Source organism: Pituophis catenifer, unplaced genomic scaffold, assembly GCF_029215685.1.
Source record: "Pituophis catenifer annectens isolate HBS135680 unplaced genomic scaffold, rPitCat1.0.hap2 SCAF_12, whole genome shotgun sequence".
NCBI classification, from domain to species: domain Eukaryota; kingdom Metazoa; phylum Chordata; class Lepidosauria; order Squamata; family Colubridae; genus Pituophis; species Pituophis catenifer.
In genome coordinates this window covers 24,399,750-24,672,249 of record NW_027256892.1, presented here as the reverse complement: position 1 = coordinate 24,672,249, position 272,500 = coordinate 24,399,750, and the positions used below count along the sequence as shown (strand labels likewise).

Sequence of the window (272,500 nt, the reverse complement as noted above, 5' to 3'; positions counted from 1 at the left end):
ATGTCCAACATCTTCTTAAGAACTTCCAGTGTTGGAGCATTTACAACTTGTGGAGGCAAGTTGTTCCACTGGTTAAATGTTCTCACTGTCAGGAAATTTCTCCTTAGTTCTAGGTTGCTTCTCTCCTTGATTAGATTCCACCCATTGCTTCTTGTCCTGCATTTATAACATCTTAGTTCCAATCTTTTTTTTTTTTTAATTTGATTTATATGCCGCCCTTCTCCGGAGACTCAGGGCGGCTTACAATGCGCTAAGCAATAGCCTTCATCCTTTTTGTATATTTATACAAAGTCAGCTTATTTCCCCCACAAACTGGGTCCTCAATTTACCTCCTTAGAAAGGATGGAAGGCTGAGTCAACCTTGAGCCTGGCAAGATTCGAACCTGCAGTAATTGCAGGCAGCTGGTCTTAATAACAGGGTACTTTAGACCACTGTATTACCAAGGCCCATAGGGATGATCTTATTCCCATAGGGATGATGTTCCACAGGGATGGAGCCACCACAGAGAAGGCCAGTGGTGAAATCCAATTTTTTTTTACTACCGGTTCTGTGGGCGTGGCTTGGTGGGCGTGGCATGGCTTGGTGGGCGTGGCTTCGTGGACGTGACAGGGGAAGGATACTGCAAAATCCCCATTCCCACCCCACTTGGGGCCAGGCAGAGGTGGCATTTGCCGGTTCTCCAAACTACTCAAAATTTCTGCTACCGGTTCTCCAGAACCTGTCAGAACCTGCTGGATTTCACCCCTGGAGAAGGCCCATCCGATGGACTTCCTTAAGAGAAGAGATCTATAACATTTTATTTTCAATTTTATTTCTGCAGGAATGATATTCGACAGGGAGAAGAAGGCCCTTCTTCTTAGTCCCACTAGCTGGCTGAAAGATACGATCAGTGAATGAAAAAGTCCATCGCCTTTGCTCACCGAGACCACTCGAGTACCTTTATCTCCCTATCTCTTTTCCAGGATACAAGACCTTGCTAAAATGCCTCTCTGGGAAATTTTGCCGTCGGGAACTGATTGGTATTATGGGACCTTCTGGAGCTGGGAAATCCACCTTGATGAACCTCTTGGCCGGATACCGGTGAGAAAAACGCTTCCTTTGTGTGGAAGCAGCTTGATTTTTCATGGGAAGATTTGGTCCTGTATCCTGACAAATGCCCAGATAACCTCCTTCAACATCTTCGGGTTGATTTAGGAAAATCCTTGGGTGCCTCAAGGGACACGGTGGCTCAGTGGCTAAGACGCTGAGCTTGTCGATCGAAAGGTCGGCAGTTCAGAGGTTCAAATCCCTAGTGCCGCGTAATGGGGTGAGCGCCCGTTACTTGTCCCAGCTTCTGCCAACCTAGCAGTTCAAAAGCACATAAAAAATGCAAGTAGAAAATAGGGACCACCTTTGGTGGGAAGGGAAGAGCGTTCTGTGAGCCTTTGGCGTTGAGTCATGCCGGCCACATGACCACGGAGACGTCTTCGGACAGCGCTGGCTCTTCGGCTTTGAAACAGAGATGAGCACCACCCCCTTGAGTCTTTACCTTTACCTTTACGTTGGGTGCCTCATTGCCCAGAATAACAGTGAAATAAACTGGAGAACTTCCCGACTCCAATTCTGAGTTTAAACCTTCCAGAAGTTAGTGGAGGAGGCGGAGACCCCTTATCTCCCTGCTCAGCATCCTCTCTCTGCTGGCCCCCACAAGCCTAAAAATAAATTCTAGCCAATGAAGAAGTGAGCAAAAAGTTTAGGCTCTCCTAAGAAAAAAAATCAGTGTTCAATCCCAGAATTCTCAGAAACGTCTGTGCCGGTTGTGGAAATCTGGGAGTTGAAGTCCATATAGCTGGAAATTGCCACTGTTAGGAAATCCAGCTTTAAATCCAAGGCAGTTAAGTTTCTAAGGCAGAGGTATCCAACCTTGGCAACGTGAAGACTTGTGGATGTCGACTTCCAGGATTGGCTGGCTGGGGAATTCCGGGAGTTGGGAGCCCACAAGCCTTAATGGTGCCAAGGTTGCACCCCATCAGGTCTAAGGAGCATCAGCTCTCCAACCTGCAGCTTTCTGTATTTCTTACTTTCAGGGAAACGGGCATGAAAGGCCAAATTCTTGTGAACGGACATCCAAGGGAGCTGCGTACTTTCCGTAAGATGTCGTGCTACATTATGCAGGACGACATGCTGATGCCTCATCTCACCGTGAGGGAAGCCATGATGGTGAGTGGAGGAAAGCTTGCAATCCTGGATCCTTGGTAGTACAGGGGTTTAAGGCACCCTGTTATTAAGCTGGTTATTAAGACCAGCTGCCTGCAATTACTGCAGGGTTCGAATCTCGCCAAGGCTCAAGGTCGACTCAGCCTTCCATCCTTTCTAAGGTAGGTAAATTGAGGACCCAGTTGTGGGGGCAATAAGCTGACTTTGTATAAATATACAAAAGGATGAAGGCTATTGCTTAGTGCATTGTAAGCCGCCCTGAGTCTTCGGAGAAGGGCGGCATATAAATCAAATTAAAAAAAAAAATTAAATCGTTGTTGTTGTTAGTTGTGAAGTTGTGTCCGACCCATCGCGACCCCATGGACAACATTTCTCCAAGCCTTCCTGTTCTCTGCCATCCTCTGGAGTCCATTGAAGCTCACGCTGACTGCTTCAGTGACTCCATCCAGCCACCTCCTTCTCTGCCGTCCCCTTCTTCTTTTGCCCTCAATCCTTCCCAGCATTAGGCTCTTCTCCAGTGAGTCCTTTCTTCCTTCTCATTAGGTGGCCAAAATATTTATTAAATATTTAATATTTATAGGAGCCTGGATAGCTCAGCAGACTAATGCATTGTAATTTAACTCCAGCTGTCTGCAATTAGTAAGTTCGAATCTCGCCAGGCTCAAGGTTGACTCAGCCTTCCATCCTTTCTAAGGTAGGTAAATTGAGGACCCAGTTTCTGGGGGCAATAAGCTGACTTTGTATAAAATATACAAAAGGATGAAGGCTATTGCTTAACGCATTGTAAGCCGCCCTGAGTCTCCGGAGAAGGGCGGCATATAAATCAAATTTAAAAAATAAAATAAAATAAATAAATAAATAGAGACCTTCAACTGATGGGAGAAATGGGATATCGTTAGGGGGCACCTCACCTCCGGAAAAAAAGGATGCTGAACCCAGGACTTTCCAAACCAGTTGCCCCAATAAGTCTAGAACAGGGGTCGGCAACCTTAAACCCTCAAAGAGCCACAAAGGTCCTAACAGGAAGCCCGGTTCCCCCATCATAGAGTCTCCTCCTAGAGTGGCATCCCTTTTCCTCTACCTGTCCTAACTGAAAGCCCTGTCAATTGTAGAGCTGACCAGAAAACCCGTCCTTTGCCATAGAGTCTCTTCCTGGTCCGCCATGCTTTTCCTCCCCATAACCGGAAGTTCCTCTCAAAATTGTGGCGGCGACAGGGAGCCGCAGCAGAGGGGTGAAAGAGCCACATGCGGCTCCAGAGCCGCAGGTTGCTGACCCCTGGCCTAGAAGCAAAGGAAAGAATGAGATCCTTTCTTTTTCTCCACTCAGGTTTCAGCCAACCTGAAGCTGAAGGAGAAGCAAGAAGTGAAGAAGAAGCTGGTAAGTTGGCATTCTCGGCTGTCTGTGAAAGCTCGAGAAGTGGAGGTGGGACATTCAGCCACGCAATGAAACTCTTTCTGGGTGGTTTGGATTCCTAGCAAGTGGACGGATGGATGTTCTCCCATCTCTTCAGCTTACTCATCTGAGAAGGGCTGTGTTGTGACCTAGGCCCAGGTAGTTATTACCAGACACAATCAGTCCTAAACAAACATATTTTATTAGAACAGCTGAGAATTACTTCATTCTCAGCTTAGTCCCAATTAATTCCAAAACAAGTCCTTCAGAAAAAGTCCTTTGGCCTTATCACAAACCTTTGTCTTCTTTGGCACTCTGCCAAAGGCTTTTCTTGGCAAAGCCCCAGGAAGTTCAGAAACAAGAGACACCGACAAGAAACAAATGTAGCAACGTTGCTTTCCTACAAAGAGCCCAAGAGCCTTTGCTGCTCTTTTAAGCCTTATGGGAGGGGCCAATCATCTCCTGGCCTTACTCCTGAGTCGTCCCTTTTGCTTTAGCTGCTCTTGCCTTCTGGCAGCTCTTCGCATGCGTGCACTAGGAACAGGCTCCTCCTGTACCTCTGCCTCTCTGCTATCTGCCTCTGGAGATTCCGGAGTCTGTGCATCGCTCCCAGATGGCCCTGGCCCCATCTCTGCCTCCGACGCAGAGCCCTCATCCGGGCCTTTCTTTGACTCCAGGACTGGCCCATTGTCCTCCCCAGCCTCCTCACTGTCCGACTCCGCTGCTAGCTCCGCAGGCTGCTGGTGGACCACAACAAGCTGTTTGCAGCTGACGCCTTGCTAAGTCAAGTCTAAGCTAAGACCATCGTTGACAAGCTTGGCTGTTCCCAAACTGGTAAACGTAGCATCTGGTCAGGAGGTCTTGGCAGAGTCTGGGGTCCCCCATGGCTTCCTGTCTAAGAGAGGGAATAAGGAAAGGCAAGAGGCTGAAATTGGAGTCACTCAGTAGATGTCCCAGTGGACTGAAGTTTGACCTGAATTGATCTACCTCTGTTGAGATGCCCTTCATGACACTATGTTTCTCAAATTTAGCATATTCAGGATGAGTGGACATCAGCTCTGAGAAGTCCACCAATCCAGTGGACCAGTGACTTTAAGATGGGTGGACTTCAGCTCCAGAAATCCACAAATCCATTGAACTGATGTCCTTAAGATGGATGGATTTCCTCATGCTGGCTGAGGAATTCTGGGAGTTGAAGTCCACAGTTCTTAAAGTTACTGAGAAGCATTGGCCTAAAGGATGGGTCATGGCCCATTTCTCATGGGAATTCTTTTCTTGCAATCAGGTGAACGAGATCTTGACTGCCTTGGGACTCCTGGAGTGTGCCCACACCCGAACCTCCATGCTCTCTGGAGGACAATGCAAGCGACTTGCCATCGCCCTTGAGTTGGTCAACAATCCTCCAGTCATGTTTTTTGACGAGCCCACGAGGTAAGCGACAGACCCCCACCTCTGGTCCCTGCCTACATCTAGAGGACTGTGACCCCATCCTCTCGTTCCTAAGCCTTGTTTGATCTTGCAGAACATTGGTGAGAATCCTCCAAGAAGTTGGTGGGATGTTGAGGCAGGATCAGACCAACGAGTAGAGAAGAACTTGTAGAAGAAATCAAGAATGCTTTGGGTTCAGTGCCAGAATCGAAAGCTTTTTTTATTATTATTATTAAAATCCCATTTTCCCAAGACAGAGGAAAAAGAAGAATGACTGTTATAGAAATGCACAATGGAAACACAAAGTGCAATTGTGCCACAGGTCTAGAATTCCACCCCCCACCCCAACTCTGTCCTTGTGCCCATTGCCCACAGCTGCTTTGTCCCCTCTTTCTCTGCCTCTCCAGCGGACTGGATAGCACGTCCTGCTACCAAGTGGTCTCCCTCCTGAAATCCTTGGCCCAAGGGGGCCGCACCATCATCTGCACCATCCACCAGCCCAGCGCTAAGCTCTTTGAAAAGTTTGACAAGGTGAGGCCTTCCGCGAGACTCCCAGGAGCCAACTTTCTCAATCGAGCAGTGAGGGAATGTCACGATGGTGCCCGGATGGCGGGAGGATGCCTGTAGGGCTCAGAATCTGTGGGACAGGAGTTCACCATTTTAGAACTCTTTGATTTGAGGATCCCGGGTGACACATCTCTTATTGCACTCAGTACTTGCACTTTCTCCTCCCTTCTTCTTTCTGTCCAGCTCTACATCCTCAGCCAAGGTCAGTGTATCTTCAAGGGAGCTGTGTCCAACCTCATCCCGTATCTAAAAGGGCTTGGCTTGCATTGCCCCACCTACCATAACCCAGCTGATTTCAGTAAGTCACGTTGGCCACAGATGGCTTTTGCACCTACCAGAGTTAAGCGAGGCATGGCATGGGTCCTTTCTTAGGATCCCGTAGTACAGGGGTGAAATCCAGCAGGTTCTGACAGGTTCTGGAGAACCGGCTGCGGAAATTTTGAGCAGTTCAGAGAACCGGTAGCGGAAATTTTGAGTAGTTTGGAGAACCGGCAAATGCCACCACTGGCTGGGCCCCAGAGTGGGGTGGGAATGGGGATTTTGCAGTATCCTTCCCCTGGAGTGGGGTGGGAATGGGGATTTTGCAGTTTTCCTTCCCCTGCCATGCCCACCAAGCCACACTCACCAAGCCACACCATGCCCACAGAACTGGTAGTAAAAAATTTTGGATTTCACCATTGCCATAGTAGTAGATCAGGCCCTTGCTCCATCTGATCCAGACAGGGATAGATCTCTCTAGGGTTTCAGGCAGATGTTCACCCAGCTTATCTGGACATGCTGAGTACTTTATTTGAGGATCTCCTGAACATCTGGCCATTTAGTGATGGCTTGATCTGAAGTCGTCAACCAAATGAGAATTGAGGGGGGTAGATCTAAGAATCAGGAATTTCTTGATGGGTTCCCTATTAGGACCACCTGAGTGATCCTTGATAGACAACATGATACAATATGGGATTAGGAAGCCCTTTTGATCCAACCCATCAGAGTTCCTCTTGCATGATGAGGAACGTATTCTGATTATCTGGGTCAACTTTGATTCTCAAACTTCTAATCAACGATTGGGTCAACAGGGGCATTCTGGGAATTTGTCCACTTCTGGAAAGTCACCAGAGAAGGCTAACGTTGGCATCCCTTTCTTAGGACCTTCCATTCGATGATGTCTTGCAATGGGGAATTAAACCTCCCTATGGGGAATATAGGCCCAATACCGAAGCAACTGCTCAGAAACTCAGGGTTCAAAATTGGCCATCCCCATCTTACGTTGGTTCTGATGATCCCCGAGCCTCTGCAGTTGTGCTGTTCGCTAGGATCCTGAACTGGAACGCTAAACCTTATCGCTGATTCATGAAAATGATTCTTAGCATGGGAAGGGTGAGGAGAGACGAGCGTCTCTTGGCAGAGGCATGACTCCTAGCTGCCTCCCTCTGTCTTCCCCATTGCAGTCATTGAGGTGGCCTCGGGGGAGTATGGCGATCTCAACCCACTCCTCTTCCAAGCCGTCCAGAATGGGCTGTGCACCATGGAGGAGGAGAAGAGCAGTCCAGAGAAGATGGATTCTTTGGTGCCAGAACCCTGCGTGGCAGTGAGTGGTCTACGGGGGTCGGTGGGTGGGTGGGTGGGTGGGGGGAGGTTCTTTGACAGCTGGAGCCCCCAAGACGTCAGGACCATGTTAGGTTAGGCAAGGGCAGTTTTGCTGGTTCCAAGGTGATTTTGCTTCCATTCGGCCTCTCATTTTTTTACCAGTTGAAATGCACCGTCTTGTGCATTGTTTGGAAAAGGTGGCATAAACCAGGGGTCCATGGACCAGCACCCGTCTGTGGCATGCCAGAAACCAGGCCATGCCAACGAAGCAAAGCCCCATCCACGGGATGCAGGCAGCATGTGAAAACATGCCCTTTCCAGTTCATGGAAAAACCATGGGACCCAAAGCCGCCTTTGGAGATCGCTAGAATTGTTGGAGATTTTATTAACCTCCAATTTCTCTCTTTCTCTCTCTCTTTCTCTCACTCTTTTTCTCTTTCCCTCTCTCTCTCTCTCTCTCTCTCTTCTCCTTTGCTCAGCCCCAGGATTTGGATCATATCGAGAGTCACACATTTGCTACTAGTACCCTGACTCAATTTTGCATCCTTTTCCAGAGGAGTTATATTTCCATCCTAAGAGACACGGTAAGGGTCAGGGAAGAAGAAACTAAATATAGGAGGGAGGGAGGGAGGAAGATTAGAGGGAGGGAAGGAAGGAAGGACAAGCAGAGGAAGGGAGGAAAGAAAGAGTAGAAGGAAGGCAGTCAGAGAAGGAAGGAGGGGAGGGAGAGAGGGAGGAAGGAAGGAAGGAAGGAAGGAGTAGAAGGAATGCAGAGAAGGAAGGAGGGAAGGAAGGGAGGAAAGACGGAAGGAAGGAAGGAAGGCAGAGAAAGAAGGAGGGAAGGGAGGGAGGAAGGAAGGAAGGAAGAAGTAGAAGGAAGGCAGAGAAGGAAGGAGGGAAGGGAGGGAGGGAGGAAAGAAGGAAGGAAGGCAGTCAGAGAAGGAGGGAAGGGAGGGAGGAAAGAAGGAAGGAAGGAGTAGAAGGAAGGAGAGAAGGAAGGGAGGAAGGAAGGAAGGCAGTCAGAAGGAAGGAGGAAAGGAAGGAAAGAAAGAAGGGAGGAAGGAAGGAAGGAAGGAAGGAAGAAAGGAAGAAAGAAAGAAAGAAAGAAAGAAAGAAAGAAAGAAAGAAAGAAAGAAAGAAAGGGAGGCATGCTTTTAAAAGCCTCTGATGATCCCAACTGAGCCGCATGATCATCAGAGGCTTTCGTTTTTACTTTTAAAAGCATTTTTTTGGCCGAAGAGGTTGTAGAAAAAATGCTTTTATTGGGGGAGCAGGGATTTTTGCTACCGGTTCTCCGAACCACCATCGCTACCGGATCGGGCGATCTGGTCCGAACCGGGAGCATTTCACCCCTGAATCAGGGTGTATAATGTATAATACTACAGAGCCTGTAGTACAGTGGACTAAAGCACTGTTATTAACAGATTAACATCCGCTGCTTGCAATTACTGCAAGTTCAAATCTCGCCAGGCTCAAGGTTGACTCAGCCTTCCATCCTTTCTAAGGTAGGTAAATTGAGGACCCAGTTTGTGGGGGCAATAAGCTGACTTTGTATAAAATATACAAAAGGATGAAGGCTATTGCTTAACGCATTGTAAGCCACCCTGAGTCTCCGGAGAAGGGCGGCATATAAATTAAAGCAAAAAAAAAAAAAAAAAAAGGATTGGATACAGCCAGTACACTGTCATTGCAAAACTGGAAACGTGATGTATTATAAAGAAAAATGTACAATAAAAATATTTTTTAAAAAAAAAAAAAAAGAGATGAAAGTATCTTTTGCAGGAAAATTCTTCCCCGGCTTTTCTTATGGGTCTTCTTGTCCTGCGCAGCTCCTCACTCATCTGAGGTTCATGTCCCACATCTTCACGGGGGTGTTGATCGGCCTGCTCTACCTACACATCGGCAACGATGCCACCAAAGTCTTCAACAACACCGGCTTCCTCTTCTTCTCCATGCTGTTCCTCATGTTTGCTGCTCTGATGCCCACCATTCTGACGTGTGAGTTGTTCAGGGGCGGGGTGTCTCTGTTCTGTCCCCCTTCCCCACACAGGCAAACGTAATACCAAGCACGCCTGCCAATATTTTATTAGGTAAACAGGTTAGAATTCCTGGCAGACCAAGGTTTTGGCAGCAAACTGCCGAATGCCTGCCAAGACCGTTTTCACTCCCATAAAGCAGAAGAGGATTTATCTTCAGTCTCTTCCAGGAGCAACAAATTATCCACGAGATAAGAGTTTAGTCAATGTTCAGCCCAAAATATATCCAAGCCGAATTTCAGAGATCACGATGTGACTTTCAGGGTTTAACTTTGTCCGTCACAAACCCTGAAGAGCAATCCCACCCACTTTTATTCCTGGTGGGGTGTGGTTCCGTGACTCAGCTCAATTTCTGGCCCGCCCACGCCTCTTCCGTTGCTGCGCACGCTTCTCCCTCCGACGCTGCCTGGGATCAAGCCAGGATTCATCATCCTCGCTCCCTATCAATTGGTGCTCCGATATGCCTTCCTCCTGGCACATCCCAGGCTGTTCCTCCTGGCCTTCGGATGGAACCTGAGGCATTGCCAGGGAGGAGGGTCCTGGAGAGGGAGGCCTTGTCAGTTCCTCCCCATCACCTTCTGAGTCCTCTTCCTCCGTTAGGACAGGCTCGGGAGTCGGGGTCACAACATTATCAGAATATTCAGCTCTGGGGCTTAGATTGTTTGAGATGAGTACTCCTAGGTCCTTGACAGATATGCTGTTCTTTTCAACTCACCCCCCTCTCTCTCCCTCTCCTTCCCACCCTCCTTCTCTCTCTCTCTCTGTCTCTTTCTTCCTCTCTTTGCAGTCCCTTTGGAGATGTCTGTCTTCCTGCGAGAACATCTCAACTACTGGTACAGTCTAAAGGCCTACTTTCTGGCCAAAACTGTAGCAGATATTCCTTTTCAGGTGAGCACTTCATCCTCCTGACCTCCTACTTCTGCCATCGGGAGGGGTCCACTGCTTTTTACAGCGTGATAGAAAGCCGAGGTTCAACAGGTGCAGCTGAACATAGAGGCAGTCCTTGACTTATAATCACAATTGGGACCGGCGGCACTTCCATCGCTAAGCGATGCGTTTGTTAAATCAGCCCTGATTTTATGACCTTTCCTTGCCATAGTCATTAAGCAAATCTGGCTTTCTCCCACCCCCACCCTCTCTGCTTATCAGAAGCCCCCTGGGAAGGTCACCAATGGCCATCACAAGACCCCGGGGTGATACAACTTCATCAATACATGCCAAGTATCTGAATTTTGATCATGTGACTGGAGGACACTGGGATGGTCATGAGAAGGCTGGCCAAAAGTCCTTTCTTTCAGTGCTGTTATAACTTTGGCTATTAAACAAATGGTCATACGTCGAGGACTACCGTATTTTGGGGGGGGTGTAAGATGCATCTACCTGCCTCTGCCTCAAAAACAAACCTGCCTCTGCCTCCCAGCAATTTGCCTCCTTGCCGCAAACAGCCCGTTTCAGCTTCAGCACAGCCTGATTACCACAAGCAGCTGATGGTTGGTTGGATCGGCCTCCTGAACATCAGCTGTTTCAGGTTGCAGGGATTGCCATAAGCCTATTGCTGCCTCCGTGGGCTCCATTTTCCTCCGGTTCCAGATGGCGGGGACTGGAATGGGCAGAAAATGGGGCGCGCAGCAGCTAAAAACGGGGTGTGCGGAGGCCGAAAATGGGCCATGCGGAGGTGGCATTAGGCAATGGCAATCCCTGCAGCCTGAAACAGCTGATGGTCGGGAGGCTGATCCAACCGACAATCAGCTGCTTGTGCTAATCAGGTTGTGCTGATTAGGGTCAGTCTGTTTGCTGTAAGGAGGCAAATTACTGGGAGGCAGACGCCAAAGGGTGGGGCAAGGGGGGGGCTACATTCGGTGTTTAAGACACACCCAAATTTTCACCCTCTTTTAGGTGGGGAAAAAGTGTGCCTTATACTCCGAAAAATACAGTATCTGTGGTGGTAGAGCCAAGGTTTGGTTGCTTCCATTGGTGGAGGACGCTGACCTCCCCTTAACTGAAAGCCATTTCAACCAACTACTTCAACCAGATCCTTGTTCATTGGTCCCCCATTTCTTCTACAGATCATCTGTCCCATCACCTACTGTAGCATTGTCTACTGGATGACTGGGCAGCCCCCCGAAGCCATCCGCTTCCTGCTCTTCTCAGCGTTGGCCACCTGCACCGCCTTGGTGGCCCAATCTGTGGGTCTCTTAATCGGAGCAGCCTCCAGCTCCCCACAAGTGAGTCTATATAGCAACATGGCCCAGAGTGGTACAGGAGCCCCTCCTGATGGAGAGGGGACCTCAAATTGTCACCCCAAGTCTAACATGATCGTCCCTGAAAAGGAATTAAGGATCAAAAAAGAGGGAGCCGAGTTGTAAGATCTAATCAAGGTCCTTCTTTAACAAGTATTTTTTAAAGCGAGCGGCTTCACACATATCACACACAGACATACACACAAACACACTCTTTTGAGTTAGAAGACCATGTCAAGGAGTTGTTGTGGCCCGCCGGTGGCAGAGTCAGACAGTGAGGAGGTTGGGGAGGAACCTGGGCCAGTCCTGGGAGCTGGAGAAAGCTCGGACGAGGGCTCTGGGTCGGAGGCAGAGGGGGAGATAGACAGCAGTGAGGTAGAGGAAAAGCTGGAGCCCGTTCCCAGTGTGTGCATGTGCAGAGCTGCCAGAGGACAAGAACAACTCAGAAAGCAAGGTCGACTTGGAAGTAAAGCCACACCTTGGAGACGATTGACCCCTCCCATAGGAAACAAAAGAGGAGTGACCGGGGAGGGGCCTTTTGCAGGAAACAATTCGGTCGGTCGGTAGTTTCAAGAATGGAAAGTTCTGTTCGCGACTCTAAGAGACTCTGTGCCAAGTTTTGCCTTACTCTGCATTTGGAAACAAGTTATGTGGCAGCTTGCCAAGCGAGATAAGGTCTGTGTTGATAAATATGCCTCTGAAAGACTGTTTGGACAGGCCTTGCTGACTGCGAATGAAAGGAATTCACAGTCGTGTAAATAGAAGAGGTTTTGCCGGGGACCAATTCCTACGTCCTGTTTTTTAAGGGCGCCTAGGTGTCTTCTCACCTCTCAAAAGGCATTTGGGTCATTTCAGTCATGGAGACAGGCCCAAATCTGAAAATTTGTGGGGAGAGGAATAAATACGAACGCGCCAAGAGGTTCCGAATTCGCTATGGTTGGTCTTGGATTACAAAAATCAGCTTCCTTCACTATTTGTTCCTCAACGTTTCTCCGTAATCCTTCCAAGATCGTCTCTGTTTGGGTTGATGAAAAACACCCAGGTCCAAAACCAGGATCTTCCGAAGATGCAAAATTTTAAAAAAATGATGTAAGGGATGTAATCGTACAATTAATTAGACCAGGTGTCAGCAACCTGCGGCTCCGGAGCTGCATGCGGCTCTTTGGGCCCTCTGCTATGGCTCCCTGTGGGGTGATCCCATCACTGGCTGGCCCCGCCCCTCTCTCTCCCCTCCCAGTCACTCCTTGCCTGGCCTGAGAAAGTAAGGGTGATGGCGGGGGATGGAGAAGCGGCCAGGGCAGAGACAGAGAGATACAGAGAGAGGGGTAGAGAGAGGGAGAGAGAGATAGAAAGATACAGAGAGAGAGGGAGAGAGAGAGAGAGACATAGAAAGATACAGAGAGAGAGGGAGAGAGAGAGAGACATAGAGAGATACAGAGAGAGAGGGAGAGAGAGAGACAGAGAGATACAGAGAGAGAGGGAGAGAGAGAGAGAGACATAGATACAGAGAGAGAGGGAGAGAGAGAGACATAGAGAGATACAGAGAGAGAGGGAGAGAGAGAGACATAGAGAGATACAGAGAGAGAGGGAGAGAGAGAGAGAGACATAGATACAGAGAGAGAGGAAGAGAGAGGGAGAGAGAGATAGAAAGATACAGAGAGAGAGGGAGAGAGAGAGAGACATAGAGAGATACAGAGAGAGAGGGAGAGAGAGAGACATAGAAAGATACAGAGAGAGAGGGGGAGAGAGAGAGACATAGAGAGATACAGAGAGAGAGGGAGAGAGAGAGACATAGAGAGATACAGAGAGAGAGGGAGAGAGAGAGAGACATAGAGAGATACAGAGAGAGAGAGAGAGAGAGAGATAGAAAGATACAGAGAGAGAGGGAGAGAGAGAGACATAGAGAGATACAGAGAGAGAGGGAGAGAGAGAGACATAGAGAGATACAGAGAGAGAGGGAGAGAGAGAGAGAGACATAGATACAGAGAGAGAGGGAGAGAGAGAGAGAGACAGAGAGAGAGAGATACAGAGAGAGAGGGAGAGAGAGAGAGACATAGAGAGATACAGAGAGAGGGGGAGAGTGAGAGAGACATAGATACAGAGAGAGAGGGAGAGAGAGAGAGAGACAGAGAGAGAGAGATACAGAGAGAGAGGGAGAGAGAGAGAGACAGAGAGCGATACAGAGAGAGGGGGGAGAGGGAGGGGGAGAGAGATGTCAAAAGGGTTTTGTGGTTCCTGGTGTTTTTTAACAACTGGTTCTCTGTCCTAATGACCGGCTGGGTAGGCGTGGCTAAGGGGTGTCATGTGACTGGTGGAAGTGAGTGAAATCGAGTTGGCCACGCCCACTCAGGTTTTGTGGCTCCCGGTGTTTTCTTTTCTGTGGGAAACGGGTCCAAATGGCTCTTTGAGTATATTTAAGGTTGTGACCCCTGAATTAGACAAATCGCAGTCCTGGAACGCAGAACTAAGGAGATAAAAACAGAGGCATCTACTTAAAACCTGCTTTCCACACCTGGTCTCTTGGGACAAAGAGGACCACAAGGCCTACCTGGCTTGGGATGGTGGGGGACCCCAATCTGTGGGAGGCTGGTTTACATATCCAGATTGGAAATCCTGAGTTTTCAGCCTCCACCTTGGTCCCCTTCCAACCATCTTACATGTCTCTTATCTCCCACCATGTTCCTCCCAGGTGGCTACTTTCGTGGGTCCTGTTTCAGCCATCCCAGTCCTTCTCCTTTCTGGCTTCTTTGTCAGTTTCAAGACCATCCCTACCTACCTTCGGTGGAGTACTTACGTCTCCTATGTGAGGTAAGGGGCTTTGCTAAAGAAAAGCACCTCCATCTCTGGAGCCTCCTGAAATGGGCTCCCTTCAGCTCAGGTTGAGGTCCAGACAGCTTCAGTCATAGACATCCAGCAGAAGCCATGATGATGATGATGACGATGACGACACATCATTGTCTCGTGATCATGCAAATCACATGGCTTTTGTAATCTGGAGGCTACAGTTGTTCTTCAGCCCATCATGGAAAAGAAAACAGAATTTCTCCTGCTGTCAGCAAATGCTGTCTGTCTGTCTGTCTTCTCTCTCTCTCTTTCTCTCTCTTGTATCTAGATATCTACCATATCTACCATATCCGTCTATCTATCTGTCTATCTATCTATCTATCTATCTATCTATCTATCTATCTATCCATCCATCCATCTATCCATTCATCTATCCATCATCTATCTATCTATCTATCTATCTATCTATCTATCTATCTATCCATCATCTATCTATCTATCTATCTATCCAACTATCTATCCATCTTCTATCTATCTATCTATCTATCTATCTATCTATCTATTTATCTATCCAACTATCTACCCATCTTCTATCTATCTATCTATCTATCTATCTATCTATCTATCTATCCATCTTCTATCTATCTATCTATCTATCTATCTATCTATCTATCTATCTATCCATCATCTATCTATCTATCTATCTATCTATCCAACTATCTATCCATCATCTATCTATCTATCTATCTATCTATCTATCTATCTATCTATCCAACTATCTATCCATCTTCTGTCTATCTATCTATCTTTCTATCCAACTATCTATCCAACTATCTATCCATCTTCTATCTATCTATCTATCTATCTATCTATCTATCTATCTATCCATCCATCCATCCATGCATCTATCCATCTTCATCCATCCATCCATCTAGTTGACTACTGCAACACTGCAACGCTCTCTACATGGGGCTCCCCTTGAAGAGCACCCGGAGGCTCCAACTGGTCCAGAATGCGGCTGCGCGGGTAGTCACGGGAGCCGCATGGCGCTCCCATACAACACCTCTCCTGCGTGAGCTGCACTGGCTCCCGGTGGTCTTCCGGGTGCGCTTCAAGGTGTTGGTTATCACCTTTAAATCGCTCCATGGCATAGGACCTAGCTATCTTTGAGACCGCCTGCTGCTACCGACGGCCTCCCATCAACCGGTGCGCTCCCACAGAGAGGGCCTCCTCAGTGTGCTATCAGCCAAACAATGTAGGCTGGTGACCCCTGGGGGGGGGCTTCTCTGTGTGGGCACCCACTCTCTGGAATCAGCTCCCCCCAGAGATAAGGAGAATCCAAGACCTCGTTGCCTTCCGCCGTGCCCTTAAAACCTTCTTTTTCCAGCAAGCCGGGCTGGCCTAACACTTTTTAAAATGTTTTTAATTGTTTGTTATTGTTTTTAATCATGGGGCCAAATTTATATATATATTTTTAATTGTATTTTAATGTTTGTAGTTTATGTTTTTACTTGGCTGTTCACCGCCCTGAGTCCTCAGGGAGAAGGACGGGATACAAATTTAACAATAAATAAATAAATAAATAAATAAATAAATAAATAAATAAATAAATAAATAAATAAATAAATAAATAAATAAATAAATCTATCCATCTTCTATCTATCCATCCATCCATCCATCCATCCATCCATCCATCCATCCATCTATCTATCCATCCATCCATCCATCCATCTATCTATCCATCTTCATCCATCTATCCATCATCTATCTATCTATCTATCTATCTATCTATCTATCTATCTATCTATCTATCTATCTATCTATCTATCTATCATCTCTCCTTCCCCCTACCTCTGTCATACTGAATTATGCTAGATGCCAGTCCATTTGTTGAAGGACCCTTCCATTTATCCTGTAGCTCCATTTCCACTCTCTCCTTTGCTCTGGCTCAGGTATGGCTTTGAAGGCATCATCCTCACCATCTACTCCATGGACCGTGGAAATCTGGACTGCACAGAGATGGATTGCCCCTTCCAGGATCCAGCCAAGATCTTGAAGGAGTTGGATGTGGAAGAAGCCAAACTGTACCTCGACTTTGCCATCTTAGGTGTTTTCTTTTTCATCATCCGCCTTCTGGCTTACCTCACCCTCAAGTACAAGGTGAAGGCGGAAAGATAAGAAGGGACAAGGACCCAGATCCTGATGCTGTGGGACAAACACAGCCAGCCCTCATGCCCCCAATGGAACCTCTGCAGGCTACAGGTCAAAGGGGGAGATGTTGGCGAGCTGGTGACCATCAACAACTTGGCCAAAGACTGATGGAATATCTCAGAACTGTTTTAACCTAAATTCTTCGTGACAAATAAGGCTTCCTTCCTTCCTTCCTTCCTTCCTTCCTTCCTTCCTTCCTTCCTTCCTTCCTTCCTTCCTATTACTTTCCTTCCTCTCCTCCCTCTCCTTCCCATTTTCCTTCCTTCCTTCCTCTCCTCCCTCTCCTTCCCATTTTCCTTTTTCCTTCCTTCCTCCCTCCCTCCCTCCCTCCCTCCCCTTGTATCTCTTCCTCCCTCCCTCCCTCCTTCCTTCCTTCCTCTCCTTTCTATTTCCTTCCTCTCCTTTCCATTTTCCTTTCCTTTCCTTTCCTTTCCTTTCCTTTCCTTTCCTCTCCTCTTCCTCTTCCTCTTCCTCTTCCTCTTCCTTTCCTCCCTCCCTTTGTATCTCTTCCTCCCTCCCTCTCTCATATACATTTCTGGACCGTATCATCCAAGCTCTCTTCCCAAAGCTGAATATCCACCCAAGGAAATTTCTTTGCCCTACAACCAGTGCAGACAAGTGGGGGGGGGGGGAGCCCCAGGCTGGGGTGTGTGTGGCCAGCCGGGGTGGGGGTGGGGGTGGGGTGGGGAGAGATGCTAGAACCGGTTTGGGCAGGGCCCAGGGGAGGCACTGGGCTGGGTGTGGGGGGGGGGGGAAGCTGTGCAGGGAGGGGGCGGGAGGGTTTTTTCCTCTGACAAGCACACTTCGTAGCGCCATTGCTCGATTCGCCTGGTTTTTTTTTTTTTTTTTTTCTGACTTGCTTCGCTTGCAGGAACTGTAGCATGTGGATGCGTATTAAGATTTCGGAAGACTTCATAGGAGGTGTGGCCTGCATAGGGCTGCACCCCCTAACCCTACATGTAGCAATGGGGTGACTTTCATATCTTCCCTCCCTCCCAGGCCCTCTCTCTCGGCCTCCTTTCCCGGATGCCTTTTTCCTGAACCCTTCACACACACACAAAAATAATCTATCCAGCTCCTTTTGCAAGAACGCAAGACGCCGGCTGGCTGGAGGTTGAGCCGGTGGGATGTGCCCACCCGGAGAGGCTTTCGAACTTTGAGTGGCGTTTGGAAAACCTGCTCCTTCTGTGGGGCCAGAACTGATGGTGGTGGGTGGCTGAGAGATTCTGGGGGAAAGAAAGGCGGCTTTAGGTTGCATAAAAACCTCGTTGCGTGTATCGGCTGAAAACGGGAGATGCAGCTCTAGTCCTCGACTTACAACCGTTCATTTAGTGACCGTCCAAAGTTACGGCGGCATCGAAAAAAGTGACTTATGACCGTTTTTCACACTTACGACCGTTGCCGCATCCCCATGGTCTCGAGATCAAAATCTAGACGCTTGGCCGCTGACTCGTAGTTATGACGGTTGCGGCTTCCCCATCGGCCCGTGATCCAAATTCAAACCCCTGGCAACTGACTCACATTTCTGACGGTCCCAGCATCCCAGGGGTCACACCAGGGGTGGGTCCTACTTACCTTTACTACCGGTTTGCAACCGGTAGCGTGTGCAGAAGCTTCCTGATGACGTCGGGGTCGGTGAGCGGAGCCTCCCGCCGGTTTTAACTACCGCTTCTTGCGAACCGGTCTGAACCAGGTTGTTAACTTTTTGAGCAATTTGACAAACTGGTTGTTGGAAGAAATCATTAGGGCAGAGAACCGGTTGTTAAATTACTTGAATCCCACCACTGGGGACAACCCACCACTGAGTCACACAGTCCTCTTTTGCGACCTTCGGACAAGGGAAGTTGATGGGGGGGCAGGAAAGCCAGATTTACTTTTAAACAACCGAGTTACTTATTTGTCAGCGGCAGTGATTCACTTGACAACGCTGGCCAGAAAAGTCGTAGAAGGGGGGCAAAAGTGACTTAACACAGGTCTCGCTTAACCGCAAGGAAATCGCGGGCTCCATCGGGGGTCGTAAGTCGAGGACTACCCGTGGCGAGAGTTCACGCAGAGGGCCGTCAAAAAAGCACACTTCCGTTTTGCTTCTGGTGAATCAAGCCACGGCCCGGTTGATGAAACTATGATACAAAAACCGGTTCGGCCTGATTAACCAGAAGAAATTACAGGAGTTTCATTATAATGAAGTGGAGACTTGCCTGGAATGGCAATTGCTCCAGTTTTAACACATCCAGCCTGCTGGGAAAATATACTTGTCTGTAGCCGTATAGGAAAAATTTGCCATCTGAGACTTTTGGGAGCTCTTCTCAACCTTCTCGGATCTCCAGCGCTGGTCCAAGAAGATCTGAAGGTCCTTCGGTATTTCTTTCTGGGCGTTGCAATTGTTTTTTTTTTGTTGTTGTTGTTTAAAATTCTGAGACAATCAAGTATGTTTGTTCATCAAAACCGCTTCCTTAGCTTTCCTCTCCGTGCTGCTTGTTTTAACAACGGGTGGAAACTCATCAAGGAGAGAAGCAACTTAGAACTAAGGAGAAATTTCCTGACAGTGAGGACAATTAACCAGAGGAACAACTTGCCTCTAGAAATTGTGAATGCTCCAACACTGGAGGTTTTTAAGAAGAGATTTGATAACCATTGGTCTGAAATGGCAGAGGGTTTCCTGCCTAAGCAGGGGGTTGGACTAGAAGACCTCCAAGGTCCCTTCCAACTCTGTCATTCTATTCTATTCTATTCTATTCTATTCTATTCTATTCTATTCTATTCTATTCTATTCTATTCTATTCCATTATTCTATTCTATTCTATTCTATTCTATTCTATTCTATTCTAATTCTATTCTATTCTATTCTATTCTATTCTATTCTATTCTATTCTAATTCTATTCTATTCTATTCTATTCTATTCTATTCTATTCTATTCTATTCTATTCCATTATTCTATTCTATTCTATTCTATTCTATTCTATTCTATTCTATTCTATTATTTCTATTCTATTTTTCATTCCAATATCTATTCTATTCTATTCTATTCTATTCTATTCTATTCTATTCTATTCTATTCTATTCTATTCTATCTCTCCAGCCTCTGAGAATTTTAAGAAGCCCCAGACCTTCTGGAGGGGACAATCTTTTGGAGAAGAAGCAGGTTCTCCCAATCTTCCACACCCAGAAGAATGAAGGCACGGAGATGTTTTCCTGCAATCCCACGGAGGCTTGGTGGCAGTAGTCAGGCTGCTGGACATTGGCGTTGATAATGGTTTAAGGAAAGCGATGGACTTTCCCGGACCAGCTCAATTGTGGGAAAGGTTCCTCTTGATCAGGAAAGATTCCCCAAACTGCTTCTTCTCCCCAGCAGATCTTTCTCCTGATCTTTTTTGCACTTTGGGCCCTGGAGATCAATTGGCTCTTGACAGATTATAGCTCTATAACTCAGAACAAACAAAATGGCAGATGGTAGGAATGATTGGGATTTTGCTGCCTGATCGCCAGATTCCTGTCCCTGGTCCTGTTTGGTTTTCAAAAGCGAAGCTCTTGAGGGAACGAATGGAGCTTCCATAAGCAAGAGCAGTCTGCTGCCAAATACATGGTGGGGGATCAAGGAGGCGCTTGTGAGTGCCCTGAAGCCATCGGATGCTGGGGATGATGGAGCTTTATAGCTCAAGCCCGTGTGATGAACATGCCTAGCGTTATTTCGCTTGTCCTGCCATTGCTTTTGTCTGAAAATCTTGAGTGACTAATTTATGATTTTTTTTTAAACTTTGGAAGGAGACTTTCTTTCTTTCTTTCTTTCTTTCTTTCTTTCTTTCTTTCTTTCTTTCTTTCTTTCTTTCTTTCTTTCTCTTTCTTTCTTTCTTTCTTTCTCTTTCCTTTCTCTTCTTCCTTCTTTCTCTTTATTTCACACACTCTTTTTTCTCTTTTTCCCTCTAACATCTTTCCCTCCTTCCTTTCTTCCTTCCTTCCTTTTTTTGTCTATTTCTCTTTTCTTCCTATTTCTCTTTCCCTCTCTCTCTCTCTTTCTTTTTTCTTTCTTTGTGTCACAAACATACTTTCTTTTCTATTTCTCTTCCCCCTCTCTTTTTCTTTCTTCCTTCCTCACTCTCTCTTTTCCTTCCTTCCTTTTTTGTCTCAAACACTCTTTCTTTTCTATTTTTCTCTTTCCCTCTCTCTCACACTTTCTTTCTTTCTTTCTTTTTCTTTTTCTTTCTTTCTTTTTCTTTGCCTCACAAACAGACTTTCTTTTCTTTCTATTTCTCTTTCCCTCTCTCTCACTTTTTTCTCTTTTCCTTCCTTCTTTTTTTGTCTCAAACAGTTTCTTTTCTATTTTTCTCTTTCCCTCTCTCTCACACTTTCTTTCTTTCTTTCTTTCTTTCTTTCTTTCTTTCTTTCTTTCTTTCTTTCTTTCTTTTTCTTTGCCTTACAAACAGACTTTCTTTTCTTTCTATTTCTCTTTCCCTCTCTCTCACTTTTTTTTCTTTCTTTCCCTTCCTTCCTTCCCTCCCTCCCTCCCCCTCCCTCTATTTCTGGCCCATCAAGGGAACCCTTCCCAAGGACCCTCCTCCATCACCCAGAAAACCACTCTCTGCTGCAGCAATAAACCCTCTTCCTTTTCTTCCTATGTTGCCTTGGCTTCCACGAGCCTCTCTGCTGAGACCCTTGCACCTCGTTTAGCTCTGGGAACCAGGGTCGTCTTCTCCGCGAATGAATGAACAAATGAAAACTCTAAAAGCCAGATTTCACCACCAGTTGTGGGCATCTTCTCAGGAATGAAAGAGGCCTTTATCCTCCCAAATGGCGAGCAGGAATTGAAAAAATATCCAAGACGGGACCTGGAAGGCAAAGGAGCAAAAAATGCAGCAGGAAAGAAAAGTCCCATCAGTCCTGAAAGGGAGGGAGGGAAAACCCTCCCAACATCTGTGGCCTTCAGATGTTTTTTTTCTGAGGGATTCATACCCACCTGAAATTTGATGCCCAGGATGATTTCCCAGCAGCCTCAACAACTTGGTTATTTCATGCAGACATTTCATTGCCAGCCATTTGTTTAATGACTGTTCAAAGTTAACGACGGTGCTGAAAAGGTCACTTGCAACCAGTCCTTGCACTTATGACCGTTGCGACATCCCCACGTCACACGGTCAAAATTTGGGCAACCATCGAGTTGCAGTGTCCCAGGGTCTCATGTTCGCCGTTTGCGAACTTCCCAGCCAAGCTGACAAGCGAACTCAACGAGGGAAGCTGGATTCACTAAAACAATCGCACAATTCACTTAAGAACGGCCAGGGTTGTTAACGCTTAACCACCGTGGCAAAAAAAAAATCATAAAATCGGAGGCCGCTCGTTGAACAACCTTATTGCTTAAGCGACAGAAATTCCAGTCCCCGATTGTGGTCCTAACTTGAGGACTACCTTAATTTCAAAATAAAGGCAAGAGGATTTTTTTTCAAAGCTAGTGGCCCAAATACATACTCCAAGCAATCCCAAAGGTGCTTTTTCCAAGAGGGAACCCAACCCAACCCAACCCAAATCAAATCAAATCAAATCAAATCAAATCAAATCAAATCAAATCAAATCAAATCAAATCAAATCAAATCAAACCTTTATTGTCAACGCACAACACATGTACAGCGAAATTGAATGAGCCTCCCGTGGTGCAGCTGGGCCTCCTTTGTTTTTCCTTGAAGACGTTTCGCCTCTCATCCAAGAAGCTTCTTCCGTTCTGACCGTCAGAGCTTCGGTCAGAACGGAAGAAGCTTCTTGGATGAGAAGCGAAACAACTTCCAGGAAAAATCAAGAAAGTCCAATTGCCTCTTGGAAAAAGCACCTTTGGGACAGCCAAAGGTAACCTGGATGACTGAGAATCTCCATAGATTTTTTTTTCCCCCAAGCAATGCTCCCTGAGCACCTCCAGATATGTTGAGGTAGCAATTTGCTATTTTCTCAACTGGGAAGATGAAAAACTGCAATCTCAACACATGTACAAGTTGCAGAAAACCGGTCTGATCTATGGATGAAGATACTGTTCCCTTCGCAGCTCCATTCTCAAGGAGTTTAAAGACTTCTTCGTTGGTGCTATGATTTCAGTTGGCCATTCATTGCTCCTATCCCCAAACTCAGGCAAGAATACAAATTTCTCTCTCTCTCTCTCTCTCCCTTTTCTTTCTCTTTCTTTCTACCTTTCATTTCCACTCTTATTTTCGGAAAGGTGGGTGGGGATATCTTCCCTCAAATCTTAACAGCTCGATGCCTGACGATGGTACACCCTTCACTAGTTGCAAATGTTTAGGAATAAACAATAGCCAATTTCTGCTTTTCCTGGTGTTTCTTTGTTCTTGGTATTTGTGGATATGACGATTCCTTTGGAAACATTGTACGTTTGCAGCTTTGGGGTTTTCAAAGCAAGTTATAATTCTTTTTTCTTTTTTTTTTAATTTGATTTATATGCCGCCCTTCTCCGGAGACTCAGGGCGGCTTACAATGCGTTAAGCAATAGCCTTCATCCTTTTGTATATTTTTTATACAAAGTCAGCTTATTGCTCCCACAAACTGGGTCCTCAATTTACCTACCTTAGAAAGGATGGAAGGCTGAGTCAACCTTCAGCCTGGTAAGATTCGAACCTGCAGTAATTGCAGGCAGCTGGTCTTAATAACAGGGTGCTTTAGACCACTGTACTACCAAGGCTCATTTCTTCCTGGCAGTTCCCTGATCAAAGAGCCTCACCTTAGGCAATTCTCCCGGACGGCCCGCAGGGCCCTGTGAGATCGTGCAGTCGGTCCTGGCGAGGGCTCAAGGTCCCACCCAGCAAGACTGGGCAGCGGACGAGCGACCCTCCCCCTCTTCCTGGGCACCGCTGCCAGCCGCGCTTCGCCTCCGGGGCCGGCCAGCCCCGCGGAGCCAAGGAAGGGAGCCACCCTGCAGGCGCCGGGGATGGCTTCCAGCAGCCCCCGCCCCTCCCTGCCTACCTCCCTCCCTCTCGGCCAGCAGCTTTGGGGAAGCCGAACCCATCGAGGCGAGGGAGGCCGAGCTCAACCACCCAGCGGGAAGTGCCGGGGCAGCGCAGGAAGGAAACCGCAGCGGAGCCGCGAAGAGACAAGCAGCGGGAGAGAGCAGCGCTTTGGCTGCCTCTCCCTCCCCGAGCGGACCCCCAAATTCCCCCCCCCATGGAGAGTCCCCGATGAAGCCGGGGCTGAGACCACCCGCGGGAGACCCTCTTCATCTCAGGTGACTCCAAAAGGGTCTGGGGGAATCTGGGGTCGGGGCTTTTTTGGGGGGAGCGGGCAGCGGAGCGGAGCTGTTTGCAGCCTCGGGGTGCTGATGCTGGGCGCCGTTTTGGGGAAGAGGCGATGTACTTCCAGCTGCAAAACCCAGCGCGAATTGAGGGGGGGGGGGAAGGGGAGAAGCGATGGCTCTCCGCCTTCATTCACAACCGGAGAACAGCGCAGCTGGCACCGCAGCTGTGAGTGCGGCAGGCTGGCTTGGGAGGCTGGGGATGGAAGGAGTGATGCTTAGAGAGGAGGCATGGAAGTCAAACCTTGATTCTTGAGCCCCCATATCCTCCCAGTATTGAGGCCCAAGGACAAGGACCCTCCAAAAAAAGAAACAAACACACACCAAAAATGGCTGAAATAATTTAAGGGGTTTGTTTTTGGGAACCTTGTGTAACTTTCTCACTGCAGTAGGTGGCAGCCTTTCCTTGATTTTTGGCTGAGCGGCTGGGGTTGTGCCAGGGTAAGCCCTGGCAGGAAGTTGCAACAGCTGTGAGACTAGACCGGGAAGTTAAAAGTAAAAATTAAAATTAAATAAATGCAGGAGGGCCAATGTTAACTTTTGTGTTGCGGGAAGGATGGGTCCCTCCCTCTGATGCAATCACTACAAGACAAACTTTTTTTTTTTTCCCAGGGGTGAAATCCATCAGGTTCTGGAGAACCTATAGCGGAAATTTTGAGTAGTTCAGAGAACCCGGCAAATACCTCCTCCGGCTGGCCCCAGAGTGGGGAGAGGGAATGGAGATTTGGCAATATCCTTCCCCTGGAGTGGGGAGGGAATGGAGATTTGGCAGTATCCTTCCACTGGAGTGAGGTGGAAATGGAGATTTTGCAATATCCTTCCCTGGAGTGGGGAGGGAATGGGGATTTTGCAGTATCTTTCCCCTGGAGTGGGGTGGGAATGGAGATTTTGCAATATCCTTCCCCTGGTGTGGGAAGGGAATGGAGATTTGGCAGTATCCTTCTCCTGGAGTGGAGTGGAAATGGACATTTTGTAATATCCTTCCCTGGAGTGGGGAGGGAATGGGGATTTTGCAGTATCCTTCCCCTGGAGTGGGGAGGGAATGGGGATTTTGCAATATCCTTCCCCCAGGAGTAGGGAGGGAATGGGGATTTTGCAGTATCCTTCCCCTGCCGTGCCTACCAAGCCACGCCCACCAAGCCGCACCATGCCCACCAAGCCACGCCCACAGAACCAGTAGTAAAAAAAATTGGATTTCACCACTGCTGTTTCCCCCCTAATTCAGGACTTCAGACTTGTAGCTACAGATATGAGTCAGGAAAGTTTTGAGTCGCACCACCAAAATTGTGGGTAGAAAGACAGTTTTGGCTCTCTCTCTCTCTCTCTTTTTTTCTGGAGACGCCTCAAAGTCTCAACATGGGTTTTTATTGCGGAAGCAACGCAACATTTGGTGCTTGGTTTATTCAGCACGAGGAGAGAATGAAGAAAATTCTTCTTGCCAGCAAAGAGTTTTCTGCATCCAAACATCTGCCAAAGGAGCACAATTGTGGGAATGGCAAAATTCAGGGGGAAATTTTGCATTTCTTTGTACTTCCCTCCCCCCTCCTTCAATTTAGCAGAATTAAGAAATTTTGATGGTTTCTTAGCTTGTCTCCTGTTCATCTGGCTCAGACACAGTGGTGAAATCCAATTTTGATTACTACCGGTTCTGTGGGCGTGGCTTGGTGGGCATGGCAGGGGAAGGATACCGCAAAATCTCCATTCCCACCCCACTCTGGGGCCAGCCAGAGATGGCATTTGCTGGTTCTCCGAACTGCTCAAAATTTCCGCTACCGGTTCTCCAAAACCTGCTGGATTTCACCCCTGCTTGGCCACCAACTCAGAGTTAAAACTCTGTTTTAACAGATTAACAAAGTTGGAAGGGACCTTGTAGGTCATCTAGTCCAACCCCCCGCTGAAGCAGGAGACCCTACACCATTTCTGACAGATGACAGTCTGGTCTCTTCTTGAAAGCTTCCAGTGATGAAGCTCCCACAACTTCTGAAGGCAACTTCTGTTCCATGGATTGATTGCTCTTGCGGTCAGAAAATTCCTCCTTATTTCTAGTTTGAATATCTCCTTGATCAGTTTCCATCCATTATTCCTTGTCTGGCCTTCGGGTGCTTTGGAGAATAGCTTGACCCCCTCCTCTCTGTGGGAGCCCCTCAAATATTGGAAGACTGCTATCATGTCTCCCCTGGTCCTTCTCTTCACTAGACCAGCCATGCTGAGTTCCTGCAACCGTTCTTTATATATTTTCGCCTCCAGTCCCCTAAAATCATCTCTGCACTCTTTCTAGAATCTCAACATCTTTTTTATAGTGTGGTGACCAAAACTGGACACAGTACTCTAGGTGTGGTCTTACTAAGGCTTTATAGAGTGGTATTAGCTCTAACCAAAGTGTCCTTCTGGCTTGCTCAGAAAACCTTTTCCGTCCTGTGGCTTTAAGAGGAGGAGAAAACCTGATTATTTTTGTCTGTTGGGATTTAGTGAAGGGCCAGGAGGAGGAGAGCTGGCAGAGAACCAGGCCTTACGTCAGCCTGGCATTTGACAAGACAAAACAGAAACGTGTCCGTCCTTCAGACTTTGTCTATCAGAAGCGTTGACGGGAGAAAACTGTAGATCAGAAGGTGTGCATTCGACAGGAAGTTCCTTTAGAAACGGCTTTTTAAAACTGCTTTCCTAAAGCAACTTGTTCTGCAGATCCTCAGATATATTCCAATCCTTCTTTCTCTCCTTCCTGGCTTCCTGCTATTAGTCTTTTCTTGCACTGCAAGGATTTGTGCTGTCTTGGCGAGGACAGTGAGTTTTATGTTTTGCTGTTGTGGTTGCCGGGTGCATGGCGACATCCGATAGCCATCCCAACGTGGCAGATGGCAAAACTCTTTTGAGAAGCACCACGATCCACACAGGTGGCTGAGTTGACTCCAAAAGTAAGCGTCGGAGGCAGGGGTGAAATGTGAAATGTGTTACTACCGGTTCTGTGGGTGTGGCTTGGTGTGTGTGTGTGTGTGGGGGGTAATGTGACTGGGTGGGCATGGCCAACTTTTTTAAAAAAAAAAAAACTTTTCAAAGCATTTTTTCTAATGCTTTGAAAAGCCTCTGCCGATCAGGGAACTCAGCTGGGATCGTCAGAGACTTTTCAAAGCATTTTTTTTAACCACCTCTTCGGCCAAGAGGTTGCAGAAAAAAATGCTTTGAAAAGCCTCTGAGGATCCCAGCTGAGCTGCGCAATCATCAGAGGCTTTTTAAAAAACTTTTCAAAGCATTTTTTGTAATGCTTTGAAAAGCCTCTGCCGATCAGGCAACTCAGCTGGAATCGTCAGAGACTTTTCAAAGCATTTTTTTTTACCATCTCTTCGGCCAAGAGGTTGCAGAAAAAAATGCTTTGAAAAGCCTCTGAGGATCCCAGCTGAGCTGCGCAATCATCAGAGGCTTTTTAAAAAACTTTTCAAAGCATTTTTTGTAATGCTTTGAAAAGCCTCTGCCGATCAGGGAACTCAGCTGGGATCGTCAGAGACTTTTCAAAGCATTTTTTTTAACCACCTCTTCGGCCAAGAGGTTGCAGAAAAAAATGCTTTGAAAAGCCTCTGAGGATCCCAGCTGAGCTGCGCAATCATCAGAGGCTTTTTAAAAAACTTTTCAAAGCATTTTTTGTAATGCTTTGAAAAGCCTCTGCCGATCAGGCAACTCAGCTGGGATCGTCAGAGACTTTTCAAAGCATTTTTTTTTAACCACCTTTTCGGCCAAGAGGTTGCAGAAAAAAATGCTTTGAAAAGCCTCTGACGATCCCAGCTGAGCCACGCGATCATCAGAGGCTTTTTTAAAAAAAAACTTTTCAAAGCATTTTTTCGTCGGAAGAGGTTGTAGAAAAAATGCTTTTAAAAGTTTTTTTTTTAAAAAAAGCCTCTGATAATTGTGCGACTCAGCTGAGCATGGTGGGAGGGGGGCGCAGGTATTTTTGCTACTGGTTCTCCGAACCACCCACCACCATTGCTACTGGATCGGGCGATCCGGTCCGAACCGGGAGCATTTCACCCCTGGTCGGAGGCCTTGATCTTGGATGAACGTGGGGTGGCTCGCTCTCTAAACCTCCTTTTGGGAGGTCAAATAGGCCAGTTTATTTTCCTTTCTAAGTTGAGGTCCTGTCAAACAACAGGTCATTTTCATCCTGTCCAAAAATAAGATACAGAAGGAGCTTTAAAGGAAAGGATCCTTCCTAAAGAGAAAGAACCACTGGAATTTAAGGAGGAAATGCTTTTGGAAAATTGGAAAATTGGATAAATGGATAATTCCCAGGGATGGGAATTATCCACGACAGCTATGCTCTATTTCACGCAAAGCAAAATTTGTCTGGTGCAAGTGAAAATGGCAACAGGAACGGTTTTCCAGCCTGTCTGTTGGATTGGAAAACACCCGTGAAGATTTCCATAGACTGAAATCAGAACAATTCAGCGGTGGGTTCTACTTACCTTTACTACCAGTTTGCAATAGGAGCGCGTGCATGCAATCAGTGGTGGGTTCCTCCCGGTTCGGTCCGGTTCGGCCGAGCCGGTAGCGGTGACGATATGACGTCACCGAACCGGTTCTCCCACCCTGCCCTCCCCCCCATCCCCCCCACGTTATTCTTACCTTTTATTTGGTCCCACCCCCAATCTATTGCTGCCTCCTGAGTCCCAGCTGATGACTAGAGGGAAAAAAACTGTTTAAACTCTTGCCGCGGGGCTTCAAAGGGCCGCCCTACAGCTGATCAGTGTTAAAAGCAAACAAATGAGTCGGGTCGTAAGTGCGAGGACTGGTCGTAAGTGCAAGGACCTTCCAGAAATGACTCTGACCAGCTAGCCACACCCACCTAGTCACATGACCTCCAAGCCACACCCACAAAATAAGCCACGCCCACAGAACCGGTAGTAAAAAAAATTAGAACCCACCCCTGTTGTCAATTATGACGTCCAGGCGGGTGGGCGGAGCCTCTCATTGCTCTTACTACCGGTTCTAAAGAACCGGGCAGAACTGAGAGCACCCATCACTGGAGCAATTGATGTAACAGGTAGAAGGACCCACAAGGGAGAGAATCTACTGGAGTAGCAATCAATTTAACAGGTTAGCAGAGTTGGAATTTGGAAGGGACCTTGGAGGTCATCTAGTCCAACCCCCTGCCCAAGCAGGGGACCTTACACCATCTCTGACAAATGGCAGTACAGTCTCTTCTTGAAAGCCTCCAGGGATGAAGCTCCCACAACTTCTGAAGGCAACTTCTGTTCCATGGGTTGATGGCTCTCCCTGTCAAAAAATTTCAACTTGTGAGTGATGGTGTCTTCCTGGATCCTGTTATGATCTGCCCTTTGATTTTAGGATTGGGCCAGCAACCCGGGGCAAATTCTGTAAATGAGTTTTGGGGTCTAGACTGGCCAAGGATGCACCATGCTGGGCTAGGATGCACCTGGGGTGTCCTTTCCACAAGACCTCTGACCCTTGATGTCTCTTTCAGTTGAAGGACAGGACTTTGGCATCATGCATTTCAAGCACTGGCTTCCCCAGATGGGGGTCCAGTTCAATCGAGTGAAGCCCAGAACCCCCAGAGGAAGAAGCAGGGGAGCTGCATCCCTGGGAAGACACCTGGATCTCATGTTGGGTAAGCAAAGATTGGGCTCTAGGTTGGAATGGCAGGGGAGCTTCAGACTATGTTATTTTTCCTTTATTTTCCGAGCCTGGGGGGGGGTGGGGTATTAACTTTGAAGTTTCTGCTCCCATTGTGCCAATTAAAGTCCAAAGAAGGGAGAAGAAGACTTCAATGGACACTTCAGGAGGATCTGTGTAAGCAATACTTCCAAGGGTTTGAGCTTCTTGTTCCAGAAGGAAATGAATGGATGGATGGATGGATGGATGGATGGATGGATGGATGGATGGATGGATGGATTAATTAATTAACTAACAAACAAACGAATGAATGAATGAATGAGTGGATGATTGGATGATGGATGGATGAATGGATGAATGAATGGATGGATGGATAGATGGATGAATGAATCAATGGATGGATGGATGGATGAATCAATGGATGGATGGATGGATGAATCAATGGATGGATAGATGGATGAATGAATGGATGGATAGATGGATGAATGAATGGATGGATGGATGGATGAATCAATGGATGGATGGATGAATGGATGGATGGATAAATGGATGAATGAATGGATGGATGAATGAATGAATGAAACAAATACTATCCCTAAGCTACAACCATCCTACTTTTTCAAAAAGAGGTGGATTCTTTCTTTTTTGTTCAGTCATAAAGCTTCTGGACCACTGTTTCTCAACCTCAACATCTTAAAAATTTAAGATGTGTGGACTTCAACTCCCAGAATTCCTCAGCCAGCATTCTGGGAGTTGAAGTCTACACATCTTAAATTTGCCGGAGGTTGAGAAACATTTCTGGACGAACTCTTCCCTTCCCTTCCCTTCCATTCCCTTCTCTTCCCTGTAAACCAGGAAGATTTTGTTCCATTCTTTCCAACCTTCAAGGCCTTCCCCCTATCTATTAATCTTAACTTCTGTTCTGCTTGTGACTCAGCAACTGGGATTAAGGGAGGGTTAGGATTAGCCTGAACCCTTTCCCCACACCACGTGGGAGTGATAGCATTCCCTGCAACGATTTCATCAATCACATTGGTGTGTCACGGGCTCCCTACGTGTCCTGGCTTAGTCATGTCTCACTTCAGCGGAGTCCTATCATGGGATGCTAAATCTGCAACATTTAAGTTGGGCTAAAACAGGGATCTGCAACCTTAAATACTCAAAGAGCCATTTGGACCCGTTTCCCACAGAAAAGAAAACACCGGGAGCCACAAAACTTGGGTGGGCGTGGCCAACTTGATGTCACTCACTTCCACCAGTCACATGACCCCCCTAACCATGCCTACCCAGCCAGTCATTAGGGCAGAGAACCAGTTGTTAAAAAACACCGGGAACCACAAAATCTTTTTGACATCTCTCTCTCTCCCCTCTCTCCCTCCCCCTCTCCCTCTCTCTCTGTCTCTCTCTCTGTCTCTCTCTCTCTCCCCCTCTCTCTGTATCTCTCTGTCTCTGCCCTGGCCACTTTTCCATCCCCCACTGTCACCTTTACCTTCTCAGGCCAGGCGAGGAGTGACTGGGGAGGGGGGGTGAGGGGTGGGGCCAGCCAGTGGTGGGATCACCTGACAGGGAGCAGAGGGCCCAAAGAGCCGCATGCAGCTTCAGAGTCGCAGGTTGCTGACCCCTGGGCTAAGAGAAGCTCCACCTCCCTGCTTCGTAAATTGCAAAAGTATAACGTGTAAATTGTCTGAAACAAATGGGTAGCTTCATCCTTGCTTACTTTTTGGTCTTCTTTGATCTGAGGTACAGGGAGAAGCCCACTCTTCAAGAGAATATTTGACCTAGACCAGACTCGGTGCTCTTTGGCATCTCCACTCAGGTAAGAGCACACCTCTGATGTGCTCAGCTCCAGGTGGGCAGGACGTTTCTTCTGGGGAATGGAAGACGTTGGCTCCTGGGCAGAAAACAAAGTGGGTGGGTGAGTGATTCAGCACCGAGGTAGTCACCAGGGATGAAATGGGCAAACCGGTAGTTTAAAAAGCTACTGGTTCCTCCGAAGCGGTATTTCCACTGCTCCGAAGCGGTGCGCGAAATTTTGGCCAGGCTCCTTGAGAGACAACGTTTGCAGGGGGCTGATCTAGCGGCCAGGCTGGCCACAAGACAAACATTAATTCTTGGCCGTATTTGAGATTCTTAGCTGCAATGGACAGCAAAGCTAGGGTTGACCCCGGGCACTTCTCTCTGCTAACAGGCGGCCAAGCAAAGTGCCTGAAGGACCCCATCCCGTCACTAATTCATATTAGTGGTCCGTGGGATTTAAAATTATGATTTTAGTGGTCCCTGAGGTCTGAAATGTTAGTGACCCTTGGTCTAGACTTATACCCCGTGTTGATCCCCAAGGACATCTCTGGCCTCCAGAGCTCCTCAGAAAATTGTAGTCCTTGTGTAATTTTGAATATGGTGAGAGAATGGACTTCCGGTGGACTTCCGGGTGCGCTTCAAGGTGTTGGTGATCACCTTTAAAGCGCTCCATGGCTTAGAGCCGGGGTACTTACGGGACCGTCTTCTGCCACCAATTGCCTCCTACTGGCCAGTTCGCTCACACAGAGAGGGCCTCCTCAGGGTGCCGTCGGCCAGACAATGTCGGCCGGCGACCCGCAGGGGGAGAGCCTTCTCTGTGGTGGCACCCGCCCTCTGGAACAATCTACCCCCATAGATACGAGTGATCCCAGACCTCCGGACTTTTCGTCAGGCCCTTAAAACCTACTTCTTTCAGTTAGCCGGGCTGTCCTGATTTTATGGTGGGTTTTTAAAATTTGAAATTGGTTTTAAATTGAAATGTTTTAAATTATGGGCCAAACTTATTTAATTATTTTAAATCTATTTTAACTTTTGTGTACAAATGTTTTACTTTGGCTGTTCACCGCCCTGAGTCTGAAAGGAGAAGGGCAGTATAGAAATTTGATAAAATAAATATAAATAAATAAATAAATAAATAAATAATCTTGGCCATCAGAGCGACATCATTCTTCTAACAGTTTTGTTTCTCCATAGGAACTTCACCCATTACCCAGGAATGTTACAAGAATCAACATCTCGGCCTGCTTCCCCCAGGCCAAATCAAAGAGTGCCGAAGAACGTAGCCACTTCTGGTAAACCTGTGGACCTTCCTTCCCTGGAGGGTTGGTGGGTGATGAAAGTCCGTCAGATACAACCCAAGATCTCTAGGGATGTTAGAGAAGGAACTTAATCTCCTTCTCGCCTTTCCTTCTCTTGTTCCTCCGCAGAAGCCATCCAAAAACACAAGAAAAGTCTGGCGGATTGGTTTAGACGGCAGCCCAACGAGGAGAGACAGTTTGGACCTTCCTTCGCCCTGGATGCCACCCACGTCGATCCGGTGATCCGGGAGAGCTCCCTGGAGGAAATCTTGAAACCATCTCCAGATCTGACAATCCAGAACCAACTACAATGTTCTTGCTATCATACCATTGGCCTCCAGAACCTTTTTGACGAAGACCTCTGCGGACAAGAAGTGAAGAATGTCGTCCTCTATGGGACGGTGGGCACCGGGAAAAGCACCCTCATCAAGAAGATGGTGATGGACTGGTGTCACGAGCGCCTTCCTCATTTTGAGCTGCTCCTCCCCTTCTCCTGTGAAGACCTTTCCCAGGGCAACAGCCCCGTGTCTTTGCGCCGATTAGTGACCAAGAAATACCTCCACCTGCGGGAGGTGGCCCCACTGCTTGGCTCCAGCAACCTCAAAGTGCTCTTCATCCTCAATGGCCTTGACCGTCTCAACCTGGACTTTCGCCTGGCCCGCACTGACCTTTGCTGTGACCCCAATGAGCCCCTCTTGCCAGCTGCCATTGTCGTCAACCTGCTCAGGAAGTACATGATGCCCGAGGTTTGTGGGAAAGGACGGGCAGAGGTCCACACTATGCCCTCCTCCTTCCTGCTTTCTTTCTCCCTTCTCCTTTCGCCAAGGAGGCAGCTGAGATCAGTAGCCTTAAGGGTTACGAATTACGGGTCGCGTGCAGTGGTGAAATCCATATTTTTTTACTGCCGGTTTTGTGGGCGTGGCTTGGTGGTTGTGATGTAGCTTGGTGGGCGTGGCTTGGTGGGCATGGCAGTAGAAGGATACTGCAAAAACTCCATTCCCTCCCCATTCCTGGGGGGAGGATATTGCAAAATCTCCATTCCCTCCCCACTCTGGGGCCAGCCAGAGGTGGTATTTGCCAGTTCTCCGAACTACTCAAAATTTCTGCTACCGGTTCTCCAGAACCTGTCAGAACCTGCTGGATTTCACCCTTGTTCGCGTGGGATAGAATCAGTCTCTACTAAGTATTGGAAACCAATGATTTTTTATTTGCACAGGGCCAACCCTTAAATATATATTTGATTGGGTGATCTTTGCCTAGCTCTCTCCTTACCTTGTCTGCTTTAAATTAATCGGAAGAGGTGGGATACAAATGGAATGAACGTTAAGCAGTGTGAGGGGTCCTTGGTGCTCTCTGAGCTCGGTTATTTTCTTGCAGAAGTTTCATGACCCACCTAGGTAACATCATCAGTGCTAGAAGGGAGTGGGCTTCAGAGAGCAAACCCCTTTCCCTACTAGCACTGATGATGTTACCTAGTTTGGGTAATGAAATAAATGTCTGCAAGAAAACAACCCAACTCAGAGAGCACCAAGGACCTCTCACTGCAACCCTGAGCTACAAATATTCCCCTTGATTGGTTACTAACCACTGTAGATGATGAACTAAATTGGACCAGTTCTCTGCTGAGTCCCATCAGTAGGATTCATAACTTCATATATCACCCTTCTGTTCCACCATGAATGCCCTTGAGACATCACTGGGCCCGAGACTTGGGAATAACTCCAGTTTGTTTCCATTCCTCCAGGCCAGCATCATTGTCACTACTCGCCCTTCGGCAGCACGCCGGATCCCCAGCAAGTTTGTGGGACGCTATGTTGAAGTCTGTGGCTTCTCAGATCTCAACCTCCAGAAGCTTTACTTCCAGATGCGCCTACGGCAGCCTGAGTGTGCCGGAACCTCTGGTCCCCCCACGGCAGAACAGGCCAATGAGCAGGACAACCTTGTGGAGATGCTCTCCAGGAATCTGGAGAGGCACAACCAGATTATGGCCGCCTGCTTCCTTCCTTCTTATTGCTGGTTGGTGTGTACGACCTTGCACTTCCTTTATTTTACCAAGACTGTGCCTCCAACTCAAACTCTGACAGGGATCTACACCAGCTTCCTACGGCTCAACTTCAGTGGGGAAGTGCTGGACAGCACCGATCCTTCCAACATCTCCATGATGAAGTATGTGGCCAAGACGGTGGGCAAGTTGGCCTACGAAGGGGTGATGTCCCGACAGACTTCCTTTACAGAGAAGGATCTCCGCCGCTGTTTTGAGGTGGAGATGAAGACGGAGAGTGAGCTGAACCTCCTGAACACTTTCCGGAGTGACGTTTTCCGCTTCTTCTTGACCCCCTCTGTTCAGTCAGGGAAGGAACACACTTTCGTCTTCACTATCCCAGCCATGCAAGAGTACCTGGCTGCCCTTTACGTGGTCTTGGGGGAGAAGAAGACCCTGGTGCAACGGGTGGGCAAGGAAGTCTCTGAAATTATAGGGAAAGTCAGCGAAGATGTGGCCCTGTTGCTCAGCGTAGTCTCCAAATTTTTGCCGTTGCGCATCCTACCTCTTCTCTTCAACCTCATCAAGATCTTCCCCCGCTACTTCACCCGGTTCAGTACCAAGGACCGGGATACCATCGCCCGCACTATGGCAGTGGAGATGTTCAAAGAGGAGGACTACTTCAACGACGATGTCCTGGACCAGATCAACTTCAGCATTCTTGGGGTGGAAGGTCCCATGCGCCACCCGGATGAAGCTTCCGACGATGAGGTCTTCGAGCTCTTCCCCATCTTCATGGGTGGGTTGTTGTCCCGGCGTAACCGGGCCATCTTGGATCAACTGGGCTGTCCGATCAAGAACCTGGCTGCTTTCGAGATTGCCAAGGCCATGAAGAAAACCGTCATCCGGAATAGCCGTAAGGGATTGCCGCCATCTGAACTGATGGACTATCTCTTCTTTTTGCATGAGTTCCAGAACGAACGTTTCACAGCCGAGGCTGTCCAATCCTTGAGGACCATCAACCTCTCTTCAGTGAAGATGACCCCTCTCAAATGCGCGGTCCTGGCTTCAGTTGTGGGCACCACGAGCCACGACGTTGAGGAGCTCAATCTTGCCTCTTGCCATCTCGATGTGGGCAGCCTGAGGACACTTTTCCCCATCTTGCTACGATGCAGGAAACTCCAGTGAGTATCTCCTACTTCACGGGTGGGCTCCAAAAATTTTAGCAAGGGGTTCTCTGCCCGGTTGCTGGGTGGGTGTGGCCATGGTGAGCGTGACCTAGTCAGCCTCCTGCACCACGGCGGAACGTGTTATTTTTGCCCTTCCCGGGCTCCGGAGGCTTCCCTCGAGCTTCCGGGAGGGTGAAAATGGCCTCCCCAGGCCCCGGAGGCCCTCTGGAGGCCAGAAACGAGCCAGTTTCTGGTCTTCCTGAACTTCCGGTAGGCCCATTTTTTGCCTTCCCCGAGCCTCCGTGCACGCCCTGCACTTATCTGCATCCAAAACAGGCCGGATGGGAACTTCTGGGTGGGGTGTGGGATTTGGGGGTTCTCCGAACTGCACAGAATCTTAGCTAGAGATTCTCCCGAACCTCTGCGAACTCCCAGCAGCCCACCCCTGTCCTACTCTGATTTAGCACAACCCACACAATTCACATCAAGGTTAAGCTTCAATTATGACACGCAATTAAATCTAAGAGTTCTGCAATAATTATGAGGTTTCGCCCTCATTTTTTGACATAACGGTGTGTGTTTTAACCCACATCTTTTTTTGAATTCGTGGTGTTTTTTTTAAGAAAGCGAACTGAAAAAAAAAATACATTGGTTTCTTAGAAATACCAATGTGCTGTTCTTACGATAGCCTGCTTTTCTGGCAAGTTTGCCCTATTTATTTGAAGGGACCTTAACGCTGAATTTAAAGGATCGAGCAGAAAATAGCGTCATTTCCAGCCAATTGAAGAGAACATAATGTACCACCATTACTCCCAACCCTTTGAAAATAGATTATTTGTGGTAAATGCTTAGTAAATTCGGTAATCTTTTGGTGACTCAGTTCCAGTGCGTATTTTTCAACGGCTAGAAAATTGCAGTCTTGACTTTGACCAGAGGGTGGCAAAATCAGATAGAAAGTTAGAAAGTCGTTTTATGGTTGAAACGGAAGATGAATCTGAGTGCCAGGAAGCTTCCTGGGGCAGCGTTCCACCAGTTTTGGGGTACTGCATCATCCTTGACATCTTGGTCAAAGTGAGCGCAGCCCGTTACGTCGAGAAAACTGAGCATAGGATGCTGGGCTTGCAACTCCAATGTTGTTCTGTCATCTCTTCCAGTTTGCAGCTCAATAATCTGGGCCCAGAGGCGTGCAAGGAGATCCGGAACCTACTTCTGCATGACAAATGTGTAGTCGACACCTTGCGGTGAGTGTGAAGGAGACGGGCTTGTGGGGGAGGATGGCTTCCACTTCGGTGAGGCAGCCAAGGAGAGCTATGTTTCTGATGGCTTGTAGATCAATACCAAACTCTGACTCAAAGCAGAAAGAGAAAGGAATGGATGAGAGATGACAAAGCTGGTATGGAGCAGATCTTTCTAGACCCGTGATGGCGAACCTATGGCACGCGTGCCCAAAGTGGCACACAAAGCCATGTCCCCCAGTACACGCAGCCTTGCCTGTTTGTCTTCCGGGTTCCTGGCACGCATGCGCACACGACGATCGGCTGTCCTTTGCATGCACGGCAGTGCTGAAAATCGGCTGTCCTTTGTGTTAAGGATATTGTTGTTGTGTTACCAACCAGCAGAGTAAATGCACAAGGAAACGTTGCTGAGAGCAATGAATAAGAGTTATGCAAACTGGTTTATCAAAAGCTTACTTTATCGTAAAAAAAGCAGTCTCATAGTCTTTAAACAAATTCCAAGTCTTTGCCAGTTAAATCAGTCCAGTAGTTACAGATATCTTCTTACCAAACGAACATTAGTTGGTTAGAATAACAAACTCACTCTGGTTCACAAACCACGATGGTAGCAGATCCATCAAACGATGATAGCATAGCATAGCAACTCCTCACACAATGGTAGCATATCAACAACTGAATACATTACAGTACCTTTCTTAAATACGTTCACAACCTGTGTAATTACAGCATGACTCAGCATTACAATGAATCAGCAGGAAAACTTTAAAGTCACACAATACATATTCATATTAAAGACACAGAACACATATATTGACTGGACAACTTGTTAGGCTCAAACCATATCCTAACACTTTGCATGCATGGCAGTGCTGCACATGTGCACCAGCCAACTGATTGTTGGGCACGCATGTGCACTAGAATCCGGAAATTCGGCTTTTCCGGATCTCTGACTTTGTTGTGATGTTCTACCTAAACAAACTTCTCCCTTCCCTCTCTCTCTCTGACTTGTTACCCTCCAGAGAAGCTTTGCTTGCAACTCCAGGTAGGACCTGCGGTTGAGGAATTGTGTCCTCTCCACTTTTCTGGAGAAAAAGCAGGTTGGCATGGGTGAATTTGTAACCTGCCTTGGATGGGTACATTTGTTCAGCTATTTTGCTGGATTGACGTTCTTGGAGCATATGCTGGTTGGAGAATCCTATGAGCCTAGTGCGCATCCTGTAGACAACGCATGCAAATATTATTTGCCCAAGTGGCAGATACCATTCTTGATTGGCCAGTACAAAATGTGATCATATATACAGTAGTGGCCAAAATTGTGGAAACCTTTTGGGGAAAGTGTATTTTCTAAAACTAGCTCATACCACTTTTTTTTTTTTTTTTGAGTAGTACCATAAAATCATATATCAATGGAAAGGTAATTTAATCAAGAATGTCATGCAATAGCTTTTAGGAAGGATTTGCTACTAGAATAGCAATTACAATATAAAGAAGAAAAGTGAAACACGTAGAAAAAAAAAGAGATATACAAAAATGATCACCCTAGAAAAAACGAGATGTACAAAAATGATCCTCATGTCAGTTAATACTTAGTTGGGTAACCTTTAGCATGAATGACGGCCTTACAATGTCTTCCCATGGAGTGAACCAAGTCTTTGAGTTCTGCAGCTGTTCTAATGTGAAACCAAGATTGAATGATGGCTTCTATTAACTGGGTTTTATTGCTGGGTCGCTTCTGACTAACCAGTTTCTTGAGTCGGCTCCATAGATTTTCAATTGGGTGAAGGTCTGGGCTATTCCCCGGCCATTCCAGCAGCGGAATAGGATTATCTTGAAACTCCAAAAAAAAAAGTGGTGCTATTAGCCATCAAACCTCAAAAATACACTTTTTCCCAAAAGGTTTCCACAATTTTGGCCCCTACTGTACGCAAAATTCTGTACGGCACCAAGGACTCCACAGTGAGAGAAAGAGAGCAGGGAAGGTTGCAGAAGGAGATGCTTTCTTCTCCTACTTTTGATCTCGTAAACAAACATACCAGGCATAAGTTTCTTGGGATGGCAGGAAAGATGGAATCTGTGGGTCAGATGCCATCTAGAAGGCATCTGACCAAGGGAGGTTGGGCAGTGGGAAAGGTGATGGCTTCTCCTAGGTTGATGTTTACTGTGTCCTCCTCAGTCTTGCAGACAATCCATTGACGGAGCAGGGGGCCATCTACCTCGCGGAAGGCCTGGCTGGCAACAGCTCTTTGAGAAATCTCTCACTACTTCACACCTCCCTGGGGAACCAGGGTGTGGAGGTGATCACCCAGCACCTGGCTCAGAACCAGCACCTACAGGAGCTTGATTTGGCCTACAATTCGTTGACGGACGAAGCTGCGTTGGCCCTGGTTGAGGAAGCCAAGAAGCACGCAGCGCTGGAAACGGTGCAGTGAGTTTCAGCCTTTGGCCGTGCCATTTCTGATTTGAATGTCCGAGGGACATGTGGGGATGTCTGGAGTCCTGTTGTGCCTTTGGGTCACTGAGAATTTTTGTAGAGAGTGTCTAGTCCCACTTTGGCCATGAAAGTTGGTTGGGTGACTTTGGGCCAATCACCAGGGGACAGGGAATTCTAGTCCTGCCTTAGCCATGAAAGCTGGCTACATGACTTTGGGCCAATCAGCAGGAGACGGGGAGTTCTAGTCCCACCTTGGCCGTGAAAGCTGGTTGGGTGACTTTGGGCCAATCAGCAGGAGACAGTGAGTTCTAGTCCTGCCTTAGCCATGAAAGCTGGCTACATGACTTTGGGCCAATCAGCAGGAGACGGGGAGTTCTAGTCCCACCTTGGCCGTGAAAGCTGGTTGGGTGACTTTGGGCCAATCAGGAGGAGACAGTGTGTTCTAATCCCGCCTTAGATGTGAAATCCAGCTGGGTGACTTTGGGCCAATCAGGAGGAGACTGTGAGTTCTAGTCCTGCCTTAGCCATGAAAGCTGGCTATGGGACCTTGGGCCAATCACAGTCTCTCAGATCAACCCACTTCACAGGATTGTTGTGGGTAAAATAGGACAAGAAAGGTGTATTGGATATGTTTGCCGTCTTGAATTATTTGTAAAAAATAATAGAGGCAGGATACAAATTTATAAATAAAAATGTCATGTTATTGTGATGTTCCCCAACCTTTCAGATCTGTTGGGGGTGACTTCCAGGATTCTTAACTTTGGAATTGGCAGCCAAGGGTGCCCATTGGAGCTGGCGGGTCAGTTCACATGGACTTGTCCCAAAGGTGCTTTTTCAGGAGGCATATCAGAGTTTGTTGCAGAAATCGACAAAAGCACACAGATAACTGATTCAACAGGATTCATTAACTTCTCTTTATATACATAATAACACATACAGTACAATACCAACAGCTGATTCTTCCACTGTGGTAGAGAGTTACAGGCAAAAAACACAGGCAGAGGAGAGAACAGCAGAGCTGAGTTTCAGTTTCAATTCAGCAGAGGGTTTAGCTCCCTTTTGCACAGACTCAGAGCTACAGAGCCACGCCCAGGCTCCTCCCAGTTTCAGTTTCCAAACAGTCCTCATTGGCTGACTTGGTTGCTATGCCTATTCATTGGCTGACCTCGTTACCATGTCTCTGCCAGTCATGAATTCTCTGACAAGGCAACTGGATTTTCTTGTTTTTTTTTTCTTTTGAAGACGTTTCGCTTCTCCTCCAAGAAGCTTCTTCAACTCTGACAGGATAGTGGGGAATGGAAGGATTACTATCCTGTCAGAGCTGAAGAAGCTTCTTGGAGGAGAAGCGAAATGTCTTCAAAAGAAAAAAAACAGAAAGTCCAGTTGCCTCCTGAAAAAACACTTTTGGGACAACCATGACCTGGATGACAGAGAATCTCTACAGACTTCACATGGAGTTGTTCTGCTTCCGGCTCTTAAAGCTTTCCTCCCTTTCTCCTTCCTCTTCCTCCTCCCCAGCTTGTACTTCAACGAGATCAGCGAAGAAGGCAAACAAGCCCTGCACGAATTGCGGAAGAACCGGGACGGCCTCCGCGTGCTCATTTACCTGACCATGGGAGCAGACGTGTCCGACTACTGGGCCATCATCCTGAACGTGGTCCAGAAGAACCTGCCCATCTGGGACCGGGAGCGGGTGAAGCAACATCTGGGGTTGCTCCTAGAAGATCTTCAGTGCAGCCGCCGACAGACGGTCAACCCTTGGAAGAAACTCAAGTTCATGAGAGTGGAGAGCGAGGTCAAGAGGATGCTGGGTCACATGCAGAGAGGCGCTCTTTGACCTTCGGTTCTTGGGAGGTGCCTGGAAGCAGAGCATGGGCTTCCTACCACGCCATGGAAACACCGGTTGATTCAGATGCCACAGCAAATCTGCTTAGCCCACCATAGGTAACTGGACAAGGTTGTCTAAGTTATCTTAGGGCTAGTTAGCTTAGAAGAGCCCCACCTCAGGGCTCTCCTGACATTGGTAGGAAACGTAAGTTGGCAGGTATCATGAACCAGTGTCCAACTTTGGCATCTAGAAGACCCGTGGACTTCAACTTCCAAAATTCCCCAGCCAGCCATGTTATGGGGAATTCTGGGAGATGAAGTCCCACAAGTCTTAACGTACCCAAGGTTGGACATCTGTGCTGTAGACCAGTGATGGGTTCCAACCGATGTTACCACGGGTTCTCTTTGCGCATGTGCTCTGCGAAAGCGCGATAAGTTTCTGCCCAGCTGAGGTGCGGCAATCCACTCTGCCGCGCCTATCAGCTGGGCTAAAAAAACAAGGAATAAAGGTAGGAATAAAGCGGGGGTGGGCGGGAGGGCCGATCTCCCAGTCAAAGAGAACCGGTTCGGTGACGTCACATCGTTACCACTACCGGTTCGGCCGAACCGGGCCGAACCGGGAGCAACCCACCACTGCTGTAGACGCACCTGCCAATCAAAGACTGAATCGGATATCCCTCAGGTGGTTTGCCTTAATCACATCTCTTTTGTTTTCTGGTTGAAGTCATCTGTTTGCGTTCTGCTGCCTTCCATGGCAAGTCGGACTACCCTGCCCATCACTTCCACATCACTGGGTGCAGACTGATACATCTGGAGAGCAGTCAGTTGGAGAACAAAGGAGGATTCGTTCAGACTTTTGTGCTTTTGCAGGACGTAATGAGCCTTTTTTAAATAATAATAATAATAATAATATTACAAACCACACAGAAGTTGTGGGCAAGGTTCCTTTGGGGCATCTCTGGTGCAAACTCAGTGATTTTCCCCATCGTTTACTCTGGGGAGGAAAGGATGTAGTTGCAGTTTAATTTAAAAACTAAATTAAACAGGTGGTCCTCAACGTACGACCACAGTTGAGCCCAGCAGTTCTGTTGCTAAGCAAGATGGTCGTTAAGTGAGTTTTACCCTATTTTGCCACCTTTCTTGCCACGTTTGTTGAGTGAATCAATGCAGCTGTTCGGTTAGTCACCTGCTTACTAAATGAATCTGGCTTTCCCCTTGGCTTGGCTTGTCCGAAGGTCACAAAAGGAGGATCAGGTGATCTCCGGGATGCTGCAATGATCATAAATGTGAGTCGTTTGCCGAGCATCTGAATTTGGATCACGTGGCCATGCTGCAGTGGTCACAAGTCTGAAAAACGGTCATAAGTCACGTAACTTTGAATGGTCACTAAATGAACTGTTATAAGTTGAGGACCACCTGCAAAACGGAGCTTACCAGTTAGAGGATATGTAGCTGAATGCCCGTGAGAGGATGTAGGTATTTTTTTAAAATACCAGTACTTTCTTTGATGGGGTTGATGAGAAGAGTTGAGGCTGACCCAGTCATGGGATTCAGCCGGTTCGCACCACTTCGGGAGAACCGGTTGTTAACTTTCTGAGCAATTTGGAAAACTGGTTGTTGGAAGAAATCATTGGGTCAGAGAACCGGTTGTTAAATTATTTGAATCCCACCACTGACCCAACCCCTTTCCCCATGTCTGCAATACAAAGGGAGTTCTTCTTTAAAAGATTTTAACAGATGAACCGAGTTGGAAGGGACCTTGGAGGTCATCTAGTCCAACCCCCCGCCCAAGCAGGAGACCCTACACCATTTCTGATCGATGGCAGTCCAGTCTCTTCTTGAAAGCCTCCAGGGATGAAGCTCCCACAACTTCCGAAGGCAACTTCTGTTCCATGGGTTGATTGTTCTCACAGTCAGAAAATTCCTCCGTATTTTCTAGGTTGAGTCTCTCCTTGGTCAGTTTCCATCCATTATTCCTTGTCTGGCCTTCGGGTGCTTTGGAAAATAGCTTGACCCCCTTCCTCCTCTCTGTGGCAGCTCCTCAAATATTGGAAGATGCTCTCCTGTCTCCCCTGGTCCTTCTCTTCACTAGACCAGCCAGGCCCAGTTCCTGCAACCGTTCATCGTATGTTTTGGCTTCCAGTCCCATCATCATCCTGGTTGCTCTTCTCTGCACTCTTTCCAGAGTCTCAACATCTTTTTTGTAGTGTGGTGACCAAAACTGGATGCAGGACTCTAGGTGTGGTCTTACTAAGGCTTTATAAAGTGGTATTAGCACCTCCCTTGATCTTGAGTGTATCCCTCTGTTAATGCAATTTAGGATTCCATTGGCTTTTTTGGCTGTTGCTGCACACGGCTGGCTCCTATTCAGCTGGTTGTCCACTAAGACTCCAAGATCCCTCTGACAGTCCCTGCTATTAAGAAACCTGGTTTCACCCAGTCTATATGTGTAGTTTTGATTTTTCTTCTTGTCTCTATCCCTCAGTGTTTCACGTAGCGTCCTTCCTCTCTCGTTCCTTCCGTCGGTACGACATTCAAAATACCTCACAACCGATTCTGCACCACACATTTGCTGAAGTTATGGGCAGGAAGACTATGCACCATAGACGGATCTAAAAAGACGGAGGGCCGTGTCATATATCTGAGTACTGAGGACTAGCAGCATGGGGGATTTGGTGGCCTATAACCTTGCTATTTTCTTTGGTTTGGGAGTAGGGGGTGGGACCGGTTTTTCAGCTTTTTCTACTCAGAGTTTTGGGTTTTTTTTCCCCCATGAGTGATCGACTGCCGGATTCTTTTGCAAGAATGCAGAGAAATAATAATACAAGATACGATACGATCTTGTTATTCATCTCAGCCAGATTTTTCTAGACTGGGCTCAAATCCCAGTGGGGATTTGCAGAAAAAAGCAGGGATTAAAAAAAATGGAGTGATTTGGGAATTGTTTGCCTACGTGCCTCAAGGAAACTAAAAGTACTTTGGTTCAGTACCCACAGCCCTCGACTTATGACCCCATTGGGACTGGAACTTCCGTCACTAAGCGATGCAGCGGCTGTGAGTCGCATCCAATTTTATGGCCTTTCCCCCCTTTTTTCCAATTTGTCGTTAAGCAAATCACACTGTTGTTCAGTGAATCCAGCTTCCTCCTCCTCCCCCCCCCCCCGGGAAGGGAGCATTCACGTAACCCCCGTTGCAAAGACTTTCCGGTCGCCAACTGACCGAATTTTGACCATATGAACTCAGGGAAGCAGTGATGGTCGTAAACGCGAGTCAGTTTTTCATTGCCATCCTGACTTTGAACGGTCGCTAAATGAATGGTCGTAAGTCGAGGCCTATCTGTAGATCCAGGACTTGTGCGCCCCGTTTCTACAGCCAAGAAAAAAATAAAATAAATAAACAGATATGCAATTGGAGACCGGCTACCACAGGGTGAGAATTTGAAGGACCGAAGGATTGTTTCACACAGAATGAATTAATTCTTAGTAGAATTAATGAATTAATCAATTAATTAATTAATATTAATTCTCAGTAGAATTAATGAATTAATGAATTAATTCTCAGTAGAATTAACGAATTAATGAATTAATTCTCAGTAGAATTAATTAATTAATTAATTCTGAGAATTAATGAATTCTCAGTAGAATTAACGAATTAATGAATTAATTCTCAGTAGAATTAATGAATTAATTCTCAGTAGAATTAACGAATTAATGAATTAATTCTCAGTAGAATTAATGAATTAATTCTCAGTAGAATTAATGAATTAATGAATGAATTCTGAGAATTAATGAATTCTCAGTAGAATTAACAAATTAACTCTCAGTAGATTAATGAATTAATTAATTCTCAGTAGAATTAATGAATGAATTCTCAGTAGAATTAATGAATGAATTCTCAGTAGAATTAATGAATGAATTCTCAGTAGAATTAATGAATGAATTCTCAGTAGAATTAATGAATTAATTAATTCCCAATAGAATTAAATTAATTCTACGGAGTAGAAGCAGGTTTTGCAAATATGTTTTGAGAAGGCTTAAACCTTTATGCCTCTGAAGCTCTGAAGTTTGCACAGAGCCTGCCAGTCGAGGGGCACTCTATCTTGAAATGCCAGCTACCAGGGACAAACAAAGGGGAGCGAGCCTACTCTGGGTTTGTCGTGAACACTTTTACTTTGCTGCCAATTTCTCGTAAACGCGAGCGCGCGCACACAAGTGCTGGACTCTGGAGAAATAGCAAGGAATATCTTATTTTCTGGTTGTAACAAAAGCCATTAAAATAAACTTCCAGCGAATGTTTTACATTATCATTTCCTGTTTGTTGCATTATTTAAACACACCACTGATTTGTAATATAGCTCCTTGCCGATTGTTCAATCTCTCTCTCTCTCTCTCTCTCTCTCTCTCTCTCTCTCTCTCTCTCTCTCTATATATATATATATATATATATATATATATATATATATATATATATATATATATATATACACGAATAAAAGGATAAACCACGTTCCACTGCAAAAAAAAATAATAGCTTGAACATTTGCCAAAGGACAAAAGAAGTTTGCACTAGCAGGTCCTAAAATAATTTTTTCCCTGCGTCAAAGGCTCAGCTTGAGAATATTATTCATCGGTTTTATTTATCACCCTCATTCATCACTTCTTTGAAAAAAAAAAATGCATTCACACACACCAACCGGGTGACGTCCAGATGACAGATATGCATAGTGCAAAAAAAAAAAAAAAAGCCAACAACCTGAGCCTTTCCAGGGTGTGCAATTCACACTTCCTTCGCTGCTCGCTTGGCATGCCAACCCCTCCTCGGTCCCATCACCTCCGGATCCCAGACCCCCCAGCTGCCGACCCCGGCTGATCTTCCTTTGCAGGAATGAAAAAGCTATTTTCCGCGCTCGGCTTGACTTGGTGGAAGAAGGAAGCGACGTGAAGGAAAGGACTCTTGGGTTGTTTAAATATTAAACGTCTCGAGTTAAGTGGCCACCTCGCCTCTGGACCTTGGACTTCAGACATGAAGCAGACATGAAGCAGAAAAAGGGTAAGTGGTCTGGGACCTGGGCAGCAGAGAGGAGCCCTAACATTTGCAGGGTTGAATTTCTTACTTAGAGGGCGAAGGACCCAGAGGGTTACTAAGCAGTGTCCACGAATAACCACCCTTTCCACCTTTCCAGAGGTTCCTGGGAATGCAAATATTCCACGTTCGTTTTCTGCGGCGGAGCTTGTTCCCGGATGGGCCGCCCTACTGAAAACAGCTCTGGCTGTTTACTGAAGGCATTCATAACCCTCTCTTAATTCTTGGCCAGGCGAAGTCGAACTACCTTTTAAAATGAAAATCCCTTTCTTCTAAGAGGACTTTAAATCCGACGCTGTCAAAATTCAGAAAGAGATTTTTTTTCTGCCAGACTGATTTTCCTCCCGGCAGGACCACCCCACCCCACCCCACCCCCCAACAAAGAAGGTAGAAGTTTAATTTCTGGTCTTTGGGTACCCCAAGCCCAGCTAAAGTGGATCCTAGGTCAGTGATGGCAAAGCTTTTCGGCACCAAACCGTACCGCGTGTACATGTGTGTGCATGCATGTGCCAAAGTGCCAAAAACCCATAGATCAGCTGGCTGGCACACACATGCCTGTTTTTTGGTCGTTTTTCAGGCCCTTTTGGGGCCCTTTTCAGGTCATTTTTCAGGCCAGGTGCCGGAGCGCCAGAAAATGGCCCCAAAGTGCCCCAAAACGGCCTGAAAATGGCCCAAAAATGACCTGTTTTCCAGCACTCCAGCGCCTGCAAAGATCAGCTGGTGTGTCCGCACTGAAAATCAGAAGACCAGCTGGCGACAGCACGCGTGCCTATAGAGAGGGCTCTGCGTGGCACCTCTGGCACGCGTGCCACAGGTTCGCCATCACGGCGCTGGGTTCTCCCCCGCCCTCCCCTCCTCCCCGTGCTGCTCTTATCAATCGCGTAACAAACCGTGGCATAAATTAAACCCTGGAATAAATTTTCCTGCTCTCAGTCCCAACCCTTCTCCACCTAGTTTTGTTTTGCTTCATAGGGTGGAGGAAGAGATGACTATCTGGCCCGGAGTTAATGCTCTTGCTACATCGGTAATCTTTTGAACCGTGAAGCACAACAAGCGTCCTTCAAAAACCCATTTGCTTTTTACAGCTTGAATCTATCCAATTAAGGGACACCTGCAGGAGAATCCTGTTCAGGCATTCAAACCTCTTTGCTTCCCCCCCCCCCCCACCGACCGGGTAATAGGAACAAAGTTGGAAGGGACCTTGGAGGTCATCTAGTCCAACCCCCTGCTCACGCAGGAGATCTATACTAGGGATTTGAACCGCTGAATGTCTGACCTTTTTGATTGACAAGCTCAGCGTCTTAGCCGCTGAGCCACCTAGCCAGGTGACTTCCCTGGACCCAGTTTTGGCTCCTGATGGCTCCTGCTCATTTGGTAGCGCTGAAAAGAAAAGATTTCAGCGTCTTAGCCACTGAGCCACAGAATAGAATAGAATAGAATAGAATAGAATAGAATAGAATAGAATAGAATAGAATAGAATAGAACAATGAAGGGAAGGGAAGGGAAGGGAGCTGGAAGGGACCGTGGAGGTCATCTAGTCCAACCCCCTGATCCCGCAGAAGACCTATACTAGGGATTCGAACCACCGAACGTCCAACCTTTCTGATCGACAAGCTCAGCGTCTTAGCCGCTGAGCCACCTAGCCAGGTGACTTCCCTGGACCCAGTTTCGGCTCCTGATGGCTCCTACTCATTTGGTAGCGCTGAAAGAAAAAGATTCTTCGAAAGAGATTGAAATTCAACATGGGTTTCCCCAGTCCTAAAAATATGCTCTTTAGGATGAATTGGATCTGTTGTTGTTGTTGTTGTTGTTGTTTGAAACTCAAGAATAACGGCAATGGGATGATCCTTGAGAAGGAGATCTCGCTCTTTGGATTCAGTTCTGATCTCTGGGACTTCGTTTTGTGACTTTGCGGAACAAAGTTGGAAACGATATAAGTCTGCTTTCTATAGCCTTGGAGGCCGGTTTCAGAAGTTGCTGATGCTCCATCCCTGGAGGATTTTAAGAAGAGATTGGACAGCCACATGTCTGGAATAGAATAGAAATAGAATAACAGAGTTGGAAGGGACCTTGGAGGTCATCTAGTCCAACCCTCTGCTTAGTCAGGAAACCTTACACCACTTCAGACAAATGGTGGCCCAATCTCTTCTTAAAAACTTCCAATGTTGGAGCATTTACATCTTCTGAAGGCAACTTCTGTTCCATTGATTGATTGATTGTTCTCACGGTCAGGAAATTTCTCCTTATTTCCAGGTTGAATCTCTCCTTGTTCAGTTTCCATCCATTATTATTCCTTGTCTGGTCTTCTGGTGGTTTGGAAAACAGCTTGACCCCCTCCTCTCTGTGGCAGCCCCTCAAATATTGGAAGACTGCTATCCTGTCTCCCCTGGTCCTTCTCTTCACTAGACTAGCCAGGCCCAGTTCCTGCAACCATTCATCGTAGGTTTTTAGCCATTTGGAGGCTTCGGTGGCTTGAGAGGTCATATAGAAGACACGCAGAAGTCAGTTCCTCTTCTTATTTAAGGGTGGAAAGAAAACGACTATGAATTAAGCCTTCTTTTGATTTCACCAATGAATCATAACTGGGCTTATCTCGCTGCATGTGAAGACACAGTCAGCTTCAAAAATTGCAGCCTGGATCACACAGCTCAGCCAGCCGTAACCCAAATCAGGCTGTAGGGCGGTGCATTGTGGGCAGGGGTGAAATCCAGGAGGTTCTGACAGGTTCTGGAGAACCGGTAGCGGAAATTTCGAGTAGTTCGGAGAACCGGCAAATACCACCTCTGGCTGGCCCCGGAATGGGGTGGGAAATGGAGATTTTGCAGTATCCTTCCCCCTGGAGTGGGGGTGGGAATGGAGATTTTGCAGTATCCTTGCCCCTGGAGTGGGGGTGGGAATGGAGATTTTGCAGTATCCTTGCCCCTGGAGTGGGGTGGGAATGGAGATTTTGCAGTATCCTTCCCCTGCAGTGGGGAAGAAATGGAATTTTTGCTGTATCCTTCCCCTGCAGTGGGATGGGAATGGAGATTTTGCAGTATCCTTCCTCCTGGAGTGGGGAGGGAATGGGGATTTTGCAATATCCTTCTCCTGCCATGCCCACCAAGCCATGCCCACCAAGCCATGCCACAACACACCACGCCACGCCACGCCACACCCCATCAAGCCACGCCCACAGAACCAGAAGTAAAAAAATGTGGATTTCACCACTGATTGTGGGTGCATCGAGCCAACAGTTCTGTTGAATTACCACCCCAGAGGGGTAAAACTGCAAAATACTCCCGAATCTTTTTCTCCCAAAGCTAAATGAATATTTCTGACCGGGAACCAAGAAAGGGACATTGGGGGCTTTGAGTGGGGAGGGAGGGTCTCTGTGTTGGTATGAGACAGCCCTCGGCTCATGCTCGGTCCTTGCTTTTACAGGGCTTCAGGAGACCACGGAGTCGACCATGTAAGTGCCAAGCTGGGGGGAAGGGGCACAGGCAAAACTAGCAGACCAACCAACATTTCTTTATCCCCCTCCCCCTCCCACCGCCATGTGCAATTTCACACATTCCATCTGGGCACGCAGGGCAGTTGGCACAAACAAGTTGATGGGATGGGTTGACGGTTGGCTAAAGCTTAAAACCATCCGTTGAAGATGGTGCCGTGGATGACAGCCTCGGTGAAATGCTCTCTGGTAGTTCTGATCTGTGACCTATGACTTGCTGTTTGTATGTACACTGTGAGCATGTGCACCGGGGACAAATTACTTGTGTGTCCAATCACATTTGGCCAATAAAGAATTCCATTCTATTCTGTTGTATTTTTCATTCCATTCCTATTCTTCTGTTTCTGTTTCTGTTTCTGTTTCTGTTTCTGTTTCTGTTTCTGTTTCTATTCTGTTCTGTTCTGTTCCGTTCCATTCCGTTCCGTTCCATTCCGTTCCATTCTATTCTTACAAAGTTTCATTTTAATGTATGCCGATCAATGTACATTTAAAGTGACAATAAAATGATTCTATTCTATTCTATTCTATTCTATTCTATTCTATTCTATTCTATTCTATTCTATTCTATTCTATTCTATTCTATTCTATTCTATTTTTTAAAAAAATTGATTTATATGCTGCCCTTCTCCGGAGATTCAGGGCGGCTTACAATGCGTTAAGCAATAGCCTTCATCCTTTTGTATATTTATACAAAGTCAGCTTATTGCCCCCACAAACTGGGTCCTCAATTTACCTACCTTAGAAAGGATGGAAGGCTGAGTCAACCTTGAGCCTGGGGAGATTTGAACTTACAGTAATTGCAGGCAGCTGGTCTTAATGACAGGCTATTAGTCTGCTGCACCACCAGGCTCTGTTCTATTCTATTCTATTCTATTCTATTCTATTCTATTCTATTCTATTCTATTCTATTCTATTCTATTCTATTCTATTATTTCTTTTCTATTCTTTCCATACCACTATTTTCTATTCTATTCTATTCTATTCTATTCTATTCTATTCTATTCTATTCTATTCTATTCTATTCTATTCTATTCCATTCCATTCCATTCCATTCCATTCCATTCCATTCCATTCCATTCTTCTGATGACAAGCTCCAGAATTAAGGGACCCTAACTAACCACCAAAGAAATAAGAAAGTACTTCCATTGCAGACTGGGGATTTGGTTGACAGCTCTGGTGAAGCTGAGATGTTGGCAGGAACTTTTGGTGGCTCTTCAGCGAAGGCGTCTGCAAACTGTGATGAGAAAATGTTGAGATGGGGGGGCCATGGGGGTGGGATCAAACTCTGCTTGTTTGCCATGTGTGTGGTATGTGGCCACAGGTAGAGCTTTGATGGCATTGCTGTGGCCATCATCTCGACCTTTTAGACCTTCTCCTGTGAACACCCGTTTCTCAACTTCTGAGATGCTCCTTCTTCTTCCTCTCTTGCAGGAAATTTGAATTTAACCCGAAAGAAGGGATCGATAATCCCGCCTTATCTCTGGCAGAAGATTCCGGTAACGAGAGGGCTGTCGGTGGCAGCTTGTGGGTGGGAAAGGAAGGGCTGGTGTTTTCCTGAGGGTGTTTGGCAAGCGAGTTGCCCAAACTTTTCCATCAGCCGATGTTCTTCTGCAAGCTGATGCTTCTTCTTCCTCCTCCGTGGTTCCTTCTCAACCAAAGGTTCAGCTGAGCTGCCTTCCAAGTTCTTTGCAAATGCCACAACCACGTTGTGAGCATTGTCAACGTCCTGACTAGACTGGTTAGTGTGTGATGGGAGGTGGGCTCAAGAGTTCAACTTGCTCCTGAATTCAAGAGAGCCCATCTACCCAAGGAGGGTTCTCATGAGGGCATGCAACAGAAATTTTGTAGCTCAGGGTTGAACTGTGGGGTCCGCGGTGCTCCCTGAGCTTATAGATGTTTCATTACCAAACTAGATAACATTATCAGTGCTAGAAGGGAAGGGGGTTTGCAGAAAGGAGGAGGAGAAGGAAGGACCAGGAGGAGAAGAAGAGGAAGAAGGAAGAAGAGGAGGAAGAGGAAGAGGAGGAGGGGATTCTTCGTGCTCTTTGAGCTTAGTTGTTTTCTTGTAGAAGTTTCCATACCAAACTAGGTAACATTATCAGTTGCTTATAATATGATCGCAAAGGTCATTTATGCATAGTATAGATCTTGGGAGCCTCTTCACTCAACCTATCTTTTTTCTCCATATTCAGTCTTCCCAATACAAAGGTAGCCCTGTCTCCCCAGCCAAACCAGTTTGAAAAGAGATGTCTCTTTTATCCTCCTCAGAACCAGAAGGGGCTTCCCAAATACGTTTCTGTTTACTGAAGAAAGAAGCTGGTGACAACCTGGGCTTCTCATTGTGCCAAGCAGCCGGAGGGACGTGCCCCATTGTACGGAAGGTGACACCGGGAGGGCTGGCCTACCGAAAAGGCCTTCGGGATGGAGACCGAATCCTTGAGGTCAACGGAGTTAATGTTGAAGGCATGGGATATCTTCGGGTAAGGTTTGGATGGATCTCCTGCTTGTCCTGGGTATATTGAGTGACCCAGCCGCTGGGCACACGTTTCCAAAGTTAAACAAGTCTCGCAAATGAACAGCTTCTCAACCTTGACGTGCGGAGTTCAATGCAATGCTGGCCAGGGAATTCTGGGAGTTGAAGTCCACGTGTCTTAAAGTGGCTTAAGGTTGAGAAATATTGCTGTAGTCAACTTCATCCGTCTAGATCCGGGGTCTCCAAACGTTAGGACTTGTGGACTTCAACTCCCAGAATTCCCCATTTGAGGAACTCTGGGAGTTGAAGCCCACGAGTCTTAAAAGTGGCCAAGTTTGGAGACCCCAGATCTAGATGGTGTCCATACCGGATCAGGCTGGCTGGGGAATTTGGGGAGTTGAAATCCACATCCCTTAAAAAGTGGTTGAGTTTGGAAAACCCTAAGACCGGGTCTTATATTAATTTTTGCTCCAAAAGACACATTAGGGCTTATTTTATGGTTAGGTCTTATTTTGGGGGAAATAAGGTACATGGCGAGCATGCTGGGATCAAATATTGAAATAGGTTCTCCAGTTGCTGACATTTGCCATCTCTCTCTCTCTGTCTCTCTCTCTGTCGCTGCCTCTCCCTCTGTCTCTCTCTCTGTTTCTCTGTCTCTGTCTGTCTCTCTCTCTGTCTCTCTCTCTCTGTGTCGCTGCCTCTCCCTCTCCCTCTCTCTCTGTCTCTGTCTTTCTGTCTCTCTCCTTTTCTCTCTCTGTGTCTCTCTGTCTCTGTCTGTCTCTCTCTTTCTTTCTCTCTCTGTCTCTCTATCTTACTGTCTCTCTCTCTGTCTCTGCCTGTCTCTGTCTCTCCCTCTCTCTCTTCTCATTTCCAGGTGATCTGGAAGATCAAGAGTAGCTCAAAACAGGTCCTGCTCACTCTCCTGGAAGGCAACGCCTACGAAGTAGCCAAAGCCCTTAATCGGGATCTAAACCAGCTCTTGTCCAGATATGGCAGGCCACGCCTGTGCTGCGTTCCCAAAGGCTCGAGCGGTTTGGGCTTCAGCGTGTCAGCTCCGGAAGGTAGTGGCAGGAGTCATTTCTGCTTATTTCCGTGTGCGCCGGTGGTTTTGCACTGTTAACTCGAAAGATTCTGCCTTGGGAAAAGTCAGATCTCTTGGGCTGAGCTGGGGTTATTTTTTTGCACGCTGGTTTCTGCTGCCAGAGTCCCCTTGGACAGGCGTATCATGCAAGGGGCATGTCCAGCAAGAGGAAGGGAAAGAGAAAGGAGATGTTGCAGTCCGAAAATAAGCTAACTGGTGATGCAATGGATCATATGAGGCAGGAGGAGATGTCTCCAAAGAGACGTGCCAAGACAAGGCCTGGCCTGGCCTTCCTTTCCCTTGGGATGAAGGGTTCTGCACCCAGGCTCAACTGCCTGGCCACCCTGATATGGGACTCAAACTGATGCCGATGGAAGGATCAGCTGATGTCCAGCCAGTTTTTTTCTTTCCATGAAAGGGGAGAAGGTTTAGGGACAGAAAAAACAATAACCTTGCAGATAGTCACAGCTTCCCTCTCCCAGAATCTTGGATCTCGTAGTTGATCAACATTCCTAATAGTTCTCCATTAGAGAGTCTCGGGACTAAAAAGTCTGTGAAAATCCTCTAAAGTCTTTAAATGCTCTTAAAAACAGGAAGGACTTTTAAACTAATCTTAATACTATAGTTAGGGTTTTCATGCTAAGGCACAACATGCCCAGTTTGCTTATATTAGCTGTCTTGAATGTCTGTCTATCTCTCTATCGTCACTCTCTCTCTCTAATCTACGGTATCTATATCTACCTATTATTTCTCTAACGTTTATCATTTACTATCCATTCATCCATCAGTGGTGGGATTCAAAGATTTTTTACTACTGGTTCTGTGGGCGTGGCTTGGTGGGCATGGCATGGCATGAATTGGTGAGCGTGGATTGGTGGGCGTGGCAGGGGAAGGATACTGCAAAATCCCCATTTCCTCCCGATCAGCTGGGACTTGGGAGGCAGACAATAGATGGGGGTGGGGCCAGTCAGAGGTGGCATTTACTGGTTCTCTGAACTACTCAAAATTTCAGTTACTGGTTCTCCAGAACTGGTCAGAACCTGTTGAAACCCACCTCTACCATCCCTCCCTCCCTCCCTCCCTCCCTCCCTATCTATCTATCTATCTATCTATCTATCTATCTATCTATCTATCTATCTTCTATCTATCTATCATCTATCTATCATCTATCAATCTTCTATCTATCATCTATCATCTGTCTATCTATATATCTATCTATCTATAAATAAGCCTGATGATGGCAGATGAGATTGTCGAAACGTCGCTTCTACCCTTTTAGGGATATATCCACAATTACACGGGAAGAAACCCGAAATATTAACTATACACTCTATCTATCTATCTATCTATCTATCTATCTATCTATCTATCTATCTATCTATCTATCTATCTATCTATCATCTATCTTCTATCATCTATCTATCTATCTATCTATCTATCTATCTATCTATCTATCTTCTATCTATCTATCATCTATCTATCATCTATCAATCTTCTATCTATCATCTATCATCTGTCTATATCTATCTATCTATAGATAAGCCTGATGATGGCAGATGAGATTTTGTCGAAACGTTGCTTCTACCCTTTTAGGGATATATCCACAATTATACGGGAAGAAACACGAAATATTAACTATACACTCTATCTATCTATCTATCTATCTATCTATCTATCTATCTATCTATCTATCTATCTATCCTCTATCTATCTATCTATCTATCTATCTATCTATCTATCTATCTTCTATCTATCTATCATCTATCTATCATCTATCTATCATCTATCAATCTTCTATCTATCATCTATCATTTGTCTATATCTATCTATCTATAGATAAGCCTGATGATGGCAGATGAGATTTTGTCGAAACGTTGCTTCTACCCTTTTAGGGATATATCCACAATTATACGGGAAGAAACACGAAATATTAACTATACACTCTATCTATCTATCTATCTATCTATCTATCTATCTATCTATCTATCATCTATCTTCTATCTATCTATCTATCTATCTATCTATCTATCTATCTATCTATCTATCTATCTTCTATCTATCTATCATCTATCTATCATCTATCTATCATCTATTAATCTTCTATCTATCATCTATCATCTGTCTATATCTATCTATCTATAGATAAGCCTGATGATGGCAGATGAAATTTTGTCGAAACGTTGCTTCTACCCTTTTAGGGATATATCCACAATTATACGGGAAGAAACACGAAATATTAACTATACATTCTATCTATCTATCTATCTATCTATCTATCTATCTATCTATCTATCTATCTATCTATCATCTATCTTCTATCATCTATCTATCTATCTATCAATCAATCATCTATCTATCCATCTATCTACTGTATCTATCATCTATCAATCTATCTATCACTCTATCTATCATCTATCTATAATCTATCTTCTATCATCTATCTATCATCTATCTATCTATCTATCTATCTATCTATCTATCTATCTATCTATCTGTCATCTATCTATCTATCTATCTATCTATCTATCTATCTATCTATCTACTGTATCTATCATATCTATCATCTATCTATCACTCTATCTATCTATCATCTATCTATCTATCTATCTATCTATCTATCTATCTATCTATCATCTATCTTCTCAATTTCTATCTAAGGTTCTGCCCTTATCATCTCAGAGTGACACTTGGTGGTTTACAGCAAAAAGCATAAAACAATATAATATCTGGCTAATATATATTTGTGTGTGTGTGTACATGTACAGTATATATATGGCTACCTTATATTAAACAATATAGTATATTGCATTACAGTCTGTATACCGTATTATATTATATGTTCATATTATATATGGTTACACCATATAATTATTATTTTATTATTTATTTATTTTGTCAACAAGTACAAGAAAACAAGTAACAGTATAGACATAGACATGGACACATGAAAAAAAAAACATAGCCATAAACACATAGAATGAGTACATATAAATGGGGAGAGTAGGACAGGGATGGTAGGCACGCTGATGCGCTTATGCACGCCCCCTTAGGGGCCTCTTAAGAAACACGGAAGGTCCACGGTAGACAGTTTACGGTAAAAGGGGTGGGGGTTAGCGAGACTAACAACAGAATCAGGTAGAGCGTTCCAGACATTTACAAATTGAAGAAGGCAGAAGATTAGAGCTAATTACATTGAGTTTGAATCTATTGATCGCCTTGTGTTATTGCGGTCGAAATGAAAGTACTCATTTACAGGTAGGACGTTTTGGTAAATAATCTTACAAACTAAGCAAAGGTCAGAATGTAGACGGCGTAGGTCAAGGCTATCCAGATCTAAAATTAATAATCTATGGTTAGATTGTATACAATAAACCACATCATCTACGTTTACAATATATTGAACACTGGGGTTGGGGAATCAGCAATAAAGTCCAGTCTTTTGTAGCATACGAAACAGGATTTATTGGTCTCGCTCTGTTGAGCAAATCCACCCAATTGTGGTTTGCTCAAGAAAGACCAGCTTGGGTTCACACAAAGTACAGCATGATGGCGGTCACAGCACGGACAACTGGAAGACTTTGCTTGCATTTCTGCAACTTGTTCTTCTACTCTGCTAAAAGAATCGAGTTCCGGAGAAAGAGGAAGGTGGCGGCTGAGGGCAGGTTTGGGGGTAGAGGGAAGAAGCTACCTAGGAAAGCTTAGGTCCGTGATGGCGAATTTATGGCACACGTGCCACAGGTGGCACACGGAGCCGTATCTGTGGGTACGCGAGTGCTGCCCTAGCTCAGCTCCAGCGTGCATGTGCGCGCCGGCCAGCTAATTTCTGGGCCTTCTGGGCCCACCGGAAGTCGGGAAACGAGCTGTTTCTGGCCTCTGGGGGTGGGGGGTGGGGAAGGCCGTTTTTGCCCTCCCCAGGCTCCTAGAAAGACTCTGGAGCCTGGGGAGGGTGAAAAATGAGCATACCAGGCCCACAATATCATCGCATGCTGAAAGCAAAGGGAGCAGGGGAGGGGGTCATGCACGCATGCAAGGAGGGGTGGGGCACATTGAGTTATGGGTGTGGCCATGCATGAATGTGACCACCCCCCTGTGCTCCCCCCGCTTTTGGTACGTGATGGCAAAAAGGTTGGCCATCACTGGCCTAGGTTGTTTTTGAGGGCGCAAATTCTCTTCCTTCACAAGGCTTCTTCTTGACGTTGTGGTCCTCCTGTACAGGTGTGACCGGCGTATTCCAGCTCTCCGTGCTGCGGGATGGACCAGCTCATAAAGCGGGGGTGCCGCACGGTTCCTGGCTGGTGGAACTCAACGGCGTCAGCGTTAAGAACTGGACGACTGCACAACTCAACCAAAAGGTTCTAGCAACACAATGCGCTTTGAGATTTATGAACTGCTAGTCTCTTACATTCAGTCCCACCCAGTGGTGAAATCCAATTTTTTTTACTACCGGTTTTGTGGGCATTGCTTGGTGAGTGTGGTCTGGCTTGGTGGGCGTGACGGGGGAAGGATACTGCAAAATCCCCACTCCCTCCCCACTCCTGGGGGAAGGATATTGCAAAACCTCCATTCCCTCCCCACTCCTGGGGGAAGGATACTGCAAAATCCCCATTCCCTCCCCACTCCTGGGGGAAGGATACTGTAAAATCCCCATTCCCTCCCCACTCTTGGCGGAAGGATACTGCAAAATCCCATTCCCTCCCCACTCCTGGGGGAAGGATATTGCAAAATCCCGATTCCCACCCCACTCCTGGGGGAAGGATATTGCAAAATTGCAGAATACCTTACGGTGGCATAAGGTATTTTGTTGCGAGCAGAGGAGTGGAGGACTCTTCTTGTGAAATATTTCTGGACACGTTCAATTGTATTAATGTCCGATACGCAGTGCGGGTTCCAGACAGATGAGTTGTATTCGAGAATTGGTCTAGCAAAGGTTTTGTATGCTCTGGTTAGAAAGTACAATATTACCAATATTACTTTCCCTCCCAAAACCTTACCCTGGCCATCCTCTGGGTAGTTTTTACGCAGCCCCTTCTCCCTTCGTGGCCCAATCATTTCCCATCCCTGTCTAGTTCTCTGAATTGTTGCCAACGTTTTGGTCATCGTTGTCGTCTTTTCTCTCTCTTGCTCCGATTCGGATTCAGCTGAAACAGAGCACCAGCCCCATAGGGCTCCTGGTGATGGACAGCCGGTCGGAAGAGGCGTACCGACAGTGCGGCGTTAAAGTTACGGCTGCCCTGGCTGACACCTCCTGGGTTCCGTTCCAAGTGACGAAGCTTCAGATGACGCGAGGAGAAGACGGATACGGGTTCTTGATGAAAGAAGAAAAATCCAGCTCGGGGAAGAGGGGTGAGATTGTTTTTTCACTATAAAGTAAACTTTTGATAAACCAGTTTGCATATCTCTTATTCATTGCTCTCAGCAACGTTTCTTTGTGGTCTACAGTCTGCTGGTTGGTAACACAACAACAATATCCTTAACGGGTGAAATCCAACCGGTTCGGACCGGTTCGGGTAAACTGCTAGGGATTATTGGCATTGGTTCGCCGAACTGGTAGTAATCACCCCTCGTTGGCCCCACGCACGCCCAGCCGAACATCGCTCACTTCTTCCGGCCATTCAATATTCCACAGAATTCAATGTTAAATGCAGCAGAGAGAATGCTAACTTTTCTCCCTCCATTCAGAACGGAGCTGCTGCAGCCTGTGCCTTTAAGGTAGTCCCCAGGAGGGAGGGAACCGGGAAGGAACCATAAAGTGAACAGCCGCTCCATTGTGAATGGAGGGAGAAAAGTTAGCATTCTCTCTGCCACAGAATTCAACGTTATATGCAGCAGAGAGAATGCTAACTTTTCTCCCTCCATTCCCAAAAGAGCTGCTGCAGCCTGTCCCTTTAAGGTAGTCCCCAGGAGGTGGGGTGATGGGGGGGAGCAGCTGGAATGGAGACGTTTTCGTGAAAGGCGGGAAAATGGGGAAGGGGATTTTCCTGCCTGTCACCCATTCCTCAAGCTCAGCACAGACTGAGGGAAGGATGGTAGGCAGGAATATTCCCCTCCCCATTTTCCTGCCATTCGCGACAAGGAGTGGTTGGGAGGGGAGGGGCCGGTGAGGAGCCCCTCGATGTGAGCGATGTCGAGTTGGCCACGCCCACCCAGTCACATGAACTCCCAACAAGCCACGCCCACAGAACCGGTAGGGGAAATTTTTTTAATTTCACCACTTTGAAATTTCAATTTGTTGGAATCATTTCACGCTAGAGGCTGTTCTGTCTCTCCTATCTTTGATCCGGCTGCAGCCCAATTTTTGAGAGACCTGGATGCCGGGCTACCCGCTGAAAAGGCAGGGATGAGAGAAGGCGACTGTCTGTTGGCGGTGAACGGCGAGATTGTCGAAGAGCTTGACCATCAGGAAGTGGTGTCGAGGATCCGTTCCGACAGCCAGCGGGTGACTCTCTTGGTCATCGACTCAGAAGGAAGCAAGTTCTACAACATGGTACCCAAGAGTTCTCTTCTATCGACTCCTGAAAGATGAGAAGATGGGAAGGGATAATAATAATATGCAGAAATCCTTTTGGGATTCTGTATCCAGATACCGTGTTTTTCAGAGTATAAGACACACTTTTTTCTCTCCTAAAAGAGGCTGAAAATTTGGAGGCGTCTTATACTCCGAATGTAACTCGTTGCGGTGCCCAAAATGGCTACCAGAACAGCTGCTGCCTTCTCTTACCCCTTCCGCGCTTTGCCTGCTTTAGTCACTGTAGCTCCCTCCGAGGATCAGCTGTGTTTTTCAGCCCCAACGCAAGCGAAGCAATCTTCCGTGCTTTGCCTGCCTTTCTAATTGCTGCTCCCTCCGACAATCAGCTGTGGAGCACAGCAGTGGTGGGTTGCCCCCCGGTTTAGACCAGTTCGCAAGAACTGGTAGTAAAACCAGTGGGAAGCTCCGCATCTTGAACAGATGATACACAAACGTATGTAATTCAAGGACTGTTTGGGGTGGCACTTCTTCCACATTCAGGATAGGAGAGCAAAGAAATTCCATCATTCTCCATTAAACTACAATTCAATGGGATTCTCCAAGGAGACGTGTCAACTGGTATCAAGAATGATGCACATGGACAGTGTGTTTATGGTGGGATACTTAAGATGGGTTAGATTTGATTTTTGCCCCGTGATACAAAATAGAATTTTAAGTCTAGCTTCTTTATTAGGAATTTACTGATTGATTTCTTGACAATCAATGCCAAATTCTTGATTTGGGTCTACATTTCAGGTTGGAGTATCTCCTTTAGTCTTCTACGATGATGAAGACTTCCCATCAAGCTTTCTGATCAACCGTGGTTCTACTTCTCCAGGCATCTTTCAGGAACAAAGCTGGCCCCCTTTGAGACCGTGTCACTGTCAGTTCTCTAGCAATACAGCGCCACCTGGCCAACCTGACCCTACCCCATGGACCTTCACCGGAGAGGTAAGAAAACCGAGAACAGAATAACAGAATTGGAAGGGACCTTGGAGGTCTTCTAATCTAACCCTTCTTCAAGTAGAAAACCCTATACCATTTCAGATGAAGGGCTGTCCAATCTCTTTTTATAAACCTCCAATGTTGGGGCACCCACAATTTCTGGAGGCAAGTTGTTCCACTGATCAATTGTTCTCACTGCCAGGAAATTCCTCCTAGGTCGGTTCTCTCCTTGATTAGTTTCCATCCGTTGCTTCTTCTCCTGCCTTCTGGTGCTTTGGAGAATAGAGGTTGACCTCTTCTTCTTTGTGGCAGCCCTTCAAATATTGGAAGACTGCTATCATGTCACCCCTGGTCCTTCTTTCCGTTAAACTAGACATGCCCAGTTCTGCAACTGTTCTTCATATGTCTCGGATTTCTGTGAAGTCAATGACTTGACTTTCTCCAGCCACCTCTTGCATTTTGGGGACAGGCCACCAAAGTGGGATTTCTTCAGTGTCACCTATCTTTTTCTGGGATCATCTACGGAAAACATGATCTAGCTTCTCCTTGTTTCACACAGGACCATGATGGGTTCAGCCAGGCATTCTAGGGACAGCGCCTTGGACTCTATGGAAAACAAGTGAGCAGCTTTGCACACCCTTCCGGCATGAACTCAAATCGAACTCATCTCCCCCAGACCAGCTTTCCCGATCCTTTTCTGCCTTCCGGGTCACTCTGTCTCTGCACTCGAATGATTTCTGCAGAACCTGGCAAGCGGGCTAAAGATTCAGAGCGGAGGATGGTCAGAGATGGATTCAGGGTCACCTTGGGGGGGAATTCCTTTTGGAAAGATTCAAAAAAGATCGCTGGAAATAATTGCAATTCAAGGATAGCCCTCATTCATTGCATTTTGTGGAAGAGAAGCTAGTATAGACGTCCTCTCTGGGTGTGTGACAACATCTCTACATGATTCCTACCAGCAGAATGTGGATGAAGACCATTGACCACTTCCTTCAAACTCTTTTTCCCTCCATCAAAATATTCCCTCTATTGCAAGATCTCCATCCTTTAAAACTTTGAAGACTGGTGGATTTCAGCTCCCAGAATTCCTCAGCCAGCCATGCAACTCCCAGAATTCCCTAAGCTGGCTGGGGAATTCTGGGAATTGAAGTCCACAAGTCTTCAAGTTGCCAAGGTTGGAGTCCCCTGCTCTACTGGAACCAATAAAACCGAGCACCGGGACTTCCTTTCATCTTCTTCTGACAATCGACCCATCGATTTTGCACAAAACAGACCGTGAAGGTTGGCAGAGGATGAGCAAGGGGCTTCCAATCTCAGAGCTCTTTCTCCAAGATCTTTTTCTGAGTGGAGATGCAAAGCATCTTCTGTTCTTGGCCTACGCTCTGAAGAGTACAAGATTAGGACCTCAGCTACGTTAAATGGGGATTAATGTGTTCTGAAACAGAAAACTGAAAGAGATAACAGATGGCCTGATCTGGAATTTCCTTCCTTCCTTCCTTCGTTTGAGCTGCCTAAGAAAACGAGTTTGTTAACGAAGGGAAGTACTTTTCACACACCTCAAGACAGGATTGTTTGGATTCACCCATCACGCTAAACCATAGTTTGCTTTAATAGGGGTTTGTCGCAAGGCACGGAGAGCCAACTTCACACACGAGACTAAAACCAGCTCAAATAAAACAACACCGTGCTTTCATGCGTTGGGTGAATTGCTGAGCAATGTGGATGGATAATTCCGTATTTTATTGTGTGGAATCCTTGGTGGTCTCCGAGCTTGGTGGCTTTCTTGCAGACATTTCATGACCCAACTAGGGAACGTCACCAGTGCTAGAAGAGAGATGAGTCTGCTTTCTGTTTATACTCCGGTGGCTTGCCCTGTCAGTGTTGGTGGGAGTGGCCTTGATGGATCCTTGATTAGACCCTTGTTGACTGTTAGCTTGTGTATCTGAGTTGGTAGCTCCCTAACTGGGGTGCCGTTTGTGGCTTGGTTGTTGGTCTAGTGTTGATATGAATCTCTTTTTATCTGGGTGTTGGTTACTGGCAAGGAGGAGTTTTGATCTCTCAGTTCCTTTTGGGTTTTCTGATTGGTATGTAGATGCCTTTATCTCCCTGTGTCTGTTGATGGCTGATTGGTAACGAAACGTCTGCAAGAAAACCACCAAGCTCAGAAGAGCACAGCTCAACCTTGAGCTACAAATATTCCCTTCTAACGGTACATCTCGATGTCCGTGCCAATATGAAACCCCCGGGAGAATAAGGAGACAAACCTTAGCTCTGCTTGACAGCTGCTTCAGATCTCCAATGGGTTAAGTCCAAACTCCTTTAGCGCATTCTTATAGTCAGTGTGGATGAGGGTAGCCTCATTCTCCCAGCCCAGTTTGGTGGCTTGTAGCTTGGAAAGCACCTGATCCAAGCTGTCCTGTTAAAAGGAAGTGAGAACGGGAAGGTCTAGAGAGACGAGAGCAGCGAAACAGGATGTGGTCCCTGGCTGAACATTCAAAGGGAAGAGACAAAGACCCATATTTGCCATTGTCTTACCTGAGAATGTCCCCCCCCCACACTCTGAAAATGTCTTGGGAAGTTTGGGGAGCCAGAAGGGTCATTTGTGGTCCAAGCAGAATCAGAGGTGGTATTCAGCCGGTTCTGGCAAACCGGTAGCGGAAATTTTGAGTAGTTCGGAGAACCGGCAAATGCCACCTCTGGCTGGCCCCGCCCCCATCTATTCACTGCCTCCCAAGTCTCAGCTGATCGAGTCTCAGCCGATTGGCTGGGTCTTCTTTTGTTGCCCTGCACAAGAGAACGGAGCTGGAAAGCAGGTTAGTGGGGTGGGGAGAGAATGGGGATTTTGCAGTATCCTTTCCCTGGAGTGGAGAGAGAATGGGGATTTTGAAGTATCCTTCCCCGGAAGTGGGGAGGGAATGGAGATTTTGCAGTATCCTTCCCCCAAAGTGGGGAGGGAATAGGGATTTTGCAGTATCCTTCCCCCGAAGTGGGGAGGGAATGGGGATTTTGCAGTATCCTTCCCCCAAAGTGGGGAGGGAATGGGGATTTTGCAGTATCCTTTCCCTGGAGTGAAGAGAGAATGGGGATTTTGCAGTATCCTTCCCCCAAAGTGGGGAGGGAATGGGGATTTTGCAGTATCCTTCCCCCAAAGTGGGGAGGGAATGGGGATTTTGCAGTATCCTTTCCCTGGAGTGAAGAGAGAATGGGGATTTTGAAGTATCCTTCCCCCGAAGTCGGGAGGGAATGGGGATTTTGCAGTATCTTTCCCCCTGGAGTGGGGAGGGAATGGAGATTTTGCAGTCTCCTTCCCCTGCCACACCCACCAAGCCACATAAAGTTAGGTTGACTCATCCTTCCATCCTTCCGAGGTTGGTAAAATTATTGGGGGCAAGAGGCTGACTCTGTAAACTGCTTAGAGAGGGCTGTAAAGCACCGTGAAGCAGTATATAAGTCTAAGTGCTATTGCTATCCTTCCCCCAGGAGTGGGGAGGGAATGGGGATTTTGTAGTATCCTTCCCCTGCCATGCCCACCAAGCGGTGGTAGGTTGCTCCCGGTTCGCACGAATCAGTATGGTGGCTTTGGGAGGCTCCACCCACCCACCCAGACGTCATCAAAAACGATCTGCGCATATGCAGAAGCTCCGCGCCCACGCGCTACTGATAGCGAACTGGTAGCGCTGGGTTTCAAAACTGACTACTGCCACCAAGCCACGCCCACAGAACCAGTAGTAAAAATTTTTGAATCCCACCACTGAAGCAGACATGCCAAGTGATGGAAGGAAAGATCTGAGTGGCACTGAATGCTTTTCCAAGCATCAGGGTTTAAAGGGGAAAAAAAACCCCACAGACCAACAAACCAGTTTCTCTGCTTGAACAGGGCGACGAGATGGAAGAACATTGCCCAATAATTTTGACTATCGTCATGCTCAACCTATAACCCACAGAAGCACGCACAGAGCATAGTTTAACATGAGCAATCACAGGAATATTCTCTCTCTCTCTCTCGCTCTCCCTTTCCTGAAACTTTGGTGATGAGCAACACCAAACATTTGGTCTCCTCCCCTTAGGTTCTGGGCTGGGACCAGGATTGATGTCCTTCCCATCCCCGACTCACGTGAAGGATTCTTTCACATTCCTTCTCCATCTCCTCAGCCTTCTGCTGCATCTGAGCCACAGCTTTGTCCTTCTCCTCCAAGATCTTTGCTCGGTCCTCTTCACTCCGCTGCAGGGATTTTTGGCAGGCAGCTGCCGAGGACAAATGAGGTGGGGTGGGGTGGGGTGGGGGGGAAGGACAGAGATCGAGGTGAGAGAAAGCAGAAGAGAGCTGAGAGCCGGCTGGGGGAATTCTGGGAGTTGAAGTCCAGACATGTTAAAAGTTGCTGAAGTTTGAGAGACTTTGCTCCAGTCAACTCCATGTAGATGGTGTCTACTGTGCGATCAAATGTTGGACCAGATTCTCAAGACATGACTGGCTGGGGAATTCTGGGAGTTAAAGTCCAGACATGTTTTTTTTTTTTTAAATTTGATTTATATGCCGCCATTGTAAGCAGGGCGGCTTACAATGCGCTAAGCAATAGCCTTCATCCTTTTGTATATTTATACAAAGTCAGCTTATTGCCCCCACAAACTGGGTCCTCAATTTACCTACCTTAGAAAGGATGGAAGGCTGAGTCAACCTTGAGCCTTGGAGAGATTCGAACCTGCAGTAACTGCAGGCAGCTGTGTTAATGACAGGGTGCACTAAACCACTGTACTATCAAGGCTCCTAAAAAAGTTGCTTTAAGTTGTTAAAAGTTGCTGAAGTTTGAGAGACTTTGCTCCAGTCAACTCCATCCATCTAGATGGTGTCCACACTGAGATCAAGTGTTGGACCAGGTTCTCAAGACATGACTGGCTGGGAAATTCTGGGGGGTTGAAATCCACACAACTTAAAGTTGTCCAAGCTGAGAAACACTGCCCTAGGACCTTCAGGTACTTGGAGGCGAGGGTATCCTAAAATTGGGGGTGTTCAAAATTTTTGCAGATAACGATGATTCGGGGAGTTGAAGTCCGCCAGCCTTAAAGTTGCCAAGGTTGGAGACCCCTGGTTTAAAAGATGCAAGGAAGTGGGTGCAGCTATTTCTTTTATTTCCTCCCAGTCCTTAAACAGCGGCCTTCAATGGCCACAGCGCATCTGAGTAACCTTCTGCAAGGCTAAACTTTTGTGTAAATACCCAGCTGCTCTTGCAGGTTCTGCTTTTCAGCTTCCAAACGCTGAATCTGCCTGTCGCTCTGGAGCTGAAACTGCTGATATTGGCGGATCATCTCTGAAACGAAGAAACGGGAGTGGCGTCAGGCGGAGGAGGAAACCCCTTAGTTACCCCTAGATTCCTAGATGCTATTTTTGGAGCGCCCAAGCGTGATCCTTGAGTGTGCGGTAAGCTAAATGGGCAAGTCCCTTCCGGTCACAAAGGGACAGAGGTTGAGTTGAAGGCAAAATATGGGCTATCCAAAAAGAGCCGAGCATCCTACAGAAGGAAATGTTGATTTTCTCCAGCTGTTTTGGGATGATGGTGTGTATCTTTCTAAAGATAAATGGATTCTCTATGGCACACATCCATCAGCAAAAATCTTCCCTCTAGCTCAGTGGCCCCCAAAACTTTTGGGGGCCCCCGGTTCCAGTTCCGTGGAGAGAGGTTTTGCCGCAGACCAGAGAGGACAGGGGTTGGAGACCCCTGCTCTAGCTAGTAGGAATGGGTGGGTTGCAAAGTACACCCCACCCCCCCTTTGAAATGCACCAAGCTGACGTTTTTTCCTAGAACATGAGATTGATGGACAGGATGGCGGTTGATATCTATTCACAGAAACCAAGGTATAGCAGGGCATAAATCTGATCCCTTAACCAGTGTTGTTCCATCAATACAACTTTAAGATGGGTGGACTTCAACTCCCAGAATTCCTGGCTGGGAAATTCTGGGAGTTGAAGTCCACCCATTTTAAAGCATGCTGGCTTTTTTTAATATAATTTTTTTAAAATTTTCTTTTCATACAAACATTCCATCTTACGTTAAACAGTGTGTCACCTGACTATAAAATTTTTTGTGTCTTAACAATTAAACTTACCACTATATTCATTTCTTACATTCATTCTTATATTAATACTAAATAATAATAATAATACTGATAAAATAACACAAACCTAAACCTTAAAGCATGCTGGCTGGGATATCCTGGGAGTTGAAGTCCACCCCTCTTAAAGCATGCTGGCTGGGGGATTCTGGGAATTGAAGTCCACCCCTCTTAAAGCATGCTGGTTGGGGGATTCTGGAAGTTGAAGTCTACCCCTCTTAAAGCATGCTGGTTGGGGGATTCTGGGAATTGAAGTCCACCCCTCTTAAAGCATGCTGGTTGGGGGATTCTGGGAATTGAAGTCCACCCCTCTTAAAGCATGCTGGTTGGGGGATTCTGGAAGTTGAAGTCTACCCCTCTTAAAGCATGCTGGTTGGGGGATTCTGGGAATTGAAGTCCACCCCTCTTAAAGCATGCTGGTTGGGGGATTCTGGAAGTTGAAGTCTACCCCTCTTAAATCATGTTCCCTGGAGAATTCTGGGAATTAAACTCCACCCATCTTAAAGCATGCTGGCTGAGGAATTCTGGGAGTTGAAGTCTGCAAGTCTTAAAGTTGCCAAGGTTGGAGACCCCTGCCCCAGAGGAATGAAAGAGTTAAGCTGCCAAGGCATTTCCCACCCAACTGCCAGTCACATTTCTGGGAAAGGAAAGAATCAGTTTCTGCAAGCGATGACCACGGGAACAGTCCCTCCTGCCCACCTCCCCAAATCACCTTCATAAATATCCTTTTTGTCTTTCTGGGCTTTCTCCAGGTCTCTCTCCAGTTCTGTCAGCCTCTGCCTGAATCCTTCCCTGTCAATCCTTGCCTGTTTGGCCAGGTCTCTCTGGAGAACTGCAAGGCAAAAGGGGACAGAAGCCATGTCACTATTCAGTCTCATCTCTCATGTCAAAAACGCAGGAATTAGAAAAGGGGAAATTATGAATTTAAATATTTTTTTTAAAAAAATTAACCGCTTTAATAAAATATAGATTTGTACACTTCTAGCCCAGTGCCATATTTCCAACCAGCAAGTCATTCTGTCTGTGTGTCGGTCCCAGAAGACACTGTAAAAAGATGGATAGTTGTTTGAATTGTGTCACATTCGCAGCAAATATTTTGTCCTGGGGGGGGGGAAACCCCTCCGCCCCATTTTTCCATGTGGTCTTTAGTTCTAGCCGGGCCAGTGCTCCGTTTTGCTTAAAATATCTTCAGAACGTCTTCTTCCGAACCTTTAAGCAACTTCTCAAGGACTTCTATCCAATTATGAAGTTGTTTAACTTGAAATTTCCATCGTTTTAATCGTTCTGTTTGAGCCAGGGGTGAAATCCAGCAAGTTCTGACAGGTTCTGGGGAACCGGTAGCGGAAATTTTGAGCAGTTCGGAGAACCGGCAAATACCACCTCTGGCTGGCCCCAGAGTGGGGTGGGAATGGAGATTTTGCAGTATCCTTCCCCCAGGAGTGGGAAGGAAATGGGGATTTTGCAGTATCCTTCCCCCAGGAACGGGGATGGAATGGGGATTTTACAGTATCCTTCCCCTGGAGTTTGATCCTAGGTAGAGGCAGATATTTCTCTCTCTGTGGGCACAATGAAAATATATTTGCTGAACAAAACTCCGCACTGGTGACATGAAGGGCATCCGGCCAGTAAACATTCAGCTCCGTTCAGTTGCCCAGACTCCACCCCGCAAGGGATTATGGAGTCATTAAAAGCAGATGATGATGGTGATGATGATGCGATGACCTGCATAACAACTGGCACAAGCATAAATCCAGGCTCAATTACGGTCGTAAGTCGAGAACTATCTGTATACCAAACAGGCTTTTAAACGGGTGAGGAGTGGGGCTTAGGCTACTGCAGAAAGCAATGCAGCTCTGTGCATCTTATACTCCCCTCCCAAAGCTACCCAGCCTCAATTGCTCTCTCTGTTTTCCACATCCTCGCACAACTGTCCAGCTGTCCTCACCCAAATGCTGCTTCAGTGCGTCAGCCTCCGGCGATGCCTCTTTGTGTCTCTCCTCACCTGGAGGGAAGAAAGAGAACAGATGCTGAAGAAATGGAAGATACTGAGGTCCTTATACTTGGTATTTAGTTAAAGTCAACCTTAGAAGCCTTAGAAAATACCTGTTGTGACCTAGGCTTACTGAGTCATTACAATACACAATTAGTCCCCAAATAAACCTATTTTATTGTAATAGCTGAGAATTACGTTCATTCCCAGCTGAGTCCCAATTAGTTGCAAAACAAGTCCTTCGGAAGATGTCCTTCGGGATTATCACCAACCTTTATCTTCTTTGACACCCTGCCAAAGGCCTTACTTGGCAAAGCCCCACAAAGTTCAGAAACAAACAAGAGATGCCGACTGGAAACAGAGTTAGCAACGTTGTTTTCCTGCAAAAGGCCCCAAGTGCCTTTGTTTCTCTTTTAAACCGTATGGGAGGGGTCAATCATCTCCTGGCCTTACTCCCAAGTCGTCCCTTTTGCTTTAGCTGCTCTTGTCTTCTGGCAATTCTGCGCATGTGTGCATTAGGAACAGGCTCTTCCTGTTCCTCTGCCTCTCTGATGTCCGACTCTGGGAGCTCCAGAATCCGTGCATCATTCCCAGATGGCCCTGGCCCCATCTCTGCCTCCGACGCAGAGCCCTCATCCGGGCCTTCCCCAGACTCCAGGACTGGCCCATGTTCCTCCCCAGCCTCCTCACTGTCCGACTCCGCTGCCAGCTCCGCAGGCTGCTGGCGGACCACAACAATACCTCCAGGAAGGCACTTCATAGAATGATAGCATCAGTTGGACACATGGGAACAAGAGCTGGAAATACCAGTGTTAGGAAGAATCGTAAGATACCCCCACCTCTCTATTTCCATACCCCCAGAGAAAGCAAAGAAAAACCATCTGTCAAAGCTAAAGCTGTGGCGGCGCAGTGGTTAGAGTGCAGTAATGCAGGCTACTTCTGCTGACTGCCGGCTGCCTGCAATTCGGCAGTTCAAATCTCACCAGGCTCAAGGTTGATTCAGCCTTCCATCCTTCCGAGATGGGTAAAATGAGGACCCAGATTGTTAGGGGGCAAGAGGCTGACTCTAAACCGCTTAGAGAGGGCTGTAAAAGCACTGTGAAGTGGTATATAAGTCTAAGGGCTAGTGCTAAGCGCTAGAGCAATCCTTGCCTCCCAGCCAGAATGGCCACAACCAACCAGGGGTGGGCTTCAAAAATTTTAGCAAGGGGTTCTCTGCCCGGTTGATGGGTGGGCGTGGCCATGGTAGGCGTGGCCTAGTCAGCCTCTTGCATCATGGCGGGGGGGCGGGCGTTTATGCCCTCCCCAGGCTCCGGAAGCCCTCTGACATTTCCGGGCTTCCCGAACTTCCGGTAGGCCTGTTTTTTCGCCCTCCCCAAGCCTCCGGGTGCGCCCTGCACTTACCTGCATCCAAAACAGGCCATGTGGTGACTCGCGGGAGGGGCGGGGCCAGCCAGGAGTGGGATTTGGGGGCTCTCCAAACTGCACAGAATCTTAGCTAGAGGGTCTCCTGAACCCCTGTGAATCCCCAGCAGCCCACCCATGCAACCAATCTCACTTAGAAAACTGGCTGAATGGACGGGATTAAGGATTAAGTCAGCAAACGCAAAGCCACACTGAATTTAGAATACAGAATCTAATCTAATCAAATAATCCCACCAAGCACCTCAATTTCAAAGGTCCAAAAGGGTATAAAAACTACTCTGCTACCCTATCCCATGCTGTCAGCTGTCCCAGAACCGATGCCGAAACACTTCGCTTCCACTTCCTAAATAAACGGAGACCTCCTTTCCTGCCGCTTGCCTCAAAATTCATTGGCTCCTGCATCTTTCTCCCGGCTTGGAACCAGACCGGGTTTTCCTTCCAACAACAGGGAACCTCTAACAGACCAAGAGCGATGGGATGCAGGAAAAACTGCTAATATCATCCCATTTCCTCTTGAGTTTTTACACATTATTATTTCAGTGCTCAACATTACGGGGAGGAGGAGACATCGGACATAGAAAAACGTTTGAAGGAGTCGCTTTAATAACTTCTGTAAGCTTATCGTTTCTTCCTTCCAGAGTGAAAAACCACAAATTTAAGTTGAAGGCTAATGCATCCCATTTTTTTTTCCTCCCCCAGCGACACGTGGCGAAAAAAATAATTTTAAGCTAAGCCAGGTGTTTTTGTAGACAGATTGCGTTGGATTTTCAAATGTTAGCAGCCTTGCTCCCAAGCGTCCAAAATTAAGTTAACGGTTTGGTGTTGGATCTTAAACAGATTAACAGAGTTGGAAGGGTCCTTGTAGGTCATCTAGTCCAACCCCAAGCAGGAGACCCCTGCCTATACCGTTTCCGACAAATGGCAGTCCAATCTCTTCTTGAAAGCCTCCGGTGATTAAAGCAGTTCTGATTTAATTTCCTCCTCCTCTCTGCAAAAGTTTGGCTTGTATTCTTGTTATAATACTTTCCACGGAAGGAATGCGAAGGAAAAACTCTGCCTGCAAACTTCAGGTTGTTTGCACGGTTGCGCCGCACTTTACCTAGAGTGGATGACTTTTGCTTCCTTGTTTTTTTCACTTTTCTTTTCTTTGGAAGTGGCATCCTTGGGCAGACTCAGCCTGTGCGATGCTCCCAATTTTCTGCAGAAATTCACGCTCCGCACTCCTCGAGCCTTGAACCAGTCCAAATGTGCGTCTCACACCTGGTAGGAAAAAAAAACCCAAGGGGGTCTTTACGGGTGGTGGCAGGTTTTTTTCCCCCCACCATATAATTGCAAACGTTTGCTGTGGGGACAGCAGAAGCGTCCAATGTACAAAAAAAAAAGGGGCAGAAAAAGCGTCTGGATTTTAGCACGCTCCTCCCTGGGATCCGAGTTGTGTTTTTTTTTCGGTGTTGCGTGGCAACAGCCCTTCTTGGCTGCCATGGTGACCAAGGAAAGCTTAGCAAAAAAACCTCAAAAAAAAAAAAAGAGTTCAACAGCATTGAACTGTTCAGCAAAGAAAGGATTTTGAGATTCGGGCCAAATGTTTTGTTTGAATTCTTCTTCTTCTTCTCCTTCTCCTTCTTCTTCTTCCTCCTCCTTCTTTCTTCTTCTTCTTCTTCTCCTCCTCCTTCTTCTTCTTCCTCCTCCTTCTTTCTTCTTCTTCTCCTCCTCCTCCTTCTTCTTCCTCCTTCTTTCTTCTTCTTCTTCTTTTCCTTCTCCTTCTTCTTCTCCTCCTCCTTCTTCTTCTTCCTCCTCCTCCTCCTCCTCCCTTCTTCTTCTTCTTCTTCTTCTTCTTCTTCTTCTTCTTCTTCTTCTTCTTCTTCTTCTTCTTCTTCTCCCTTCTTCTTTTTTTCAGTGAGGGGGAGGAAAAAAAGGCAACCAATTAAACGGAGACAGCGGTAACAGATTCGGTCTTCTGGGTTGAAGTGCATAGCCTAATTTTTAAATTCACTCCCTCGCCCTCTGCTCATTCTAATTTTCTGCCCGGAGTGTTGAAAATTTACACACAGTTTGGACTGTTGTGTCGGCCCTGCCATCAAAGGTCCTCTCCACAGCAGAGTCCTGCAGATCTGGTAGGACTTGAAAAAACACCAAGTGTAATGTAGTGCAGAATAGACACTACAGGGCTGCATTGCCCAAAGGAGTCCAGGTAATGGAATGGAATAGAATAGAATAATGAATAATGGAATGGGAAGAATAGGGTAGGGTAGGGTAGGGTAGGGTAGAATAGAATAGAATAGAATAGAATAGAATAGAATAGAATAGAATAGAATAGAATAGAATAATGAATAATCGAATGGATAGAATAATAAGTGGAATGGAATGGAAATAAAGATAGGATAGGATAGGATAGGATAGGATAGGATAGGATAGGATAGGATAGAATTAGAGTAGAACAGAACAGAACAGAATAGAATAATGAATAATGGAATAGAATAGAATAATTTATTTATTTATTTATTTATTTATTTATTTATTTATTTATTTATTTATTTATAAAATTTTTATACCGCCCCCTCTCCCGAAGGACTCAGGGCGGTGAACAGCCAAGATTAAAAAACATACAATATAAACATTAAAATACATTTAAAACAAAATTAAATCCCTAATGGCTTTCCCCAATTTAAAACCCCTTACCCATAAAACCAATAAAAATTTTAAGCCAGCCTGGCTTGCCGAAATAGGAACCTTTTCAGAGCCCGGCGGAAAGTCCGGAGGTCTGGGATTAGTTGTATCCCTGGGGGTAGCTCATTCCAGAGGGCGGGTGCCCCAACAGAGAAGGCTCTTCCCCGGGGGGTCGCCAGCTGACATTGCCTGACCGACGGCACCCTGAGGAGGCCCTCTCTGTGGGAGGTTATCGGTGGCAGAAGGTGGTCTCGTAAATAACCGGGCCCTAAGCCATGGAGCGCTTTGAAGATGAGAACCAGTACCTTGAAGCGCACCCGGAAGACCACTGGAAGCCAATGCAGCTCGCGCAGGAGAAGTGTTACATGGGAGCGCCATGTCGCCCCCATAAGTACCCGCGCGGCTGCGTTCTGCTCCAGTTGGAGCCTCCGGGTGCTCCTCAAGGGGAGCCCCATGTAATGAAGAATGGAATAGAATAGAATAATGGAATGGAATGAAATGGAATAGAATGTGGAATAGAATGGAATAGAATCACTTTGTCACTTTAAATGTACACTGATCGGCATACATTAAAATGAAACTTCATTATAGAATAGAATAATGAATAATGGAATGGAAAGAATAGAATAGAATAGAATAATTTTATTGTCACTTTGAATGTACACTGATCGGCATACATTAAAATGAAATTTCGTTGCCTGCAGCTCTCAAAGGGTCTCCACCTCCAATATACACTACATGAACATGACAAAATAAATAAATAAATACAAAATAATGCATATACCCACATATATTATATGAGAAGATATAAACACAGTCTAATTCGGATGTATACATGTCCGTGGCGAGAGAAACCTATCTTGGGAGTTGACCAGACGGATGGCTTAGGCTAGGGAACTGTTCCAGTATCTGGAAGTCCTGCTAGAGATACTTCTAAACCGCCTCTCAGAGGAAAGCGACAGAAACAGAGACCGTGAAATGAGGGTGTGTGGGAGAGGTTGTATAACATGGTGGGTTTTATTTCCACCAGTGTTAGGATCCCCTTCCTCAATGGAAGAGTTGGAGAATTCACCAACGTTCGTCTCGCTTCCTGGTTTTGAATCTTGAAAAGTTATATAAAAGTCACTTTCTCCCGAAGCTACCTAGGACTTCTGGAGAAAAACAAACTCTTTTCCTTGAGCCACTGAGTGGATCTTTCACCCAGATCTTTCTCCATTTTCTTTACCCAGGACACCCTCTAAACCTGATCTTCTCCTCTTGGATCACTTCCTCTTTGTTGTCGGAAAGAAGGCCAATGAAGATATTTCGTCAGTCCAAAACTTCTCCTGACGCCTTCGTTTCTCTTTTTGTTGCCTTACTTCTGTTTTATCAGCCACTTCCATATTTTCCTTGCATTGTTCTGTCCCCTTGTCAGAAGGAAGCGTGACTCTCCAGATTTTTGTAAAATTTGCAAAGAATTTGAGTTTAAGACAGCTTTCTTCAGTCTGGAGCCCAAAAGCCACACTGGCTGGGATTTATGGGAGAGTCTGGAGAAACAGGAGGGTAAGGCCGCAGTCAAAAAAGCCAATGCAATCCTAAACTGCATTCCCAGAGGGAAACAATCAAGATCAAGGGAGGTACTAATACCACTCTATAAAGCCCTAATAAGACCACACCTAGAATACTGCATCCAGTTTTGGTCACCACACTATAAAAAAGAGGTTGAGACTCTAGAAAAAGTGCAGAGAAGAGCAACCAGGATGATTAGAAGACTGGAGGCTAAAACATACGATGAACGGTTGCAGGAACTGGGCCTGGCTAGTCTAGTGAAGAGAAGGACCAGGGGAGACAGGAGAGCAGTCTTCCAATATTTAAGGGGCTGCCACAGAGAGGAGCTCTGGACCGCAGCGAATCCCTTGGACTGCAAGGCGATCCAACCGGTCAGTCCTAGAGGAGATCAACCCTGACTGCTCTTTAGAAGGCCAGATCCTGAAGAGGAAACTCAAATACTTAGGCCACCTAATGAGCAGGAAGGACTCCCTGGAGAAGAGCCTAATGCTGGGAACAATGGAGGGCAAAAGAAGAAGGGGACGGCAGAGAACGAGGTGGCTGGACGGAGTCACTGAAGCAGTCGGCGTGAGTTTAAATGGTCTCCGGGAGATGGTAGAGGACTGGAAGGCCAGGAGAAATGTTGTCCATGGGGTCACAATGGGTCGGACACAACTTCACAACTAACAACAATACAGAGAGGAAGGGGGTCAAGCTGTTTTCCAAAGCCCCCAAAGGCCAGACAAGAAGTAATGGATGGATACCGAACAAGGAGAGATTCAACCTAGAAATAAGGAGGAATTGTCTGACGGCGAGAGCAATCCACCCATGGAACAAAAGTTGCCTTCGGAAGTTGTGGGAGCTTCATCACTGGAGGCTTTCAAGAAGAGACTGAACTGCCATCTGTCAGAAATGGTGTAGGGTCTCCGGCTTGGGTGGGGGGTTGGACTAGATGACCTCCAAGGTCCCTTCCAACTCTCTTTATTCTGTTCTTGATCTGATTTTAGAAAGGAAATCCAAGTCACTCTGCATTTTTTTCTATCCTTGGCTGTGCCTTCCAGTTACCAGCTAGCTGTATTCAGAATTAAAACCCAAGAAGTAATTTGATTTCTGCCATTATAATTTTTTTATAGACTGGCAGGAGGGAAAGTAGCTCTGCATTAAGCCAGCAAATTGCATAACTTGCACTTTTGCTCAATCCTGCAGTCTCTTTATTTACAGAATAGAGCCGGGCTGCCCGACTTCATCATGGCATCGCGAGCCTCCTTTCGCAGTACTGCGCATGCCTCCGCACACACGCCCTCAAGGCGCACGCGCACTCGGCTCTTATGGCGCACCCGAAGACATTTAAAAGACGCACGGCGAGGCGTGGCTATGCTAATCAGACGCCGGGTGGGCGTGGGCAGAGCGAGGAATTGATGCTCTTGTCCTGCCTGGGATGGAAGTGTCGGCTTCTCGGGTGTCCTTCGAAAAAAAAAAAAAAAAAAAGAAATAAACGGCCGGCATAATGGGACTGAGGCCATTTAAAGCCCGGCTTCTTCCCGCTCGCGAGCCAGCGCCGATTTTACGTGAGGAGAAAGAGAAAGGTGGGGCGCCCCGCCCCCTTTCCTTGCACGGACCAATCAGAAAACGGCTTTTCTAAGAGTGGTGGGAGGGGAGGCGTTCTCGAAATCTTGGACCAATCAGAGCAGAATTTTTCCGCCGGAGGTGGGGGAGAGGCGTTCTGGGCGGCCAATGGCAGCGCGCCGCCCCTCGAGGAGGCTCGCGCAGCGCCCGCTTTCCTTCCTCTCCTTCTCAGTCACACACACACACAAACACCACGCCTCTCTGGTCCGCCCAGCCAATCAGGAAGCTCCGCCCGGAGAGGCTCGCGCCGGCGCGCATGCGCCGCAGCCCTTCCTGCCCTTCCTTTCCTCCCCCCCCTCCCCACTTCCCTTTTCTTCGTCAGTCGGGCGCGTCCCCGGCGCTCGTGGAGCCGCTTCCCCTCAGCCCGGCCCGACGCTGCCCGAGCCGGGCCCTCAGGACGGGAAAAGGACCCCGCTTTAAGCCGCCTGAGCTCCCTCAGCCTCCTCGAGGGGCCCGGCAGGGGTGTCGTCGCTGAGGCCGCCTCTTTCCCTTCCCTTCACCCCCCCCCCCACCCCCGTCCCCATGGCTGCCCCTGTGAAGAAGGGCCCCGGGGGCCTCATCGGCCTCATGAAGGACGCCTTCCAGCCCCACCACCACCACCTCGGCCCCCACCAGCCCTGCACCGTGGACAAGAAGATGGTCGAGAAGTGCTGGAAGCTGATGGACAAGGTGAGGGGAGGGGGGAGGAGGGGAGGGGAGGGAGTAGGGGGGAGGGAGCGGGGGGGCAGTCTCCTCCCTTCCCTCCTTCCCCCCCGCACTTGCCCCACTCCCCCAAAGTGCTGGAAGCAGATGGACAAGGGGAAGGGAGGGGGGAGGAGGGGAGGGGAGAGGGAGGAGGGGAGGGAGCGGGGGGGCAGTCTCCTTCTCTCTCCCTCCCTTCCCTCCTTCCCCCCCACACTTGCCCCCCCTCCTCCCAGTGCTGGAAGCAGATGGACAAGGTTAGGGGGAGGGGAGGGAGGGAGCAGGGGGGACAGTCTCCTCCCTTTCCTCCTTCCCCCCCCCCCCCCGCACTTGCCTCACTCCCCCAAAGTGCTGGAAATACATGGACAAGGTTAGGGGAAGGGGAGGGAGGGGGAGGGGGAGGAGGGGAGGGAGGGAGCGGGGGGGGGGGAGTCTCCTTCTCTCCCTCCCTTCCCTTCTTTCCCCCCGCCCTTCGCCCCTCCTCCCCCCAGGCTCAGGCCCTGGCCAGGGGGTGGGGTGCGAAAGGCTTCCAGGGGTGGCCCAAGGTGGGAGGGCACGAGGGCAATGTCCGGGTGGGGTGGGGGCTTCTGAGGAGGGGAGGAAGAGGGGGGGGCAAGTACCCAAAGGATTGCCCCTCCCTTCTCCCTTCCTTCCCCCCTCCAAGGGGTGCGCTGGGGAATTCTTGCAAAGGAAGCTGCGTGGAGTGTGGGGTGGCTGGGGTACAGCCCTGGGTTTTTGGAGAACTTCTCTAAGTTAGATAAGATGGGTAACTTTTATTATGGTTTTTTTTTTACTGCGAGCGCACCTGCCAGCATTAAAAATGAAATTCTGTTACCTGCTCTCATATATATATATCTACCCAAACATGTACATAACACACGTGTACACATGCTATATACATACATATATCTGCACCACACACGTATATGCATATATATGCATATATATGTATGTAACAGTAACCGAGTTGGAAGGGACCTTGAAGGTCATCTAATCCAACCCCCTGCTCATGCATGAGACCTGTATACATATATATATATATATGTGTGTGTGTGTGTGTGTGTGACAAACTATTCTAAAAATACAAGTTCTAGTATATTACTAAAGAAAGAAGCAGTCATTCTGCGAGCTCCGGAACTTAAAATTTTAAGGTAGGGAAGGCATTGCCAAATAATATAATAATAGCAATCAGTTGCAAAAGGCAGCTTTGCTTGGAGCAGCTTACAACCTGCCTCCATATCTATCTATGCTGGGTTCTTGGGAAGGACTTGCGGGTGGATAAAAAAGGCCAAATCCAGCCTGAACATCTGGCTTGACTCTGCGCCTGACTGTCCCTGTCTGTCCGTTGCAAAAGGCAGCTTGACTGGGAACTGCTTCCATCATGCAAGGGTATCTTTTGACGCCGCAAAACATCCACCTGTGACTACACCAGGTCCTAGGTGAATAGAAAGGGCCAAATCCAGTCTGAACATCTGGCTGACTGTGCAGCCGACTGTCCTAATAAGCAAAAGAAAGCAAAAGCAATAGGTGCCTTGGGTATAACCCCAAAACATCTGGAGCACCACTTTAATACCATCGGCATTGATGCAATCCCCATCGGTCAATTGCAAAAGGCAGCTTGACTTGCAACAGCTGACATCCTGCAACGGTACCTCTTAGCGCCATCAAGCAACAGCATCTACCTGTCCCAGGTCCTTGGGAGAGATAAGTAGACCAAAATTCCAAATCCAGCCTAAACATCTGGCTGACTGTGCGACCGAGCACCATCGTAATAAGATCCTTATTGGAAGGGAAATGAGATTCCATCTGTACATGCAAGGGTCAGGTCTGCAGACTGGGCTAGTAAGAAATGGAGTTGTGGGAGACTTTCTGAGACCCCAAGATTCCTGAGCTACAGATATTTTTTTTGTATTAGAAATGGAGATAACGAGGGGTTTTCAGTATAGCATAGGAAAAAAAGTAAGAGAGGATGGATTGCTGGCTGGCTGGGATGTTATAGTGTTAGTGTATGAGCCCAAGCTCAAGTCTTCTTGGGAGTGAGAATGATACAAAACTGTCAGTCTGCATTGGTTATTTTGCAACTGCTGCTAATCGCAAACAAGTTCCTGTCCTGAGGAGCTGATCTTAATTTAGCAGGCAAGGGAAGGAAGTGAGGAAGAGCAAAAGGAACATGAAATCAATGCAGGCAAAAAAAAGCAGTTACATTCTGCTTTATTCTTTGGCTGAATGTGAATATCCCGAGGAGAGAAGGCTGTCTTATCTGGAAAGAAGGAAATAGTTGTAGGTCGGGTTCTGGGAAGTTGAGATATTGGAGAACTGGAAATTTGGCTTCAGATCAAACTTTAGATGCCATGAAAGGTTTGATAAGAATCTGCATTAAAGGCCTTGGATTAATGATGTGGCCTGGAAATTTATTTCTTTATTTCAATTTTATAAGCCACCGTAGTCAAATAGGCTGATTTGATATGCCAAGACTTTTTCACTTGTATTGAAGTTGCAGATCGTTGGGATGAATGTTTCAACTGTGGGTTTTAGAAGGCAGGGACTTTCTTAGGGTGGCACATATTATTGAGGAAAAATGCATGTTTCAATGTTTATGGGTATGCTTGTTTGCACATCTGTTTCTTTATATTGTTATATACGTTTTAAACATTTGAGCTAAGGTATGCTTGGCATGGGAGGAAAAATCAGTTCTTCTGCCTATAGCCAGCTGCCCTGTATGTTTTAGCCAGATAACATGGATGGGATTTTTTTTCTATTTTATGTTAATTGTTTGGTCCTGATATGTGCAACTATTACGCTTATAATAGTCTAATGCCTTCCTCAAACTTAGCAGCTTTAAGACTTGTGGACTTCAACTCCCAGAATTCTCCAGCCAGCTATGTTTGAAGATCTCTGATCTGATGCACATCAGGTCTTGGACTGTAATAGATTTTTGGTTCATTCATAAACTTAATGTGTTGTTTCAGTATTAAAGCTGTGTAGATGATATACTAATATAGCTGATGTGTAACAGTTGAAATGAGAATGTTAAAAAATAAGAAGAGGCCGCTTAAATACTGTATTTGAGGAATTGGGTCTAGTAAAATTAGAAAGTTTTCCAAGGATAGAAGATGTAACCATCACGTTATAAGCTAAAGAATGATTTCTGAATTTTGGCAAGCTTTTAGGCCAGTGTTTTTAAGTATCTTTACAACATTATGCTGGATAGTTTGGTTGCTAAAAAAAATTAGTGGAAGTTGAGGGGCCAACAGCAAAATGGCATGCCAGTTAAAATGTGCTTTTTTGAATCCTATGGAGTGCATTGAAAAAATAAAACAATCGGAGACCTAATTAGCAAATAATTAGCTAGTACAGTAGCTAATAACCTATTTCATATGCATGAACTGGAGCAAGAATGCTGCAGAGAGGTGAAGCATGGTAGGTCAGTCAGTGTGTTGAAGGGAGCTCACCAGTTCATGTGACTTGAAATAATGTTTTTGTTGTTTCCTCTTTTTCCTTTCTTTAGAATATTGAGCAACAACTTAAATGTTTATGCTTTACTCCTTGCCTCCCTGAAGATAAGATAGCAATCTGTTTTCAAACTGGGAAAGTTTTCAAGAAGGCACACTTTTCACAGAATCACACAATTGTCAATGCAAAATATTTCCATTTTAAAATGTAAGGCTGCCAGCTATCGCATCTTTTTGGGCAGCCACGAGTCAAATGATGCCCTGGGTGCCATGATGTCATTAATAAACTTGTAATTCATGTAATGATATTATGATGCCCTGTACTAAGTCCCTACACAATGTGAATACAGCCCAACCAAACCATCATCACTTCCTGTAGCTTTATTTTGATTGACTAAGACTCTCTCTTAATTTTATCTCAATGATCATGATAGAAACCTTGATGTGATCAGATAATACTTGACTATAATTATTGCTATGACGTTAATACTTGGTGAAGAGCCTCTTGTTGAAGTTACTTGTCCTTAGGAGCTATCTGTTAAAGCTAAGGAAGGAGCATAAATATAGTATGGGCCAGCATTTCTCAACCTATGGCGACTTTAAGATCTGTGGACTTCAACTCCCAGAATTCCCCAGCCAGCACAGCTCTGGGAGTTGAAATTCACAGATCTTAAAGTCACCAAGGTCAAGAAATGCTGGTATTTGCTAATGATTTAGCCACCTAAAGTCACTTCTTTGGCAATAGGTGGCCATATAAATATGATAAAATATTTAATATCCATTTTCTAATCAAAGTTCAATCATCTGTATTAAATCTTAAAGATGCTAGTTAACCCAGTGCAAATAATTAAGAGAAAATATGGGTAGTGAATAATGCATTAAATCAGTACAGCACTATAAATCATTCATAGAGATAGAATATAAACTCTTAATACCCAAATTTTGGATGTGGCACAACTCCATATATGAAAGTTGTTCCACAATGGTTTTCAATTGAAATTAAATTTGGGAAATGAATTATTTATTTTAGCAATCGAGACTGGAGTGATATATCAGCAATAAAACATCTTACTTATATAGCTGTTCTACTATTTGAAATAAATTTGGTACTCTTTAAAATCTTACTGCTGCATCTCTATAACTACACACTCTGCTTCCATTGAATTATACGGTTTTGGGTTAGAAATCATGAGTTTAGGATTGCTAAGGTTCTGTGACAAAAATGAACTTTAATACAACTATTAAAGTTATAACTACTGATACTGAATAGCTGTTCTTAAATTGCTTTAAGAGAAAATTGGATTTTATGTTCTACCCTTTGAAAGTAAGTAATTGAACTAAATGATAGCTAATACTAATGAAAGGTAATATGTCCTTACTTTTCTGATTTGTTAACTTTTCACAGGAGATGGTTATTTTTGGTATTTGTTTCCTAGAAGTCATGAGAATTCATGTATGATGAATAGTAATTAGATTTATGGCGTCTGTGGCATATTTCCATTTCCCATTATTTCTGACGCAGGAACATGATTTTTCGTTGCTTTTGATTTCCTAGATAATGCTGTTGTCAGTGAATCATCTTCACTTTGAGCTATTCAGAATATAGAATGGCTTTACAAAAATAAAATGCATTTTTGTTCTATACTTTAGCACATGTTTACATGGTTTTAAAGGTTTTTTAATGAAAACATGATCAAACTTGAGCTGAAGTATTATCCATAGTTGTTTTGATTGCATTGTGCCCTTTCTTTGTTAGCCTATTTAAGAAATTTATATAATGGTATCTTGGAGCACTTTGTTCTTTACATTTTAAACTCTGGATCTTTAAACCATATACAAGTTATTATTCTGGAGGTTTTAACAAATCCAGAGTCACATTGGATTGCAGGGAGTTGTGCAGTGGCTTGGAGTTATTTGAATTTTAGTCACAATGTGCATATTTTTAAAAGAAAAATGCAGACTACATCTGAGGAATGAGGTGAACGATAAATCTTATTGAGAAGTGATAGCTAAAAAATTGGTCATTACAAAAGCTGGCCAAGCCCATACTTCTTTTCTTTTTCTTTTATTAGATTTATATTGGGACTTGGGAGTCTTGTTAAAATCCATTGATATGAAAAATGTAGCTGTTAAATACGCATTGTAATTGATGGTTTCCCAAAATGTAGCAGTCCCAAGGGAGTTTATTTTTCTTGAATGTTGATTTATTGTTTGAGAATCTTCCAGGCAGATTATTCTTTTAGTTGGGGAAGGCAGCTGCGGAATTCTGGGAGTTGAAGTCTACATATCTAAAAGCTATCAAGGTTCAGAAACATTGCTCTACCTAGCTCCTAAGGAAAGATTTGTAGAATTAGAACAGAATAATGCGATATTTTGGATGCACAATACCCTTGCTTGTATTAAACAGACTGGTCAGCTAAAGCTACAGCTGATAAAAATAACTGATTCGCTGTTTCCATAGCCCATTTCCTTTTTGATAGTTTAGGTGCCAAATCCTATCTGTGCTTTAAGATTATTCTCATTAGCCTTCTAGTATTTGCAATTTAGCAGAGGTCTACATACAGTAGCTCCTTCTTCCCCCATCCCAGATTTAGCACATTGTGTCAAATAGCAAAACACGATCTCTTGCAGTAAAATCAAAGGCTGTTGTTTCATCAGGTCTTTTTTAAAAAAACTTATTGAGCATCAGAAAGTTTCAGTGTTACATATCGAAGAACCGTTCACCCTAAGAGGAGCTTTGCAAAATATTCCAGTGGTCACACACCCTCTGCTCAGCTGCAGTTCCTTGGTCTTCCTCCCTCTCCTGTTCCAAGTGTTGCTATAACCTGTTTATTTATTTATTTGTCGCATTTCTATGATGCCCAACTCCCTGGGGACTCTGGGCGGCTTACAATAAAAAATAATGCAAACAATATACCATAAAAGTTGTTTTAAAAAAACATTAAAAACCCATACACTCCATTCATGGCCGGATCTCGCAAGATTGCAGCAGCGAGATCAACGGCCCCAGGCCTGCCGGAAAAGCCAGGTCTTCACCGCTTTCTGGAAGGCCAATAGGGTGGGGACGGTCCGGACCTCAGGAGGTAACTGGTTCCAGAGAGCCAGGGCAGCCACAGAGAAGGCCCTCCCCTGCGCGCCTGCCAGCCGACATTGTTTAGCTGACAGGATCCGGAGGAGACCAACTCTGTGGGAATCTTACCGGTCTTTGGGAGCTATGCGGTAGAAGGCGGTCTCGAAGAGCTGTTGAGCTTTGTAGAGTTACAATAATGCCATGTGTAGGTTAGCAGATCCTTGGACAAAGGTATCAGTGCCCCGTTCCTTCTCCTCCTCCGATGATTCTGGGTCATGAACCCTTACAGAGAGCTGAGTAAAAACATGGTGACTGTCACCCACCAAAGTGCTCCATTGATAATTGGGTTAGAAATCTAACTTTGCTAAGACCCCACTCGTGAAGCGGACAGAGGAAGTCCAGAAGCTAGTACATTTCTCTCTTAAGTGAAACCTTTTTCTTGGTGTCACTATTTTGGTGCTTTGTGCACACAGTCTCGAAAAAGCTGATGATGGAATAGGAGTAACTTCGACAACTTTTAAATAGCATCTTAATTAATGTCTTTGTGGGAGAAGTTTCTGTGGCAGAAGGGTAGGCTACACCACAGACGTCTCGCCTCGAGTTTTGAGATTAGTATGCGGTGTGGCCTGAACAAGAACTTTTTGCAGGTTTAAAATTTGTGAATCGGAGTTCGTAACTTGTAGGTTCAGCCTCTCACTCGTCACGTTTTTGAGACTTCATTAAAGCATGCTGTTATTGTGAGAATGCATTCTTAAATTTCAAAACAGTGCTGACCCTCCGGAAGGCATTTTTACATTTGATTATGTTTGCTCTTTACACTTCTTAGGTTGTGCGTTTATGTCAGAACCCCAAGCTGGCACTAAAGAACAGTCCTCCCTACATTCTAGACCTCCTTCCCGACACCTACCAGCATCTGCGAACCATCCTGTCCTGCTACGAGGGAAAGATGGAGACTCTGGGAGAGAACGAATACTTCCGGGTGTTTATGGAAAACCTGATGAAGAAGACAAAACAAACCATCAGCCTCTTTAAGGAAGGAAAAGAAAGAATGTATGAAGAGAATTCCCAGCCTAGGTAATGCTGGCTTCTGCTGGAATTTATCCGTAATATTCTAGAGCACGCCTGAATCTGGGGAAGTCCCCTTGCTTCTTTCCAAATTCCTTGTCTTGGTATGCTTTTGTTTCAACTTTTGGTTTTCCCCTGAATTTTATGTTTCTCTGGCAGCTCAGCAGTTTGAGTTGGAGGTGCTGCTCTGCTCGTCTCATTTTCACTGAAATCTCCATGTCCATGCTTTAGTTTAAAACCACTTACATCTTGAAGCCGGGATTTGCAAGATAGATTATGTGCAAAAATGAGTCCGGTTGGTAAACTAGCTAATGCTCTGCAAAATTAGTAAAGAAATGCTGATATGGGGTCTCTCTGAGCTTGGTTGTTTTCCATTGTGGGTGGACACCCAACGAGAAGGCGTGTCTCAGGTAGGACCAACGCCCCTTTTCTTGCAGACGTGTCATTACCCAAACTAGGTAACAGTGCCAATGATGCTACCTAGTTTGGGTAATGACATGTCTGCAAGAAAACCACCAAGCTCGGAGTACACCAGGGACCCCTCAATTCAACCCTGAGCTACAAATATTCTCCTTTATTGAAATGCTGAGGTGCCCATGTAGTGCATAGGACTGTCCAAATAAAGTATCCACTAATACAATTAAATCACGTTAAGCAAGTACAGATGATGAATGTCTATGGAGATTCTCAGTCATCCAGGTCATGGTTGTCCCAAAAGTGCTTTTTCAAAAGGCAAGTGGACTTCGTTTTGCTTGAAGAGATTTCACTTCTCATCCAAGAAGGTCCTTCAGTTCCATTCAGGTCCATCATTCAGTTAGAACTGAAGAAGCTGCTTGGATGAGAAGCAAAATGTCTTCAAGCAAAACAAAGGAATTCCAGTTGCCTTTTGAAAAAGCACCTTTGGGTACAGACAATGGAAGTCAGGTCATAAGAGAATATATCTTTTAACTTTAGGCTAAAACGTGCCCTATTATTTTCTCTAGGCAACTTGGAGATGCATTCAATATCCAGAAGCTTTTCCATCTATTTATTCTAATCTTTTACCAGCCACCTTTTCTCTGTAGGCTCCTCAGAGAGAGCTCTATCAAAGAAATGCAGGGTTTTTTTTTATATATATACTTTGCAGGAGGAACAGGCAATTTCCAGCCTGCTTTGAAGAGTTGGCAGGTGGCCTTTTTCATCTTGCGGTGATTACATTTTTAAATTAGGGATTAAGCTTCCAGATGACAATGGGATTTTTGAGATGGAGGCGCTGCCTCTGAGTGTGGATTGATGCTGGAAGACACGTGGGAAGAGGTGGCAGGCCGAGCTGTGTTCATAAAAACCCATCTCTTAACGTTGATGTAGCATCCCAGCTGCCCTCCCCCCCCCCCGCCCAGTTCCCAACAGAGTGCTGAGACAATGTCAAATAATACTTTATAAATGGAGCATCTTTGCAACGCCGTTTGGGGCAATGCTCTAAATAAATAACCCCGGGGCTTCACGGTTACCGCAGCGCAAGCAATATTTTCCACTTCTGCACGGCCTACCTTCAGAATGAAGAAAGCATCAAGCCTTGTGGTTAGAGCCATAAATAGAGCTGGGTTCTCTCCACTGTTCTTTGAGCTTAGTTTCACTTTAAGCCAGAAGCACTTTCTGCTACTTGACGTGCAGAAGCTGATGTCCAGGGAAGGTTGGGCTAGTTTTATGTGGAGAATTTTGGTGTCTTCAAGACCTTGGAAGCTGTCAAACGACGTTTTCATGTATTTATTATTTTTTTTTTAAAAAAAAAGTCATAGTTAAGTCTTTTTTTTTTTTTTTTTTGTGGTATGTATGTCAGTTGCCATCTCTGGCTAGGATGCCAGGAATTCAATAAAGCCTTAGTTACCTCAAACGGCGTCAGTGAACAGTACAGAGTAAGTAGTTATGGTTAAGGGAGAGGAAGCCCTTTGATCATTGCTGTGAGTCATTTGTTGTGTACATTTGCAACTGGAGTAGGGTTTGTTCCTAAGACCCCCAGCCTTCCCTGTTGCTTACTTGAGCCAAGGATGAGACGCAAGAGACTGGAGAAAATATCTTGTTGGTACATTGCAAATGGTAAACACGGATCAGGGCTTGTTTTTTTAACAGCCAGTCTTATCCTCGGAGAGTTCTGCAATGGATTTGCCTGAATCCTAATCCCCTAGAGGGTCCTACTTGGTTTTGAACATGGGTTGTAAAAATTAATGTCTCAATCCTTGCTCGGAGGTCAAGATTTCAGCTGTTTTGTTTTGTTTTTTAATTTGATTTATATGCCGCCCTTCTCCGGAGACTCAGGGCGGCTTACAATGCGCTAAGCAATAGCCTTCATCCTTTTGTATATTTATACAAAGTCAGCTTATTGCCCCCACAAACTGGGTCCTCATTTCACCTACCTTAGAAAGGATGGAAGGCTGAGTCAACCTTGAGCCTGGCGAGATTCGAACCTGCAGTAATTGCAGGCAGCTGGTCTTAACAAGGCAGCTGTTGATGATAGGATTTCAGTGTAACATGGAGGACGGTACATTCTAAAGAAATGGTTTCTCGGGATTTGTAAATTCTCTCTCTCCCTCCACCCCCTTCGTTTTAAAATGAAAACATCACTTGGCATAGTGGGAGGTGATGAGCATTTAAAGCCAATAGTAGCCAATGTATTGAGCTCCTTGCCTAGTCCTGTGGTGAGACTGGGAAAAGGGGGGGGGGGGTTGGCTGTCTCTGCAAGATTTCATGCTTGTCTTTAGCTGTAGGGCCTAGAGGAACAAATCCATACAGGAAAAAGCTGCAGATATACCCAGTGTGTTTATATCTATAAAATATGGGCAGCTCCATGTAGGAAGGAAGCTGGTCTTATTCAGGCTTTTTTTCTTTTTGAAATATGCACGGCTATCGTGTTTAATGTACTCGAAGCATTAGACATCCCCCCCCCACCATTCAGAAGCAAGTCCGCTACTAATCATTTTGCTTCTTAATGTGCGGCTCTGGATCAGGAAAACACCATAAGGGGTTGTTGAGGCAGCCTGTCCGAAAACACCGCCTGCCCCTTCCTTCAAATTAACCATGCCCTCCAGGACGTAGCTGACTGGTATAACCAACTTCTGCATTTCAATTAGCGCTTCTTAGGGAAAGTTCCGAAGCTGCCCGTTGGGGGGGGTGGGAGAAATCGTTTTGCTTGCCAGATGGTCAGAAAGAAACGTGAAATGTTTGCTGCCTTAAGAATGAAGAAAATGTGGGTCTGTGGTACTCCGGCAAGAAATGGGCAAAACATGTCCCGTTGCCCGTTCTGCCGTCCCAGCTTTTCTTTTAAAATGGCTTGCAAAGGGTCTAAACACGATCACAAATGAAAAGTTGGGTGAGCCTTTACGGATGATCCATCTTTCCCAAACTTCCCGATGAATGGAACTTCAGTTGCCGTGAGCTCAAGATAACCATGGCTACTGGTGGTATAATCTGTATAATCGGTATAACCCAGCTTTGCTGGCTGGGGAATTCTGGGAGTTGAGTCCTCCAGGCTTAAAGTTGCCAAGGTTGGAAACCTCTGGTCTGGAGGAGATCAAGTTTGGAGGTTAGGATATAGAAGTGCTGTCTTAGATATCGAGGTAGAATGTGGGATTACGGTAGAAACAAATTGAGAGTTGGTTTTTAATGTTAAGGGACGTTCCATGGTTAAGTGTTTATTTTTATGCTGATTCATGTGCTCTGAATTTTATGCCAGTGCATTGGGGAATTAGTTCACGAAATCAGAGTGATGTTGGATAGTTCTTTACATAGGCACTTGATGGTGACACAGAACATAGAATAATAAGGGTTACCTGTATCTGTATGAAATTTATACCCTCCGTTTAGTTTCCTGTACTTCTCTAGAAAAGCCACATATTCTATGCTGCTGTTTGGAGCAAAGTAGAACTTCAAATTGTGTGTTGGAAAGCTGACTTGAGAGTAGTTGCGCATTATTTTTTATTTTTTTTTTACAAAGTTGATTATGATCTGAAGCTGCAGGAAGTGTATACATGTCAACATAGGATTTTTAAATAGGACCGCTCAGCATTCCTGAGAGGTGAATTCACAGTAGTTGGAGCTTGCATGCAATATGCTGTTATTGGAAGGGCCAGGCACCAATTTAACCAACTTGGTGGGACCTGTTAGTTGGATCAGAGACGAAAAGCACACAACTCCCAGGTGGCATCATTCTGCTGAGGCCTGAGTGTTTAAAAAATGCACTGTCTCCATATTTGATGCTTCATTGTGAAAGTAGACCTTAACGTCTTACGGTGGAGCAAAGTTCCAAAGTTAAAGCTTCAGTAAATGTTTATGGTAAAATTACAAGCTCCAACTAGTTACTTTCCATCCACTCGTCATACTTAACGGCTACTTCATTCCACTTCTCAAACTGGTCCACAGACCAGGGTTGGGGGCTCCTGGATTAGACGACCTTCTAATTTGTCAAGAAAAGCTCACTAAATGAATTCCCCCAATACTTTTTCCTCGAGAGATCCAATGCCCTCCTAACCTAATTCTCCCACCTAGTTAACTGCCTGTCAAAGGCCGACGCTTAAGATTCATTTATCGGATTCAAGTCGCAGTTGCATCAAGCAAGCACAGGATACTGAGATAGCATCACAAAGCTGGCCGTTGCATGCAGGATTATCGAGTCCTTTCCAGATGTAGCGATCCATAGCTTGAGATGGAAGAATCCATCCAAATGCCTTCCATTGTGGTGTCCATTGCCCTGTTATGTGGGTGGTGCCCTGTTTACTTTCTCGGTATGAGGGCAAACCTGTAGCCTGCCCTCCTGATTGGAGAGACTGGGCTTTCCCTTCTAAACATCTCAGCATCTTTATCAGTCTGTGAATTGAACCCTTCCGCCCCTGAGCCAGCACATCTGGCTTCCCTGGAAAAAAAAAGGGGGGCTGGGGGGGAAACTGGTGTGTGTTTAAAGCTAATAAGGATCAGTAGAAACAACAATAATTTACCTTTCTGTGGGGGCAGCAGACTTGTTTCCTCTCATCCGTCTTTTGAGTTTGGACATTTTGAATAAACAGCGATTGCGGGGACCAGATTTGCTTATGCAAGCTGTCCCCAGGTACATCTTCAGTCTTCCTCACCAAACGTAAACAAGGAAGCATCGTTGTTATTTTTAGGCAGGATATTTATATTTTTTCAGAGCTCTCTTCTCTTCTCTCGTGCTTTTAAGCCCATTCATAACATTTGTATTTATTAAGAGCTCAAAAAACACTCCTCTTGTTTTGTTTTGTTATGCTTCGTTTTGTTTACCCAATCCGCAGTCTTCCAACTTGTAGCCTGTCTTTTGTAACATGCAATCATTTTGTCAAAACACCATTTGTTTACTTACATTAGCAGTCTGATTTCTGCAAGGAATTTTATTCTAATCATAAGGCGGTGCGAATGCATAGATTTTTCAGGGCTAAGGTGGAAATAGTAATAGCGTGTTTAATTTGAATTTAATATGCGTTCTGCTAGAGTTGCTTTTAAATTTGCCGACGATATTCGCTCTTCTCTTAGGGAAGTACAGGTAGTCCTGGAGCTACAGCCACAATTGGGCCCAAAATTGGGGGTGCTACAATGGTCATAAGCAAGGGTCCCCAAACTTTGCAGCTTTAAGACTTGTGGACATAATTCTGGGAGAATTCTGGGAGTTGAAGTCCACAAGCCTTAAAGCTGCCAAGTCTGAAGACCTCTGGTCATAAGTGTTAAAAACAGTCATGAGTCACTTTTTAAAGTGCCGTTATATCTTTGAATGGTTACTAAATGAACTCTTGCAAGTCAAGGTCTTACCTGTATATAATAACATCTGGCAAATTCCTTAGGCTCTCCTCTGGAATATTGTAGAAGATCACGAACCTTACTTGGTGCCCTAAAATATAAATGGCATGCCAATATTCCTTTAGTCTGTCATGTACTGTAGCTGCTACATATTTTTTTAAAAAACGTTACGCCCAGAAGAGAGAAATTCTATGAAGCGTTTACAGACTGTTTCAGTGTAGATTGTTATGCATGTTTTCCCTTCCTTAATTTAGTTTCTGCTTGTCATGAGTGGAATTAGCAGAAAGGGAAAGGTTCCCCTCGCACATATGTGCTATAGTCGTTCCCGACTCTAGGGGGCGGTGCTCATCTCTGTTTCTAAGATGAAGAGCCAGCGCTGTCCGAAGACGTCTCCGTGGTCATGTGGCCGGCATGACTCAATGCCAAAGGCGCACGGAACGCTGTTCCCTTCCCACCAAAGGTGGTCCCTATTTTTCTACTTGCATTTTTTTTTACGTGCTTTCGAACTGCTAGGTTGGCAGAAGCTGGGACAAGTAATGGGAGCTCACCCCATTACGTGGTGCTGGGATTCGAACCGCTGAACTGCCGACCTTTCGATCGACAATCTCAGCGTCTTAGCCACTGAGCCACCGCATCCCTTGGAATTAGCAGTATATGGTAGTAATTGCTGAGAGATTTCCTAGTGCTTTTCTACTTGAAGCTGCCTTGTATTCCAGAGAGTTTAGGCTATCTGGCTCTCCCTTCCCCCAAATAATCTGAGAATCTTGCTTAATCTGGATTTGTAATGATTGTCCTGATGCATCATTTCAGGAAAGGTGAGGCAAGGCAGGCATGTTTTCTCTGCAGAGGCACCAACTTGATTGAGGGCATGCTTTTTTTTTCCCTGCTGAATGTAAAAAGCTCAGTTAAATGGACTAAAAACCTCAGAAGAACTCCTGGGAAGTTCTGGAGGAGCTAGTTGGATGCGTCAAAGGATGGTTTTAAAGATTTACGAAGGGTGCAGAGAAGGATGGAGTGGGTTGACATCCCAGTGACTTTCTGCAAGGCAAGCCGTTATGGTAGAATGTTTTTTTATCCAGCAAACAGGAAGCCGGAAAAGAACAGCCTTCTGCAGGTCAGAGGCAAAAGCAGCAGAAAACTGAACTCAGGAAAATGAGGCCCTGCTAAAGGCTGCAGTGGGGCTGAGAGCTTGGCTGACCTCTTGACTTTTTTTGCAGGGTATCTAGAGCCAGAAAGTAATGAAGAACTGAAGAGGAGAGCCAAGCAGAGAAAAAAGTGGAAAAAAAAACACAGAATTGCTTTGATGTGGCATATTTAATAGGGTGTTAATTTTCCTTTTTAATTCTGGCGTCTGGTTAAGCTAGGTTGTCTTCGGGAGTTGATGCACGAAGTCTCAACTCCACCTCCTTGGATGGGAGACTCACCACTCTGGCCCAGAGCCAAGACTCGTATCTCACCAGCCGCCTTTCGCGTCGTATTTTTAGACCGTCCAGAGTGATTGGCTACCTAGAAGCATTCGCTTCCCTCGCTTCTTTCCGAACTCTTCCCTCATGGGAATCTCACAGGCGTTCTTTGGTTCTCTGGGAGGTCCCCCTTGAGAAAGTAATATTAATTAGAAAGTGAGAATGGTGCCAAAACAGTGGTTGATAAGGAAAAAAATAATCCGGAATAAACACTCTCACGGCTAACTGCCTGAAAATTAAAACAGGAGGAATTCCATCACAGCTACAGTCCACTCAACAGATAAAAGTGCTCTCTTCTGCTGCTGCTCTTGTGTAGATGTCTGCTCCTTCTCGGTTTAAGATCTAGAACTGGGATGGTGAACCTATGGGCACATGTGCCCACAGGTGGCATGCTGAGCCATATCGGTGGGCACATGAGCTCAGTTCTGGCGTGCATGCGTGTGCCGGCCAACTGATTTTCGGGCCTTCTGGGCCCACTGGAAGTCGGGGAAACAGGCCATTTCCAGCCTCTGGGGGGGTGGGAAAGGCTGTTTTCTCCCACCCCAGCTCCTAGAAAGGCTCTAGAGCCTGGGGAGAGTGAAAAACGGGCCTTCCGGTCCTACCAGAAGTCGGCAAATGGGCCATTTCCAGCGTCTGGTGTGGGGGAGTCCGTTTTCACGATCCCCAGGCTCCTAGAAAGGCTCTGGTGCCTGGGGAGGGCGAAAAACGGGCCTACTGGGCCATCGCGTGCCAAAAGCAGGTGGGTCGTGCACGCATTCACGGGGGGGGGGGGGCATAGAATTATGGGTGTAGGCATGTGCGCAGGTGCCCCCCCCAGCTCCCCCTGCTTTTGGCACCCGATGGCAAAAAGGTTAGCCGTTACTGATCTAGAAGGTGCCTCACATATCTTTGGTGCTTTATATAAGTTCTGTAAGTAAAAGGCCACATCGTGTTTAATTTATGCTGTCTGGTGTTTCTTCCAGGGGCTTTTTCCATTTGACATTTGAACATTTTATTTATGTTTTAAGCCCAACTTGGTCATGAATTCCAAACATAATTGATGCTTGTTCCTTCCTTTTTTCCTGGAACAAAAGAAGCCATCATCAGTCAGATTCTCATGAATTAGCCCAGAGATAATATTGCTTTAAGGCCAGCAAATACTGTGAGGACACTAGCAGAAGAGATCACCCTTGGGCAAAGAAAGGGGGGGCTTTAGGAATCTATAGGTTTGAGGGTCCTACCCATACTTTCCACGTGTATGGATAGGATAGATAGGATAGGATAGAATAGGATAGAATAGGATAGAATTCTTTATTGGCCAAGTGTGATTGGACACACAAGGAATTTGTCTTGGTGCATATGCTCTCAGTGTACATAAAAAGACAAGAATTCATAAGGTACAACACTTAATGATAGTCATAGGGTACAAATAAGCAATCAAATCATACTAGGAAACAATATAAACCATAAGGATACAGCAACAGGTTACAGTCATACAGTCATAAGTGGGAGGAGATGGGTGGTGGGAACGATGAGAAGATTAATAGTAGTGCAGACTTAGTAAATAGTTTGACAGTGTTGAGGGAATTATTTGTTTAGCCGAGTGATGGCGTTCAGGAAAAAACTGTCCTTGTGTCTAGTAGTTCTGGTGTGCAGTGCTCTATAGCGTCGTTTTGAGGGTAGGACTTGAAACAATTTATGTCCAGGATGTGAGGCGTCCTTGTTGATTAAAAGCACCCTGAGTATCTGTTCTCACTTCTTAAAGCCGAAGGGCAGTAAGAGTGAAGGAAGAATCTTATCCTCTGAATTTGGCTGTCATCTGGCACTGTTGATTAGACCAGTTACAGAGGAGCCTCCCTCTTGCTGACCGTGGGGGCTGATAATTTTCTAACAGAAGCAGTCCCCTCTGGACCCTAAATTTACCCTTTTCTTGTACACCTGTGTTGAGTAACCTGGGAGTATGTACTCAGAAGGTGACGGCTCTTGCACACTCAGTTATCCAAACCTTAATTTGCTTAATAAAGTGTACTTAAATCACAATTGGAATTCTTCTGAATGAAATGCTGTCTGGACTGATGGTTATTATATAACACTGATTGAAGGACTTGAAACTTCTAGCTGGGTCCTCATTTTTCTGCCTTACTTCAAAAGCATTTTAGCTGTCTTTTTATTGCACCTTCTGGCTAGGCAAATAAAACACCTGAAACGGCAAAGAGGGCTTGTAAAGTTCTGTAAAGCTAAATTTCCAAACTGCTGGGAACTAGAATCCATCGCTAGAAAAACCAACTCAGAATGTGACCTGAAAAATCAACGCTTCCAGTTTCTTCTTTCATTTTTTGGTTGCCGCTTTCCCATTTGATGGCACATTTGTTTGTTCGTTTAATTGATATGTCACTCGTCTCACTATCCTGGGGGGGCCCTCACAGTTACAAAGATGTGTTTTTCTGTCCTTGCAGGCGCAACCTGACCAAATTGTCCCTGATCTTCAGCCACATGCTGGCAGAACTGAAAGGCATATTTCCAAATGGACTCTTCCAAGGAGACACTTTCCGAATCACAAAGGCAGATGCAGCCGAGTTTTGGAGAAAAGCCTTTGAGGAGAAGTAAGTACAATTCCCAAAATAAGCTGCTAGGCTTCTGGCAGTTCTTCAGGCAACTCACAGCTGGAGTGCTTTGTCACTCGTGGTTTTCTGACATATGCGAGATGGAACCCCAAAGCTATTAGAACAGAGGTGTCAAACACAAGGCCCATGGGCCCGCAGGGCCACCCTGGAAAATGTAAGGGTCCCACCCATGTCGCTTTGGCCCGGACTACTCAATGCAAAGAGGAAACATGCCAGCAGTCTGGAGAGTGGTGTCGCTGGCCATGCCCACCCAGTTGGCCACCCCCCCCCCCAAGGTCAACCACAGCCCTGATGTAGCCCTCAATAAAATTGAGTTTGACACTCATGTACTAGACCCATGATGGCGAACCTATGGCACGTGTGTCACAGGTGGCACGCGGAGCCATATTAGTGGGCATGCCAGCTCAGCTCTGGGTCACATGCGCGCGCCGGCCAGCTGATTTTCGGGCCTTCTGGGCCCACCAGAAGTAGGGAAACAGGCTGTTACCTGCCTCTGGAGGGCCTGGGGGGGTGGGTGGGGAAGGCCCGTTTTTCTTTCTTACCTGGCTCCAGATCCTCTCTGTGTATCTGGGAAGGGCGAAAACAGCCTTTCCCACTCCCTTGGAGGCCCTACGGAGGCTGAAAGGGCCCATTTCCCCACTCCCGGTGGGACAGGAAGTGACGTTTTTTCCTGTCCCCAGCCTCCAGAGACTCCTAGAGAGGCTACTATAGATTCCTAGAGAGGCTCCTAGAGACTCCTAGAGAGGTTCTGGAGGCTGGGGACAGCAAAAAATGTCACTTCCTGTCCCACCGGGAGTTGGGAAATGGGCCCTTTCAGCCTCCGTAGGGCCTCCAAGGGAGTGGGAAAGGCTGTTTTCGCCCTTCCCAGATACACAGAGAGGATTTGGAACCAGGTAAGAAAGGAAAACGGGCCTACCAGGTCATCATGTGCCAGGAGCGGGAGGGGGGAGGGGGTTGCACACACATGCACGTGGGCACGTGCGTGCGCGACCCTCCCCCTTCCCCCCCCTCTCCTGGCATGCAATGGCAAAAAGGTTAGCCATCACTGTACTCGACTGTCAAGACTGGGTGAAGCCATTCAGGTGTTTCTTTGAAATTATCTGACCGTAGCCTCCACTCTTATAGGATTAAAATACACCCCCCCCCCACGACAATCTTCAGCCTTGCCCTTTCCTTGACAGAAGGTTTGACTTTGGGGAGAAAAATTGTTCATGGTTGATTTGTTGAGGAATTGATGTTTCACTTGGCCTCAAGAGGCTAGACTGCCATGACTTAAGATGTTTATCTCTGGAGATTAATTTTGATCGCATTCCAGATTCAAGTTTTTCCCATACGAAATACGCACGGCATATCTGCAAATTAAGGCTTATGAAATATGTGCTCTCATAACCTTGCCTGCAAGCAGTTGGTCTTCCTTCATGACTTCCTTCATTTAGTATCTCAGTACAGTTACTTAGATGTCAGAGATCTTGTTGAGATGCAGTTACGTGACATTCCTTTTATACTGCTGTTAACGTCAGTAGCTGCTTTAATCAGTTATTGGACAAATTATGACTGATGTTTGCTTTCAGTAATTGTACATTGTTTCTCTCAAAGCAGTTCAGTTTTGGACTGCATTTGTGTACTTCCATTCTTGTGGTTGTGAATCTATATGCATGGACAAAAGGCCCATTAACGTGGATGGTTTTAAGAGCAATTTATGGGAGACACTATAATGTCCAGTATCAGAAATGATGTGCGCTTTGAATATTTATGGCTAGGAAGCATGAGTGGGACAGTTGTTCAGCGACTTCCTAGAGCATAGCCATTTTAAGATGTATGGACTTCAACTCCCAGAAGACCCCAGCCAGCCGAGCGATAGAATCAATGTTCCAGATCAGTATTTCTCAACCTTGGCTACTTGAAGATGTGTAGACTTCAACTCCCAGAAGACCCCTGGGATTGGAAGCCCACACATCTTAAAATGGCTGAGGTTGGGAAACACTGTCCTATATGAAACTGATTGGCTGTTCTGGGAAAGAATAACCCAGGGTGAACTGAGTCTTTTGTTTGATTTAGCAGATGTTTTAAGTCCTTTTGATGCAAAAGAAATCATCCCAATATATATATATATGTGTATATGTATATATTATCCCACTGTTAGGACCATTGTCCCATGGAAAACCTTCCGCCAAGCCCTACATGAAGTCCACCCCATCAGTTCCGGCCTGGAAGCCATGGCATTGAAATCAACCATTGACCTGACATGCAACGATTACATTTCAGTGTTTGAATTTGATATTTTTACCCGTCTGTTTCAGGTAAGCTTTTTTCTTTTTTCTTGTTAAGCCATGATTTCCCCAAATACAGACGTTGGTTTGCCACTGAAACAGATTTCTCCTCTCCTCCTATCGAAATGGCCGATCTTCCTCTCCCTGACTTGTACAGCCTCCCAAATCTCTCTGGCTTATGCTGAACGTTAGGATTTCTGGGATCAGGAAGGATTGATAACTTGGCATGAGGGATAGCTTTGAAGAGAAGAAAATTGCCACGCCCCATTGGAATGCCATTAAATTCTCTGCTGCTCTTTTAAATGGAACCGTTAAAGTTGAGCGTTGCTGAAGTCAATTCACGGAGGGGATGTGACTGTATGGGAAGTGGAATGGAAGGGCTGTTTCCTTGTTGAAATAACTCCCTATCTTTTCACCCTCCCCCTCCCCTCCCCCAACCCAGCCCTGGTCATCTTTGCTCCGAAACTGGAATAGCCTTGCGGTGACTCATCCTGGCTACATGGCATTCCTGACCTATGATGAAGTCAAGGCCCGGCTCCAGAAGTTCATTCACAAACCTGGAAGGTGAGTGCTTCAAGGCACACTTTCTAACCTCCATTCGTGTTCTGGTTAAGCATTTTATATATCAAAAATAAGTGATACCAGGGACGTCCTAAATTTGAAACACCAAAAATTGACATTTGCAAGGTTAAGCATATTGGGGATTAATTTATTTGTCAGTCAAATTTAGATGGACATTCCTCAGTAGGAATGGTCCTGTAGGATAATCAAGCCAACTTTTAGAGCATCCGAGAAGTTAGGGACATTGTTAATGCACATTGAAAGAAGCATTCAGATAATTATAATTGCCAGGATTGGGGGGGGGGGGGGAGGAGATTTTCTGCTGAGATGTTATTCAAAAAAGGCTTCATATGTAGGAAGTTCAAGTTTGTCTTGTTCAGCTATCAGTGTATCTTCTTGTTGTTTTAGTTATATTTTTCGTCTGAGTTGTACACGACTTGGTCAGTGGGCCATTGGCTATGTCACTGCAGATGGAAACATCCTCCAGACAATTCCCCACAACAAACCTCTTTTTCAAGCACTGATTGATGGCTTCAGGGAAGGCTTGTAAGTGACTTCTTTTCGTGCCGTGTCCTAACTCTGGTTTGTTCTTTTTCCAGTCAAGGTGCCTCTGCAGGCAATCCTTGATTTATGATCACCGTTGAGCTCAGAATTTTGCTTGTGGGCCATTCTGATCATAAGTTGAATCACCATGTGCTGGACTTGACTTTTACAACAGTTGTTAACCGTCAGTCGTTAAGCAAATCAGATACTTGCAAATCATAATCCCACTTAACCACTGATCATTTCCCCCCCCCCCCCCAGTAAAAATGGCAGAAAGTCTCAAAATGCAAATGAGCGACCACGGCGGTGTGCAGCAGTTTTAAGGATGGTCCATAAATAACCTTTTTTGGGTCCATCATAATGTCAAATGCTTGTTAAGCAACCGGTTGTAAATCGAGGATTCCCTATAATTGAAAAACAGACAGGAATTCAGTCTGTTCTATCAAAGCTGAAGAGCCTTCTTTCTCTGAGAACCAGCACGGCTCTTGTGCTTGTCCTAATATAACCTGCCTCATCAGGCATCTGAATTCAAGGTTTTGCACAGTCCTTCGATATGCAACAGATTTGAGTTTCTCTTTCCAGCCCTGTGGGGTTTGATAGATAGGCATCAGTAACAAACCGCAGCAAGATCAAAAAGATGGCAGGTGTGTCAGTGCCTCGTTGTGCAAAAAGAGGCAGTTACAAACTTGCCCAGCAGCGATCTCTGATGCCAATGGGTGTGTGGCCTTATGTGCATGGTGGTGATGTCACAGTGCAGGCGACGTCCTTCCCCAGGCCACCTAGAGCAAATCGGTGCAAGCTCCCTCAAAATGCCAGACCTCTGATTGGCTAAAGCGTTGAGCAACAAGTTTGGCTCTGAGAAGTTTGAAGCCATGAGACCTGTTCCGTTTTCATCAACAACTCAAAATTTATTGTTCCACGTTTGGGGCCTTGTAAGGTCTCTTCATAATTAAGTTTTATCTCCTAATTCAGCCCTCTGCACAGGCCCGGGGTACTTGGAGGATCACCTCCTAGGCGGCCTCCCACCGCCCAGTGCATTCACATAGGACTGCCCTGCTCCGGGTGCCTTCGGCCAGACAATGTCAGCTGATGGCGCCCAGGATGAGGGCGTTCTCTGTGGGCGCACCGACCCTCTGGAATGGGTTACCCACTGAGCTCCGGACGGCCCCCGACCTCCGCTCTTTCCGCGGTGACCTGAAGACATGGCTTTTCCAATAAATTGCCTGATCTGCTGGGAGTCTTAGTTTTAATTTCTTGGGGATTTTAATTGGATTATTTTAGTATTAATTCTATTGTTCCATGTGAGCCTCCCTGAGTCCTTCGGGAGAAGGGCGGCATGTAAATATGAATAAACTAAATTAAACTAAACTAAACTGTCATCTCTCCCATTTGTCTGAGGCTCTGCTCTCTCAAGCTGTATCTTTCTTTTCAAATCCATAATCTTTGGATCTCTCCTCTAGTTACTTGTATCCCGATGGAAGAAACCAGAATCCTGATCTGACCGGCCTGTGTGAGCCCACGCCCCAGGACCACATTAAAGTCACTCAGGTGAACGGGGATCGCTTATTCCTCTCTCCATTCCTTCCATCTAGTCCAGGGGTCTCCCCAACTTGCCAACTTTTAAGGCTTGTGGGTTTCAATTCCCAGAATGCTGGCTGAGGAATTCTGAGAGTTGGAAGTCCACAAGTTGGCCAAGTTTGGAGACGCTTCATCTAGTCTTACAATTAAAAAAAGAAATGCGCAAAGTGCTCAGAGGGATTTGATTTAAATCAAGTCAATTTACATCATGACTTAAATCACTAGTAAAAAGGCTTGATTTAAATCAACTCGATTTAAATCATAATTTTTAAAGAGCAGCTGTCATCTCTGCTACTCCTCTGACCCGCTGTTTACTCACTGACAGTCCCAATATTGCAGAATATACAGCCTTATGCTACATAACTAAGCTCCATTTCATGCTGAATAAACTAAATTATTAATGTACCTTAAGCAGAAAAGTATCTTTAGATAGATTTTCACTCCAAAAGCATTTTATTAAAATAAATTTGATAAAAATAAAAAAATCCAATTTAAATTTTTTAAAAATCCATTTTTTAAATTTTTTTTAAATAAAAAATCATGGATTTTTATCCACTGGGGATGTGTGGAATCCACATTTGGAGAAAAGGGTACTGAACGGGAATACTGAGGGATATGGGTTACAAAGCACTTCCTTTTATCAGATTTCCTGTCTCTCTCAATGCCTGCAGTTTGAAATCCTTGCAGCCATGGTTTACGAATCACACCCTGTTCCATTAACAATACTCCTACCTTTTGAAACAAGTGGCCATCGGTGGATTTTTTAAAAATGCGTTGCAAGCTTTCACCTTTCCGCGGCCCTTGTTGAAGCTGTGCTTTTAAAAGGCTTTTTGCAGGAAGGTGTTTTTAAGATCTGGCTTCTTACCCTCAGGAGCAATACGAACTCTACTGTGAGATGGGCTCCACTTTCCAGCTCTGTAAAATCTGTGCCGAAAATGACAAAGATGTGAAGATAGAACCCTGCGGGCACCTCATGTGCACCTCTTGTCTCACGTCATGGCAGGTACGGGGGTCGAGCCCCACTCCTTGGAACATGGCCCTCTGCAGTCCCTACAGAAAACAGCACTGGGCCCACTTTGCCTGGCTGGGCATGTTGCGTCACTATCTCTGCTGTTGTCAGCTTTGCGAAAGGCACCTAGAATGGGTGTTTTTCTCTAGGCTGGGTCAACTGCTATGCAGTTGTGCTTCAACATGTTTATGCAGTTGTTGTGAATGTGGGGTGGCTTGGGCAGCAGCCTTGAAGGAGGCAAAGGTGTTTTCTGTATGTGTGTGTGTGTGTGTGTGAGTGAGTGAGAGAGAGAGAGAGAGAGAGAGAGAGAGAGAGAGGGAGGGAGAGAGAGGGAGGGGGGAGAGAGAGAGAGAGGTGCAACATTGATTTGATTTGATTTTTCTTCCTCTTTCTTTTGCTGTGCTCATAAGACCTCTAGTCATACATCAGACCAGTTAATTTCCTACTGCAGTAGCAAATTATAACTTTCTTTCTTTCTTTCTTTCTTTCTTTCTTTCTTTCTTTCTTTCTTTCTTTCTTTCTTTCTTTCTTTCTTTCTTTCTTTCTTTCTGTCTTCCTTCCTGCCTTCCTTCCTTCCTTCCTTCCTTCCTTCCTTCCTTCCTTCCTTCCTTCCTTCCTCCCTCCCTCCCTCCCTCCCTCCCTCTCTCTCTTTCTCTTTTCCTCCCTCCCTTTCTCCTGTGTGCCAAGATAATCCAGCTGCCACATTCCATGGGGTGGCCCTGAGTGAATCATCAGGTCCGTATGTTTCCCCCCTTTGCTCTCTGCAGGAATCGGAGGGGCAGGGATGCCCGTTCTGCCGGTGTGAAATTAAAGGCACGGAGCCCATTGTGGTGGACCCTTTTGATCCCCGAGGAGGGGGAGGGCTTCTGAGGCAAGGGGCAGAAGGAGCCCCCTCCCCAAATTACGACGATGACGATGACAGAACGGATGAATCACTGTTCCTGATGAAAGAGCTGGCTGGTGCAAAGGTAAGACGGGGGGCTGTTGGTCTCCTCCATGGAAGTGCGGAACATAAATCGGGATGGGATAGATGATAGATAGATAGATAGATAGATAGATAGATAGATAGATAGATAGATAGATACCCTGTTTTCCCGAAAATAAGACCTCCCCTGATAATAAGCCCAATCGGGCTTTTGAGTGCATGCGCTAAAATAAGCCTCCCCCCCTGAAAATAAGCCCTCCCTGAAAATATTTAAACGCAGAGCTGGAAGTCAGGTAAGACGTCAAGAGGAGCCCCATCTTGCTCCATGCACCCCAAAATAATAAGACCTCCCCGGAAATAAGGCCAAGCGCTTATTTCGGGGTTCAAAAAAATATAAGACAGGTCTTATTTTCGGGAAACATGATAGGTAGATGATACATGAGATAGATAGATAGATAGATAGATAGATAGATAGATAGATAGATAGATAGACAGACAGACAGACAGACAGACAGACATGGATGGATGGATGGATGGATGGATGGATGGATGGATAGATAGAAATGGATGGATGGATAGATGATACATGATACATGATAGAGATAGATGATACATGATATAGATAGATGGATAGATATGGATGGATGGATAGATAGATGTTTTCTAGCATTTGTTTTCAGATGGTTGTCAGCATTCCACTTTAATTCAAAGTCTCTGTTGTCAATAATTGTCTATAATTGGCAGTCAGCTGGGAGCTCTGCAGTAAAATACTGCCGTGAGTAGCCCTATCCATTCTGCCAGAGCTCTGATCCTGATACATTTCCTCCCAGTAGCCATGCAAAACTCAAATTGGCCAAGGGTGCATGTGTGTGCGTGTGAGTTCTTGAGTCTTGCGGTCTTTTACGCCCGCCCTACAACTGAGATTGTCAGTGCTGTCTGGTTGTATTCGAGTGTGCTGGTTAGCCCTGCAACTCTTTGAGTCTCTTCTTGAGCAATGAATTCACGACCAACTTGGAAAACGTTGCCTTCGCTGAAGCTGCCATTGTCTGCCTGTTGACGTACCACATTTGATTTGGATAATAGATGGGCTCATTTTGTTTTCTGCTCTCTTGGGACCGGTTAATGATTTCTGGGATCGCTGTGCCTCAGCAGAGACCAGTTCCTGGCCCGTGCCCAAGTATCAGCAGGCCTGTGCCCTCGGCGGATGGCTGTCCTTAAGGTGGCCATCTATCTAAGCTTTTGCCCGTGGCAAGTCCAGTTCAAGAACAGCGTGCAGATGAATCAGTGACAGAACAGGCCTTGTTATTGCTGAGATATTGGAAATGAACAGGAAGGACGAGGACTTGCTCGTATTTGTTGGGTGGAGATAAACATTGAGTTGAAGAGGAGGTGACTTCAAATGCCAAGGTGGCGGTCGCTTGATTATTAGGCTGGATTTTATAAACGTCTTCTTCACTGGATTTCCTCTCGGCATCTCTTCAGGTAGAACGTCCTCCTTCTCCATTTTCAATGACTCCGCAGGCAGCCCTTCCCCCAGTACCTCCACGCTTGGACCTTCTGCAGCAGCAGCAGCGTGTGTCGAACCCACCTGGAGCTTCAAGCCCAGGAACCACCTCCAAGGTACCGGAACTTGTAGACTGACGAGGTGTCCTTCAAAAGATATGTCTTATCTGAAATGTACCAACAGGAGAGAGTATTTGTAGCAGAGGGTTGAACTGTGGGGTCCTTGGTGCTCTCTTTTCTTTGAAGATGTTTCATTACCCAACTAAGTAACATCTTCAACGGTAGATGATATCAGCTAGCACTTTTACGTTACCTGGCTGGGTAATGAAAACGTCTGCAAGAAAACAATCAAGCTCAGAAAAGCTGCAAGGACCCAACACTGTCTGAAATGGTTGGGCTTGATTAATTTTCTTCCATGACGCTGTGGACTTTCCCACTTTTCCTCTTCTTGATCATTCATCATCCAGCTAACGTATTTCTTGAGTTCAATGACTCAATTGATAGCCTCGATGGACTGATTTTTCAGCCAGGGACCCACTTCTTCCTGTCCGTGGTAACTGAACGTTGTTTTATCCTCACAAACTTTGGGCTGTGTGGCCCAACTCCCTCCAGAGTCACCTTTCCTCTATAACTTGCTTGTTATAATCTAATTATTGTTTTACTGGTGGCTGGAAATTTCTGATGGACTTTTTGCAATAAAAATAAAAACATGAGCATGTGATCCATGGCTTTGATGATTAACCAGGATTATAGAAAGAAGGATGTTATGATTTAACATTAGCGTGTCTCAACCTCGATGACTTTTAAGATGTGTGGACTGCGACTTTTGGAATTCCATGGGTGGCTGAGGGATTCTGGGAATTGTAGTGCAGGCATCTTAAAGTCACCAAGAGAAACCGCTTCAGAGAGAAAGGTTAAAATATATGTCAGATTCGGGTTAATGTCAGGGTTCCAAGGAACACCCCCAACGAAAGAAGACTCCGAGGCTTGAAGTTCCTCAAAGTTCCATTTTATTAGAGATGTCATACTGGCACATCTGGGAAAACCCGAATTTGAAAGCTTCCAGGTTTTCCCCACCCAAAAGAAAGTCCAAGTCCCTTCCCTTTGCACCCACATTTTTTTATTAGTTTGATTTATATGCCGCCCTTCTCCGGAGACTCAGGGCGGCTTACAATGCTTTTAAGCAATAGCCTTTATACTTTTGTATATACCTGCTTAGTTGGGCTTTTGGCCCCCCCCAAGCAGTGTTCTATTTTATACAAAGTCAGCTTATTTCCCCCAACAATCTGGGTCCTCATTTTATGGACCTTGAAAAGTTGGAAGGCTGAGTCAACTTTGAGCCTGGTGAGATTTGAACTCGCAGTAATTGCAGGCAGCTGGCAGCTAAATACTACTTTAACAGTAGTGTAGTCCACTGCACCACCATGTCCATCACATGGTCCAATCAAAGCACAGTCCCAACTGGAGATGCCTCCCAGTCACGCCACTCCAGGTGCAGCCTGAACGTCCTTGACTCCCAGAGAAAAGAATGTTGTTATGACTACATATCACCCATGCTCCATACAATCCCCCCTCCCAGTTTCCCGCAGAAGCAAATGTGGCAGGCCTGAAGGCCCAATGCAGAAGATGGCTTCCAGGCCTGTCAAAGGGATTGTGTGGCTTGTTTCTCTTCCAGGACAAAATTTCTAGGAAATTCTGGAGAGAACTCTTCCCCCCAAAAGTTGGTTAACTCAAGCAAGAGATCCTTCAGGTGTTCCCTTCGGTGTATTCGATCCAACCCTCAATTGTTGCAGAGATTTATCTAAAGCAAAACCCATAAACTTTATCTGGGCTGTGGAGGGAAAGCAAACAAAAAAAAAAAGGCAGTTCCTCTTGTGGGCTCCCCTAATTCTAGCATTTCCCTGCGATTCATAAAATGGTTCGCCAAGAACCTTAGAACCGTCATCTCTTGATTTAGAATTCTTAAGTCTCCTACATGCTAAGATGTTTCCGCCATGCGCTAAAATGATGGTCCCTGACAATTTATGACAACTCCATGCCATCCCCCCTCCCAGTTTCCCACAGCACTAAGCGTGGCAGCCCTGAAGATGGCCTCCAGGGCTGACAGTATAATTGTACTTGGAAAGCTTTCCCTTATTTTATAGGCTGCACCCGGTTCTCTCCACAAAGACAAACCTCTGCCGATCCCACCAACTCACCGAGATCTTCCACCACCTCCTCCTCCAGACAGGCCCCACGCCATTGGGGCAGAGAGTCGGCCCCAGAGACGACCCTTGCCTTGCACTCCGGGAGACGGTCCTTCCAGGGACAAATTTTCTCCCGTGCCCTGTAACCGTCAGGGGGAGCTATGGCCCTCGCGACCCATGTTGAAGGCTCCCTCTGAAGCCTGGGCCAGCAGGGAGCTGAAGAACCGCCATTCCCTCCCCTTCTCGCTGCCTTCTCAGATGGACGCCAGGGTGGAGCCTCACAGACTGGGCAGTACTCTGAGCCTGGACACTCCGGTGGTGAGTGTGTGTGTGTGTGTGTGTGTGTGTGTGTGTGTGTGTGTGTGTGCCAGACTTCCCATGGGGAGGAGGTGGGGGGGTCTTATCTCCGTCCATGAACCATTTCCAGTATGACACACACCCCTATGGGGGCACCAGGGCAATTGGAAGGGCCAGGTCTTCAGACTCTTTTAGAAAGCCGAAGGGCACGTGGGGATCTCGCCTCAAGGGCACGATGGTCTAGTGGACGGGAGCCACAGCAGAAAAGGCTCTTCCCTTGAACCCCCTCCAGTTGGAATTCCTAGGTGTGCCTTTCTTTTCTAACTGCAGAAAAGTTCATAACAGGCTTAATAAATGCCCCTCTTTTGGTCTCCAACCGTGCGCTGGGGGTGGCGTCTGACGTGATGTTTTCTTGCAGAATCAACTCGGGCTTCCTGTTGGCTTAGACGGCGAGCATTCTAAAATCAAACCATCTTCTTCTGCCAATGCCATCTATTCTCTTTCTGTAAGGTAAGTTGTGCCCTCGAGGAAGCTCCGGCCACGGAAAAATTTATAAGAACGTTTCGACATCAGTAAGAGGGTTGAATTGCTCAATCGGTTACTCGGAAGTTAGAAACTCTGTAGAAACTCGTGGGTGGGGGGAGTTTCCGGCTGGCATCGGACTCCTCATTGGTTTCTGATCCTCTCTGTAGCGAAGGCGTCGCTTTCCGTGACGCTGGGAGACACGGAATGGAGTGGGCGATTTTGGGCTAAGCTGCTTAGGTAAATCTAGCTGGAGTTTTAGTTTCGTTTGGGGAGGTTTAATAGCCTGGCTTTGGGTGACTGTACATGGGAGAAACCCCACGAGGGTTGAGCCAGTGATGAAATCCAATTTTTTTTTTACAACCGGTTCTTTGGCCGTGGCTTGGTGGGTGTGGCAGGGGAAGGATATTACAAAATCTCCATTCCCACCCCACTCCTGGGGGAAGGATACTGCAAAATCTCCATTCCCACCCCACTCCTGGGGTAAGGATATTGCAAAATCTCCATTCCCACCCCACTCCAGGGGAAGGATACTGCAAAATCTCCATTCCCACCCCACTCCTGGGGTAAGGATATTGCAAAATCTCCATTCCCTCTGGGACTCTGGAACCAGCCAGAGGTGGTATTTGCCGGTTCTCCGAACTACTCAAAATTTCCGCTACCGGTTCTCCAGAACCTGTCAGAGCCTGCTGGATTTCACCCCTGGTTTGAGCTCAACATCATGAAACTTTAAATAGGATTAAACCGGATCTCAGCAGCTGAGTAACTTAATGTGAGAGGCACCTGTCTCTTAAGACAGCGTGAGGCTTGGTGTGTGTGTGCAGCCGCATTGCTAGAAAGCGTCACTTGTGATGCAAGGCTGGGCACATTGCGAGTCACAAAGCTAAGCTTTTGAAAGGTTCAATGCATGGACCAAAAGTTTTCCCAAGTTTCGCTTTAAAAACTTCATCAGCAGAGAGCAGCGGGCTGCCTTCTATCACAGATTGCAAACCTGTATTGTCTTCTCCCTCCTACCCCCACACCTCCCCAGGTCATTGATTGCCCCAAAGCTACTCTCTGGAGAGGCCTCTGGGAATGACGAAGACTCCGAGTACATGTCCCCTTCCTCCTTGCCCCTGGTGCCACCTGGCTGTGTGGCCCAAAAACCCGATGCCAAGCTGCCTTTGGAAATGAATCCCGGTGCACGGTGAGGGAGTCCTTGCTATTTTGTTTCCCCCCCAGTGCATGTGATTATAATTGCATTTTAGAGGCTCTGATTGGGAAGGAGTAGAGCCGTGGTGGCGCGGTGGTGAGAATGCAGTACTGCAGGCTAATTTCTGCCTACCTGCCAGCAGTTCGATCCTGATGGGCTCAAGGTTGACTCAACCTTCCATATTTCTGAGGTCGGTAAAATGAGGACCCAGATTGTTGGGGGCAATAGGCTGATTCTATAAACCGCTTCTAAAGGGAAAGGTTCCCCTCGCACATATGTGCTAGTCCTTCCCGACTCTAGGGGGTGGTGCTCATCTCCGTTTCAAAGCCGAAGAGCCAGCGCTGTCCAAAGAAGACGTCTCCGTGGTCATGTGGCCGACATGACTCAATGCCAAAGGCACACGGAACGTTGTTCCCTTCCCACCAAAGGTGGTCCCTATTTTTCTACTTGCATTTTTTAAGTGCTTTCGAACTGCTAGGTTGGCAGAAGCTGGGGCAAGAAACGGGAGTTCACCCTGTTATGCAGCACTCGGGATTCAAACCGCTGAACTGCCGACCTTTCGATTGACAAGCTCAGCATCTTAGCCACTGAGCCACCGCATCCCTCTTCTAGACCGCTTCTAAACCGCTTCTAGAGGACTATAAAAAACGCTGTGAAGCAACATATAAATCTTAAGTACTTTTGCTAGTTATGAGCCAAATCAGCCTGCCTTTGAATTCCCTGCAACCTTGTAAGCTGGAATTGTTTGAGCCTTGGCACGGAGTTGAAAACCAGCCTGATCCAAAGGATGCTGTTCTCCTTGGTGCGATGGCCGGAGATGCTTACAGACTCAAAAACGGCGCATTGGGCCAAGGAGCCGCATTGCCTGAAGCGGCCTTTATGTCTGTGCTGAGGCATGGAGCAAGAGTTCTTCCTGCTGCAGGACTTGAATCCAATGCCTTTTCTTTTTTCCTCTTTGCTCAGCGTCGTGGAGGGCGAGCAGGAAATGGAGGGAACGACTTACGAAGCAATGTTCAACATTCAGTCCCAGGCAGCACCGTGTTCCTCTGAAGCTGCCAGCATGTCTGGTAAGTTTCCTGGGAAAAGAAATCGCGTTTAGGCTAGATTTATATTGCACGAAGCCAAAATAATGAAGGAAACACAGCCTCTCCTTGCTAAGAAAAGTACACAAGCATTCCAACCGGTGCCTCCCCTTTCATTATATCTCTATATTTATCTGTTTGTTTCCTCCTGAGCCATTCACACCTCACTTTCCTTCTCCTGCTCCTTGGATGGAGGAAGGGTTGAGCAGTCCCTTCAGCGAGTAGGAGCCCACTTGCACAGGGCATTATGCACACAACGGTTTTCATCCTACGTGTGGCTTTGACTGCTCGCTCTGGCAATTTATAGCAGGGAGCAAAAATTAACAAGGTTCATTCTTCCACCATATCGCTCTTTTGCTCTCTGAGGTCTTTGCTTTCTGTGGAATGAAAAAAACGCCGTTCTTTCAGATTTCTATTTATTGATTTAGCGTAAGGCATCTCATATATTGACTTCTTGTACCATATCCATCATCGGACGTTGGCGATCCTGTTTTTATCAACAGCCGCACGAAAAAGTGCTGCTGAGTTTTGTCCTAACCGGTCCCTTAGATTTTGAAGCCATGATCATCTTCTTCTGCCTGGACCTCGTTTGCCTTCCATCTTTCCCTGGAGGATTAAATGAAGGATGTTGTATTTTTCTGGGTGTCACATCCCATGTCCAAAATATTCTAACTTTCGCTTTTTAATGGCTTTGATGATTTCCCTTGGCTTTTCCCAGGCGGCTTATCACCTCCTCATTTGTGATTTTGTCAACCCAGTTTATACATAACAGCCGCCTGTAAATCCACAAAACGGGCTGTTTTCGGCTTCCAGAGGTCTTCTGCGGGTGGGTGGGGAAGTCTGTTTTTGCCCTCCCCAGACTCCTAGAAAGGCTCTGGAGACTGGGGAGAGAGAGAAACGGGCCTTCCCTACCACCCCCCGAGGTCCTCTGGAGGCAGGATTCCCTACATCTGGTGGGCCCAGAAGGCCCGAAAATCATGCACGTGCCAGAGCTGAGCTTGCATGCCCACCGATATGGCTACACGTGCTATCACGGGTCTAGGCCACCTCGGATCGCGAAACGGCTTTTCTACGTGCTATGCAAAGACAATTTTTAAAATTTCTGTTTGGTTCAGCTTTGTGGTTTAGCCTATCCATGTTCCTCTTGAAAACGCCCCCTCTCCTAACAAACCTGCAGGCCGGAGGCCTAAAGGTGTGCTGAAAAAGGCTTCATCCTTTTCAGATGTAGGTGAGGTGGTAGCTGAAGAAGAGGTCCCCAACGGTCCTGAGGAGTCGGAGAACGAGGAAGACGGTTACGATGTTCCCCGCTCGTCCGCCCAGCCAGCCACCACGCGTCGCACACTCTCCGATATCTCCAATGCAGCCACTTCCTTCAGCCGTGCCTCTCTGGATGGCGAACTTCTAACAGGTGCTCACGCGCGTTCTTGGGCTCGTGCCTCTAGGAAACAGCCCTTTATTGCAGAGGGTGTCAGTACACAGGGCACGAAAGGCTGAGAACAGACGGGGCGGCAGAGCTGACAAAACGTCAAGCAAAAATCCCGGATTTTGATTGGGGACCCCCAGCAGTCAGACCCTTGGAGCTGGGCAGTAATGACTGCTGACTTTTTTCCTCTCTTTTTCCAAGTCCTCCCGTGCTTTTCCTTCCCTGACTTTCAGAAAGGGGAGGAGTTGGCAGGCGCGATCATTTTGAGGTGTTTCGTTTCCTCGCACTTCATCAGGCATAGCTCAGAAGGCCTATTGGAAAGGTTGGGCTCCCGAGTTGCCACGATGTCAGCCCTTCAAGCTTGGCCAGACTAGAGTGCCAGACCTATGAACTGTTCGATCTAATTAATTGTCGATGGGGATTCTCCGTCATCCAGGTCATGGTTAGTGCCCTCTGTGGGGGCACCTACCATCTGGAACGAGCCCCCCCCCCCCCCCCCCCAGAGATACGGAGGATCCCGGATCTGCGCACATTTCATCGTGCTCTCAAAACTTTTTTATTTCAGCAGGTTGGCCTGGCCTAACTCTCCCTTTTAAATTTTTTAAATCGTTTGATTTGTTTTATAAATTGGGTGTTTTAATCTGTGTTTCGGCCAAAATATTTAATAATTTTAAGGGACTTTTAATGTTTGTATTATCTGTATTTTATCTTGGCTGTTCACCGCCCTGAGTCCTCCGGGAGTAGGGCGGTATAGAAATTTGATAGATAGATAGATAGATAGATAGATAGATAGATAGATAGATAGATGATAGATAGATAGATAGATAGATAGATAGATAGATAGATAGATAGATGATAGGTAGATAGATAGATAGATGATAGATAGATAATAGATAGATAGATAATAGATAGATAGATGATAGATAGATAGATGATAGATAGATAATAGATAGATAGATAGATAGATGATAGATAGATTGATAGATAGATTGATAGATGATAGATAGATAGATAGGTAGATAGATGATAGATAGATAGATAGATAGATAGATAGATAGATAGATGATAGATAGATAGATAGATAGGTAGGTAGGTAGGTAGGTAGGTAGATAGATAGATAGATGATAGATAGATAGATAGATAGATAGGTAGATAGATGATAGATAGATAGATAGATAGATAGATAGATAGATAGATAGATGATAGATAGATAGATAGATAGGTAGGTAGGTAGGTAGGTAGATAGATAGATAGATGATAGATAGATAGATAGATAGATAGGTAGATAGATGATAGATAGATAGATAGATAGATAGATAGATAGATAGATGATAGATAGATAGATAGATAGGTAGGTAGGTAGGTAGGTAGATAGATAGATAGATGATAGATAGATAGATAGATAGATAGATAGATAGATAGATGATAGATAGATAGATAGGTAGGTAGGTAGATAGATAGATAGATAGATGATAGATAGATAGATAGATAGGTAGGTAGGTAGGTAGGTAGATAGATAGATAGATAGATAGATAGGTAGGTAGGTAGGTAGGTAGATAGATAGATAGATAGATAGATAGATAGATGATAGATAGATAGATAGATAGGTAGGTAGGTAGGTAGGTAGATAGATAGATAGATGATAGATAGATAGATAGATAGATAGATAGATGATAGATAGATAGATAGATAGGTAGGTAGGTAGATAGATAGATAGATAGATGATAGATAGATAGATAGGTAGGTAGGTAGGTAGGTAGGTAGGTAGATAGATAGATAGATAGATGATAGATAGATAGATAGATAGATAGGTAGGTAGGTAGGTAGGTAGGTAGATAGATAGATAGATAGATAGATAGGTAGGTAGGTAGGTAGGTAGATAGATAGATAGATAGATAGATAGATAGATGATAGATAGATAGATAGATAGGTAGGTAGGTAGGTAGGTAGATAGATAGATAGATAGATAGATAGATAGATAGATAGATAGATAGATGATAGATAAATAAATAGGTTGTCGCCAAAGGTGCTTTTTTTCAAGAGGCAACTGGACTTTCTGGTTTTTCTTTGAAGACGTTTCCCTTCTCATATCCGAGAAGCTTCTTCAGCTCCGAAAAACGGAAGAAGCTTCTTGGATGAGAAGCGAAACGTCTTCAAAAGAAAAACCAGGAAGTCCAGTTGCCTCTTGAAAAAAAGCCCCTTTGGACGATCTAATTAATTAATCAGAATAGAATAGGAAGGGACCTTGGAGGTCTTCTAGTCCAGCCACCTGCTCAAGCAGGAGACCCTGTACCATTCCAGACAAGTGCCTGTCCAGTCTCTTCTTAAAGGCCTCCAGTGATGAAGCACCCACAACTTCTGGTGGCAAGCTGTTCCACTGGTTAATTGTCCTCGCCGTCAGGAAGTTTCTCCTTAATTCCAGGTTGCTTCCCTCCTTGATTAGTTTCCATCCATTGTTTCTCGTCCTGCCTTCCGGTGCTTTGGAAAATCTGAAGGTTAACGGCCAGAAAGGAGCATCACCACCAAGGAACATAGCTGGTAGACCTGCCCCCAGAAGAGCTTCCAAATCCTTTCCTCTTAGCCACGTGCTGCTTCTTTCTCTTGCAGATGCCTCGGACGTCTCCCAGGTTCCCGAGAGGCCCCCGAAACCTTTGCCTCGGAGAATAAACTCTGAACGGAAGCCAGGCAGCTGCCTGCAGGCTAGCGGAGCAGGACTGGTCCCTGTGACCTCCCCGCAGCTCTCCTCCGAGATCGAGAACCTCATGAGCCAAGGTTACGCATATCAGGACATCCAAAAAGCCCTACTCATCGCCCACAACAACATTGACATGGCCAAGAATATTCTCCGGGAATTTGTCTCCGTTTCTTCCCCCACGCACGTGGCCACATAGCACCTTTCTCTTTCTCTCTCTCGGCCCTACCTGGAGCCCCCGTGCATTCGTCCACCTGCCCGGGCAGTCTCTTGCCCGCATCGGCCTGGAGTTGAGTAAAGGCTCCTGGAGGGATTCCCCTGCAAAGCCAGGCCTGCCTCTGCCGAGATTCGGTCGTCAGGGTTTTTGTGCAAGTCCAGGTGTTTTCCGAGTGGCGTGAAAACGGAGCAGATAGGTGTGTGTCTTCAGACAGTCTTCATGTACCTCTTTGGGTCCTCCTCTCTTCGCCCGCCCATCCAACACTTCCCTCCCCCCACCCCCCTTGCACTTTTCTGATTGGAGAGAACAGACCTGCTAAAACTTTGGATATACCGGTCACCCGTTTCGTTTCCTTTGCCGTTAAGAATACGGGGAAGGGTTTGGTCAACTTGTCTCGTGCTGTGAATATCCAACCGGAGGCCAAGATGCTGAAGTTATCTCCCATCCACCCCACCCCATCCCATCCTTGGTGGTATGGGGTACTACACGCGGGGCCTCCTTGCTGCTGTATGTTTTGGCTCAGGCTTTCCGGACCCTCTGCTGTGGGATACAGATTCTTGATGAAGCCAGACGTTTCGACGCCTTCCTTTCCCCCTCCCACCCTCCTCTCTTCCCTTCCTCCCGTCACGTTCAGCGCTCTCCTTCGGAAGCCGGCCTCTTCCCGATGCTCTTCGCCACACACTGGATCCCGCGGCGTGGTAGACGCCGACGGCTCTCAATTGGATTGGGGAAGGTGTTTGGGCGGGAGGCTACCTTTGCAGCCTCCCAACCTTTTCTGCTTCGAAGTTACCCATGCTGGGTTGGGCCGCGGCAGCTGCCTCTTTGAATGTTCCTGATGTAACGGATGGTCCACAGAGCTGCCCACCTTAGCAGGCTCTTCCACATCCCCTCAACTCACCTGTAAAACTCTTAAATTAAAAAGTGAAGCGCAAGCATGGTCCCTTAGACACTTAAAAATGAGTGTATGTAGCACCCCCTGGAACCTCTTTACCTGCTCAGTAGTAAAAATGCAACCATGTTGGGGGTCGGGCATTTGTGGAACAGCATAAAAGACAAAACTCTTCTTTCCCCACCCCCCGGCCTATTATATCAGGAACAAAAGAAAGTGTGATTGTTGGAAAGCCCATTGTCCATAAAACCCTGACTTTGTGACTCCCTGGCTTAAGCTTTTGATGTTACTTTTCCTGGGTACTCAGGGAAGAGATACGACGAAGCTGTTTTGGTTTTCTAGGGAAAAGTCAGCAAGCATCTCTCTCTCTCTCTCTCTCTCTCTCCCCCCCCTTCCCCTCCCCTCTTTTTCCTCTTTCCTCATCTGCTTCCCTAGTTTTCTGTGCCCACCTGCAGGGCGAGAGCATGTTACCCTGGCATGAAAGTGGAGATCTTGAGGCCCCTTGCATGATCAGCTTCCGTGGTTTTTTTAAAAATAGCATTAATTCCTCCTCGCTAATTTAAGGACGCTTTCATCCTAAAGAGGCCGGAGAAGAGAGTTTGTGTGGAATAAATGTTTTCTAACTGGAGAGGTGTAAGGTCTTCTCTGGGTAGCAGAAGGCACTGACCAGATGGCCAAGACCTCATGGGGGAGCTCCAAGCCCCCCCCACTCACCCAACCCCCTTGGACGTTGGGTGAGGCCAGTCCAATCTTCCTGCCTGCAGGTGACTCCAGATAAAATGGTTGATCTTAAGAGGACTCTGCGAAGGAGATGGTGATGGCACCTAGAAGCGGGAATTCTACACCCCCTGCTGCAAGGAGAACTTAAGCCTGACTAGGTGGCTCAGTGGCTAAGACACTGAGCTTGTCGATCGGCACTTCGGCAGTTCGAATCCCTAGTGCAGGTCTCCATGAGCAGGGGGGGGGTTGGATTAGATGACCTCCAAGGTCCCTTCCAACACTTGTTACTATTACTTTATTTTTTTAAAGTTGCAGTGGCTTTGCTTCCTTCTCCCCCCCCCGCCCCCCCTTTAAAAAGCAGTGGAACTCTTTTCCGTTTCTCTCCAGGATGGTGGTTAAATCTGGGTCAGTTCAAGGAGTCAAGTTTTCTCGAGTTCTTTGCAAAACTGAAGCAGCTTTTGGTGTGATTCTGGGGGGGGGGGATTGTTGTCGACACTCCTTGCTCGGAAGTGAGATCTTTGTGTTGGGTCAGCCCACGTCCTCACAAGTAAAGGCATTTTCTTTCCCTTGGGTGCCAGGCCATGGATTAGACGAGAGCAGAGCCAACACCGCCATGCTGCGTAGCCGACCAGATTCCCCTGCGTGCGTTCCTTTCATATTTCTTTTCCCGTCTTAAATTTCACAAGGACATTTTTTTTTTGTTTTGGCAGGGGGGAAGTGTGTGTTTCTTTAGAAACCCCATGAATGTCACAATCCAGCAAGCAGTAGGGCAAAAAAATACTTCTTGGGATCGTGTTCCCTGCTGCTTTTACATTTGACTTTCATCCACCCCACCTCCCTCCCTCCTTCCTTCCTTCCTCCTCCATCTCTTAATTTTTGTGGGGGGGGGGGAATGTTGACTTATTTTACAGAAAGCCAAATGTATAGTGCCTTTTCAATAGGGAAAACGCTGTTCTCTCCAAGGATGAATCTGAAACTAGATTTGAAACTTGACTGCAGAGCCCCGGAGCTCCTCCTTGGGTGTTATCATAGCATGGCAGGAAGGAGCCAACGATTGGCCACCAACTAGCGTGAGCAAGTCACAACTAGCTCTCTTCTCTTAAAGCTTCTTCATTACTAACAACGAAAAGCCGGTGTTTCCTGCCCTAGGCTGTACCTGAAGGCCATGGAGTGCTGCTGGACCACTTTTTAACGTAGCTACGGGGACCCCAACTCTTCCATCACTGGTTTCCGTCGTGAAACGGTCTATCGGCCCGGAAGCAAAATCCAGTTGGCCTCCTTCAGGGTGTGTCTGGAACAGGAGCGTTCAACTTTGGCAACCACAAGACTGTGGACTTCCAGTTCCTAGAATTGAATTCCCTAGCTGGCTGGGGGAATTCTGGGAGTTGAAGACCGCAAGACTTCCAAGTTGCCAAGGTTGGACATCCTTGGCCAGAACCTGCCTCGGGCCAATTTGGGGAGTATTTTGTTGCCTTTGGCCAACTGAAAGGGGCAGAGATGGTGGACTAGCATTGCCTCTTGAGCACTGCGTTGGACGTTTCCATTCATTTCTTGCTTGCGTGTGTGTGTGTGGGTGTGGACAAGGAGTTTCCTGTGGATTAAATGTTCAGTGCCTGTTGGGTTCACAGTGGATCTCTTTCCTTAGAAGTGTCACCTCCCTACGGCCTAAACATGCAGTCGCATTGAGGAAGATTATGTGTAGCTTGCAGCAAATTTTTGGAATTAATCATGGATGACATTGGATGGCGTTCCCATCCAGTGGTCAAGAGTTCCCGTGTTTTAGGACTAAAACTGCAATCCGGGGAGAGGTTACACTAAATTATAAATTATCTTTGTTGGGTAGGAAAGAGTGGTTAATAATAAGTAGCTTTATTTCTCCTGAAGGTTGAGAACCAATGTAATATTGGTGTTTAAAAAAAAAATCAGATTTTCACTGACTATTTTAAAAAGTTATAATATCATTAATATAAAAAAAAAATATATTAGCAGTATTTAATCCTTTCAGACATGTAAAGAGTAAGAACAGAAGGTAAATATTCTTACAGAATAGCCGAGCTTTAAGATTCATTTGGGCTAAAGTCCTCGGTTTTTGTTTTTCGTTTTGCAGATGCATTGTTAATGTTTTAGAGGTTATACTAATGTTATTTATTTTTTATTTTTCATTCTGGTAAGGGGCCGACTGAAGAGCTTGGTGGGGAGGGGTGGGGGCCTTTAGGGAACTTCATGTGTGTCGATAAAAAAAAAAAAGAAACAAAAGGAAAAGTTTTATTTTTAAATAAATTTCTTTGTTGTAGCACACGGCTTGTTTGATGTCAATGTCAATTCTTGTGATAGGGGACCCCTTGTACCAAGTTAAGTCTCGTAGGGGCACCCCGATTTTATGGGGGGGATCTCCCAAAAATGGGTTTTCCAGAAGTTCCACATCAATGAAAATTAGACCCCTGGCTCTAGAGCAGGAGTCTCCAAACTTGTCAACTTGAAGACTTGTGGACTTCCAACTCCCAGAATCCCTCAAGTCAGTCATACTGGTTTGGGGAACTCTGGGAGTTGAAGTCCATAAGTTTTGCTGGCTGGGGAATTCTGGGAGTTGAAGTCCACGCACCTTAAAGTTCCTGTGGTTGAACAACTCTGTCTAGACTTGGCTTGTGAATACAAAAGTCAAGCTTTTGTCCAGTGTGCATTGCTTGATAATGAGAGTGAGGCCCCCTTCCTCACGAACAGACACAGGTGCCCTGAGAAGCCCCTTACTCGCTCCTCTTAGCACAGCTGATTTAAAAACAACCAAAATCGCTCCCCGAGATTTCCCTTTTTCAATCACACAATGTACACAAGAGGCCATTCTTGACGACTTCTTTAGCTTCTTTATTTTTCATTTATATATATATACATATATATATATATAACCCTGCAACTCAAGACACTCTTAAATTTACACACATGTCAACGAAAAATATATGTATATCTCCAACGAGAGCTTTCCATTCTGGCATCGCCTGATGTGCAGGTAAAACGTGCACCAGCCCCTCACATTTTTGGGGGGTTAACCCTTTTTAACCATATGGGTGTATTTTCAAGCAAGGTATTTACTATATGGTAAGGTTGTCCAATCTTGGCAGTTCTTAAGACCCGTGGACCCTCAATTCCCAGAATGCTGGCCAAGGAATTCTGGGAGTTTGAAGTCCACAAGTCTTTAGCTGGACACCCCTGCTATATAGGCGCTTTCCAGCCCAGCCTCAAATTTCTGAAAAGTAAAAATAGGAAACAGCAGCCAGGAGATCCCGGGAGAAGAAAAAAGGAAGGAAAGAAGGAGAAAGAGAAAGGAAAAAAAGAGAGAGAGAGAGAAAGGAAGGAAGGAAGGAAAGAAAGAAAGAAAGAAAGAAGAAAGAAAGAAAGAAAGAAAGAAAGAAAGAAAGAAAGAAAGAAAGAAAGAAAAGCTTGAGTTGATTTCCACATAGGGATCTTGTCCATTCCAAGCAAAGAGAAAGAAAAATAGAAAGGAAGAAAGAAAGAAAAGCTTGAGTTGATTTCCATGTAGGGATCTTGTCCATTCCAAGCAAGGAGAAATTCTGAGACATTCAAGACCATCTGCACACCAGAGCATCTAAACCAGGGGTCCCCAAAATTGGCAGCTGTAAGATTTGTGGACTCCCAGAATTTTCTGCTATGCTGGCTGGAGAATTCTGGGAGTTGAAGTCCACAAGTCTTACAGCTGCCAAGTTTGAAGACCTCTGATCTAAACACATCGTCTTCTGTGTTTGGTCTCCGGCAGTGGCAGCTGCTTAATCGTCTTCCTCCAAGGGTCTCAGCTGGACAGAAACCCAAGAATCCCGTCTCCAATTCCCATTTTTCTCTCGTTGCAGCCGAGGGAGAAGTGGGCACTGCCCAGCTGTCTTAGCAAAAAATACTGCAGGAGCTGCAGACTTGAGCAGGGAGGGATTTCTTTGAGGCTGGGAGGAATAGAGGGGATTAGCTGGAGATCTCTGATAAGAATGTGCCACTGTACAGTTTGTACAAAAAAAAAAATAATATTCCCTTATTCCGGCGTTTTTCAAACTTGGGGACTTTACGACGTGCGGGCTTCAACTTTCAGAGTTCTTAAAAGTTGCCAAGTTTGAAAAGTATTGCCTTGTTCCTATCCTAACTCAAGAACCATGGAAAGAACATTTCACTTATTCACCGAACAAATTCCCCAGCGAGCGTCCTTAAACAAAAACTTTCAAATGTGCTTTTTCGTTTTTCACTTTTGAGACTCGACGTCTTCCGTTCAACTTCAGCCATTCTCCCATCTTTGACATGCTTTTTTTTTTTTTAAACGAACATTTCGATTTACATCCTTAACTGGAAACAAAACCTCCTCTTTTACCCATTTATCCTGTGCTCCAGATTTACAAATTGGACGTTAAAAAAAGAACAGCGTAATAAGTTTTCATTCTCATCCGATGACTGGCTTTTCGGCCAGTACTTTTAAAATTGTGCCAACTTTAAACCTTTTGCTCCCTTCTTTTTCGAAAACCCGGAATGCAAACACATAACAACATAACACGGAGAACGGCACAGGTCTGCCTCTTTAACACAAATGCTGTGAAGTTACAACGCCTCAAACCGCCTTTTCTTTTCCTTGTCGTCTTCTTTGGGGAAAAAAAAATAATAATCACAACTTCCTTGAAAAGACAAGAGAAGGCAAGATTGCAGAATATCCCGTACTGGGTCCTTTCCGTGCGTTGTTGATTTATTTGCGTGTCTGAATGACGGGATGTGGGGTGAATGTTTTAAGTGGGGTGGGGGGGGCGTGGGGGGCAGGAGAAAAAATTCGAAGAAATCGGCCAGCTTTCTCTTCAGTTCCTCAAATCGATGTATTTCTCTCCCTTTTGACAGCCAAGAGAGGAAGATCTTGCGTTAGGATCCAGGAAAAGCATGCCTTTTTATTTTATTTTATTATTTTTTTTTTAAAAAAAGAAAAATCCCGATTCGCCCGTTTCTTAGGTGGCTAGCACAGGGGAGCAGTTGTGTGAACGAAAGCAAGTGAGAAGCTTCAAGGCAGGGCCCAAAACAACAACGACAACAACAACAACAAACAACCACATGCTGGATATTTTGGGGACTCTGGCGAACGACCCCGCTCTTCCTTCACTGGCAAGGAGAGGACAGAAGGTGCCAAAGCCGGCTCTGGGTTCAAAAGAAGCAGTGAAGCTGCAGTCCGAGGGAGATGCTGAAGCGAGGCACGTCTGCGGGATGGGCTTAACCCGTTTCCTGATCTAACGTCAAACCTGCGTTTGCACCCTGTAGGGTAGAGAAACCATACCGCCTGGATTCCCACAGCACAGCCCTAAAAGAAACCCCCTCCCCACACCTCACGGTGGGCAAAAAAAAAAAAAGGCCAGCTTTTCAACCTGTCCTGTGAATACCCAGCCAGGGTGAAATGCCCTGACTGCAGAAAAGTAGGAGCTCTCTACATGGGGCTCCCCTTGAGGAGCACCCGGAGGCTCCAGCTGGTCCAGAACGCGGCCGCATGGGTGGTTATGGGAGCGGCGTGGCTCTCCCATGTGACCCCCCTCCTGCGCGAGCTGCACTGGCTCCTGGTGATCTTCCGGGTGCGCTTCAAGGTTTTGGTTACCACCTTTAGAGCGCTCCATGGCATCGGACCGGGGTATTTACGAGACCGCCTTCTGCCACCAATAGCCTCTCACCGACCAGTATGCTCCCATAGAGAGGGGCTTCTCAGGGTGCCGTCGGCCAAACAGTGTCGACTGGCGGCCCCCAGGGGGAGAGCCTTCTCTGTGGAGGCACCTACCATCTGGAACGAGCTCCCCCCAGAGATACGGAGGATCCCGGACCTGCGCACGTTTCGTCGTGCTCTCAAAACGTTTTTATTTCAGCAGGCTGGCCTGGCCTAACTCTCCTCTTTTGAATTTTTAACTCGTTTGATTTTATAAATTGGGTGTTTTAATCTGTGTTTCGGCCAAAATATTTAACAATTTTAAGGGACTTTTAATGTTTGTATTATCTGTATTTTAGCTTGGCTGTTCACCGCCCTGAGTCCTCCGGGAGTAGGGCGGTATAGAAATTTGATTAATAAATAAATAAATAATAAATAAATTTTGTGATCGCAAAGCAAAAGATCCTGCCTGCAGAGTCGGCGTCTGTTGAGAGATGCCGATGGGACGGTCGGGAAAAACACTGCGCCCCCCACCCCCAATGAGAGATTGAGCGAGAATAAATAATGCTCAAACCTGGGTGACTTTTTAAGACATGTGAGCTTCCAGCTCCCAGAATTCCCTGGCTAAGCATGATAGAATCGGGGAATTCTGGGAGTTGAAATCCACACGCTTTACAAGTTGCCAAAAGGTTGACAAACCCTGGGCTTGACGCTGACGGAGAAAAGTGCTTCACGCTCTATAGGTCGGTGTCGGCGAACCTTTTCGGCGCCAGGTGCCGAAACGGGAGCTCGTGTGCATGCACACACATGCCGGAAACCGAAAAGATAGCTGCCCGGTGCGCATGCACGTGCTGGGAAGATGATCGGGTTTCCGGTGGTCTTCCGGTTTCCCGCACGCATGGACACACGAACACTAGCTGGCTGGTGTGCATGTGTGTACTGGAAACCGGAAGATCATCTTCCCAGCACGTGCACACGCACCAGGCAGCTAACTTTTCGGTTTCCGGCACGTGCGTGCATGCACACATGCGCACTAGGCGGCTGCTCTTCTGGTTTCCAGCGCTCCCATCCGCGTGAAGACTAGCTGGCCGGTGCACCGGAACCCGGAAGAGCCAACGGGCGACGGCTCGCGTACCCGGAGAGATGGCTCTGCATGCCACTTCTGGCACGCGCGCCATAAGTTCGCCATCACTGCTATAAGTGATTTTGAACTTAACCATTCGTTTAGCCTCTCTTCGGAGTTGCAGTCGTGCTGAAGCAGGTGACTTCCAACCAGTTTTTGCGCTCACAACCATCACAGCTGTGATTAAAATTCAGGCGCGGCGATCGGCGTCTATTTACACCAGTCGCAACGTCCTGGGGTCACGTGATGACCATTTGCGACCTTCCCAGCTGGCTCCCGACACGCAAAGCCAAGGGGGGAAGCCCGGTTCGCTTAATGACTCCATGATCCATTTAACCACTGCAATGATTCGCTTAAAAACAGTGGCCAAAACGGTCCCGAAATTGGGACGTTAACTGCCTTGCTTAAGCAATGGACATTTTGGTTCCAATTGTGGTCATACGTTGAGGACTACTTTATGTATTAAATTGACCAGTAGCACCCAAGCCTCGATGCAACTAAAGTGAGCTGCAATGGAAAAAATGAGGTGTTTGGGTCTCGGATAAATGGGGCAAGATTGTACTTTGATGGGTATTGTCATTTTATTGGGTTAGGAATATTTATGGCGGACGGTTTTAATGTTCTTTTAATGCTGTAAACTGCCCAGAATCGCTTTGTAGCGAGACGGGCGGCAAATAAATTTAATAGTAAATAAATTAAGTCGACATCCGAAGGCCACCGATTTGGCCGAGGACGAGAAAAGGGGGTCCCGTCCATTAAGAAGGAACTGTTTGCTGACAACCCATCTGCGCCCCGAAGGGTGCCACCGGTCTGGAGGGAGGATGGATGAAAGTTGGGCCCTCCCAGGATATACAAAAGATGGACACTGCAGGAAAGCAACCCCCCCTCCCACCCTTCCAGCTGCAGGAGCTGCCTACCTGGTCACCTGGCGATCTCTTCTCACCGTTGGCACCCTGGAGAAGACCTGCCTCTTCGGGAAGTTTATCTGATTTTACTTCAACTACAATCTCGTCTTTATGTGCTTCGGGCCTCGTGCTGAAGAGGAGGAGGAAGGGAGGAGTGTGACAGTGTTGAGACAGATCCAAATGGGGCTCTGGGAAAGGGGGGGTTGCAAGGGGAGGGGCGCATGCTGCAGGTCAGAGTGGAATGGGAACTCTTTGTCTCTGCTCCCTGTTTCTTCCGTGAGGGAGCAGAGCTGCTTAACCCAGATGAAAAGATCCACAAGGAGCACTTTTGCTCAATTGGGTTATGTAGAGGCCTGTGGGAACGGCCTTGGGAGACGGAAGGAGGAAGAATTGCAGACTAAACAACCATCATGCGAAAGGTATCTCGGTCCACAGAAGGAGAAACAGGCGGGAAGCATTTCAGAAGGACCCTCTCTAGTTATGGGGGAAAGCACTTTCAGACTTGCAAGATTTTCAAGGTTGACTCCGCCTTCCATCTTTCTAGGGTCGATAAAATGAGGACCCCAGATTGTTGGGGGCAATAGGCTGACTGTGTAAACCGCTTAGAGAAGGGTGTAAAGCATTGTGAAGTGGTATGTAAGGGCTATTGCTATTCCGTTGCAGTAACCTTACAATAAAGGTTGTACACACGATTGGTGCTTCTTGTCTGGACCGCTCTGAAGGGCTATCATCAGTTTTGTAAGTCTGAAAGTATTCCTCTACTTTCCCTTTCCCCCTCCGGTTGATGCTTCCCACGCTTCCCACTTTGGGACGAGAGTTGTGTAGGCTGTGACTTTCCCTCCTGTGCCAAGGCCATCCCCACAGTCCATTAGGGATTAAGGGGAAGATGAAGGTTCCTGATTGCTGCTTTGGGGCTGGGGGTGACAAGGGGAGCAGAAGCCGATCAAGCCACCCACCCACCCGCTTTCCTCTGCATTCAGAAGCCAGCCGTTGCTGGGTGCGATGAGATTGGGAAGCGTGTGGACTCGGACGGAGGGGCAAAGGGGGATTTTCCCAAGAAACGCTCCTGACTCACATTTCTTGTTTGCCGGAGCGCCCGCAAGCCAGCTTGCCCTTCTTGTGCAGGAAGTAAAGGACGGCCCCCAGGACGGCGAACAGCAGCAGGCAGACGATGACTGCTACGATGATCACCCCTTTGCTCTCCTGCGTTATGGTCTCTGGCAAGAAAAAGAGGCGGAGATGGAACGGAACAGACGCTCTTGGCGGGGTTCCGCGCGACACAGAAACTAGGGGCAGCATTCGGGAAAGGAGCCCTGCTGAGGTCTCCTGCGTATCAGATGTCCCAGGGGGCGCTCAAGAACCTCTCCAAAATGGGCAGCCAGATGGGATTCTTGCCATTGACACTGCATGAAAGTTGTGTCAATTGCAACCCTGGCATGGATTGACTTCAGTCGGGTCACGAAGGGCTCAGGCTTTGTGTCTAGAGCACGGGGTCCCACTACCGAGTTAGGCTTAGTGGAACTTCGTTCACAAGTGCAAGTCCCTGCCGCTCGTGCGAGCGGAGCTTCGCATGCGAGTACAAGTCACCCTTCACTCGTGCACGAAGCTCCATTCGCGTGAGTGGAGGGTACGCGCGTGCCGCTCGCACAAATGGAGCTGTGCACATATGTGCGCCTGTCACTCGTGCCCCTTTTGGCCAGGCTGCCACCTGGAAAGGTTGTGGACCGCTGGTGTAGAGTACAGAAAGTCTTCAACTTTTTACTAGTCATTTAACAATCATTCAAAGTTATGTCAGACCCTCCCAGGGGTACTTATGTCCTAGTTCCAACGTTCCGACAGCTGCCCTACCTCGTCCTGTGACCGCATGTTGGTCGCAAGGCAACTAGCCTGCGTCTATAGCTGTTTGCAGCATCCCCCAGTTGTGCAACTGTGTCTTAACGATGGAACCAACACTGGCTTGTCTTTGGCAAAACCGGCCCACGGCAAGCTACTGGTTCACTTAACAACCGTTGCATCTGCTTAGTGACTTTACAACCATGGTGTTTGCCTAGTGACCACCTTAAAAAAGGTCACAAAATCGAGTTAGTCACCTGCATGACCTCTTTTTACAACTGGCGTGACTTTTGACCTTGATCGGCAGGCTCCATTACGGTCGTAGGTCGAGGACTTCCTGCGACGTATTTCAACCTCGACAACTTTTTAAGATATGCGGACTTCAACTCCCAGAATTCCCCGGCCGGCATGCAAAATTCTGCACGAAAGCCTCTTTTGTGAGTTACAAACGGGACATCTGCAGGGAAGGTGCCCCCAAAGCCAAAATGGCAGTTGCAATGAAGTTCCTGCTACATTTTTTTTTTTGATGGTGGCTAACAGAGAAAGGAGACGTGGTGGCTCAGTGGCTAAGACGCTGAGCTTGTCAGTCAGAAGGCTGGCAGTTTGGCAGTTCGAATCCCTAGCGCCGCGTAACAGGGTGAGCTCCCGTGACTTGTCCCAGCTTCTGCCAACCTAGCAGTTCGAAAGCAGGTAAAAAATGCAAGTAGAAAAAATAGGGACCACCTTTGGTGGGAAGGGAACAGCGTTCCGTGGGCCTTTGGCGTTGAGTCACGCCGGCCACATGACCACGGAGACGTCTTCGGACAGCGCTGGCTCTTTGGCTTTGAAACGGAGATGAGCACCGCCCCCTAGAGTCGGGAACGACTAGCATGTATGTGCAGGGAAACTTTTAACTTAACAGAGAAGCACTTACCCGTTTTGTCAGGATGCTCTTTGGTTTTCAGCCCTTGAAAGGAAGAAGAGACACGTTGAGTAAACTTGTTGAGCCATCAACACCTCCAGAGAGCCCCCGTTTGCAAACCCCTTCAACCTTGTTTACTTTTAGTTTCTTTTCTGCTTCGGCAGACGAGCTCAAGCCGGTGTATTTCGTCTGCTGATGTTGCAACCTCATGTATAAACTCAGAGACATGAGTTCATTCGGGAAACTGCCTTTTCGCTAGTTTGATTCGGGAAGGAGAGGTTGCAAACTTTTGGTGGAATAACGCAAAAGGTGGGATTGGAGGGAAAAAAAGAAACAACCAGGAACAAATCTTGGGCTGAACAGTGTATCCTGGTCCTTGCCCTTTCCCGGATCTCGAAATTTTGCGAGTTCATGCGAGACTCTGGCCATTTTTTGAAACTGAATTTTATTTTGGAAAGCCGGAGATGCTTCTGGCAGTCTGTGCATGCTCTAGAACAGGAGTGTCCAACAACTTGACAACTTTTATGTGTCAAGTTTCCGAAAGATGCCCTAATTAATTCATGAGCCATGATCCAAACTTCAAAGGAAATATAGTAATTTATTAGGAGCAACATTCCGCCAATACTCGGATGCAGTTAGGACTGATCCCACGCAGATTTACGTTCCCCTATGACCCTGTCTCTCCCCTCCTCTCTGGCCATGTCATAAATCACATTCTCCAATTAACCACTTTGGCTGGCTGTGAAACCTAACACCCTCCTTCTGATTGCGGTCAGGAAGAATGTATGGAATTCACTTCAGTTCTCCCTCCCTCCTGCTCATGGCAACTTGAAAGCTTTGCAAGTTGACATTATGACTTGTGGATTTCAACCAGTGGTGAAATCTGGCTGGATCTATCCGGCTCGTGCGAACCGGTAGCGCTGGTGGCAGGAGGCTCCGCCCACCCGCCGGGACATCATTACGTCCCATTTTTGACCCTCTGTGCATTTGCAGAAGAGGCGCATTTGCATAGCGTACCCGCACTCCCGTTCCCGAACCAGTAGCGAAGGTAAGGTGGATTTCACTGCTGACTTCAACTCCCAGAACTCCCCAGCCAGAATGTATTATGGCAGGTGGGTCCAATCTTGACAATTTTTAAGACCTGTGGACTTCAACTCCATCTGGGGAATTCTGGGAGTTGAAGTCCACAGGCCTTAAAGTTGCCAAGATTGGACACCCTTGCTCTAGAACCCGAGTTCCCTACAAGTCGATTGGCAAACAGTGTAAATGTTTTTTCTCACAAAGGGGAGAGTCAAAGGGGAGAGGGGGGGAAACCACTTACACAGTGGGAAGTGCTGGTTTTCTGACCCCAACTCGTTTTCACCAGTGCAGTTGAGACCCGATTTAAGGATTTCCTTGGTGACCAGCACGGAGAGAGTGCTATTGTAGTGGTTTTTCCGTCTGGATGTATGTACCTTTAAAAAAAGAAAAAGATGGCACAGTTCCTATTTTGTTGAGAGGAATTCAACAGTGGGTGAGGCGGTTGTTATTATTTTTAAATAGGAAATATTTAAAAATAGGAAAAAGACAAGAAATGATGACCAGCAGTCCCAGGAGGTAATCTGGGAGGACCCAGATTGTTGGGGGCAATAGGCTGACTCTGTAAACTGCTTAGAGAGGGCTGTAAAAAGCACTATGAAGCGGTATATAAATCTAAGTGCTATTGCTATTTACCGTGGCGTTGCTTGTACTCCAGGAGATGTTCATCCGAGGCACTGAGTAGAAGCTGCAAGTCAGATCCACCACCTCCCCTTCCCGCACGCCTAGATTCTGCTCCAGATGCACCTTCTGGGGCTTTGCTGCGAGGGGAGAAAGGGCAGATGTTGGGCACTGCCTGATGGTCTCAGGAGTGCTCAAGGGAGAAGAGGGTGAGGGCTACCAGGTGCCCCACCGTGCCTACCTCGAACAGCAATAAAAATGTGTCGGGAGCGCACCCAACCGGGGAAGTCTGGCATTGTCACCACACAGGTGTAGTTGCCCATTTTCTCATAGGTGATGAAAGTCAAATTCAGGACCGCACCGTCTGCAATGAGCTTCCCTTTCTAGAATGTAAATAAAATAAATCACCCTGTGGTCCCCTTTCCTTAGCATTTTTAGCTCCATCCCTCCTGAGAATTTTCTCTCTCTTTTTCTCTCCTTTTCCAATCCACCACCTCCTCCCGTCCTCCACAAAATGCACCTATCTTGCACCCCCATGATTGCCAACTACGGCCCACCTTTCTCCCGAAGTTGCCTACCCACCCCTCTGGGCAACGCCATCACCAAAAGTACCTTCTGCCACTGGAATTTCAAAGGTCCGGATCCTGTGGTGGAGCAGGTCAAGACCAGGTCTTCTCCTTCTGCTGGTTGCTGGGGTCCAGCTGGGAAGATGGTGGGCACGTCGAGGTCTGGAGGAGAGAAACAGGCTTAACCCCCAGACTAACTTTAATTAGAATTTTTTAAAAAAGACTTTTCAAATCCTCTCATTACAGCCTACAATAACCTTGGAACCCCATGAGTGTATCTCTGGGTGAAGGAAGGGGGCACAATTTGGAATTGAAACTGGAAGTTCCTAGCAAGAAGCTCGTTTTGTCCCCGTGTCCTATGAAATCAGAAACGAGCACCAGGAGAGCTACTCACAGTTGACCGTCAGATCCACCGAAGCGATTAGTTCCTCAAGGGTGTGCAAATCCAGAGCTTTGCACCAGTAGAGACCACTGTCGTTTCTCATGACGCTGGGAAATAACATCTTCCCGTCTGGGGACGAGTACTGCGAGTCCTGTTTGAGGCGAGAGAGGGGTGTTAGGGAACTAGGAAGGAGACCCCACCTCCCACCTCGCAGCATTCTGGTTTTTAACTTCATTAAATTCTGTTTATTGAATACTTAATGCTTTACTGTTTGTAGCTCTCTTTTTATGACATTTTTAAGCCACCCAGAGTCACTTGAGAGGTGGACAGCATATAAATTTAATAAATCTATCTACCTACCTATCTCTCTCATCTCAATATCCATCCATCCATCCATCTATATTCTATCTATATTCTACCTACCTACCTACCTCTTTCATCTATTACCTCTCATCTCTGTCTGTCTGTCTGTCTGTCTGTCTGTCTGTCTGTCTGTCTGTCTGTCTGTCTGTCTGTCTATCTATCTATCTATCTATCTATCTATCTATCTATCTATCTATCTATCTATATCTATCTTCTACCTACCTACCTATCTCTAACATCTATCCTCTCATCTCAATCTGTCTATGTACTATCTATTTATCTATTTATCTATCTATTCATCCATCCATCTACCTACCTACCTTTCTCTATATACCCTGTTTCCCCGAAAATAAGACATCCCTGAAAATATTTAAATGCAGAGCTGGAAATCAAGCAAGATTGCAAGAGGAGCCCCAATCTTGCTCCACACACCCCAAAATAATAAGACCTGCCCGAAAATAAGGCCAAGCACTTATTTCAGGGTTCAAAAAAATATAAGACAGGGTCTTATTTTCAGGGAAACACGGTATCTATCATCTATCTATCTATCTATCTATCTATCTATCTATCTATCTATCTATCTATCTATCTCTCATCTATCACCTCTCTCTCTCTCTCTCTCTCTCTCTCTCTCTCTCTCCCTCTCCCTCTCCCTCTCCCTCCCTCCCTCCTTCCCGCTCTCTCTCATATGGCACATTCACATCACATACAAAATAGGAAACATAAAACCTAAAATATTATAAACGTATGTCTAGATTGCAGATACAATTTTTCTCCCCTTCATTTTTCACAGCCAGAAAATCAGCATGTTTTTGGCATGCTGGATCTATGTTGGATCATTTGTTTTTTGAAAATAAATAAATAAATGAGAGAGAGAGAGAGGGAGAGAGAAAAGGAAATAGTACAGGTAGGTGTCCATGAAAAAGTTTCCAAGATCCAGTTCCACCAGGAGTTGGTAAGCCATTCAACAGGGCGTGTCTGGCATGTATAAGCAGCTTCTTCAAGCTGGGAAGGCTGCATTCATACAATCTTAACCTGGTTTGCTTATGGTTAGTCATTCCATGGTTTAGCAAGATATGTGGGGAAGTCGGAATGGGGACAAGAGGCTCACCTCCGTCTTAAATAAAGTGTATTCAGGAGGTGGATTCCCATCCCCTTCACAGACCAAAGTCGCGTTGTCTCCTTCCTTCAACTCTTGGTTCGGTTGGTCCAGGGTGAAACTCAGGTTCTGGGTGGCATCTACAAAAGAAGCAGAGCAAAACCATTCCTCTTCTGCGATAAGATGCCGTGGATTATGGGGTTTCAAGTCCACCACGTCTTCATCCGCAAGGCCGGAAATGCAGAGTTTAGTTAAAATATTCAGATTTCCCCGACGAGTTTTCATTCCGCACCCCAAATCTGCTCCTATGATTTATTTAAGGTGCCACCACCGAATGGCCCCTGGGAAAGGTTTCAGGTAAAACTTTTAAAAGAATCTTGAATTTTACACGCAGTGGAAACTGTCTTGGGAAAATCATTATCTTGAAAATTGGGGAGAAATAAATCGATATACAAGTATTTCTTTTCATTGTGTTTTGACACACACGTGTGTGTCTGTGTGGTGTATTTGTGTGTATAAATATAATCAATATTAGTTGGTTTTCATACACATATCTGTGTGTCTGCATATGAAAAAAATCAATTTATCTCCAATACAGCAGGTGGCAGCACTGGCTCACATTTATAACTGGTTGCAACGGGGTTGTTTTTGGTGGTTATTATTTATTTATTTATTTATTTTATTTAAATTTGATCATGTGATCACAATTTGTGGGAGGAGGGTTTTTTTTTTTTTTTTTTTGCCGGTTTCTGATACCGTGGGGGAACCTGGATTCACACTCATGGCCACGGGGACTGGATGTATGATCGCATGACTCGACTTACAAGTGGGTAGACTCAACTTAGGACCTGTGATAAATACCATCATCCCATCGGGTCCAGAGACCTGGTGACTCGGCTTACGGCCAACATGACGTGTGACTGACATTCCGGTCCCTATTGTAGTCGTAAGTTGAGGACTACCTACATCAATTCCCAGTGTAATCAACTGCAGTCTCCTTATGAAGCCGACCAGAGGTTGTATTCGGTAGCGGGAAATCACAGGTCTTCTTCCCTCTCACCCCGGCTCTATGCCATCCTATTTAAGTAAGTTTTTAAGGCTGGGCACACATGCGAAAGGCGCGTGCCAGTGGTGAAATGTAAAATTTGTTACTACCAGTTCTGTGGGCGTGGCTTGGTGGGCATGGCCAACTTTTTTTTTTTTTTTTTTACTTTTAAAAGCATTTTTTCTACAAGCTCTTCGGCCGAAGAGCTTGTAGAAAAAATGCTTTTAAAAGCCCCCGACGATCCCAGCTGAGTTGCCTGATCGGCAGAGGCTTTTTTTTTTTTTCATTTAAAAACATTTTTTCTACAACCTCTTCGGATGAAAAAAAAAAAGCTTTTAAAAGCCTCTCTGACAATCAGGCAACTCAGCTGGGATCGTCAGAGGCTTTTAAAAGCATTTTTTCTACAACCTCTTCGGCCGAAGAGGTTGTAGAAAAAATGCTTTTAAAAGCCTCTGACAATCCCAGCTGAGCTGCGCGATCATCGGAGGCTTTTTTTTTTTTAACTTTTAGAAGCATTTTTCAGCTGAAGTGGAAAAAATGCTTTTAAATGTAATTTTAAAAAGCCTCTGATGATTGTGCGGCTCAGCTGGGCATGGTGGGGTGAGGGCAGAGATTTTTGCTACCGGTTCTCCGAACCATCCACCACCATCGCTACCGGATCAGGCGAACCGGTCCAAACCGGGAGCATTTCACCCCTGGTGCGTGCACCAGCAAAGGGCATACACAGGAGGCTGGGAACATGCGTGGACGGGGCACGCGCTCACATTTGCGAACCGGTAGGGAAAGTAAGTGAATATCACTCCTGGACCTGACCCAACCCACGTGTGGAGCCCAGACTTACAAAGAACGTTGATTCTGAAGCTCTCTGACACGGCGGTCTTGTTCTTCCCCATCAGGGTATAATTGACTTGGCAGTGAAACTGAGCTTCGCGATCCTCTTTGGCGACTCGGGCCGAAAGCATGCTGCGGATGGTGATCAGCCCGCTGGATTCCGTGATGACCGTGGCGTGGATCGCCGTTTCTGGTGGAGCGGGAAAGAAACAACAACGGAGAAAGCAATGAGAACAGCCTTGTTCCAAGCTGGAGAAGGAGAGATCGGGTGTGGAGAAAACGATGGTTGTAATCCAAGGATGCTCCTCTGCTTGTTCGATTCCTATTGAACCGATCCCTTTTTTCAAGAGGCAAATGGACTTTCTGGTTTTTCTTTGAAGACCTTTCGCTTCTCATCCAAGAGGCTTCTTCAGCTCTGACTGAAGAAGTCACAGCTGGAGAAGCTTTGTGGATGAGAAGCGAAACGTCTTCAAAGAAAAACCAGAAATTCCAGTTGCCTCTTAAAAAAGCATCTTTGGGACAATCATGACCTGGATGGCCGAGAATCTCCATAGACTTCCATTTCTTCCTTCTTTCCTCCCTCTCCTTCCTTCCTTCCTTCCTTCCTTCCTTCCTTCCTTCCTTCCTTCCTTCCTTCCTTCCCTCCCTCCCTCCCTCCCTCCCTCCTTCTCTTTCTCACTTCCTTCGTTCCTTCCTCACCATCCAGTCAGAGCTGAAGACGCTTCTTGGATGAGAAGCAAAACATCTTCAAAGAAAAACCAGAAATTCCAGTTGCCTCTTAAAAAAACACCTTTGGGAAAACCGTGACCTGGATGAGAATCTCCATAGACTTCCATTTCTTCCTTCTTTCCTCCCTCTCCTTCCTTCCTTCCTTCCTTCCTTCCTTCCTTCCTTCCTTCCTTCCTTCCTTCCTTCCTTCCCTCCCTCCCTCCCTCCCTCCCTCCCTCCTTCTCTTTCTCACTTCCTTCGTTCCTTCCTCACCATCCAGTCAGAGCTGAAGAAGCTTCTTGGATGAGAAGCAAAACATCTTCAAAGAAAAACCAGAAATTCCAGTTGCCTCTTGAAAAAAAGCACCTTTGGGACAACCACGACCTGGATGAGAATCTCCATAGACTTTGAATCGATCCTTTTTGAGATAGTGGATCGAGGACGGCATCATATATTCAGACAAGGAGAAGTTCCTTCTTTTGTGTAACCATGGTTTAGCCCAGGAGTGTCCAACCGTGGTAACTTTTAAGCCTTGTGGGTTTCAATTCCCAGAATCCCCCATTCCCCATGCTGGCTGGGGAATTCTGGGAGTTGAAGTCTACAAGTCTTCAAGCTGTCAAGATTGGACGCCAATCTTGTTTCAGCCAAATCGGTCATATTCGGAAGTCTTGCCTACTATTAAGCCATCATTCCCATTGGACAGAGTCTGAAGGTCCAAACATTGGTGTCTCCTGCTCCAAGTCAAAAGGTTTCCATCTCATCTTCTCCTTGACCCACCAACTGTGGAGCTCTCCTTACTCTTGTTGCTTCAATCCAGTGGTGGAATTCAATTTTTTTTACTACTGGTTCTGTGGGCATGGCTTGGTGGGTATGGTGTGGCTTGGTGGGTTTGGCAGGGGAGGGATACTGCAAAATCCCCATTCCCACCCCACTCCAGGGAAGGATACTGCAAAATCCCCATTCCCACCCCTTTCTGGGCCCAGTCAGAGGTGGTATTTGCCAGTTCTCCGAACTACTCAAAATTTCCTCTACCGGTTCTCCAGAACCTGTCAGAATTCGCTGGATTTCACCCCTGCTTCAACCTCTTTGCTTTTCAGTCAAGATGGGCCCCCACCAAGCCATCATCCTCATATGCCACCCCAAAGAACTAAACATATTCTGTTGGGGAAACAAGGCTCCCCTGGACATCGTTCTCACCCACAGGACAGGAAATAGTAGAACACAGTGAGATTTTTCTTGGATCACAACATGCCGATGTCAGCACTTCAACCTGCATTTACTCTAGTGCTGACATAAGAAGGAGAAGAGTGGGGCAGCTGGCAAGAGGACGCTTGACTTCTCACCTACTTATTTTCCCTGAAGATAATATCCCCTAGGAGATGAGATGGGAGGGGGGATATTCCTGGGAGCTGAAGTAGTAGATATGGGGAGAGTGATTTGGAAGAGGGCCAATGAGACGCAGAGAATTGGGGAACAGAAAGGGAAGGTTTGGGGTCAGGAAGTCAGAGTTGGCTACGCCACAATCGGGGACAGGTTGTCGTGCTTAATAAAATGAAAGATTTCTTCAAAGACTATTTGTTTGGAAATGCAATTTATTTTATTTGAGACGACATTGAAACCTGACAGCCAACCTTAGAAAAGGACCCTTCCTTTTCCTGGATGGTCTTGTGAGCCCTTTTCTGGCTCCGGGTCTGAGGTGACCTTTGGAGAACATCAACAGGAGGACATACCTTCGTCTTTGGGCTGCAGGGCCTCCCTGTTCTTGTACCACACGATGCTTGGAGCTGGGAAGCCGTTGCGGGCAGTACAGGTTGCTATCTGAAGAATAGAAACGTTGACAAGATCAGTTCTTGCAGTTCTCTAGGGGTAGACAGCTCAGATATTAATATGGGTTCCCGGTTCAAATTCCAAGTTGGAGATAGATAACGCCCTTTAGAGAGCTAAAGGGGAAAAGGTTGGGCAAATCCACCCTTGGCAACCATCATCTAAGGCAGGGATGTCCAACAACCTTAAGACTTGTGGACTTCAGTTCCCAGAATTCCTCAGCCAGCTATGCTGGTTGGGGAATTCTGGGAGTTGAAATCCACAGTTCTTGGAAGTTGCCAAGTTGGACACTCCTGATCTAAGGGATTTGATTTCTATGCAGCTTATACAGACTATAAAGGTAAAGGTTCCCCTTGCACATATGTGCTAGTCGCTCCTGACTCTAGAGGGCGGTGCTCATCTCCGTTTCAAAGCCGAAGAGCCAGCGCTGCCCGAAGACGTCTCCGTGGTCATGTGGCCGGCATGACTCAACGCCAAAGGCGCACGGAACGCTGTTACCTTCCCACCAAAGATAGTCCCTCTTTTTCTACTTGCATTTTTTACGTGCTTTCGAACTGCTAGGTTGGCAGAAGCTGGGACAAGTAACGGGAGCTCACCCCATTACGCGGCACTAGGGATTCGAACCGCTGAACTGCCGACCTTGCGATCGACAAGCTCAGCGTCTTAGCCACTAAGCCACAGCGTCCTTTATTATGCAGACTATATCAACCCCTTATTCTGTGCATACCTGCTTTGTTCCAAGGACATCTACTTGTCCCCAAATAAGCATTTCTGCCACAAATTTATCCCAGTCTTATGAATTAAAACTCAAGAGAGATGCCTTCAGAGCAGGGGATGGACAGAGGTCCAAATTTTGGGGTGAAGCACCCTGCAGAGCTCTTAAAACACAGAGCAATCCCTACCTCTTGAAGGGTGGGTTCAGCGGCTCGAAATCCATCTTTCGCCAGCTGAAACTCAGGTAGTTCCGGGGCTTCTGGAAGAGAAGAAGGATGAAGACGGAGGTCAGGTTGTGTGGCCGAAGGAAGAGTCTTTCCATCGCTTGGACCTTCCTTGCAAATCCACCTCCCCACCCTGCCAAACTTGAGGTATGGATTTTGTGGGGCTGGATCCACTCACTTGAGACCTGCAGCTTGGTCCGGTTCTCGCCGACGCCGAGGCTGCCGAGCCCCACTTGGCAGATGTAGAGCTTGGCATCTTGCGGAGTGACCTTCTTGATGACGAGGGAGAAATTCTTGGCGATGTTCAGACGGTCTCTGTACTGGTCTTCTGCCCAGTCCTCTTTGTCTTGGATCAAGGAGATGATTCTCTTCCGTGTCATTTTTTCCCCCTGGAAAGTCCGAGAAAGGGGGTGAGGAAGAGAAAGGGGAGAGGGTCAGGACCAGAGGTAGGCTTCAAAAATTTTAGCAAGGGGTTCTCTGCTCGGTTGCTGGGTGGGCGTGGCCATGGTGGGCGTGGTGTAGTCAGCCTCCTGCACCGTGGCGGGTAGGGGGGGTGTTTTTGCCCTCCCCGGGCTCCGGAGGCTTTTCTTGAGCCTCCGGGAGGGGGAAAACGTCTGTAAAACCAGGACTAAGAATTTTCCTCCAGAGTAATTTTAAATAAATTGTCATCTGGGGGCAGTGTTGAACTTCTGGTTCCAAGAAGCTGCTTTCTGCTTTAAAATCGATCAATTCCCGCTATTTTTATTTTTAAAATGAACAATTTAGAACAGCTAAGAAGTCATCCCATTTTTATTCCCCTGCTTGCCGCTTCCAGAATGATGATTATTAGCAGCAGTATTTTTTTTTTTTTTTTTAAAAAAGAAACTTGTATGTTGCCCGACTCGGAGTGACTCTGGCCAGCTCGCAACCATCGAAGAAATGACAATAAAATCAATAGGAACCGAAGATAAAAGAAGATAAAACTCTGAAACGACCCAAACCTCTTTATGGTGCCAGCACCGTTTTACACTCCGGAAAAGATTGGCAAAAGTTAGGATTGCAAAAGAGAGAAAGGGGGAAAAAAAAAACACGGAGAGCCGTGATCACAAAAAAGATAAACCCACAGGAGAAGGAGGCAGAGGTGAGACAGCACGGCTGCCCCAGAACCCTGTGTTACTCAGAAGCTTCCATACCAGGGGTCTCCAACCTTGGCAACTTTAAGACTTGTGGACTTCAACTCCCAGTTCCTCAGCCAGCCAAACCTTAAAGTTGCCAAGGTTGGAGACCCCTGGCTGAGGAATTCTGGGAGTTGAAGTCCTCAAGCCTTAAAGTTGCCAAGGTTGGAGACCCCGGCTGAGGAATTCTGGGAGTTAAAGTCCTCAAGCCTTAAAGTTGCCAAGGTTGGAGACTCCTATTCCATACAGTTCCACCTTTGGAACGGAAGCCAACATTTCTTCAGCCTCTGCCCCCCACCCCCCAAAAAGCTAATTTTTTTTGTTTGACTTACAGAAAACCAGTTGATGTAAGTGTAGCTGCTGTTCTCTGGGAGCGAGAACTCACAGTCAATGACAGCTGTTTCCCCAATTTCGGCTTCTACCACATCTGGCATGGAAACTTCTACATTTGTTTCTGCATCTCCTGGAGGATAAAAAAAAAAAAAAGGGGGGGGGGAAACAGAATTAAAGGCTACAGTCATATCTATCTAGCTTCCACAGGGCTGCCACCAGCATCTGGTCCAGAGGTGCTATTCAGCAGGTTCTGGAGAACCGGTAGAGGAAGTTTTGAGCAGTTCGGACACCCAGCAAATACAACCTCTGGCTGGCCCCAGAGTGAGGTGGGAATGGAGATTTTGCAGTATCCTTCCCCTGGAGTGGGGAGGGAATGGGGGTTTTGCAGTATCCTTGCTCTGGAGTAGGGAGGGAATGGGGATTTTGCAGTATCCTTGCTCTGGAGTAGGGAGGGAATGGGGATTTTGCAGTATCCTTCCCCTGGAGTGGGGTGGGAATGGGGGTTTTGCAGTATCCTTCCCCTGGAGTGGGATGGGAATGGGGATTTTGCAGTATGCTTCCCCTGGAGTGGGGAGGGAATGAGGGTTTTGCAGTATCCTTCCCCCGGAGTGGGGTGGGAATGGGAATTTTGCAGTATCCTTCCCCTGGAGTGTGGTGGGAATGGAGTTTTTGCAGTATCCTTCCCCTGCCACACCCACCATGCCACACCACGCCCACAGAACCGGTAGTAAAAAAACCTTGAATTTCACCACCGATCTGGCCTCCTGTCCACCCTATTAGGAAAATCAATTTGACAGGCAGATTAGAACTACACAGGCAGTCCTTGACTTATGACGGTCGCTTAGGGACCGTGTGAAGGTTCAAGAGACCTCCTGTGAGGAAAAGCAATTTTTCTTTGGGAGGAATGGAAGCGTGTAAACCAGATATAAATATAGAAGGACTCCAAACTAATTGGCGCGACCTTGACATCTTCCGTTTCTCAGTCCGTTTTATCACAACTGCCATGGCAACACAACTGAAACGCTCCTTTTCAAGACAACAACTCTTTCTTCAGGGTAGTAACCGTAGATGGGCAGGGGAATAACTCGAGGTTTGCTAATTAGGGACTATTCATGCTTATATCATCTGTTATCTTGGCATATGTGCGATTATCCCTTTCTCCTCCTCCTCTCCCGAAATGTATAAATACGGAGAACGCACCCTTTTGTGTTGCAGCAACTCCTCTCACAGTTCTCTAGAACGAAATTCCTCCAGGGAGCACCGAATAAATAGCTACCAATCCGTCAGAACAGAACTGGAAGGGACCTTGGAGATCTTCTAGTCCAACCCCCTGCGCAAGGAGGAGAACCTAGACTAGTGATGGCGTCGCGTGCCAAAATCTAGTCACAGTGGTAATATGTATCTAAAGCACCCTGTCATTAACACAGCTGCCTGCAATTACTGCAGGTTCGAATCTCGCCAAGGCTCAAGGTTGACTCAGCCTTCCATCCTTTCTAAGGTAGGTGAAATGAGGACCCAGTTTGTGGGGGCAATAAGCTGACTTTGTATAAAATATACAAAAGGATGAAGGCTATTGCTTAACGCATTGTAAGCCACCCTGAGTCTCCAGAGAAGGGCGGCATATAAATCAAATTAAAAAAAAAAAAAAAAAGGTACCAGTCTATTTTCCTTATACCCCCAGGATTTATTCCCAATAAGTAGACCTCTGGTCTCAGTTGAAAGCTAACTCCTGTAATCTCCATGAGCCAATCCTTTATCTTACTCCAATAGCTTTGGGCTTGTAAACATGTCCACCATTGGTGGTAGAATGGTGGCTGCTCCCGTTTGGGGTTTTTTCTCATACACCCTTTGGGCAATCTCTTTTCATTGGTCCCATGTTTGACCACTAAACTCTCTCCAAAAGGTAGAGCCCTCTTTGGCTCTGTCTCTCTCTTTTTTAAAGGGGTTGCAGTTACAATTCTTTCCAGACTAGCCTTGAGAAGATCATTCCCATCAACTTCAAAACCAGCAAACTTCCCTCTTTGCAAAAGGGAGCAGGTGCAAAGTTGGAGATGAATATCCTGCACAAAACCATTCTTGTTTGAGAGAGAGAGAGAGACGCCTCTCCCTGGGCAGCTCTACCCTATCCTTCCCCCCCCTCCACTCCGTTTGGAGAGGAACCCACGCGTTTGCTGAACATCTGCTGGGTTTCCAGGCATTCGCCAAGTGGGCGCGATTTCTGGACTTGGCAGGTGGGGATTCAGTTCTTCCTCTTGCATCATGGAAGGGGATCCCAAATTATTTCTGATGATACCCGGGCTTGTCATGTAGCAAGGACTCCAACTTGCCTGGACAAGGAAGCCAAGAAGCAAGGGAGACTGGAAAAAAGATCTAAGAGAGTCAATGGTCTTCTTGCATCATTGTGTTCTCACTTGCCAAGAAACCACAGCCCTTCTCATAAACTGCCTTAGACACCCAGTCCTTCTAAATATGGAGGTTTTATTCAGTTAAGACTAAATAAAAGCTATTGATAGAACTGATCCAATGGTATTATTCACTAGGGGGTTACTACCATCAGGCTTGACTCAAGGATAAGAGGCAGGCATTAACTCTTAAATATTCCTTCCCCGATGAGGAACTTTTGCAGCAAGGAGAGGACTGGGAATCCCATCTACCACATCTCCTCCCCCTCTAAAAAAAGCACCAGCAGCCACGAAGGACTAGCAAGCCCATAATGAGATTCCTGTGAATGAGAACCAAGCTATGAATTAGGCCGAGATGGAGAACTCTCTGGGTTGCAAGATGAATATGACCAGCCAGTTTAGGTTGGACTACCAAGTCGGTGGCCTGGAGCACCTGATTCCCTGCAAGTGGTGGTAGAACTTCACTTCCTTGGCTGATCAAGAAAAAGCAAAAAGAAGCCAGACTTGGTTCCTCTTTGATGGGAAGCTAGCAGGAAGTCTTCGTTTCTTTCTTTCTTCTCAATTGGCTTGGTGGTAGACAATTGGTGGAAGAATTTTGTTGGAAGAATTGGGGGACACACGCAATGGTTTAGTGGCTCCTTGAATGACTTCTTCTCTGGTAGCCCAGAACAAAGCTTTTGTCTCTTCCCAAATGAAGTCAACATCCTTGCCCAGCTGGACATCACCAGGGACAACCCCCGAGTGAGCACAGATGACCTTCAGCAAATGTGAAACATGATGAGGCGTGACGTTTCCATGCAACCGGCCTTACGAAGAAGGAGGCCCCGGCTGATTGAGTTGGACAAGCTTCAGCAGTTTGTTCTCTTTACTTATTTGCTCTGGTTTGTGTGCTGATCCCTCTGTGGAGACTCCGGGCCTGAACACTGTAAGGAGGGGGAGAGAGACAGAAGAGAGGGGGGAGGGAGAAAGAGAAGGGGGAGGGAGGGAGAGGGGGGAGAAAAAGGGGGAGAGACGGAGGGAAGAAGAGGGAGGGAAGAAGGGAGAGAGAAAGAGGGGGAGGGAGGGAGAGAAGAAGAGAGGAAGGGAGAGGGAGGGAGGGAAGGGAGAGAGGGAAGAAGGGAGAGAGGGAGGGGGAGAAAGGGGGAGGGAAGAAGGGAGAGGGAGGGAAGAAGAGGGAGGGGGGAGAGAGGGATGGAAGGAGAGGGAGGGAGGGAGAGGGAAGAAGGGAGAGAGGGAGGGAGGGGGAGAAAGGAGGAGGGGGAGGGAGGGAAGAGGGAGGGGGGAGGGAAGAAGAGAGAGGGAAGGAGGGGAGAAAGAGAGGGGGAAGGAGGGAAGGAGGGAGACAAAGTGAGGAAGAGAACCACTCATTAAGCAGCGTGGATGAGGCTGGACACTGTTAGGAAGGAGAGAGGAGCTGAGTAATCAATCGAGGTAGTCGTCTAGGTGACTTCCCCTCCACCCACCCCATTTGATGAGTCCTCAAAAGATCTCCATGGGTGAAGCAAGGGCTGCTCGCTGATGGGTCGGTGGCTGAGGTTGTTTCCAGCTCCATGCCAAGTAATGGAGCTGCTGGCCACGGTCCAGAGGAGAAGTAATGGGCTTCAATCGATCCGGTGTTGGGGCAGGGCCTTGGAGGAGGCTGATAAGTCTTGGTCAGTCGTGAGGAAGAAAACAAGCTTCAGGGCATAAAACAGCCAACGCTTGGACCTCTGGAAGAAGGTTCTTGGCACTTGTGAGCTCCGGTTCATCCCAGACAATGAAGGTGTCACAGGTTCATGTTCGGTAGGATGGACCATCCTTGAAGGCTCTGTAGCTCAGCTAAAAGGATGGATGGTAACTCCAGCCTTGCTTGCTGAGGAACTCTGGGAGTTGAAGTCCACAAGTCTTAAAGTTGCCAAGGTTGGAGATCCCCTGATCTAAATGGCTTGCTGTCATTCCAGATCCGATGAAGTTGGGATAATCACCACCAAGGAAACCCTGACGTGGATTTGGGACTGGCCAGCAAGAGTGGAGAGTAACCAGCTTCAGGAGACAGGCCAAAGATGGATGGAGGCCTCCATTGATGCTGCAGAAGTTGACCTTGAGCTGATGTTGAGAAACCCATTCTGGCCAAATTTGAAGAGATGGGGGGGAAATTCTTGTAGGATCCTACCCAGAATGAGCCAACGTATCACTCTTCCCATTGCAATTCTTTCTCAGAGCAAGTTTTAAATGGTGGGCTGGGAAAACGGACAGAAAGGCCTAAGAGTTTTCTGTTGGGAGGGACCACGCTGTGGTTGTGTCCTCTCACTGTCCAGGCTGGCCTGCTGGATGACTTCCGGCCTGCACGACCACCTCATGCGCCAGGAATGTCCACCGCGTGCCACTGGGCACAAGTCAGAAAGCCAACCTTTTGTTCCTCTGCTGTCCCAAAGCTGGCACAAGGCTGGCGGCTGGCACGTCAGAGCAGCTGCTGCCAACACTCTTACGGAAGCAGGGGGGTGTCCAGAGGAGAGACGGGGGCCGGTTCGTCAAACAGTGGGGCAGCCAGCCCAAAGCGAGGGAGGGCGTACCCAAAAACAAAAGGAGCTTTTGCTGCTGGAGGGATTTCTGATTTGGACACCCCGCTTCCTTCTGACGGAATCAGCCCTTCGGCATTTCCCATCAGGCCTGGAGCCCGGAGCAAAGTTCAAAAGCGAATTTCCACTTCCCTGCAGGAAAATAGGGGCAGACAACCCCCCCCCCCCGCCCAAAAGCACAATGGCTTGATTGAAGGCGAGAAGGCCCCCGAGGATCCAGGGGGGAAAACTTTCTAAACGACTCCAAAGGCTGCAGAGAAGAGGAGCTGGGAATAGAAGCTCCATTCTCTCCCAAAACTTCTCCACCATTCCAAAAAAACGCCCACCCAGAATTGCCCGGGCAAAGAAACCAAGGAGAGGAAAAGGAAGGAGACACCCCCCCTCCCCAAATCCTCTTTCGTCTTTGGGAACAAGAGTGACCAGATCTGAACGTAGTCCATCCCTTCTGGAAATCTCTGCAAAGCTTGGAACAGCCTTTTCAAGGATGCATCAGTCAACGCCTTGCGCACGGTCACTCACGCCCTCGTCACTTCCCGTCTGGACTACTGTAATGCTCTCTACATGGGGCTCCCCTTGAAGAACACTCGGAGGCTCCAACTGGTCCAGAATGCGGCTGCGTGGGTGATTATGGGAGCGACACGGCGCACCCATGTAACATCCCTCCTGCGTGAGCTGCACTGGCTCCCGGTGGTCTTCCGGGTGCGATTCAAGGTGCTGGTTACTATCTTTAAAGCGCTTCATGGCTTAGGACCTAGGTACTTACGAGATCGCCTTCTGCCACCGATAGCCTCCCACCGGCCAATACGCTCCCACAGAGAGGGACTCCTCAGGGTGCCGTCGGTCAAACAATGCCGACTGGTGACCCCCAGGGGGAGAGCCTTCTCTGTGGGGGCACCTGCCCTCTGGAATGAATTGCCCCCGGAGATACGTATGATCCCCGACCTACGTCCCTTTCGCCGTGCCCTTAAGACTTTACTGTTCCAACAGGCTGAGCTAGCTTAAATAACAAATTTTAATGGGTGTTTTAGTTTTTTAGTTTTTTAATATAAGGGCCAAATTATTTAATATGTTTTAAACTGTTTTTAAATGTTATGGATATATGTTGTTTTATTGTGGCTGTGCACCACCCTGAGTCCCTCGGGAGGAGGGCGGTATAAAAATTTAAATAATAAATAAATAAATAAATAAATAAATAAATAAATAAATAAATAAATAAATAAATAAATAATAAGGTGGCCTTCTGGAGCAGGGGTCTCACACCTTGGCCACTTTAAGCCGGGCGGACTTCAACTCCCAGAATTCTCCAGCCAGCTGGCTGGGGAATTCTGGGAGTTGAAGTCCGCCGGGCTTAAAGTGGCCAAGGTTGGAGACCTCTGTTCTGGAGGAGAGGAGAGGCTTACAGATGTCAAGAAAGTCTAGGCTGGGTCCTTCTGAAAAGGTGAAGCCTTCCTTGGGAAGTTGATGGTTGAGATGATCTCTGGAGATCATGGACCACTCTTAAAAAAAACAACCATTTTTGGAAAGCAAAAACTGGTTGGGCCAAAACATTCAATTAAGGTGGCTTTTTTGTTGTTGTTTTTTAAGTGTAAAATACCACTTGTTGTTAGGATGGCATGCTTTTCTATGGTACAAGGGAACAAAAACACAGGGGTACTTCAAAAGACATTATATACGTGAAGCTTTGTTATTAATTTGGGAGAAGATTAAAAAAACAACACTATTTAAAAATTCCAGTCCGGTTATCGACGATTGAAGCATTTTCATACTCGGTCGTATTTAGAAGGGAACAAATTTGTTAGATATAGTGAACTATTGAACGAAAAGGGTGAACTCAAATCAAAGCAAGAATCGGAGGAACAAGGTTTAAAGATGAATTGGTTTTCTTATATGCGAAGATCACTTTTCACTCTGGGCTGAAAAGGTTCAACCGGAACCTGAAATGAAACCGAAGAACCATTTTCTAAATGGTTTCCAGCAAGAATCTTGCAAGAAAAAGATCCAGAACGGAAGCTTGGACAATTTCAGACAGAGTGTAGAGTTGCACCAAGTTGACCCTCCTTGTTCTTTTGGCCAAAGCCTGGAGGACTTTGAACGAGGAGACACAAATCAGTCCAAGAGAGAGAGAGAGATGTTTAATCGTCTCCCTGACACAGGGAGCCGTGATAAAACGGTTGTCTTGTTTCTCACAACATGGCAACCCGGAGGTCATTCCACAAAGCTGCTTGGAAGGAGATGAAAGGCAGAAAAGACGGAATTTCTTTCTCCAGTTCATAAATCTCCCGTCCTCCCTGCCAAAGAGGCAACGAAGCCAAAATGGCCGTCGCAATGGCTTTAAAAGGAGAATTGGAGCAAAGTCTCAGAACAGATCCGGAGGTTATCAGCCCCCAAAATGCCCCCAGAAGGATTTGTATCATCAGGTGTCACTTGCCAAAGAGCAAAAACAGAAAACAACGGTAGATATTTTAAGGAAAGGAAGGAGCACGGGGAGGACCAGAAGGCGGCTTGGGGCCCAAATTATGGGAGAGGGTTGCGATTCTCTTTTTTTAAAAAAAAAAACATTTTTTTTTAAATTTGATTTATATGCTGCCCTTCTCTGGAGACTCAGGGCGGCTTACAATGCGTTAAGCAATAGCCTTCACACTTTTGTATATTTTATACAAAGTCAGCTTATTGCCCCCACAAACTGGGTCCTCATTTCACCTACCTTAGAAAGGATGGAAGGCTGAGTCAACCTTGAGCCTTGGAGAGATTCGAACCAGCAGTAATTGCAGGCAGCTGGTCTTAATAACAGGGTGCTTAGACCACTGTGCTATCAAGGCTCCTTAATATTTTTATTGCGTTTTTACAAATAAACAAATCTTACTCAATATCTTATGCATAACCGCGACCATTTACATACTATAACATTCCAACTCAAATACACTCTATAGTTTTTACTATACATTTTAATTCTACTTTTATGTTGTCTATTTCTTTTTCCTTTTTTTCTGTTCTCAATCCAGTTGTACCCCTTCTCCCAGGTTGCGTAGTATTTCCAATCTATTTGTCCTTTCAGTTCAGTGGTTAATTTGTCCATTTCAGCACAATCAAATATTTTTTCAAGTTACTAAACCTTCGGAAGGTATGTTTGTATTTCCTCCAACATTGCCCTGCTGCCGGGGTGAAATCCAGCAGGTTCTGACAGGTTCTGGAAAACCGGTAGTGGAAATTTTGAGTAGTTTGGAGAACCGGCAAATACCACCTCTGGCTGGCCCCAGAGTGGGGTGGGAATGGAGCTTTTAAAATATCCTTCCCCCAGGAGTGGGGAGGAAATGGGGATTTATAGTATCCTTCCTCTGGAGTGGGGTGGGAATGGAGTTTTGCAGTATCCTTCCTCTGGAGTGGGGTGGGAATGGAGTTTTGCAGTATCCTTCCTCTGGAGTGGGGTGGGAATGGAGTTTTGCAGTATCCTTCCCCTGGAGTGGGGTGGGAATGGAGATTTTGCAATATCCTTCCCCTGGAGTGGGGTGGGAATGGAGATTTTGCAGTATCCTTCCCCCAGGAATGGGGAGGGAATGAGGATTTTGCAATATCCTTCACCGGGAGTGGGGTGGGAATGGAGATTTTGCAGTATCCTTCCCCCAGGAATGGGGAGGGAATGGGGATTTTGCAGTATCCTTCTCCTGGAGTCGGGTGGGAATGGGGATTTTGCAGTATCCTTCCCCCAGGAACGGGGAGGGAATGGAGATTTTGCAGTATCCTTCCCCTGGAGTGGGGTGGGAATGGAGATTTTGCAGTATCCTTCCTCTGCAATGCCCACCAAGCCACGCCCACCAAGCCACACCACGCCATCAAGCCACGCCCACAGAACCGGTAGTAAAAAAAAAATGGATTTCACCACTGCCTGCTGCGGTTATTATATGTAAAATAATATATATTATTTTTTTTTTGTCATATTTCCTTTTAACTATCCCTAGGAGAAATAGTTCCGGGGTGGACTCTATCTGATGTCCTGTTAATTCCTGTACCCACCTATGTATTTTCTTCCAATATTTTTTCATTTCAGGGCATAACCACCACGTATGTTAAAATGGGTTGCGATTCTCAAATATGCCAACTCTGCTTTGCTTTTTCTGAAAAACATCTCAACGAAACATTTCTAGGTTCCCCCCCCCCCAAACGTGCAAAATTTAGATCCTCGTTTCTACCACCTCTGGCCAGGGTACCTAGGCACACTCCCAGGGAACATGAGAAACAAAAGACCACAGCATCTGATGGCAAAGCCAGCTCAGGACCCCCCACTTCACTCTTCCCCAAGCAAACGTCATTCTGTGATGCAATGCACAGAATGAGGATTGGGGGGGCCATAAGAGAAGCACAATGCCTGACTCACTCCGGGGCAGGTTTCCCGGGACTCCAGTTCACCATATTTAGCCTATTTTGGAATGGTCCAGATGCAAACTTCGCAAGCAGCCAAACCCACTGGAGCACCAGCCGCTCTCTGAGCCATCCTGGCAGGCCAGGGAGAAAAAGAGTGGTTGAGACGGAGGGTCTTAAGCTGGGCAGAGAGGGGGTCCTTCCTGCCTGCGGGAAGGAAGGGACCAGAGGAGGGGAAAGTCCAGTTGGGGGAGAGGGAAATTAATCCGAGAATTAATTGCCTGTCAATAAGGAGAGGATGGGGACAAGGCCAGGCTACTGGGATGGGGGGGGTGGGGGGGGGAGAGAGAAATTGCGGACATGCCAGAAGGGTGAAAAAATAGCATCTGGAGAGGATAAAAAAAGACAAGGCAAGAAAGTTTGCTGGGAGAGAGGAATTCTCCCTAGAAGGAAAGGCTTGGCTTTTCTCCCAACGGACCTGATTAAGCGGATAGAATACAAGGCAGATATTTTTGTTAATCGAGGGCTGCTCGTTGGGTTCAGTTCGGTGTGGCTGTTACGCTGTGAGTTGCAAATTGTGGGGAGCTCTCGCGGGGACCTTACAGGTTCAGACAGGGGAGGGAACGAGGCGGAAGGGATGCAGGGTTATTGAAATCTCTTGGCTTAAGGACCAGTACAAAAGAGGTAGTCCTCGACTTAGGGCCATGACTGACCCCAACTTTTCTGTGGTTCAGTGAGACATTCGTTCAGTGAGTTTTGCTCCGTTTTACAACTTTTCTTGCCACCCTTGTTAAGCGAATTCGTGCAGTTGATAAATTAATAACCCGGTTGTTAAGCGAATCTGGCTTTCCCACCAACTAGGCTGGTCAAAAGGTCACAAAAGGGGATCACATGACCCCCCCCCCCCAGGACACGGCAACCGACATAAGTATGAACCAAGTGCCCAGCAACTGACGTTTGATCACGTGACCCTGGGGATGCTACAGTGTGAAAAACGGTCTTAAGTCACTTTGTTCAATGCTGTTGTAACTCCAAACGGTCACTAAATGAGCTGTTGTTAAGTCGAGGACTACCAGTATAGGAAGGCGAATGCCAAAGGGTGAGGACAGAATGCAGCAACGTGAAGGCTTTATTTCCTAGAGAAAACAAATCACTCTTCTTGCAGGCAAAGATTGCTACAAGACGTGGGAGAAACAAAAAAAGGCAGGAGAAGGAAGGGCTGTGGTAGGCACTCTCTCCAAATTCTCTGGAATTTGATCCATTCAATGACTATTGGGCATGGAATTACATTACAGGTACAGTTAGTCCTTGACTTAGGACCACAATGGAGCCCAAAATTTATGTCGTTAAGTGAAACATCTGTTCAGTGAGTTTTGCCCTGTTTTCCGACTTTTCTTGCCACAGTTGTTAAGTGAACAAGGCAAGTCACTTTTCTCAGCACTGTCGTAACTTTGAATGGTCACTAAATGAACTGTTGTAAGACGAGGACTACCTGGTAGTCCTTCGACACACACACAACCGTAACGGAGCCTGGCCATTATGGTCGTATGTTGCGACGGCCATAAATCCCGACCTGATGTTATGCTTTTTTTTTTTTATGGCGGTCATTAAGCGAATAGGGTGGTCGTTCAACAAACACAGTGGTCATTAAGCACGGTTTGGTCCCACATTGGAAGTAACTTCCAGTTTTCAGCAAAACGGTCGTAAAACACAATCACGTGACTGCCCGGTGTTGCAAACGACTGTAACTGTGGTTGTGTTGCTGAGGGCCAGAAGTTCAATCCTGGGACCACGGTGAGGGGGAGCGGGGACCCCCCCTCAAAAAACATCAGAACTTCAGAACCGGGTTGTAGCTCCCTTTTTTCCACCTTCCAAAGGTCACTAAGCGACTATTTATATTTGAAGTTCTTCCTTCTCCAACTTTCACTCTCCTGCCTCTCCTGGATGAGAGGAGTTTTTGAAATACTTTCAAATACTCTCTTCTCTCCCCGCCCCCACAAACACACCACAAAGGTGATAGCAACAAGTGGGGAATTCGAAGCAAGACACGGAATTTCAGATCAAGCCCCCTGGATCTCCTCCAAAATTGTCATCCGATGATCTTTGCTGGGCTCCCCTACTTCCGTTCAACGGAAACCACCAACCGAAGAAGTGAGTCAGTCTCAGAACCGGTTATTTCCAAGATTGTGAGAAGTGAGCAGAGAAGCTGTGGTGGTGAACAGATCAACAGAGTTGGAAGGGACCTTGTAGGTCATCTAGTCCAACCCCCCCCCCCCCCAAGCAGAACCTACCCCATTTCTGACAAATGGCAGTCCAGTCTCTCCTTGAAAGCTTCCAGCGATGAAGCTCCCACAACTTCCAAAGGCAACTTCTGTACCATCGGTTGATTATTCTCACTGTCAGAAAATTTCTCCTTATTTCTAGGCTGAATCTCTCCTTGGTCAGTTTCCATCCATTATTTCTTATCTGGCATTCTGGTGCTTTGGAAAATAGCTTGACCTCCTTCCTCCTCTCTATGGCAGCCCCTCAAATATTGGAAGATGCTCTCCTGTCTCCCCTGGTCCTTCTCTTCACCAGACCAGCCATGCCCAGTTCCTGCAACCGTTCATCATATGTTTTAGCCTCCAGGCCTTTGATAAACTTATTTAGATTCAGATTAACAGAGTTGGAAGGGACCTTGTAGGTCATCTAGTCCAACCCCCCACCCAAGTAGGAGACCCTACACCATGTCTGAAAGATGGCAGTCCAGTCTCTTCTTGAAAGCTTCCAGTAATGAAGCTCCCACAACTTCCGAAGGCAACTTCTATTCCATCGGTTGACTGTTCTCACTGTCAGAAAATTCCTCCTCATTTCCAGGTTGAATCTCTCCTTGTTCAGTTTCCATCCATTATTCCTTTTCCGGCCTTTAGAGAATAGCTTGACCCCCTTCCTCCTCTCTGTGGCAGCCCCTCAAATATTGGAAGACTGCTATCCTGTCTCCCCTGGTCCTTCTCTTCACTAGACTAGCCATTCTTTAGACCTGGCCTCATCTGCCAAACTTAATTGACACTACCCAGACCTCCAAAGAGAAGCTAATAACAGTGGCCTCTTTGCTATGTTTCTGTTGAGCCATTCAGTTAATTCTTTCGATGTCCGGACACCTTCTAAAACAACATTAAACACTCTGTTGCCAAGACAGGTAGGCACCTGAAGACAGAGACTGGGACACCCAACCCAGAAAGAAATTGAAAGATGGAACAACAAGGGTTCCATCTCCAAGGTTTGGTATGTCCCCACCATCCAGTCAGAGCTGAAGAAGCTTCTTGGATGAGAAGCGAAATGTCTTCAGAGAAAAACAAAGAAGTCCAGTTGCCTCCTGAAAAAAAAGGACCAAATTCCTAGTGGGAACTTTGCCCGGTGTCCCAGATGGTAAGGCCATGCTCAGATACATGGCATAGTCCCCAAAATGATTTCCCGAAAGAAGAACATAAGGTGGGCTAGGATGAGATATCTCATCAACAGAATGTAGGTTGGGTGGACTTCACCTCCCAGAATTCCCCAGTCAGCCATGCCACGTGGACTTCACCTCCCAGAATTCCCCAGTCAGCCATGCCACGTGGACTTCACCTCCCAGAATTCCCATCAGCGACTGAGGAATTCTGGGAGTTGAAGTCCGTGTGTCTGAAAATTGGCAAGTTGAGAAACACCATCCCAGAGGCAGAAGTTTCTACAAGGCCTAATGATCCATGATAGAAGATCCTGGAAATACGTGTGAGCCAATGGACCAGGAGACAATTACTCCACTCACTCCCACCCTTACAAACACCGACTACTGCCATGTGCTCTATGTGGGGCTGCCCTTGAAGACTACTCAAAAGGTATCAGAAGATAGAAGGGATCTATCTTGCTGGAATGAACCCAATAGAGATGCTGAGTGTTTCCCGTCACATAAGATCCAGAAAGGGCAAAACCCCCACTGATTTTTCACCGATGGGTTCACCTCTTCCCCTTAAGAACAGCCACATCCTGCCTTCAATGCCTAACATTTAGGAAAACAGCTTAAAACCAAACCCTTTTTTAAAAAAGATTTTTGATCTTGAACGCAGTCCCTGGAGAAAGGATGCCAAAGAGCATTTATGCATCTGATGTTAGGATTTGATGAGATTTGCCCTAGGAATTGATTTGATTATCGCAAACCGCTCTTATTCCAAGTTGCATAAATACAAGTCCAAAGTCGTCCTGCAGTGTAAGGAGTCTCCCAAATGGGGCGTTAGGAAGGGCGTGGCCGGACACAAAATATGGTTTCACCGCAGAAAGCAAGTTGGATATTCAATCCCGAATACGTTTTCCATCACCTGAGTTTTTTTTTTTTCCTTTGTCTTTTACCTTCTGAGCGAAGAACAAAGCACAGGGCTGCAGTCACCCTCAATTTTTTTTATTTTCTAAGAACATTTAGGAAGGAATAAGGTTCCAGACAGCACCTTCCTTTCCCCCACTTCCCCCTTTCCATGCTTGCTAATTATAAGAACCGCAAGATTTGCAAAGCAAAGCTGCCTGCAGGATGGGAGTCCCTCTTTTCCCATCGCCCGATTCGAAGCACACGCCATCCCTTCCTTTCCTCCTTGAAAAAGTTTTACATATTTTAACGGACAGCTTGTTCCCAGGCCGAGCGCAGCCCTGGAAATTTTTGGCACCATTCCCCCTGGTTAGAAATACTTCCCTGAGAAATAAGCAAAACTAGCAAAAACACGGGCCCTTGTTCATTTCCATACGTTGTTTGCTTGATGAAAACCTCTTCCCCATCACAAATCTTTTCAGACTACAGTAACTGGGATAGGAAAAGAAAAAAGAAGAAGAAAAATCCACATGTTCCCTGACCAGGGACTGACCCAGCAGCTGGAAAGGTAAAGGAGATGCCAGCGAATCTTGCAAAGGCTTGTGCCAGGGGAAAAGGCTGGGCTGAGTTGCGAAGGGCTCAATGAGGTCTCCTTCTCGTTTTAAAATCTTACCGCCCTACGGATCTCGTGTTTTGAGCCCCGGGCACCACGCCCTTGGATATTTGAGATTTCTGCCATCTTGAATTAAGGATGGACAGGCAGACGGAGGAGGGAGGGAGGGAAGGAGATAGATTGCTGGCATTTTTCTGGGTTTGGAAAAGAAGGAACCTCAGCCTTGGAGAAACACCAGCCACCCAAGACGCGGGCATCGAATGTCAAAAAAAATGTGCCACCAGCCTAGCGAGGCAGCTCAGGCATGCAAAGTGGGCGGGTGGGTGGCATGTGCCCGGAATCCCCTCCCTCAGTGCCCTGCTCTCTGTGGGCAGGGAGGGGTCTGGGGAAGATAGGAAGCCGAAGAGCCACCTGTCCCGGGGTGGGGGACGATCGCTTGGCACCAGCCACAATACCAAGCCAGCTCTGGACTTGTCCCGCTGGGGGAGGAACCCCCCCCCCACTCTCTTCTCCATTCTGCCTCTCGGGGACAATAAAGGGGGTTTAGCTCAGCTTCTTTGCGGGCAAGGTGGAACAAAGGTTGCAGAGCCGATGAAGCTGGGGAGGGGGCTTCCACACCCTCCAGATCTTTTTTTCCTGCGGAGCAGCTGGTGCCTGGCTGAGCTCCACCCTTTCCGAGGCAAACCGCATTTGCAACGAGCAAAGGGGGCGTGGGGAGGGGGGGTTTGAGCCTCATGAAGCCCTGGAGAGGACGCTGCATTCCCCCCACCCACCCAAAAAAAGGAATAAGGGCTGGGTCGGTCGCCGCCGCCGCCGCCTTGGGCTCAACGCGGTTGGAAGCGAGTGCCCGGGCAGCCTGGTTCCTTGCTCAATGGGCAGGACTCCTCAAGCCAGTTGCGAGACGGCCGTGGCAACAGCAAACCTATTTTGTGGGAGGGGTCCCGAAGGGCTTGCCCTGAGCAGGCTTTGCAAAAATCCCACCCCCCCTCCCCACAAACGAGACTGCAGCAAAGACGGACCCGCCTTCTGCCGCCGCCGCCGCCCCCTCCCCTTCGGTCTCCGCGCCTGGGAAACGTGGGGTGGGGGCGAGCCCAGGGGGTCGTCCTAGGGAATCCCCTTCCTAATACCCGGGGAGGGTGGGTGGGTGGGCGAGGAACCCGATCCCTTTCTCCCTCGCCCGCCCACCGCATTTCCCCCACCAGAACAGGCGGTGCCTCTTTGAATGCATGGCCAACTCGGGGTCGTAAATCAAAGGGGGGGAGGGAGCAGAGGGGGACGGACGGGGGGTCTTGCAGGGGCTGCGTTTTGAAGGATCCCCCCCCCTTCACCACCTCGTTTCCCAACGCCCTGGGCTCCCCAACTCCGGTGCTTTTGTGCCTTCCCTTTTTTTTCCTCCCCACCTCCGCGCACCCCGCCCCCTTTCCCTTCACTAGTTGCAAAGCGCTTGTAGTAGCAGCTGCTGCACCCTGGAGTAGAGTAGAGTGGAGTAGAGTAGAGTAGAGGCGGAGGGAAGGAGAAAGGTGGGTGTGTACTCCAACGGTGCTAGCCCGAGAGCGCGAAAGGCGCCTTCGCTTCTCCGGCACCGGGTGGGACTCGCGCGCCCTTGCCTAGCCAAAAACGATCCCCGGGCTGGCACAAGCGGGCAAGCCGGGCACCCCCTTCCCGTGCAGGTACCTCCAGGGTTGGGCACCTCCTGACCATGCAGGGACCTTCCCGGGCTCGCTTGGAACTGGAGGGGCTCCGGGAGACGCCCCCCACTCAAAACCGGGGGAAAGAAGCCGCGCCGGGGTTTGGAGAGCTCCAGACGCGCGCTGCGCCGGGCAACCCAAGCTGGTTGCAACCCCGGAGTAGCTGCAAGAGGTTTTCGACCGTGCTTTGGGTCTGGGGGCGAGAGCCTCCCGTCCAGCCCGAGGCTCCCCCCACGACTCACCTCTGCCGCAGGAGCTGGCGAGCAGGAGGCAGCCCAGCAGCGCCAGGGATCTCAGCCGTCCGCAGCCCATGGTCGCCCGCACCGTGCCCGGACTCCGACTGCGGCCAAGGAGCCGGGGAGCTGGAGCCCGGCGGCTGACGTCACGGCCGAGGGGAGGGGCCGCTCCGAGGGGGGCACCCCGGACTGCCCCCATATCCCCCCCCACACGAGGGTGGGCTGCACCAGCGCGGAAAAGCAGGCGGATCCCAGCAGGCGAGCCGGAGGGTTTCCCAGGTGCCGGCTTGCAGATGCGGACACATCTGGCCGGTTTCCCTGGCAGATGCGTGCAGCGGAGCCCCGGTTCGCTTTTTTCTTTTTTCCCAGACAAAGAGAAAAGCCGCGATTCCACATCTGGGACAGGAAAGGCGAGGGAGCCTCGGGGGTCTCAACGGAGCCAGTCCAGGCTCTGGGTCTGGGTGGGGTGAAAGCAGGGGACCCTCTCCAAAAAAAACTCTGCTTGTGGGGAACCAGCAGTCCCAGAGCCACGGGTGACCTCACATCCCCGGGGGACCCCCCTTTGCTACATCCTGCCCCACTGAGTGGACCTCCCCTCAAAACTGAAAATCCAAAATAGGCTGTATCAAAGGGGCATGGTTCTGCCCCTACCCCCCACCTCTTAGATTTCAGCATGTGCCACCAAAAACGTGCCCCTTTCACCTGGCACTCTAAGGGCTCTGCATCATCCTTTTAATCTCCTTTGTTCGGGGGGCCGGAGTGCGGGGAGTTTCTCAGCTGCCCGCAAGGCAAGCAAGATGCCCAATTTTTGCCAAGGGTCCAAATTTTGGTCGTGTGACTGTGGGGAATGCTGCAGTGGTCATAGGTGCGAGGACTGGTAGTAAGTCACACGTTTCAATGCCGTTTGAATCCCGTCACTAAGCAAATGGCCGTAAGTCACGGACTTGTACAATCCCTCCGAGAGTGAGATCGGTGATACTTAAATGTGATGAGAGATTATGTAGTGATAGATGATAGATAGATAGATAGATGATAGATAGAGAGATGAGAGAGAGATGAGAGAGAGATGAGAGAGAAATTATGTAGTGATAGATGATAGAGAGATAGATGATAGAGAGATAGATGATAGAGGTAGATGATAGATAGATAGATAGATGATAGATAGATAGATGATAGATATAGATGATAGATAGATGAGAAAGAGATATGAGAGAGATTATGCAGTGATAGATATAGATAGATATAGATAAATGAGAGAGATATTATGTATAGATGATAGATAGATAGATAGATAGATAGATAGATAGATAGATAGATAGATAGATAGATGAGAGAGAGGACAGAGAGGAGAGAGAGATTATGTAGTGATAGATGATAGATGAGAGAGAGAGATGAGAGAGATTATGTAGTGATAGATAGATATAGATAGATATAGATAAATGAGAGAGAGATTATGTATAGATAGATAGATAGATAGATAGATAGATAGATAGATAGATGAGAGAGAGGACAGAGAGGAGAGAGAGATTATGTAGTGATAGATGATAGATAGATGAGAGAGAGATGAGAGAGATTATGTAGTGATAGATAGATATAGATATAGATAAATGAGAGAGAGATTATGTATAGATGATAGATAGATAGGTAGATAGCTAGATAGATGAGAGATGAGAGAGAGTGAGAGAGAAAGATTATGTAGTGATGGATGTTAGAGAGAGACAGACAGACAGAGGTGAATCAGGAGCACAATTACGGTTTCACTTAGCAGCTGCTTCACTTCACGACCGTCCTGACGGTGGCTGCTAAACGAGGACCGGGTCCCTTGTAACCTGATTCCACCCAATAGGTGATTAAGCAGATGGCAGCCAGTGCAGTTGGTGGGCCTTGTTGACAAGGGAAGAGCGGAAGGGATTTTGCGTGGCAGACGCTCACGTTTTCCAACGAAAACTGGAAAAAAACTATGCCCGGGAGCAGAGTTTTATGCAACTGTTGCGGCCTTTCCTTGCACTGTCTGGACTGGTGTTTTTCTCCAGTTCAGTGGAGGGTTTTTTTCCAGCACTTCCAGGATTAGTACAAACACATGGCATTCAGGTATGCGCTACTCCACTCCCCAAACAGATTCTCAAGAAAAAGAAAAAAAAAAACCAGAAAAGAAATGGAAGAGTTCACAGCAGAGGGGAAGATTCAGAGGGAAGGTTGCTCGGCGCATTCGTGCTTCAGCCTCCGTGACCGAAGGGCTTGCTAGCACATGCACGTTAAGCCAGACGCCGTCCTGTTCCTTCTCCAGCAGCAGCAGCAGAGAAAGGGACCTCGCTCTACCTTGCAAGGAAATGGGTCTTTGCAACATTCACTCTAGGGCAGGGATCAGCAACCTGCGGCTCGGGAGCCACATGTGGCTCTTTGGGCCCTCTGCTGTGGCTCCCTGTCAGGTGATCCCACCACTGGCTGGCCGCACCCCTCGCCCTCCCCTCCCAGTCATTCCTCACCTGGCCTGAGAAGGTAAGGGCGACAGTGGGGGATGGAGAAGCAGCCAGGGCAGAGACAGGGAGATACAGAGAGAGAGAGAGAGAGAGAGAGAGATACAGAGAGAGAGGGAGAGAGAGAGAGACAGAGAGACAAGAGAGATACAGAGAGAGGGGGAGAGAGAGAGACAGAGAGATACAGAGAGAGGGAAGGAAGGAGGGAGGGAGGGGAAAGAGAGAGATGTCAAAAGGATTTTGTGGTTCCCGGTGTTTTTTAACAACTGGTTCTCTGCCCTAATGACCAGCTAATGAGTAGGCATGGCTAGGGGGTCATGTGACTGGTGGAAGTAAGTGACATCGAGTTGGCCACGCCCACTCAGGTTTTGTGGCTCCCAGTGTTTTCTTTTCTGTGGGAAACGGGTCCAAATGGCTCTTTGAGTATTTAAGGTTGCAGACCCCTGCTCTCGGGAGAAGAGGGAGAGAGAGAGACAAGAAAGGGGAGAGGAAGAAAAGGGAGGGGAAAGAGGAGTAGGAGAGAAGGTTAGAAGGTGGGGGGGAGAAGAGAGGAGTGGGGGAAGGGAAGGGGAAGTAGGAAAGAGAAGGAGAGGACGAACGAAGAAAGTAGGAAGAGATAGAAGAAGGAAGGTTGTGGCAAAATAAAGAAGGGTAAATGGTAAAAGAGCAGCCCCGAAGAATTAAGAATAAAAGTTAAATGATAAGATGAATGAAAAATGGTGGATAAATGACCGTACGTGTAAATATGTTTATGGGAAACAAAAATAAAAACTTTTTTGAAAGAAAGAAAGAAAAGAAAGAAAAGAAAGAAAGAAAGAAAGAAAGAAAGAAAAAGAAAGGAAAGAAAGGAAGGAAGAAAGGAAGGAAGAAAGAAAGAAAGATCCACTCTGTCATACTGCAGACAATCTGCCGTGGATTTCTAATACACACGATCCAACTTGGCGTTAATAAACAAGCATGGAATATTTCTCTGTGAACAGCAACCTGCTCTTTGCAAAATTAATCAATTTTGCCAGCACTTACCGTGTCCCCTGTTGCCTTCTTTCTCCCCTTCAGTTCCCCCGAACAGGTTTGTTTGTGTTAAAACACACATTTCTGCTGAGCAGGAAAATACCAGGATCCATAAACATTGTTATCTACTCCGGGGCCTGTTTTCCCAGTTGGTTAACCGGAGACAAATAAGCCTCTGACTGGCTTTAACCTCTCATTTATTTGCACCCATTCAAGCGGCTAAGCGACAGGTGGGAGGCGTGAAGCACCGTCAAAGGTTCCTAAGACACTGAAAGCAGCACCTTTTGACCCTGTTGAGCATTTAAGGATTCGTCGGGAATGTCCTGCTGGGTCAGATCCCAGAATCGCCTGCAAGATAAGAACCGGGATGATATCAGGGGTAAAACCCAGCAGGTTCTGGAGAACTGGTAGCGGAAATTTTGAGTGGTTCAGAGAACCGGCAAATACCACCTGTGGCTAGCTCCAGAGTGGGGTCGGAATGGAGATTTTGCAGTATCCTTCCCACCGGAGTGGGGAGGGAATGGGGATTTTGTGGTATCCTTCCCTTCCCTTGCCACGCCCACCAAGCCACACCACGCCCACCAAGCCACGCCCACAGAACCGGTAATAAAAAAAAATTGGATTTCACCATTGGACGATAACCCTGTTTCCCCAAAAATAAGACCTCCCCTGATAATAAGCCCAATCGGGCTTTTGAGCGCATGCGCTAAAATAAGCCTCCCCCTCTGAAAATAAGCCCTCCCAGAAAATATTTAAACGCAGAGCTGGAAATCAGGTAAAACGGCAAGAGGAGCCCCAAAATAATAAGACCTCCCTGAAAATAAGGCCAAGCGCTTATTTCGGGGTTCAAAAAAATAAATAAGACAGGGTCTTATTTTCGGGAAAACATGATACCAATCAAAGCACCACCTGTTTTTAATAAGGTATCGCATCTCGAAACGGTTTCACCTTGCCTTGTGGAACCTCCGGATCAAAAGTTCCATCAAGGAACAGCCTCGAGACCAAAGTTTCCCAACCCTAACAACTTTAAGATGTGTGGACTTCAACACACAGGAGTTGAAGGACCATTGTTGATCTAGACTAGGGGTGTCAAACTCAAGGCCCCCGAGAGCCGGATCCATGGGGGCTATTCAGCAGGTTCTGACGAACCGGTAGTGGGAATTTTGAGTTGTTCGGAGAACCGGCAAATACCACCTCTGGCATCTGAGATTTTGCAATATCCTTCCCCCAGGAGTGGGGAGGGAATGGGGATTTTGCAGTATCTTTCCCCGCCATGCCCACCAAGCCACGCCCACCAAGCCACACCACGCCCACAGAACCGGTAGTAAAAAAAATTAGATTTTCATCCTCCCCAGCATCCAAAAAAACCTCTGGAGCCTGGAGAGGGCGAAAAAACGGGCCTACTGGGCCCTTCGGTAACCTTTTGGCCGTCGTGTGTCAAAAGCGGGCGGAGCACTGGGTGGGGGGGTCGCGTGTGCATGCAAGGGGGGGGGTGTGGGGGGGCATTGAATTATGGGTGTGGGTACGTGCAGGCGCGATCATCCCGCACTCCCCACGCGCTCCCCCCGCTTTTAGCAACAAAAAGGTTAGCCATCACTGACCTACAAGGTTCCTTCCAACTCTGTTAATCTCTTTAAAAAGTAGAAGTTGGGGTACAAAATGGTAGGAAATTGGACTGCTCCGACTCCTGTTTTAAAATCCGGAAGGCCACATTTCCACCTGAATCCTGGTCCATTTTTCTTGGTTCCTCCTCCTCTTCCATCCAAGGTCTCCTTCCCCCTTTCCGTTCTATCTTCAGCACCCCCTGAGAAAGTCTGACCTCACCTTTTCTGCAGCTGGCTTGGAAGGTTGCAAGGATTTCCTTGCATCCTTCCTCACCCTCCCCTGCCGTCACCACCGTCGCTTGCCAACTTTTTCAGAAACAAACCCCCCCCCCCAAGGCCAACAATGGGTTTGGCCAGCTGCTGCGCATGGAATCCCAACGGGCACTTCTGACTCCAAGCATTGTATTCTTCTGACTTTTCTCTGCTCAGCTTGGTTAAGCTTCCTTTCTTACTTGCTGTTGTGCTTTGTTTAGAACAGGGGTCAGCAACCTGTGGCTCCGGAGCCGCATGTGGCTCTTTGGGCCTTCTGCTGTGGCTCCCTGTCAGGTGATCCCACCACTGGCTGGCCCTGCCCCTCGCACTCCCCTCCCAATCATTCCTCGCCTGGCCTGAGAAGGTAAGGGCAACGGCAGGGGATGGAGAAGAGGCCAGGGCAGAGACAGAGAGATATAGAGATAGGAGAAGAGAGAGAGAGAGACAGAAAGATACAGAGAGAGGGGGAGAGAGAGACAGAGATACAGAGAGAGGGGGAGAGAGAGACAGAGATACAGAGAGGGGGAGAGAGAGAGACATAGAGAGATACAGAGAGAGGGGGAGAGAGACAGAGATACAGAGAGAGGGGGAGAGAGAGAGAGAGACATAGAGAGATACAGAGAGAGGGGGAGAGAGAGACAGAGAGATACAGAGGGAGAGAGAAAGACATAGAGAGATACAGAGGGAGGGGGAGAGAGACAGAGACAGAGAGATACAGAGAGAGAGGGAGGGGGTGGGAGAGAGGGGGAGAGAGAGAGAGATCAAAAGGATTTTGTGGTTCCCGGTGTTTTTTAACAACTGGTTCTCTGCTCTAATGACCGGCTGGGTAGGCGTGGCTAAGGGGGGGGGGGTCATGTGACTGGTGGAAGTGAGTGACATCAAGGTGGCCACGCCCACCCAGATTTTGGGGCTCTTTCTTTCTTCTCCTTCTCCTTCCTCTTCTTCCTCCTCCTCTTCTTCTTCTTCCTCCTCCTCCTCCTTCTCTTCTTCTTCCTCTTCCTCTTCTTCTTCCTCTTCCTCTTCTCCTTCTCCTCCTCCTCCTCCTCCTCCTCCTCCCTCCCCCTCCCCCTCCCCCCTCCCCCTCCCCCTCCCCCTCCCCCTCCCCCTCCTCCTCCTCCTCCTCCTCCTCCTCCTCCTCCTCCTCCTCCTCTTCTTCTTCTTCTTCTTCTTCTTCTTCTTCTTCTTCTTCTTCTTCTTCTTCTTCTTCTTCTTCTTCTTCTCCTTCTTCTTCTTCTTCTTCTTCTTCTTCTTCTTTCAAAAAGAGATGTAAGATGGAATCCCTGGGTGTTTCTAAGCACCATTCTTCCTTCCAACTCAAGAGCGAATTTGAAAAGAGAAGCTAACCGAGAAGGAAACCGTTGCTCTCCTTCAACTCAACCCTTCTCCAAGACTAACATCTACAGCAGGATCGCCACTGAGAGATTTAAAACAGATGTGCTTCCCCCAGTAGCCAGATCATTAATGCCTGGGAGAATCTGTAATATTTCTTCCATATTTTGTCTAGAATCTCCGCTTCTATTTTTTTTTCCCTTTGAGAAACAAGCCTTTTGCTTTCTTCCTTCAGCTCCTGTTGGCTTCTTTCTCTTGACCTCTGATGGGGCAGCTGCAGAGAAGAAAAAGGGACAAAGAGGACGCTGACAATTTGAAAAATGGGGTCTGAAAAAATAGAAGTGGTGGTGGGGAGAAGCAGAGGAAGGAATCCCCAAACGGACACAGCTGACCTCTTGAGTCATCTCCAGGATTTATGGCCGAAGAAGAAGTCTTGGTGTGCACCAGGCCAGACCACCAGACTAGGATTCCTTTGTGACCTCACGAGAACGGCGAGATGTCAATCACTTCCAACCATCCCTGGAAGCTCCTGCTGGATTAACAGAGGGAGAAACTCGTCCTTTAAGTCAGTTAGTTACAAGGCAGTTTAATCTTAGTACGAGAAGCCAACAGACTAATCGGCAGCTGAGTAACCTCAGCAAATAACACGTCACCGTTTTAGTTTTAGTTTTAGTTTACTTTGTTGTCATTGCACGTTGTACAACAAAATTAAATGCCATCCTCAGTGTATGGATATTGTATTTATAAGAAAACTATAAAAATAAAACAAAAACACACACCCTTCACAGTCTATACAATTGATAAATACATTCGATACACATTCTATACAGAATCCACATTCTATATCTGATGTTAATATGATTGAGCGGGTCCAGAGGTATTTCACGAGAAGAGTACGCCACTCCTCTGCTCACAACAGAATCCCTTATGCCACCAGGCTCGAAATTTTGGGTTTGGACAACCTGGAAGTGCATCGCCTACGGTCTGACCTAAGCGTAGTACACAACATTGTCTGCTACAACATCCTACCTGTCAATGACTACTTCAACTTCAACCGCAATAATACACGAGCACACAATAGATACAAACTCAAAGTAAATTGCTCCAAACTCGATTGCAGAAAATACGACTTTAGTAACAGAGTGGTCAATGCCTGGAATGTTCTACCTGACTCCGTTGTTATAGCCTCAAACCCCCAAAACTTCAATCTTAAACTGTCTACCGTGGACCTCACCCAGGGGTGAAATTCAGCAGGTTCTGACAGGTTCTGGAGAACCGGGTAGCGGAAATTTTGAGTAGTTTGGAGAACCGGGTAGCGGAAATTTTGAGTAGTTTGGAGAACTGGCAGTGGAAATTTTGAGTAGTTTGGAGAACTGGCAAATACCACCTCTGGCTGGCCCCAGGAGTGGGGTGGGAATGGAGATTTTGCAATATCCTTCCCCCAGGAATGGGGAGGGAAGGGGAATTTGCAGTATCCTTCCCCTGGAGTGGAGTGGGAATGGAGATTTTGCAGTATCCTTCCCCGCCATGCCCACCAAGCCATGCCTACCAAGTCACACCACGCCAACCAAGCCACGCCCACAGAACCCGTAGTAAAAAAAATTGGATTTCACCACTGACCTCACCCCATTTCTAAGAGGTCCGTAAAGGGGACGTGCATTAGCGCATCAGCACGTCTGCCATCCCTGTCATACTGTCCCCATTTATTTGTACTCACTCCTTGTTCATGTCCATGTTTATACTTGTTCTCTAGTACATGATCAACAAACTAAATAATAAACAATTGAATTGAAACCCCCTGATATTGCATTAATATTGCACTATACAGTAGAATTCAATATAGTTACTGCCCTGGGATAGAAGCTGTTTTTCAGCCTATTTGTCCTTGTTTTTATTGTCCTGTACCGTCTGCCAGATGGTAATAGTTCAAAAAAAAAAAAAAAAAAAAAAACAGTGCCCAGGATAAGATGGATTTTTAAGAATGTTTTGAACTTTCTTGAGGCAGCAGGAGCTATAAAGCTCTTCTAAGGAGGGAAGAGTTTTTAGGGTTACGCCGAGATCTGCGGGAGACAGAACGTTTTGACTGCAAATGCCCTTCCAGTTAAATGATCACAAACCAGTTTGTACCATTAAGCCTCTGTGCTTTTTTTACATTGGAGGCTCAGTCAAACTTTTTCCTGTTTTGGAGACACTCGACCGGTTTGGTCTGTTCAAAACATCTGTCGCTTTATAGATTATCTTTAACCTTTCCTAGCACTTGTAGGAGCAGCTAATTCTCTCTCTATTTACATGCATGGGGACAACTTTAGTGCCTCTTGAAAGGAAGCTGCTACTCCAGGTTCACGCGAGCAAAGGTCACTTGCTCTATTTTAGAAAATCAGGTTTCTGTGGAACAAATAAGGAGAAATTTCCTGACAGTGAGAACAATCAACCGATGGAACAGAAGTTGCCTTCAGAAGTTGTGGGAGCTTCATCACTGGATGCTTTCAAGAAGAGACTGGATTGCCATCGGTCAGAAATGGTGTGCGGTCTCCTGCTTGGGTGGGGGGCTGGACTAGATGACCTACAAGGTCCCTTCCAACTCTGTTAATCTGTAATCTTCTTCAAATCCTCCTCCAGGAGGAAGTTTCTGATCTGGTCTTACAATCGCCGCTTTTCGTTCCCTCCTTTCTGAGCGAATTAACTTCAGATGAGTCATCAGAAACGATGAATTCCACCCCCCCCCATCCCATTTCCAAATGAGATTAAAGGCTTGCAATGGCCTCACTGGGCTAAGATAGATGCCAGGCGCCAGCATGTTCCTTTGGCCAAGAGGCTGGTGCAAAATATGGAAAGGCTGATCCAGTTTGGCATTGAGTGGAATCAAGACTAAAGAGAAGGTAAGTTGCAGCTGGGCGTGCAGAGAAGAGCAACAGAGATGATTAAGGAGGCTAAAACATACGAAGAATGGCTGCTGGAATTGGGTATGTCTAGTTTGATGAAAAAGAGGATGTGGTGGCTCAGTGGCTAAGATGGAGAGCTTGTCGATCAAAAGGTCGGCAGTTCAGCGGTTCGAATCCCTAGTGCTGCATAATGGGGTGAGCTCCCATGACTTGTCCCAGCTTCTGCCAACCTAGCAGTTCGAAAGCAGGTAGAAAATGCAAGTAGAAAAATAGGGACCACCTTTGGTGGGAAGGGAACAGCGTTCCGTGCGCCTTTGGCGTTGAGTCATGCCGGCCACAGGACCACGGAGACGTCTTCGGACAGTGCTGGCTCTTTGGCTTTGAAACGGAGATGAGCACCGCCCTCTAGAGTCGGGAACAACTAGCACATATGTGCAAGGGGGACCTTTCCCTTTACCTGTAGTTTGATGAAAAGAAGGACTAGGGTGGCAGGATAACAGTGTTCCAGTATCTCAGGGGTTGCCACAAAGAAGAGGGAGTCAACCTATTCTCCGAAGTATCAGAAGGCAGGACAAGAAGCAATGGATGGAAACTCATCAAGGAGAGAAGCAACCTAGAACTAAGGAGAAATTTCTTGACAGTTAGAACAATCAATCAGTTGAACAACTTCCCTCCAGAAGTTGTAAATGCTCCCTCACTGGAGGTCTATGGAGATTCTCAGTCATCCAGGTCATAGTTGTCCCAAAAGTGCTTTTTCAAGAGGCAATTGGACTTTCTGGTTTTTCTTTGAAAAAACCTTCCATCACTGGAGGTTTTTAAGAAGAGATTGGACAACCATTTGTCTGAAATGGTGTAGGGTTTCCTGCCTGAGTAGAGGGTTGGACTAGAGGACCTCCAAGGTCCCTCCCAACTCTGTTATTCCGTTTCTGTTTCTGGGATCTTTTCAAGGCAAACCCTTCCTTGGGTTCTTCAAGATCCCTCATCGAAGGCAAGTGGATTTAAGGAGGCATCAAGGAAAGCCCGTCTACCCGAGGTCATGGAAAGCCATTTCAAAGGCACCAGCAGACACAATTTAAGGAGGGTTTAAATTGGAAGAGCATGCAACATTTGGAGTGGTCTGCGAATTTGAACAGGCTGGGACGAAACCTAAATTGGCTTTTAATGAGATTTTCAGCTCAGTTGAAATGTCACCCAATTAATTCAACCTATCGTTTATTTCGAGATGGTTTCATTGAGACCTCCCCGCATATTGAATACGCTTTTTACTTCATTATAATTAACAAGACGGCAATGACTTTTTCGAGGCTTCTGGGGACGGATCACACAGCAGCATCTGGATGTCACGTGCCACGGTTAGGGAAGCTGTCTTGAGCGCAGAGCTCTGTGCGGCTTCAAAGCTTGTGTATTTATTAGCTGCGACAGTTTTGAAGCCTCTTGGAGAAGGCTGAGCGGGGCTGTTCCTACACCAGGGCGTGAGTCAGAAGAAGTGGGCAATCCCGGGAGGGCCAGGATTTTCACGTGGAAGCTGGTCAGAAGGAGGATCCAACCGGAATAAAAGATGGAATTTCCTGACAGTAAGAATGATTAATCCGTGGAATGACTTCCAGAGTTATGGGTGCTCCATCGCTGGAGGTTTTCCAGAAAAGATTAGACAACCGTTTATCCAGGATGGAATAAGGACTCCTGCCTTGGACAGGGAGGTTGTACTAGAAGGAAGTCTTCTATTCCCTTCCAGCTTGAGAGAGGGAGGGAGGGAAGGAGGAAAGGAAGGAAGGAAGGAAGGAAGGAAGGAAGGAAGGAAGGAAGGAAGGAAGGAAGGAAGGAAGGAAGATGGGTGAGAAGGAAGGAAGGAAGGAACAAAAGGAAGGAAGGAAGATGGGTGAGAAGGAAGGAAAGAACAAAGGAAGGAAAGATGGAAGGAAGATGGGTGGGAAGGAAGGAAGGAAAGGAAGGAAGGAAGGAAGATGGGTGGGAAGGAAGGAAGATGGGTGAGAAGGAAGGAAGGAACAAAAGGAAGGAAGGAAGATGGGTGAGAAGGAAGGAAGGAACAAAAGGAAGGAAGGAAGGAAGATGGGTGAGAAGGAAGGAAAGAACAAAGGAAAGAAAGATGGAAGGAAGATGGGTGGGAAGGAAGGAAGATGGGTGAGAAGGAAGGAAGGAACAAAAGGAAGGAAGATGGGTGAGAAGAAAGGGAGGAACAAAAGGAAGGAAGGAAGGAAGATGGGTGAGAAGGAAGGAAAGAACAAAGGAAAGAAAGATGGAAGGAAGATGGGTGGGAAGGAAGGAAGATGGGTGAGAAGGAAGGAAGGAACAAAAGGAAGGAAGATGGGTGAGAAGAAAGGGAGGAACAAAAGGAAGGAAGGAAGGAAGATGGGTGAGAAGGAAGGAAAGGAAGGAAGATGGGTGGGAAGAAAGGAAGATAGGTGAGAAGGAAGGAAGGAATGAAAGGAAGGAAGGATGGAAGGAAGATGGGTGGGAAGGAAGGAAGGAACAAAAGTAAGGAAGGAAGGTGGGTGGGAAGGAAGGAAAGGAAGGAAAGATGGAACGAAGATGGGTGGGAAGGAAGGAAGGAACAAAAGGAAGGAATGAACAAAAGGAAGGAAGGATGGAAAGAAGATGGGTGGGAAGGAAGGATGGAAGGAAGGAAGATGGGTGGGAAGGAAGGAAGGAACAAAAGGAAGGAAAGATGGAATGAAGATGGGTGGGAAGGAAGGAAGGAACGAAAGGAAGGAATGAACAAAAGGAAGGAAGGATGGAACAAAGATGGGTGGGAAGGAAGGAAGGAAGGAAAGAGAGAGAGACAATGGGTGGAAGCTAGTCAGAGAGATCCAGTCTGAAAAAAGGAGGAATTTTCTGACAGTGAGAAGGATCGAACAACGAACAGCTCGCCTTCCAAAGTTGTGGCTGCTCCATCCTTGGAAGTCGTCAAGAAGAGATTGGACAACCATTTGTGTCCGGGATGAAATAATGACTCCTGCCTTGAACAGGGGGTTAGACTAGAAGATCTCCAAGTTCCCTTCCAGCCCCTGGAATCTATTGATTCCTCTCATGCCTCTGGCTCATCTGAGGGCTGGCTTTGTTTTCCTGCTCTCTTGGCTTCAGCTCTCTGAGCTGCTGTCCAAACAAGCAGCAGATTAGAAACTGAAGGTCGGCTCACTTTATTCCCATCCAAATAGTTGGGAGATCAAAAGTTCAAACCAGCCTCTCATTTGTGGACTGGGGCCAGTCGCCTGGTATGAGAAGAATCAGGAAGGTGTGCCATTTAAGGAACTGGCTGTGTGTGGTTTCGGCAAGGCTGGGCCGTCTGGGAGGGAGGTCGCAGAGGAGCCAATAAACAAGCAAATGAATAAATAAATGCATTTATTGTGCTGGGACTCATTGTTCTGCGGCATCTCTTTGCAAATAGCCATCCCAGATCACCCAAAGCTAATGTGATAATCATCATTCTGCATTTAAAAGTCCAGAAACTACCATAGTTAGCTAATCCAGATCAGTGTTTCTAACCTTAGCAACTCTGAGAGGTGTGGACTTCAACTCCCAGAATTCCCCAGCCAGCATGCTTGGATTTCAACTCCCAGAATTCTCCAGCCAGCTTTGCTTTGCTGGCTGTCTGGGGAATTCTGGGACTTGAAGTCTAGACATCTTAAAAGTTGTTGGGTTGAGAAACACTGGCCTAAGAGAAGGATGGTCCAAGCCCATTTCCTATAAGGTAAAGGTTCCCCTCGCACATATGTGCTAGTCATTCCCAACTCTAGGGGGCGGTGCTCATCTCCATTTCCAAGCCGAAGAGCCAGCGCTGTCTGAAGACGTCTCCGTGGTCATGTGGCCGGCATGACTCAACGCCAAAGGCGCACGGAACGCTGTTCCCTTCCCACCAAAGGTGGTCCCTATTTTTCTACTTGCATTTTTTTACCTGCTTTCGAACTGCTAGGTTGGCAGAAGCTGGGACAAGTCACGGGAGCTCACCCCGTTACGCGGCACTCAGGATTTGAACCGCTGAACTGCCGACCTTTCGATCGACAAGCTCAGCATCTTAGCCAATGAGTCACCGCGTCTCTTGTTTTAGTAGACTTAGAGTAACTTTATTATCACTTGGAATGTACACAAATAGGCATACATTCAATGAAATTCCATTGCATTCAGAAAATTCATTTTAACATTCATCCAGGACAGATTTGAAGGGGGAACCAACCAACCAACCGATCATTTATAGTCTGAGATCAATAGAGCGATGGGAAGTCAACCAGCTTGGAGCTGCAACTCAAACGGGGGTGGTAAACTCCATCTAAGATGAAATTCCAACCTGAGATGAATAGTCACGAATCAACAAGCACATCAAGAAGTCAAGCCAAGAAAGCTGAACTTTTAAGGAGAGGAGATAGAATGAAAATGGAACACGCCCAACTTTATAGCAGCTTCCCAAAAAATCAAGGACACCGTTTCCTGCCATTTTGAGACAGGAAACACCTGAAGAATTCTTTGAAAGAGCTTAAAGTTATTAACAAAAAATAATGCAAAACCCTGTTTTTCACCTCCTCCTAGGTCTGGATAAAACCTCCATGTTATCCAAGTTACTTTTTGCTTGGTGGGGAAAAAAAATTAAAGAAAAGGAAAACACATAACCCAAACCTTGACAGCTAAGAAACCTGTTGGATTTCTTTTCCCGATCAAGGGTTAACTTTCTTGGCTGATCATTTGAGTTAACAAAATATGCCTGCAAGCTCTTTGGACATCTCTATAAACATTGCTAAGAAAGGCTTGAGTTCTGTTGAAAAATAACCCGTATTTATATGAGGACTTCACAAGTTTACATCAAACAGGCAGCGCGTAATCCGTGCAAAACTCAACTCCGACGAGGTTTGGGTGAAGAGTTTTATCGTCCTGGCTCAGGAAAATAAACTGTTAGAAAATAATGGTAGGGAAAAAAAGAGATTGAAAAATCAAGGCGTTGCTTCTTCCTTGTTTCTCCATCACTAGTTGGGGTATAGAAGCCAGCAAGAAAATAAACCAGGGCCCAAATGGGCTGTAAAGAAAGTTTAGAGAAAGAAAATTATGATGTTGTGAGCATCTAAATCAGTGTTTTACAAACTTGGCAACTTTACGATGGGTAGACTTCAATTTGATAGTACAGTGGTTTAATGCACCCTGTTATTAACACAGCTGCCTGCAATTTCTGCTGGTTCGAATCTCTCCAAGGCTCAAAGTTGATTCAGCCTTCCATCCTTTCTAAGGTAGGTGAAATGAGGACCCAGTTTGTGGGGGCAATAAGCTGACTTTGTATAAATATACAAAAGGATGAAGGCTATTGCTTAGCGCATTGTAAGCCGTCCTGAGTCTCCGGAGAAGGGCGACATATAAATCAAATTAAAAAAAAAAAAAAATTCAGGGATGGGCTACTGGGGGTTTGCAGAGGTTCGGGACAGTGGTGGTTCCTCCCGGTTCGGTCCGGTTCGGCCGAGCCGGTAGCAGTGATGATATGACATCACCGAACCGGTTCTCCCCCCCGCCCTCCCACCCACCCACATTATTCTTACCTTTTATTTGGTCCCACCCCCAATCTATTGCTGCCTCCTGAGTCTCAGCTGATGACTAGAGGGAAAAAAACTGTTTAAACTCTTGCCGTGGGGCTTCAAAGGGCCGCCCTACTGCTGATCAGTGTTAAAAGCAAACAAATGAGCCGGGTCGTAAGTGCGAGGACTGGTCGTAAGTGCGAGGACCTTCCAGAAATGACTCTGACCATCTAGCCATGCCCACCTAGTCACATGACCTCCAAGCCACACGCACAAAATAAGCCACGCCCACAGAACCGGTAGTAAAAAAATTTAGAAGCCACCCCTGGTTCGGGGGAACCTCTAGCTAAGATTCTGTGTTAGTTCGGAGAAACCCCCAAATCCCACTCTTGGCTGGCCCTGTCCACCCTGCCCTGCCCCTCCCAGGAGTCCCCACAACGGCCTGTTTTGAATGTGGGGTAAATTTATTTATTTATTTATTTATTTATTAAATTTTTATACCGCCCCCTCTCCCGAAGGACTCGGGGCGGTGAACAGCCAAAATTAAAAACACACAATACAAATATTAAAATACATTAAAACAAAATTAAATTATCTTAGGCTTCTCCAATTTAAAACCCCTTACCCATAAAATTCACCCAATTAAAAAATTTTTAACCCAGCCCGGCTTGCTGAAATAAAAAAGTCTTCAGGGCCCGGCGGAAGGTCCGGAGGTCCGGGATTAGTCGTATCCCTGGGGGTAGCTCATTCCAGAGGGCGGGTGCCCCCACAGAGAAGGCTCTTCCCCGGGGGGTCGCCAGCCGACATTGCCTGACAGACGGCAGGGCATGCATGGAGGCTCAGAGAGGGCGTAAAACAGGCCTACCGGAAGTCCCATTTCCGGCCTCCAGAGGGCCTCCGGAGCCTGGGGAGGCTGTTTTTGCCCTCCCGGAAGCTCAAGGAAAGCCTCCCGAGCCTGGGGAGGGCAAAACAGCCCCCTCCCGCTGTGGTGCAGGAGGCCAAGTAGGCCACGCTCACCATGGCCACGCCCACCCAGCAAACGGGCAAAGAACCCCTTGCTAAAAATTTTGAAGCCCCCCCCGCTTCAATTCCCAGAATTCCATGCTGGCTGGGGGATTCTGGGAGTTGAAGCACTGATTTGGTTGTTTTGGATTTCTACGGGGAAAAGTAGATGCGGTTTGATTCCTCGCTCCCAATTCTGGTTCCTGCTTATCAAGGCTACAGGTAGCCCTCAACTTTCATTTAGCGACTGCCCAAAGTTACAATGGCACTGGAAAAAAGTGACTTAGGACTGGGTTTCACACTATCAACCATTACAGCTTCACCGTGATCAAAATTCAGACGTTCGGCAGCTGGTTCCTATTTATGACGGTCGCAGATATCCCTGGGTCACATGATCACCTCCATTTTACAACCACAGCAATTCCCTGAATGGCCAATGCAAAACTGTGTAAAAAAAGGTCGGTGATGCGATGAGCCGCTTAACGACCAGCACGATTTAACAAAATTCCAGGCTCAATTATGGCCATAAGTCGAGGACTTCTGATAGCAGATCGCTGGGCTGCCCCGACCAACAGATTTGCACTGCTAGCAGTCCCAAAGCTTGGATCGAGTTCCTGCCAGTGGAGCAAAACTTCTACATCGGAGCAATCTTGGCCTGAAGCCGAGAGGAAGTTTATTGTCATCTAATACATTTAATCGCTCAGCAGAATTTCTCTGGCTAGATAAGATGAAATCAATATAGACCAGTGGTGAAATTCAAATTTTTTTACTGTTGGTTCTGTCGGTGTGGCTTGGTGGGCACGGCAGGGGAAGGATATTGCAAAATCTCCATTTCCACCCCACTCCAGGGGAAGGATACTGCAAAATTCACCGCCCTGAGTCCTTCGGGAGAAGGGCGGTATATAAATAAAATAAAATAAGTAAAATAAATAAATAAAATCTCCATTCCCTCCCCACTCCTGGGGGAAAGATATTGCAAAATCTCCATTCCCACCCCACTCTGGGGCCAGCCAGAGGTGGCATTTGCCGGTTCTCTGAACTCCTCAAAATTTCTGCTACCGGTTCTCCAGAACCTGCTAGATTTCAATCCTCACTTATCTCAAGGTTGCCTTGATAGCAGCTCTTCCTCCCCACTTCAAGGCCATTCCCTCTGCCCTCTATAATCCAAAATCACCATTGTACCACTGGGATAGCATCCTCAATAAAATCAGGGAGCAAAATCCGTTGTTTTGGTATTTGCCAGCCACCAGCCGTCTTTGCAAAAGCTGGCAAGGCAAGAGCTGACATTAATTTAATTAAGTATCACTCCTATTTTCTAATAATTGGCATAGCTGCATGTTAACTCCCCCACAAATTTTCTTTCACCCCCATTGCCTTTCCTCTTCTTGATGGAATTTGCAGATTATTAACCATGGCTACCGAGATTCTTTTTTATATACAGTTTAGCGGGGTGGGGGAAATTGAGAAGGGAACCTCATCGACTTGCCGAATCCAGGGGCCAATTTCAAATAAATCACAGCTGGATTTGCAGGTTGGATTAGCCCTGCACCGAGCCAACATTTTGATTTCTCGTTGCCTCCCATTTCAACCCGCTGTTCTTGACGCAGGCAAAGAACGGGATCGAGGAAGGGGGAATTCATTTGAAACCATGGTTAGGTTTACAAATCATATTTCAGCTGCCTTCGTACAAGATTCTGCACCAGCTTGGATTTCTGTGGCAGAAATGCATTGTTTGAATCCAGCTCACTGCGTTCCTTTATATAGGTAGTTGTCAACTTACAACCATTTGTTTATTGATAAAAGTTACAACGGCACTAAAAAAAGGGATGGATGATGATGATTAATAATATATGTGTAGGTGATTAAGTCTGTTTCTTTGATTTTTGAATGCAATTTAAAGAAGCTGTATGGTTATAGTTGAAAGAGATACTAATTGGAAAATACACCATATTCTATAGGTATTGGAAATATTATATGCAACAACGAAAAGAGAGAGGGAAATGGAGGGGAGTGGGAGAGGAGGGGAGAAAATAAGGGTAGAGAGGGGAAAGGAGAGAGGGGAGGGGAGGGGAGGAGAAGATTAGAAAGGGAAGGAGATAGAAGTGGAGAAGAGAGAGGGGAAATAGAGAGGGGATAGGAGAAGAAAAGAAGGAGAAAGGGAAGGATAGAGAAGGAGAAGGGAAGGAAGGAGGGAAGGAGAGAAAAGGAGAGGGGTGTAGAGAAGAGAGGGAGGAGAAAGAAGAGGAAAGGAGAGGGATGTTGTAAAAATGGGTGAAATATGGTGTACAGGAGAAAAGAAAACAGACGGACAATTTCGTATTTTTTTTCTCTTGAGGGTTATACTATTGAAACTATAATGGAAGATAACGGAGGATCTTAATTGATGAGCCAAATCGGCTTAATTATTTTAAATTATTTTTATTTCACATTATATGTATGTTATTCTGACTGTTCACTGCCCTGAGTCCTTCGGGAGAAGGGCGGTATAAAAATTAATTAATTAATTAATTAATTAATTAATTAATTAATTAAATAAATAAATAAATAAATAATACAGATGCTCAAGCACATCGTTTTAGATGTTAGAAGACAGGTTCTGGAGAACCGGTAGCGGAAATTTTGAGTAGTTCAGAGAACCAGCAAATACCACCTCTGGCTGGCCCCAGAGCGGGGTGGGAATGGAGATTTTGCAATATCCTTCCCCCAGGAGTGGGGAAGGAATGGGGATTTGTAGTATCCTTCCTCTGGATTGGGATGGGAATGCAAATTTTGCAATATCTTTCCCCCAGGAGTGGGGAGGGAATGGGGATTTTGCAGTATCCTTCCCCTGTCACACCCACCAAGCCACACCATGCCCACCAAGCCACGCCCACAGAACCGGTAGTAAAAAAAAAATTGGATTTCACCCCTGGTCCAGTTCTATAACCAATTTCATCCAAACTTCATTGCCTTAGGCTCCGTCTGTTGCACTAAATATAAAACATCGGCGACTCCAGACCGAATCGGTGCCAAAAACTCCTCTGGCCTGGTGCAGGCTTCTTCCAAATGCCACCTCCAGCTGGTAGAAGTTTTGCTTTGGGGCGGGAGGAGCCGAAAGCCACATACAGTTGCGAGGTTGTTGAGTTTCCAGAGCAGCTGGTGACATCTGTTCACACAAACCGCCTCGGCCGGTCATTCAATTCCTCCTGATTAAAAACCATCTCACAGAATCCGGACTCCCCAGGGAAGAAGGGAAAGGGGGGTACGAGAGAAGAAAGTCTGCAGCTTTGGAAGCGATTTCCCCTCACGGTGTGTGTGTGTTTGTGTGTTCAGCATCAGCTATATTTTCAAATATTTGGAAAGGCCACGCAGCCAATTCTTCCAGCTCTGGAAACCTTCCTTTAAATCAGGATTTCGTTCCCAAACTTGGCGATCTTAAAGTATGTGGACTTCAACTCCCAGAATTCCCCCAGCCAGCACGATAATAGAATACAGAATAATACAGAATGACAGAGTTGGAAGGGACCTTGTAGGTCATCTAATCCAACCCCCCCACCACCATCCAAGCAGGAGACCCTAGACCCATGATGGCGAACCTAGCCATATCACTGGGCACGCCAGCTCAGTTCTGGTGCGCATGTGCGTGCCGGCCACCTGATTTTCAGGCTCTTTGGGCCCACCAGAAATAGGGAAACAGGCTGTTTTCTGCCTCCGGAGGGTCTGGGGGTAGGTGGGGAAGGCTGTTTTCGCCCTCCCCAGAAGCAGTATCCTTCCCCTGCCTTGCCCACCAAGCCACGCCCACAGAACCGGTAGTAAAAAAAAAATTGGATTTCACCACTGATCTGGAGCACCACTACATCTGCATTGACAAAATCCCCATCGGTCAATTCGAAAAAGCAGTTTTACGCAGAACAGCTCACGTTTATTTCTTGAATATTTACATTCTGCGAGGATACCTCTAATACGCATCCACCTCGGCTTATCCCAGGGCCTTGGGAAGGACTCGACAGGGGGATAAAAATGCCAAATCCAGTTGGAACATCTGGCTGACTCTGCGACCAGATAGTACCTAACTTTATCCAAAGACAGAGCCAGCTCTGCCATGAAATTTCCAACACAGAGAGCCTGGAAAAAATGGGAGGATGTTTGGATCAAGTTGCTAAATAATGCCATGTCCAAATCATTGGATAAGGATGCAGAGACTTCAAAACGAACATCTGGAACTGAATTCTCTGCTCCTTTTACAGCCTGTGTCTTTTTATGGATGAAGCCTCCTCTCTCCATTCATGCCCTTAATGTTTAAGCCACCTCTTCCCTTGTTTGGGACAAAACCCCTTACCCCACCCCCAAGACTCCCTTTTCGCGTTGGCCTTTTGCACACGCGGGGGCACAAAGGCCCCACTGTTTCTGTGCAAAGGAGACCCCCCCCCTCCGTCCCCACAAAGGCTGGGACGATGCGGTCATCCCGTCAAGCGCAGGGTGTGGGAGGGCCCGGAGGGCACCGTCAAGCGAGCAGCTGCTGATCCCAGTCTTCCTGTTCTAATGAACTAATTAATCACAGTAAATAGATCAACAATCGTCTTGACAGAAAGCTGCCTGCCTCCCTTCCTCCCTGCCAGGTGGGGGCCAGAGATGAGGACGGCTCAGGTGGCAGGCTGTGAGAATTGGTTTTGGGGAAAGGGGGCGCAAGGGTCTTTGTGCGGGTATACGGAGGCAATTAATCTTCTGAATGGGAAATCAGAAGATTTCTGGAAGGGGGGAAGAGAGAGACAAGAGAGAGAGAAAAGAGAGAGAAAGAGCGAAACAGAGAGGGAGAAAGAGAGACAGGCAGGCAGGCAGAGACAGAGAGAGAAAGACAGAAAGAGAGAGAGACAGACAGAGAGAAAGAGAGAGAGAGAGAGAGAGAGAGAGAGAGAGAGAGGCAGACAGACAGACAGAGAGAGAAAGAAAGACAGAGAGACAGACAAGACACAGAGACACAGAGCGAGAGAGAAAGAGAGAAAGAAAGAGAGACAGACAGACAGGCAGACAGAGAAGGAGAGAGAGAGAGAGAAATGAGAGAGAGAAAGAGAAAGAGAAAGAGAGAGAGAAAGACAGACAGACAGACAGGCAGACAGAGAGAGAAGAAGAGAAAGAGAGAGAGAGAAAGAAAGAGAGAGAGAGAGAGAAAGACAGACAGACAGACAGGCAGACAGAGAGAGAAGAAGAGAAAGAGAGAGAAAGAGAGAGAGAGAAAGAGAGAGAGAGAGAGAGAGAGAGACAGACAGACAGACAGGCAGGCAGAGACAGGGACAGAGAAGGAGAGAGAGAGAGAAAAGAGAGAGAGAAAGAGAGACAGAGACAGACAGACAGACAGACAGACAGGGAAAGAGAGAGAGAGAGACAGGCAGGCAGGCAGGCAGAGACAGAGAGAGAGAGAGAAGGAGAGAGAGAGAGAGAGGAGAGGGGGGGTAGAAAGCAATCTCATCCCCTCTTTCTCCACAGGGGTCCAGCAGCTCCGAGCAGACACTATGGAAAAAGTCCTGATCAAACAGCTGCCTGGAAATGAGCAGGATCCCCAGGGGGGTCTTTGCAACTTCGGAGTGGAAGCCCCTCTGCAGCTGCTCTGGATGTGGTAGCAGAAGCAGGGAAGGAGAAGCCAGCCTCGCTCTTAAAGCTGGACTTTCAACCTAGCAGCTGGAAGACGGGTGCACTTCGACTCCCAGCATTCCTAGCCAGCCTGTGTGGACTTCAAGCGTCAGAACTCTCTGCTGGCTGGGGAATTTTCTGGGGAAATACTATTTATCTTGTTAAAAAATTCATATTAGTGGTCCACGGGATTTAAAATTATGAATTTAGTAGTCCCTGAGGCCCAAAAGGTTGGTGACCCCTGGACTAGAAGGGGTCCCAAGGTCCCATCCAACTCTGTTATACTGTTACAGGCTTGGGATAGGATACGATGGTATAGAAATAGAAATAGAAATAGAAATATAGGAATAGAATAGAATAGAATAGAATAGAATAGAATAGAATAGAATAGAATAGAATAGAAAGGAGTGGAGTGGAGAGTGGAGTGGAGTGGAGTGGAGTGGAGTGGAGTGGAATGGAATAAGAATGGAGTAGAGTAGACTAGACTAGAGTAGAGTAGAGTAGAGTAGAGTAGAGTAGAGTAGAGTAGAGTAGAGTAGAGTAGAGTAGAGTAGAGTAGAGTAGAGTTGAGTAGAGTTGAGTTGAGTAGAGTAGAGTAGAGTAGAGTAGAGTAGAGTAGAGTAGAGTAGAGTAGAGTTGAGTAGAGTAGAGTTGAGTAGAGTAGAGTAGAATAGAATAGAATCTGGAAGGGACCGTGAAGATCTTCTAGTCCAGCCTCCTGCTCTGGCAGGACTAGAGTTGGACTAGAAGACCTCCAAGGTCCCTTCCATCCCTCTGATTCTATGATTGTGTGATCCTATGACTGCGATTCCAGTTTCAATCACGTCTTGCTTTCTGCCCATTTCCCAGCGTAACTGATGATGTGGGAACCCCAGAAGGGCAGAGAATTGTAAGAGCTGCTCCTTCCTGGCATCAACCGTTCCTAAATGACTCCAACCGAGAGACCAAGGCAGAGACGGTGAGGAGCCAGGGGTGAAGTTCTGGAGCTGCCATCTTCCCAGTCAGGGGACTGAAATAACTCAGCTTGCCTGGCACTGCTTGGCTCTCCGCCATCTCTCAACTTCAGGAGACGGCCTGCAAGAGGGAGGGAGGGAGGGAGAGAGGAGAAGAGGAGGAAGCAGAGAACAGCCTCTTCCTAGAAGGGAGAGGAGCGTCTGCGAGAAAAAAAGAGGAGAAACTGACTGACCAGCCTGGATGGAAATGGAACAGGGCTGTCCTTCCTTCCCGCTTTGGGAGTATTTTGGCAGCAAATATTTAGAGGGCGACCTCCGAGTCCTTCTTTGCATCTGCAGAAGAGGGTGGAGCTGGCCTTGAACACACACAGCAGCAGCCGTTAGCAAAACAGGGTCATTGATTTTATTTATTCAACAAATTCAGATCGGATAAATATAGACGTGCGATGAGGTTCTTCCACCAGGCAGAGGTCCTGTCAGAAAAGGTTTTGCTCTTAGATCCCACCCAAGGAAACTCCGTAGCTGATGGGACCCACCAGGGGTGGGCTTCAAAAATTTTACCAAAGGGTTCTCTGCCCGGTTGATGGGTGGGCGTGGCCATGGTGGGCGGGGCCTACTCAACCTCCTGCACCACGGTGGGGAGCAGGTTGTTTTTGCCCTCCCCGGGCTCCGATGGCTTTCCTTGAGCCTCCAGGAGGGTGAAAACGGCCTCCCCAGGCTCCGGAGGCCATCCAGAGGCTGAAAACGGGCCCGTTTCCGTCCTTCCCGAACTTTCGGTAGACCCATTTTTCGCCATCCCCGAGCCTCCACGCGTGCCCTGCACTTACCTGCATCCAAAACGGGCCGCGTGGGGACTCCTGGAGGGGAGGGGGGGCAGCCAGGAGTGGGATTTGGGGGTTCTCCGAACTGCACAGAATCTTAGCTAGAGGTTCTCCTGAATCCCTGCAAACCCCCAACAGCCCACCCCTGGAACCCACAGCATGCTTCTCCTACGGGACCTGATGGACAGGTAGATGTCACCGGGCAGAGAAAGTCCCTAAAATAACCTGGTCCATTGTCATGTAAGGATGAAAAGGTCATTACCACCACGTTGAACTGGACTTGGAAGCAAACCAACGAAACAGACTGAACTGAAAGAACTGAAGAAGCTTCTCGGATGAGAAGCGAAACGTCTCCAAGGAAAAACGAAGAAAATCCAGTTGCCTTTTGAAAAAAGCACCTTTGGGGACAACTGCATGACTTGAGAATCTTCATCGACAAACTTGCTGAGAAGTCTCTCCCGAAGGGAGAACCTCATTTTAAGACGAGCTGCATAGTTGTTGTTGTTTTTTTTTCCCCTAGACTAACTGGATTTCCTCTCAAGCAGATACGGTGCTCCGCATCTTGGAGAGAAAAGAGATATTTTCCAACGAGGCCACAAGGTAGCCAAAAAAATGGCAGACTCTGAGATGCATGCATAAAAGCGTGTGCACTACCCTCCATTATGTGGTTTCTCAGAAGATGATTTTCAAGGCAACAGAGGCCAAGTCATAATGGTGAGCTGATTAGGATGGTGGCTTAGAGCTGAGCATAGAAACCCCAATTCTACTGATGCATTTGGATGACAACACTATCTTGGGTCTTCGAAACCACAGTTAACCCTTTTCAGAGATCCATGCTTGTTCTTGCTTTCTTTTGCTCACAACAGATTCCTGAGAGCTGGACCCAAGGAACAGAAACCCATTCAACAGCAGTAGCACTTAGATTTATATACCGCTTCGTAGTGCTTTCGAGCCCTCTCTAAGCGGTTTACAGAGTTGGTATCTTTGCCCCCAACGATCTGGGTCCTCATTTTACCAACCTTGGAAAGGATGGAAGGCTGACTCAACCTTGAGCCGGTCAGGATCGAACTCCTGGCAGTGGGCAGAGTTAGCCTGCAATCCTGCAGTCTAATCACTGTGCCACCACAGCCCTTCCTTCCTTCCTTCCTTCCTTCCTTCCTTCCTTCCTTCCTTCCTTCCTTCCTTCCTTCCTTCCTTCCTTCCTTCTCATCCAAGAACCTTAAATTGAGCTGAAGAAGCTTCTTGGATGAGAAGCGAAACGTCTTCAAAGAAAAAAGCTAGAAAGTTCAGTTGCCTATTGAAAAAAAAGCACCTTTGAGATAGTGTCTGGATCAGGGCAGTCAAACTCGCGGCCCGCGGCCCGGATGCGTCACGCACTGGCCACACCCATTCCCGGTTTAGCGAAGGGGGAAAAAGTCTCAGATACATCACATGATGCTGCCGTGACGATGCGAGTTTGACATCCCTGGTCTAGATCAAGAGCAACCACCATTTTCTCTATTTTACAATGGTTACATTGCTGCGTCTGGTTTGTTCTGACAGGTTCTAGCGAACATGTAGCGGAAATTTTGAATAGTTCGGAGAACTGGCAAATACCACCTCTGGCTGGCCCAGAGTGGGGTGGGAATGGAGATTTTGCGATATCCTTCCCCTAGGAGTGGGGAGGGATTGGGGATTTTGCAGTATCCTTTCCCCAGGGGTGGGGAAGGAATGGAGATTTTGCAGTATCCTTCCCCCCAGGAGGGTGGGAATGGAGATTTTGCAATATCCTTCCCCCAGGAGTGGGAAGGGAATGGAGATTTTGCAGTATCCTTCCCCCAGGAGTGGGGAGGGAATGGAGATTTTGCAGTATCCTTCCCCTAGGAGTGGGGAGGGAATGGGGATTTTGCAGTATCCTTCCCCCTGAAGTGGGGAGGGAATGGGGATTTTGCAGTATCCATCCCCTGGAGTGGGGTGGGAATGGGGATTTTGCAATATCCTTCCCCCAGGAGTGGGGAGGGAATGGCGATTTTGCAGTATCCTTCCCCCTGAAGTGGGGAGGGAATGGGGATTTTGCAGTATCCATCCCCTGGAGTGTGGTGGGAATGGAGATTTTGCAATATCCTTCCCCCAGGAGTGGGGAGGGAATGGAGATTTTGCAGTATCCTTCCCCTGCCATGCCCACCAAGCCACATCACGCCCTCCAAGCTACACCTACAGAACTGGTAGTAAAAATTTTTGAATCCCATCACTGCTCTACTTCATGAGAACATGGACAAATCCAGCATGCCAAGAAGGTAGCAACACAGAAGTCAAGGAACTTGGAAGAAAACCTTGCCCAGAGCAAGTTTAAAGATCTATTTAGCTTGAAGAAGGCTGCAGAGAGAGAGAGAGAGAGAGAGAATACGTGTCTTCAGGTGTCTGAAGAGCTGTCATGAAGAAGACGGGGCAAAATCAATCCGAGCTGTCAGACATCAAGACAAGAAATACCTGTTTTAAATTACAAGGAAGCAGCTTTCACTGCAGTATCGGGGACATTTTAATTCCGAGCAGAGCCTCCATTGCTGGCCATGCTTAAACAGAGACTGTTGGAGATGCTGGATTGCTGGTCTTGCTCTGGGTTGGACTTCCAGATGGGTTTCTCCCTTCCGAAAAGGAATTATGGAATGCATATTCTCAATTTTTAAACCGGTAGTATTTTTTCCCCCACTTTGCTTTCGAAACATCTCTAGCTTTGATCTCTCCAGCGATATTAAGAGGAGGGAAACCCGATCGTCATGAGAATGGATAAACGGAAGATAGAAGAGTGGACAAAATCCACATTATTTGGCTAGCTTTGCTACGCTCTTCTGACGCAGCAGGAAACAGAAAGCAGAAATATACATCCTATCTTCTTTTGGCTATAAAGTGGGGAAGGACAGAAAAGATACATGCTGGTTGTCAGCCCAGAGCAGTGGTGTAGGAGTGAAACTGACATGACAGTTTATCTTTTCGGTCTTTAGAAATTCCAGGCATATTTCACAGGTTGCAAAACTTTTCCCATTCAGACTGAAATATCCTTCCCCCCACCCCCACCCCCACCCCACCCACAAAACCTGGTGACCTCCAGATGTGCAGGGAGTGGAAGTCCCAGAATTTTCACCCATTGTAGACTTCAAACTACAAGATGAGGTTGGCTGGGAAATAGGGAGCTGTAGTCCCCAGACATCTGGAGAGTCTTTGCTCAAGGCAAGATGCTGTGGATCAGGGGTCTCCAACCTTGGCCACTTTAAGACTTGTGGATTTCAACTCCCAGAGGAACCTGGGAGAAACTCTGGGAGTTGAACTCCACAAGTCTTAAAGTTGACAAGATTGGAGACCCCTGCTGTGGATCATCTCCAAGGATTTCTTCAAAGCCATGGACATTCAGGAATGAAGGCTGCCACTACATTCTCCCAACCTTCCAGATCAAACCATGGACAGAAGCATTTACGGACATCTGGAAATCTCTGGATTTCCAGGTGATCCAAGAGTAACTTTTCTATGACGGGATGCAAAAAGCTGTTCATGATCTGCAAAATTGCCCTTTTACAGCACACTCAATACTGTGTTTCCCTGAAAATAAGACCCTGTCTTATATATTTTTTGAACCCCGAAATAAGCACTTGGCCTTATTCTAGGGGAGGTCTTATTATTTTGGGGCTCGTGGAGCAAGATGGGGCTCCTCTTGCTGTCTTACCTGATTTCCAGCTCTGCATTTAAATATTTTCGGAGAGGGCTTATTTTTGGGAGGAGAGGCTTATTTTAATGCATGCGCTCAAAAGCCCAACTGGGGCTTATTATCAGGGGATGTCTTATTTTGGGGGAAACAGGGTATTTGAAATGATACATTATTGAGAATGATCGGATAAAGTCTTCCCATGAAACGGATGACTCCATTTACTGAAGGTACGATGCAGTCATCCTTCAAATCAGAGCAAGAAGAAGAATTACTGTCAATTGCCATGCAAGAGATGTTCTCCTTTATCTAGAATGGATGCTTAACTGAATCATCTGGAGATCATCGAGTCCAAGTTTTTAACTACAGTAGGGATCTGTTTGTGCAAAGAAGCTGCTTTAAAAATTCTTACATGATGTTCAGCTTCTAGTTCATAAATATTGTCCATGTAGGAGAACAGGGGTGAAATCCAGCAGGTTCTGACAGGTTCTGGAGAACCGGTAGCGGAAATTTTGAGTAGTTCGGAGAACAGGCAAATACCACCTCTGGCTGGCCCCAGAGTGGGGTGGGAATGGAGATTTTGCAATATCCTTCCCCTGCCACACCCATCAAGCCACGCCCACAGAACCAGTAGGGAAAAAAAAATGGATTTCCCCTCTGTAGGAGACACTATGCTCTCCTTCCAAGACAATCTGCTCTATTAGGAAGTTTCTCTTGCCACTGAACTGAACTAATTCCATTTATTTATTCATTCTCGCTTCTGCTTTTCGCGTTTAGCAACGTTGAACGTTGACAAGAATCCAAGGCTAAGAGCAATCTAATTCCCTTACTGATCATCTGCGGGAGCACAAATGCATTATTTTCTTTTTTATATAGCATGCAGCTGACAGTGGGGATTTGATATGGTGTATAATTATAGCATCCCAATTCTTTGCCAGATAATGATTTTAATCGTCAACTAACAACAACAAACCAACATGAGAGCGTATCATAATGTCGCTCTTCTATTGTGGCGTATCAAAAACTGGGTTGGGGCGTGACTTTGCTGTAATAATAGTAATAAACCGATGCAATCATGAAAGGTGAATCGAAGTCATTTTTCAAAGCTCAGAATTGTTTTCCACTTCAGTTCAGTTCCAAAGTTGCTGGCTAGAACTCAAGTGGGCTAATTTATAGTCCTCCGGTTAATAGGGAACTCCAACTCTCGTCATGACATGGCGAGGAAAGGATGATGGGAATTGCAGTCCAGCAACGTCCATTCTGGATGTCCATTCAACACATTGAATGGGATGGACAATGTTCGTTCCTACACTGCTGAGGGGATATGGTCGAAAACAGTGGTGAAATCCATTTTTTTTTTTACTACTGGTTCTGTGGGCATGGCTTGGTGAGTGTGGTGTGGCTTGGTGGGCATGGCTTGGTGGGCATGGCAGGGGAAGGATACTGCAAAATCTCCATTCCCTCCCCACTCCTGGGGGAAGGATAGTGCAAAATCTCCATTCCCTCCCCACTCCAGGAGAAGGATACTGCAAAATCCCCATTCCCTCCCCACTCCTGGGGGAAGGATACTGCAAAATCCCCATCCCACCCCACTCCTGGGGGAAGGCTATTGCAAAATCTCCATTCCCTCCCCACTCCGGGACCAGCCAGAGGAGGTATTTGCTAGTTCTCTGAACTGCTCAAAATTTCCGCTACCGGTTCTCCAGAACCTGTCAAAACCTGCTGGATTTCATCCCCGGTCGAAAAGATCTAGATGATCGTGAGGATGCACCTGAAGCTCTGTTTTTATGCTTTTTATGGAGGTTCAAAACCCCCCTAGCTTGCTTGTGGCTGTTTAAGTAGAGAGATGTTCCACAGCAGAGCAAAACCAACGGCATTGTCCATACTGAAGCAGAATGGGAGCGGAGGCTTCGTATGAACAATTCAGAACACGAGACCGAGTCTAGAAAGAAGATCACGCCAAGAGGATGAGTTGATGTACACATCATGAGTTCCATGAGTAAGACAATTCTCTCACTGATAGGACATGGACCTTGCCTTTCCCCCCACAATCTACTTTCTCCATTCTTCTCTAGGCTGGTACTTGCATGTGTTGGGAGGGAGTCAATGCGTCCCTTGTATGCCCGGTAAGAACGAGGGCTCTCCTCGTAAGTCATGCTCAAAAACATGAGCAACTGAGATCATTACTCACATCCTTTGGGAAGTCCATAGAGGGAAATGCTTTTTTTTTTTTGTATACAATATTGAACAAAGCTTTCATTTCCTGCGAGAAATAATTTGTCATCCACTGGGGCTCATTGAAAGTGTTAGCCTCTGGCTTTTACTTCTAGCTCCTTTCCCCCATTCTTCTGACACCCACACATCCCATTCCCATAGATTCTTCTGGAACTACTCCAGGACCCTTAGAGTCAACCAGAATCCTTGTGCCTTTGATCTGAGCTGAAGCCAGAAGTCCTACCCTCCTTGACACAGTTCTCTTTTGTGGCAAAGAGGTCACAACCACAGGCCAGGTACTCTGATGAGGACTAAATCCTTGGTCCCCTGCAGCTTAGAAATATCTTTGTCCTATAATATGTAAAATCAAATATTTTATTTCCTTGGTGTATTTTTCTGTAAATGTTCCTAATACATATAATAACAGCTGCATGCATATCATACCCACAAAATTGGAAAAGGGAAAACATATCAACAGAAGGAGAATTGATAAAAAAAAATCCTAGAATGTGCCAAGATGGACAAATTAACAAAAGAAAAGGATGATACGGAATATTATATAATCTGGAATATAATCTGGCTAGAGACTAGAAATAATGGATAATAAAAATAGGGGTGAATTTGGAAAATGGAAAGACTGAATATGATAATGTATAGAATGTATAAAATCAATATGATTGTTAAGAAGTATAATGTAATTAAAATTAAAAATTATTTAATTCGTTTTTAATCTATTTTAAATTTTTGTACCTCTGTGTTTTATCTTCTGGCTGTTCACCGCCCTGAGTCCTTCGGGAGAAGGGCGGTATAGAAATTTAATAAATAAATAAATAAATAAATAAATAAATAAATAAATAAATAAATAGGAAAGGGACAAGAAGAAAATGAAATAGTATAAAGGGAATCGGGGGAGAATGTAAATATTAGAAGATGCCCGTCACGAAATAACTGTAAAAAGAGAGCTGTGTTTTGTATTTGTTATATTGTGTTATAATAAAAATAAAATTAAAAAAAGAAAGAAAGAAATATCTTTGTCCTGGTGATGGATCTTCGTGAGGAAACTCAAGCAGTAGGTCAACTGAAACTGTTATATTACAACTTCGGTTGCCACACAGAAATAATGGATCAGAAAAGCATTTTCCTTAACACCTTTGAGAAGATCTTCAACACAGTCTTGAATAAACCAAATCTTAGAAGAACTTTCTAACTAGCAATTTAATGTGGAATCCTAAAGACAGGATGGACTTCCTCTCATTGAATGTGTGGAAGCAAAGCTAGGCAGAAATCAGCCTGAACTTTCAGAAAATTTTATTGATTTTACCGAATTGTAGCCTGTTAGACTGAAGTTCCATGCTCCTTCTTTTTGTCAAATAAAAATAGAGCTTCACATTTGCAACCAGTACAGGATAAAGAGGTTTTGCAGAGACCAACATTGCCTATGCCAGGGGTCTCCAACCTTGGCAACTTTAAGACTTGTGGACTTCAACTACCAGAATTCAACTTTAAGACTTGTGGACTTCTGGGAGTTGAAGTCTACAAGTCTTAAAGTTGCCAAGGTTGGAGACCCCTGGCTGAGGAATTCTGGGAGTTGAAGTCTACAAGTCTTAAAGTTGCCAATGTTGGAGACCCCTGGCTGAGGAATTCTGGGAGTTGAAGTCTACAAGTCTTAAAGTTGCCAATGTTGGAGACCCCTAGCTAAGGAATTCTGGGAGTTGAAGTCTACAAGTCTTAAAGTTGCCAAGGTTGGAGACCCCTGGCTGAGGAATTCTGGGAGTTGAAGTCTACAAGTCTTAAAGTTGCCAAGGTTGGAGACCCCTGGTCTACGCAACCCTCAGAACTGCAGTGAATGAAGGACCTGGAAGAATTGAGCCATTTCCTCAGTGCTAGGAGGATAAAAAAAAAAAGATTTTGCATCAGGAAAATGCATCACTGTATCTTCACAACTTGGCTTTATTGAATGCGAAGACACTAAATCATGATGTTCCGTTATTGGCAGGGCAGTTTGGGCCCTACAATTAATTAAATTGCCTTAGAAAAAGAGCAAGGAAGATCTGGTGGAGGGAATTGTATGCATTGCAGCTTGCTTTGAACCTCAAGTGTTAGCCTTCCAGCTGGAGGTAGCGGAAAAGCAATGCCATTTTGTCAAGACGGTCGTGTTTGGCTTTGGGCAGCTGAGTGCTTTGAGATGGTCCTGGGGTATTGACTATCTGCCATTTGGTTGTTTTGAGGATGCTGCCTTGCAGATTTGCAGAACTGCTGAGTGGCCTCTTAGCTCCCATAAATATTGCACATTGTGACCAACAAGGAAAGCATTTGGTGGGGAAGGGATTGTCCTGTAGCATCTCACTTTCTCTGGGCTGGAGGAGGCTGCAAATGTTGCCAGCTGGGTCATTTAATTTCCCGGCTTCTGCTGTCTGCCTGGAATTCTGGCGAGTCATGGCTTCAGCTGCCAGAGCTGTTCTCCTCCGGGGCTCTGCCTGCATGAAAATGAGCAGAAATGAGGTTAAGAAGGTGAGAGCCGTTCCTTTGCAAAAAGATGATAAGGAGATTGAACTGAGAAGTCCGTTCCCTTTAGGGAGAGGGGGGGGGAAATCAGAAATAATGAAGAATCACCTTGGAGACATCAGAGTCAAGTCGAGAAGGAATCAGGAGGCGATGCTCTTGGGTAGAAGAAGATTTAAAATATGGGTCATCTCTACTTGATTTTATTATACTTGATTATACTTGATCACAAGGGACGCAGTGGCTCAGTGGCTAAGATGCTGTGCTTGTCGATCAAAAGGTCGGCAGTTCAGCGGTTCAAATCCCTAGTGCCGAGTAACGGGGTGAGCTCCCATGACTTGTCCCAGCTTCTGCCAACCTAGCAGTTCGAAAGCAGGTCAAAAATGCAAGTAGAAAAATAGGGACCACCTTTGGTGGGAAGGGAACAGCAATCCGTGCGCCTTTGGCGTTGAGTCATGCCGGCCACATGACCACGGAGATGTCTTCGGACAGCGCTGGCTCTTCGGCTTTGAAACGGAGATGAGCACTGCCCCCTAGAGTCAGGAACGACTAGCACATATGTGCCAGGGGAACCTTTACCTTTACCTATAGTTGATTTAATGGATCAAGAAGAGATTCAAGCTAGAAATAAGAAGAAATTTTCTGACAGTGAGAACCATCAACCGATGGAACAGAAGTTGCCTTCGGAAGTTGTGGGAGCTTCATCCCTGGAGGCTTTCAAGAAGAGACTGGACTGCCATCGGTCAGAAATGGTGTCTGGTCTCCTGCTTGGGCAGGGGGTTGAACTAGATGACCTACAAGGTCCCTTCCAACTCTGTTAATCTGTAAATTTCCCAACAGTTAGAACAATTAATCAGTGGAATGGCTTTCCTTCAGAAGTTGTGGGAGCTTCATCACTGGAGGTTTTTAAGAAGAGATTGGACAGCCACTTGTTGGGAATAGTATAGGGTTAGAAGGTCCCTTCCAACTTTATTACTCTGTTAATTTGGGGCCCTCGAATCAGTGTTGACTTCTGATGTTCTGCATTCTTTGTTTTGTTGAAGTCACATTTTTGCAGGGGGGGGGGAAAGCACTGCCAATGTGTGAGATCACCCAGTGAAAGAGGAAAGTGTCAGAGGCTTTAATCTGACTCAGAGACCCTGCTGCAATGGGGAGGGGAGAGAGAGAGAAGGAGGGAAAGGGGGAGGGAGGGGGAGAAAGAAAGAGAGAGAAGGGGGGAGAGAGAGAAGGAAGGAGAGGAGGAGGGAGAAGGAGGGGGAGGGAGGGAGAGAGGGGGAGAGGGAGAGAAAGGGAGAGAGAAGGAGGGAGGGGGGGAGAGAGAGAGAGAAGGAGAGAGAGAGAGAAGGAAGGGAGGGAGAAAGGGAGAGGAGAGGGAGAGGGAGAAGGAGAGGGAGAGAGAGAAGGAGGGGGAGGTACAGAGAGAGGGAGAGAGGGAGGAGGGAGAGGAGAGAGAGAGGAGAGAGAGGAGGGGGAGGAAGGGAGGGAGAGAGAGTGAGGAGAGGGGGAGACAAAGGGAGAGAGAAGGAGGGGAGGGAGAGAGGGAGGGAGGGAGGGAGGAGAGAGAGAGAGAAGGAGGGAGGGAGGGAGAGGGAGAGAGAAGGAGGGAGGGAGGGAGAGGGAGAGGAGGGGGAGAGAGGAAGGGAGAAAAGGAGGGGTGGGAGAGAGGGAGGGGAGGGGGAGGGAGAGGGAGGGAGGAAGGGAGAGAACAACCTGGCCCATCAGGATTTATGCTTAGCCTGGGGACATTAAAGGAAAAGGAATTGCAGCCAGCTGAATGCTGTCAAATTCTCCTACTTTGGAAGTGAAGCCCAAAGGAAGCTGTTGCTGGGGTGTGATAAGAGAGAACCATCTAGGCACCCCGAGAGATTGTCTGCCCGGAGAACAATAAAAGTAGGGATTTGCTTTAAAGACAGGAGAGAAGGCCAAGAGGCAGAGGGGCCCCGAGCCAAGAACGCCATCAGCAAATCAAGGTATGTCCTTAGATGCCTCTTACGTGCTTCCTCTAAATAAAACCGTGAATGAACAAGACAGGGGCCTAGGAGAGAGAGAGAGAGAGAGAGAGAGAGAAAAGGCAATGTCAAATATGACCATAAATGCAGAAAGCATCTCCAGCAACCTCACAGGGTGTGTGTGTGTGTGTGTGTGTGTGTTTGTGTGTGTGTGTGTGTTGGGGTGAGGTTGGGAGGGAGGGAGGGAGGTGGTGGAAGAAACTGGATGAACACAACAGAGAGAGAAAAAAAAAAACGGCATTTCTGCCAGAGAATCCCGCTAAACAGAAGTCCAGCAAAGGAGGGACCAAAAAGTCAGGAAAGAAAGTGATATGCGGAAAGATAAATTCACCCCAACGATTTATACTCCTGTTACAGAAATATTAACAGTGGAGGCAGATGGAGGTTTGATGGTTTTTTTTTTAGTGTTTTGCTTTGTTTTTGGTAACTCTAGGCCAGGAGTCAGCAACCTGGGGCTCTGGAGCCGCATGTGGCTCTTTCTTCCCTCTGCTGCGGCTCCCTGTTGCTGGTCGGCTCCACAATTGATAAGGCTTTCGGTTAGGACAGGTAGAGGAAAAAGGATGCCGTGCTAGGAGGAGACTCTATGGTGGGGGAACTGACTTCCAATCAGTGGAGGAAAAAGGATGCCGTTCAAGGAGGTTCCACTATGGTGGGGGAACTGGACTTCCGGTCAACTTCAGAATTGAACGGGGGCTTCCGGTTAGGACTTTTGTGGCTCTTTGAGTGTTTAAGGTTGCCGACTCCTGCTCTAGACCGGCCCCAAGTATCAGTACAGGGATGGAGGTCAGGCATATAAAATTTAAAAACAAATAAACAAACAAAAACAAATAACAAAAAAATAAAATAAAAATAAAATCACGATAGCGCTACCTTGAGGAAAGATAAATATATCGACCGGGGAGTTTTATTTCAAGAGCCGCAACCGTTTCTCTCCTTTCGCCGTTAAATGGCGAAATAATTTGGCTGCGAAATAAAACCTTCTTTTATCCAGGGATGAAGCTCCCCAAAGACAGCTACAAAACTGGGTACTCCCCTGGTAAAAAAAAAGAATAAGATGAAGCTCTTAGGCTGTCTTCATCATTTCGGACCAAATTTATTTATTTATTTAGCATATGGCTGGTCACACACAATGTTAAAACACTTCATTTTTACAGGTTAAAACAATTAGAAAAAGAGCAGTAAGAAAACTGCTTCGGACCAAAAGTTTGAGCCGTGCAAGCTTTCCTAAGCTTGGTTTCCGCAGGGAGAAAAACCCAGGCGATTCAAACGAAGACAAGCTACAGTTTTCTCTCTGCAAGGAATGCTTGCTCGGTGAGTGGGCAGAGGGGAGTGAAAAAAAGAGAGGGCGGGAATGAAGGAGAAATACCACGGGGATTTAATGTAGGTGGATCTCCAGAAGTCTCCCATCAGTTTGACCACCCATGTTCTGGCAAACGAGATAAAAAACAAGCGTGAAGCGTTCTCCCATCTGAAATAATACACTAGTTTTTATAGAACATAAACCGCCTACAAGATATAGAACAGGGATGGCTAACCTTTTCCAGTCTGAGGGCCCAAAGTGTGCATGCACAAACCCCCAAAATGCAATGTGTGTGTGGCCTCCACGCATGTGCCCACCCATGCATGTGTATGCACTCCCCATATGTGCCCCACCCACTCACGCAGGCATCCCTGCATGCCCCCTGCCCCGTGCATGCGTCCCCGTGCATGCGTGTGGCCCTGGGATGTGCCCCCCCCCCACATGCACAGCAGAGACCCGAAGACCAGCTGGCCGGAACCTGCTGAAACCCACATCAGAGGTGGGTTTCAGCAGGTTCTGACCAATTCTGGAGAACTGGTAGCGGAAGTTTTGAGCAATTCAGAGAACCGGTAGTAAAAATTCTGACTGGCCCCGCCCCATCTATTCTCTGCCTCCCGAGTCCCAGCTGATTGGGAGGAAATGGGGATTTTGCAGTAACCTTCCCCTGGATTGGGGATGGAATGGAGATTTTACAGTATCCTTCGTGGGATGGGAATGGAGATTTTGTGCAGTATCCTTCCCCTGCCACGCCCACCAAGCGCACCCACAGAACCGGTAGTAAACAATTTTGAAACCCACCAGTGGCACACATGTGCAGTGGACCTGAGCTGAAGCGACAGCTTGCGTGCCCACAGAGAGGTTCACCACCATTGAAATAGAACATATAGAGATTGGAATGTGCCTGCAGATGGAGACGTTCAACTTGTAATTAATCCAGGTGGGATCTTGACTTTAAGAAGCCCTGAGGTTGCCCATTCTCTCAACAAAAATGAGTTTGGAACCACCATGGAAGAATTGAACCCTGAGTAGATGAAATCCTAGGGAACCACCCTTGATGTTAGCCCAAAGGCCAAGGAACATGCCGAGGATCTTGATCTTCAAATCAGTCTAAGTGGGCTTCTCATTTAGGGACCACTTCATTGGGCCTTATCAAATGAGGTGCACAGAAGTGTGGACAGAAAGTCGACTGGATAGGCACAGCCATATGAGGCAAGCTCCGACTGGTTCGTTTTTTTTTTAATCTGCTAGTTTCATCTTTCCATTTGCAAGAAGGATTTTTATGTTGCAACGCAGCACTTGGTAAGTGTCTCATGTTCCTGCAGCAGACCAGGATGTGCTCCCGGTAACCAACATCCTTTTCTTTGTTCTTCCCTACTGGTTTCTTTCTTTCTTTCTTTTTTTTTTTAAAAAAACTTGACTGGCCCCTTTGGAGCACAATAGGAAAGAAACTCCATGTGGCGACTGTGGAGGAGAAGGTGTGGGTTGGGTTAGCATGGTAACAAGGTGTTAGAAATTCTGTTTATATATAGCACCACAGAGCAAAGAAAGAGTACAGTCACCATGTGCTTTACTGCTCAACTGTTTTACTGTAACCATCCCAGACAAATGGGTTGACAGAATAGCAGAGTCGGAAGGGACCTTGGAGTTCTTCTAATTTAGTTCAACCCCCTGCTCAAGCAGGAAACCCTACACCACTTCAGACAAATGGTTGTCCAATCTCTTCTTGAAAACCTCCAGTGATGGGGCACCCACAACTTCTGCAGGCAAGCTGTTCTATTGATTAATTGTTCTCACTGTCAGGAAATTTCTCCTTATTTCTAGATTGGTTCTTGTCTTGATTAGTTTCCATCCATTGGAAACTAATGAATGTTTCCTAAACTCAGCAACTTTGAGTGGACGTCAACTCTCAGAATTTTGGAAGTTGAAGTCCACGCATCTTAAAAGTTTCTGAGATTGAGAAACACGGCTCTACAGCATCTTGACACACGACACGTGGACACACAGAGAGGTGCTCCATAAGACAGACAAGTTGAAAAATGAACCATAAAATGGCTGTGAGAATACCTGCACTGAGCTGTATCTATCCTCGATGAAGTTTTGAAAATCCCACTGGCCTATATTTTAGCAGATTCTGGAGCTCAGCAATTGCACTCTTGTTAATGTATCTCTGTAGACTTGGTCTGTCGCGGCCCACTCCCACTCTGTTCCTACCCGATCTTCCTCACAGTTTAATTTGCCACTATAACACAGAGCTGACTTTTTAATGAAAATAGTACTTAATCCAATTTGCACAAAGTCTCCCCTTGAGTTATTTTGAGGCCTCGCTCAGCTGCATGTCTGCCTTGGAGCCATTTTCGATAACTCGGGCAATTGCCTTTCCTGATTTGCAAGTCAAATCTAAGTGCTATATTGGGAGAATCAGACGTCTGATCTCTTTGCTGCTTTCTGTTCCAGTTCACCTTTTTATATCCACATGAGTCAGTTTATAGCTTCATAGATACACAGGCATTACTCGTTTAGTAACCACAAAGGGGACTGGCTACTCAGATGTTAAACAAAGCAGTCACTAAATGACACCTCGACTGTGCTTACGATCTTACTCCAACTTTCCTTTGCTTTACAGACCTGGGAAAGTCATGTAAAGCTCAATGAGCCTTGGTGGCGCAGCAGACTAAAGTGCTGTTAAGTAGCACCAGCTGCCTGCAATTACTGCAAATTCAAATCTCACCAGGCTCAAGGTTGACTCAGCCTTCCATCCTTTCGAGGCAGGTAAAATGAGGACCTGGATTGTGGGGGCAATAAGGTGACTTTGTATATAAAAGAACACCGCTTAGGGGGCACCGAAAGCTCTACTAAGCAGGTATATACAAAAGTATGAAGGCTATTGCTTAATGCATTGTAAGCCAGCCTGAGTCTCCGGAGAAGGGCGGCATATAAATCGAACCAATAAATAAATAAATAAATAAATAAATAAATAGGACGATTGGTCATAAGACCATCACCATTATAACTGCAAACGGTTGCTGTATGAGGCAGTCACTAAGCAAGGACTATATACCTTGTTTTAAAAGTTTTTGTTTGTTTGTTTGATTTCTGTAGCTATCAACTCTGGGGGGAGGGGTTTCACAATTCAGAAACATAGATTACAATTAAAATTGTAAAAACATTTTAAAACAACAAAAATGGCAAAAACCACGAAAAATCTAAAAAAAAAAAAAAAGCATTAAAACTCAATTTTAATGAATTTCCTACCTTTCCCCTAAATTGAGTAGATGAAGCTTTTCTTGTATACAATCTAGTGATAAAACTGCATTGGGAACGGAGCAGCCTAGAAACGCTGTGCACACAAAAATCAATCGATCAATCCATAAAATCAGTTAGCTACCCATTGGAAAACCTCACCAAACCCCCCCTCCCCTTACATGATTATTAAGCCCACAATCTTTTATCTCTCTGTCCAGCAGCTTCTTTAATCTCTGGCTCAAATGGTTTTCTGAAGCCAGTTTAGAAAGCAAATTACACAGCTCTCCCCTCTTTAAAGGCTCAAGTGATGGGCCATAAATAGGATGCAATTCTTTTCAATCAATTTAACTGCTCCTCTTCCCAAGAGTAAAGATACTGGAGTAAGGGCACCTGTGCAAACAACATGCAAAATGGAAAAATACAGACAAGAACAAGGACGGTGGGCAGAGGAAATGACAGTCGAGGGGAACAGCGATGTATTATGCACATTATTGAGGGGAAAAAAATGTTATAGCAGTGCTTCGCTGGGGAATTCTGGGAGTTGAAGTCCACCCATCTTCGAGCTGCCAAGGTTGAAAAACACTGCTACAGGGTGAGAGAAAAACCAATATATTTTTTCCCTGTAACCTTGGAATAAATAATGATTCACTTTACATCCTTTGTTTAAAATATTTGTCTTCCAGTTTCACTGTCCCAAGCAGAGAGTTTTTCCACGTTTTTCAGCCAACACAAAAATTAATGTTTCTGCAAAAGGAGCGCAGATCAGAGGGAAAAAAAACCCCTGTATTTTATTGCCGACAATAGAATATTTGTATATATGAATTTCCTGAACAAATGATCGTTTGTACGTTCTACAAAGGCCAGAGGAATTGAAGAGAAATCTGACCGGCGAAGCAACATAGCATGATGCTTAGCAACAGATCAACAGAAAGAGCGACTTTCTAGAAGAGATATTTTATTTCACGGCATACAGCATGACGCTTTTTGTAAATTATTTTCCAAAGAAATACAAACATTTCCTGCCTGTCGAGAAAAGGAGTAAAATTTTAGTTCTAAACATGGCTCTTTCAGAAAACTATCTTGTGTCCGGACAGTGTATATAGACCTCATAAAGCAGTCATCATGTCAGAGTTATTTTGAAACAATCTATTTTTAATTTCTTACCAATACTTCATCATGTCTCTGGCTTGCTTGCTTTCTACTGCCAGGTAAGACTTTAAAATACTCCTCGGAGATGGCCTGCTTTCAGTGTTGAATGTTCTTGCTGTCTGCTCCATTATTTAGCATTTTTCCTGCGTATCGGAGATTGCTCTGAAAGTTCGTTTTAAGGGTTGGAGTAGCCAGTAAGATTTGACTTTTAGATGGAAGAGATTCAGGAGTGGGATTCAGCCGGTTCGGACCAGCGAACTGGTAGTTGCGACCCCGGCACTATGCCATCCTATTTAGCCGCATTTTTAAAGCCATGTGCATGCATGAAAGCCGTGCGCGAGAGCAAAGCACATGTGCAGAAGGCTGCATGCATGCATGGAAGGCGCACACTCACATTTTTGATGCTGGGCGAACCGGTTGTTAATTCATGTGCCACCCACCTCTGAAGAGGTGGCCTCTCAGAGCATGAGAAAACAAAAAAGTTAAGACAAGAGAGAGAACCAGTTGATATTTTTGCTGCTTTCTATTCCAGTTCAACTTTCCATATCTCCATGAATAGGTTAAGGGAACGTACGTGCCAGTCGTTCCCAACTCTAGGGGGCGGTGCTCATCTCCGTATCAAAGCTGAAGAGCCAGCGCTGTCCGAAGATGTCTCCGTGGTCATGTGGCCGGCATGACTATACACCAAAGGTGCATGGAACGCTGTTACTTCCCACCAAAGGTGGTCCCTATTTTTCTACTTGCATTTTTTACCTGCTTTTGAATTGCTAGGTTGGCAGAAGCTGGGACAAGGAACAGGAGCTCACCTTGTTACATGGCACTAGGGATTTGAACCACTGAACTGCCGACCTTTCGATCGACATGCTCAGCGTCTCAGCCACTGAGCCACCGCGTCCCATGAATAGTTTAGTATCTTCATAAATAGAAGTAGCCCTCAATTTACAACAACTGAGACCAGGGCAGTTGTTAAGTGAGCCGTACTTGATTTTACAACCCTTTTTGCCAAGCGAATCGCTGCAGATGTTAAGTGAATCACACAGCTGTTAAATGAATCCAACTGCCCTTGTTGATTTAGCTTGTTGGAAGCCAGCTGGGAAAGTTGCAAATGGCACTCACATGACCCCAGCATCCTGCAACAGTCATAAATACATGCCAATGGCATCATCAGTGATAGAAGAGGTTTGCAGAAAGGAGGAAGAGAAGAATAAGGAGGAGGAGGAGGAGGAGGAGATGGAGGAGAAGGACTACTGTGGAGTCCTTGATGCTTGGTGGTTTTTTTGCAGATGTTCATGACCCAACTAGATAACATCATCAGTGCTAGAAGGAAGTAGGGTTTGCTCTCATTTTACATACTAATGGTTTGCTCTGTCAGTGTTGGTGGGAGTAGACTTGGTGCTTCCTTGATTGGGCTGTTATTTGCGTCTCGGTAGTTGGCCTAGTGTTAATCTTGGCATTAATCTCATCTCAACTGGGTGTTGATTGCTGGTGAGGAGGTGTTCAGGTCACACAAATGCACTGATAAAGACATTTTCCAGTGAGAGTTCTTGCCTGTGGGTTGGTGCATACATTTACTAAGTAGCATTCTACATTTAGAGGCAACGTGTCCTTCAAAATTATGGCTAGGAGGCACCTGGTTGACCTTCAGGGAAATTAAAATATTAGATTCTGGTCACAAAACAGCTTCCCTTCTTAAATTCCTTTTTCTTAACAGAGGATGTTTTTGTTGATAAGCGTGCTATAATTAGCTTAAGGGTACGCAATGCTAGCACCAGGAATATTATTCAAATATATTGCGCTCGGTCGCTGCTGAAACATGAATTATTAAACAGAAGGCTATTTGGTCTTCTCATTTTTTCCCCCCCAACATTGTATGCAGCAGACAATTTCTCCTGCCTTGCAGATTTAAAGTTTGCCGTTGAGGATTTTAAGAATGAAGAGATGGAATAGATTTCTTTCTCTGGATAAGTTGGCATTAACAATGCTTGTTTTCTCTTGCAGGCTTAAGTTGTTCCCACCTGCTAGTACAGTGATGGCGAACCTTTTCGGCACTGAGTAGCCAAACCTGAAGGCGTGTGCACATGTGCACGCCGGCCAGCTGATCTTTGGGTTTCTGGCATGTGCAAGCGTGCCAGCCAACTGGTCTTTGTGTGCACTGGAACACCGGAAACATGAAGACCAGCTGCCTGGCACGCACGTGCCTGTTTTTTGGTTGGTTTCAGCCATTTTGTGGACCATTTTCAGGGCATTTTCAGGCTGGGTTTTGGCCGTTTTTGGCAGTTTTCCAGCACTCCGGTTCCTGTGAAAACCAGCTGGCTGGTGTGCATGTGCACCGGAAACAAGAAGGGCAGCTGGCGATGGCACACATGCCCACAGAGAGGGCTCTGAGTCTGTGGTGAAATCCAAATCTTTTTACTACCGGTTGTGTGGGCCTGGCTTGGTGAGCGTGGCAGGGGAAGGATACTGCAAAATCCCCATTCCGTCCCCACTCCTGTGAGAAGGATATTACAAAATCTCCATTCCCACCCCACTCTCGGACCAGCCAGAGGTGGTATTTGCTGGTTCTCTGAACCACTCAAAATTTCCGCTACCGGTTCTCTGAACTGCTCAAAATTTCCGCTACCGGTTCTCCAGAACCTGTCAGAACCTGCTGGATTTCAACCCTGCTTTGAGTGCCACCTCTGGCATGCGTGCCATAGGTTCACCATCACGATGCTAGTAAATAGGTATAGTATATATGGGTGGTCCATGAATATTTCAAAGCACAGAACATAACGTCTTGTTCAGAGAACCTTTATGTGAAAGGAGGCTATGAGCCTTTTGGAGGATCAGAGCACAGAACTTGGAAAGCAAGTTTTGAACTTTTTGAAGAAAGAAGTGGGCTGTTATTATGTGGGGGAAGCAAGCTTACAGTCCACTTAGAAATTCTTTGGTGTAATTTAGCAGCTTATTTAGACAGTCTTGGGTGATTCTATAAAGCTCAAATGCTGACATGGGGTTAATCAAATCATTGTCGCTTAAGCCAGGGTGAGGAAAACACCAGGAAGGGGGTGAAAAAGATTAATAGGTGTCCTCTTGAAATTTTTTGGAAGCACTTTTAAAAAGTTACAGTACATGCAGGGTTATATTGCTTCGTCTTGTTGAGCTTTCAGGGTAAACAGACAGGCAACGCGAATAGATGAGCTAAATCACGTTTTTTGTAAGTTTACGTGAACAGTCTGAAAGTTTAAAAAACAACTTTCCACTGCCCTTTTTAACTGCTTGATCCATTCGGGTGGGTCCTTTCTCAGTTTCTTCCTCTAACCATTAAGCAGTTGTGGGTTCCTGCCCCTCTTCTGTAGCTGTTTCCTAGACAGCATCTCTTCTCTCTTCAAGGTCACCCACACATTCCATTACAGTTTAGAGACAGTTGGCATCAGAATATCATTGATCTCCTTTACTATGCCCAGATAAAAGTGATTGCCCTGGGTTCTATTTAGCAATTGTCCATGGGGAACAGAGGATAGTTGTCTAACCCTTTAGATGTCCAGCATAAACTAATTTGGGGGCTAATTTTAAAACAAAAGCAGATTACAGATTAACAGAGTTGGAAGGGACCTTGTAGGTCATCTAGTCCAACCCCCCGTCCAAGCAGGAGACCATACACCATTTTTGACAAATGGCAGTCCAGCCTCTTCTTGAAAGCCTCCAGTGATGAAGCTCCCACAACTTCTGAAGGCGACTTCTATCCCATCAATTGATTAGGTTTTAGGTTTTATTTGATTTATATACCGCCCTACTCCCGAAGGACTCAGGGTAGTGAACAGCCACAAGATAAAACACATAAATACAAAATTTAAAAGCAAAATAAAACCGAATTAAACAATTTGACCCAAGACAGATTTAAAACACCCCAATAATTAAGAACAGATTTAAAATTTACATTTTAAAAGGGAAAAAGGGAAAGTTAGGCCAGGCCAGCCTGATGGAATAAAAAGGTCTTGAGAGCGCAGCGGGAGGTGCGCAGATCCGGGATCCTCTGTATTTCCGGGGGGAGCTCATTCCAGACAGTAGGTGCCCCCACAGAGAAGGGTCTCCCCCTGGGGGCCGCCAGTCGACATTGTTTGGCTGATGGCACCCGGAGGAGCCCCTCTCTATGAGAGTGTGCCGGCCAGTGGGAGGCTACTGGTGGCAGCAGGCGGTCCCGTAGATAACCAGGTCCTAAGCCATGGAGCGCTCTAAAGGTGGTAACCAAAACCTTGAAGCGCACACGGAAGACCACCGGGAGCCAGTGCAGCTCGTGCAGGAGAGGTGTTACACGGAAACGCCATGTCGCTCCCATAATCACCCGCACGGCTTCACTCTGCGCCAGTTGGAGCCTCCGGGTGCTCCTCAAGGGGAGCCCCATGTAGAGAGTGTTACAGTAGTCCAGGCGGGAAGTGATGAGGGCATGAGTGACCGTGCATAAGGAGTCCCGATCCAGAAAGGGACTGTTTGTTTGTTGATTGATTTGTTGTTCTTTGATTGATTGTTCTCACTTCAGAAAATTCCTCCTTATTTCCAGGTTGAATCTCTCCTTGATCAGTTTCCATCCATTATTCCTTGTCTGGCCATCAGGTGTTTTGGAAAACAGCTTGACCCCCTCCTCTCTGTGGCAGCCCCTCAAATATTGGAAGACTGCTATTGTGTCTCCCCTGGTCCTTCTCTTCACTAGACTAGCCAGGCCCAGTTCCTGTAACCGTTCTTCCAAGTATTTATACATGTTTTTGCCTACTCCTTTTGGGTTTTAACTTGGTATCTTCAGCACACGAAAATAACTGAACATGCTTCCACATGTTACAGATCAAACTGAACATATGTAATAAGTTCAGCTTTTCCTCTCTGGACACACATCCACTGGAGACTTTTGGGAGGCATCCCACATGGGGGGCCACCAAAGGCCAGCATCCCCTGTGCTTTCAACATGAGCAAGGGAGTTTCCCCTTGCCAGAGCTGCCTTTCCAGGCTCTAGCTGCTGTGTCCGATGAGAATTCTGCTCCAATGCTCTGTCTGCAAACGTGCCAAGTTGAAAAGCCTGTTCCGTTCTTGGCATGCATAAGAGGAAAGACTTAAAATTAACAGTAGCGCCTTCCTGCCTATCAGCCAGGTGGCGGAAACTGAGATGAGAATATTCCATCCTTCTGGCAGTTTTGCTGAAGATCTTGGGGGGTTCGTTTCTCTGTTTTGCCAACAAATTTAGTAGGAAAACTCAACCGGGTTACAAGGCCTTCGACTTATGACCACAAATGGGACTGGAACTTCCATTGCTAAATGGGATGATAGTTAAGTGACTCATGCTTGATTTCACGACCTTTTTTTGATATGGACATTACGGGAATTCAACTTTTCCGATTGACTTTGTTTGTCGGAAGCAAGCCGTGAAGATTGCAGATGGTGATCACATCACCCAGAGACTTAGTAACCATCATAAATATATCTTCTTCTTCCTCCTAGCATATTCCTGCAGGTGCGGGGCCCACTTTTTGGATCATTGAATGCCACTTTGCACTGCGTCAGCTGCGTCTCCGTGGCACAGGCCCGTGGCTTGCATATCTTTGTCGATGGCATCTTGCCATCTCTGTTTTGGATGCCCACAAGGTCGCCGGCCATTGACTTTTAATTGGTAGGCAGTCTTGGCCACGGTGGAAGGTGCTGCTGTCTGGATGTGTCCATATCAGCAGAGTCAGCCTTCTCTCATCTTTTCTATAATTTAAGACACCGTCTTAAATACATGCTGCTTGTTTGTTGTTTGAATTTTGATCAAGCGACCATGGAAACACTGTGACAGTCACAACCATAAGGACTGGTCCTGTCACTTATTTCAGCGCTGTCATAACTTTGAACAGTTGTTAAATGAATGGCCCTTAGTCAGGGATATCAAGCTCTTTTTTACTCAAGAGTTCAGATTAGTTCTCTTCCTGGTGTTGAAAGAAGCGTCGGTCTTTTTATGAGTGCAACTCCTCGAACTTTGAAAGTTGACAGCACACAAAGCTCAAGTTAAAAACCAGGAATAAGCAGACAGGATGCAATTGGATAAGAGGTCTTCTACGTTCCATGAAAAGACGATTCCCGCATTGTAAAAGCCATCCAAGAAGCCAGATTTTGGAGGATTTCTAGCTTCCTGTCTGGAAAAGTTGGAGGATCATGAGCATTGCATCAACGGGATGTAGAGATCTACCTTAGAGGTAGAATAATTGAAGAAGATGATGATGAGTGAACAAGAGTTGCAAACAGGAGATGGCATTGGAAAGTCCCTGTCAATTGTAAGAGAAGAACCTCTTCTGCAGCTTTTCATAGGCAGTCCCAAATGTTTGAATATCGGTCTGTTTTTCTTTTCTTTTTTTCCCCTCTCCTCTTTATTCCTCTCTCATTTTTCTTAATTTCCAACCATTCATACCATCTACACCACACTTTGTAATATTCTGTTTCCTCTTTCTCCTCGAGTTCTTTTGTTAATTTGTCCAACTCTGCGCATTTTAAAATTTTCCTAATTAAATCTTCTGATGGTGGATTTTCCTTCTTCCAATTTTGCGCGCAGACTATGCGGGCTGCTGTCCATATATGTAGTATCAAATAATATATTATTTGATCGATCTGTTTTTCATTCTGGTCCTTGAAGTCAAAGAGCATAAGCCCGAGGTCAGACTTTTGGCACCTCGTCCAGTAGATGGCAAACATACCCAGATTGCAAATATTATCTGCAAACAGGAAAACTGGGTTAATTACACCATTTCCACTGATTCCCCCACCCCTCCTTTCCTTGCTGTAAAGCTGAAGCCAAGGTGGACTATGCTATCTAAGATTCAGAGAGGTTATTTTTGGGGGGGGGGAAATCCAGTTTTTCTTCACAGGTGCAACATGAATTTTTAACAAGTAACAGTAACAGAGTTGGAAGGGACCTTGGAGGTCATTTAGTCCAACCCCCTGCCCACGCAGGAGACCTGTACTAGGGATTCGAACCGCCGAACTGCCAACCTTTCTGATCGGCAAGCTCAGTGTCTTAGCCACTGAGCCACCTAGGCAAGGCTTTGTCTTTCATGAATTAAATTCAGGTATCAGTCTTGCAAACTCGCAAAGGGGAGATATTAAACAGCGAAAAATTCAGACCATCGAAAGGGAAACCAGGAAATAATAGATAATTTTTTTTCTTTTTTTAAAAAAAAAGGCTGCTTTAAAAATTTGCAGGACCCAGGCAAAAATTCGAGTTTGACATTTCTGGAGCCTTTCCCCTCAACCTGGAGGAAGTTGCTTTTACCTTCACAGAAAGGCAAAAATAAAAATAATAAATAAAATCTCCACAGGAATGAGAAAACAGCCTGAAATCTGAAATAATTTTTGGTAAAATAGAGGCCTTCACTTTCGCAAAAACCAACCTTCCCACGTTTTTTTTCTAAATTAATTTTTTTTTCCAAACACACATTAAATTAATTTTAAATGGATTAAAATTAATTAAATTAATTTTAAATGGATTAAAATTAATTAATTTTTTAATTTTAAAAAAAATTAAAAGCTATGTTAGATGAAAGAAGACCTAATGGCTGAAGGAATAAAAATATCACTAGATAAAATAACGGATTTATAACGAGCCCCCTATTTCAAATTCATTATTTCAGCTATTATTTATTTCTAGGGCTCCCCAAGATGAGGGGGGAAAAAAGCTCCGCCCCCTCGGAGGCGGGGAAAACCTGAGGTAACGCCCCTTCCCTCGAATCCCGTGACCTCCTCGTTCCCGCCGTTTGCCTCCGGTGAAGCCACGCCCCTCGCCCTCCCTCGGAGCGACGTCAACCGCCCGAAGGCGACTTTCAAAACGGACCAATCGCGGCGCGGGAAGGGCGAAAAACAACAGTCGCTGCGGCCAATGACGAGAGGGAAGCTCAACGTCCCTCCGGTACGCCCTCGCTGATTGGCCGCCGAGGCTCCCGTCCCCCCAAGATGGCGGCGCCCAGCAGAAGGGAGGACAGCGCTCGAAGCGGAGGCGTCTGAGGCGCTTGAAGGGGCGGTGGTCGCTTGCGCCCCTCGCGGCGGGCAAGGAGGCAGCCCCCACCCCACCCCTGTTTGGCGAAGCGGGGACGAGGCTGCGGCCTTCCGCGCTCCACGACGTGAGGGGGACGCCCCCCCTCGGGGGGGAGGGGGTTCCCGCGCGCCCTCCCCTCCCCCACCCAGACCCCCCCTCCTCAGGATTTTAGGGACTCCCTTCTTGCTCCCCTCCCTCGAAGGACCCCCCCCCGTTTTTTTTCCTGACCCAGGGCATGAGCTGCAAAACACCCCCCTCCCCCTCTTTGAAAGGGGTCCCTGAACTGAATTAAAAGGCTGAAAGCAAGAAAGACAAATATTCCAAATATATTTTCGGCAAGGAAGACCCCCCTCTCGAGGGGGGCAAGAAGAGGGAGGAAAAAGCATCCCCCCACCCTGATTTGGTGTGTGGGGGGGTCTTGCCCAGGCTTCCATGGATGGGGCTTAGTGTTTTGCAAGCCCCCCCATCCCTCCCCACTGTCTCAATTTGGGGCGAGGACTGGTGACTCTTTGGGGGAGAGGAATCGTCCAATTGTCCACCCGAGTGAGGCTTACCCACCTCCCAAATTCGGACTGGCCGGCCTGCTTGCCCCTTGATGCCCAGCGAGTAAAGACTTTTGCAGGACTTGGTTGCCAAAGCATTTTAAAAGTACAAAATTAGGGAGCCAAACGCACACGCGCCTCTCCTTTCAGCTGCCTTTACGAAGCCGCTGTGAAGTTGGCGGTTCTTGGCCTTGATCGATTCTTTGAGAGCCCCGTGATGGATCTAGTGTTCCTGGTGATCAACGGCATGGGGATGGTGTTGGATCTGCTGGTAATCCTGCTGGACATCAACTTCTTCCTCGTTTCCAGCTTCCTCTCCGTCTTGATCTGGCTCCTCGCCTTCATTTACAACCTGCCGAATGCCACGGTGGCCTGTCTGGGCCAGTTCTGGAACGGGATCCTGGTCGTCGTGTTATGCATCGCGGAGGCCTTGTACTACTTGACTCTGGGCTCCGTGCACGCTGTCCTCAACTTGTTGAGGGGACTCTGCTCCAGCATGGAGAGTTTGAAAGTCCTGGGCCATCTGTTCACCCACCTGGGCTTGAGAAGCAAAGAAATTGTGCACCGAGGCTTCTGGAACCTGATTGGCTCTGGTCAGACGCTTCTGAGACAGATGTGCGAAGTCTGTGCCATAGCTATGAGCCTTGTGGCTTACTTCATCAACAGCATAATCAACATTTGCCTCATTGGGACTCAGAACCTTTTTGGTGTGGGGCTGGCCCTCTGGGACACTATAGTTGGCCCCTTTCTGAGGATCACAGACCTCCTGGTTGCCTTTCTCGCTCACCTCTCCAGCAGTGCCATTGCTACAGCCATTCTCCTGTGGACTCCCTGCCAGCTGGCCGTTGATCTCCTGGCCTCAGTGAGCAAGCTGTTGATCAATGTCTTCTTTGTCAACCTGTATGGCATGGTGTTGCTCTCTGCGATTCTTATCACCAGCATCTTCATCCTGAACCCTCAGCTGACTTGGACCCTGGCAAACCAAGTGGCCGGCTATTTGAACACGATGCCTTCCTACCATCGCTTGCTCAGGGACATGCAACGCCTTTATCACATCGTGCTCTTGTCCCTGGAGATGCTGTTGAGCTCCCAGACGTGGCGTAGGTTGGCAGACTGGGGTCTTGAGGTGCTCAGTTGGAACAGGAACATCTGGGCAGGTAACCAGCAGGCAGAACGAGAACCTCCGCTGGCGCTTGAAGCTCCGCAAGAAAGGGCAGGGGGAGCTGCTGTGGGACAGAGAGTGGCTCTAGAAGAACCGTATCCACGAAGACAAGGACCAACGGGGACCCAACGTCCCCGCCAAAGAGGCAGCAGGGACCAGACCAGAATGGACAATGATCTGGGAACAGCCACACAACAGCCTCAGGGGGAAGGACCAAGTGTCTCCCAGACCAAAACTGCAAAAAAAGAGCAACTGAATGCTTTGGAAGAAGACAACGACCCGTGGCGGCTTCTTAAAGAACAAGAAGAACGGAAGAAATGTGTCATTTGCCAGGATCAAACCAAGACAGTCCTCTTACTGCCCTGCCGGCACCTTTGCCTGTGCCAAGAATGCACTGAGATCTTATTGCAGCAGGCCATTTATCAACGGAACTGCCCGCTGTGCAGACAAATGATCTTGCAGACTCTCAATGTCTACCTGTGAGCTCCAGAGGAAGCAGCTTGATCTCCTTCCCACATGCTTTTTGCCAAAGCACAAGAGGTCCCTGGTCTATGGACCTCTGTAACAGCTGGTAAAGGCTCTCGGTGTCAACACTGAGTAACCCCCCCCCCCCACTTTTTACAAAATATTTCCAGGGACACTAGTTGCAATTAGCGGAACCTGAAAAATGCTATGAATTGTTTCTTTGCACTTCTGTTTTTATGGTTTGTTGCTTTCATAAGGGAAAAAGAAAACACCCCAATTGCTGATCACAGCTAATAGTTGGGAAACTTCCTGTTGTGAGAGGTGGGTGGTGAAATCATGCACCATATTCCGATGTGAGGCTAAAAGAGTCTTAACGGCTGTTTTTCATCCAGGGTACAAAAAGCACACGTGCTGGATTCCCGATATGTTGGGTTTTCTTTCTATCAGTTGGTGTTTGGAACAAAGACATCTATAGGATGAACAGGTCAGAAAATATGAATAAGATAATTCTGCTTCTATTATTGGAGTCAGAATGTCTCCTGCCACTCTTTTTATTTTTTAAAGTTCATTGTAACTTCACCTTTGGATAATTTTATTGATCTCTGTAGAACATTGCCTGACTCATGTAATACACTTATTATTAAGTTCTGCTTCTAGAGAAGTCTATACTTCCAAACCTTAATCTTGAGCAAGAGTTTGGTGTCTACCCACCGAAGGGGATGTTAACCTTGTGTGCATTTATCACAGCCACGCATTGTAAAGTTTCACAAGGCACAACTAACGCCTTAGATTCTAGCTCTTACTGACCATCTCGATGTCCAGTTTTATGCCATTAATCCAAATATTATTTCCAAGACTGTGTGTATGTTTGTCCAGATTCCTGAGAAAATAAGCTGTACATCGAATGTGTAACTGTAAGAGCACATAGATGCTTAGTTGATTAGCTTATTACACTTAAGGAAGATCGTATTCCATCCACCGGCATGCAATTTCCACAGGTTATCTATGCAAAATAGTACATTCCAGCTCTATTGCACAACTCTTAATTCCCTTCTTCCCTCCTCTTTTGAGGATAATTTCGGGGAACCTAATAGTACCAACTACAGTCTGCTAGCTAGCAAATGGAAGCAGCAGTGGAAGGTAAAAGTGAAACTGATGGGTTGGGCCAGTGAAAAGGCATTTTACAATTCCTAGTCTGGACTGGTTTTAGAACATGGTGAAGCAAGTTCTAGATGTCAGAATTTAATTCTGGAAAGCAGAATTGCTGGGGATTCTAAGGAGACATTGTAGATCAGGGGGTGTCCAACCTTGTTGATTGAGGAATTCTGGCTGTCCACAGGTCTTCAAGCTACCAAGGTCAGATGCCCCTTTTTGCAGATCCTGTAAGTGTAATTCTAAGGAAAGAAGGCAGTTGTGATTACAATGGTTTGCTTGGGTGAAGAGAGATCATTGTTTTCAGAGGCAGTCATTAAAAATCCACAGGACTGCTTGGAAGGCCACCCCAAGTGTGCCAATTGTCGGGCGATTAAGTGCACCATCTAGTAGAATCAGTTGTTTTCTTTAATGTTTGAATCGGGAAAAAAAAATATTCAGGCTGAAATCCCGAAGATCTTTGTTCTGGGTTTTTTTTTTTTTTTTTCTTTTTTTGGAACGGCTGAATTATTGATAGCTGTTCCGCCTCTGAATGGAGCCTGGTTAAAACCGCAGCTCGAAGTGGCTGGATCCCAGCTATGCAAATGGGCCGAATTGCAGCAGCCTTCGCAGAGTAGGGGTTTGAGAACGTGGCACTTTTTTCCTTGGAATCCAACCCTGCTGATTTTAAGAAGCGTCTCTTTTTCCAGGAAGGTTTTGCTGAGAAGGCTGAGACTCCCTGCGGAAAAGTTGGATGTCGCTAACACAGGCTGGGAGGGCGGGGGTGGGGGCGGGGGCTCAGTGTCCGTCTTGAGTAATGCATATCAGAGCTCCCCTTTTGAGATGTTGCTTGACATATCTTTGGAGATTGTGCAATTCAAGTCCAAAGCCTTCAGGGCACTAACTTGCCTTTGCACAAAGCAGATTTTTTCCAGCATTAAAAACAACAACCACACCACAGAGTTCCTATCCTGCTAGATTCGGATGCTGAATTCGGCTGTAAACATTCTCAACAGCAGGTTTTGAAGGGCTATCAGGTGTTCCGTCCAAATTCAAGGAAGAAATCTCTCTCTGTTGAGAAGATTTACCATCAATTTGCAAGAGGAACATTGTATAAAGTACAATTTGCTGCGGTCTGTGTCTCTCTGGTTGCAGGTGGATGAGGATCGCAGCCCAGGCCTTTGCTGTCCTTTGGCCAATCTTGGCAACATTTTTCCACCTACCTGAACCATTTGTTCTCTTCAAAACAAAAGGGGGAGCTATTTTTATTCATGGATGCAACCTGGTTTTATTTTTCATCTGCATCTGCAGCCAGGGAGACATGAAAACCCCAGCCATCGTCTACGCTTGTTTTTAATTTCGTTTTACTTGAAAGTCTTCCGTTGTTTTGTTTTCTCTAATCTGATTTTAAACCTTAGAATTAAATTGGCAAAGCGGCGCTTAACTTGTAGCAGAGAACTAAACAGAGTTCCTTTCATTTTGGGAGGGAAAGCTGCAGGATTCTCGGGAGCTGGAGGGGGTAAAACGAGGGAATTGACCGATTGCTAAACTTGAGTGCCTTAATGCTGGCAGTGCTGAAGGCCTGTGCTTGTGGTGCCTGCAAAGGAGGATCTGTTCAGGTCAGAGAAGAAAAATCCAATGTGAATCGCAGGAGGCTGGATCCAGAGACATAACATCATAAATAAATAGGCTGTAAAGCTTCCAGATTCAAAGGGGGATCTGCTTTTTTTTATATAACACTCGTGCTTTTTGTAAATGCTTCCTATAAATTAAAGACAGAGGCTCTAAATAGACTATCATCATCCAGGAGTCAAGTAGAGGTGACGGTTTAAAGCAGGAGCCTCCAAACTTGGGAACTTTTAAGAACTTTGGACTTCAGCTCCCAGAATTCCCCAGCCAGACGTGCTGGTCTGGGAGTTGGAAGTCCACAAATCTTTAAAATTGCCACGTTTGGAGACCTCTGCTTGAAAGGCTTTTAGTGCCCCACCTGGGACAGCCCAAAGATTTAGGTTCATCTTCTCTAAAAGTTGCTACGCTTGGGAGGGTGTGCTAAAGCAGGGAGTCTCCAACCTTGGCAACTTTCAGACTTGTGGACTTCAACTCCCAGAATTCAACTCTGGGAGTTGAAGTTCACAAGTCTTTAAAGTTGCCAAGGTTGGCCTGTGCTAAACCATCCTCCCGAACTTACTTGGGTTCCGGGTTGAAGATAATACCTTGTTGTTTAATCCAGTCCTTTTTACCTGCAGACTAGGAAGAGAGTTCTCTGTTGTTGTTTTTTTTTAAATGTTTGAAGATTTAAGGCTTTGCACGTCCTGATCTGTACTTGAGGATTTAAGAGAAGTTAGAATAAAATATATTCTTCCTTGCCTGTTCCACCTGTTTCTGAAGAATGTCCGTCTGGTTTTATTCAACCTGTGAATGTTTAATCATGTGCAGGTAGTTCCACAGTGCAGAGACCATTGAGGGAAAGTTGGGGGAAGAGGAAAAGATAAAGCGTAGTTTTAACAGCGGAAGTGCCTGCTCTGCTTGTAAAGAGGTTGCCGCTTGCTCCTGATCTGTGCCTTGTCCAAACTGCTACCCATTCCGAACCCCTTCCTGTGCGTTGTTGTAACAGTTCTCGCAATCCGACTGCCACTTGGTTGCTTGGGTTGAACTTCGCATTATGTAAACAACTTGACCAATTAAAAAACAAAACAAAAAAAAGCTTTTTTTCAGAAAATATATTCTGCTACTCTTTTTATTTCTTAATTATTATTTTTTTCAAGAGACCAACACTCTCTGGGTCCTTTTTAATTTCTTTAACACGTGGGAAGTTCTTTATGCTTTCTGGGTTTCCAAAAGGTTGCAGAAAGAACATGGCTTGGAAAATGTGTGGGAATCATAACTAGGTTGAAAGATCAGCCTTGGGCAAATCACTTGGGAACTTCTGGCATGCTTCTAAGCTATGATTTGTTGAGCAAATCCCAAATACTGGGTTCCTATAATATGCCATGAATCATTGCTTATCAAACACAGCTAGGGAAGGCAAATCTAAAGTACATTAAGGCAGCTTTAGTTCAATTATTTGGTAATTTGATCATATCAAAGGAAATTCATTTTCTGTAGCTATTGGGGGTTGTCATGTCAGTTTCAGCATCTGAATGAAGCTTTGAGGTTGGTCCCCCATTCCTGGATTTAATCCCTAATCGTGATGGCGAACCTATGGCACACGTGCCAGAGGTGTTACGCAGAGCCCACTCTGTTGGCATGCGCGCTGTCACCTCAGGTCAGATCTCCATGGCGTTTCTTGAGCTTCTGTTTCCCTGCAAACGATGAAACAGAAGCTCACGAAAGAAAACGATCTTACCTCTTGCCGTGCTGCCGGTATTGGGATGCCCCGCTTCCTGCTAGCCAGCTGGTCTTTGGGTCTCTGCTGTGCATGGGCACATGTCCGCATGCGTGTTGGTGCGTGCACGTGTTCGTGTGAGCACGCACACCTTTCCATTTGGGCATGCGCACGTGCAGTTTGGGCACTCAGTGTCTAAAAGGTTTGCCATCACTGCCCTAGTCTGTTACCTGAAAGGGAAGATCCTTTTTCTGTATTTTGGGTGCTCCTTTGAGTTAAATTCCAATAATTGCTTTTAGAAGGGGAAATCCCTTTTGACGCACAGCTAAATCCAGCCAGACCAGATCCTAATGGTTGGGGTGGCCCCTGCAAGTCTCTGCAAAATTCGCCCGAGATGGCAAGAACAAACTCAAGTGAGTCACTGGAATTCTCCACCAGACAAAGCTGAGTGGGATTGAAAGATAAGTGTGTGAGGAGTAGGGGGTGGAAAATGCTGGTGAACTAACTAAAAACACACACTCAACTGGTGGAAACATTTGTGAGTTGCAATCTCGGTCTCTTCAGTTATAATGGAGCTTATCCTCCATCACCCGCCTGAATTGAGAAAACTTGGAAGAGGAAGCTTGTAAATCATTTGCTGAAGCGGGTTGTGTATTCTTTCCCAGTTCCTTCCCTCTAATCTGATGATACCAACTTTTGGGAAAAAATAAAGGGAGTTTTCCTGTTTTTTTGTGACCTCTCCGCTGTTTTCTAAGCATCTTTATTTTCCATGAGAAACGCCATGTTCAGCCATCAAAACGGAATGTGACCAGCAAAATTATTATGCGCCTATCTGACTCGTTTCATCTTAAATGGAAGAACCTGAACCGGACATCAGAAGCATTTTTGAGACAAAAAATGTCTCAAAAAACAAAAAAAAAACCCTATCTGTTGAGGTAATCAACACAGCATCCAAGATAACCCTAATTTATAGTGGTGGTAGAACAGTGTGTCCCTTCGAAACTTGCCTCCTCCGTGCCCTCGCTGATATTCCATAAAGAGCCATGTGGTTGGCTCTTAATGACCTCCTGAACTGCTCGGTGGAAATTTCCTGAGGATGATTACAAGACCACAGCAAAACAGATCCAGCTTATCGTCAACGGAATCACCCGCTCTCTGCCAGAGAAAACACAGGTCTGTTGAGAGCACCCTTGGCAAGAGATCAAGACTGCCTTGGGGCACGGTTGGAAACTAACCGAGGAGAGAACCAACCTAGAACTCAGAAAAAATTTCCTGACACTTAGTACAATTAAATCGGGTAATGACTTTCCTCCAGAAGTTGTGGATGCTCTCCAACACTGCAGGTTTTTAAGAAGAGATTGGACAACCATTTATCTGGAATGATGTAGGGCCAGTGATGGCTAACCCATTCTGGACCGAGTGCCCAAAGCACGTGTGTGCGAATGCGCTTGCCTGCACCCGAACTCCCAAAATGCAATGTGCGTGTGGTCCCCTGCATATGCCCCGCCCTGTACATACATGTATGCCTCCCCGCACATGCCCTGTCCCCACGCATGCGTGGCAGAGACCCGATGACCAGCTGGCCGGCGTGAAGTGCGCAGGCATATGCAGCAAAGCTGAACTGGGGCGACAGCTTGCATTCCCACAGAGGGCGCTGCGTGCCACCTGTGGCCACCCGTGCCATAGGTTCACCATCACGGATGTAGATTGTTCTGCTTGAGCAAGATGCTGGACTAGAACTCCCAAGATCCCTTCCAACTGTTACTTTACTGTTTCCTAAGCCTCCCTGTTGGGGCTACTCAAGGAATATAATTCTCCGCCTCTGACTGAAGAAAGCTTTGCATGATAAGTGATTGTTCCTTCTTGCCTCTTAAGGCCACTTGGCCTCTGAAATATCAGTCGTAAAAACTAAGAAATCCAGCACTTCCCAAATACATTCGTCACTCTGCTGTAGTCACTTGTTGCACCACATTCATTGCACAAACCACAATTGGTGGTTCCATGCCTTCATTCTTCCATTCCCTAAAGGTACAACTAGTCCTTGACTTGCCACCGTTTGCTTAGCGATCATTCAGTGTTATAACAGACTCTCCAAAAGCCACTTACGACCCGATTCCAGAGTTCGGACGGCCGCACGCACACTCCTGGGGTCGCGTGACTGCATTTCGGCAACCGCTTGGCAACGGGCTCACCTTTACGGCAGGTTACAACATTCTACAGTCCCATGACTGATTTATAACACTTTTTACAAATTTCTGGCTTTTTCAAGTGTGTTTTTTTTTTTTTTACTAAAAAAACCCGTACGCCCATAGGAATACAATAACTCCCTTAACGGCTGCAAAAAAAGTAGTGAATTTGCATCTGGTCATGTGACTGCCTCAAATTAATCACGGTCGTGAGTTACAATGGAAATCCTTACAGTTGTAAGTTGAAGACTACCTGTATAGCCTGCTGCATTGGATATTCACTGGCTACCTGAAGCTTAGCATGATATAGAATAGAAATAGAGAATAGAATAAGAATAGAATAGAATAGAATAGAATAGAATAGAATAGAATAGAATAGAATAGAATAGAATAGAATAGAATAGAATAGAATAGAATATACAGAATTGGAAGGGACCTTGGAGGTCTTCTAGTCCAACCCCCTGCATAGGCAGGAAACCCTACACCACTTCAGACAAATGGTTATCCAATCTCTTCTTAAAAACATCCAGTATTGGAGCATTCACAATCTCTGGAGGCAAGTCGTTCCACTGCTTAATTGTTCTAACTGGATAGAAATTTCTCCTTAGTTCTAGGTTGAATCTCTCCTTGATTAGTTTCCGTCTGTTGCTTCTTGTCCTGCCTTCAGGTGCTTTGGAGAATAGCTTGACTCCCTCTTCTTTGTGGCAGCCCCTGAGATATTGGAACACTGCTATCATGTCTCCCCTAGTCCTTCTTTTCATTAAACTAGACATACCCAGTTCCTGCAACCGTTCTTCATATGTTTTAGCCTCCAGTCCCCTAATCATCTTTGTTGCTCTTCTCTGCACTCTTTCCAGAGTTTCCACATCTTTTTTACATCATGGTGACCAAAACTGAATGCAGGATTCCAAGCATGGCCTGTATAAGACAGAACGATATCAGTGAAGCACCAATCAAGGTTTGAAAATTTAAGTTTCCAGTGTGCTTGTGGGTGTATATGAATCTCTGTCTTTGCAGGGAGGGAACTATTTTGCCCTCTACTTTGAGTAGCAAAATATTTTGGTCCCAATTTTGTACCATGGAAGTCAATATCACTTCAGCCTCCCTCCTCCAAACATCAGTCAGTTCATACATGCAATTTATTCTCTCTCCATCAGCATCAGCAATCCGGGATCTGCATAAATTCCCATGAGTGACCCGGCCAGAGCAAGGGAAATCTGGAGGAGGAAACTGTGCTGGGCAGCGTAAGGTCGTTTTCCTCCACTGCAGCCCTTCTCTAAACATTCCTCCTTTTTTTCTCATCCAGCTAAGGGCCCCTTTTTTGAAAATATATATATATGTGGGGGGGGGATACGAGTTCAAATACTTAATATTTTCCCCGGATAAACTTTCCTGTTTCTCTTCCTCATTCTAATATCTGTGTCTATTTATAATGGAGGGTAGAACATGTTCTAGTCCCAGTGGAATTGACTGTTTTTAAATATATGTATATATAACCCTTTCAAACTTGTGGGAACAAGAGATTGTAAAACAATCCTCAGAAAACATATCTGATTTGGCACTAGATCAAGAACATGGAGTGGCATGCAACAAAATATTTCCTTTTTGCCTTGTGTGTCTGTTTATCCTAGACTGCGTCTTGCGTAAACAGGTGACAATCACCGCTGGGCTTCCAAATTTCCCTGCAACTCTCTTCATGGCTTGATTTCCAACAGCTATAAAGCAGAACTTGGCCCTCAGTTGTGAGCCAAGGTTGCATTTGCTGTAAGCAACGAGATTGCATTGCTTCTTCTGGACAACACTTCCGATGGTGTATAACCCAGTGGTGAAATCCTGCCAGTTAGTCCGGTTCGCGCGAACCGGTAGTGTGGTTTGGCAAACCGGTAATGGCAGCGCGAGGCTCTGCCCACCTGCCCAGACGTTGTTACTTCCTGGTTTTTAACCGTCTGCTCATGTGCAAAGCCTTCTGCACATGTGCAGAGGGTAAAAAGAATCGGACATGACTATGGCGATGTGCGCACTTCCAAAACGGTAGGGAAGGTAAGTAGATTTCACCCCTGGTATAATGACTGTGGATGCTTCCTAGGCCACCTGCAAATGGATGAGATGGTCAAAATTGTCACCTGATTGGCTAATCATTGGAAACAGCTTCGTTGAGGATGCTCTTCCTGGACCTTTTGTTTCCCAGTCCTTCTTGCCGTAGCAGAGATTGTCTATAGAGCGTGGCCAAAATCAAGTTAATGGCCTGGCAAGTGCAAGAAAGCTTTGGTCATTTGTAAGGGCTTTGGATATGCTGGACATCACTGGACTGCTCCCTCTCCATGCCTGAGATGTGGGAAGAGAAAGAACGTCTTCAGACTTTCACAGAAGAGGACCACAGAAGAAGACACGCCAGCCAACATCTCACTGATGTTGAGACTGAGCATTCGAGAGCGAGGAAGGATGTTAAATGTTTCGGTTTTCTTGGATATAAGTAGATCCTGATTCACTTGAGGGACAAAGGAGAGAAGGAAGGGATTGACGTTGAGAACTGGTGAGAAGAAAATGGAGAAAACTATGGATTGGTTGAAGCCCATGCTGTTGACTGAAGTAACATTGTTCTGCTGATGTTTGTGAATTGTTGGTTGCTATCATGCAGAAATGACAGATGAAGTCACTTAATGCCTGAATGTTCACCAGCTGTCCATTTGTTCCAAGTCGTCGCTAATATTCCGCAGAGAGAAAATTAAATATTTTTCTCTTCCAGCAACTCTATTGTTAAGTCAATGTTTACTCATGGCTTGGTTCCTCCACAAGGAACAAGAAGCAGAAAGGTACTGATAGATACTAACATGTAGATCCTTTTCTGGGAAAAGTTCTGGACTTTTGATTCTGGAGCACAAAAGCAGCTGTTAAATAGCTAATCATCCTCCGAACAAGTGGTGGAACATACCTTGAAGGATAAAAATGTTTTTTTTTCTGCACAATCTGGGGCAGGAAGGCGAGTGAGAAGTTGACCCCTTCCAGTTTCTCATGCGGTCTTCTCTTGCAGATCCACCGTGAATGGTTTCAACAGACCCGGAAAAGCCACAAATGAGCTACTCAACATTTGTGCATGTTATGAGCAGAGTAAATTAGCAACAGAGTTTTTTTTTTTTTTTTTGTTTTTTTCCCCAGGAAAAGTTGAGAATCTTCAAAGCTGCCCCAGATACATATTTTCTTCTGGGACAGAGGAAGATGTGCAGCTGGGCCTCTCGACAGCGACAGAAAGAGGGGGTTCCCTTGTGGGGAATGGGATCAGAGAGATCCAGGCGGAAATCCTCGCTCAAATATTGGAGCTCCCTGAGGGAATATGGCGGACTTCGGTCCAACTTTGATTGATTTGATGTTATCCTGCAGAATTATTAGCATTAAACAAAAGGCAACAATGCCTTGTCCTGCCTTGTCAGAACTGTAAAAACTAGGTAACACCGTGGGAGTAATAATAAAGGTATCAAGTCCACCTTCCAGGGGTGAAATCCAGCAGGTTCTGACAGGTTCTGGAGAACCGGTAGCGGAAATATTGAGTAGTTTGGAGAACTGGCAAATGCCACCTCTGGCTGGCCCCAGAGTGGGGTGGGAATGGATATTTTGCAATATCCTTCCCCCAGGAGTGGAGAGGGAATGGGGATTTTGCAGTATCCTTCCCCTGGAGTGGGGTGGGAATGGAGATTTTGCAATATCCTTCCCCTGCCATGCCCACCAAGCCACACCATGGCCACCAAGCCATGCCCACAGAACCGGTAGTAAAAAAAAATTGGATTTCACCACTGCCACCTTCTACCATCTTGTAGCCACAGCTCTCAAAATATTCTCGATAACTTCCGAGGAGGCTTTCAGAAAGGACAGTCTGTTGGCTCCCTATCTATCGGGAGCTAACGTTGCCTCAAGTTTAATGTCATTAATGTGAAATTTTGGGAAAAGATTCAAAAATGGTTGAACGAGATAACAGGTGCAAGTTTCCCCCTAACTCCAGATTCTTACTTACTTGGAATCAAACTAAAAGACGTGGGCAAACAAGACTGGCACTTATTCATCCATATTACAACAGCTGCGAGAATGGCACTTGCCCAGCATTGGAAAAATGTAAATACACCATCAGATCAACTTATAATAAACAAGATATTGAATTGTGCCGAATTGGACAAATTAACGTATATCCTAAGAGACAAAAAAGAATCCATATACTACAGCAATTGAGAACGCTGGTATCTATGGCTAAAGAAGAGGACAAATATAGAATAAATAACATAGTATTAAATATATACTTAATTATAATGAGATAGCGTTTGGTATTTAAAATAGTCAACGCTAACTGAACAAAAGGATTTACCGGGATGTAACTATGAATAAGTATTTGGGGGTTCGATACGAGCCCCGGTTAGTCCTTCTTTGTGGTTGTCTTTATGTGTTGTATTGTATACCCATATATAACTTATATTTGTTTTGAAAATTACACTCTATGTTTTTTTATCTGTAAATAATTAATAAAGATCTATTTTTTTTTAAAAAAAAAGTTTAATGTCATGTAGTAAAAGGAAGAAGGCTGCTGAGATCGCAGGATTGTGGCCATCTTGACGTTTTGATTCCCCCCCCCAATCTCTGCAGACATCCCTGTTGGCTGGCAGAGATGGAGAAACACACATTTTGCTCAAGTTTCTATGCCCAAGGTTGACTTCCATGCCTGTTGCTTTGTTCTCCCCACCCACCACCCACCCCCCGAAAAAGCAGTGTCTCATTTAATAGAGAGCTGAGCTGGGGGTCTTGCTCATGGCTGGGCTGCTGGGGGTTCGCAGGGGTTCGGCAGAACCTCTAGTTAAGATTCTGTGCAGTTCAGAGAACCCCTAAATCCCACTCCTGGCTAGCCCCGCCCAACCCACCCCACTCCTCCCAGGAGTCCCCACGCGGCCCATTTTGGATGCAGGTAGGTGCAGGGCACATGCAGAGGCTCGGGGAGGGTGAAAAACGGGTCTACCGGAAGTTCAGGAAGGCCAGAAATGGGCCTGTTTCTGGCCTCCATAGGGCCTCCAGAGCCTGGGGATGCCGTTTTCACACTCCCGGAAGCTCAAGGAAAGCCTCCGGAGCCTGGGGAGGACAAAAACATCCCCACCACCTCTGCCATGGTGCAGGAGGCCGACTAGGCCACACCCACCATAGCCACGCCCACCCAGCAACTAGGCAGAGAACCCCTTGCTAAAATTTTTGAAGCCCACCCCTGGTGTTGCTCCATTTGTCTCCCCTGTGTACCCACCTAATTTATCCCCCTAAGTCATTCTTCCCCCCCCCCACACCTCAAATCTGCTCTCTTTGTTTGCCTGGGCTGTCAAGGGAGGATGACCGAGACGAGCAGGTGGCTACTTTAATGAGGAAGGGAGGTACTTTCAGCTCCATCGGTCTGTTAGCAATTCAAGGCAGCAGATGCCAAGCTGAATCCCTGCTTTGGGGCATCTTCTTACCCTCTAATCTCTAAATGAGGGGTGGGGAATCCCCCAAAGCTCAAAACAAGGGAATAAGCTAATGAAGCTTTCCCCAGCTAGGAGAAAGCAGCTGAGCCACGAGGCTGGCAGCAAAGAGATAGATTTTTTTTTTCTTCCGAAATCTGCATCAGACCCAGAAGACTTCATTGTTGGTGGATTGAAGCCAACAACTTTTTCAGGTGATGACAACAGAGATTTTTTTTTCCCCCTTTGGACACAAAAGAAATTCAAACCCTCCCAACAACCGGAGAGTAAGTCAGATCTTATTCTGGCCCCAAACAGAACTGTTTGTATCCATTGGGCTTCTTCTTCTGAAATTTGTATTTCGGGCGGTTCTAGAACTCGTGGGTTAGTGATGGATTTTCAGTACGGTCCGATTTGTTACAGGTTTTAGATTCTGGTTGCTTCTGTTCTTGATATGGTCAGCCGAGGAGAGGATGTTTGGAATGGAGGGGAGAAATGTGATTGAGAATTAAACGGGGCGGTTATTGTGTATAGTGAGATGTAAGATGGGTTCTCCAGGACACAAAACATTGCCTTTCTTTGTTGCATTGCTGAAAAAGCTCCTGGCTCAGAGCTATGCAACTCCCACGTCATTTTGTGCAACTCCCACGTCAGCACTGACCCCGAGGGGTGCTTCTCTTCGGCAAGGAGGTCATTCCTGCTAAACCAGAACACAGAATACAGAGTTGGGACCATCTAGTCCAACCCCCTGCTCAAGTAGGAGACCCTCTACCATTCCAGACAAGTGGCTCTCCTGTTTCTTCTTAAAAACCTCCAGTATTGGAGCACCCACAACTTCTGAAGGCAACTTCTGTTCCACTGATCAATTGTTCTCACTTACAGGAAATTTCTCCTTATTTCTAGGTTGGATCTCTCCTTGATTATTTTCCATCCATTGCTTCTTTTCCTGCCTTCGGGTGCTTTGGAGAATAGGTTGAACCCCCCTAGCCCTTCTTTCTGATAGTCCTTCAAATATTGGAACACTGCTATCAGTATTAGACCTTCTCTTCGTTAGACTAGACATACTCTAATACAGGGGTCGCCAATCTTTTGGACCTCAGGGACCACTAAATTCATAATTTTAAATCTAGTGGACCACTAATATGATCTGCCTAAAGACCGGCTGGATGGGCATGGCTAAGTGGTTATGTGACTGAGTGGGCGTGGTCAACTTGATTTCACTCATGCTGAGGGGTGCCTCGCCGGTCTCAACTCGCCCCTCCCCTTCCAGCCACTCCTCCCCTCCCTGCCCAGGCTCCTTAGGGCCCTTACAGGAAGCAGTTGTTGGAGCTAAGCAGCCACCAGGAGAAAGAGTTGGCAAAACAGCTCAGTTCAAATTGGATCTGACCGAGAAGGAGGCTCAGCAGAAGCACCTCACTGAGGACTAGGAGCATAGGCTTTCCAAGCAGAGGGAAGACCTGCAGGAGTGCAAGGCCAGGTACCAGCACCTGGAGGCTCAGTGGGTTGAGATGGTCAGCCAGTTCCAGGCCATGATGCAGTCCCACTGGAACAAGGTCATTTGGCTCTTTGCCACCAGCGGCGCTTCCCTCCAGCCTTCACCCAAAGCCCCACATCAGGAGGCTGAAGCAGACCCCAAGTCGGAATCTCTGTCCCCCTCCGACCAGCACAAGAAGACCCCAAAGGAGGAGACTCTCTGCAGCAACACAAACATTCATTGCACGTATCCGTCCCAGAGGCCGTAGTTTGAGGACCCCTGATTTAGTGCAATATAAAAAAATGCAAATGATTTTTCTACGGACCATCAAAATTTTCTCACGGACCAACAGTTGGTGACCGCTGCTCTAATAGACCCAGATGGACCCAGAATATCCCCCACCTGCCAGCTTCTTGAACCCTGATTTTGGTAGGTCTTCTCAGCTTCCTGGAGGTGTCCCAGAGCTAAAACCCCAGAACCAACGAACTCACCACTGGGAGTTTGCAGAAACCTGCCTTGAAAATGAATGGGATGGCTTGGCAATATGACACACTAACTTGATACCAGACGTTCGCGGGAGCAGCGAGGTTTCCCTCCCTCCCTCCCAGCTCCCTGGAAACTTCCAGATGTGGCCCTCAAGTTCGAAGACTTTGTCCCTCGAGCCAACACTGGGAAACTTCTGCAAACATCTGGGAAGGCTCCAGAAGGATTTAGGAAAATGGCCCGGAGGAGATCTATTTCGGGTAAGAATGCAAAACACGTGCTAAAAATAAAGGACCTTTCTCCCCCTGGTGTTACTGAAGTTCTCACACTGGAAAAATCTTAATCCGGACAGGAAAAGGAGGATGATCTCGGAGTTTCAGAGCAAAGCTCGGGCAGGGATTGTCCCCAACATAGCTTTCTATAAGGAAAAAGCCCCTGAAGAATAAACAAATGCTACTGAATTCTATGCCTTCAGCCCAATATCTCCTCCCTCCCCCCCCAAAAAATAGAGATTGCACAAAGAAAGGTGGCACTTGTGAAGACTTCCTTGTAGTCCAGAGCTGGTAAACCTTTGGCCAGGAGAGAAGGGAATTCTGGGAGTTGAAGTCCCACATGAGAAATACTGCTCTAGACTCTTGTTTAGCCTTTTAGACATGTACTTTGCAGCTGGTTAAATCCTCATCACCCCTCTATCATCTCCATCATCTCCTCCATCTCCATCATCTTCTATCCATCTCCATCATATTCTAGACTGGCTAGGTGGCTCAAGACGCTGAGCTTGTCGATCAGGAAGGTCGGCAGTTTGGCGGCTCGAATCCCTAGTATAGGTCTCCCGCGTGAGCAAGGGGTTGGACTAGATGACCTCCAAGGTCCCTTCCAACTCTTGTTACTGTTACCTCTAGGATTTCCAGGAATGTGAAAATTTAGTATCCCAAGCAGAAACAGCTGCAGTCCATCGCTTGGACCCTTCCTGAACCTCTGGGGCTCCACATCTCGATTTAAACGATTCATATTACAGATTACAGAATGACAGAGTTGGAAGGGACTTTGTAGGTCATCCAGTCCAACCCCCCATCCAAGTAGGAGACCCTACACCATTTCTGACATGGCAGCCCAGTCTCTTCTTGAAAACCTCCACTGATGAAGCTCCCACAACTTCTGAAGGCAACTTCTCTTCCATGCGTTGATTGTTCTCACTGTCAGAAAATTCCTCCTTATTTCCAGGTTGAATTTCTTCTTGATCAGTTTCCATCCATTATTCCTTGTCTGGCCTTCAGGTGCTTTGGAGAATAGCTTGACCCCCGTCCTCTCTGTGGGAGCCCCTCAAATATTGGAAGACTGCTATCCTGTCTCCCCTGGTCCTTCTCTTCACTAGACCAGCCATGCTGAGTTCCTGCAACTGTTCATCGTATGTTTTAGCCTCCAGTCCCCTCACCATCCTGGTTGCTCTTCTCTGCACTCTTTCTAGAGTCTCAACCTCTTTTTTGTAGTGTGGTTACCAAAACTGGATGCAGTACTCTAGGTTTGGTTCCGTTGGATGCCATCCTTGGCCCCACCTCAATCACCTTTAAGCTCCACCCTCAGATTCACTTGCTCTGCTCCATGCGCGGCTAGAGAGCCAGAATGTTTCATCACCGAGAAATAATTCGCTTTCCTGCCAAAAAGCTAAACCCTCAGCCGCGCAGGAGGATGCTGTAGACTTTGATGAGGCTGTTTTTTCCAACACGCCCTTCAGAGGGAGATTGAATCACTCACTTTCTGCACTTGTACAAAATCTTGAACCATAAAGCAGCCCAAGGGGCTGATTTTGCACAGCATATAAATCACACCCGAGTGCACAAGTAACCAAAATTAGACAAGGCGAACACCAGCCAAGCTTTGCAGATGATACAAAGGGAGCTACTGGCCCGATGAAGTATGTGGTTTGGATTTTACGAGTTTTTTTCTGGACCCCCATTCTTGTTTTAAAGCTGGGGTTGAACTCACTTCGCTATATCACCCAATGCATTGAACGGCCTTCGTCCTCCATCTGCCAAAAGATTGCCCCCAGTTGCTCCCCTCTTCGTGCAGACAGTTAAAAGTATTCCAAATTATTTACGTTTATATTTGAAGAAATTTGAGAGGTGGGGCGAGTGGAGAACGATAGGGAAAGGGGAAGATATGTACAGCAACGTTTATTGCACCGAAAAAAGTTAACCAAATGAGCCAAATCTCTTTGTTAGGAAAAAAATATGTGGGGTACATAAAAACGTACAAACCAGGTTAATTGCAAAGTTGAACTTGGCTATCAAATGCCATCTCTAAGCTCAGGGTGCCCCCTAGTGGATGGAACCTTCCATGTTCCGTTACAGCAAAGCTCGACTCGTGGAGGAAGCCCCCCCCTTCTGAGCAATTTCTTCAAATTTGGCTTAAAACACAGCACATTTTCTTCAAATGTCTCTTGCAGCTTGAATGCTGCTAAGATGGACCCCCTGTGTGGGCTGCAGCTGAAGGTTGGGTTTTCGCAGGAGAGGACAAGGGACATCATGAAGTTACAGACTGCATAATGTTAGGATGATGTCATCACGAAGCCTGTGATTTCATACCGTTTTGGCTTGTACTGGATGCTTATGGGATGGCTAGTCAGTTTGACAGCCACTCCAGTGTTTCTCAACTTCTTGACATCTTTAAGACAAGTGGACTTCAATTCCCAAAATTGCCCAGCCAGCATTGATTCTGGAGAAGAGAGGTTGAAGCCAACTTTGACTTAATATCTGAACCAGCCTTTATCTTGTAGCTGTCAGAAGATGCAAACTAACCTGAGATAATGATGGCCCGTCCATCTTCTGGATACCAAAAGTGACTGCAGGAACTTGCTAATCTTTCTCTCTTTGGGGGGGAGAGTTGAAATAAATGTCTTATTTCATCTTGAAGGGGAGGAGGGGAGAATGGTCACATCTGGTCCAGGGATGGTATTCACTTACCTTCGCTACCGGTTCGCAAATGTGAGCGCACGTGCGCAGAGCGTCAAAAATGAGACGTGATGACGTCCGGGCGGGTGTGTGGAGTCTCCCACAGCCGCTGCTACCGATTCGCCCGAACCGGATGGAACCAGCTGAATACCAACACTGATTTGGTCTTTGCAAGACCGCACTGAGAGAAGAATGTGGGAACAGACCCACTCCTCCCCAGCGGCTGATGTGAGCATGGAATTAATCCATTTTTGGGGTAGTGCAAAACATGGGAACTGTGGACTAGCCAGATGGCTAGTCGTCTGGCACAATATAGACATTAGGAGAAGCGCAGACGGGCAGAACCCAACCAAGGCTTGCATGTGGTGTATGCTTGGTTAAGTGTCTTTTGTGAATGCAGCTTTGCTTTAAAGCCAGGTCACACCTTGGTCAAGGCCAGCAGCCAAATTCTTTGAATCACATTCTGGAGACGGCGTTCCAAAACATGCGTGGAGCCAAGATTGAAAAGAACCTCCTGGCTTGCTTTTTCATTTGACATGGATGTTTTCAATTAAATGGAAACACGGTGTAATTCAATATACCGTATTTTTCGGAATATAAGACGCACCAAGATTTTGAAGAGGAAAACAAGGGAAAAAAAAATAGTGTTTGGCCTCCGTGCTTCCGGTTTTTGCCTTCCCCGGCCCAAGAGCACTCTGCAGGCCTCCCAAACCCTCTGCGTGTCCCATTTTTGCAAAAAACAGGCCTGTTTTTGGCCTCCCGGACCCTCCACAGGTCCCGTCTTTGCCCTCCCCAGCCCCCAGGAGCACTCTGCAGGCCTCCAAAACCTTCTGCATATCCTGTTTTTGCGAAAAACGGGCCTGTTTTTGGCAAAAATGGGACATGTGGGGCAGCGGTGGGATTCAAACTTTTTTACTACCAGTTCTGTGGGTGTGGCTTGTTGGGCGTGGCATGGCTTGGTGGGCATGGCAGGGAAGGATACTGTAAAATCTCCATTCCCTCCCCACTCCAGGGGAAGGTTACTGCAAAATCCCCATTTCTTCCCAATCAGCTGGGACTTGGGAGGCAGAGAATAGATAGGGGCGGAGCCAGTCAGAGATGATATTTACCAGTTCTCTGAACTACTCAAAATTTCTGCTACCGGTTCTCCAGAACTGGTTAGAACCTGCTGAAATCCACCTCTGATGTGGGGCAGGGTTTTGGGAGGTCAAAAATGGCCGTATTCGGTCTATAAGACGCACCGATGTTTCCACCCTCTTTTAGAGGGGGGGGGAGTCTTATACTCCGAAAAGTATGGTACTTAATGAAAGATCAGAAGATGTGGAGAATCTTGGCCCATCGAATCACCCAAGAGTTGGACACAACTGAATGGATAACATCATCATCATCACAAATCACCTACTTCACATCTTCTGTAATTTTTTTCTCACGGTCACTTTTCGAGAGGGCCACAAACCGAAGCTTTTTGGAAAGAGCGCCATCCGTACCCCTGGGGTTCAGAGGGCACAGCTCTCTTTGGTTACCAGGATTTCCATAATTGTCGTGAGGATTTCACTTCCTGCACTCCTCCCTATAAAAACCTCTGAAATCAGGAAGGGGGGCCTCTTGGCCAAAGAGAGATTGGAAATTAAACCTCTTTTCATGGAAAGAGAGCTGAAGAATTGGCTGAAAGCCTCAGATCCACCCTTTGGAGGACTTCTGAGGTCAGGAAAGGAAGAGGTGGAATGGAGCTCCCTTCCTTGACTTGCGACCATTTGTTTAGTGGCTGTCACACTGGCGCTGAAAAAAAGGTGACTTACAATCGGTCCTCATTCTATCACAGTTATGGGATCAAAGCTCAGGCTCTTGGCAATGCGTGTATTTGCAATGGTCGCAGCCTCCTGGGGACATACGACCAGCATTCACCACTTTCCTAGCCCGTTTCTGACAAACGGGGGAAGCCCGATTTGCAAGAATCATTTAGGCCTGCAATGATTTGCTAAAGAACGGTGATGCAAAAGGGTGTAAAATGATGGAACGTGAGCTATTTAACCACCCCTTTGCTTAGTGACGGGAAGTTTTGGTCGTAAGTTGAGGACTATCTGTATTACGGAGATGCTGGAGAAAAGTATTGGCTTTTCGGCGGTGACCCGGGCTACCAGGAATTAACGAAGGCACATCCGCTCCTTATCTCCTAGTCTCAATGGGGTCAGCTGAAGGGTGTTGCACCCCCCACCCCAGTCAAGAAGGGTCTTGGGACTGTTGACGCAAACCAGGACCAGGATGTGAGACTTTAGGATGCCGGCGTTTCCTGGGCTGCCTCTCAGGCGAAGACGGGGGAGTTCTGCCAGTAGGAGTAGACGAGGAACCCGGTGAAGGTGCTGTCTGTTTTCACGCTGGAGTAGAAGCCGGTGTACTCGCCCACTGCCACCTGCACCCAGACTTCGTCCTCAGGCTCCAGCCGCACCAGGCTACCTCCAGACAGGGAGGTCGGCTTTGGCCAATTGCCGTAAAACTGGAAGAAAGAGGCGATCGCCTTGCCGTTCTTCATGATGTCGAACTGGAGGCTCATCCGGTAGACAGTGGCATGCACAGCAAAGTAGTACAACCCCGGGATTTCACACATGAACTTGCCGGTGTTACCGTCGTAGTGGCCTTGTTCGTTAATCAGGACGATGTCGAAGACGATGGGCTCATCAGGCAGCGGCGGGCTGCGGGACTCAGAGCGCTTGGCAGTGAAGGCCGAACGGGGTGCCACCGCACATTCTCCCTGGACCCCCTTCTCACCCGGGAGTCCGTTGGTGCCGGGGCTGCCTGGCTCCCCTCGGGGGCCAGTCACTCCTTCAAGGAGAAAAAGTAAAAGCAGAGTGAAGGTGAGAGCAAGAATGGAGGGTTAAACATGGGGGAAAGAGAGAAGGAAGGAAGGAGATGGGAATGTAAGGAAGGAAGGAAGGAAGGAAGGAAGGAAGGAAGGAAGGAAGGAAGGAGATGGGAATGAGAGGAAAGAAGGAAGAAAGGAAGGAGATAGGAATGATAGGAAGGAAGGAGATGGGAATGAGAGGAAAGAAGGAAGGAAGAAAGGAATGAGAGGAAAGAAGGAAGGAAGGAAGGAGAGGAAAGGAAGGAGATGTGAATGAGAGGAAAGAAGGAAGGAAGGAACCGGAACATAGAGACAAGGAAGGAAGAAAGGAAAGACTATGAAGGTTGAATAACAATTGCAGCACATTTTGAACATCAAATATCAAATGACCCTGTTCATCCACAGGGTTCAGAAGAGTCGAGACCATGCTCATGATTGCATACCTGAATTCCCACCTCTTAATAAAAGGGGGGGTCTTCAGTTATGCATTCACCCCCCATCAGAGGTGGCATTCAGCCGGTTTGGACCGGTTCGCCAGAACCGGTAGCGGAAATCACGGATGGGTGGACTCGTCCACCTGCTCCGGCTCTATGCCATCCTATTTAGTCACATTTTTGAGGCTGGGGGCATGCGTGGAAGGCACATACTCACATTTGCAAAACGGTAGGGAAAGTAAGTGTACCACCTTTGCCCCCCTCCCCACCCCAATCCTGCTGTTTCTCTCCACCTAATGGTGTTTGCCAATGCAATTATCTTTGTGTTACTATGGATTTTTTTTTAACGATTTGCATTTATTCTTTAATCTCTTCCCATGTTTGTTTTTCCTTCTTTGTCTGGGGAGACATTTAACCAGTCTTTAACCATGAATATCGTAAATCTGACGCCTGTCCCGGCTTCCTTTGGAAATCTCTTTCATATATTGGAAACCTGTCACATTATATTCTTGTTTCCTGAGCCCAACTCAGGATAAGTTGGGCTGATGATAGGGCTGGGATTCAGCCAGTTTGGATGTTAATTTTAATCTGGTTCGCCGAACCAGTAGTTGCAAAGACTGGCTGACTCCACCCACCCCACCCCGCCCCTCCCAGGAGTCTCCATGCAGCCCGTTGTGGATGCCAGGTAAGTGCAGGGCCTGTGCGGAGGCTCTGGGAGGGCGAAAAATGGGCCTACCGGATGTCTGGAAACAGACCCATTTCCGGCTCCCGGGGGCCTCTGGAGCCCGGGGGAGGCCATTTTCACCCTCCCAGAGGCTCAAGGAAAGCCTCCGAAGCCTGGGGAGGGCGAAAACACCCACCATCACCATGGTGCAGGAATCCGACTAGGCCACGGGTCTGCAACCTTAAACACTCAAAGAGCCATTTGGACCCGTTTCCCACAGAAAAGAAAACACCGGGAGCCACAAAAACCTTCCCGTGCCTGACTATTTCTTGAGCGGGCACGAAACTAGCATATGCAGTTGAATTAAACGTTCTGTTTTCTTCTGAAACTTTTCTTTTCTTGGATTTATCCATGGTTGGCCTAGTGGGGGTTGAAAAGCTCAATAAATCGCGTGCCGGCAGGTGTCACACATTGGCAGTTGGGACACATATTTTGAGTGACAGGGAGCCGCAGCAGAGGGGTGAAAGAGCCACATGCAGCTCCAGAGCCCCAGGTTGCTGACCCCTGCACTAGGCCATGCCCACATGCCCACACCCACCCAGGAACCGGGCAGAGAACCGGATACTAAAATTTTTCAATCCCACCACTGGCTGCTAACATTTTTGTCACTGATTTCCCCCCTTAAATTGGGGGTCCCCAACATTGGGCGTTGCTGAGATTTGGGAAACCAACAAAGTTATTCTGCCCCAGAATCCTTAAATGATTTGATCCCCCAAAAACCAACTGATTTTCCCATCACTTTTCCTTACCTGGATGGCCAATTTCACCCTTCTCTCCATGCAGGCCTGCAGCCCCATCTCGTCCATCACGACCATCACGGCCGGGCAAACCCTGGTGGCCATGAGTTCCAGGGGTCCCGGGGAGACCCGGCTGCCCCGCGCACAAGCTGGGGATCTTGTTGTCTTCCAACTGAGCCGCCTCCTTGGCCAGGGCGAGGAAGAAAAGAAAGAGGAAGCGCATCTGCTCCATGTTCCCGAGACCTGAAGAATCAGGGAATCACAAAGTTGGAGACCTTAAAGGTCATCTAGATCAACCCCGGGGTGTGTGTGTCATCCAATCATTTTTGCAACCAAGCCCCCTAATTTTAGGATTAGCCCTGCCTGCTGCGATTGGAAATTGGAAGAGGGAGAAATACAGGCATCCTGTTGTCACATTTGTGTGTTTGTGTTTGTGAAAGAATAGTGTAGAGTAGAGTAGAGAAGTACAGAATAGAATAGAACAGAACAGAACAGAACAGAACAGAACAGAACAGAACAGAACAGAACAGAACAGAATAGAATAGAATAGAATAGAATAGAATAGAATAGAATAGAATAGAATAGGATTTTTATTGGCCAAGTGTGATTGGACACATAAGGAATTTGTCTTCGGTACATATGCTCTCAGTGTACATAGGAGAATAAAATACATTCACCAAGAATAAAAAGATAGAACACTTAATGATAGTTATAGGGAAACAGTCAATATAAATCTTAAGGATACCAGCATCAAGGTTACAGTCAGACAGTCATAAGTGGAAGGAGATGGCCGATGGGAACAATGAGAAGATTAATAGTAATGCAGCCTAATGTGAATAGTTTGACAGTGTTGAGGGAATTACTTGTTTAGCAGAGTGATGGCGTTCGGGGGAAAAACTGTCCTTGTGTCTAGTTGTTCTGGTGTGCAGTGCTCTATAGCGTCGTTTTGAGGGTAGGAGTTGAAACAGTTTATGTCCAGGATGCGAGGGGTCTGGAAATATTTTCACAGCCCTCTTTTTGACTCGTGCAGTAGACAGGTCCTCCATGGAAGGCAGGTTGGTAGCCATGGTTTTTTCTGCAGTTCTAATTCTCCTCTGAAGTCGGTGTCTGTCTTGTTGGGTTGCAGAACCAAACCAGACAGTTATAGAGGTGCAGATGACAGACTCAATAATTCCTCTGCAGAACTGGATCAGCAGCTCCTTGGGCAGTTTGAACTTTCTCTCTGTGTAAGTGAGAGTGTGTGTGTGAGGGGGGGGGAGTTTGTGCCATCAGTGGAAAAACAACCATTCTTTTTTTGCAAAGCTGTAGCAGGCTGGAAAGGAATGAACAGTTTCTGCATAATGCAGAAAGGAAAGGAATGCATTGATTTTTGGTAAAAGAAAATCAATTGGCTACTGAGAGTTTCTGATTAATTCATCAGGAAAAGCAGGGTTCCACTAGACATACACAGAGTGCCTTTTCCTTTAAAAGGACAGGAGATCAACCCTTCCTCCTCCAGATTGGAGTTTAAAGACTCCTCTGACAGGCCAGATTTCCACCAGTGCCTCTCCTGGCATAAATTCACCCAAACACTGAAATTTGCAAAAAGTTTGCAAAAAGAGGAAACTGAGGAGGATTCCTCAACGTGCAACACTCCTCCCCCCACCTTTCCAAAAATGCCTTTTAGCCAACTGGGACCCAATTGGGGTCTCCCTGGCATATTCCATTCAACACCACCCCCATCCCCACCCCCCAAATTACACGTGATTTCTTCCTTGCAAGTTTTGGCATCCTCCGGGGATTCGGATGTGTCTACATTTCCTGTGCTGAGTTTGCTTTGCAAGGCAGAAGAAGCAAAGAGGTGGCTGGAAAGAAAGAAACAGCTGTTTTTCCTGATAGCAGCTGAGGAAGACTTCGGATGCTAAGATGGGAGGCATATAAATCAAAATCAAATAAAATAACAGATAGATAGATGAGAGAGAGAGAGAGAATGAAAGAGAGAGAGAGAGAGAGAGAGAATGAGAGAGCAAAAGAGAAAGAGAGGGAGAGACAAAATGAGAGAGAAAGAGAGAAATGATAGGGAGGGAGGGAGGAAGGCAAAAGGGAGGGAAGAAAGAAAGAAAAAGAAAAAGCTGAAGAAGCTTCTTGGACGGGGAGTGAAACATCTTCGAAGAAAAACCAGAAAGTTCAGAAAAACCAGAAGAGAGAGAGTGGGGGGAGGGAGAGAAGGCAAGAAAGAAAAGAAAGAAAGCTGTGATTTTCCTTCAAATCATCCTTGGCCTGACTAATTTAGTCTCTCCCACCCCAGGTCCTACCTTGCAGGGAGGTGAGGATGAGGGTGCTAAGAAAATTGGAGGAAAATCAAACAGGCGCCCTTAAATTCTTCGGGTTAAGGAACCGATGAAAGGAATGTCAGAAAGGGGTAAGATCTGAATCTTTTACTTTTGGTTGGGGGGGGGGAGACACTGGGCAGGTCCTGGGGGGGGGGGTTCTGCCTAAGCAGGGGGTTGGACTAGAAGACCTCCAAGGTCCCTTCCAACTCTTGTTATTCTATTCTATTCCAAACGGGTAGTTTGTCTTTCAGCAGCCCCCACCCTTAAGGGCAAAATAAATACCAGAGGCCCCCTTTCTCCTGCATTTACTTTCGTTTAATCCCCCGCATTTTGCATTTGCATTTTTTGCAGCTGCATTTTGGCCAGCCAGACTTCCAATCAAGAACTTCCAATGTCCCATCGGCAAACTTTCTCCTTTGTGTATGTGTATGGGAGGGGGGGGAGCGGGGAACAAGACCGTGCCCCCTGCCCACCCCTGCCAGAGGACCCTCCGGAATCTCAGCAGAATCATAACCAACCTCGCCCTGACTTAGGCTCCCATCTTTCTTGACCAGCCTGGCTGGGAATGATGGGCTTTGCAATTCACACCTCCAGAAAGCCCCAAACTGGAAAAGACGGCCCCCAGCACCCCAAGAGGCAGGATGGGGTGGAAAAGGGACCTCCAGCCCCAGCAGTGTTGAGTGTCGTCTTTGCACAAGTACAGATATGGGGGAAGATTCTCTCCTTACCTGGTTTTCCTTTGGAGTTTTTCTCTCCTTGCTTTTCTCTGGGAGGAACAGACTTTCCAACCGGCCGGCTGGCTGCTTGAGGGCCTCTAGTGAGCTCCGTCAGCCGGCCTTCTCTTCCCCCTCCCTTGGTTCCCTCCTCTCTCTGTCTCTCTCTCTCTCTTTCTCTGTCTCTCCTCCCAAACTTGCAAAGGAAATGGGAGACTTTGCCAAAAACTACACTGCATAGGAAGGAATGGATGGGTGTTTCAGCAGCAGCGCAGTCAGGACGCTGAGCAGGGGTGAGGATGTGTGGATGGGCATCCTGTCTGGATGTCCCCGGGATGGGTCAGGAGGAGAAGAGGAAGGAGGAAAGGGGAGGGGGGGGGTCAAGGATATGAAAAAAAGTCATGGACGAAGGAAAACCCTCCATAAAAATCTGTGTTTTTCAACACTTTAAGACCCGCGGACCAAGGGGTGAAATTCAGCAGGTTCTGAAAGGTTCTGGAGAACCGGTAGCGGAAATGTTGAGTAGTTTGGAGAACCGGCAAATACCACCTCTGGCTGGCCCCAGAGTGGGGTGGGAATGGGGATTTTGCAGTATCCTTCCCCTGGAGTGGGGTGGGAATGGAGATTTTGCAGTATCCTTCCCCTGGAGTGGGGTGGGAATGGAAATTTTTTTTTTTAATTTGATTTATATGCCGCCCTTCTCCGGAGACTCAGGGCGGCTTACAATGTTCTCAGCAATAGCCTTCATCCTTTTGTATATTTATACAAAGTCAGCTTATTGCCCCCACAATCTGGCTCCTCATTTTACCTACCTTAGAAAGGATGGAAGGCTGAGTCAACCTTGAGCCTTGGAGAGATTCGAACCCTGCAGTAATTGCAGGCAGCTGGTCTTAATAAGCTTAATAACAGGGTGCCTTAAACCCCTGTACTACCAAGGCTTTGCAGTATCCTTCCCCTGGAGTGGAGTGGGAATGGAGATTTTGCAGTATCCTTCCCCTGGAGTGGGGAGGGAATGGGGATTTTGCAGTATCCTTCCCCTGGAGTGGAGTGGGAATGAAGATTTTGCAATATCCTTCCCCTGCTACGCCCACCATGCCACGCCCACAGAACCAGCAGGGAAAAATTTTGGATTTCACCCCTACCGCGGACTTCAATTCCCAGAATTCCCTAGCCCCCGGTGTATTGTTCTGCTGCTAAAGAGCTCTATAGCTCATCACCCTGATCAAAATGCAATTGTTGTAAGCATCCCATTTCTAGTTTTCTTCTGAGTTGGAAAGGAGCTTTCAGTGTTTCTCAACTTGGCGCCTTTTAAGATGTCTGGACATCAACTCCCAGAATTCCCCAGCCAGCCAATGGTTGCAGCTTCCCGGGTCATGTGATCGCTATTTGTGACCTTCCAAGCTGGCTTTCACTTAACGACTGGAAGGTTCAGTGAACAATTGCAGCGGGTTCGCTGAGCAACCACAAGAAAAAGATGGTTAAAATCAAACGTGACTCACTTAGCAATCGTCTTACAGTCATGGAAATTCTTGTGATTGCAAGGACTTCTTTAGGTGAATTTGTTCTGTTTGTGGTGGGCTGTTAGCCCTGGAGAAATGCCACAAAGGGCTGGAATTACTTAACATCGTGCCCTTTGTTATGAAAACGCAGTGGCACACTTTCCTATCCCATGCAATGCCCTAAACCGACCGTCTTCAAGTTTCGTGTCATGCCCCGGTCACAGAACATGCTACAATCACAGCAGGATTTTCACCACAAGCTCAGCCACAAAACAGTGCAACCCTGTTATGTCGTGGCCGAGCAGCTGAATGTGTGCCAAGGCTTATACAGAATGGTGTCTGCATGTCTGGGCGTCAGCTGCGAGGACACCGCCACCGAGCATGGCAAGAGGGCCTTTTGCTTATGGAGTGAACATAAGTTTCTCAACGTGCGTCGAAAATTAATGGGAAAGAATTCCTGGCTGTGAGTCCAAGCAGGGTGGGGTCCCAGTGTAAATACACAGATTTCTGTCTGCAAGTAGGGAGTCGACCGAAGAGCAACCAACAGCTTCCCACTGAACGGAAGCACAGAAATGAAGCCTTGGAAACTGCTGAATGTAGGTTGTGTCAAGAGCGATTGTGGCTTGGGTGTATGTGCACGCATACCTGCTTTAAAAGGTGCTCCTGCGGCACAGCTGCCCTTATTTTTCCATACTCCCCTCTTTGACTGCCAATAATCAATATCTGATGTTCGGCCGTGGAGGAGCTGAAATGGTGGAATTGACAGGAATTGTTGCAGAAGGCAGAAGACCCTGTCAACCTTCCCCCCTTCCTGTTCCCATGGGGTTTTATTAGGGGTGAAATGCTACCGGTTCGCACCAGTTCGGGCGAACCGGTAGTAAAAAAATGCTACCAGTTTGTCAGAACTGGTATTTCCGACGATCAGCTGTGCCGCACAATTAAGCAGGTGATCTAAATCGCGTGGCACAGCTGATCCCCCCTCTCTGTTCTACTTACCTTCTTAAGCATCCTTTTTCCGCGGGAAGCGCACATTTGATGCGCACTGTGCACACGTGTGCACACAGCATGTATTTGGCATACACTGTGCATGCCCATGCAGTGTGCATTTGATGCGCATCGCACATGCTCAGGCAGCGAACTGGTGGCAAACCATGGAGGATTTCACCACTGGGGTTTATCCCCCACCCTCCAGGCAGTTGGAAGTTCATGAACCCTGAACCTGCCCAGGCTTCATAGCTCTGTTAGCGCATAACACACTGCTTGGACACTGCTGCCATCCTCTTTCAGGACACCTGGAAGTCATTCATTTGTCCTTGGCTGAATGAAGAACATCTGGACTTTTTCTCCCTTTAAGCCATGAAATAAAATCTACGGCTGACACATAGGACATAGTGTCATATGTGTGCCACTGTACATTACGCATGCGTGTGTTCCACTATCGGCAGCCGGAACCAGTTGGTCGCATTTTAAAAAAAATCAGCTGCATGTGGCAATCAGGAGACGTTCTGCGTGTTTTCCAGCTGTGATAGTCACATCTGGATGAGGTCACCCGCTAGCTAACCATTGCAGACGCTGCTCTTCGCCAGCTGTCTCCATGAAACTCCTCCCTGCTGCGGAGTGTGTGTGTCTGTGTGTGTTTCCCAGAAGGGTGTGTTGTTCTTCTGCTGAGACCAGAGGAGACACACCAGACGGGGGTAAGACAGTTCAAGCAGGAACCATCCCACCCACTGACTAGGAAAGAGACGAGATGCCCTTCTATTTTTCTTTTTTCTTTTTAAATAAGTTTCTTTTTATTTTGGCTTATTTATATTTTTGTTAATTATAGTGATTGTAGTTGTAAACCATCTCTCTTTTTAATACCAACATTAATAGTCTTTCTTGTTCTGATTTCTACCTCTTGTCTCTAATCACTCATAAAATCTATTCCATATCAAATAATATTCTGTGTCTTCTTCATCTTTCATTTTTAAAGTTAGCCTATCCATTTCAGCACAGTCTAAAATTTTTCGAATTACTTCCTCATCTGGCGGGGTGTTCTCATTTTTCCAGTATTTTGCAAATATGATCCTTGCTGCGGTCAATATATGTAAAACTAAATATGTGGCCCCTTTATCATAACCCTCCGGCATTATGCCCGACAAATATATTTCTGGTTTCAGATCTATATTCTTTTTAATTATCTTTTCCAGCCAGCTACGTATTTTCTCCCAATGTTTTCTTGCTCTGATACACGTCCACCACATATGATAGTAAGTACCTGGGATCTGATTGCATTTCCAGCATTGGGCAAACAAATTGCTGAACATTTTTGCCAGTTTTGCCGGTGGTAAATGCCAGCTGTAAAACATTTTGTAAAGATTTTCTTTATATGCCGAAGCCATAGTCAATTCTGATCCCTTCCTTGACATGGGGGGGAAAAAAATTGCACAAGGGAGCAGATTTGGTTCCTTTGGGCTCGATTCTGCAAAGGCTGTATGGATTCGGCTGTCAGGTTTTGTTGCTATCTTAAATAAACTTCATTCTCAAATGCAAAGTCTCTAATGAATCTCTTTTATTTAAGAATAGAAAAAACGACATGCCTGAACTCTGATGCAGCCAAGATTGACACCTCCTTCCAAACCCCTCCCTTTCCGTTCTTCAACCCCAATGTCTCATTGGCCACCATCCAGATCCATCTTTTCGTCCCATGCACTTTCTTTTCACAGGAATTTTCCCCCTCCCTCTGTTGCCCAAGTAACGCTATCTGCTGAAGAGCCAGGAACTAGGTGAAAGTTCATCTCAGCATTAAAGCAAGTCTTTCTGTGATTTCATGTCAGCGCTGAAAGAGATCATAATTTGGAACGCTGACATCGGCTTTCCTCCAAAGAAAATGTGGAAACATATTTTTGGTTTGATGTTGAGTTTTTAACTGGTTTTTAAAGGGATCCACTAAGGCTAAGTGGCCCTCCTGAACTCTGGCAGAGGGTTGCAGAGGCTGTGGCAGCCAGAAACGGAGCTTGGGAGCCTGTTTTCACTGGCCACCACAGGAGCCCCCGACAGGATTGATAATGTCAAGCTGGCCATGCCCGCCCTGTCCCACCGAGGTCAAACACAACCCTGATGTGGCCCTCAGTGAAATCAAGTTTGACACCTCTGCACTAAGGATTGTTTTCACAATGCCAGAAGGTCCTGGAATGTTATAATTATTTTATTATTTTTTTTAAAAGTGGGTTTATAAAGCGTAATCGAAGTGGGAGCCTCTTCAGAGGGAGGCTGCTCTGGCTGCTCTGGACTGATCTTTTGGAAAGAGCTAAGCAGGGTCAAACTCAGCCCATCGTTGGACATCATGCTTCAAGCGAGGTTCGGAAGATGAAAAACCTCCTAGAACCGTGATGGCAAACGTATGGAACACGTGCCAGATGTGGCACGCATGCAGAGCTGTCTCTGTGAGCACACGCGCTGTCACCAGCTGGTCATCATAGATGCTGAAGCACCGAAAAGAAGCCTGAAAACAGCCCCCAAAACGGCCTGAAAAACAGCCCCCAAAGTGGCCTGAAAACGGCCTCAAAAACGGCCTGAAAACAGCCCCCAGAATGGCCTGAAAACAGCCCCCAAAATGGCCTAAAAACAGCCCTGAAAATGGCCTGAAAACGGCCTCAAAAATGGCCTGAAAACAGCCCCCAGAATGGCCTGAAAACAGCCCCCAAAATGGCCTAAAAACAGCCCCGAAAATGGCCTGAAAACGGCCCCAAAAATGGCCTGAAAACAGCCCCCAAAATGGCCTAAAATCAGCCCCCAAAAATGGCCTGAAAACGGCCTCAAAAACAGCCTGAAAACAGCCCCCAGAATGGCCTGAAAACAGCCCCCAAAATGGCCTAAAAACATCCCCAAAAATGGCCTGAAAATGGCCCCCAAAATGGCCTGAAAACAGCCCCCAAAATGGCCTAAAATCAGCCCCCAAAACGGCCTGAAAACGGCCTCAAAAACAGCCTGAAAACAGCCCCCAAAATGGCCTAAAACAGCCCCCAAAAAGGCCTGAAAACAGCCCCCAAAATGGCCTAAAAACATCCCCAAAAATGGCCTGAAAACGGCCTCAAAAACAGCCTGAAAACAGCCCCCCAAATGGCCTAAAAACAGCCCCAAAAATGGCCTGAAAACAGCCCCCAAAATGGCCTAAAAACATCCCCCAAAATGGCCTGAAAACGGCCTCAAAAACAGCCTGAAAACAGCCCCCCAAATGGCCTAAAAACAGCCCCCCAAATGGCCTGAAAACAGCCCCCCAAATGGCCTAAAACAGCCCCCAAAATGGCCTGAAAACGGCCTCAAAAACAGCCTGAAAACAGCCCCCCAAATGGCCTAAAAACAGCCCCAAAAATGGCCTGAAAACATCCCCCAAAATGGCCTAAAAACATCCCCCAAAATGGCCTAAAAACAGCCCCAAAAATGGCCTGAAAACAGCCCCGAAAATGGTCTGAAAACAGCCTCAAAAATGGCCTAAAATCAGCCCCCAAAACGGCCTGAAAACGGCCCACAAAACAGCCTGAAAAACAGCCCAAATAAAAGCCTGAAAATGGCCTAAAAAACGGCCTGAAAATAGCCCGGAAAATGCCCTGAAAATGGCCTGAAAAACGGCCAAAACCAGCCAAAAAACAGCCATGCGTGCACCAGTCAGCTGGTCTTCAGGCTTCTAGTGCTCCGGCGCACACAAAGACCAGCTCGCTGGCGTCCATGCGCATGCCGGAAATATGAAGACCACCTGGCCGGCACGCACATGCACACTAGTGAGCTGGTCTTCAGTTTTCCGGTGCTCAGGTGCACGCACATACACACCCGTTTCAGTTTGAGCACTCGGTGCTGAAAAGGTTCGCCATTACTGTCCTAGAAGATTCTCTCTTTTGCCAACAAAATATGCCTGCAAAATCAATGGGAGTTGAGACTGAGAGGGACTTTCCGATTGTACAACCCTTGGCTAGTGCAGAGGTCAGCATCCTGCGGCTCTGGAGCCGCATGTGGCTCTTTCACCCCTCTGCTGCGTCTCCTTGTCACTCAAAATATGCGTCACAACCGCCAATGTGCGACACCCGCCAGCACGTGATTTATTGAGCTTTTCAACCCCTGGTAAGGCCAACCATGGATAAATCCAAGAAAAGAAAAGTTTCAGAAGAAAACAGAACGTTTAATTCAACTACATATGCCACTCAAGAAATACTCAGGCACGGGAAGGGTTTTGTGGCTCCTGGTGTTTTCTTTTCTGTGGGAAACGGGTCCAAGTGGCTCTTTGAGTGTTTAAGGTTGCAGACCCCTGGGCTTGTGGAAAAGGCTGGGCCCATGAAATGTTTGGGTTCTCCATCGGCCGCAGATCTTCAGAAGATGGATGGTGATCTGCCAGAGATGACTTAAGTGGAAGTTGGGCCTGGTGGCTCAACAGACTAATAGCATTGTGATTAACATCAGCTGCCTGCAATTACTGTAAGTTCGAATCTCGCCAGGCTCAAGGTTGACTCAGCCTTCCATCCTTTCTAAGGTAGGTAAATTGAGGACCCAGTTTGTGGGGGCAATAAGCTGACTTTGTATAAATATACAAAAGGATGAAGGCTATTGCTTAACGCATTGTAAGCCGCCCTGAGTCTCCGGAGAAGGGCGGCATATAAATCAAATTAAAAAAAAAAAAGTTTGGTTAGATGACCTTTGGGATCCCTTCCAACTCCACAATCTAGGATTCTAGGACAGAGAGAGACCCTTGATCTGTTTGCAATCTATAATTCAATAGAGACAGAAGTGGAGCCCAGAAGGAGAGTCAACGGAGGGGACTTTAGGAGCGATTCCACGGAGATATTTCCGGGGCGCAACCGGTAATGACTTGCTGCGAGATGAACAGATCTCAAAGGATCTTCTGGACTGGGACTTCTCCTGGTTGCCTCCAACTGGTCCTCCCTCCCTCCTTCCTTCTGGTCCGGGCACTGGGTGGATGGGGGTCCTCAAGGCAGGAAGCACTCCAGGGGGTTGTTGGAATCAGGTAGGATGCTGCAGTTTAAGGGCCAGAGGATGTCCAAACGGGCCAGGGGCTTTCGGCAGTGCTCCTCCGCCTCCAGACACACAGAGCGACAGGGTTGCAAGGTGCCACCTTCCGGGATGCACTTGGGGACGAAGAGGCTGCAGATCAGCAAACGCAGGTAAGGGTAGCACCTGAGGTCCCGCAGCATCTGAAAAAGAGGGGGCTGGGCTCAGTCAGGGGCTGGGAATTTAGGAATTCCTTGTGTTGCAGGTCTGAGCTTCTACCCATGTCACCAGCTGGGCCACCCTCTTGAGGGACAAACACTACCGTGCAATTCACTAAAGAAGAGAGTCAGTTGTTAGGTTCCCTAGAGGTCATCCATTTGAGCCCAACTTAAGTATGGTGCACCAGAATCCCAGCCTTCTGCCTGCAACATCCATAAAGGATGATTCAAAGCCTGCTTGGAGATCCTTGTTTCCTGATCTGGCCTGTCTCGAACGGCCCACACATTCTACAGTATTGACCTCGAGATGAATTTTCAGTGGCTGCTTTTCTCTCCCTACCAACCTCCCCCATTTTTTTCTACCCTTTTTTTTGCCCCAAGGAAAAGATCTCCAGATTTTTTAACGCTGGCATCTCCCGGGGTTGATTTCCATAAAAGTTCCATAAAAGTTGAAAGAAAAGGACTTGGTACAGAAAATGGAGAAAGAATTGGCTTTCTTTTTTAAAGAAAATAGAAAAGAGGACACATCAATGCAAAATCATTGGGATACTATGAAAGCTTATGCTAGAGGTCTGATAATTGACTAGACAAGGAAAAGAAATATTAAGAAAAGGCAAGTTTATAAAACATTAGAGGATGACTATAAGAAATTTGAAAAAGAACTACAGAACTTCCCACAAAAAAAAGGACATTAAAATGAAAATGGACACAATTAAATATAAAATGGGATTAATAGAAAAAGAAGATTTAGCACAAAAAATTAGAAGAAGAAAAAGACAGAATTATTTTGAAGATGCTAATAAACCAGGTAGATGGCTAGCATATAAATTGAAAAAAGAGAGAGAATCAAGGAAAATAACACAGTTAGTGGATGACCAAGGACAAATTAGATTTGGGAATGAAGAGAAGAAAAATATTATACAAGTTTATTATAAAAAATTATATGAAAAAAAAAGTGGAGCGCTTCTTTTGAACTGGACCTAAGAGCTGTTGCCATGACTAAGGTCTACAGGTAGACTTGCAAACATTCATTTAGTGACCATTCAAAGCCACAACGAGTGAAAGAAGCGAGTTATGACCGGTCTTGCACTTATGACTGCCTCAGCATCCCCATGGTCAAAATCCAGGCACTTGGCAGCCAGAATGTATTTATGGTGGTTGAAGTATCCCATGATCACCACGTGTGATCTTCCCAGCTGCCTTCCGACAAGCAAATTCAACGGGGGAACCAAATTTGCAAATTGAGGACCTTCTGTATAAAGCTGGGAATGTGTAGAAGTCATTCTCATGCACGTATTATGAGCAAAATTCCACCCAGTTCTTGGTATCTCATCATGCAATGGGAAATTAATCTTGAATTATCCATGTGTTGATAGGGATGAAAGTTGATAAGAGATTTGCTTTCCATGCAATCCCCACTCTGTGGAGATTGCGAGTTTCTTCCCAAGGGTTAACCCCAGGGGTGAAATGCTCCCGGTTCGGACCGGATCAGGTAATCCGGTAGCGATTGTGGCAGGTGATTCGGAGAACCGGTAGCGATGGCGGCACGAGGCTCCGCCCACCTGCCCGTGTATCGTTACTTCCTGCTTTTAAAAGGTTAAAAAAAAAGGATCTGACAATCGTGAGGCACAGCTGTGCTCGTCAGAACCTTTTTTTACCTTTTAAAAGCATTTTTTTTACAATCTATTCACCCGAATAGGTTGTAAAAAAATGCTTTAAAAAAATAAAAATAAAAAGTTGGCCACGCCCACCCAGTCACATTACCACCACCACCACCAAGCCACGCCCACAGAACCGGTAGTAACAAATTTTACATTTCACCACTGGTTAACCCCCCTTTTCCCCCTCTCTCTGCCCTCCTGCCAGCCTCACATCTGCCCTCAGCCTCACCATGTAGTCTTGTAGCAGCTCCTCAGCACTCTGTTGGTGGGGGATCATCAGCCAGATGTTGGGGAAGGAGGTGGAATTGTAGCTGAGACCTTGGCACATTTCTATCTTTATGGGTTCACAGGAGGCCTCTGCCAGTGGTGGGAGAGAAAACAACATCTCAGAGACTAACCAGAATACAACTGAAAAGAGTTAAGTTGCCCCTCTGCTTTTGTTGTTCTCCAGAATTCACACATCTGGTCTCCTGTTGGTGCCTCAGGTTCAGGGGTGAAATCCATTAGGTTCTGACAGGTTCTGGAGAACCGGTAGCGGAAATTTTGAGCAGTTTGGAGAACCGGCAAATGCCACCTCTGGCTGGTCCCAGAGTGAGGTGGGCATGGAGATTTTGCAATATCCTTCCCCCAGGAGTGGGGTGGGAATGGAGATTTTGCAGTATCCTTCCCCTGGAGTGGGGTGGGAATGGAGATTTTGCAATATCCTTCCCCCAGGAGTGGGGAGGGAATGGAGATTTTTGCAATATCCTTCTCCTGGAATGGGGTGGGAATGGGGATTTTGCAGTATCCTTCCCCTGGAGTGGGGAGGGAATGGGGATTTTGCAGTATCCTTCCCCTGCCACCAAGCCACACCACACCCACCAAGCCATGCCCACAGAACTGATAATAAAAAAATTTGAAATTCACCACTGCTTGGTTTTTCTCAATGTCATGGGACCAGCCAGCTGAAGGCCAGGAGAAAAAGGAGGATTGGGGGGGGAGGCGGTGCGCCTGGATGGGTGAGAAAGTGTAGTTGACCCACCTAGGAAGTTGGTTGAGATCAGAAGTGAGGTCTGAACCGCGGACCAACTTGCGATGCGTAGTTCTGCAAATTGGCCAGTGAAAGCAGCTTGGTCCACGTAAGTGGACATTACTCACCCACTGATGTGGAAGAAATGCTGGTACAGTTGACTTCATCACTTCCATCCGGACAGTTCCTCCAGCTGTCACACGCAAACTCCTGAGCCACACACTCGCCATTTCCACAGACAAATTCTAGAGGTCCACACGTTTCTTGCACGGGATGATGGGCGGGGAAAAGAGAGAAGAATTTAGAGAAAAGAATTCCTTGGACTTTCAAGATCAGCGTTTCTCAACCTCGGCAGCTTGAAGATGGTTGGAATTCAAGTCTCAGAGTTCAGAACTGCCTGGGGAATTCTGAGGGCTGAAGTCCACCCATCTTCAAGCTGTTAAAGGTGAGGAACACTGCTTAAGTTGGTGAAGATGTCTACTTAGAGTTGATGTCCACTCATCCTCAAGCTGCCAAGGTTGAGAATCATTGTTTAAGTTGGTGAAGTTGTCCACTTGGCCTTGAAGTCCATCCATCTTCAAGCTGCCAAGGTTGAGAATCATTGTTTAAGTTGATGAAGTTGTCCACTTGGCCTTGAAGTCTATCCATCTTCAAGCTGCCAAGGTTGAGAATCATTGTTTAAGTTGGTGAAGTTGTCCACTTGGCCTTGAAGTCTATCCATCTTCAAGCTGCCAAGGTTGAGAAGCACTCCTTAAGATGGTGAAGATGTGTACTCTGCCTACGTTGTATTTCTGGCCTTTTTCTTTGAAGCCAGAGATTCCCCAAAACAAATCCAGATTATTCTCATACCTTGCTTGAAAGTAGCCACCTCAATTCTTCAGTTTTAAAAAAAAATACACCCCAGAACATCTGGAAAAATGCACTGCATATAGCACAGGCACAAAGCTCGGCCTTAGCACAACCTGTTGGCCCCAGCTTGGCCAGGAAACAATTCACAAGTGTTCACAACACTTCACTTAGATCCATTGATTTGAAGTCAGAGATTCATTGTGGCCAACCAGACTGCTATCTCCTTAATCTCGGCTGAGGTCCTGTAGAAGCAGGCTGCTTCAAGCAGTGACTTATTAACTGTTTAGACCCTGGCCTGCCAGTGAAGTGGCCATGCGTGAAAGTTAAAAATTAATGTTTGTATCTTTCAAAGCCAGATTCTAGGCAAAAGTTTACAGAAGGATGAACTTCTGTTTTTTGTCCGATTAGATCACCTGCCCACGTGGCTTGCACCTTTAACACTTTTGCTGTGACTTTCTTACCAACACTTAGGATAATACAGTAGAAGACAAGGATCAGTGGTGAAATCCAATTTTTTTTACTACTGGTTCTGTGGGCGTGGCTTGGTGGGCATGACTTGGTGGGCGTGGCAGGGAAAGGATACTGCAAAATCTCCATTCCCTCCCCACTCCTGAGGGAAGGATATTGCAAAATTTCCATTCCCTCCCCACTCCTGGGGGAAGGATATTGCAAAATCTCCATTCCCACCCCACTCCTGGGGGAAGGATATTGCAAAATCTCCATTCCCACCCCACTCTGGGACCAGCCAAAGGTGGTATTTGCCGGTTCTCCAAACTGCTCAAAATTTCCGCTACCGGTTCTCCAGAACCTGTCAGAACTTGCTGGATTTCACCCCTGCACAGGATGTCCACTTATGCAATGCTGAGAATTTCCCCCCCCCCAATTATTAATTGGAAAATTAGAATTTGAATGATAGTATTATTAAACAAGCATAAAAATATGTTAGAATTAAATAATGGGTGATTAGAAAATGAAAGAATGTACTGTAAGAAAAATATGTGTGGAAATGCTATCATCACATCTTTGAATATAGTGACAGAAGGGGGAGAAAAGTTAAAATAGAGATAGAAATAAGAGGGGAATTATTGTATGTATATATCAATATATCAAGTAATATAACAGAGTAAGAAAAAGGTTTAGAATTGAATGGTGGTAGTAAAGGATATGTGAAAATAATATGAAAAAATTGAAATGAAGTGTAACAATTGGGCGTAATAATATTGTGTTTACTTTTATTGAAATGTATGATACTTGGCTATCACACCATTGACGCATCGATATGCATAAACAATATAAAATAAAAAAACTTGGATAAAAAAAAAAGGAACAGAAGGAAGTGCAACACGCCTTCAAGAGAATACCAGAGAAGACAGCAATTTAGGTCATTTCCTTGTTAATGATTTCTGTCGTTTTATTGTGTTGTTCAGCTACCTCTTCGGCAGGGGTGAAATCCAGCAGGTTCTGACAGGTTCTGCAAAACCGGTAGCGGAAATTTTGAGTAGTTCGGAGAACCGGCAAATACCACCTCTGGCTGGCCCCAGAGTGGGGTGGGAATGGGGATTTTGCAGTATCCTTCCCCCAGGAGTGGGGAGGGAATGGGGATTTTGCAGTATCTTTCCCCTGGAGTGGGGTGGGAATGGGGATTTTGCAGTATCCTTCCTCTGCCATGCCCACCAAGCCACACCCACAGAACCGGTAGTAAAAAAAAATATGGATTTCGCCACTGCTCTTTGGTAATTTATATTGAAGGCTTTGAATCACTGCAGGGAAGGCGGATGACGAGGCAACGTGTGAGATCAGTTCGAAAAGCCTGCTGAGAACTGGAGATGACCTTCGGTGCTTTTGAGATTGTGCAATTCGATCCGTTATCAAAAATTTGCACCCTTATCCTCAACCTCGGTCACTGGAAGAGGAGTGGGGCTCCCAACTCCCAGAGCTCCTCAGCCAGCAAGGCTGGGAACTGAAGCCTACACATCTTTTAAAAGTTGCCAAGGTTGTGAAACACGGATTCCGTCTGTCTTTCTATCGGCCCAATTATGTAATTGGATACAGAGTCTTTCTGCTTATATAAACGCAACCCCACACGTCTTGTGGATGGGGAGGAGGACTTCCCAAAAGGTCTTTTCTAGTTTGCCTGGGAAAATGGAACCATAATTACAGGAATTAAGAAACCAAAACTGTGTTCCATCTCAGAAAGAACAGAGCTCGGGAACAAGAGACCACAAGGCTTCTCCTGAGACCTGGATCGAGTTCAGCTTTTCTCTGCTTGGCTGGGTCACCTGAATAATTTATAGAGGGGGAGGAGTGGGAAGGAGGAGGAGGACCTTTGGTGCTCTCAGACCTTGGTTGTTTTTTTTTTTTTTTGCTTTAATTTATATGCCGCCCTTCTCCGGAGACTCAGGGCGGCTTACAATGCGCTAAGCAATAGCCTTCATACTTTTGTATATTTATACAAAGTCAGCTTATTGCCCCCACAAACTGGGTCCTCATTTAACCTACCTTAGAAAGGATGGAAGGCTGAGTCAACCTTGAGCCTTGGAGAGATTCGAACCAGCAGTAATTGCAGGCAGCTGTGTTAATAACAGGGTGCTTTAGACCACTGTGCTACCAAGGCTCTTGGTTTTCTTGCAGATGTTTCGTGGCTCAACTAGGGAACATCCTCGGCGTACCGATACTGTGCCCTAGTTTGATCATTAAACGTCTGCAAGAAAACAGCCAAGCTCAGAGAACACCAGGGACCCCAGAATATTCCCACCAATACTGACAGGGTAACCTATGCAGTGGTGGGATTCAGCCGGTTCGTATCAGTTCGGGCGAAGTGGTAGCGGAGATCGTGGGTGGGCCTGCCGAACCGCCATGGCACTAGTTCTATTTAGCACGTTTTTTTAGGCTGGGCACATGCGTGGAAGGCACGCCCGTGAGCAAAGGGCGTGCACGGAAGGCGTGCATGTGTGTGAAGCGAGCGTGCACCCATGCGGCGAACTGATGGTAAGAATCTTTGAAACCCACCTCTGAACCTATGATATATAAACAGAGAGTAACCCACCTGCTTTTCTAGCACTAGATGAAGTTACCTAATTGGATAATGAAACATCTGCAAGAAACTACCAAGCTCAGAGAGCATCACGGACCTCAAAAGTTCCATCCTGAGCTTCAAATATTCTCTTCCCTTCTTTCTGCATTTCCTTTTTTTTTGTTTTTCTTTTGGTTTATTTCCCAGGACAGCTACCCCTCCAATCATTAACCCTGCTTAGCTTCCCATTCCAGGTCAAGTCTACCCAGGGGTGAAATGCTCCCGGTTCAGACCAGTTCAGCTGAACTGGTAGCGATGGCGGCTGGTGGTTCGGAGAACCGATAGCAATGGTGACACGAGGCTCCACCCACCCGCCTGGTCGTCGTCACTTCCTGGTTTTAACCAGGAAGTAACCTGGGTTTTACCCTCTGCGCATGTGCAGAAGGGTTTGTGCATGCACAGAGGATCCAAGCACACACTTGATGTGCGTGCACACGCAAGCGAAGTGAGAGCCTACACATGGCATGTGCACTTCTGAACTGGTTGGGAAGGTAAGTAGATTTCACCCGTGGGTCTACCCCTTATTTGGGGCAAGGGGCGAGCAGATGACTAGCTGCATCATTTAGCCTCGACGGAGCCACCATTACCTACTTTCACTCAGGTTGTGGGCACGGTAGACAGCAAAGAACCCATCATCCACAATCTCCTCGTCAGCCACAAACAGGACGGTCATGACGTGTTGGGATGAAGTCAACACAGGAGGCGGATTGGAGTTGCAGAACCTGCAGAGAGCAGGGAAGTCAAACTCAGTTCTGGAAATGTGGGGCGGGGGTCTTTAGGGGTCAACCAAGAACCTGGAGCCAAGGTGAGCATGCCCGCCTGGGTTATTCCACAAGGAGCACAGGAGTGTGTGTTGACCACATCACAAATGACACCATTTGACAACATTTTGGTGTGGGCACCAATTATAGAGAAGTTGAGAGAAGGCCGACTCCGCTGGTATGGACATGTCCTGAGAGCAGCACCTTCCACCATGGCCAAGACTGCCTACCAACTAGAAGTCAATGGCCGGCGACCTTGTGGGCATCCAAAACAGAGATGGCAAAACACTGTCAACAAAGATATGCAAGCTGTGGTCCTGTGACATGGAGACGCAGCTGAGCGTGCAATGTGGCCTTCAATAATCTGAAAAGCGGACCCTGCACCTGTGGGAATACGCTAGGAAGAAGAAGAAGCAAGGGAGTGTTGTGCGTGGGTGTTGTGGCCCATCAGTGGCCTGTGCAGCTAGTAGCTGATTCTGACAGTGAGGAGGCTGGTGTGGTGCTGCACCAGTAGGTTGTTCAGCTGGCACTCGAGTCAGACAATGAGGAGGCTGGAGAAGATGTGGTGCCAGAGACGGGGATTCAGCCAGGGCCTTCAGAACCTCCAGAAGCTGCCTTAAGTGAAGAGGACGAAGAGGAGGAGCCTCTTCTCGATGCACGGGCGCGCAGAGCTGCCAAAAGGCAGGAATGGCTCCTCAGGAGGAGATGTCCTCGAGAGTAAGGCTTGGGGCTAATTGGCCACTCCCTTAGCCTATTTAAGGAGGAACGCCAACTGAAGCAATTTGCACGGAACAACTTCGTTCACTCTCCTTCGCGTCTTGATCTTAGTTCTCTGCAAATTGCTTCTGGGCTTTCTGCCAACCATAGTAAGATTACGATTATTTATTCTTTGGATTCTTGTAAGAATCTCGTAAGAAAGTTAATTAACAGCCTTTGTTTGAAAAAGACTGATTTAATTTAGTAAACTAAGTTTTGTACGGACTTTGTGTGTGCTGCGTTCTTTGGGGTCCGTAGCTGGGGCAGAACAGTGGGTGTGCAAGAGCCCATCTTACCGACCCATGAGGCTGCTGGCCCCCATGGCAGCACTGTCGTACACCTCCACAAAGTCGAAATTGCAGTCTTCGTGGGACTCAAGGCTGAAGTTGTGGAATTGCAATTGGATGACGTGATCCACAGGCACGGAGATGTGCCAGAGACAAATCTGGAAGAGAAGAGAAGAAGAGAAGTCCAGGAGATGCGCAGAGAGAGGAGGATGGGGAGCTCCATGCTAAGAAAGAGAGGTCTCACAAGGGTGGGTAAAAACCTGGAAGAGGGTCCCAAACCTTTTCTCCTAGCAGCCCCCTAGATTTCTTTGAACGTGGACGTGTCGTTGGTTGGGGGAAGAGGGGCCTGAAGACAAAGGCCTCAAAATCATGGGAACTGGACCTCTTTTCTTTTTTTTGGTTGGAATCTTCATCGACGTGAACATGAAGAATGAATCCAAAAGAGAGTTGTGATGGAAGGGTTTGCTCTGTCATGACTCCAGGTTCTTGTGTATGGGGCTGTTTTTTCTCCCTTACTCAGACTCCATCACTGTAGGAGGCCCATTTTTTAAAACCACTGAGGTTTAAATTTCCAAGTGAAAATTTTTCAGACTCAAACTTTTTCTCTATCTCTATCTCTCTACATCTATCTATCTATCTATCTATCTATCTATCTATCTATCTATCTATCTATCTATCTATCTACCATCCATCCATCCATCCATCCATCCATTATCTATCATTTATCTATCATATTCATCTGTTCATCTATCATCTGTCAGTCTATCTATCTATCTATCTATCTATCTATCTATCTATCTATCTATCTATCCATCTATCATCTATCATCTATTCATCTATCTGTCTATCTATCTATCTATCTATCTATCTATCTATCTATCTATCTATCTATCTATCATCTATCATCTATCTATTCATCTATCATCTATTCATCTATCTATCTATCTATCATCTATCTATTCATCTATCATCTATCAATTATCATCTATCATCTATCTATTCATCTATCTATCTATCATCAATCTATTCATCTATCTATCTATCTATCTATCTATCATCTATCTATTCATCTATCATCTATCATCTATTCATCTATCATCTATCTATCATCTATCAATTATCATCTATCATCTATTAATCTCTATCTATCTATCTATCTATCTATCTATCTATCTATCTATCTATCTATCACCAGGTCCAATCCTTAGAGGCCAGGCTTCCCCAGAAAGGGATACCACTTAACTGCTGCAGTGATAGAGCTGGGAGGTGGGACTTCTGGGGCAAAATGAATCCCCAAGGCCCAAGCTTGACCCCCTCAAAAGTCTTCACTCACCTGTAGATGTGAGTATGGTTTGGGGTAGTTTGGGGAGAAGAACTGTCCCTCCAAGCTGGTCAAACTCCCACCACAACCTGGAAAGAGACAACCGACATCACAGATGGTCGTGGATTTATGTTACTGGCACTTTGCTGGTTATCCCTGCAATATCCTCCCATTTCTTCATTTCTTCTATTTCCTCCTCCTCCTCATGTGAGGCAGAGTCACAGCAACAGAGTTTCCTGCTTGTGTGGGTACCATACCTGTATGCTTGGCGCTACAGTTGGCTTCATCTCTATTGTCCAGGCAGTCCTGGTGACCATCGCACACAAAGGCTGGCAGGAGGCAAAGCCCCTGGTCACAGAAGAATTCGTCCCAGGAGCAGTTCTCTAGAATAAATATAGGCCTCTGGAAGTCAAGGAGTTAAAAGGTTCAGATCAAACCCAGTCTACCTTGGAACTGGTTGCAATTCACTTGGCTCCCTTCTTCTTCGAGATACTTTGGGAAATGTAATTTTGCAAGAGTATGAAGAAGAATAAGTAAGGAAAAAAGGGGAGGAGGAGAAGGAGAAGAAGGGGAGGAGAAGAAGAAAAGAATGAGGAGGAGGAGGAGGAGAGGAGGAGGAAGAAGAAGAAGGAGAAGAAGGAGGAGGAGGAGGAGGAGGAGGAAGGAGAAGAAGAAGGAGGAGGAGGAGGAGAAAAAGAAAAAGAAGAAGAAGAAAGAGAAGAAGAAGAAGAGGGAGGAGGAGGAGGGGAAGAGGAGGAGGAGGAAGAAGAAGAAGAAGAGGGAGGAGGAGGGGAAGAGGAAGAGGAGGAGGAGGAAGAAGAAGAAGAAGGAGGAGGAGGAGGAGGAGGAGGAGGGGAAGAGGAGGAGGAGGAAGAAGAAGAAGAAGAGGGAGGAGGAGGGGAAGAGGAAGAGGAGGAGGAAGAAGAAGAAGAAGAAGAAGAAAGAAAGAAAGAAAGAAAGAAAGAAAGAAAGAAAGAAAGAAAGAAAGAAAGAAAGAAAGAAAAGCACCAGTCCTGTTGTTGCCTGACTCGTGATGCCCATGTAACGCTCTGTCGTCATTCTAGCTAATGTCAAAAAGATTTTAAGCCAGCTTAAAACTGCCACGCAAGCTGTCTTTTGTTTCCCTCACCAATTTAGAACTTTCCCACGTTCTGAGGATAAAATTAGCCAAGGCATCCATGTGACTGTGAGTAATAAATCAGTGCTTGGCTAATTGCGAATGTTCGTTCTGCGAAACATTACGGCAATTTTCCCATTTGGTCATTGATACGGGGGCAACCATTGTCTTCGTCTTGAGATATTTTAGCTGTTATCTGGAGAGATGGCCATTTCCTGCACTGAGGTCTTCTTCTCCAGTCTCCATCCTCAACCACGATGCATTTGATACACAATAGTCTACATCAGCAGTCACCAACTGTTGGTCTCTGGACCACTGGTGGACCACGAGAAACTTTTGGTGGTCCGCAGAAAAATTATTTGCATTTTTTTATATTGCATTCAATCAGGGGTCCTCAAACTAGGGCCCCTGGGCCAGATATGTGCAATGAACGTTTGTGTTGCTGCAGAGAGTCTCCCCCTTCAGGATCTTTTGTCGCGGGTTGGAGGGGGGAAGAAATTCCGACTCGGGGTCTGCTTTGGCCTCCTGGTGTGGGGCTTTGGGCGAAGGCTGGAGGGAAGAGACGCTGGTGGCAAAGAGCCAGAGGGCCTCGTTCCAGTGGGACTGCATCATGGCCTGGAACTGGCTGCCCATCTCAGCCCGCTGAGCCTCCAGGCGCCGGTACCTGGCCTTGCACTCCCGCAGGTCTTCCCTCTTGCATGGTTTCTCAGTCTCTTTCATGTCATTACCATTACTTCAGGGACAGAAAATCGGGTGGGTTTGAAAAATTTAACAACTGGTTCGCTGCCCAGTTGCTGGGTGGGTGTGGCCATGGGGGCGTGGCCTACTCGGCCTCCTACATCACAGTGTGGGGGGGGTGTTTTTGCCCTCCCGAAGCTCTGGAGGCTTTCCTCGAGCATCCAGGAGGGTGAAAATGGCCTCCCCTGGGCTTCAGAGGCCCTCTGGATGCTGGAAATGGGCCCATTTCTGGACTTCCAGCAGGCCTGTTTCCCCCCTCCCAGAGCCTCCGCACGGTCCCTGCACTTACCTGGCATCCAAAACGGGCCACGTGGAGACTCCTGGGAGGGGTGGGGCGGTATGGACGGGGTCAGCCAGTCCTTGTAACTACCAGTTTGGCGAACCAGATTAAAATTAACATCCGATTTGCTTGAACTGGTTCGAACCGGCTGAATCCCATCCCTGGGTATCATGTTAAAAAACCCAACTCCCTCCCACCCAAAAGCAAGTTTCCACCAGCCTCAAATTCATCCCCATTCAAGAAATAGCAGGCACTTACTTTCACTGGGGAGGATGGCCCGGTACCTCGCCCTGAACCCCGAGGGAGCAGTATTATCATCGGACACAAAACCAACTTTTATCTGGTTAGAGTTGGTGTTGATAGTCGCTGGGGCTACAGTGCCACAGTACCTGTAAATGTCGCCACGTAAGCAAGGGAGCAAGGAACTGTGGACCCCCCCTTCCCCCTGGAGAGAGATCTACAGGCAGTCCTCGTTTAGTGACCATTCACAGTGGTGACAATATTGAAAAAATAACGTCACAACGACCAATCCTCACGGTTATGACCTTCACAGATCTGTACAACAAAGCTGAAATGAGATCCTAAGCACAGTTGTGGTTTCAATTAGTGACCGCTTCACTTAACGACTTAACATTTCCACTTTTCCTTTGACTGTTTTGAGGTCTGGTCCCCCATCCGTCAAATGTTCTCAGTTGGGAATCAGAGTGAAATTTTAGGGCTGAAGAAGACAGCACCAAACTGGATGAAATGTTGAATTGGATTATTGATCATTTCAACATGAGATGAATTGAGGGATTTACAAGGTTCAAAAGCAAAATACGGAAAAGCCAATGACATTTGAAAGATTAAGACATCCACTTGAAACAACGGACATGGAGATTCATTGCCTCCTGCTCGTTCCTTATTAGTCTGATAGAATTTGAGTAGCTCTTGGTGGATTAGACAAAAATAAAACAAACAAATCAATAAGTAAGGAAACATTTCCAACTCTCGCCACCAGGGGGACCATAGGCAAGAATAAATAATCTACTCTTAGCGTTTGTCCTACTCGGTTAGAGGATATGCCTTTCTGCATTGCTTTTATCCAATTCAATGGTGAAGCCGTTACAATGCAGATACTTTCTGGATGTTGGCTTGTCTCAGTCGTCTGGATGGAGGATCCAGGAAAGCTAAAATCCATCCCATCTGGAGGACCCCGGCTAGCAGCTAAACGCATGTGTAGACACACAGAGGGGCCCAGGCCTTGTCTTCTCCAAGGCATGATGCTACCTACCTGGTACTCCTGTCCCAAAGGGAGAAACTATCGGACTCCTCGTAGATCTCCAGCCGGTCATAGAAGCACAGATCGGAGGCCTCCACATCCAAGGTTTCTATTTTCAGCTGAATCACCATTCCCAACTTCACTTGGATCTGCCAGGTGCAGAGGACGTTAGGTGGGTAGGAATCGGGGTAGTTGGGAGAGCTGAAGGTGCCCCCGGAGCCTCCAAGTTCACCTCCACACACTACAGAAGAAGGAGGCAGAGAACGAAGCAACTCTTCAGAGAAGCAAATCTTAAATGAGAGCAGCTGGGTTGGACTCGGTGGTGAAATCCAATTTTTTTTTTACTACCGGTTCTGTGGATGTAGCTTGGTGGGCATGATGTGGCTTGGTGGGCATGGCAGGGAAAGGATACTGCAAAATCTCCATTCCCACCCCAATAAATGTTCTATATGTTTACTATCTAAGCGATTTATCCAATGAAGCCCAGTATTTGTTAGGTGGGGAAAGTCTGGCTCTCCTCTTGTTGTAAGATCTCAAATGGCAGCTGGACACTATGAGCTGGACACAGTCACAATCCCCAGATCCAGTGGTGGGATTCAAAATAATTTAACAACCGGTTCTCTGCCCTAATGACCAGCTGGGTGGGCGTGGCCATGATGGGCGTGGCCAGGGGTATGTGATAGGCAGCACTCGGCCTCCTGCATCCCCCTGGGATGTACCCCCCCCGGCGCCCCATTTTGGGCCTAGTAGGCCTCCCTGAAGCCTCCTGGGAGTGAAAATGGGGTGCATAGGGACTCCTGGAAGGGGCGGGGCAGGGCGGGGCAAGCCAACAATTTAACTACCGGTTTGCTTGAACCGGCCTGAACCGGCTGAATCCCGCCACTGCCCAGATCAGAGAAACCAGGTTACAGAAACAGCCTCAGCAGTAACCGGTACTCACCGGGCCCTGGTTTTGTGGTTTCCTGCAGCTCTCGCTGAGACGGGGCGGTGGCGGAGATGGGGTCCCAAGAAGTCCTCCTGACCGAAGCGAAGGTGGCATTGGCGACGTTGTGCCCAAGGAAAGTCTCAAGAGTGGGCTTGCTTGGAGGAGGGGACTTTAGCTCTGCCTCCAGGGAAAAAAAAAAAACGAAAGACACAAATTGACCAGGAAAAGACTGAAGACACCCAAATTAGAAAAAAATTGGGTCTGGAAAGCTCCGTTCCTCAGTTCTCACCCCCTCCCTGCCTTTTTCAGCCTGGTTGCTCTACAAGACTCCTGAAAGTCAAAATGCACCTTCAAAAAGAAAAAAAAATATTAAAGAACAAGAAATAATAATAATATTGCATCCAGTTTTGGTCGCCACGATGTAAAAAAAATGTGGAGACTCTAGAAAGAGTGCAGAGAAGAGCAACAAAGATGATGAGGGGACTGGAGGCTAAAACATATGAAGAACGGTTGCAGGAACTGGGCATGGCTAGTTTAATGAAAAGAAGGACTAGGGGAGACGTGATAGCAGTCTTCCAGTATCTCAGGGGCTGCCCCAAAGAAGAGGGAGTCAAACTATTCTCCAAAGCCCCTGAGGGCAGGACAAGAAGCAATAGGTAGAAACTAATCATAGAGAGAAGCAATTTAGAGCTAAGGATAAATTTCCTGACAGTCAGAACAGTTAACCAGTGGAACAACTTGCCTCCAGAAGTTGTGAATGCTCCAATACTGGAAATTTTTAAGAAGAGGTTGGATAACCATTTGCCTGAAGTGGTATAGGGTTTCCTGCCTGGACAGGGGGTTGGACTAGATGACCTCCAAGGTCCCTTCCAACTCTTCTCTTCTCTTCTCTTCTCTTCTCTTCTCTTCTCTTCTCTTCTCTTCTCTTCTCTTCTCTTCTCTTCCATTCCATTCCATTCCATTCCATTCCATTCCATTCCATTCCATTCCATTCCATTCCATTCTACTTATTATTCTATTCTATTCTATTCTATTCTATTCTATTCTATTCTATTCTATTCTATTCTATTCTATTCTATTCTATTCTATTCTATTCTATTCTATTCTATTCTACCTGGGAGTTAAGCTTTTGGAGAGAATTAATCACACTGAGTCACCAACTTGCCCAAAAAATTATTACACCCTTTGCCAGATCAATCCCACCCCACCATCTGCAAACAGGAGGCCAGCCTATGGGGAGGAAGATGACTGGAGGCCTCCCGTTTACCCAGTCATCTTCCCAGTCCCAGTCCCATTCTCCCAGTTCGGCTCCCACCCACTTCAGCTGGGTGGCTAATGGAAAAAGGAGTTGTTATGGGAAGACGGCAGGTCCATCGCTTAGAGCAGTATCTCTCAACGTTGGCAGCTTGAAGATGAGTGGGCTTCAAGCTGTGGAAGACCACCCATCTTCAAGCTGCCAAGGTTGAGAAACATTGGCTTAGAGCTTCACCCGTAGGGGATGGAGGAAGCAAGGATGGCTCTTCAAGACTGAGGTCCACCAGAAGGTCTGATGGACATCTTTCCATGTAGCTGCTGACACGAAGAGAACAGGCTTTTTCAGCCTCTTTGGGCCTGAAAATAAATTCCTCTTGTGTGTTCAAGAATGTTGGCTTCTTAGAATTAAAGTCATGACCTTTGGGGGGGGGGGTTCTTATTAACACGAAAGGAGCAAGGGGCAGACCCAGCCCAGATACCCTGCTTTCGTTGCCCATGTAGCTTCAGGCAGACATCATGGTGGCCACCACCGGCTTTTCCCAAAACAAGCTCGTATTGGCCCAGGATGGGCTTCAATTGCAGGAATGTCCCTCCCAGACCCCACCCCTCAATCCAGAACTTACGGTAGGTGACCAGGATGCCCACAAGCAAGGCCAGGAGGAGGAGGAGCAGAAGGCTCAGGATGGTCACACACAGCCAGGAAAATTTGCAGTCTGGCTTGAATTTCTTGCTGGCTGCTTCTCGCACTTGCTGAGCTGCAGGGTAGGAGAAGCAGGCTGGCCATTAGGGCACCCCTATCCATCGGTAGATCCACCTCCCCCTCCCTCCCTGGCTGTTCCGATGACCTCTTGTGATAGCCCCAAGAAGGACCTCTGGCGAGGAGACTGGAGCAGAAGACTTTTTACATGTTGCTCTAAATAGGGCGACGGTTAGCCAATCTTGTTGGACTTGGAGATGTTTCCTTCCTTCCTTCCTTCCTTCCTTCCTTCCTTCCTTCCTTCCTTCCTTCCTTCCCTCCCTTCCTCCCTCCCTCCCTCCCTTCCCTATCTCTTTCTCCTTCCCTCCCTCCCTTCCCTTCCTTCTCCTTATCTCTCCTTCCCTCCCTCTCTTCCCTCTTATCCCTTCCTTCCTTTCTTCCTTCCTTCCTTCCTTCCTTCCTTCCTTCCTTCCTTCCTTCCTTCCCTCCCTTCCTCCCTCCCTCCCTTCCCTCCTATCTCTTTCTCCCTCCCTCCCTCCCTTCCCTTCCTTCTCCTTATCTCTCCTTCCCTCCCTCTCTTCCCTCTTATCCCTTCCTTCCTTCCTTCCTTCCTTCCTTCCTTCCTTCCTTCCTTCCCTCCCTCCCTCCCTTCCCTTCCTTCTCCTTATCTCTCCTTCCCTCCCTCCCTTCCCTCTTATCCCTTCCTTCCCTACCTTTTTCCTTCCCTTCTTCCTTCTCCTTATCTTTCCTTCCCTCCCTCTCTCCCTTCCCTCCTATCCCTTCATTCCTTCCTTCCTTTTCCTTATCTCTCCTTCCCTCCCTCCCTCCCTCCCTTCCCTCTTATCTCTTTCTCCTTCCTTCCTTCCTTCCTTCCTTCCTTCCTTCCTTCCTTCCTTCCTTCCTTCCTTCCTTCCTTCCTTCCTTCTCCTTATCTCTCCTCCCCTCCCTCCTATCTCTTTCTACTTCCTGCCTGCCTGCCTGCTGGATTTCAGCTCCCATGTTTAACACTCACTCGGACCAATTCCCACAATAGCTCTTCCGTCTCAGAGAAACGGAGTCCATCCTGAACCTGAAAAGCTGCCAGCTGTGGAACACCATTGAAATAGAAACGTGAGCTAATGACCCTGAAATGATGCACCACCCATCCGTCTCCTCTCTAACTATTAACCTTAAGAGATTTCTATCCCATCCTTGCTTCAGTACAACTCAAGGCAATTCATAATGCTCTCTTTTGCTAACTCTCTGGTGTGGTGGGTTGGACTAAAGAAGACTTGAACTCAGAGCCTCTTGGTTTTCTAGTCCAGCCTCTTCACTTTCACACCAAACTGACTCTTCCCGTCCTGCTGGTACTATTGTACCATCTTAGTGCCCCTCCAAAACATGGACGTATTGATACCAAATCCATTGGCGGCGAGTTTGGCATCCCTGCCCTTCTCCTCCTCCAGCTGGTTCTGGGTCAGCGTCTCGCCGTCCTCCTCAAACACGGGGTTGGAGAACTCCCTCAGCACGTTCGGTGGCAAAGACAACATGACAGTCTCCTGGGGGGGGCATAGAAAACGGGGCATTTTGAATTTAGTGGGTCTCCTCCTCGCCCCTTTTAAGGAACCCTCCGTTTTTCTTTCAAATCGGTTTTGGCATTTCGGAGCCGAGAAAAGAACAGTTCCTCCAAATAATAAAACAGCCTTTGGGACTGAGCAGCCCGCAAAATGAGAAAATCCCTACAGAGGGAGAAGTAATTAAGAAAACATTGGATTGTGCAGAAATGAATAGATTGACTTTGACAATTAAGGAAGAATTGGAATACTTTTAAGATATGGGGGCAATTTTACCATTGGTTAGAGAAGATATATATATATATAGGATAGAAAAATGGATTAAATGTGGGACTAGAACTCACTGTCTCCTGGTGACTGGCCCAAAGTCACCCATCTAACTTTTGTGCCTTAGGCAGCACTATAACTCACTCTCTTCAGGTTCATAGCCTGCTGCCTTGACTGGACGAGACCAAACTGGCTCTTTGTCCATATCACAATTATGGCAAGCCCCGAGGACAGAATATGAACCTGAAGTTGGAATTACTTTGACCACTGTCCCATCTCAGCCACACTACTAGGGTAAACCTCAAAGGTGCCCCAAATGGCATCTCCTCCCAGATGGCATCTTCTCCAAAATTTTAGGCTGTCCCTGCTCTGCCTTGCCACAGCCTTCTCCAACTGCTCCAAACACAAACGAGGCCCATTTTTGCACAGGACAAAGGCAACGCTTACGTATTGGGCTGTTAAAAATGTTTGTGAGTGTATCTCTCCCCCCCCCCCCATCTTAACCTCCTTATTGCCATCACATTAGCTTTCCAGCCAGCCAGGAACAGAAATGGAAATGTAATCTCGGGTTAAAAATCTGCAAGGCCAACATTTCGCTCATCCTAAGCAACCCTCTCCTAAGGAAGTTGGCTTGTAATGATGTGTTTGCTCGCCACAAGGTCTCTTCTTCCCCACTCTATAAAAATAATTTCCAGAGATCCAGGAAATGAGGATGCCAGAAGACTGAAAGCCACGAGGAGGAGAGAAAAGAGATGTGGGCATAGGGTTTTTATAAATCAGTGTGTCTTTTCTAAGGCAGTTTCCACTTGGGGAAGGGGTAAGGCAAAATCTTTGGGTGGTGTTGTCCCTAACGGGGGTTCCCCAGGAAGTCAAAAAAGGTCATTATTTTTTTTTTATTTATTTTTTAAAATTTGTATACCGCCCTTCTTCCTGAGGACTCAGGACGGTGAACAGCCAAGTAAAAACATAAACTACAAACATTAAAATACAATTAAAAAGATATATATAAATTTGGCCCCATGATTAAAAACAATAACAAACAATTAAAAACATTTTTAAAAATGTTAGGCCAGCCCGGCTTGCTGGAAAAAGAAGGTTTTAAGGGCACGGCGGAAGGCACCGAGGTCTTGGATTCTCCTTATCTCTGGGGGGAGCTGATTCCAGAGAGTGGGTGCCCACACAGAGAAGGCCCTCCCCCTGGGGGGTCACCAGCCTACATTGTTTGGCTGATGGCACCCCGAGGAGGCCCTCTCTGTGGGAGCGCACAGGTCGATGGGAGGCCGTCGGTAGCAGCAGGCGGTCTCGAAGATAACTAGGTCCTATGCCATGGAGCGCTTTAAAGGTGGTAACCAACACCTTGAAGCGCACCCGGAAGACCACTGGGATTATGATGGCCACAATCGTGCAAAACACAAGGGTTGGACAATGGACATTCCCTGGACCCTGTTGGATGGAGATATGGAGCTCAGAGCATCATCAGAGAACTGGTCTTCTGCCTACCTGGTTTTGATTCTGTGCCTCTGGGTGAAAGACGACCTCGGTGAAGTCCTTCATGGCTAGGAAGGAGGCCGGGGGATACGTGGACAGGATCCCTGCCTGTCTGGGGCTGCCACATGTCCCCCCTTCCTGTGGCATCTGGCTTTCTGCAGTGGCAGCTCTCCCAGGAACCTTCTGACGTTCAACGCATGGACCAGAAGTTCTCCTCCTTGGTGAAGGATCTCCGAAGGGTGAGATGAGGGCTGCAAATTGATGGCTTTTCCCCTTTCCCGGTGAAGGCGATGGGTTAATTTAACCAACTGGCCCTGATCTTGCTTTCAAGATCACAGCCCATCCCTGGCCAACTGAGCCTTGGGAGAAGGGACTTGTTAAGCCGCTAGGAAATGAAAGAATGCGCAAGCATGAAAGCCACCAGGCGCCCCAGCGCCTTAATCCAACTCAGCTGAGGACTCCGCCAGGTCAGAGGCCCTGGCATGGGCTACGGTGCTCTTAAAGACACAGCGCTGCCCAGCCAGACCAGGGCATCTGAACCAGCAAAAACTCTTCTCAAAATGGGCATATATTTATATATATATATTCCAATTTGGGTGGGATGCTAGAAGTGGTGGTGAGAAACAGTTGCACAGGGTAGATTCCTACTAAATATAATGCAAGTGTCATGAAGGATCCTATAAACAAACAAAACAGGATGGCCACATTCTTCAAACTGAGAGAGTAGAGTAGAGTAGAGTAGAGTAGAGTAGAGTAGAGTAGAGTAGAGTAGAATAGAATAGAATAGAATAGAATAGAATAGAATAGAATAGAATAGAATAGAATAGAATAGAATCTTTATTGAGAATAGAATAGAATATAGAGTAGAGTAGAATAGAATAGAATAGAATCTTTATTGAGAATAGAATAGAATATAGAGTAGAGTAGAGTAGAGTAGAGTAGAGTAGAGTAGAATAGAATAGAATAGAATAGAATTTTATTGAGAATAGAATAGAATATAGAGTAGAATAGAATAGAATAGAATCTTTATTGAGAATAGAATAGAATATAGAGTAGAGTAGAGTAGAGTAGAGTAGAGTAGAGTAGAGTAGAGTAGAGTAGAATAGAATAGAATAGAATAGAATTTTATTGAGAATAGAATAGAATATAGAGTAGAGTAGAAGAGAATCTTTACTGAGAATAGAATAGAATAGAATCTTTATTGAGAGTAGAGTAGAGTAGAGTAGAGTAGAATAGAATAGAATAGAATAGAATAGAATAGAATCTTTATTGAGAATAGAATAGAATATAGAGTAGAATAGAATAGAATAGAATCTTTATTGAGAATAGAATAGAATATAGAGTAGAGTAGAGTAGAGTAGAGTAGAGTAGAATAGAATAGAATAGAATAGAATAGAATTTTATTGAGAATAGAATAGAATATAGAGTAGAGTAGAGTAGAAGAGAATCTTTACTGAGAATAGAATAGAATAGAATCTTTATTGAGAGTAGAGTAGAGTAGAGTAGAGTAGAGTAGAGTAGACTAAACTAGAATAGAATAGAATAGAATAGAATAGAATAGAATAGAATAGAATAGAATAGAATAGAATAGAATAGAATAGACAGAACAGAACAGAACAAATATTGGAATGAAGAATAAAGAGTAGAGTAGAGTAGAGTAGAGTAGAATAGAAAAGAATAGAATAGAATAGAACAGAACAGAACAGAACAGAACAGAACAGAACAGAACAGAACAGAACAAATATTGGAATGAAGAATAAAGAATAGAGTAGAGTAGAGTAGAGTAGAATGAGTAAAATAGAATAGGAATAGTGAAAAATGAGCTGTTGTAACTTTGAACGGTCACTAAATGAATTGTTGTAAGTCGAGGACTATCTCTCCCACCATCACAATTCAGGCCCTTGACAATGGGCATCTATTTATGACCTGTTACGGCATCGTGGGGGGGGGTGTATGGTGTTTACAGATCACCGTTTATGATCTTCCCAGCCAGCTCCCAACAAGAAGCAAAATCAACGGGAGATGTCAGATTTTCCTTAACGCCCGTGCGATTCACAACCCTGGCGAAAAAGGTCGCAACATTGGCTGCGACTTGCTTAACCACCTTCCTTAGCCACGGAGGTTCTGTTTGGTCGTAAGCCGAGGAGTCCCTGTTCCCTCTTGGGTGCCAAGCCTCTCTTCCTTGTCCTTGCGTCCAAAGTGCCGTTGGCAGCGCAGCTCTTTCGGCAGGACCGGGCATGTTGCTAAGACGCCCACATTCCAAGCGGCCCGTCGAGCTATTGCAAAACCTTTCTGGTCTTGTTCCAAAGCAAGGGACAAAGAGATCCTTGTTTGCCTGCTCAATTGCTCGGGAAGGAACACTGGCTCCTTATGGGCACTCGGATCTGTTTTTCAATCATTAATCCGCACCCTCGGCTGCATTTGCCTCCGTAATCTTGCTACCGTGGCTAGTCCACCTTTGGTGAGCCGGAGAGGCAATTAACTCAGCCAGGGTGTCCCGCTGGGAAGGATCAGGCAAGTTCCAGAAAAGGGGAAAACTCAAAAAAAAATGCTTCTATAATAGAGACAAAGATCCAAGAGAGGAATATGGGAGGCAAGCTAAGAAACGAAAAATTAAAGCTTTAAAGTGGGCAAGAGACGATGGATAGAAAGGGGATATTTTTAAATATAATAGTGGCATAATTAAAAGTTAGAATAGGGATGCAAACTAGAGAGAATACACCTTTTTATATAATAAGGTGAAGTAATAACAAGAGGGGAAATCAGAATTTGAATGATGGTATTATCAAGTATGCTTGAATAATACGGTGATTGGCATAAAAACAACATATTGAAATTGAATAATTAAATAATGGAAGATTATAACTTAATATAAATATGTATATTATTATTAGAATCATGTAAGCTTGCTAAATGTAACAAATATGATTAATAATATTTTATTTGTTGTAAAAGGAATGACACTTAGAATATGGGGATTGGCATAAAAATAACATATTGAAATATTGAATAACTAAATAATGAAAGATTATAACTTAACATAAATATGTGTACTATTACCAGAATTTTATAAGCTCGTCAAACATGGTAAATATGGTATTATTTTATTTGTACTAAAATGTAAGACAGTCAGGTGCCACGCTGTTCATGCATTGATATGTTTGTAAAAAAATAAAAAACTTGGGGGGAAAAAACAAAACACACTTGTATAAACGAGCCAAGCTGCAAGGGATGAAGCTGATCAGACGTTGCTTCAGCTTTGACTACCCCAACTTTTAAGAAGAGTAAAGTCACTTTTCCCAGAGATAATACAACTACACGCAGTAACAGACAGGCTTAGAAGGAGGCCTGGACTTACGACCGCAACTGAGCCCAAAATTTCCTCTGCTAAGCGAGGCTGTTAAGTGAGTTTGGCTCCATTTTGCGACCTTCCTTGCCGTTTTGGTCAAGTGGATCATGGCAGTTGTTAAATTAGGCGCACGGCTGTTCAGACAATCTGGCTCCCCTATTGGGTTGGCTTGTCAGAAGCTCGCAAAAGGGGATCACGTGACCCCGGAATGCGGCGACCGTCATAAAGATGAATCTGTTGCCAAACGTCCAAATTTTGACCATGTGACCTTGAGGAAGGATGCTTCAATAGTCGTAAGCGTGAGAAAAGGTCATTAAGTCACCCTTTTCAATGCCGCTGTAATTTCAAACGTTCACTACACGAATGGTTGTAAGTTGGGACTATCCGTATAATTTCTTGAATATCTCAAGCCTTACAAATGGACTACACATCTCCATCACCTGTGTACCATAGTATTATGTGCTCCTTCTCTATAATTTTACTACTGTTATCCATGTGCTCTGTGCCACTGATGCACAGCCTTTTCTTCACCACTATTTTCCCACTGTGCAAAAATGGAAGATACATTTTGGAGCGCGCACAGGGCAGGGATTCAGTTGGTTCGGACCGGTTCGGTTCGAACCGGTAGCTCTGACGATCAGCTGAGAGCGAACCAGTTCGCTCCGACAATCAGCTGGGCCCGCCCACCTGCCTGCCCCTGTGCTATACCTACCTATATTTCCTTTGTTTGAAGCCCAGCTGATAGGCGCGGCAGAGCAGAACCGCGCCTCAGCTGTTTTACTCACCGGGGCTGCTGTAGAAGGTAAGTTTTAGCGCTGTTTTCAACTGCCCTGCGTACGGGCGGAGCGCGAAGCGCACGCTCAACAAACCGGTTGTTACATCGGTTGAATCCTACCACTGAGCGCGCACCCACCCTCTCCCCAGGTCCCAGAGCATCAAAAGCTCCTGGGTCATCTCTTCTGCCACCCTGTCCTGGGATAGGGAACTTTGACTCCCTGATCTGGCTTTTAAGTAGCTCCCTTCACAGTCAGACTGCCCCAGGAGCTGCTGATACAGTTTTACGGAGGAATGATCGAGTCTGTCGTTTGTACTTCTATAACTGTCTGGTTTGGTACTGCAACCAAACAGGCAAGAGACTGCAACGGATAGTTAGGTTTGCAGAAAAAAAAAAAAAACAATGGCAACCAGCCTTCCTTCCACCGTGGATCCGTATATTGTGTGGGTCAGAAGGAAGGTTGAGAAAATATCTGCAGACCATTCACATCCTGGACATAAAATTGTTTCAACTCGTCCCCTCAGGGTGGCGCCAGAGGGCACTGCATGCCAAAACAACTAGAGCTTGTTTCCTTCCTGCCATCACTCTGCTGAACACCCAATCCCCACAGTAGTTTTATGTCTAAGGATATTTACCTATGTTGTACGGCTGTATTGCCATTCTCCTCATTTGTTCTATTACCCTTTTCTTATTGGTATCATTATTAAAGGTAAAGGTAAAGATTCCCCTTGCACATATGTGCTAGTCGTTCCTGACTCTAGGAGGCGGTGCTCATCTCCGTTTCAAAGCCGAAGAGCCAGCGCTGTCCGAAGAAGACGTCTCCATGGTCCTGTGGCCGGCATGACTCAACGCCAAAGGCGCACGGAACGCTGTTCCCTTCCCACCAAAGGTGGTCCCTATTTTTCTACTTGCATTTTTTACCTGCTTTTGAACTGCTAGGTTGGCAGAAGCTGGGACAAGTAACGGGAGCTCACCCCATTACGCGGCACTCGGGATTCAAACCGCTGAACTGCCGATCTTTCGATCAACAAGCTCAGTGTCTTTGCCACTGAGCCACCGCATCCTTTTTGGTATCCTTTTTGATATCATTATTATGATGATGTTATTACTCGGCTGTTTTGCATGTACACTGAGAGCTTCTGTACCGGAGACAAATTCCTTGTGTGTCTAATCGCACTTGGTCAAATAAAAGTATTCAATTCATATTTCAGGAAAGTGAACTGCCCATCCTATAACCCCCTCATGCCTGCGAATAGGCAGCCACGTCCTTCAGCTCTTCCTGCAGAAGGACCACCTACAACTGCTTTGCTCAACCGCGGAAGGAATCCTGAGGTCCGCCAGCCGAGCCGTCCTCCTTCAGAGAAAATACATTTGAGTCCATCATCCAGATTGTGGCAGATTCAACAAGAGTCAAGCCTCAACAGCTCATCAGGGGCCGGGGGCTTCTTACCGCACAACCCATCCCTCCCATCAGAAAGATTTCTTGCCCGCAATTCACAGACACTTGTGCACAAACGCAATGGGCTGTTCATCAACTTACAATTTTATTTCTGTACAAGCCTCCTTCCTGAGTGACCACGGTCCGTCCTCCAGCCTTGCTTACACAGTAAACAAGCTGTTCAGTCCAAACTGATAAATGAGAAAAAAAAAAACCCACAAACACAAACACACACACACACACACACACACAAACGAAACAAAAAAAATACCCCGTCCCAAACCAAGCAAAATAGTAACACTGAGAAAGGCTTTGCTAGCCGGATCCTTGATGTCTCGGTTACCCCTTCTGCCTTCCCCTCGGGGGTCCTGAGCATCCGCCTGGTTGAAATGGAGTGAAATATGCAAAGGGGGGAGGGCATTGGAGGGAAGGCCATGAGAATGGCAGAAGGGGGTCGAGGGGCATCTTTTGGGCTGCAAACTAAAGTGCCCACTAAAACCAACCTCAATGCTCTGCTTGATTCATAACTGAGTTAAAATTGGCTCGGTGCTTTTTTCAGAGCTTTGCAAGGGGCGGGGGATGAAAAGGGGGGGGGGGAATAAAACAGGGGAGGGGGGTTTCCACCCAGCAAATGTCTGGTTGTAAAACCGTCAAGGTGCTAACTCTAACTCTCAGCCCTTCAAGTAGTGCCTGCTTCGGAGGTGGGCTGAAAGGTTGACCCTGCACGATGGAGATGGAGAATAAATAAGAGGATGGATGAGTTTGGTGATGCTGCCCAGGTGGCCCATCAAGGCCATCGCTCCCAAACTGGCTTAAAAAACCCTCCTCTCTAACGAGGTGCGTTTTGGCGACTCCACGGCATGCATGCAGCGAGAACCAAAATGAAAACTGAATCAAAGCAATCCTCATTTCGGAAAGGCAGTGAAAATTGTCCGAAGCGTTCCTGAATGGCCTCCGTCCCAAGAGGAATGAGGGATATGTGGCAGGCAAAAGTTGGGACAGCAGGAGAACAAAGCTGAGGGATGTGGGGTTTTTCTCCACCCCATATTTCTGCTGGTTGCGCTGTCGTGTCCCTTTCCGAAGGGCACTGAAAACACACCGTGTCTTTCGTCTGGATGCTTTTAAGGCACAGTCGTGACAAGAAAACAGGTAGAATTGGATCCAGCGAGTCTCTGCTTTTGCGATAAAGTCAGTAAAAATCCGTCCACGAGTGCTTCCAGTTTGTAAAAAAAGAAACCAAGAACAGCCCCCACCTCTGCGAAGAGATAGGACTCGAAGTCCACGGTTCCTGCAGAGAAATCCCTCTCACCCCCCCATCCCCCGAGGAGGGTCGTGCGAGAGCTGTGCAAAAAAACACAAACACGCCTTGCCGGATCTAAGATGCAAAATCGGATTCCGGTAAACCTTATCTAGTTCTGCAATTCTATGGCCAAAGTGGCGTTCGACTGGCATCGGACAGAGAGAAAACACCTCCGTGGCTCAGCTCCGACACCCCCCACCAAAGGAATCACAGGGGGACAGACAGGTTGCTGCCCCCCCCGGAAAGAACAGCAGTTGTTTGTGGCTTATTGCACACCAAATTGTGGAAGGGTTAAGGGTGTGGGCAGACAAGGGGAGAAGGGAGGAAGGAAAAGGGAGGAAAGGAAAACACAGAAACCACCCCTGAGAAAAAAATTTGTCGGAGCGATGGAGGTAGCGTGGAAACTGCCCTCCAAGGATGGTATTTTATCCCTGGTTCTCTCCATCTTCTGTCCTGTGCGTGGGAGAAAGGCATTCCGGTAAAGACCGGCAACTTTAGTTAACGCTTTATTAAAAGCATTTTCTTCCTCCCTCCCTCTCTTTCTCTCTCTCTCTCTTTTTTTGCTTTTGCTTGTTTTTTAGGAAAAAAGGGGGGGAAAACCCAGTTTAGAAAAAAAATCCCTCAAGTCACCATTGTCCTGGGTCTCTACACACTCCCGCACCCCACCCCACTCCCGTTGCATTTCTGAGCTGGTGCTTGGCTTGCGTCCTTCCTCCGGGATATTACGAGGATTCCTTTCCGTGGGGACGTGCGTGGCGGGTGGCGGAGGGGAGCGTGACCTGGAAGCTACATTCGGGAAGACGGGCTGGCCAGCTCATAGAAGAGGAGATAGGCGTCGCTGCTGCGGAGGTGGCCCAGGGAGATCGGCGTGACGCTGCGGGAAGGACAGAAAGGGAAACCGGCGTTAAGAGGGTGGGAGACCCATCTGGGATGGGGTGGGGTGTAAATGAAGAATGGATGTAAGGAAAACTGGCAACAAGGGATGCCTACTTTGATTTCTGGCTGGTTCTGACCCACACTCACTCCAGTCCCGAGGGGTAAAGATAGGGAGTGCTGGCAGTCCTCATTTTACGACTAGAATCAGAACCAGTTTTCTGGTTGTACATTATTACGGTCCTCAGTCGAGGGACTGAGTCCTGATACAAGGACAATTTTTTTCTGTCATTTGTTAAGTGAATCATTGTTCTGCGAACGATTCGGTTGTAAGTGTGAAGCGGTTCTTCTGAATGGTAGGGGTTTTTTGCCGGAAATCAGCCAAAAAAATTGCCATTCATGGTGACTACGGGAGTCTGCAACTGGTCACAAAGACGCACCCAGTTGTCACAGGACAGCGAGTGTGGGTGTGTGTGGGGCACATTTTAGGATGGCCAGAAGTGTATTATGGGCTGTAAATGCCCGTTCTGGGCTTGTTGTAATTCAACCAGTTGTAAATTGAGGACCATCAGAACATTATACTGATTAATTATTTTTTTAAAACAAGAGTAAGTGACTTTGAGGAGTGGGCCATCCAAAGAGGCAAACCCTCCCTTTGAAAAGGGAGAATTGTGTTTCCCGGGCTGAATGATGAGAGGCAAACTGAGGCAGTCCTCAGTTTATGATCAGTATTGAACTCAAAATTTTTGTTGCTAAGTAAGACAGTTGTCGAGTTAAATTTTGTCCCCTTTTATGACCTCTCTTGCTCGGGGAAAGAGTTGGGAGGGCGAAAAGAGAGGCCGGATGCCCGCTTACCGTGAGTCGTTAAAGGTGTGCCATTCTCCAGAGACGGGACTCTTGCAGTAGGCCGTGTAATGGCCGCCCATCGTGGTCCCGCTATGGTTGGAGATGGCGTAGAGATTGTAAATTGCGTGATCTGAAAACGGAAGAGGTCAAATTACCGTCAGGGGAGCCTTTCGTTCACTTCTGGGTGTGCAAAAACCTGAGGCGGCCTCCATCAGAAGCGTGCAATGGCCCCCCCCTCTTTCTCCTCAAATATTGCTAGCAGGATTTGCCGTGGCTTGACATTTGTTGACTTGCAAAAATCAATAAAATAAATAATCCGAAGAATCTCTTCATCACAATCTTGGCTCCCAAGAGGAGATTCGGAAGGAGAAGCAGAGTTTTTAATCTTTATTTTTATTTCATGATTATTTTACAGCAGTGGCCAAAATTGTGGAAACCTTTTGGGGAAAGTGTATTTTCTAAAACTACCTAATGACACCACTTCTTTTTTTGGGAGTAGTACCATAAAGTGATATTTCAATTTCTATTCTATTCTATTCTATTCTATTCTATTCTATTCTATTCTATTCTATTCTATTCTATTCTATTCTATTCTATTCTATTCCATACCTCATTCTTCTATTCTTTTTATTCCATTATTCTATTATTCTATTCTATTCTATTCTATTCTATTCTATTCTATTCTATTCTATTCTATTCTATTCTATTCCATACTTCATTCTTCTATTCTTTTTATTCCATTATTCTATTCTATTCTATTCTATTCTATTCTATTCTATTCTATTCTATTCTATTCTATTCTATTCTATTCTATTCCATACTTCATTCTTCTATTCTTTTTATTCCATTATTCTATTCTATTCTATTCTATTCTATTCTATTCTATTCTATTCTATTCTATTCTATTCTATTCTATTCTATTCTATTCCATACTTCATTCTTCTATTCTATTCTATTCTATTCTATTCTATTCTATTCTATTCTATTCTATTCTATTCTATTCTATTCTATTCCATACTTCATTCTTCTATTCTTTTTATTCCATTATTCTATTCTATTCTATTATTCTATTCTATTCTATTCTATTCTATTCTATTCTATTCTATTCTATTCGGCTCAGTGACTAAGACACTGAGCTTGTCGATCAGAAAGGAGTCGGCAGTTCAAATCCCAAGTACCGGTCTCCGTGCGTGAGCAGGGGGTTGGACTAGATGACCTCGAAGGTCCCTTCCAACTCTGTTACTATTACTTACTATTCTCACATACACCCAGATCTGCAGTGTAAACCTCCCCTCCCCCGTGAAAGTGGGTCCCTGGCACCCAAAAGGTTGGGGGTTGGTGTCTTAGATGACCCCCCCCCCTTCCGCATCATCATCACCCTGGCTGGTTCTTCCAAATCCTGCCGGAGATACTCACTGCAATTCTGAGAGGCAAATTCCCGTAGATCCAGATCCTTAAGCGGGAAATTGACAAAGGTGGTGAGTTTGCTGGATCGCATCCTGGCTTCGGAGAAACGTTTCAGGTCTGGGCGAGGAATTAAGGAAAAAGGGGGAGGGCCAAATGGTTCCCACAAGCAAGGAATGTTTGTTTATTTTATCTTCTTCTTCTTCTTCTTCTTCTTCTTCTTCTTCTTCTTCTTCTTCTTCTTCTTCGTCTTCTTTTAATGACCCCATAATCCCTTGCTGAGTCTGGAGAACTGAATGGAGCTAGCAGAGTCTTTTAATGGCCGGATGCCTTTCCTGTCACCAATGCAGAGTTTTGTTCAGCAGATATATTCTCATCGTGCCCAGAGAGAGAAATATCTGCCTCTACCTAGGATCGAACTCACAGCCTCCTGATTGTGAGGCCAGAGCTCCACCTCTAGGCCACCGCACCACTCCTTGGTTTATTTATTTTATATCCCACATTTATTATTTTTACAAATAACTCCAGGCATCCAACACAACTTCCTCCTCCTCTTTCCCCCCACAACAACAACTCTGTGAGGGAGGTTGGGCTGAGAGAGAAGAGGACTGGCCCAAAGTCACCCAGCCGGCTTTCATGGCTAAGGCAGGACTTGAACTCATGATCTCCTGCTTTCTAGCCTAGCGTCTTTACCTCAAGAAATGTAAAGCAAAAAAGTTGAGGCTGTAATTTGTGTGTGTGTACGTTCTACTCAGCGGTGAAATGCACTTACCTTCGCTACCGGATCGGAAATGTGAGTGCGTACATGCTCGCTATGCTCGTGCGCACCTCTTCTGCACATGTACAGAGCCTTCTGTGCATGCGCAGAGGGTCAAAAACGGGACATAATGACGTCCCGGCGGGTGGGCGGAGTCTCCCACCACTGGCCCTACCAGTTCGTGCAAACCGGATAGATCCAGCTGGATTTCACCGCTGGTTCTACTGCACTGAAAAAAACCTGCGCCTTCTCAAACCCAAGAGGACTAGGATCTTGAAATAATAAACTGTTCAAGCTAAGTCCTCCGCAGGCTGGATTCTGGGCCCAGTAAAACTGTCTGCCCTTGATGGATGGCTGATGGACACCCGTCAAGTCGCCACACATCCACATGTGAGGTCTCCTTGCTATGGAGCCTCCCATAGTGGTTGGATACGAGATGGACAGCAAATAAATCCCATAAATAAATAAACAACCGAGGCCAAATCCTCCGGGGGGGGGGAAAAAAAGAAGAAAGGATACGTAAAACCAGGATCTTGGGGAAACGTTGGATGCTGAATTTCTTCATGCATTTCGTCCTCGCTTTGCAATGGTAGCACGTCTGCAGAGACAAAGGACAGCCAGGGTTTAGGAGGGGAGCACCGGAGATGCGGAGGGGAAGGGTATCTAGCGCACAAACATTGTTAGGAAAGACAGACATGGGACAAGTGGACCCAGCTGGGGGAAAACTTTTTTAGTTTTTAAAAAAACTTTTTTAGTTTTTAATTGTTATTAATTGTTTAGTTTTAATCTGTTAACGGGTTTTAATTCGCATTGTTTTAATTCGGGCCAAAGTATATAATTCTTTTAATTAATTTTAAATTTTGTATTGTTATGTATTTTAGTTCTGGCTGTGCACCGCCCTGAGTCCACTAGGAGAAGGGCGGTATATAAATTGAATAAATAAATAAATAAATAAATAAATAAATAAATAAATAAATAAATAAATAAATAAATAAATAAATGCCAATGGCAGAACGGTGGGGCCGGCTTTGATTTCACAAATTAAAAAAAAAAAAAAAAAACCCTTATTTTTAGAGAAAAAACTGACGTGGGCAGGTTCAGATTAACAGAGTTGGAAGGGACCTTGTAGGTCATCTAGTCCAACCCGCTGCCCAACAGGAACCCATTTCTGACAGATGGCAGTCCAGTCTCTTCTTGAAACCTTCCAGTGGTGAAGCTCCTGCAACTTCCGAAGGCAACTTCTGTTCCATCGGTTGATTGTTCTCACTGTCAGAAAATTCCTCCTTATTTCCAGGTTGAATCTCTCCTTGGTCAGTTTCCATCCATTATTCCTTGTCTGGTTGCTTTGGAGAATAGCTTGACCCCCTTCCTCCTCTCTGGGGCAGCCCCTCAAATATTGGAAGATGCTATCCTGTCTCCCCTGGTCCTTCTCTTCACTAGACTAGCCATGCCCAGTTCCTGCAACCGTTCATTGTATGTTTTAGCCTCCAGTCCCCTCATCATCCTGGTTGCTCTTCTCTGCACTCTTTCTAGAGTCTCAACATCTTGTGTGGTGACCAAAACTGGATGCAGTACTCTAGGTGTGGTCTTACTAAGGCTTTATAAAGTGGTACCCTGTTTCCCCCCAAATAAGACATCCCCTGAAAATAAGCCCAATTGGGCTTTTGAGCGCATGGCAATAAGGCTAAGCGCTTATTTCAGGGTTAAAAAAATATATATAAGACAGGGTCTTATTTTCAGGGAAACTCGGGTATTAATACCTCCCTTGATCTTGGTCCTCATTTTACCTACTTCGAAAGGATGGAAGGCTGAGTCAACCTTGAGCCTGGTGAGATTCGAACTTGTAGTAATTGCAGGCAGCTGGTGCTATTTAACAGCACTTTAGTCTGCTGTGCCACCAAAAGCTCTTAAAGGCAGCCCTCCCATTATGGACTCAGCTCCTCTGCAGGTCAAAAATCCTAAACTTGGGATCATCCCCTATAGCAGTCTTCCAATATTTGAGGAGCAGCCATAAAGATGAGGGGGTCCACCTATTTTCCAAAGCACCAGAAGGTAAGAGAATAAACAACGGATGGAAACTAATCAAGGAGAGAAGCAGCCTAGAACTAAGAGAAATTTCCTGGCAGTCAGAATAATTAACCAGTGGAACAATTTGCTTTCAAAAGTTGTGGGCGCCTCATCACTGGAGGTTTTTAAGAAGAGATTGGGCAACCATTTATCCAGAATGGTGTAGTCTAGATTGGGGTTGGACTAGATGACCTCCAGGGTCCCTTCCGACTCTGTTCTTCTGTTGAGTTCTGTTAAGCTTCACATGAGCCAGAGGCTGACACAACAACCAGATGAGGCAACAATTAACAGAAGAATAGACATGTCTGAGGTTTCCCAACCCATTAATCTAGAAACTTAAATCCAGCTTTTGCAACAAGGTATTCTCAAACCAAAGAAATAATTTCCAGAGTTGGATTGGAAGACCTCCAAGGTCCCTCCTTCCAACTCTTAGGATTCTTAAAAATCGTCAGCAACTTCATTTTGTGCAAAACTCCAAACCAATTTTTTTTTTTAAAAAAAAAAATCCATCTAGTGGTTGATTTTGAAATCTAGGGCTTAAAAACTCTTGGAATAAGAGACGTGAACTGCGTGCAGAAACCTGACGAGGTTTTTTTTGCACCTTCCTCCCCATCTGGACTTACGGGCTTCTCGTCTCCATCTAGAACATCTTCCTTGGTGAAGAGTCGCATGCAGTCAATCAAATTCACCTCGCCGTAGCTTTTCTGCAGAAGGAGAAGGAGGAGGAGGAGAAAAGAGAGAGAGGGAGGGAGGGAGGGAGATCCAAGAGGTTAGGTCGCCAGTGCAAGAAGAGGCAGATCTGGGGTCAACGGGAAGCCAATGGGAGCCCCAGGGCGTAGAAGGTTACCTTGGCAATGGGCAGGGACAGGTCCCAGAAAGGATCAAAGGCAGTGGAACAGTAGCCGCAAGAACTGCAGGTCAAGGAGCTCTTTAGTTGCCCAACAAAGAGATCTAAAGAAAGAGAAGATGGGGAATGTGAAGGTGGAGACCAAGCAGGGTTACCATGTACGTAGGAGATGGATCTTCCTCCTGCCTGGAAGCTTGAAGAGATGCTTCACGTCATTCGAGTACGGAGAACAGAGGATCTGATCTCATGGTTGGGTTATCTCCATACTCTTAGTCACCAAGCAGCCAACTTGCTTTTGACCTCATTTGTTGTGCAAGCTCAGGCTAATGTTTTTCACTGACGCTTCTCTGCGTAGGAGTTACCCATGACCTAGTTACGTGGATAGGTGCGCTACGCAACAGTGACAATGGAAGGCAGGTTTTGTTTTTTTTTTAAATGTAAGTTTTAGAAAGAAGCTTCAAAGTCTTGACTGGGGTTGGATCTCAACTCCGTACTTCTCAAGGCTTTCTGAAGCTTCTCTTCCCAGTGCCTAGATCTGGAGATCGGGTGGAGATCCGTTTTGCGGTTTTCCAAAAATCAGCTGAGGAATTTCAGAGAGCACGAAACGCTCCTTGATCTTTGTGGTTGCCCATTCCCAACCCGGTTTGAGTTGCCAGTTTAGTTGCTGGGAAGCAAACACGCAAATCGTAGCCACAAATTCAACACAAGCTTCTTGTGCGGCCCTGAATCAGGGATGAAATGCTCCTGGTTCGGACCGGATTGTCCGATCCGGTAGCGATGGCGGTGGGCGGTTCGGAGAACCGGTAGCAAAAATCCCTGTGTCCCTCACCATGCTCAGCTGAGTCGCACGATCATCAGAGGCTTTTTTTTTTTCTTTTAAAAGCATTTTTTCTACAACCTCTTCGGACGAAAAAATGCTTTTAAAAGTTAAAAAAAAAAAGCCTCTGATGATTGCGCAGCTCAGCTGGGATCCTCAGAGGCTTTTCAAAGCATTTTTTTCTGCACCCTCTTGGCCGAAGAGGTGGTTAAAAAAAATGCTTTGAAACGTCTCTGATGATCCCAGCTGAGTCGCCTGATCGTCAGAGGCTTTTCAAAGCATTAGAAAAAATGCTTTGAAAAGTTAAAAAAAAAAAAGTTGGCCACGCCCACCCCATCACATTGCCCACCCACCCACCAAGCCACGCCCACAGAACCGGTAGTAACACATTTTACATTTCACCCCTGCCCTGAATGACTAGATAAACTAGGACTGAATGAACAAAGCTTGGCCATTGGAAAGGTCAAAATATTTTCTAAAAAGTTTGCCTGGGTTCCGTGTGTCAAATGACGGGGTGGGGGGTCCAGCATTAGGTGGAGTCATACATTAAAAAGAGGAAAAAAAAATAAGTTCATCATGAATGGATTTGACAGCCAGGTTAATTACTGGGGAAAAAAACAACAACAAATTGCAGCTTTGCTGCAATTGAAATGTTGCTTTGAAATACGCAAGGAAGTCTGAACAAAACGACAATGAAAACGTTCTTTTAACAATGTTCAGTCAAGAGTTCTATAAATATCAACAATTCAATGAACAAATTCAATGAACAGTTGCTCTTCCTGGCTTTGATCCGAGGACATCAAGACCAGACTTGACCTGATACAAATTTTTTAAAAAGAAATGAAACCGAAAGAAAGTGGCAACCTTGAACGAAAAGGGAACGAAAACAAAACTTTCAACCAAGTTTTGAAAGAGGCAGCTATGCTAATTAGGGTCAATGCCATCGGAGTGTTTCTGAAGATTTCGCCACCTTCGAAACCCACAACCGGCAAGGAAGTGACACGGTTGACTGCCATGGCAATGAAAGCCAACATTTCTCAACCACTTGAAGATATGTGCACTTGGACTCCCAGAGCAATCCATGCTGGTCTTAAAAGTGGCCACTTTTTATCAGGTGACACGTCTGATCATTTTGTGAGTCGCCCCCAATGCGTTTTTGTCTTAATGATGTCACCAAGTCCTTCTTCTTCCTACGTGACGACCAACTGAGATGACAGAAAAGTCCCAGAATGGGTGAAGAAGAGGCAGAGGGGCTGGTGGGGAGACCCTCTCGCTGGAAATGGGCTTTGTCCCTCAGCGCACCTACAATGGACCCCTTTCTGAGACAGTTCTCCAGGAAGGTTCTCCGAAGTCCAAACAAATTTAGCCAAGCCATTAAGGTAAAGGTAAAGGTTCCTCTTGCACATATGTGCTAGTTGTTCCCGACTCTAGAGGGTGGTGCTCATCTCCATTTCAAAGCCAAAGAGCCCGCGCTGTCCGAAGAAGACGTCTCCGTGGTCCTGTGGCCGGCATGACTCAATGCCAAAGGCGCACGGAACGCTGTTCCCTTCTCACCAAAGGTGGTCCCTATTTTTCTATTTTGCATTTTTTAACATGCTTTCGAACTGCTAGGTTGGCAGAAGCTGGGACAAGTCACGGGAGCTCACCCCGTTACGCGGCACTAGGAATTCGAACCGCTGAACTGCCGACCTTTCCATCGACAAGCTCAGCGGCTTAGCCACTGAGCCACCACGTCCCTTTTTGCCAAATCATTGGTACATCTTCAATCAGTTTTTCTCAACCGTGTCAACTTTAAGAAGTCAAGAATTTAAGAATTCTGGCCGGGGAATTCTGGAAGGGGAAGTCCACCCCTCTTAAAGCATGCTGACTAGGGAATTCTGGGAACCGAAGTCCACCCACCTTAAAGTCGCCAAGCCCCCCTACCTCACATCCATCAATCCACAAACTCTTTTTTTGACGGCCCCACCAGAAACTCACCCCCAATCCGGCTGTCTTCTCTCGCGAGGTATCTCATCCACATCTGCCTACCCTTCTCGTCGTCCCTGCCGGAGACACGCAAGAGAGAGAGAGAGAGAAGGTGAAGAGGTTTTCCCAGCGGAGATCAACAGCCCTGGAATCAGATCCCAGAAGGGCTTTTTTCCAAGAGGCAGCTGGACTTCCTACAAGAACCATTTGCGCTTCAGTTTGAGATGAAGACAACACAGGCTCATCCTCCCACACAGCCTGGGCTCGTCTTCAACAGGGCAGGAAAACACCCTGCAGAAAGGACAGCTCCAACTTCTCAAGGAAAGAATAAGACAGATTCAGAGCAGAAGAAGCTTCTTGGGTGAGAAGCGAAACGGCTTCAAAGAAAAAAGAAGGAAGTCCAGTTGCCTCTTGAAAAAGCACCTTTGGGACAACCTTGACCTGGATGGCTGAGAATCTCCATAAACTTCCTTTTCTTTCTCCTTCCTTCCTTCCTTCCTTCCTTCCTTCCTTCCTTCCTTCCTTCCTTCCTTCCTTCCTTCCTTCCTGTCTGTTAGAATCCAGTATTGCAGGCTAATTCTGCCAATTGCCAGGAGTTCGATCCTGACTGACTCAAGGTTGATTCAGCCTTCCCTCCTTCTGGAGTGGGTAAAATGAGGACCCACATTGTTAGGGGCAAGAGGCTGACTCTGTAAACCGCTTAGAAAGGCTGGCTGTAAAGCACTGTGAAGCGGTATATAAGTCTAAGTGCTAGTGCTATTCCTTCCTTCCTTCCTTCCTTCCTTCCTTCCTTCCTTCCTTCCTTCCTTCCTTCTCTCCCAGTGCTTAGAATACAATATTGCAGGTTAACTCTGCCCACTGCCAGGAGTTCAATCCTGAGCAGCTCAAGATTGACTCAGCCTTCCATCTTTCCGAGGGAGGTAAAATGAGGACCCAGATTGTTGGGGGCCATAGGATGATTCTGTAAACCGCTTAGAGAGGGCTGTAAAAGCACTATGAAACGGTATATAAGTGCTATTGCTATTGGGATTGAACCCAAACTGGATCTTTCTTTGGGGACCCAGCCCCGTAGATGGACCTTCTCAAGCACAAGCTTGTTCAGTCCAGACCAGGCCAGGGTCATCGGCGTCCAGTGGTCTCCAGCCCCTCCCATCATCCCGAAACAACTGTCCCGGTGCTTCAGTTCTGCTGGGACTCACGGTAAATGGTCCAGGTTGTCATTGTTGCCTTTGGGACGGACCAACACCCGGTTCACTTCGTTGTGGAGCCCGTCGAGGAGGAAGCGCAGGAACTCCTGGGCGTCCTGCTGGCTGCGAGAGAGGAAGGACGGGTGTCAATCTAAGGGGAAGGAGGTGCCAGTCAGGCCCCACCAAAGGAGCCTGAGAGAAGAAGAGGAAACCGACTCTCTTCCTCCCCTCCTATCCTTCTGCAGGGAGTTTATTTATTTATTTTCATGTATTAAATTTAGAGACCAAAGCGATTCTGGGTGGTTAGGACAGATTATTGACAGAAGGAAAGGAAAGGGGAGGAGAGGGGGGGAGGGAGAGGGAAGGGGAAAGGGAAGAGAGGAGGAGAGGAGACAGGAGGAGGAGAGGGACAGGGAGAGGAGAAGAAGGAAGGAGGGAGAGGGGAAGACGGGAGGAGAGGAGAAGGAGGAGAGGAAGAGGGAGAGGGGAAGAGAAAGGGGAAGGAGGAGAGGGAGAGGATGGAGAGAAGAGGAGAGGAGGAGAAGGAGGGGAGGGAGAAGGAGAGGGGAAGAGAGGAGGGGAGCGAGAAGGGAAGATGGGAGGAGAGGAAAAGAAGGAGGAGAGGAAGAGGGAGAGGGGAAGAGAAAGGGGAACGAAGAGAGGAGAGGAGATGGAGAGGAGAGGGAAAGGATGGAGAGGAGAGGAGAGGAGAAGAAGGAGGGGAGAGAGAAGGAGAGGGGAAGAGAGGAGAAGAGAAGAAGGAGGAGAGGGAGAGGGGAAGAGAAAGGGGAAAGGGAAGAGAGGAGAGGAGAGAGAAGAAGGAGGAGAGGGGAGGAGGAGAGGAGAGGATGGAGAGGAGAGGAGAAGAAGAAAGGGAAGAGAGGGGAGGAGGAGAGAAAAGGAGAGGAGGCCAAACTAACTCTCTCTCTTCATCAGATTTGGAAAGACGGGATACAGTAAGGTAGAGGTGGCCACCTTTGGATCTGCTAGAATTTTTGGATTTTAACATCCTCCATTCCCTACCGGAATGCTGAATGCCAAGGAATGGGAGTTGTAGTTCCAAAGACCAACCGGAACAACAGGTTGCTATGAAGGAATGCAGAGCTAGCAAATGCTAAAAGCTCTACTGAGGTTGAAGAAGGAGAAGCAAGGGAGGAACGAAAAGTAAAAGAGAAGGCACTCGATTCCCCGCTCTTACTTGTATCCCACAAAGCGGGGAGCGTATCGTTGAATCTGCATCTTGAATTCGGAAGGGCTCACGGATTCATTGGGGGACGAGGTCCACAACGCCTGGATGAGCTTGGCGAACTCTGGAGAGAGGGGAGGAAGCAAGGCGGCCGTGAACACACGAGCACAGAAGAAGCCAAGGTGGCCACGACAGAGCCAGACCTTGTTCCATCCCTTCCAGACCCAACGTGGGTCCCTGCGGGGAGACACGAGCTCTGGCTGACTTCCTAGCTATGATCCACATGACGGGAGACCTGTGGGGCCCTAATGGCCGGGGTCCATGACGTTAACGACTGCCAAATGGAGCAGGGAACTGGGGGGTGGGGGAGAGGAGAGAAAGAGAAGAATTCAAGGGATGGAGGGGGTCCTTGGTCCTCTCTGAGCCTTGGTGGTTTTCTTGCAGACGTTTCATGACCCAACTGGGTAACATCGTCAGTGCTAGAAGGGAGGGGCGTTGCCGAGACAAAGAGGAGAAGAAGGAAGGAAGGAAGGAGAGGAGAGGAGAGGAGAGAGAGGAGAGGAGGAGGAGGAGGAGGAGGAGGAGAAGGAGAAGGAGAAGGAGAAGGAGAAGGAGAAGGAGAAGGAGAAGGAGAAGGAGAAGGAGAAGGAGAAGGAGAAGGAGAAGGAGAAGGAGAAGGAGAGAGAAGGAGAAGGAGAACTGGGGGCGGGGTCCTTGGTCCTCTCTGAGCCTTGGTGGTTTTCTTGCAGACGTTTCATGACCCAACTGGGTAACATCGTCAGTGCTAGAAGAAGTCTGAACGAGAGCAATCCCACTCCCTTCTACTACTGGTGATGTTCCCTAGTTGGGTCATGAAACATCTGCAAGAAAACAGCCAGGCTCAAAGCTCACCAAGGACCCCACAGTCTTCCTCCTTCTCCCCCCCACTCTCTTCTAGCACTGATTATGTT

The 272,500-nt window shown here is 46.6% G+C and overlaps 10 protein-coding genes across 11 annotated transcripts in view; 5 read left to right on the top strand and 5 right to left on the bottom strand.

Annotated features, from left to right (window-relative positions):
• The window catches only part of ABCG4 (ATP binding cassette subfamily G member 4), a 27,737-nt gene extending 11,333 nt beyond the window's left edge, over positions 1-16,404 (top strand). Inside the window, exons 2-14 of the mRNA XM_070952336.1 lie at positions 964-1,081; positions 2,068-2,200; positions 3,525-3,575; positions 4,876-5,021; positions 5,426-5,549; positions 5,769-5,883; positions 7,028-7,167; positions 7,652-7,750; positions 8,996-9,164; positions 9,990-10,090; positions 11,269-11,427; positions 14,132-14,250; positions 16,179-16,404. Of these exons, the coding sequence (XP_070808437.1) occupies positions 964-1,081; positions 2,068-2,200; positions 3,525-3,575; positions 4,876-5,021; positions 5,426-5,549; positions 5,769-5,883; positions 7,028-7,167; positions 7,652-7,750; positions 8,996-9,164; positions 9,990-10,090; positions 11,269-11,427; positions 14,132-14,250; positions 16,179-16,404 (1,700 nt within the window). The remainder of the gene's footprint in view (positions 1-963; positions 1,082-2,067; positions 2,201-3,524; positions 3,576-4,875; positions 5,022-5,425; positions 5,550-5,768; positions 5,884-7,027; positions 7,168-7,651; positions 7,751-8,995; positions 9,165-9,989; positions 10,091-11,268; positions 11,428-14,131; positions 14,251-16,178) is intronic.
• A 9,909-nt stretch (positions 16,405-26,313) lies between these two features.
• NLRX1 (NLR family member X1) lies at positions 26,314-42,139 on the top strand. Its single transcript, XM_070952255.1, has 10 exons — positions 26,314-26,326; positions 29,188-29,331; positions 31,083-31,152; positions 32,328-32,425; positions 32,561-33,177; positions 34,176-35,596; positions 36,736-36,822; positions 38,990-39,241; positions 40,766-41,191; positions 41,799-42,139. The coding sequence occupies exons 2-9, from the start codon at positions 29,211-29,213 to the stop codon at positions 41,082-41,084; spliced, it is 2,985 nt and encodes a 994-aa protein (XP_070808356.1). The 5' UTR covers positions 26,314-26,326; positions 29,188-29,210; the 3' UTR covers positions 41,085-41,191; positions 41,799-42,139.
• A 3,968-nt stretch (positions 42,140-46,107) lies between these two features.
• On the top strand, positions 46,108-61,237 carry NHERF4 (NHERF family PDZ scaffold protein 4). The gene is made up of 10 exons (XM_070952521.1): positions 46,108-46,123; positions 49,577-49,604; positions 51,076-51,140; positions 51,913-52,124; positions 52,992-53,178; positions 57,414-57,550; positions 58,337-58,541; positions 59,486-59,682; positions 60,460-60,654; positions 61,208-61,237. The coding sequence occupies exons 1-10, from the start codon at positions 46,108-46,110 to the stop codon at positions 61,235-61,237; spliced, it is 1,272 nt and encodes a 423-aa protein (XP_070808622.1).
• A 1,698-nt stretch (positions 61,238-62,935) lies between these two features.
• On the bottom strand, positions 62,936-71,331 carry DRC12 (dynein regulatory complex subunit 12 homolog). The gene is made up of 6 exons (XM_070952598.1): positions 71,271-71,331; positions 68,702-68,758; positions 67,469-67,588; positions 65,862-65,954; positions 64,763-64,893; positions 62,936-63,064 (listed from the first exon to the last, which is right to left on the bottom strand). Exons 1-6 carry the CDS (start codon positions 71,329-71,331, stop codon positions 62,936-62,938), a joined length of 591 nt encoding a protein of 196 aa, XP_070808699.1.
• Positions 71,332-76,247: 4,916 nt separating this feature from the next.
• CBL (Cbl proto-oncogene) lies at positions 76,248-116,132 on the top strand. Its single transcript, XM_070952514.1, is given in 18 exon segments — positions 76,248-76,285; positions 76,287-76,491; positions 76,493-76,660; positions 84,021-84,268; positions 93,936-94,082; positions 96,247-96,403; positions 96,816-96,937; positions 97,343-97,480; positions 98,938-99,025; positions 99,927-100,058; positions 100,832-101,032; positions 102,472-102,609; positions 104,637-104,996; positions 105,394-105,485; positions 106,528-106,683; positions 107,653-107,756; positions 108,994-109,179; positions 111,802-116,132. Coding segments are annotated over 18 exon segments (2,964 nt in total). The 3' UTR covers positions 112,086-116,132.
• Positions 116,133-116,559: 427 nt separating this feature from the next.
• On the bottom strand, positions 116,560-151,322 carry MCAM (melanoma cell adhesion molecule). 2 transcript variants are annotated; one of them, XM_070952515.1, is made up of 16 exons: positions 151,246-151,322; positions 135,071-135,201; positions 133,763-133,973; positions 133,549-133,619; positions 132,553-132,640; positions 130,125-130,304; positions 128,251-128,378; positions 126,789-126,927; positions 126,441-126,556; positions 126,070-126,211; positions 125,844-125,968; positions 125,452-125,584; positions 124,143-124,175; positions 122,472-122,613; positions 121,409-121,526; positions 116,560-118,992 (listed from the first exon to the last, which is right to left on the bottom strand). In XM_070952515.1, the coding sequence occupies exons 1-16, from the start codon at positions 151,313-151,315 to the stop codon at positions 118,951-118,953; spliced, it is 1,869 nt and encodes a 622-aa protein (XP_070808616.1). In that variant the 5' UTR covers positions 151,316-151,322; the 3' UTR covers positions 116,560-118,950. The 2 variants fall into 2 exon arrangements, with proteins under 2 accessions (XP_070808616.1, XP_070808617.1); XM_070952516.1 differs by having other exon boundaries at positions 116,560-118,577.
• A 47,934-nt stretch (positions 151,323-199,256) lies between these two features.
• On the top strand, positions 199,257-202,874 carry RNF26 (ring finger protein 26). The gene has a single exon (XM_070952354.1). It carries the CDS (start codon positions 199,569-199,571, stop codon positions 200,994-200,996), a length of 1,428 nt encoding a protein of 475 aa, XP_070808455.1. The 5' UTR covers positions 199,257-199,568; the 3' UTR covers positions 200,997-202,874.
• A 17,415-nt stretch (positions 202,875-220,289) lies between these two features.
• C1QTNF5 (C1q and TNF related 5) lies at positions 220,290-225,854 on the bottom strand. Its single transcript, XM_070952472.1, has 3 exons — positions 225,762-225,854; positions 222,734-222,964; positions 220,290-220,807 (listed from the first exon to the last, which is right to left on the bottom strand). Exons 2-3 carry the CDS (start codon positions 222,951-222,953, stop codon positions 220,290-220,292), a joined length of 738 nt encoding a protein of 245 aa, XP_070808573.1. The 5' UTR covers positions 222,954-222,964; positions 225,762-225,854.
• Positions 225,855-233,202: 7,348 nt separating this feature from the next.
• On the bottom strand, positions 233,203-250,996 carry MFRP (membrane frizzled-related protein). Its single transcript, XM_070952549.1, has 12 exons — positions 250,828-250,996; positions 249,358-249,489; positions 247,496-247,657; positions 246,568-246,796; positions 245,553-245,683; positions 243,417-243,542; positions 243,172-243,248; positions 241,848-241,996; positions 240,626-240,756; positions 236,241-236,375; positions 235,333-235,460; positions 233,203-233,427 (listed from the first exon to the last, which is right to left on the bottom strand). Exons 1-12 carry the CDS (start codon positions 250,994-250,996, stop codon positions 233,203-233,205), a joined length of 1,794 nt encoding a protein of 597 aa, XP_070808650.1.
• Positions 250,997-258,385: 7,389 nt separating this feature from the next.
• The window catches only part of USP2 (ubiquitin specific peptidase 2), a 22,024-nt gene continuing 7,909 nt past the window's right edge, over positions 258,386-272,500 (bottom strand). Inside the window, exons 4-12 of the mRNA XM_070952324.1 lie at positions 271,563-271,674; positions 270,377-270,487; positions 269,190-269,254; positions 266,396-266,499; positions 266,172-266,252; positions 264,001-264,079; positions 262,737-262,844; positions 261,330-261,450; positions 258,386-260,475 (exon numbers count right to left, since the gene is read on the bottom strand). Of these exons, the coding sequence (XP_070808425.1) occupies positions 260,388-260,475; positions 261,330-261,450; positions 262,737-262,844; positions 264,001-264,079; positions 266,172-266,252; positions 266,396-266,499; positions 269,190-269,254; positions 270,377-270,487; positions 271,563-271,674 (869 nt within the window). The 3' untranslated portion in view covers positions 258,386-260,387. The remainder of the gene's footprint in view (positions 260,476-261,329; positions 261,451-262,736; positions 262,845-264,000; positions 264,080-266,171; positions 266,253-266,395; positions 266,500-269,189; positions 269,255-270,376; positions 270,488-271,562; positions 271,675-272,500) is intronic.

Bases quoted from the DNA above. Each gene is read 5' to 3' on its own strand.
- NLRX1 (XM_070952255.1), top strand. From the start codon at position 29,211: ATGCATTTCAAGCACTGGCTTCCCCAGATGGGGGTCCAGTTCAATCGA. The intron at 31,153-32,327 runs GTAAGAGCACAC...GTTTCTCCATAG, and splicing joins TCTTTGGCATCTCCACTCAG to GAACTTCACCCATTACCCAG. The intron at 36,823-38,989 runs GTGAGTGTGAAG...TGTCCTCCTCAG, and splicing joins TGTGTAGTCGACACCTTGCG to TCTTGCAGACAATCCATTGA.
- NHERF4 (XM_070952521.1), top strand. The intron at 58,542-59,485 runs GTGAGATTGTTT...ATCCGGCTGCAG, and splicing joins ATCCAGCTCGGGGAAGAGGG to CCCAATTTTTGAGAGACCTG. The intron at 59,683-60,459 runs GTACCCAAGAGT...TCTACATTTCAG, and splicing joins GAAGCAAGTTCTACAACATG to GTTGGAGTATCTCCTTTAGT.
- DRC12 (XM_070952598.1), bottom strand. From the start codon at position 71,331: ATGCCACTTCCAAAGAAAAGAAAAGTGAAAAAAACAAGGAAGCAAAAG. The intron at 64,894-65,861 runs GTATTTACACAA...TGTCCTCGGCAG, and splicing joins GAACCTGCAAGAGCAGCTGG to CTGCCTGCCAAAAATCCCTG. The intron at 63,065-64,762 runs GTGAGTCGGGGA...TCCTTTTAACAG, and splicing joins AATGTGAAAGAATCCTTCAC to GACAGCTTGGATCAGGTGCT.
- MCAM (XM_070952515.1), bottom strand. From the start codon at position 151,315: ATGGGCTGCGGACGGCTGAGATCCCTGGCGCTGCTGGGCTGCCTCCTG. The intron at 126,928-128,250 runs GTGAGCCTCTTG...CGCCTCAAACAG, and splicing joins ACACTTTATTTAAGACGGAG to GACTCGCAGTACTCGTCCCC. The intron at 125,585-125,843 runs GTAAATAGCAAT...CTTTTTTTAAAG, and splicing joins GGAGTACAAGCAACGCCACG to GTACATACATCCAGACGGAA.
- RNF26 (XM_070952354.1), top strand. From the start codon at position 199,569: ATGGATCTAGTGTTCCTGGTGATCAACGGCATGGGGATGGTGTTGGAT.
- C1QTNF5 (XM_070952472.1), bottom strand. From the start codon at position 222,953: ATGGAGCAGATGCGCTTCCTCTTTCTTTTCTTCCTCGCCCTGGCCAAG. The intron at 220,808-222,733 runs GTAAGGAAAAGT...TTCTCCTTGAAG, and splicing joins GGGTGAAATTGGCCATCCAG to GAGTGACTGGCCCCCGAGGG.
- MFRP (XM_070952549.1), bottom strand. From the start codon at position 250,996: ATGCCCCGTTTTCTATGCCCCCCCCAGGAGACTGTCATGTTGTCTTTG. The intron at 240,757-241,847 runs GTAAGATGGGCT...TGCTCTCTGCAG, and splicing joins GCCAGCAGCCTCATGGGTCG to GTTCTGCAACTCCAATCCGC. The intron at 233,428-235,332 runs GTGAGGCTGAGG...CCTCTTTTTCAG, and splicing joins AGCTGCTACAAGACTACATG to ATGCTGCGGGACCTCAGGTG.